This window comes from Neoarius graeffei, chromosome 10, assembly GCF_027579695.1.
Source record: "Neoarius graeffei isolate fNeoGra1 chromosome 10, fNeoGra1.pri, whole genome shotgun sequence".
Classification (NCBI taxonomy): domain Eukaryota; kingdom Metazoa; phylum Chordata; class Actinopteri; order Siluriformes; family Ariidae; genus Neoarius; species Neoarius graeffei.
Genome location: NC_083578.1, coordinates 74,333,743 through 74,592,620, shown reverse-complemented (window position 1 = coordinate 74,592,620; position 258,878 = coordinate 74,333,743). Strand labels below are relative to the sequence as shown.

Genomic DNA, 258,878 nt, shown 5'->3' with positions numbered 1-258,878 from the left:
ATTTTGTAAGATTTGGTGCAAATCCGTAAACCTCATCTCATTATCTCTAGCCGCTTGATCCTGTTCTACAGGGTCGCAGGCAAGCTGGAGCCTATCCCAGCTGACTACGGGCGAAAGGCGGGGTACACCCTGGACAAGTCGCTAGGTCATCACAGGGCTGACATATAGACACAGACAACCATTCACACCTATGGTCAATTTAGAGTCACCAGTTGACCTAACCTGCATGTCTTTGTACTGTGGGGGAAACCGGAGCACCCGGAGGAAACCCACGCAGACACGGGGAGAACATGCAAACTCCGCACAGAAAGGCCCTCGCCGGCCACGGGGCTCGAACCCGGACCTTCTTGCTGTGAGGCGACAGCGCTAACCACTACACCATCGTGCCGCCCATCCGTAAACCTGTTCAAAACAAATAGTTGGCCATTTTGAAGTGTTCCAATAAAATGAAATAATTCAAAATTAGTTGTGGAAGTTTGTTTTCTGTGTGCTGTTGCGTCGCCAGACAAGGAGAACGGCTGGATGAATAGGAGAAAGGTAAAACTCCGTTATTTAACTCGAGTGGAGGTGGAGTAAATTAGTTTAATTCCAGAAATGGTGGACTGATACTTTAAGTGCAATGTTATGCTTCTCTGGGTTGGATGTGTTAAATGAAAGTAAGCTTTAAAAAAAGTTATTGACTGAATGAAAACTGTATTGATGCTCCAATATGTTATGCTGTTTTATGTCTTGCAATAAAAATAACATATTTAATTACATTACATTGTGTAAGTCAGACATTAATTGTTCAAGTTGCTGATACTTACAAACTATAAGTAAGGTGTAGATTCTGCAAGTAAACCTTACAATCAGGAATTAGGTACCCATTACACAGCTGAAAGTAAGAGAAACCCATTTAACACCAGTAAACACAACTTTGCTCCAAGTAACCTTTACTAGCTGGTATGAAGTAAACATTACTAGTTGGTTTTAAGCAACCTCAACATTCAAGTTCCAAGTAAGGATAACATATTTTCAGTGGAGATTACTTTTAAAACGTAAAGATAACTTGAAAGAGAACAAGTTATATTACTTCATTTATTTGAGGCAACAAGTTTCCACCTTTTTTTCAAGTAAACTTAACTTATTCTTTTTTACAGTGAGTGTAGTATATTCTGGTGGGGTCATTTGAATTGTCAAAACTTCCTACATTCATATGTTAATGTAAAGGCATATTCTGATGGTCATTGAGTTGTCAGAAAGTCCTGCATTCATACGTATATTAAAGTAAAAGAATATTCTGACGAGGTCGTTTGAACTGTCAGAACGTCCTAGACTCCTCTTTTAATGTAGAAGCATATGTCAGAACACCCTACATTCATATATTGTAAAAACATATTCCGATGGTCATCTGAATAGTCAGAACGTCCTACTTGCTGTAGAAGCGTATTCTGACGTGGTCATATGAGTTGTCAGAACGTCCTGCGGCGTCATTTGAATTGTAATAACGTCCTACACTCATATTTTAATGTAGAAGCATATTCTGAAGGGGTCTTTTGAATTGTCAGAACATCCTACAGTACATTCATTTATTAAATGTAGAAGCATATTCTGATGGGGTCATATGAGTTGTGAGAACGTCCTGCGGCGTCATTTGAATTGCAATAATGTCCTACACTCATTTTAATAGAGCAAATGGTACTTGTGAATAGTGACAAAAAAAAAAAACTTAATTCTACATATTCTGACAGGGTCAACTGAAGAGTCGGAGCGTCCTAGATTCATATGAATGTAAAAGCATATTCTGACGGAGTCATTTGAATTGTCAGAACGTCCTACATTAATATGAATTCTGACAGGGTTGGTGGATGTTGTATCAATGTAGAAGCATGTTCTTTGCAGAGGGAAAAACCGCGAACTATGACTAAAAGTTAAAGTTGAATCACACTGTAGGATTTCCTGCAATGTAGGACTGCTCGACAGACATGTCTGACATCCCCTCCTACCATAGGATGCTTCGCGGATGTAGGACCGTTTATCAGAACAGGGGCACGGTGGTGTAGTGGTTAGCACTGTCGCTAGGGTTGCCACCATTCAGAAATGAAAATAAGGGACACCCACCACGGCTCCTTGGGGCCTCGACCACCACGGGCACGACTCCCATGGGGTGGGGTGCCCGCAGCAGTGGTACGTTTTATTTTGTAGGCGTTTTTAGTAAAGGGGTGATCAAGAAAGCAATTACTCATACTTAAAGCTTGAAATGCTTTATTGCCAATGCTGTAAAAATGTATAATGTACAAGTGGGCAACAATGAACTTTTAAAATATAATCTAAATATATTGAGAACTTAACATCACTGTAAATGTAAGTGCATAACTGTTCTTGGTGTAGGGACTCTCTTTGTGAACCTTGGGGACATTTTTACTTAGAGAGGAAAAAAGAAAAAAAACACAACAAACAGGGGCGGATCTAGAAAAATATTTATGGGGTGGCAAGAGGGGGGCAGGAATTTGAGGGGTGGCAACGTATTACAGACGTATATACAGTTAGGTCCATATATATTTGGACACTGACAAATTTTTTTTTTTTTTTACCTGTTTACTGAAACATTCAAGTTATAGTTATATAATGGACATGGACATAAAGTCCAGACTTTCAGCTTTCATTTGAGGGTATCCACATTAAAATTGGATGAAGGGTTTAGGAGTTTCAGCTCCTTAACATGTGCCACCCTGTTTTTAAAGGGACCAAAAGTAATTGGACAATTGACTCAAAGGCTATTTCATGGGCAGATGTGGGAAATTCCATCATTATGTCACTCAATTAAGCAGATAAAAGGCCTGGAGTTGATTTGCAGTGTGGTGCTTGCATTTGGAAGATTTTGCTGTGAAGAAAACATGTGGTCAAAGGAGCTCTCCATGCAGGTGAAACAAGCCATCCTTAAGCTGCGAAAACAGAAAAAACCCATCCGAGAAATTGCTACAATATTAGGAGTGGCAAAATCTACAGTTTAGTACATCCTGAGAAAGAAAGCAAGCACTGGCGAACTCATCAATGCAAAAAGACCTGGACACTCTCAGAAGACAACAGTAGTGGATGATTGCAGAATAATTTCCATGGTGAAGAGAAACCCCTTCACAACAGCCAACCAAGTGAACAACACTCCAGGAGGTAGGCGTATCAATATCCAAATCTACCATAAAGAGAAGACTGCATGAAAGTAAATACAGAGGGTTCACTGCATGGTGCAAGCCACTCATAAGCCTCAAGAATAAAAAGGCTAGATTGGACTTTGCTAAAAAACATCTAAAAAAGCCAGCCCAGTTCTGGAAGAACATTCTTTGGACAGATGAAACCAAGATCAAACTCTACCAGAATGATGGAAAGAAAAAAGTATGGTGAAGGCGTGGTACAGCTCATGATCCAAAGCATGCCACATCATCTGTAAAACAAGGCGGAGACAGTGTGATGGCTTGGGCATGCATGGCTGCCAGTGGCACTGGGTCACTAGTGTTTATTGATGATGTGACACAGGACAGAAGCAGCCGGATGAATTCTGGGGTATTCCGAGACATACTGTGTGCTCAAATCCAGCCAAACTGATTGGTCGGCATTTCATAATACAGATGGACAATGACCCAAAACATAAAGCCAAAGCAACCCAGGAGTTTATTAAAGCAAAGAAGTGGAATATTCTTGAATGGCCAAGTCAGTCACCTGATCTCAACCCAATTGAGCATGCATTTCACTTGTTAAAGACTAAACTTCAGACAGAAAGGCCCACAAACAAACAGCAACTGAAAACCGCTGCAGTAAAGGCCTGGCAGAGCATTAAAAAGGAGGAAACACAGCGTCTGGTGATGTCCATGAGTTCAAGACTTCAGGCAGTCATTGCCAACAAAGGGTTTTCAACCAAGTATTAGAAATGAACATTTTATTTACAATTATTTAATTTGTCCAATTACTTTTGAGCCCCTGAAATGAAGGGATTGTGTTTAAAAAAATGCTTTAGTTCCTCACATTTTTATGCAATCATTTTGTTCAACCCACTGAATTAAAGCTGAAAGTCTGAACTTTCAACTGCATCTGAATTGTTTTGTTCACAATTCATTGTGGTAATGTACAGAACCAAAATTAGAAAAATGTTGTCTCTGTCCAAATATTTATGGACCTAACTGTATACTGAATTTAATCACAGTTTGATGACAAATAGTACGTACACACTACAAAAGGGCGCGGGCTGCCATTTACAAACTCATACAGACAAACTTAATCTCATGCTTTTATTGTTCACGAAGAACACACATTCTCAGATGAGGTCTATACCGTTTCTGGACAGTTTTATACTGTATATGCAAAAGAACAGACACTAAACAACAACAATAACACCACTGCTTCAAGTTCAGCATGATTTAAACCATTTACACCAGTGTCACATTTTATAGTTTTATTTTCTCACGCTTTGTAAAGGCTCACCAGTGAGCATAACATGAACTTGTCATGCCTACAATAGCTGAACGCGGCGATTTCCATGTTGCTCAGCAAAACGCTTCACATTACATGTGTAGTTAGCTAAATAACGTTCTCCAACCTGATTTTTATCCTCTCAAAATCAGCATCGCAAATATGCTAGCACTGTTCATTCATTATAATTTCATTTCTTGATAGATAGTTAATCAGCTTTTACCTCTTTCCTCCCGTGTCTCCTTTCCTCGCGACTCCTGGCTCCCTCGCGTCGCGCCTCTCAATTTTCCAAAACAACCAATCTCTGGCGTTATCTTGTGCTGCATTCGCCGCAGTCAGACATTGGAAATTCGCGCATGTAAATGTCAAATTAGCCGTAATTTTTCTTTGAATTCGTCGCTGCCAACTGGGGTGGCAGCATGGGTGGCAAGGCTTTCTTTTAGGGTGGCATTTGCCACCCTATGCCACCCCGGTAGATCCGCCCACGACAACAAACATGCATGTCTGCTTATTCAAGAATGCAGAAAACAAGAAAGTGCAAAACATTACTCCTTCCCTCAACAGTCCGGAGTTCATCAGGAACTGTTGTGTTTCTCTTGTCTGTGGAGTAGACAGATTTCCCTCACTTCTTTTTCCAAGTGTACTTCTTGTTACTCCTTGCTGCACTGAGTAACTCTTTGTCTTTCAAAGCGCTGTTGTAAAACTCTGAACAGGACTGCTCAAAGTTTAGAGTGATCAGGAAATCGCTCCTTATGAGCTCACTTTCCATTCTCCAGGAAATCCAGTATTTTGTTGGTGACCCCAGATTCTGGACTGAAGTACTGAACAGCAAGGAGAAACATCTTCCTGGTGCCTTTATTTGATGCAGCCGTCTGAATGCAGAATGGGAGGGGTTTATCTGCTGTTAGGGCCTTGAGAACATCACCCACTGCCTTTGGAGCGAGGACATCTTTAACCACTGCCTCTGCCTTTGTTCTCCCTATAGTCATTTTTTTTAACAATCTTTGAATCTGGTAGAATCTTTTGATTCAGTTTATGTGCACAGTCAGCACTATTGTAGCTGAGGTTGTGCCTGACGGTCAGTGTTGTGCAAGTTCACACTTTTTTTGAACTAGTTCAAGTTCAGTTCAAACATGTTAAAAGTGAACTGTTCACGGTCATAGTTCGCAGTTTTAATTCTGAACTAGTTCAAAGTTCAGTTCATTTTACTTTTAGGCGGGATATGAAAATAAATACTAAAATCATATGCTACATTCTAGCTCAAAACTACTCACATATTATAGATATTGTATTCTATCACACAAAATGGAAGTTATTGTACATACTATCTGGCCCGTAGCCAGGGGGGATCGGAGGGTTCATTCGATCCCCCCCGGACACACACGCCCCTCAAGATTACTCAAGATTTATTCATTTGTTCATGTCCGATGAATATACATTGATTCACATTTAAATTTACAATATCAAATCCAGACTAATCAAAAAAGAAAAGTAGACTAAGTGAGGACGAGTTAGAAAAACGGGTTCATTTCTCTTATGTTTACACGTTTTGTTCAGACTGCTTTACACCCCAATCCAGTGGGTGGCGGTAATGCCCCCATTAGACCCCTTTCACTGACGTCACCCGAAACCAGAAGTAAACAAACCCTGCGCCATATTGGAAGACCAACAAACTCGTGATTAGGGGGAAATAACGGCAGCGCGCGGTATGTGAACCCACGAGGCACTCGGTTCATCAAAAACCTACAATGGTAAACTTTTGTGCTGTGTTAGGGTGTTCCAACAAAGCTGATGGGAAAGGTGAAAAGAAGTCTTTCTACAGAATACCAGCTGTGATTGAGACACAAGCAAAACAAGTAGCTTTCTGCCAGGAGACAGAGAGTATTAGCTGCTTTATGCAGAGCGGATCTGAATACTTCAAGTCTATTTTGTTACTGGCAAGTCACTAGGCTAGAGTGTTGTAGAACATTTTTTTTTAAATGTTTACTGAATAAAAACATCCTTAATTTTATCAAATATTCTCTACTCTATATTTCATTTCTTTGTTTTCATTTTCCTCCCTCCATCCCTCTTTGGATTTTAAATATAGTTTTTCCCCATGTCCAAATAATTCATTCATATAAAAACAGATAAGTAGTAAATTAAAAATAAATTATGAAATAAAAAAAAAATCCATTCTCCCTTGCCCCGAGTCTTATCATATGGGTCAAACCAATCAATCACAGCCAGTTTCTCCACATACCGTGCCCTTTCTGCAGCTGGTAATGTACTCACATAACCAGAATTATCAGCCATCGTGTCACTTTACTCTCGCTCGTAGTTTGTTTTATATTGTGAGTATGTATGTATGCATGTACTTGGTCTTCCAATATGGCGCCCTAGCACAATCTCGCGGTACGGTGACGTCACGCAGTAGCCCTCTATAAAAGAAGATAAAGACAGAAAACGCAAGAAATCTGCTGCTACTTTGTCTCAAAATATTGGCGCCATGTTCCAAAAAAGGGCCAAAATGGGTAAGGTGCTGAGTGCAGGACTTTGTTTTTCTTTTGTTTACAACAGCAGTGGTAGACCGATCTGTCAGAGTGATCAGTGGGGGTGGGGGGTAGCGTCAGCCCGTCCGTCAGTCTGTGTGTGTCAGTGACACGCACACACAGAGATGAGTTAGGTGGCTCGATGGCTAGGTACTAGTAGCGTCGGACCTGGGGCTGCTTTTATTTTTTTTTTCAGCTTGGGAAATCGGAGCTGTGGTGTGGTGTGAAGACAGTAAAATGCGAGACTTTAAGAGCACGTGTTTTTCAGTCGTCATGGTAACAGCATCATGGTAACATGATGCCCTGTCATGGTAGCATGACGCCCTTTCAGTGGTTTGGCATTTGGATCAGAGTGAAAAGAAACGTGTGCACTAGCTGAAAAATGAAAATGTTCAGACCAGTGTGTGTGAAAACACCCACTGTTGCTGCATTTGGGCATTTTTAAATCAATTGTCCTTATAGGGCTGTGCGATATTATTTCAATCTCAGGATTGCTTGAAACATTTCTCAATTAGAAATTATTGGTGTTTATGCTAAAGCATGGACAGATCAGGAGTGTTCTGATGCCATAAACAACAACTGAAGTGAGCAACAGAGACAGACAACAGACAGACAATGAAGGAGAGCAACAACAGACAGACAGAGGAGGGGAGAGCAACAACAGAGACAGACAATGAAAGAGAGCAACAACAGACAACTGAGGTGAGCAACAGAGACAGACAATGAAGTCACAGCACAGTTGTAGGAAGATAACAATAATAAGTTAGACAACAGAGAACTTATAACGAATAAAAAAAAAATGTCTAAATTAGAAGATTTGAAGTGTGCTCATGTATTTGGGGGGTATGGGAGTAGGGGGCCAGATGAAGTCCACTTTTGGGGAAAAAAGATCCCCCCCCCCCTCCACAATGCTGGCTACAGGCCTGACTATATATGGAAAAAGGACAAAATATTTTGATTTCTTCACTGACTCAACCACTGCACCAAAACGTTACACGTGACTTCAAACAAATGCTTTCAGTTTCAACTAACAGTAACTTCTAATAAACGACAACTAGACTTCCTCATAAATGTGTGCGTTTCTAAAAAGATGACTGCCAATATGTATATACACTGAAGGAGTGCTATTTTAAGATCCATATCAACAGCATTGACCATATCAACCATATTGATCAGACAGAGGGATGCATGCTCAAGGGCTTTTTATTTCTCAAAATACAAAACAGGAAAACTTCAGATAGCCTCATTCTTCAGTACACATCTGTGTATGCACACTTTGCACAGAACAATCATTTCTAAAATTATTTGGCATTGTACTCAAAAGTCTGACAATATTTCAGGCCCAACTGTTTCCATCTTCTATGATTTAAAGTGCAACACCTCATTTAAGTTGCAGAAACAGTATGAACATATTTTAAAGATGAAATAACACGGTGACTAAATGATGAAAGAAATGTATAAAATATATCCTTCATTTGTGGTGTTTAGGAAAGAGGGACTATGTAACAGATGTCAGAGATGAACTGTTAAACACAAACTGCTAACACACACACACGCATACGCGCACATGGACATCTGCCAGCACTTTTGCCAGGACATCGTGTGTGTGATCCTCTGACACGACGGCATGCAAGGGCTGCTGATGTCCTGAGTGATGTGTCATTTTTGTCAAGCCAATGAACTGTGATGCCCATGAATCCCTTGTTGACAGCTGACCAACAATCAGCTGTTGTACAAACAAAGTCAAGCTCAGCAAGTGTAACTTTCAGTTTATTGATAACCTCCATAAATTCGTTGTTCAGCAGCACCTGCACTTGCCTTCTTGAAGGCACATGTCTGGTTGGTTGCAAGCCAGTCACTAGTCTGATGAACGAGGGTTTCTCAACTTTGCTTAGTGGTTGTAAATAATAAGCCAATAATCAGTTTATCTACCTGCTGCTGGGAGACAGTGGTACTCTTGAAGGCTGCAGGCAGTGTGACTTGGATTTTGGGATTTTGGCAGGGGATCTTCTTGCCCTTTCCCTTCTGATCCTCGAGGACTTGCATATATGCTTTGAAACTGGACAGATGCTTCAACTCAATGTGTCGTTTCAAATTTGAGAACGACGTTGTCGATGTTCTTACTTGTTTTTTCAGAGCAGGTGGACAGAGCTTACACCGAAAGGTAAGGTTTTTACCGTCTGAGTCTTTGTGTGAAATTGTGTAAAATTGCTGTAAATAACCATGAGGAGAATCCGTCTCATCTGTGTTCTCCGTGCCGCTACTTGAACACTGGCCGTGTTGCTGTGGCTGTGCGCCGGTTGTGGTGTGCGTGCTGTCTGCTGCCTGTAGCTAGGGAACGCTGGGTTACGCCTACTCTGCTGCATCATGGGTAACATAGTATGGAGCCAAATCATAGAGCCATCCACTATCTCCGGCTTCACACTACGTTATCCATGATGCATTGCACACACGCAGCACCTCAGGGCAGCGAGTGACAACAACATCAGACTGACAGTGAAGTAGTAGAACGTAAAATATCTTGCAAGTAGACGTGCCACTCGATTCATCAGGTTTCATGTTTCGTTCATCTTCATGTTTGTTGTTCATGTCGCATAATTTGAACGAATTCACGTTCAAGTTCTTTCATTACAAATTTGTTGCGTTCAGTTCAAAGTTCATGGAAAAACGAGCGTGTTCAGTGACCGCGTTCTTTTGAACGCGTTCATGCACAACACTGCTGACGATGTGGTACACCTGTGTCACCTCAGCTGCAGTAACCTAGAGGGGACGGGTGGGATGACAATTTCTTAATTAAATTGAACAGTATTTGTCTGCTGTCTGGTCTTATGACTTGAAATGAAGTCATGTCATCCAAACAGTTAAAGTAAACCACACTAATAAAATAAAATTTTTAATCTAGGAAATTTATGTATGTAGGTATGTATTTGTTACTATTATAATGTGAATGCTGTGTGCTAATAATAATAAATAATAATAATGTGTGTTTTCTGATTGCCAGTGAATGTGTATAGTACGGGCAAGTACGTGGTTAGATGAGAAAGCGAGGGGGCGGGGTGAGTGTGGAAGACAGGGGTCCTGTGTGTGAGTGAGTGAGGTGCTGAGATTTAGTGAGAGCTTGATTTGTGGATCAACTCTGTCATCCTTTTTAACACGTCCAGTCGGACGGATGAATGATCATTAATTCAAACAATCAATCAAACAAACGACAATCATAACAATGTCCCATACCGTATCGCTCTCAGGAGATGATTGGGGTATAAAGAACGGTGACACTGGCGCTTGTATCTTCTGTGTTCTTACATATGGTATCTGCAGTGTTGCTCTCCTGATCAGACCCTCCAGGATTTCGCGATGTTGCGATTTGCAACATCAACGCAAATTCAACCAATCCCCGCGAATTCAGGGCGATGTTGCAATTATATCCAATCACCGCAACTTTCCCGCAAATTTGACCAATTGTCGGCATCATCTTGAGGTGACGTCGACAAACTACCTTCCGCCTTACTTCCAGTGTTGCCAGGGATGCTCCTCCTACTCAAGCGAGTAGGACGCTTCGTTGCTTTGCTCCTGCTTTCTTGATCTTTATTTCTATACTTTACTTTCTCATTTAAATTTCCACTTTTTTTCCATTTTATTTTTCATTTTTATCAGCTTTTAATTTAATTTTAATTTCCACTATTTTTCATCTTTATAAGATAAGTTAGCTTTTAAAACAAAATGCCAGGGGACAAAAAATCCTGCAGAAAATGCATGGAACTAGAACAGAGGATTTCTATCCTGGAATCAAAGATTGATGCTCTGCCAAAGACGGACGAATTAAAAGCGATATCTCAGGAAAGGAGTACAGAAACAGTGGCTGAGAATGCAGAGATTGCACTCCGACAGACCAATGGCATTGCAAATCGAGTGGAGGAATTCATCGATCAAGCTGGGCAAAATGTGAGTACAGAAAACTGGCAAATGATGGGTGGCAAGCCCAAAAATAAAAACAGAAGAGTAATTACCTCAACACCAGCTCGTTCTACAAATTACAATAGGATTTACAATCCTATGGAAAATTCACAGCCCATAAGGCTTCAGAACAAATTTGAATGCCTCAGGGATGTGGAAGAGGATTTTTCAAGCGGACAAACACATCGTAAAAAGAGATCACACCAAGATCGAAGAGCTGTGGGAAGAGGCAAAAAGCAGCTTGTTAGACCACCTGATCCCACAACCCTTGTTCTTGGTGATTCCACTGTAAAACATTTAAAAGGTCATGGGATGATTATTTGCTGCCTTCCAAATGCATCCATCTCTGACACCAAAGACAGCATTTTGAAACTCATGTCCGAGCATAAAACTATCAAACGTATTGTTGTGCATGTGGGAGCAAATGATGTTTTCAGAGAACAGCTGTTTGTCCAAGATGATTTCAGAAAACTTTTTTCTGATCTCTATAAGACTGGAATACAATCTTTTATTAGTGGCCCACTCCCAGCGAGAGGAAGTTTTGCATTTTTCCGACTCTTCAGTCTTAACACCTGGCTTGGAAAAACTTGTTTTTCATTTGGTATGAACTTCATAGACAATTTTAACCTTTTCTGGAATCGCAGAGAATTTTTCAAGCCAAATAGCACTGAACTCAGCTGGATTGGAGCCAAGGTCTTAGTAGACCATTACAGACTTGCAATCTTTTCTCAGCCAGCATTGAGGAAAACAGTTGATGTCACAGACGGACATAGTTACAAAAAACAATACCTCTGCAAGGACAAAACAAATCATCTTTGCAAGTCGTCATCAAGGACACACAGACATCTGATTTGCCAGACTGCCAAGATTCAAAGACAGACTGCCAAAAATCAGAGACAAACTGCCATACAAAGAACTCACCAATTTCTCGCTCTTCTGACTTCACTACGTCATCTTCATCTTCCACACGCATGGATTTCCCAAATAGCATGCAGAGATTACTCCCAATGGCTACACTCGCTTTTTCCAGCCCAAATCTGTCACGACAAGCAGTGTACCCAGTTCATCAAAACTGTGTTCGCCCAGGACTTTCAGCTGGCTCACCATCTAAAAAGATACATGTCATCTCCAATCCTTTCACCCTCAAACCAAATGGAACATTTAGAAAGTCTTGTTTGATGTACTCTGGGTCCCTGCAAATAGGTGTAGTTTTGAAAACCAGCTGGGACCCAATATGCCATTCTCTATTCCTGTGTTGATAAGAAATAGAAAACAGAGCACATTTAACCCAGGGGGTTAACCAATCTAATCTCCTTCCTGTTTTAAAACAATATCAGAGTGCACAAGCAGATATTACTTCTAGACTTTCTGTAAAGCTAGCTCTTCTGAACGTTAGATCACTTTTAAACAAGTCATTTTTAATTAATGATCTTATCTGCAAACACAATCTTGATTTTTTGCTTCTAACTGAAACTTGGCTGGATCAAGCAAATAGTGCTACCACCCTTATTGAAGCAGCTCCCCCAAAGTTTAATTTTTTGAATGTTACCCGACAAGGGAAAGGTGGAGGGATCGCAAATATATTCAAAGTCTCTTTTCAATGTAAACAATCCTCACTTGGTGATTTTACATCCTTTGAACACTTATGTGCACTTGTTACATGCTCTCCTAACATATTATCATTAACTATTTATAGGCCTCCGAGACATTCAGCCAAAGTCTTTCTTGAAGAGTTTGGTGAACTGTTGTCAGTCATTTGCTTAGAGTTTGACTGTCTTATTATATCTGGGGATTTTAACTTGCATGTAGATAATACGGAAAACACTTATGCCAAAGAACTACTTGCACTTATTGACAACTTCGACCTAGTACAACATGTACAGGGGCCGACCCACTCTCGTGGTCATACCCTTGACCTCGTCATCACAAAGGGTCTTACTGTTTCTAATACTGTTGTTGACCTGGCCTTATCTGATCATTTTTGTGTTTTCTCTGATGTTTCTATGTCTCCTCACATTCAGAACAGCTCCACAACTATGGGTAGGAGAGTCATAAGAGACAACACGTGCTCTCTTTGAGCAAGCTCTCTCTCAGAACTCAACCAAAATGTCAGACTCTGTAGATGATTTACTGGAAATTTTTAATTTAAATATGACCCAAATTATGGATGATATTGCTCCATTCAAAATAAAAAGAGTCAATGATAAGCAGAAAGCACCATGGAAGCAGTACCCGGCTGTTAAACTGCTAAAGAGAGAATGTAGAAAGACTGAAAGAAAATGGCGCAAATCTAAACTTCACATCTATTATCAAATCCATAAAGAGATGCTTTGTAAATATAATTATGAAATTCGTAAAGCAAGACAGTCTTTCTCCAATATCATAAACAGGAATATGAACAATGCCCATGTGCTATTTTCAACAGTAGAGAAGCTAACTAATCCCCCACCACAATTAGCACCTGAACTTCTCTCAGTTAATAAATGCAATGAGTTTGCATCCTTCTTTAAAGGTAAAACTGATAAAATACGGCAGAATATTACTCATAATATATCTCAGCTGCAAAAAATTGAAAAACTGCAATCACCAATGACACAAATAGATAACTTCAACACAATGTCAGAATTTTGTGTAATTGATTATGAGACTCTTGGGAAAAAAAAAAAAACTGTACAAAATCTCAGTTCCTCAACATCTGAATTGGACATTCTGCCCACCAACTTTTTTAAGTCTGTTCTTCATCTTATAATTACAGATGTGCTTCAAATTATAAATACATCCCTAGAGACTGGCGTTGTTCCTGTGTCCCTGAAAAAAGCCGTTGTAAAGCCCCTACTTAAAAAAAATAATCTGGATCCTTCAGTATTAAATAACTACAGGCCAATATCAAATTTACCATTCATCGGGAAAATCCTTGAAAAAAAATTGTCTTCAATCAATTAACTGCCTTCTTGATAATTTTCAGTCAGGTTTTCGTGCCAATCATAGCACTGAAACAGCGCTGATTAAAGTTATAAATGACATACGTCTTAATACTGATGCAGGCAAAACATCGGTCCTGGTATTACTGGACCTCAGTGCAGCTTTTGATACTGTTGATCACAACATACTGCTATATCGACTTGAACACTGGGTTGGATTGACTGGTAAAGTTATCAATTGGTTAAATTCATACTTAAAAGATAGAAGCTTCTTTGTTACCATGGGAACTTGTTCCTCAACATCAATGTACTTGACCTGTGGTGTCCCCCAGGGGTCGATTCTTGGACCATTACTTTTCAACCTTTATATGCTCCCACTTGGGCAAATTATCAATAACAATTCAATTTTGTATCACTGCTATGCAGATGACACCCAAATTTATCTTGCTCCATCACCTAATGATTATGCCCCCCTTGAATGTCTCTACCAGTGTATCGATCAAATCAACAACTGGATGTCACAAAATTTTCTTCAGCTGAACTCATAAAACAGAAGTAATTCTATTTGGAAAAAAAGATGAAAGACTCAGGATTACCAGTATTCTTGACACAAAAGGGATTAAAACTAAAGAAATGGTTAAAAATCTTGGTGTTTTCATTGACAGCGAGCTAAACTTTGACAGTCACATGAAAGCAATCACTAAAACGGCATTCTATCACCTAAAAAACATTTCCAAACTAAGAGGACTTGTGTCAAAAAATGATCTGGAAAAACTGATACATGCCTTCATCTCTAGTAGGGTTGATTACTGCAATGGCCTTTTCACAGGCCTGCCAAAAAAGACCATCAAACGACTTCAGCTGGTGCAAAATGCAGCAGCTAGGGTTCTCACACGAACAAAAATAACAGAGCACATTACCCCAATTCTAAGGTCCCTTCACTGGCTTCCAGTAAGCTACAGAATTGACTTTAAAGCATTGCTGCTGGTGTACAAATCTCTAAATGGTACAGGGCCCAATTACCTCTCTGATATGTTGCAGCGGCCTAACCCAATCAGATCTACCAGATCGCAACAAAAAAAATTTACTATTAAAACCAGTTGTTAAAACCAAGTATGGTGAAGCAGCTTTTAGCTACTATGCAGTGCAGCTATGGAACCAACTGCCAGAGGACATTAAAAATGCTCCTGCTGTTGGCAGCTTCAAATCTAGGTTAAAGACCAAGCTGTTTTCAGATGCTTTCTGTTAAATAATTAATATTGTCTTCTATACATGTTTTTATAATCTGTACTTTTACAGTTTCTGCATGTTTCAAATTTTACTTAACTTTTATTCTATTTTATTCTGCTGTTTTTTTCTCCCCCTATTTGAACTTCTACTTCATTTTATTATTTTATTTCTACTATTGTTTAATTCTTATTATATTTTTCCCATTTATTTTATGTAATTTTATTCTCTATTGTTTACTGTTTTGCTTTTACTTCTGTAAAGCACATTGAACTGCCACTGTGTATGAAATGTGCTATATAAATAAACTTGCCTTGCCTTTATCTGAGTCTATGGCGTCTAATAATTATTGATTTCTTATTATTTTATTGTTTTATTTTATTGTTCTGCTTTTGTTTGTTTTTCTTTTTTAGTGTTCAGTGTCCTTGGGTACCTTGAAAGGCTTATAAATAAAATGTATTATTATTATTATTATTATTATAACTAGGTATTATTTCTTTTGCCAGAATACGAGTAACTACCTTCGTGTTCTCTCGAGAACAGGGAAAAACTTCTACCCATTTAGAGAATTTGTCCACAATCAAGATGACAAAAATCAAATGAGAAAGGAAGAGCGTATGCCTCACGCACGATATCAGGCAGTGAACACACAGAGTTATTATAAATATTATACACCGTCTGAGGGTTTAGAACAAGAACCATCAACAAAGAGTACTTCCCCCATCCCTAGATGGCTGGAGGAGAGATCAGACCTGATACTAGTAGTATGTATGATTTTTAGACAGACAATATCAATGTCATCCCAAGCGTCGTCCCGAGAATTAAGGAGGCGTGCGAGAGCGTGACCTACAGTATCAAAAGACATGAATTTTGAGACTGTTAGTAGAACAGAGCATAAACAGTCATATGTTAATTTAATTATCAATTAAATTACTGATAAATTAATTTAATGGGTCTGTAAATTTTGCAACACCTGTTTAACTTGATGTGACGAGTGCAAGATCAGTGAGTGAGACAAAACCAATTTTTCCGCATCTAAAACCATCAAAGCACATACGGAGACAGCCCTTAGACACGCAGGTAAGCCTTGAGCAACAGTGTCTAATGTTTTGGATAAAAACCCCGCACAATGACGGACGCATCCCCCCCTCATGCTCCACAGAGGCTGTGCCTTGGTGTTCACAGGCATAGAGCTGGAAGGGCTTGAAGTGATCAGGTAACCCCAGGGGCGGAACAAAGGGTGCTTTTAAGGGAGTGATAAGCGACCACCATAGCATCAGTCCAGGTCAAAGGATGTTGCAGTGGATTGTGCTGAGAGATTGCAGAACGGAGAAGCTTGTCATATAAAGAGCAGTCAGGGATCCACTGTCTGCAGTAATTGATAAAACCCAGAAAAGACCTCAGTGCATGTTTAGTTGCAGGGCGTTTTGTGTCTAGAATGACAGCCTTGAGAAAGTTCAAAACTTCAAAAGTTCAAATACTTAAGTGTCCATGCAATATTGCAGCTTGGTCCTGGAAACCTTAAAGCCCTTGTGCGCCAGATGTTGGAACAGGCGTAAGGAAGTGTTTTGGCAGATTTCTGGTGACTCAGCAGATACCAGAACACACAGACCACAGAGTCCTGAGGGAGGGAGAGGTCACAGAGTGCGTTATGAATTTGAATTACAGCTGAAAAAAACAGCAGGAAAGTTAATGAAACCTTGACGTGTCCAAGTACTGTTTCCCCCGTGCGTGAAAAAGGCAGAGCATCATTAATAGATTAATATATTAATCTATATTGATTAATATAGAGATCAATAACGGAAAAACAGCAATGATGAGAAACATCAGGTACAATGGGTGCAACAGGGACGATCAATTCATTAATCTTACATAAATCCTGCGTAAAACGCCAGGTACCATCAGGTTTAGGTAGGATGACACTGTAGGATGACATCAATCCAGAGAGAGAGGGGTACTGCTTAACATAAACAGGATGCACATGAATATTGAATCATATTTTGTGTAGTTTCATGTCAATTCCATTTAAGTTCCAGGTTGCAGTGCAACAAAATGCGGAAAGGTTCAAGGACAATGAATACTTATACAAGCCAATGTATCATAATCATGATAATTTATGACGTTTTTTCTTAATGGTTAAATAAAGATAAACCCAAGTCTCCAATTTACAAACACCACTGGAAGGACAAAAAGGTTTTTTTTCAGATGCATATCTTACACAGATCTTTATTGTCCCTTTAATTATGTTCTCTTTATAAACAGATTTACAAGCTCACTTCAGACTTCAAACATCAACACATCTTTGTCTTTTATACAAACTTGTTTTTGTGACTTTTTTTTCCCCATCCAACATTCACTTTTGCCTTTCTTTCCACATGCTTTTCATCTTTCCTAGTAAAACACTCACTGGCTTTTCACCAAAGCATCCGACATTCATTCTTTGTTCAAGACACTACAATGAAACGCAACCAAAAACTGATTAAGCACAGTATCCAGAATCAAAGACAGACTCTTCTTACTCAACACAATTGAGAATTCTTATAGACAACATATCTTAAACCCTCATACAACATACAAGTTCCTTGCTGGCGATTGCGGTGAACTCATCCATTTATACAAGCATTTACACGCCATTGTACAAGTAAAGCTCCATGCAAGATGCTACATTGAAAATTTATCCTTTTCCTGTCGGGAGTTAGCTTTCTTTAAAAAAAAAAGCCAACATGGCTCAGTTTAAATTTTACACGAGTAAAATAAAAATACTACATCTATTGATTGTAAAATCACAATTTGTGATTTTTTTTTTTTTTGGTTTTAAAAAAAATTAGTATATTACCAAATCATATACAATCCATACAGCAAAATGTCAGGCTGATAAAACATTAATTTATGGGGAATATACTGAAATTAAACATGTCTGCTTACTGTCTGTAACCACCGCCAGAGAGAGACACAGAGACTCGAAATAAACCAGAGACTGCAAACAAAAACATTCTTCAAGTAAATGTTTGTTAACTCTGTTTCTTGCTGGAAAAAATTATGGTTAACTAAACACATTAAAGGCCTATCCATTCCATATCCTCTGTGGTTTTTAAAGGCAAAAGTATGGAGGTTTAAAATTCAGCAAACAGTTAATCAGAACATTTCATATCACTAGTTCGAAATTAGGAGGAACATGTTTAAGCTTAGCCTCATAAGGAGCAATAAGTTTAAAGAAAGAAAAGGAGATATAAAACAGGGCAAATTGAGATGACAATTTCACTGAATGTAATTTGAATAAAATTGAATAGCTGAGAAGCACCTTTTGTTGGATTCGATATGTGACAGAGACTCAAAATACATTTTTAATTCAATTAACAGTATTAATGGGAATGAGAATTGGTTGTCTTGGACATGTTGACTTTATGTATATGAAATTTACCTAGTAATATAAAGAGATTAATTATTAAATCTATTATTGTGTGAGAAAGTGCCAAAATAATGATTTTTGCTGCCCATTGCAGATATCTGTGTGTCCTTGTCTGCTATGCTTGCATGGATGGTTGTTTGTTTATATTATTGCTATCTGTAACAGTCTGGGAGCCTTATCTCTATGTTGACCGAGAAAGGAGACAGAGCATATTGCTACGGAACAATTATTCAAAATATTATATTTATAGTAGGACGACAATTATTCAAAAAATATCAAAAATGAAGTAAAGAGCGGGTTAGCTCGCTGTTGAACTAATTGCATGTTTCCCAGGTTAGAATTATATATGATTAATAAAAAATACCACTACACGATCAGTTTTAAAATGTTTTAGATCTTCTTCTTCAACATTAGGTCGTTGTTAAACTTTTCGGCATTTCCATTCACAAGTAGGGTAAATATATTTGATGCCTTTTATTACACTTTTTCCATATCTGTTCTATTCTAGGTGATGAACAGATGAGGCGTGTTGAATAAACTTGTGTTTTATTACACGTTACACTGGACAGCGGCATGTCCAGGCATAGATATACATAGAAGACTAGATGCCTCGTCCCCGTTGCCCATCAATGAAGTCGAACGTCCGCACATGGCGGCCATCTCAAGGCTGTACAGTGCGACCATTTTACTCGCATATGCGACTAAAAATAGATTGGTGCGAGTAGGAAAAACAGAATGGGAGCACACGTGCGAGAACCGATTTCAGCCATTTCATTCGCATTTTGCCCCTAAAATAATAACAAACAAAGTGTGGTCTTATTTCTAGTTTTCATACCCTACCAATCAGAACTGTTGGAACACGTCTTGACGTGCGATGACACCTCGCATTTCTGTTGAGCGGCGGGCAGGGCCGGTTCTGGAGGGGTAGCAACGGTAGCATTTGCACCCGGGACTGGTGTGGAGAGGGGCCCCAAAAAATAAGATAAAATAAAAAATAGAGTTCTCTCTGTTCCTGAATAAGTGCATTACTGAGTGTCTCTGAGCAAAGGAGAGCCTGAACGTTGCAACCTCCCTATTGGCTGTTTGTAAAAATCTATCAATTGTTGCCCTTCCCACGGGAATCATCGCGGGCTCGAGAGACGAGACCTGACGAGTTAGTTCGTTGGTAGCAGAACAAAATGTCTGGACACAAATCGGGTTTTCAGAAAAGGAAAGAAAATAAGACTGTCTGCATTGGCTGTATTGTCAATCGAAAACCAAACTGCAAGACAAGTGGATTACAAAGACATCATCACCAGATTTGCGACAGCCAAGACACAACGTATACAGTTTTATGGTAGGACAAATGGTTACTTTTTAAGGCAGCCCACCGTGGCTGCAGGCTTATTTATTATAGCCCATTTAGTTAAAATAGTTGATGTAAAATGTTTATAGTTATGTGATGGTTGTCCTGATTTAGACTAGTGTGTGTGTGTTTTTTTTTTTTTTGGGGGGGGTTGCACGATGTTGCACCCGGGTCCAGATTAGGGCAGAACCGGCCCTGGCGGCGGGAAAGCAAAGACTCTCAACGTTCTAACCTTTTCATCGTCTCAGGGGAAAGTGCTACATTTGTTCACTCAGCGTCAGTATCGTAAATCTAAAAATGTTACAAAATCAAATATCGTCGTATTTTCAAAGAACTCGTGTGAGATCCGAGGAGGGAGAGGAGGATATTGTGAGAGAAGAAATGGATACGACAACAGTGAGGGATAGTAGTGCTACTACCGGCAGTGGTGTAAACAGTAAGGTTTACAAGTTTCAGGCTGACTGGATCAAGCTTTTTCCATGGCTAGTTTTTGAAAACGAGCTAATGTACTGCAAATACTGTAAAGGGCAGAAGCAAGCAGGGAATTCGGCATTTGTGACTGGAAACCAGCACTTTAAAAAAGACAGTCTCACGAAACACAACATATCTAAACGGCACATCGCCTGCAGAGACGGTTATTTAATTCGACAGAACAAAGGCTCGACGGTGGACGCAGCCCTGGTTAGACAGGTGAAGATTTCGGAGATGGAGGCAATGAGACAGCTCAAGATCAAAATGAACATTGCCTACTTCATCGCCAAGGAGGAAGAGCCGTTTGTGAGATTTGGGCCACTTATCACCCTGCACAAGAAGAATGGCATTGATGTGAACCCAACTTACGACAACCACGTGAGGTAATATTGTATTTTATAATGATCATTATTATGTAAGGGATAATGTATTGTCCAAGGGCGACTAGCCTATAGGAAAAAAAATTCCCGTCAGGACGAACAGCATCCCGACGCCGGAGAGAAATATTTTCCTATTGTCGCCCACGGACTATACGTTATCCCCCTTACAATACGGCTACTTGTGAACATGAGAAAACATATACTAAAAGTTTATGATTAATTTTATTTGACGTTTCAGCCTTCAGTTTAATTACGAGGCAATGTCATGATCGTTTTCAACTTTTTCAATTCAAACGATGTTCGCATTAGTAGGCTACTTAATTTCCCCCACCTGCGTGCAAGGACTGGCCACATCTATGTTAACGATATGACGATAGACAGTTTGTGTAGGCTGACTATTCTACTTACGAAGTGATACGCTGGCATGATTCTGCTGTGAAAATTCCCGTTACCATTGACAGCGGGCATTATACATTGTTGCCAGCTAGGGATACTCTGGGCCATGACCACCACGGGCCCAGTCGGGGTGAAGTGCACACAGCAGTGGTAGTCTGTTTTATTTTGTAGGTTATTGTGTGTCTTTTCTGACTGCCCATCCCTAGTAGGTATCAGCATTAAGTTGTCAGCAGTGTGTTTAATTCGATTTTTTGTATTTTTTATGAAGTTATATTAAGAATTATTACCATGCAGAATTTTGAATGTTAGTTTTGAGAGTTTATTTTAATATTCTTCGTATAATGATAGGGCTGCAACAAATGTTTGGAACAAATTGTCAGTCATGTTATGTGACTGCATGAACTACAAGCACTTTACGACAGTATTCTTATTCATACAGATGTGCGGAAATGATTGGACAAATTGCTGATCTCTTGAAAGAGAGCCTAACTGCTCAACTGAGAACAGCAAAGTACCTTGCAGTCCTCATCGATGGAGACACTTACATATCAAGCACTGAGTGCGAGATTGTCTATGTGCGTCTGGTGGAGGGTGGGAAACCAGTCACTCTACTGGTTGGCCAACAGGCTCTTGAACACTCCCATGCCATTGGTAAGTGGTCAATCCAGCAGCTAGAAAGAAACCTTCATTTTTGTACAGTTTCATAAATGCATAATTCACTCAATCTCTTGTTTGTTTTTCATGTTTTTGTGTTGTCCTTCAAGGTGTTCTGGATGCAACCAAGGCTGCATTCAGTGCAGTTTACCCTGCGGACAATGGGGGGTCGTGGTTGGCGAAGCTCATCAGCTTTGGGGCAGATGGTGCCTCAGTGAATATGGGCCACCGTGGAGGAGTGATGGCTCTCCTCCAAAGAGAGGCAGGGGAGCATATTATCCCCATCCACTGCATGCCACACAGGTTTGTAACTGAAAAAATATGGTTATGATTATGTGGTAGCAGATATAATGTATACTAAACTAGGGTCATCACTATCATCCTTCAAGAAGTTAACAAAAACCTATCTATTCCATTGCCGGGACTCTTTTCCTGCATGATAATAATGTAATGAATGCACACACACATTTGTCAGCAACACAGACACACAAGCTACTTTTGTAACACAGAGGGGAAGAAAAAGGTTGTTTTTAACTATTTTTGCCTTCACAGACTAGAGTTGGCAATCCTGACCCTGCAGAAGAAGGAACCAATGGTGTGCCAGGTGTACGATCTCCTGCATCTCGTGTGGAAGACCTACCACTTCAGTGGAAAATCCAAGAGAGAGCTCCATCAACTAGGGCAAGAGCTTGGTGTGAAGGTCTGCACACAGTCTACCGTCAAGGGGACACGCTGGATTCCTCATGTCCACAGAGCCCTCAAAGTGTTCCTGCGATATGGAACAGATACTGACCTTGCCACAGGCCATGGCCAGTACTCCATTGTTCTGCAGCACATGGAGCACCTGGCTGTTGCAGGATCAGTGGAGATTCAAGGACGGGCAAAGCAGGTGAGTCCTAGACAGTACATGAAACTAAAAAATTGATTTCAGACTTTAATGCTTGGCAGATTAGGGAGTGGCTAGGAATACATAGGGCCTACTTGTATTGATCTACTCACTACCACATAGGTAAAGAGAGGGATGGAGAGTGCACTTTTTTGTGTATTCTGCCATTTTCTCGCTGACATCTTCGAGGAGCTGTCTTCATTTAGCCTGACCCTGCAGAGAAAAGACCTGATCCTCCCCCAAGCAACGTCAGAGCTGAAGAAGACTGTGACCAGACTGGAAGCATTTAAGTCCAGGGCAAAGTCAGGAGGCATGCTCGAGAAGATCCAGGCCATGCTTGCTCAGCATGGAGAGGAAGATGAGTGTAGATTCCAGGTGTGTTACTAGGATGAGTTTGTTGGGATTTTAGGGAAATATGTTTAGAGCAGAACTTACATTACACTTCAGCATATTGGTTACAGTCCCTGCATCTGGCCATGGCTGCAGAGGTGTTTGAATCAGTCACTATATTATTATTAGTGTACTGTAGGTTTTGGATTTTAACATTTTGGAAACATGCTGTCTTAAAAAAATTTTGTGTGTGATTGTCTCGCTCAAAGGGAATATCACTGAAGGGGAATCTCACAGGTCTTGCTGACTTCACCCACCCCCAGCTGAAGAAGCATGTGGAATCAGCCATCAACATCTGCGTGTCTGAACTGAAAGACCGGTTTGGTGGGCTTTTGGACGATGGGGCTGATGTCAGGACCCCAGTACAGGCCTTCAAAGTCTTCAACCATGACACATGGCCTGATGACCATGCCAGCCTTCTGACGTTTGGTGATGAAGACGTGGCAGAATTGGTGGCGCATTTCAGAGAGCCTCTCAGCAGGTAAGAATATATTTTGCACTGCTGTACTATAATGCAATCAATTATGTTTTTGGTATTTGCTAATTTGCTAATCTCCATAGATCAGGGTGTGACCTGGCAGCTGTTCAGAATGAGTGGCAGGGACTGAAGATCTTGGTCAGTCAACACTTCAAAGACAAGCACTACAGTGGCCTGTGGGAGACCATGCTTACCAAGGAGCCATACAGAGAGGATTATAAGGTAAGCAAACACTGTTGAGCATTTATATGCTGCAGTGCCCTCCTATTATTGATGGTTATAGATGAGATAAGTAAGGCCTATCTTGATCCCCCTAGAACATACTGGAGTTGGTGCACATGATGCTGGTGCTGCCCATTTCAGCTGCCCAGTGTGAGAGGGGTTTCTCCGCACAAAACCGAATTAAGAACAGCAAACGAAGCTGCCTAGCAGTGAGCACAACTGAGGACCTCATGAGAATCAGCCTGGAGGGACCATCTCTGGAAGACTTTGATCCAAGCCCTGCTGTGGACCGCTGGATGGACTCAGCAAAGCGTAGCAGGCGGCCAGATTACAAAATATGGGAACGGGACATTGTGTGTGTGTGTGAGGGTGCGGGAGGTTATGGGTCAATGATTTGTCTGAATGAATTGAATTGTTACACTTATTACATCTTCCCCATTTAATTCTGTAAGTGTAAAAAAGTGATGTTTTAATAATAATAAAAATGGCATTTAAGAAATTCGTAGTGCTCCTAAATTTTTTTCTGTGCTCCTATTTTTTTTCATTTAGGAGCACAAGTGCTCCTTGTGAAAAACCTAAGCGTACAGGGCTGCATCTTACCTCAGACAGCTGGCTTACCCATTACATTGTGTTGGTAGCGATATGTACTTTTCAGATGACCGTAACTTCCTCAAATTTCAATCGATATTTAAACGGTTTGGTTTGTTACATAAAAAAAACGGAAGTATGTATTTATGATATTAATGATGAATAATCATTTTATGTTTTAAAAAAATACATGCTGAAATTCCTATGCTGTGAGAAGCCTAACACTGCATACTTATGGATAACTGCGGCCTTAGGACAAATAACCATACAATTTATTTCCAATTTTTAGTGAAAATCTTTTTACATGTGATAGGGCCGTAGGGGAAGCTAAAGTTAAATAAACAGCTTACTCACTTCTGAAACTTCAGAAATACTTCATCCAACTCAAAAACCTAATGCACTCACATCATAGCATAATAACAAATGCACTGCCCCAGTAGGTGACAGCGACTCACGGTAGTTTGTGACAAAAAAAGCATTTAATTAAATCACATGTGGTTATACTTCCAAGGATAAAAATATATCTTTACATTTACAAAAAGAACATTCAAAGCTGATTACCATGTGAAAGTCAATATATGTTAGCACAGAAGATTGAAATTTCATTTGACTAGGCTCCAATGTGCAGTTAAAATAAAACTAAACATACTGATATAAACATCTACAATTAAAACACACACACACCATCTTGTCATCAAAGTCAGTACTTAGATTTCCTGTAAATCATAATGTGAGCGCTGTGCTGTGCTTGCGTAAGTCTTCATACTCCTTGAAAATTTTTATACTGTATATTTGGCTAATGCCCTTTAAACAGTACTGCTTTGTTGTGCTTCTGTCTCATGCTGTTGTTCTGGAAGGAAAGGGTTGTCATCTTGGCAATGTGGTGGAGTCTAAGCTTAAAAAATAGGGACACAACCAGTGTTTTTAATTAACCAACCCGAAAATGAAAACCATGTGCAAGTGCAACTTCAGTTATTGAAAATATTATCTCATGACCTTCCATGTAAAATTACTTGGTGCTACGAGCTAGCCTAGCATGAAACACAACTTTGACTAAAAGCTGCAGTAAGTCGTTTTTGAAGAGAAAAGGTACGATTTTAGCATGTTCAAGCACCCAGAATTAAAACCACATTAATAGTGTTTTAAGAAATCAAACCATTTGTATATACGTCAAAATTTCAGCGAGATAAGAGTATAAACATTTAAGCACCTCAATGGTCTTACCTCAGTTTACCACAAATTCTGTGGAAAAGCTTGTCTGTGGTAAGACAGCCGCCCTGTGCGGACGTCCTGGAATACGCGGTGAGGCATCTAGTACGTTCACACTGCAGGGTGAAGTGACTCAAATCCGATCTTTTCGCCCATATGTGACCTGTATCCGATCTTTTATTGACAATATGAACGACACAGATCCGATTTTTTCAAATCCGACCCAGGCCGTTTGGATATCTCATCTCATTATCTCTAGCCGCTTTATCCTGTTCTACAGGGTCGCAGGCAAGCTGGAGCCTATCCCAGCTGACTACGGGCGAAAGGCGGGGTACACCCTGGACAAGTCGCCAGGTCATCACAGGGCTGACACATAGACACAGACAACCATTCACACTCACACCTACGGTCAATTTAGAGTCACCAGTTAACCTAACCTGCATGTCTTTGGACTGTGGGGGAAACCGGAGCACCCGGAGGAAACCCACGCGGACACGGGGAGAACATGCAAACTCCACACAGAAAGGCCCTCGCCGGCCCCGGGGCTCGAACCCAGGACCTTCTTGCTGTGAGGCGACAGCGCTAACCACTACACCACCGTGCCGCCCCCCGTTTGGATATGTGGTCCTAATTCCGATTCCTATCCGCTCTTTTCATATGCGACTTTAGTCTGAACCGCCAGGTCGCATTCATCCGACTTACACGTCATCAACAAGCCACAAACGTCACTATTCTGCGCTGAAGTAGGCGGCGGGTCTCTCAAAAAAAGTTACAACAGCATGGCGCATAATCACGGGCGCAGATAGAGGATGGGACGAGATTTAAATTCACCTCGCTCGGTCCCTCCCACTTATAGGGAGGAAAAAACGTCTATGCTGTCTTTCTTTGCATAAGGCAAACCTCACGGAAAAATCAAAAGACTAATTACCATTCGGTTTATTGAGGTGCACGGCAGTGTATACATAGTTGCAACAATTCACATAAAACAAAACAAAGACTGATATTCGGTTGGTTGAGCTGCGCAGACTGCACAGGTTGCGAGCTCGAGCTTGGTTGCTATGGTAGCCCACAACAAGTTTGACAGGCATATCGGGGTTGGGGTTGGTTTGCTGGCAGCTTTGTCCCCCCCCAGTTCAAAAAACGTATCTGCGCCCCTGCGCATGACATCAATGCGAGGGACGCTTCGGGCTGTGAAGGTTCTGAATCTTCTCAATGGAAGGACGCAGAGGTTAGGGAGCTGATTTCCATTTGGGGGGATACAGATATTCAAGCTAGATTGGATGGGTCATACTGCAACCGGGCGGTTTTACTTCCGTAAACAATAGACATGCTCACTGCGTGTGACGTCGTCGTATCCTGCAATGCGCATGCGGAACACTTTTAGGTCGCTTTTCGTTCATACTGAGGATCACATGCAAGTCGCATATATTTGTTAATGTGAACGACCTCACAAAAAAATCGGAATTGAGCATTAAGCCTTGCAGTGTGAACGTAGCGTATGTGTCCAGGCATACAAAACATTTCCTGCTTCTCTTTTATCTAGTGCGCATGCCTGGCTCCCAAGCATTATGGGAACTGGAGTTCTAATGTTATTAACACATAACATCACAATTTTGCCGTCACATACTTCTGTCTTAGTTTTAACTACTTCGTATTCATCATTTATAAGATCTAGACATGAAGCTGCATTAATAGCTACACTATAACACATGAATAGTCTTGTAGACTGCTCGCGGACCACTCGTGATTTTCCAGTTACAAGTTTCGGACTATCGACACACAATGAATATAAAATACAGATGATCTACTCACCAAACGCTGAAACTAATTGATTAAGAAGCAGATTTTTCCTCTGATGATTCCATTCTGTGTTAAGGGAAGAGGATTTCTAACAGTGATGAGATTCACAAACGATTCGGATCTTTTTCGAGACGAGTCATAAAAATGACTCGATCAAGCGAATCGATACTGACGCATGGACTGCATTTGTTGAGTTCATGCACACCTAATGGTTTGAGGAAAGCTCATACTTTAATTTCATGCAGCATGAAAGTGTAATTATTGTTTACAATTTGAAAACAAGAATACAAATAAGGTTTCCGTGGTTTCTGAGTCAAGAATCAAGTAAATTGATTCACACGCATGCGAGTTTGTTCTAAATAATCGATTCAGTGAAACTTTCGTTGAGATTATAATGAATATACAGAATGTCCGTATTTTATACGGATTTGATTCAATAAACATAGTATACGGACGTAGAAATAAAGTTATACGGATTCTTTTTAACAAAAAAAACTTCAATATTTATTTAGAGCTATAATCAATTCCCACGATGATAAAAGAGCACATAACATTTACACTTTGTGTTTTTTTTTTTGTCAAACATTGAAGCTTTGTATTCATTCTTAAAGTTTATTGTTATTAATATTGAATAAAAAGTAACTGGGATATATCATTGTTAATTATCATTCAAATTTTAGGTAAATTATTTTAATTTGCATCTTATAAGGATTTTATAAGGGAAATAAGGATTTTGGAAGTTGGTTATTGTTTTATTATTTTGGGGCATATCCATTAATGCCATATATAAATGCTGAAACAATTAAAAAATAAAATATACATTACACAGCTCCTAGAGATTGCAAATACCTGAACGAGGATAAATCAAAACTGAGCCGGCCAAATTGTCTAGAATTTGTGTAGAATGCTAAACCACAGCGATTCATCCAATCCCGTGGGTTTTTTCTCGGGGTCTGGGTACCTTAACACAATTTCCCCTCCCATTGGTGACACGAAGGAAACGGTCTCGAGATTAATTATTATGGGTTTAACTCATAAAGCGCGCTCTTCCCGTGACAGCTTATTCACGAGGATAACCTTCCCGTAAACAAATTACAAGGATAACCAGACAAAAATCTTCCCGTAAACCAATTACGTGGATAACCTTCCCGTAAACAAATTACGAGGATAACCAAACAAAAATCTTCCCGTAAACCAATTACGAGGATAACCTTCCCGTAAACAAATTACGAGGATAACCAAAAACAACAAAAATCTTCCCGTGCCTCTACACGAGGATAACCAAAAAATAAACAACTGGTTTTTTTTCTGATACTACCAACCAGGCGGAAGTCCCCCCTAACTAATCAATTAAAAGAGACCCCTTACCTGATTGGAAGTATTCCCCGTACGGGCCACCAAATTGAAAAGGTTCCCCCAGCTGGAACGGTCAACTTCCCAAGACCAATGCCCTTGTGCCACCCAGAGCTCTGGGGGTGAGTCGCGAAGAAAGACAGGAACCCCACAAAGTAGTTCGCAATCTTTATTCACAAGTCCCCCCAATTAGACAAGAATACAGAGGGTTATTATATGTGGGTGTTATCTGTGTGGATATGCAGCTGTGGGTGGGTGTGTCTGTGAATGCGTGTGTGTGAATATGGCTAGGTCAACAAATCACATCTTAATTGATCACATCTTAAAATCACATCTTAAAATCACATCTGCTCCTCTATGACCCGCCACGCCTACTTAGATCAAAAGGTGCAGGAATCAGACACAGTCTCAGCGTTTAAGTCTAGGCTGAAAACATATCTGTTTAGTCAAGCCTTTTGTTAATGGTGTTTATGAGGTAAAGGAGTAGATCTGGAGGGTCCTCAGACATAGAGTGTTTTGGTAAACTGGGATGTATGGATGCTGTCAGTCCCCACTCGCTTGCTCACTCGAGTTTGTTGACGGTGTAGTGGCTGGCTGCTTTATGTCCCGGGGCTCCCTCATGCCTGTGTTACCTTCTGGCTCTCTCCTTTTAGTTATGCTGTCATAGTTAGTTGCCGGAGTCCCTGCTTGTACTCGGTGCAATATGTATACTGCTCCTACTTATTCAGGTGACATTGGGCATACCTAACCACCTGTGTTTTCTTTCCCTCCCCCCCACCCCAAATCTGTCCCTCTGAGTTACATGGAGTCAACAGGAAATCTTTTGGTGGAGAGGGTGGAGACCTCGACTGGCTATCGTAGCCTGCAGGGAATCGGCCGTCAGACATTCTGTCGCATGTCCCAGACCCGGTGAAATGTAACTGAATTGTCTTGGCCAGCCCTAAGGGTCCCATCTGCATCTCATCATTGCTGAGGAGTGTGCTCCCATCACCCAATCAAGCATCCAGCCAGAGCAGGTCATGATATTTTTTACCATATTAACTTGCCATTGTTGTGTGTTATGCCTGATGTAAAGACTCTCGTCTCTGCGAGCCTACCACACAGATTTAATACTTGTCATTTTTAGGGCATACCTAACAACCTGTGTTTTCTTTCTCTCTCTCTTCCCCCCCCCCTCATCTGTCCCTCTGAGTTACATGTTGATCCTGGGATTGAGATGCTGGCCTCTTCTGCCCCTCGGACCTGCTTGATCCATCCTGGTGCCCTATGTCTGGTCGGAGTTTTATCGCACCGCTCCTGTGAAGGACGGCCCCATGAGGACAGTTGAGGGTTATACCTGTTAAAACTGTTAATATTATAGTCAGGCTGTCTGTTGTTGCCCAAATGAGGATGGGTTCCCTTTTGAGTCTGGTTCCTCTCGAGGTTTCTTCCTCATGTCGTCTGAGGGAGTTTTTCCTTGCCACCGTCGCCACAGGCTTGCTCATTGGGGATAGATTAGGGATAAAATTAGCTCATGTTTTAAGTCGTTCAAATTCTGTAAAGCTGCTTTGCGACAATGTTTATTGTTAAAAGCGCTATACAAATAAACTTGATTTGATTTGATAATTTCATCAATATGAGTGAAACCTTGGATCAATCATTAAGCAAAATATCCTGTATATATCAACGGATGCTTTTTTTTAACAACTCAGCATGTTTAGTCTAAAAGTGTCTTCTCCACTGGAAGAAGGTCACACAGTAACTTGGTCAAGTTACACAGGAATAGTTCAAAATCACTGTTATATTATATGTAATAGTCTAAAATAATAAGGATCTTAAAAAGCTCTAAAATATTAAAATCATAAAGTCTTAACACTTTGTGCAGCAATAAGGATAATATAAATCTATAAAACTAACTTAAATCATGGCTTTAAATCTAACTTTTAATCCCAAATACACGTTGGATATGCAGCTGTGGGTGGGTGTGGGTGTGTCTGACATCATTGCAGACCTTGGTGCCGTCCAGACACATCTCTGATCAATAATACACATTTCATATCAAAATAAGCAGAATGTTCTGAATGGAATTTTTAAACAATGTCTAGCTGAGACAGAAGGTCATTTTAACTGAACAGAATAAATCCTTACAATTTTGTCACAAAATAAATTACTGCCTTCTTGGTCAAGAATAAATACTTACAATTATTTAATCCCAAAAATAATAAAACCTTACACCAGCTGTTTCAGCATTAACATTACGTTGAGATTTTCAGAAGACTACAAATTTTTGTTGTTATACAAGCTGTACACTGCCTTCTTTAAGTTGTATGTTTCATTTCTAGTGCTGTCCCATGAAAAGATTTAACAGAATATGTGCAAAAATGTGATGGTTGTTCTCACTTTTCCCCCTTGTTACTTTTTTAAGTGATTACATTTTTTATTATTTATTACTTAATCATATATTTGTTCATTCTACTGTTCTCTATAATTCAAATAGCTTCACCTCCTTTTGCACTTCCCCCTGCCCATATCAGGCTCGGTTGATACATCTGTATTCTGTTCATATTCCACTAACTTTGAGCGAGCAATTTCATATGTTGCTGTGGGAGACAGACAAATCAGTAGCAATTAGTTTCATTCAGAGCAAAATTAAAGGTGGAAAATGAGTTCTTGCATGGTTTTTAACACAATTTCATTTTTTTGTATCGAACCGTAGAGCAACTCCCCTTGATCAGTTTTCTGCCAGCCCCATGAAAAATTTGAAGAAGAAACAAACAAACAAACTTGTCTTGGGAGGCAACAAGGGGGTTGTACTGTTAGGGTTTTGCTGGGATTCGAACCTGGTTCGTTGGTGTGATAATCCAGCAAACCCCCACTAGGCCACCAGGGGGATGACTCAAATGCAGAGGCGTGAGGCGGAAGTAGAAAAAGAATCAAAAGGTTTATTTAAACTATATACACTATATACAGGGCAAAACAAAAGACAAAAAAAAAACCAAAGAGTAAAATCCAAAAGAAAAGCAAAGTGCAAAAATACAAAAGCTAAGAAGATCAAAAAACACAGTACAAAGGAAACTGGAGATAAACATAACAGCACAAAGACTCCGTGACAAGAGGACTGAACTCAGGGGTATAAATAGACAAACTAATTAAGGACACAGGTGAAGATAATTAGGCAATTAACACAAACACAAAACATAGGAACAGTGGCAGCCTCTAGAGGCCAAAATAAACACGACATGAAAAGGAAATAACAGCGGCCTCTAGAGGCCAAAACAGTCCTAGTCCTAACAGGACCCCCCCCTCTAGGAGCGTCTCCTGACGTTCCCAGGGCGATCCGGATGGGCCGAATGGAAGTCCCGACATAGTTCTTTATCAAGGACATCCCGAGCAGGAACCCAGCAGCGCTCCTCAGGACCATAGCCCTCCCAGTCCACCAGATATTGCAACCCGCCGCGGACCCGGCGGGAGTCAAGCAGGCGATTCACAGTGAACACAGTCTGCCCCTGGAAGATGCGGGGGGGTGGGGGGTTCCTAGGGGCAGGGGCATACGTAGACGTCAGTACGGGCCGTAACAGGGAAACATGGAAAGTGGGGTTGATCCTCAGAGTCCGGGGCAACTGGAGCCGGTAGGAGACAGGGTTCACCCTGCGCACCACCTTGAAGGGGCCAAAGTAGCGAGGAGCAAGCTTGCGGTTCTCCACCCGCAGTGGAAGGTCCTTAGTGGACAGCCAAACACGCTGCCCAGGGCGGAAAGCGTGTGCAGGTCTTCTATGGCGGTTGGCCTGAGTCTGGTTGGTTCTGGAGGTCTGTATGAGGGTCTTCCTGACCTTGCTCCAGGTCTTGCGACACCGTCTCACATATTGGTTGACCGAGGGCACCCCCGCGTCCTCCTCCTGGTCCGGGAACAGAGGTGGCTGGAACCCGAATTGGCACTGGAATGGCGACAGCTTGGTGGCCGATGACTGCAGGGTGTTGTGGGCGTACTCCGCCCATGGCAGCCAGGTGCTCCACGATGTCGGGTTATCCATAGCCAGGCCTCGCAGGGTGGTTTCCAGGTCCTGGTTGAGCCTCTCCGTCTGACCATTGGACTGTGGGTGAAACCCAGAGGAGAGGCTGGCAGTGGCTCCGATGACCTTGCAGAACCCGTGCCACACTCGGGAGGAGAACTGGGGCCCTCGGTCTGAGACGATGTCCTGTGGAAGACCAAAGACTCGGAAGACATGATTAAACAAAAGTTTCGCAGTTTCAAGAGCAGAGGGGAGTTTGCACAGTGGTATGAAGCGGCAGGCCTTGGAGAATCTGTCAACTAAGACCAAAATGACCGTGTTACCTTGTGACTCAGGGAGACCCGTGATAAAGTCGACTGCCACGTGGGACCAGGGACGCCGGGGAATGGTCAGAGGATGCAGGAGACCCTGGGGACGCTGTCGTGGGTTCTTGGTTCTCGTGCAAACCTCACAGGACAGGACAAATGACCTTACTTCCTTCTCCATGTTAGGCCACCAGAAGCGTCTTTTCAGGAAGTCCAGGGTCCTCCGAGCTCCCGGGTGGGCGGTGAGAGGGGAAGAGTGACCCCACTGGAGAACCTTGGCCCGGGCTTGATGTGGGACGTACAAGAGGCCTGGTGGCCCCGTCCCAGGACCGGGGTCCTGGCGTTGGGCTCGTCGGACAGCCTCCTCAATACCCCAGCGGACAGGGGCCACAATCCGGGACACAGGGATAATAGGCCCGACTTCATTCTCCCTGTTAGTGGCAGAGAACAGTCTGGACAGTGCGTCAGGTTTGGTGTTCTTGGAGCCGGGGCGGTATGAGAGGGTGAAGTCAAACCGACTGAAAAACAGGGCCCACCTAGCCTGTCGAGGGTTCAGTCTCTTGGCTTGCTGGAGGTACTCCAGGTTCTTGTGGTCAGTCCAAACCAGGAATGGATGTTGTGCTCCCTCCAGCCAGTGCCTCCACTCCTCAAGGGCCAGTTTGACCGCTAGCAGTTCTCGATCCCCCACATCGTACCGGGACTCAGCAGGACTCAGGCGGTGGGAGAAGTAAGCGCAGGGGTGCAGCTTTCCTTCCGAACGTTGAGAGAGCACCGCGCCGACACCACTGTCCGAGGCGTCCACCTCCACGATGAATGGTTGGGAGGTGTCCGGGAGAACCAGAATGGGTGCCGTGCAGAAGCGGTCCTTGAGGTCTTTGAACGCCTTTTCTGCCTGAGGAGACCAGCCATAAGATCCACCTGTCCCTTTGGTGAGGTCTGACATGGGTGCTGCCACAGAACTGAAGTCCCTGATGAACTTGCGGTAGAAGTTAGCGAATCCTAAGAACCGCTGAACCTCCTTAACGGACTTGGGAGTAGGCCAATCCCGGACGGCCAGGGTCTTGGCAGGGTCCATTTGGAGTTGGCCTGTCCGTACAATAAATCCCAGAAAGGAGACCTCGGGAACATGAAATTCGCATTTCTGGGCCTTGGCGAACAGATTGTTCTGTAGCAGCCTCTGGAGAACCTGGCGGACATGGTGGCGGTGCTCCTGCACGGTCTTGGAAAAGATAAGGATGTCGTCGAGGTAGACAAAAACGTATAGGTTAATCATGTCCCTTAAGACGTCGTTGATTAGGGCCTGAAAAACAGCTGGTGCGTTGGTGAGTCCGAAGGGCATCACCTGGTATTCGTAGTGCCCAGACGGGGTGTTAAAGGCAGTCTTCCACTCGTCTCCCTGTCGGATACGGATGAGGTGGTATGCGTTCCGTAGGTCCAACTTGGTGAAGACGGTGGCGCCTTGGAGCAGGTCGAAAGCTGTGGACATCAGCGGAAGGGGATATCGGTTGCGCACAGTGATCTTATTCAGGCCCCTGTAATCAATACATGGTCGGAGCCCCCCATCCTTCTTGCCGACAAAGAAGAAGCCGGCTCCAGCAGGTGAAGTGGAGGGTCGAATAAACCCAGAGACCAGGGCGTCTTTGAGGTATTCCTCCATAGCCTTGCGTTCTGGCTGAGAGAGGGAAAACAGTCTGCCACGAGGAGGGGTAGTCCCAGGGAGCAAGTCGATGGCACAGTCGTAGGCCCGGTGCGGAGGAAGAACGGCGGCCCTGCTCTTGCTGAATACTTCCTTGAGATCCCAGTACTCTGTGGGAACTTGAGATAACTCGGTGAGATCAGGGGGCTCGGCAGGAGACACAGGAGAGCTAGAGAGCAGACAAGAGGCATGGCATGCAGGGCCCCATTCCACAACCTGGCTTGTTACCCAGTCTATGCGAGGGTTGTGGCGAATAAGCCAAGGAAGGCCTAGAATAACTGGGAACTCAGGTGAAGGAATCAGGTGCAGGGATATTTCTTCCTTGTGACCTTGAGACTGGAGGAAGACTGGAGAAGTAACTTGGGTGACTCTTCCATCACCTAACGCTTGGCCATCGAGGGCAGACACAGACAGAGGGACTTCAAGAGGTGCAGTAGGTATATTGATGCTTTGGGCGAAGTGAATATCCATAAAGTTCCCAGCCGCCCCTGAGTCTATCAAAGCTTGACAAGAGTGGACAGACTCACCCCAGGAGATGGAGACCGGGATGTAGATTCCTTGGCCAGGGAGTCCGGGAGAGAGGGTAGGCCCCGTCACCAGACGGAGTCTTTCTGTTAGGGTTTTGCTGGGATTCGAACCTGGTTCGTTGGTGTGATAATCCAGCAAACCCCCACTAGGCCACCAGGGGGATGACTCAAATGCAGAGGCGTGAGGCGGAAGTAGAAAAAGAATCAAAAGGTTTATTTAAACTATATACACTATATACAGGGCAAAACAAAGGACAAAAAAAAAACCAAAGAGTAAAATCCAAAAGAAAAGCAAAGTGCAAAAATACAAAAGCTAAGAAGATCAAAAAACACAGTACAAAGGAAACTGGAGATAAACATAACAGCACAAAGACTCCGTGACAAGAGGACTGAACTCAGGGGTATAAATAGACAAACTAATTAAGGACACAGGTGAAGATAATTAGGCAATTAACACAAACACAAAACACAGGAACAGTGGCAGCCTCTAGAGGCCAAAATAAACACGACATGAAAAGGAAATAACAGCGGCCTCTAGAGGCCAAAACAGTCCTAGTCCTAACATGTACACATCAAACAAACACTAGGGGCACAGGCTGTGCACTAAAACATAACAAACCACTTCCAGCCAATCAACAACATGGTCAGGGGAGGGGGTGGGGGTTAGTGAGTGTGCACATATTGGTGGGGGCAGTGAGCAAAGTTGATTTAGGTGGGGTTTATATTAGACCGTATCAGCGGATCATCAGATTAACGTTTTTAAAACGATTCGCGTGCACACAGCAATGCCAATACACGGATACGCTCGGCTCCGCAGGCATCCTGTGCTCCAAATCACTCCGCCCTGAACAGCGAGTGCCCTCTGGAGGGTTAGCACTCCGGCCCTGCGCAGCTCACAGAGCGCGTGAGTGAAGCGCACGAGCAGTGATTCGGGACTGAGCCGCTGTGTGTGTGATCCCAGTGCATATCGGGCATGCGCGTCACTTACCACTTGCAAGTGGAAGGATGGCAAGCCTAAAGACAATCATAACTACACAATGGGCAGTATTTGCATCAGTATTTGCAGTATTTTCATACTTTTATACTCTTTAATGAAAGGTGATACAAGACGGAAGTCCACGCCGTTTTTCAGCAGTCGCGTCACATGACCAACGCCAGCGAATCAGGAAGGTGGATGTCACAGTGACGTTGTCCAATGACGACGCCAGCTAGAGCTCAGCACAGCGTATCCGCGTATTCTCAATGCTTACACAGCACCGGACCAGACGATCTGGATTGAATACGTGGACCCTGGCGGATTCCCGTTTCCCGGCGTTTCCAGGCGTTTTAATGTAAACGGACAGTGCATCCGCGAAGAAAACGAGACAGATACGGTCTAATGTAAACTTGGCCTTAGTTGCTGGAATTTGAGAGTACCATTTCGTATAGCATTTTAGGTATTTACATGGAATGTCAACGGAAGTGATAATGCAGGAACTCATAGTGCACTTTTAAACAAAATCTACAATGCACTCATCTTGTAAGATAATATAATACAAAATACACATGGGCACATTACCAGCTTTTCTCTTCACGGTCACTTCGTGTGTCACCCAGTCAGTGCAAGGGTCCTTTTGCTTTATGGCTGCCCTTGTCGAGTTCATCTTTGCTGGTGGCCAATAGCATTCATCCTCCTCAGGCCCAGTAAACCATTTGGTTGCTATAACTGCCAGTCTGTGATTTGAAAACTCCACTACAGCGAAAGGTAACATGCTTAAAAAAAAACAAATACACATATAAATAAAAAATAAACAGCACTTTAGTGCAAGAGTGGTAATGCCACGTATCCAGTCTTGGATGGCAACAAAGCCATTTTTGTTTTCAACTCATCCACAGGTAATAGCTGCAAGTGCTCAGATAAATTGCAAACAAAAAGAATTCCAAGACGTGAGGAGTCCATTGGATAGGTGAAAAAGGATTTGGCGGTTTCAAAAAAACTACACAGGACTTTAACAGTTCCAGAATGTGACAAAATGTTCCGCACAACAAGAACCCTTCCCCCTACAGAAAAACAGTTGTCACCACGAGAGGAGGAGATTCATGTCTTTCCATCATTGTAACACATGTATTGTTCCCATGTTGCAACTGAGGCTACATCCACACGACAACGGCAACGAGATGTTATTAAAAAAAATATCGCGTCCACATGGGCAACGGATCAGTAAAATATCAGGTACATATGGCAACGCAACGCTTGCTGAAAACGATGCAATACACATGCCACACCTCTAGGGGCGCTGTAAGACGGTCCCTTCGGAGACACCAGAACAATAGAAGTAGTAAGGACGCATGCGCATAAACTATTATGCGTGAGACTTCATATTAGCCACAAAGTCAGAAAAATCTGTTCGTAAAATTACATTATAATGACCAAATACAATGAAAAGTATTTTTCCAGTCTCACCTGTGAAAGGTAATCCCATGTGATCTCGTTTGGACGGCAAACCTGTTGGTACAGTTAAATGCAGCACATGAATGAGGCATCTTTATTCTCCGCTTTGACCCATCCAATATGGCGGCGAGGATGACGTATGATTCTACGCGGAAGGTGGCGTCTTTAATGGTCCGGAATAAATTGAATGCTACACGTTGATGGATTAATTTGTTCTTCTACGCCCTTTTTGAGGAATGTATTGTAGGACTTAAACCAACATCTGAAGAGGTGAGATCGCTCCTTTTTTTCCCTATTTTTGCTGGCGGGATTGACTCTGCCCTAAGGGCTATTCTCTCTCTCTCTCTCTCTCTCTCTCTCTCTCACTTTGCACCATTATACAATAAATATTCACAGTGAAAATATTTTGTAAGCACGTTTCATGAACCAAGTTATAGGATTTGTTGACAACTCGCATCGAGTTCGTTACACTTCTACCTGGCGTGAAGCACATGTGGTTGTGATGTCATCGTAAACAAATCCGTTCTACTCATCCAGACGACTTCGCAACGGCGCCGTTGCCAGATCTTTCCACTCTGGAACCTGTTCTCAAAGGATTTCGTTTTGGGGCACCCAAAACGCCAGTGCCATGTGGACCCCAGGCCGAAACGATAAACAATTTTATTGGATTCACCTGAATCCGTTGCCGTGTGGACAGGGCCTGAGTTAATCGTTGGCCCAGAAAAGTGGAGCTGATTAAGTGGGCTTACAACAGACATGGTCTTTTGGCTTGCCAAATTCTGCTTCTCATGGATCCGCCTGACGAGTTGTTGGACAGGGTCTTGAGGCCGACGGACAAGCTTTTTCAATTTACCTAAAAACGTCTCGAACGGGAAAGCTGACACATTATCCAATGGGCCGAATTTCCGTGCATCTTGAGCTAGGTGTATCACTGAATGCATGTTGTAGGTGACAAATTCAGTGCCATAAATTGAAGCTAAATCTGTTACAAAGAGTTTCAAAATCTCCTCAGCATAGTCACAATTGTCAGGACAACATAAGGCAGGACTCAGGAGAATTCTCATAGATATAGATAGAAGTAAAAAGTTTCTGTACATTCTACTGGGTATATTATTGAGAAGAACAACAGGGCCAGTGTAAAGTAAAAATTACCGAAGCTCTGTAGCTTTCCATGTGCTGAATTCAAACAAGGATCGTGGTTTCCTTGCAAAATTGCTAGGTAAATATTGTCTGATGGAAACCATATATGCTGACATTGCAACAAAAAACTTCATAGATTGCCTGCATTTCAATGACCCCTTCATCCAAAGAAATATCAATTTACGCATTGCCCCCAAACACACAAGGTGCATGTAATCCAACACAAAACTGGTAACTAAACCAATACCCAAATCATTTAGGGGGGAGACTGAGAGTTGATGCCGTTGATAGCCTTGCCTACCAAATTGCTCATCTGTCCTGAGCTCTGCTGATATTTCGGGATAAACCATCTTCCCATTCATATGCTGGCCTTTCTGAATGCACCTCTCACACCCGTAATATCCTGTATGACCTTTGGTGCATTTAATAAAAGCCCGAGCTGGTGCATCACAAATAAAAGCATCAGGCATTACTACCCTGAAATGGAAGTCATTGTGCACAATACCAGTCTGACAGATGGCTTTCATATCTGTAATGAATTCTCGTAAATACTCTTGTACGTTAGCTAGTTTAGACAGGCCCGAATAAACTCCAATTACAAACACATTGCACTCTGGAATTTCCTTAATTCTACCCAGAATAGGCCACAGACTCATATTTGAGCTACGGAATAATGGCAATCCGTCAATGTTAATTCGTAGTGTGAGTGTATCAGTCACATTTGCCAAATGTCCTAAAGATGTCAGTTCAGCAATGAGAGCATTTCTGATTCCAAAATGGTAGTAGGACCCCCCAGCCACATTGCTCACATTACATGATCTGTCAGTGGACATAAGAGTTCTGGCATCCAGTGGAACGTCTAGGCCCTTCCTCCTCAGAATTTTAAGAAGCGCAGACAGTGCAATTTGTGGTATGTTATATTCTGCCGCCCACTCTGCAATCCCACAGGAGTCATCATAGTCATTTTCAAAAGTAGAACACTCATCTTCAGGGGCGCCGCCCGGGGGGGAAAGTTAGGACGATTTTAGTGCCTGGCACTGACAGGGGGGCCTGTGAGAGATATTAATATTATTTTAATAGTATTGCCTTGTGTAAGTTTTTGAAATAAAATATTTCATTTCATCTGTTAAAATATGCAAATTATACATGGTTATGATTTGCTATAACATTTTTATTGAATTATTTATGATATTGTCATTTCACCCCTCCACCCTTTTTACTAATGGTACAGTCTGATTCTGGGCGCGGGACACGTGAAATGTGTAGCTCCGTGCATGCGCAGCGCCGCTATTAGCACAGCTTAGAGCAGCTGTCAGTTTTTCTATGTGCGCAACAGAGGTGTACATCCTAGAAGTTGCTAAGCAGGAGCAGGTGTGATGAATTATGAAGTCCGGATATCACACTGTGTGTGAAAAAAAAAAATCACCTTTTTTCATAGGTATCTTTATTGTATAATTAAGTCTAGATGTTTTGCCATTGTTCATGTGTGGATTTGTTGATATTGTTAAGTATTTAACTTTAATATTTTGCACATTAGCTGTGGTCAGAGATATCATTGCTATTGTTCATGTGTGGATTTATTGATACTGTTGCTAAGTATTTAACTTGAATATTTGAACATTTGCTGTGTTTTCTAATAAATGTGTGATCCCTAAAAGAAACCAAAAACACTTAGTGGATTTCTTGCAGTGCACTATGTAATTGTATCAAAAAACTAGTCTAGTTATTCATCAAGGCATACATTTGATCACATACAATAAGTCAATAAATGGAGGAAACAAAGGAATACATTTTGTAATCCTGATTATTGATGATGTTTGCTGGAGGGCTCTGGAGTATCCGTAATGTGCATACAGAATGTTATAAATCCATACTGATACAGTGATGCATGCAATTTCTCTCAACACAAACATTTGGATTGAATGAACTCCATAAGCTACTGAGTGGCCTAATAATAGTTGCTCATAAAAGGAATATATATCTTCCACAATATACAGTGGGGCAAAAAAGTATTTAGTCAGTCACCAATTGTGCAAGTTCTCCCACTTAAAATGATGAGAGAGGCCTGTAATTTTCATCATAGGTACACTTCAACTATGAGAGACAAAATGAGAAAAAAAAATCCAGAAAATCACATTGTCTGATTTTTAAAGAATTTATTTGCAAATTATGGTGGAAAATAAGTATTTGGTCAATAACAAAAGTTCATCTCAATACTTTGTTATATACCCTTTGTTGGCAATGACAGCAGTCAAACGTTTTCTGTAAGTCTTCATAAGGTTTTCACACACTCTTGCTGGCATTTTGGCCCATTCCTCCATGCAGATCTCCTCTAGAGCAGTGATGTTTTGGGGCTGTTGCTGGGCAACACGGACTTTCAACTCCCTCCAAAGATTTTCTATGGGGTTGAGATCTGGAGACTGGCTAGGCCACTCCAGGACCTTGAAATGCTTCTTACGAAGCCACTCCTTCGTTGCCCGGGCGGTGTGTTTGGGATCATTGTCATGCTGAAAGACCCAGCCACGTTTCATCTTCAATGCCCTTGCTGATGGAAGGAGGTTTTCACTCAAAATCTCATGATACATGGCCCCATTCATTCTTTCCTCTACACGGATCAGTTGTCCTGGTCCCTTTGCAGAAAAACAGCCCCAAAGCATGATGTTTCCACCCCCATGCTTCACAGTAGGTATGGTGTTCTTTGGATGCAACTCGGCATTCTTTCTCCTCCAAACACGACAAGTTGAGTTTTTACCAAAAAGTTCTATTTTGGTTTCATCTGACCATATGACATTCTCCCAATCCTCTTCTGGATCATCCAAATGCTCTCTAGCAAACTTCAGACGGGCCTGGACATGTACTGGCTTAAGCAGGGGGACACGTCTGGCACTGCAGGATTTGAGTCCCTGGCGGCGTAGTGTGTTACTGATGGTAGCCTTTGTTACTTTGGTCCCAGCTCTCTGCAGGTCATTCACTAGGTCCCCCCGTGTGGTTCTGGGATTTTTGCTCACTGTTCTTGTGATCATTTTGACCCCACGGGGTGAGATCTTGCGTGGAGCCCCAGATCGAGGGAGATTATCAGTGGTCTTGTATGTCTTCCATTTTCTAATAATTGCTCCCACAGTTGATTTCTTCACACCAAGCTGCTTACCTATTGCAGATTCAGTCTTCCCAGTCTGGTGCAGGTCTACAATTTTGTTTCTGGTGTCCTTTGACAGCTCTTTGGTCTTGGCCATAGTGGAGTTTGGAGTGTGACTGTTTGAGGTTGTGGACAGGTGTCTTTTATACTGATAACGAGTTCAAACAGGTGCCATTAATACAGGTAATGAGTGGAGGACAGAGGAGTCTCTTAAAGAAGTTGTTACAGGTCTGTGAGAGCCAGAAATCTTGCTTGTTTGTAGGTGACCAAATACTTATTTTACCGAGGAATTTACCAATTACTTCATTAAAAATCCTACAATGTGATTTCCTGGATTCTTTCCCCCCATTCTGTCTCTCATAGTTGAAGTGTACCTATGATGAAAATTACAGGCCTCTCTCATCTTTTTAAGTGGGAGAACTTGCACAACTGGTGGCTGACTAAATACTTTTTTGCCCCACTGTATATCATGGAATTTTCATTTTAAGGCAACAGTCTATTCAGTCTAATTCTGACAGTTCTGCATTTAAAATGTTCATAGACCAAATAATTGTATCACCTAAACTTGCTAGGTAGCTGATCACATGCATAGTAAAGTAGAAGTGCCAGCCAAAAACAGACTTCAAATTCAGTTGCTTGAGCTTGAAAATTTTACCGGGGGGCCCTAAATTGTAATCTTTCATAGGGCCCTGCATTTACTATTTTGATGAATTGACAGGAATCGCAAACTTTCCTGGTTACTGCCCCCGGCCCTGTGGCATGGGTGTTTATTTAGCCACATTATTCCAGACAACAGAACGTGTTGCCATGCAACAATAAAATAAACATTAACTGGCGCGAATGTTCTTTGTCTAGCAGCTAGCAGCAGTAATGCTGCAGCAATTATGCCGAAAAGAAAATTTACCTTTTCCAAAGATTTACAGGGCACCTACCCCTTCCTCCGAGAGGTGCAGAACAATGTGCGCGAAGCCTACTGCACACACTGTAAGTGTTCCTTCTCCGTAGCCCACGGTGGTAACGCCGATATACAGGATCACATTAAAACTGGAAAAGTTTCACTCTTCTTGTAAATATACGTAGGCTAATGCATTTTGTTTAGGGTGGGTGGATTGACAGTCGCCTTAGCTTTGTTCCTGTACTGAGTTGGGTAGCCTATGTTGCAAATGATGTGCGCTCCTGTGGGGGCTTTCCTCGGGCTGTCGCCCCTCTCCTCCTTTACTGCTGTTTTGTTTGAGTGTATATTCTCAAATCACTTGTCTGTTTTTTGTTTCTGTTTAACATACCATTCTGACAGTTTGGGCATATTGCTGTGTTGAACAGCTTGTTGCACCTTCCATTAAAGTGTTCACTTTTGTACACACCTTCTTGTTTTATTCATGCAGTTATGGGGAATGGTTAGTAAAGTTGATTCTGACCTAGGCTATGTTGAGGTCACATATCTACTTTTTAAGTTCATGCTATAGTGCATACAATTTTAGAGATATAGCCTACATGTGCATATGCATTCTTCTTGGTGTTCTCACAAACAGGTGAAATAAATCAGTTTAAATTTGGCCTATGGACATAGCCTGGCCTATTCTCAGCCATTACAAAATCTGTTGTCTGACCATAATTTAACTGATCTGTATACCACTATGCTACTAGATAACAAAATGCCTGTTTGTTTTATTTCATGTGAGATGTTGATAAATGTGAGCTTCAACAAAATGATAAGAGCACCTCTCTGAGTGTCACGTTTACGTAAAAAAAGTGTGCGTGCACGAGCATGGTCGCGCGCAAAAGTGTCCCGGTTTCAGACTAGGGAAAATCTGGTCACCCTAAATCTGGTGAACCCTGTCGCCTACCAGCTCCAGTTGCCCCGGACTCTGAGGATCAACCCCACATTCCATGTTTCCCTGTTGCGGCCCGTACTGACGTCCACGTATGCCCCTGCCCCTAGGAATCCCCACCCCCCCGCATCTTCCAGGGTCAGACTGCGTTCACTGTGCATCGCCTGCTTGACTCCCGCTGGGTCCGCGGCGGGCTTCAATATCTGGTAGACTGGGAGGGCTATGGCCCTGAGAAACGCTGTTGGGTCCCCGCCCGGGACATTTTAGATAAAGGACTTTGCCGGGACTTCCATTCGGCCCATCCGGATCGCCCTGGGAACGTCAGGAGACGCTCCTGGGGGGGGGGGTGTCCTGTTAGGACTGGGACTGTTTTGGCCTCTAGAGGCTGCTGTTATGTTTATCTTGTCATGTTTGTTTTGGCCTCTAGAGGCCGCCACTGTGTTTTGTGTTTGTCTTGATTGCCTGTTTCCTGCCCCGCCCTGTTCCTTAATTAGTTTGTGTATAAATGCCCCTCTGTTTGTTCCCTAGTCACGGAGTCTTTATGCTGTGCTGTCTAGTGCTAGTTTCCTCTGTCCCACGTATCTTGCCTGTGCCCTTGTGTTTTTGATATTTTGCTTTCTTTGGACTTTGTATTTTTTGATCTTCTGAGTGTTCAGCATTTTTGCCTTTCCTTTTGTTTTTTGGACTTTGAACCTTTGGATAATTTTATTTTTTGGTCATCTTCTGAGCTTTTGGATTTTCTTTTTGTTTTTTCCATCGGATTGTAAATATTGTAAATAAACTGTTTTTTGATACTCTACCTTCGCCTCACGCCTCTGCACTTGAGTCATCCCCCTGGTGGCCTAGTGGGGGTTTGCTGGATTATCACACCAGCGACCCGGGATCGAATCCCAGCAAAACCCTAACACCCTTGATCACTCTATGAAGGGTATAGAGCTGGTCCAGTGTTCCACGACCAGGACGAAAACTGCATTGTTCCTCCTGGATCCGAGGTTTGACTATCGGCCAAATTCTCCTCTCCAGTACCCTGGAGTAAACCTTCCTGGGGAGGCTGAGAAGTGTGATTCCCCTATAATTGGTGTACACTCTCCGGTCCCCTTTCTTAAAAAGAGGGACCACCACCCCGGTCTGCCACTCCAGAGGCACTGTCCCCAACTGGAGAGGAGTGTCAGCCAAGACAGCCCCACAACATCCAGAGACTTGGGATACTCAGGATGGATCTCATCCACCCCCGGTGCCTTGCCACTGAGGAGCTTGCAAACCACCTCAGTGACTTCGACTTGGGTAATAGATGAGTCCACCTCTGAGTCATCAGCCTTCGCTTCCTCAATGGAAGACGTGATGGTGGGATTGAGGAGATCCTCGAAGTATTCCTTTCACCGCCCAACAATATCCCCAGTCGAGGTCAACAGCTCCCCACCTGCACTGTAAACAGTGTTGGCAGAGTACTGCTTCCCCCTCCTGAGGCGCCGGACAGTTTGCCAGAATTTCTTTGAGGCCGATCAATAGTCCTCCTCCATGGCCTCACCGAACTCCTCCCAGTTCCGAGTTTTTGCCTCCGCAACTGCCCGAGCATTTAGTTTTAAGCCTGAAAAAAATACCTGAAATACAAACAAAGACAAATGTATCAATAACTCATAATTCTATAAACAGAACAACTATACTAAACTATGCTTAAGTATTTTTAGGGTATTCTTAAACCTGGGGGCGGCACGGTGGTGTAGTGGTTAGCGCTGTCGCCTCACAGCAAGAAGGTCCTGGGTTCAAGCCCCGTGGCCGGCGAGGGCCTTTCTGTGTGGAGTTTGCATGTTCTCCCCGTGTCCGCGTGGGTTTCCTCCGGGTGCTCCGGTTTCCCCCACAGTCCAAAGACATGCAGGTTAGGTTAACTGGTGACTCTAAATTGACCGTAGGTGTGAATGTGAGTGTGAATGGTTGTCTGTGTCTATGTGTCAGCCCTGTGATGACCTGGCGACTTGTCCAGGGTGTACCCCGCCTTTCGCCCGTAGTCAGCTGGGATAGGCTCCAGCTTGCCTGCGACCCTGTAGAAGGATAAAGCGGCTAGAGATAATATGATGTGATGTGAAATTAAAAAACCCCAACATAAATTAGATGTATTCTTATCAGCACTGATTTAATTTGTTGTCTTTTTCCACTGACCCTGATAAAGGTCAAAATCATTGATTAAACCTCACAGACTCAGTTTGCCACTGTTAAAATAATGCACTGCTGACATGGAGTTTAAAGTGAATTCGAGTTTACTGAAAGTAGGCACAGCCTTGTTTTTACACAAGCCTTATCAAACAATACTATGAAACTAGTGCTGCTATGGCCTCTTCTTGCTTAATTTACTGATTCCCCCTTTTCTCATACAAACACGTCAAGCAGGTCAAACTTCAGTCCGTTCCTAATAAACCATGAAGCAGAGTATTGCAAATTGAGATGGGAGTTGCTGTGCCTCTGGAAGCTTTGTCTTAGCTGTAGTGATACCATGAATACAAGGAGACACTTGTTGTCTGCAGCACGGCTTGTGTTGCCCACCACTGGCTTGATTAGGAATGGGAATCGAAAACCGGTTCTTGTTGAGAACCGGTTCCCAGTGTTTCAATTCGATGGAATCGTTTGCCAGATTTGCTAACGATTCCCTTATCGATTCCAGCCGGCACGTTTAAACCGCTTGGTTGCCATGTTTACGCAGTAAACATGGCAACCAAGAGGTTTAAACGCTCAAAAGTTTGGCTGCATTTTTCAAGGAAAGATGACAACCGGGCGACCTGCAGCCATTGTAAAGTAGATATTACATCGTCGGGAAGGAACACGAGTACAGTAATTGAGGTTTTTCACCCACGTGACCAAGTCATGTGAGGCTGCCATTTTGGACGTCACGGCTCGAATCAGTTTGAATGCGAGGAAGGCGACAAACAAAAAACATAAAAGAAAAAGGAGCGAGATGCAGAAAACACCTTCACTATCCAGCGACATAGGGCATTTACAGGGCGAGCAGAGGGAGAGGTATTTGCAAAAATTGAGGTTAGCAGGCTTAGAGAACGACGTTTACCTGCTTCCACCAGGATTGTTCACTGACGTACGGAAGTACACAAAGCCCTCGTCTTTACCTGACTTCGGCCCACATGATCTGTATACCTATGTCGTTAAAAACCCATCACCATACACAGGTATTGATCTGAAAGCGTATAAGAGTTTGGATGCCTACAAATATTTTGTGTCAGGCTGGGTAACATGCCTACATCAGCGGGTCGTCCCTGGAGCCGGTTTTCGCCATCTTATTACAGCTAAGGTTTGTTCACATTTTCATTTACTTTCGGTCCTCAGGATAAACAAAATGTTATTAAATGTCATTGAAATAACTTCTTAGTCTGTTGAGACATGGCCCGTTATAAGTTTTTCCTTTACTGTATTTACTAGTTTACTGAGCTAGCGCGCTCGGGCAGGCTGGCGCCAGCTAGCGCGCTCCGGCGCCAGAGCGCGCTAGCTCCCAGCTTGCCCGAGCACGCTAGCTAGCGCCAGCCTGCCCGAGCGTGCTAGCTCAGTAAACTAGTAAATACAGTAAAGGAAAAACTTGAGACTGAAAGGTTTTAACAGTCATCCAAATGACTGAACGTAAACGTTGCTACAGTAACATACTAGGTACTATGTTGACATTAAGGATATGGGACATGGATTTTTTTCTGGGTATAATTATGTATAAAGGACATAAGAAATGCCATCTAAATCACTGCAGGGCGTCAAAAATGTGAAAATCATCACATTATTCAACTTTTTTTATACATCAGCGTAAAACAATGATTCGTTAATTAGCTAGGTGGTCACGTGACCCGTGACATCACAAAAACTTTCCAAGGAGCTAGCACTTGGGTATCTAATGTAAACAGGTTACCGAAATGGACACCATCGACAGTGATATTCCCGATGTTTCACAGAGATGTGAAGTTAGACCCTATCAATTCGAACCGATAGCTGAAAATTCACATGAACATGGATCTTGTCTTTACTCTGACGGGTCAGATGATTCTGAGAGTGAGAGTTCATTCAGTCCCCATGAAACTGAAAGCGGTCGGCTCGATAACACTTCCTGGTAAGTTAAAAACAATTCTGCTCAAAGGCTAATGATCTGTTGAAAGAAGTATTATTTTTGTATCATACATTGAAAGCTCATCATAGATCTAGCTAAAGTCCGTTGCAAGCTAGTTTTTTTTTTTGCTGATATTTTTCGAGGTTGATTGAGATACAATGCTTCCAGAGTCCGAGATGAAAACATTCAAAATGGCGAAACGAGTCAAATTATGATAATCAATAATTGATACACCCAAAATTATAATAATACTAATCCTTACCTCGGCTTTCAGTCGCTTAGCGAATGCACCTAGTGGTAGCCGTAGCACTTCGGGTTTCACTCCGCCGTCTTGTTCCTGAATTGGGACGTTGGGAACGGCTCCATCTTTAAGTAGCCTCTTAAATTTGGCTTGGCAATTAATATCGCTCAGTACCTGAGTATTAATGTTGAAAGAATCCTCAGTGAAATGGTTCGAACACAGTTTGTGGGAAACAGTAGGTGCAAAGTTTTTTCAACAGGTGTTCTGTAAAGTTATCCTACCTCTTGGATTTGTCCTACTGCGCATGCGCGAAGCCTACTGCGCATGTGCAGGAGAGCCCACACTTTCCTCAGCTTCGGGTCATTGGGGAATACAAAAAAACTTACTCCAGGGCATTTCCCATTGGAATTATTGCAACCATAAGCAGCACAATACACCATGATGTTCAATGTACGTTAAAGACTATAAAAACATTTTTCTTGTCATCCACTTCTCCATTCATCTACCCGCTTGTGCTGTGCCCGAAAGTTTTTGTGACGTATGATCACGTGACATCGGCTTTTCCGGTTGTAAAATATGCATATCGGAGCTCGAGCAGAAATGCCATATAATCATCACGAATATAACAATTTTACTGAATTTAATAGATGATTTTGTATTTGTTGATGCAATTAATTCATATTTTTAATGGAAAGAAACTGATATAGCGTGCATTTATGTTTCATGTCCCATATCCTTTAGCTAGCTTGACGTTCAAAATGGCGGACACCGGGGCGTCACGTGACCCTGTGACGTCAGGTGAAAAACGTCACGTTTTCGACACGCTTCGGATTGGTGAATCTCAACCCAGCAGCAGCCACGCTAGCATGTTTTGTGAGGGTACTACGCCAGGTAATTAAATAACACACATAATGCTAACGCCATTTGCTTCTTTATAAAACCTATTACTAACAGTTAACATTAAATGAATGCCTTCTCATGCATTACATTTAGAACTTGTAAATGTAATGCATGAGAAGGCATTCATTTAATTAAGTAACACACATCATGTTAGCGCTGCTTCTTTGTAAAACCTATTATTACGAACAGTTAACATTAAATGAATGCCTTCTCATGCATTACATTTAGAAGTTCTAAATGTAATGCATGAGAAGGCATTCATTTAATGTTAACTGTTAGTAATAGGTTTTACAAAGAAGCAAATGGCGCTAACATGTGTTATTTAATCTAAATTAGATGACCATGATCTTCATAGTTGGTATTTGCAGATTTGTATAATGCACAGTTACTTGATTGTATTTGTCTATGATAGTTTTATTTTGAGTGCTCATCTCATATCCTTTTAAAAAGGAGAATTTTATTTTCTATTAGAATAATGTTTAACATGTTTGTAATTCACTGTTGGGTTTGTAAGGTCATGTGTGTTACTCCTAAACTAAACAAAGTTGATGCTAAACGACCTGTTTGTTCTCCTCTTTTTTTCAAATGAGAATCGATAAAGAACCGAATCGTTAAGCAGAATCGAAAATGGAATCGGAATCGTAAAAATCTTATCAATTCCCATCCCTAGGCTTGCGCCTCCTTTGTGCAGGCGCTGATTACCTCTTTATCATGGTCTACATCCTGTTTGTCGCTGGAGTGTTGCGGTCTGTCGGTAAGGGAATGAAGTATATGCTGCTGAAATGCTCAAAATGGTCAAGAGACGCTGATGTTCAGGTTTTTACCGTGGACAGGTAGGCTTGCTTTGCCATTATAAAAGATTTGGATCTGCAGTCTTTGGATAAGACATGATAATATGGTTTTGCAGTAACTGTGTTAAAAAAAAAAAAGGTGCCTGTGCAAGAAATGATCATTTCTAACAGAATGTCATATGTCAATATACTGAGAAATAATGAATCATAAAGACAGGCATTAATCCACCAATATCAGTGTAACTAATTTTAACATAGATACCACTATTTGGTCATAGTTTGTTCTCAGTGGACTTTATAAAATGGGACAGGAGTGTTCCTAAGCATAGTGCCTCTGCAGTTTTGTGTGAAAAATTTTAATGGACTGATTAAAATAATAAGTATGGAATGAAACATGATTAGGACATGCTGTTCTAGGAAAAATATTGACGAAGAGGTGCTGTAATGCAGTGATCCAATGTAAAACAGGGTTAGTGTGTAAGCAAAGTTTTTCATTAATCATGTACTAGAATATCCAGCCAGCCATTATCTATAATACTTATCCATTAATGTGGCAGGGGAAGCTGGAGCCAGTCCCAGCGAACTTCAGGCGAGAGGTGGGGTACACTCTGGGTCATCTACCGTGGGGCTTTATACCAGAACAATGATTACAGTTTTATTATTAATTAATGACATCATACTTTTTTAATCAGTTTAACTGCTATATTCATTTCCTCAGCAGCCTCTTGCTTCCTCACTCATGAATTTAATAACAGAAAAATCACAACATGTGAGGTTACCTGGAAACCACAATGCCAGAAAACCAGACTACTGGCAAATTATCAGAGCTGCTGTTATATTAAATTAATCAACATCTACTCATCAATCAGATTCAAGCATTTTTGTCGTATAACGTGAAAGTAGTCCTGCATATTAGCATTTACAAGATGCCCTTATCCAGAGCAACTTGGATTTATACAACGGAGCAGTTGAAAGTTAAGACTCTTGGTTAAGGGCCCAGCAGTGGCAGCTTAGCAGTACTGGGATTTGAACACATGACCTTCTTATAAGTAATCCAAAGTCTTAACCACTGAGCTACCACTTCAATTTTACTGCCTTCAAATCTATTTATTAAATTAAAATTGAAAAACTGGCTAATCATGAGCTTTTTGCTCATCAGGTCCGACCTCGATCCACCATCGTGTGAGAAATCTAAGGTCAGAAATAATCCCACTGAGGCTGTCCCCACCATCATCTCCATTCCTACAGCCATGCAATGGGCCAGCCCAGCTCCTCCAGTTTATATGCAGAATTCCTCCGAGACCTCAGTTGAGGACTTCAGCCATGAGGAGCCACCCACGTGTCAACAAGCAGTTCTTTGGAGCCAGGCTGATTCACAAGCAGCCCATCTATCTACAAACAGTTCTGTAGAGCCGCTCTGAACAGTTGCTGTCAGATGGATCTGAAAGAAAAAAGTTAGAAGTTTCAGTATTCTTCAAGGATCTGTAAAGATCTTTTTAAGGAGTTTTTGATGGAATCTTTTTAAGAACCTGAGAGAGAGACCATCACAATCACTCAGAAATAAGATGCGATGTTTGTAAAAAGGAAACACAAACCTGACAGAGTCTAGTCTTCGTATTCTCTGAGAACATGATGTGATCTAATGATGTAATTTCCAAAAGCACACAGCACTTTGTAAAAAGAAAAGAAAAAAGGTTTCCTAGACAAAACTGGTCAAAAGCTAGTAAAACAAAACATTAGGGTGTTGTACTAGGATAAGATTAATGTGCATATAAAAATGTGTAATGTATACTCAAACTACATGCAAAATCTCTTGGAAAAGTTCTGCCCTGAGTGGCTGATTTTTAAAGTTGTATTATTGTTAGTCTCTTCAGTGTCGATAGGTCAAGAAGCAAGTATGCCTGTCAAATGTTGTATTTTTGTTTGTATTAATAAACAGTAATGTTGATCTCATCGTCCCTGTTGTGCAATGTATTGTACATGAAAATGTTATCTTCTGAGAATGTCTTGGTATGCCATTAAGAAAAACCCCATCTATTCAAGCATACTAGAAGTTTGACAAACATTAAGGCATACATGAAGAGAAGCATGCCGAGTGTTGCTTACTTTTGATATTAGGACATCTATGTACACTTGAGAAAACAGTTCTTCCAAGTAAACTATGATTTATGTAAGCAGGTTTTAATCCAGGGTTAAATATGATTAAACCTTTTTAAATTGTAATAGAAATAAAAAAAAGCTATTCAAATGTATGAGTGTAACATTTTAACATGGTTTTATTGTGCAGCAGGTCAATCAATGCAATTACTGTATATCAATAAAATATGGAATATACCATAAATAAATGTGACTTGTCTCATGACACCATAAACAAGACAGGGAAAAAAATATGGCAAATTTTACAATGTATTCAAAACTTGGATTTGAAACTATTTCATGAGCTACTAAGTGGGAAAGTATTTGGTCTGTGCTCAGCTTCTCGTGTCTCGAGGAAATCTTTGCAGGACTGCCTGCTTTATAATTTGAGTTTCTTTTAAATCACTAAACATATTTGAAAGAAAATAACTTTTCTTTTGAGTAACCCATGTTGTCAGGTCATTAATCAGGCCAAATTGGGTAAAATAACTTTTTTTTAAATCTATGCACAATATCCCAATACACAAAAAAAAGACAGTTTATTTCAGTAAAACACTGGATACAAAATTAAATACAATGGCATTAGCATTGCTTTCTCTTACTAGTTTTTTCTATTATTTTTAAACTCCTAACCGTTGAACTCGATCAAAAGTTAGTTTTCCATCACTTGGAGCACTGATCAAAAATTCACATTCACAAAGTGGTATAGTGGTAGCCTTACAAAAACAAATAAACAAACAAAACCCAGTGATTGCAGGCCACAATCTATAATGAAAAAGTTACAAAAACATGCTTCCCCAGGAAACGCTTTGCATTTTTGACCTTCATTTTAAAATTTTCCAAGATTTCATATTACATTCGTAAAATATGCTCCTAAACTTGATGGAGTGGTTAAATGTAATTGCTCCCTCTTACACATTGAACTGAATACAGTTTTGTCCTTCATGTTCGAAGTGTTCAGCACTGACACATACCAAAGGTTTGAGCTGTAAATTAATGAAAGCAATACATTCATTCAGTTGCAGTTCTTCACATGATTATTTTATTCCACACTACAAATTATGGCACTCATAAAAAAAAAAAATAGTTTATTCATGCTACACTACACACCATAATGTCTGTGATATTCATACAAACTGGTATTTGAGAATTAAAGGTGCACTCTTTTTTTTGGGGGGGGGGGGGGGGGGGATTTAACAAAGTGGTAATTCTCTTTCATTTGCTATAAAGCTCTGGCTATATATTGAGTTTAAATTCATAGACAGACGTTCAGCTTTAAGGACGTACCACAAGCATGTTGTATAGTTCTGACTGATTTGTTTTTGTGAGCTACAACAGCAGTAAATGTCTGGATGGAACAGTGCATTATGTTCAACTGTAATAAAAGAGTGACCATAAAAATGGGCAGTTACCTCAGTTGAACTCTGGAACAAACCAGAACAACCAAAACACTGCACTGGTTTCTACATGAATAAAACTGTGGCAGAAATGTAGTGTGAAAGAGACATTTTAATGATTCACATGGGTAAAGGGGCAGTATAAAAAGGAATAACTACTCTTTCTCTCAAATGCAAAGAGAAAGAATATATTTGTTTCGTCTGTGAAACAGCAGCAAAAATCATACACAGTGTAAATAGTGAGACGTTGTGCAGACTAGCAAGAGGCAGTCATGGCTTCATGAGGGGAAAATTAATAGCGAGGCTGTGAAAGACCGTGAGGAAGACATGGAGAGCGGATCCTAGAAGAAGGCCGTCTCATGATTTGGCCCCTTTCCTGCATCTTGGCGTTCTGATCAGGTGATCACGGTGGGGCCTCTACGTCCTGTCCGCTCATGGATGCTTGAGATCTTTAGAGCGATGGTGATCAGAGGGCCCAGGACAACCTGAAGCACACAAACATGAGTGAACATAAACATGAACCTACTGTTGTAAAGAATATGTAGGGCACTTAGAAGTGGGGGGACTGCAGTGGGTCAATTTGCTACAAACTGAAAGGATGAAAATCATTTAATTCAATGATTCTTTGCTCTTAATAGGACACAACAACCAGCAAGTTTTATTTTGTAATAGTAAGTTCAAAAAGAAAATGTAATAAAGCAGAGCAAAATAGTGCTGTGGCATGTAAGCTCTCTGATATACTGGAGTTTTTTTTTTTTTTAACAACAGCAGCATTACGTATCTCTGGTCATTGTCTGTCTGCTCATTATGTTAGATTGGAAAGCTAAAATCTAATATCTACTGATAACTCGACTTTGGGCTAAGCAATATATATCACAAAGTCTAATAGGAATGATGTGGACACACACACGTAGTTTCTATCTTTTATTAGCATTTCAAATCCTTTACTATTAATAAAACAGAATACTTTTACTCAATTACATTTCAGGGGAAAACCCCCCCCCCCCAGCTTTTTACTTCTTTTGTTTTTATTTAGACCTTCAAAGCACTTACTGCCAATGATGACGGTCTTCTCTCACCCAGCCAATGATTGATTCACCCAGGGCTGCTATCATCTCATGCTACACACTGTAATCTGTATGTTTGTGAATATGGTTAAGCCACAAGGCCGCAGTATGGAACTTGAGGATGAGCACCCTGGCCCTAACTCAGTACAATGTATCAACGTGCTGGAGTAAGAAAAGACTTGTATAAAATGAGCCGTCTTCTTTGAAGTATGAATTGGCTGGGAAGCAAGTTAAATTCTATCCATCCATTATCTGTAGCCGCTTACAGGCATGCAAACTGGTCAGGGGTGAGAAGGGCGCACGGACACACGGCACGCGCGCAAAAGTACATTTCGTAGTATACGTTACAAAAAAAATTGCAACCAGTATTAAGCAGGCAACATTCAACATCACTCATCACTTCCCTTTCAACTGTTGTGTGTACTAACTAGGTTTTATCTGGACAGGATGTTGTGTAATATACCATACCACATACCATACAGTCAATTTGAAGATCGAGATGGTGATTTTGAATTAAAGAACAGGCGTGTACAATGGGCATTACATATTGGATTTTTTTTTTTAAATAAACTATAAGTTCATCTCGGCCTAAAAAATTTGGGCAGACGCTCCCGCACAGCACATGCCAGCAATTCCCCCCATCCCCCTATGAAATGAGCAACAAGTAGGAGAATTATACACGGTATCATACCTAAAATTTTATCAGAAATATAGATACGATACTATGATTCTCCCCAACATACTACATTAGATAAGCTAACCTCATTTATAAAAAGATACACACTTGTATATGACGTATGTGTGATATATATTCATACATTGTTACTTTATGGAAATCTTCAGTAAATTTGGTCTTTTCATGACAGCCTGTTGTAGACCTAAATATAATGCACATGAAATGACACTCCTCACCTCAACATGTCCTTTACAATCATTTAAGCCACCATGGGCAATGCTGAAACCACTGCTGCAAACAGTACATCGTGCGAAACTGTCATTATTGTTGACCCTTATCAGGCAGGGAGATTATCAGGCAGGGAGATTATAGCCTGGGCCCGCCCATCCTAAGCGTGACGCAACACGAGGGCCTGTTGCTAGCTTAGTCTGGCCAGGCAGGCTATCTACAGCTCTTCCAAGCTCCCGAAAAATCGGGAACCAATCAACTTTAAGCATCTCCAACGGCCCTGGGTAGAGGCATGTTCAAGGCAGTGACGTAGTAGAACTGCGACCGGAAGCCATAGATTGTTTACAGAATCTATGCCGGAAGCGCTTCATTCACGAATGCTGTATTGAAAGCATTCAACGGGAAGTTCTCATTGAAAACGGAGCAAAGAGCAGCCCTGGAGGTATTTATTGAAAGGAAGGACGTTTTCGCCTTGCTCCTGACAGGCTTCGGTAAGAGTTTAATAATAGGATGTCTATGGTTTAATCCATAGATATACATAGAAGACTAGATGCCTCACCACGTATTCCAGGACGTCCGCACAGGGCGGCCATCTTACCACAGAATTTGCGGTACACTGAGGTAAGACCATTGAGGTGCTTAAATGTTTATACTCTTATCTCGCTGAAATTTTGACGTATATACAAATGGTTTGATTTCTTAAAACACTATTAATGTGGTTGTAATTCTGGGTGCTTGAACCTGCTAAAATCGTACCTTTTCTCTTCAAAAACGACTTACTGCAGCTTTTAGTCAAAGTTGTGTTTCATGCTAGGCTAGCTCGTAGCACCAAGTAATTTTACATGGAAGGTCATGAGATAATATTTTCAATAACTGAAGTTGCACTTGCACATGGTTTTCATTTTCGGGTTGGTTAATTAAAAACACTGGTTGTGTCCCTATTTTTTAAGCTTAGACTCCACCACATTGCCAAGATGACAACCCTTTCCTTCCAGAACAACAGCATGAGACAGAAGCACAACAAAGCAGTACTGTTTAAAGGACATTAGCCAAATATACAGTATAAAAATTTTCAAGGGGTATGAAGACTTATGCAAGCACAGCACTCACATTATGATTTACAGGAAATCAAAGTACTGACTTTGATGACAAGATGATGTGTGTGTTTTAATTGTAGATGTTTATATCAGTATGTTTAGTTTTATTTTAACTGCACATTGGAGCCTAGTCAAATGAAATTTCAATCTTCTGTGCTAACACATATTGACTTTGACATGATAATCAGCTTTGAATGTTCTTTTTGTAAATGTAAAGATATCTTTTTATCCTTGGAAGTATAACCACATGTGATTAATTAAATGCTTTTTTTTGTCACAAACTACCGTGAGTTGCTGTCACTGTTTTATACTATTACTTACTCGGGCAGTGCATTTGTTATTATGCTATGATGTGAGTTTACATTTGTTATTTTGCTATGATGTGAGTGCATTAGGTTTTTGAGGTGGATGAAGTATTTCTGAAGTTTCAGAAGTGAGTAAGCTGTTTATTTAACTTTAGCTTCCCCTACGGCCCTATCACATGTAAAAAGATTTTCACTAAAAATTGGAAATAAATTGTATGGTTATTTGTCCTAAGGCCGCAGTTATCCATAAGTATGCAGTGTTAGGCTTCTCAAGCATAGGAATTTCAGCATGTATTTTTTTAAAACATAAAATGATTATTCATCATTAATATCATAAATACATACTTCCGTTTTTTTTTTTTTTTTATAACAAACCAAACCGTTTGAATATCGATTGAAATTTGAGGAAGTTACGGTCATCTGAAAAGTACATATCGCTACTAACACAATGTAATGGGTAAGCCAGCTGTCTGAGGTAAGATGGCCGCCATGTGCGGACGTTCGACTTCATTGACGGGCAACGGGGACGAGGCATCTAGTCTTCTACGTATGGACCCTTTTCACGTGACGTCACGACAAACGCAGCCGCCATTTTGGACATGTACTACCAGTAGTTTACCACAGCCAGCAAAGAAAGTGTTTATTTTCAGCAAGACTTCCATCATGCCACTATATTGTTGTGCACCTGGATGTAGTAACCATCAACAAACAAGGCAAGGGTTATCATTTTATCGGATCCCGGTAGATGCTGACCGACAGAGAAGATGGATAGCGGCCATAAACAGGAAAGATTGGCAGCCCTCGGCATACCAGCGCTTGTGCAGTGACCACTTTGTTGGAGGTAAGACGAATAAAATTAGCCAGAAAAGGCATTACATTGCTGTTAACATTCTGTGGAGGCAAGTGTGTAACCAAATAGGCTAAAATAACCCCATTGTAACCTCTTTGTTCTTCTGTAGTAGCTATTAGCTAACGACATTAGCTAGCGTTGTGTTCCTTTGCTGTTGGTAGACTGTAGGACAGATCAGAGGCAGTGTCCTACAAACAGCGCTTAGTTTGAGGGGGAGCAAGCCGGAGCGCGCTCCGGAACCTCGGGCGTTGGCTCCGGCAGCTATTTACACTGGATCCGGTGATCCGACACCTCTTTTGACTATGTAACAAAAAAAAAACAACAAAAAATAATTAAATTTAAAAAAAGCAAGTTTATTTAGTGTTAATGTCTGATTTTGATATCTGTCTTGGTGATTTCTCTCATGAAACGACATCCACAAAATATCTGCAGATGAACTTAATTTGCAGTGTTATTACAAAACATGCCCAGAAGCGCAGCGCCGCGCCCCCCTCCCCCTCTTTTTTTCCGCACCGGAGCCGCTCATCCTCTGCGCTCCGGGACCTCCCACTTTACAAATTAAGCACTGCCTACAAATAAGTGTTCAAAACAAGAGGAACATGTATTTGTCTCTTAAATCCAGGCCGTTCCCTTTAATATGTAACAACGGTTGGAGAAAGCAATGGCAAATAGTGAGTGCACAAACCATCGAAGGTAAACTGTACACAGCGCCAGGGCAGGGTGACGGTATGTCTACTTTTAGATTGTGTTAGCTTATCAATGAACACACTCGTCACTCGACGAGTTTCACGTCTTTACGACGGATACTTAAATGTGTGTTAGGTATTATTGTTGCAGTCTAAAGGCCAATTTATGCTGACAACCCAGTCCTCACAGATAGCGTCGCAGACAGTGTCTGCGTAGCCCCCCCACCTTCGCAGACGCTCTGCGCGCACCTCCCAAAAATTGTGACCACCGCAGACGCCTCGCAGACAAAAGGGCTCTGATTGGTCCACTCTACATCCGCTGTACACGCACTTCTGCTTCCCTACTTTCCCGGTTTGGTTTGTTTTCACGACCGGCATTTTTAAAAACACGAGCGAAGATGGAGCAGCACGAAGAGCGGTTGATTGAGGAAGTGAGGAAGTACGTACATCTATACGACTCCAGTTCTAGTCATTATAAAAAAAAAAAAAAAAGTTCTAGTCATAATAAGTAACCGGAGGATAAACACTCCACTAACCACACCCACCAACTACTCCTAGCGACTTCGCGCCCCCTTTCGTTGTGCCGGTGAATAACATCGCGCACGCCTATTATCCCCGCTCAACAATAAGTTACAACTGTCTGCGAAAAGCTATCTGCGAAAGCCTTGTCGCACGAGCATGCAGAGGCCTGGGCTGTCAGCATAAATTGGCCTTAAGCAGTCATTGTAGCAGCTAGATGAGCAAAAACCAAAAGGCTCTGTGCCATAAACCGTTATTTCTGTACGTCTGTAAACAATCCAGGCGGAAGCAGATAAGCGTCGCTCTCTAAGCCTGCTAACCTCAATTTTTGAAGATACCTCTCCCTCTGCTCGCCCTGTAAATGGTCGCTGGATAGCGAAGGTGTTTTCTGCAACTCGCTCCTTTTTCTTGTATGTTCTCTGTTTGTCCCCTTCCTCGCATTCAAACCAATTCGAGCTGAAGTCCGCTACATGTCCAAAATGGTGGTCGTGTTTACGAAGGTCACGTGACTGAAAAGGGTCTATATCTATGGTTTAATCTACCAGTTTACCGTCGCGTCACATACGTCAGAGGAAAGAGTGATGTGATTGGTTTAAGCTTCGTCACAGCCTTTTCTGGCTTCGACCAGTAGCAAACAGGCACTTCAGGGAGGCGGGTCAACCACGCACTTTGGGAAACGGTTGGGCTTAATATCTTGGCCAGACCAATAGCTCGTAGAGCTTTGCAGACGCGTTAGCCAGACTAGGGAGATTATCAGGCAGGGAGATTCTTTTGTGTAATCTGAGCTGAAGTGGGTTTTGTATTTTGGGGCGCACGCGCTCTCTGCCATGCCGATCCTGTAGGCCGCACTGACTCAGCTGAAAACTTCGGTCCTCGAGAAAAAAGAAGCCCGCCCACACTGAAGGCTGATTGGCTTATTTTGCTGAGTAACCCAATCAGAATGCTCTTTGTCTCGTGCACTCCGTCATATGCGCTCTCTCGTGCGCTCCGTCATATGCGCGAGGCAGACATTGTTTTGATTGGGAATTTTTTTTTTTTAAATCGCGAGTCTGTGTGGCACTGCGCAACACACTGGTCTATGTATGGGAAACCCTGCATTGCTTGCGTTCTACAGCCAGAGCAAGCTAGAACAAGCGGTTGTCATGGGGATTTGAAAAGACGCTTGGTGCTTATTTTTAGGAGAAAAAACACCCTGTCCGCTTTCTAGCTCTCGAAAAAAAAACTATTTGAAAACCATCCATTGTGAAGAGGGAATTTCTCTATACCACACCACTGAGCTGATCATGTGTTCGTTTTCATCTCTCTCATATCTGGCGACAGTAAGCTATAGCAGCTGGTATTTACATCTGTAGCCGTCTTATGGAGCAAGCTAACGTTATGTCTTAAACTTGATTTCAGCACGTATGTTAAAACACATTAGACAGTTACATTTATGTACACATTTCTGGCACTGTAAAAGACTTGCCTCAACACGTAACAGCAACAAAATCCAACGACTTTTCCAGTTATTCACCCCCGAGCGCGCTGGAAACCATTCCATTGGTATGTTCAGATCCAGTCGCGAGATGAGGTTGCCAGCTCTCTCTATAAAAAGGTGACTTTGCGGTCTGAATCTGTGGAATATTCGTAAGCGAGGACTGGCAACCAGCAGTGGGATGCGCACCAGCTTGATCAGAACTCCAATGGAAAAGAAGCGCGTGTTACTGTTTCTCGATTGGCTGTAAACCTTGTAAGTGAAATGTTTGGCAACAAGAACGTTGTAGCCTGCCTACCCCCCCCCCCCAAAAAAACCTCTTCGGATCTACACGATTCACACAAGTGACCTATTTTGGGACCAAAACAGCGAATTTCGCTGAAAGGTGAGGAGTTTGCATGTGTGCCCTGTCTTCCGCATCCTTCTCTACCACACCTGCCACTTTCATGCCCTCTCTCACCACATCCCTGTATCTCCTCTTTGGCCTTCCTCGTTTTCGTGTGCCTGGCAGCTCCATCCTCAACATTCTCCTTCCAACATGCTCTGCATCTCTTCTCAGGATGTGCCAATACCATCTCAGTCTCATCTCTCTTAGCTTAAAGGAACAGTCCACCGTACTTCCATAATGAAATATGTTCTTATCTGAATTGAGACGAGCTGCTCCGTACCTGTCCGAGCTTTGCGCGACCTCCCAGTCAGTCAGACTCGCTGTCACTCCTGTTAGCAATGTGGCTAGGCTCAGCATGGCCAATGGTATTCTTTGGGGCTGTAGTTAGATGTGACCAAACTCTTCCACGTTTTTCCTGTTTACATAAGTTTATATGACCAGTGACATGAAACAAGTTCAGTTACACAAATTGAAACGTGGCGATTTTCTATGCTATGGAAAGTCCGCACTATAATGACAGGCGTACTAACACCTTCTGCACGTTTCAGCAGCGCATTGATATCTGAGCTCCGTATCAATGCGCTGCCGAAGCGCGCAGAAGGTGTTAGTACGCCTGTCATTATAGTGCGGACTTTCCATAGCATAGAAAATCGCCACGTTTCAATTTGTGTAACTGAACTTGTTTCATGTCACTGGTCATATAAACTTATGTAAACAGGAAAAACGTGGAAGAGTTTGGTCACATCTAACTACAGCCCCAAAGAATACCATTGGCCATGCTGAGCCTAGCCACATTGCTAACAGGAGTGACAGCGAGTCTGACTGACTGGGAGGTCGCGCAAAGCTCGGACAGGTACGGAGCAGCTCGTCTCAATTCAGATAAGAACATATTTCATTATGGAAGTACGGTGGACTGTTCCTTTAATTCCCAAGCTCTCCACATGTGCTGTCCCTCTGATGTGCTCGTTTCTTATCCTGTCCAACCTTGTCACTCCCATCGCAAACCTTAACATCCTCAACTCTGCCACCTCCAACTTTGCCTCCTGTCTCTTCGTTAAAGGGGTAGAAAATATAATATACGGTTGCTGATGTGACAAAGTAACGTATTCTTAAGTATTCTATCAAATTTATGTACTAGAAAACAACGAAATATCTTGGTAATTGTAAAATAATTGTCGGTACGCTAAACCGCACAAGAGTCGCCATTTTTAAAAGACTGTGACATCAGCCCTACCCACTGCGCTAGGAGAGAAGCGGGTAATCATGGCGTTGGGCGCATCAAGTGAAAGCGACAGCTCTGTCGAATCGTACGAAGAGATCCCGCAAGACACACTGCAAGCAGGCTATGGCTTAGAAGGGTACCAGTTTGAACCTAGGAGAGGTACTCTCGACTCTGGTGATGATGAAATAAGAGAAGAAAGCTCGGATGACGGTGTTCTGTAAAGTTATCCTACCTCTTGGATTTGTCCTACCAAGCCTACTGTGCATGCGCGAAATCCAGGAGGGTAGGAAAATTCAACAGTAGTTTTGTCCTACCGATCAGCTGGGCTGATAGAAAATCGGTGAGTATTTCACGCAATATTGTTCTGCGCATGCGCAGTAGGCTTTACAGAACACCCCGGCAAGGATGAAACCGATACTGACCAGAGCGTCTGCGTGCAGGTGACACGGCGTGGTGCTCGTGCGGAAAATGTAACGTGGAGTTGCTCACGAGTCCAGCAGAATTTATTTGCTGCAATGAGATAGGCGCCACCCGTGGACTTGCGAAATCGTCGCAAGAGGCAGAAACAGGTATTTCCAACCTCAATGAGCCATATTGTTTATTTACAACTGGGCACATACATACGTCATAAGTGTTACGCAGAGAAAATGAACGTGCATTCTGATTGGATAAAATTAATATCATGGCAGCCTGTTCAAACTGTGAAAATATAGTTTGCTCGAGCTACTTTCAAAACACTAACTTTTCAACCTTAGAACAAAAAACTTTTGTAAGTCTTGAATAAGGTTCATCAATGTGTGTTTTATTGTTATATTTACTCTATATATTGCCCTTTCTTCCCCTTTAAGGGTACAGTCTCCAATCCATACGTCACAGCTGGTCTCACTACTGTCTTATACATCTTACAGTGGGGCAAAAAAGTATTTAGTCAGCCACCAATTGTGTAAGTTCTCCCACTTAAAAAGATGAGAGAGGCCTGTAATTTTCATCATAGGTACACTTCAACTATAAGAGACAGAATGGGGGAAAAAAAAATCCAGGAAATCGCATTGTATGATTTTTAATTAATTAATTGGTAAATTCCTCGGTAAAATAAGTATTTGGTCACCTACAAACAAGCAAGATTTCTGGCTCTCACAGACCTGTAACAACTTCTTTAAGAGGCTCCTCTGTCCTCCACTCGTTACCTGTATTAATGGCACCTGTTTGAACTCGTTATCAGTATAAAAGACACCTGTCCACAACCTCAAACAGTCACACTCCAAACTCCACTATGGCCAAGACCAAAGAGCTGTCAAAGGACACCAGTAACAAACTTGTAGACCTGCACCAGACTGGGAAGACTGAATCTGCAATAGGTAAGCAGCTTGGTGTGAAGAAATCAACTGTGGGAGCAATTATTAGAAAATGGAAGACATACAAGACCACTGAATCTCCCTCGATCTGGGGCTCCACGCAAGATCTCACCCTGTGGGGTCAAAATGATCACAAGAACGGTGAGCAAAAATCCCAGAACCACACGGGGGGACCTAGTGAATGACCTGCAGAGAGCTGGGACCAAAGTAACAAATGCCGCTTTTCCACTACCAACGCGGCTGAGCCGTGCCGTGCTGAGTCGGGCTGAGTCGAGCTGAGTGGGGCTGTTGGAGTTGCATTTCGACTACAACCGCGCTGAACCGTGCTGGCTGGAAGTGGGTGGACACATTGGGTGGAGTTAGCGAAAGTGGGTGGACGTCAGGTGATGTCGTTAGGCGGCGCAAACAGTGACATCAGTGAGCTTTTAAGCGGTAGTCTCACAACCTGGAGAGTAAACAATAAACATGGAGGACATGGAGTCGTTAGTGTTGCTGGTCTTGGTGCTGTGGCTTGTTGTCACAGACAACGCCAACAGATACTGGCAAGAGCGTATAGATGAGGCGAGGCGCATAAGGCTTCATAATTCTCGTAATTCGTAATTCTCCTTCTTCCGGGTTTACGGTGTTTACAGATCCCAGCGTGCTCGCGGGGCGTGTGTGGACACTCCTCCTCACCAATCAGCGCGCAGGGGAGTGTCTGCTCACGCCCCTAGCCTCACTCAGCTCGGTTTGGCTCGCTTCAGCCCCACTCCAAAACGGTGCGAGTTTTGGGGGCTAAGCAGGGCTGAAGCGAGCTGAGTCGTGCTGTTTTTGGATAGTCGAAACGCGAGCCGTGTCGGGCTGAAGTGAGCTGAAAAAGGGTAGTGGAAAAGGGCCAAAAGGCTACCATCAGTAACACACTACGCTGCCAGGGACTCAAATCCTGCAGTGCCAGACGTGTCCCCCTGCTTAAGCCAGTACATGTCCAGGCCCGTCTGAAGTTTGCTAGAGAGCATTTGGATGATCCAGAAGAGGATTGGGAGAATGTCATATGGTCAGATGAAAACAAAATAGAACTTTTTGGTAAAAACTCAACTTGTCATGTTTGGAGGAGAAAGAATGCTGAGTTGCATCCAAAGAACACCATACCTACTGTGAAGCATGGGGGTGGAAACATCATGCTTTGGGGCTGTTTTTCTGCAAAGGGACCAGGACGACTGATCCGTGTAAAGGAAAGACTGAATGGGGCCATGTATCGTCAGATTTTGAGTGAAAACCTCCTTCCATCAGCAAGGGCATTGAAGATGAAACATGGCTGGGTCTTTCAGCATGACAATGATCCCAAACACACCGCCTGGGCAACGAAGGAGTGGCTTCATAAGAAGCATTTCAAGGTCCTGGAGTGGCCTAGCCAGTCTCCAGATCTCAACCCCATAGAAAATCTTTGGAGGGAGTTGAAAGTCCGTGTTGCCCAGAGACAGCCCCAAAACATCACTGCTCTAGAGGAGATCTGCATGGAGGAATGGGCCAAAATACCAGCAACAGTGTGTGAAAACCTTGTGAAGACTTACAGAAAACGTTTGACCTCTGTCATTGCCAACAAAGGGTATATAACAAAGTATTGAGATGAACTTGTTATTGACCAAATACTTATTTTCCACCATAATTTGCAAAGAAATTCTTTAAAAATCAGACCGACAATGTGATTTTCTGGATTTTTTTTTTCTCATTTTGTCTCTCATAGTTGAGGTATACCTATGATGAAAATTACAGGCCTCTCATCTTTTTAAGTGGGAGAACTTGCACAATTGGTGACTGACTAAATACTTTTTTGCCCCACTGTCCCTTTCACTTTTGCTGGGACTTTCCTATCACAAATGACTCCTGAAATCCTTCTCCAACTGCTCCACCCTGCCTGCACTCTCTTTCTCACCTCACTATCGCAGCCCCCCATTTTCCTGCACAGTTGACCCCAGGTACTTGAATTCACCAACTTTCTTTACGTCTACTCCTTGCATCTTCACTACACTCTCATCCCCATTCTCATTGATGCACATGTACTGTATTCTGTTTTGCTACTGCTCACCTTCATTCCTCTTCGTTCCAATGCATACCTCCATCTCTCCAAGCCCAGCTCAACCTCCTTTCTACTCTCACCGCATATCACAATATCATCCGCAAACATCAGGTTCCATGGTGACTCACTTCACCTGTCAAGCTATCCATCACTATGGCAAACAAGAAAGGACTCAAAGCAGATCCTTGATGAAGTCCCACCTTCACCTTGAACCATTCAGTCGTTCCAACTGCACACCTCACTGCTGTTTCACTGTTCTCATACATGTCTTGCACCACTCTAATATACTTCTCATTCACTCCACACTTTCTCATACCATAACTCATCTCTCGGCACTCTATTGTATGCCTGCTCCAGGTCTACAAACACACAATGTAGCTTTCTCTGGCCTTTTCCCCAAATTCTGAATAGAGTATTCACATCAAAGATTTAGTTTTATTTGTATTATTTCTTTCATCATTTTATTTCAAATTAAAACCAACACCATTCAAAACCATATAGTTTAATGACTGAATCTATTTAGTGGGGTACCCCCACAGTACCCAGTTTCTGAGACAGACCCATATAATAATTGCATATTAATGATGTCATACCTTTATACCAATTTCAGGGCTCTTTTTATGTGCAAAGTTCCCCTGCATAATTAACTATGAAACAGCAGCCTACAAACATTACAACAAGTCCAGATTTATGAATTTATATCTGAGCTTGTATATTACCAAAAACAAGACTTAGTAGCCTCCAAATATAAACAAGTACCACCTGACTATCAAGGTTTCTTCCTCATGTTGAGAGAGTTTCCTCTATCATGCTCATTAGGGATCTAAATCCACATCTGGATTTCTGTAAAGCTGCTTTGTAGCCAATGTTTGTTGGTTTACACTGTATGTACACTACCGTTCAAAAGTTTGGAGTCACCCAGACAATTGTGTTTTCCATGAAAAGTCACACTTTTATTTACCACCATGAGTTGTAAAATGAATAGAAAATATAGTCAAGACATTTTTCTAGCCATTTTGAGCATTTAATCGACCCCACAAATGTGATGCTCCAGAAACTCAATCTGCTCAAAGGAAGGTCAGTTTTATAGCTTCTCTAAAGAGCTAAACTGTTTTCAGCTGTGCTAACATGATTGTACAAGGGTTTTCTAATCATCCATTAGCCTTCTAAGGCAATGAGCAAACACATTGTACCATTAGAACACTGGAGTGATAGTTGCTGGAAATGGGCCTCTATATACCTATGTAGATATTGCACCAAAAACCAGACATTTAGTAGAATTTAGCTAGAATAGTATTAGCAACGTATTAATATTGAACTCTCTCTCTCACATGCGCAGCAGCTATCATGAAGGATTTGAGCATCGTTAATACTAGGAGTCGATTCACCGATTGCGAACTGAGAGTCGATTCCAAAGCTTTGTAATGTTTTCTTTACATTTACACCCAAACTGGATTAAACCATTGTCGCCAAAAAAAGACGCGTTTTGTATCCACGTTAACTTCAAGATAGCATTAGCTTTCTAATTTACATGTTGAAAAATGTTCAAATGGCAGGACAGTCATAATTGTCAATGATAATTTTGCAATATGTGCTTCATTAATATTGCACTGTTTATTTTAATTACTTCCATTATGTTATTTATTGCTTCATCTGTTTCACTTTGGAATCGAGATTAAAAATCGACTCTTCGAATCGACTCCATGAATACCCCAACTGTATTCGACTCCAAAAACTCCTTGAACCGATGCGAACAAGCCTGAGAATCTCAAGCAGCAAAAGAACACGTCACATGATTGGTGCTTTGAATCGCGTTAACCAATCATAGCTCGTTTTCTACACTGAGCTCGATATAAAATCTGGAGAGCTCATGGCCTATAGATAGTTTTCACTGACGTCACGGCATTCCGGGGAACGCCCCCCAGCTGCCATCTTGGAGGGCAAACAAAACGGATCATCGCCACTACCGGCTACGTTATCTCGGACGAATTTATGAAATTATATAGTCAGTTTTCTAAAATAAAGATCAATGTCAGCAAAATCAAGCAAACAAGTATATAGATACATTAGACGACATCTCACGACACGGTATGCAGCCAAACTGGCCTTGATTGGGGGAATTGACCGCTACGAAGTGGACAAAGATGCATTTTCAAGTGACTATGCAGGGCTGCCAAAGCCTGAAACTGACTTCATCAAACTTTAAAGGCTGTCTTACAACTTTATATATTCACAGCGCGCCTTTTGGCGGATGCCGCCTGAATCGCGCAGATCCGGGTTTTTTTTAGGGGGGGCGTTAGGAGTGTCTGATTGTAATTTCAAAATAAATTCTGTATTAAAATTACTAAATAAGCAAATCCATTACAGTCCATGAAACAGGAAGTATAAGGATGAGAAAAAAGTTTAAATCGGGAAGCTGCGCACATTTGCGCAGTCCTGCACACCGCTCGGGCTGCGCAAATGTGCGCAGCTTCCCGATTTAAACTTTTTTTTCTTATCCTTATACTTCCTGTTTCATGGACTGTAACGGATTTGCTTATTTAGTAATTTTAATACAGAATTTACTTTGAAATTACAATCAGACACTCCAACGCCCCCCTAAAAAAAAAAAAACGGATCTGCGCGATTCAGGCGGCATCCGCCAAAAGGCGCACTGTTTGCATCCCAAACACACATTAAATCATACAGAATAGACCTAAAATGTTTTTCAAAAAATGACCCTTGCGTGAGTGAAGTGACAAGTTTCAAATAGAAACGTGACAAACGAGCGATATTAAGTGTACATTACAATGTAAACGTACACTCAGCGGTTCCAGTTAGGCATTCTCCAGAGATTGTTCACATGATGTTTTGGTTTCCAAAAACAAACTTAAACACAATTGATTATTTAAACAACTTACCACTTATAAAATGATCGGAGCAGACTTTGCTGTGTTTGGAAGGCTGATAATCCTTGCGGTTGAATCTCACAAGCCATTGATTTCTACGGAAGAAGCTCCGCTTGACTTCATCATCTGACCTATTACGACAGCCGTGAATACAACAGGTCTTCTTCTTCTTGGATTTTTATGGCAGTTGGCAACTTAACGTATGAGGTGCATTACCGCCGCCTGCTGGACTGGGCTATGGTTCAAGAGCCTATTCTACAACTAACCTGGGTGGCTAAAAAAAAAAAAGAGAGAGAAAGAAAATGATTGGTGACACTAGAACCTCTGAATAAGCCCTGTATCCCTCAGAAACTTAAAAACATAATTATAGCAGACATGGCCTGAGCTTACTCTCAAAAGTTCCTGTATATTCAAACTTAGTTTTTCTTTTCTCAGCTGTTCCATTAAGACGTTCCTTTCTGCTTGATATTCAGGACATTCACACATGACATGTTGTACAGATTCTGGGCTACCACAAAACTCACATCTTCCATCCACATGCTTTCCCATAAGTGCTAGGGTGACGTTCAGCCTAGTGTGCCCAAATCTCATCCTTGAAAGAATGTCTTCTTCTCCCTTACTCCTGTTTGAGGATCTACATCGACCTATACTATTTTGTATGCTGTGTAAATGCCTTCCAGTATGTCCACTGTCCCATAGAGACTGCCATGATTCTCTAGTTTTTCGTTTTATTATGCTTTTAACTTCAGCCTTGCTGTAGTCCACTTCTAACTCAACATTGCTGTTGCTGGCAGCTTTTTTGGCACAGCTATCAGCCATTTCATTGCCTGCTACTCCTATGTGAGCAGGTACCCATACAAAAGAAAGTTTTACTCCGTTTTTTAGCAAGGTGTTGCAGACTTGTGATATATTGGACACTACATCCTGCCTTGATTTTGACTGCCAGGTATCAATGCTGATCAGCGCAGAACTGGAGTCTGAGGCAATAACTACCTTGTCAGGCCTATTCCGCTCCACCCACTGCAGTGCAATCCACACAGCAACTAATTCAGCCGTGTAGACGGCTAAGTCATCCGTGACTCTCATGCCTACTTCAGTGCTATGTTCAGGGATGACAAATGCAACCCCAACTGATCCATCTGTTTGTTTGGAGGCATCAGTGAATATTTTAACCTCATCCCAATATTTCTCATTTAAATACTCTTGCACTCTGTATTTATCCAGTTCTTCACCTTGTTTTTCTTCCAGCAGCAGGAAATCAGTGGGCACCCCTTCCATAACCCAAGGCGGAGTAGGTGGAATAAACACAGTAGGGCTGATTTTCAAGTCCCCAATAGCCATACCTTTCACCCTTTCACCAATCATCCAACCATAACTCCTGGAGTGTGCCTGCAACCTTTCTTGACATGGCTGTAATACACACTGGCTTATGTGGTCAACTCTATGTCCTCTCAGATTTACCCAAAATACAGAGGCCGGCTGATCCCTTCTGAGATGAAGGGGCATGTCCTCCATCTCAACTTGTATGGCCGCCACAGGGGTGGTGTTCATGGCACCACAACACAGCCTTAATGCTTGGTTCTGGACCACATCCAGTTTCTTCAGCAACGTATTGGCTGCTGAGCCATAAATGAAACTACCATAATCCAGTACAGACCTTATTAGGCCAGTGTATATTGACCTCAAGGCAAGTCTATTTGCTCCCCAATCTGTACCATGTAGGCATCGCATCACATTAAGGACTTTTTTGCATCTTTCCAACATACTATCAATATGCAGTGCCCATGACAGCTTTTGGTCTAGCCACATGCCCAAATACTTAAAAGAGTTAACCCTTTCCAGTTCTAGACCAGATATTGCGATTTTAATGTCTTCCACCACCTTCTTTCTAGTAAAGATCATTGTTTTTGTTTTTTGCACAGAGATTCTGAAGCCCCATCGAATGGCCCATGTCTCCACCGCAGTGACTGCCTGCTGAATTTTCCTGCCCACATAGTCAAGATTTCTCCCTCTTTTCCACAGGGCACCATCATCAGCGTATAGGGCAACCTCCACATGGTTCTCTACTTCGCTAAAAATCCCATTTATCATTATGGCAAACAACAGGGGGCTGACTATGCTTCCTTGTGGAATGCCATTTTCAGTTGCATAGCTCTGACTAAATACACCATTTATCCTAACCCTAATGGTTCTGGCTGTTAGGAACTCCCTGATCCAGATAAACGTTCTCCCCTTAAACCCCATTTTTTGCAGCTTAATCAGCAGGCCCTCTTTCCACATCATGTCGTAGGCTCTCTCAATATCAAAGAACACAGCTACAACATTCTCCCTGTTTGCCTGCACTCTCCGTATAGCGTCCTCTAGGACCACTAATGGGTCCATTGTGCCTCTGCCCCTTCTGAATCCACTCTGGTAGCCCTGTATCAAACCTTTCGACTCAATTATATAGCTCATTCTGTCATTTATCATTTTCTCCATAGTCTTTCCCATCTGTGAGGTTAGAGCTATTGGCCTATAATTACCTGGGACTTGTGGGTCTTTGCCAGGTTTCCTAATAGGAATAATGATGGATTCTTTCCATGCTTTTGGAATTACTCCCTCTGTCCAAATCTTATTATAGAGCGCCAATAGCACTTCTTTTCCCTTATCTGTTAGATTTCTCAACATGGAGTAGCATATCCTATCCCCCCCAGGAGAGGAGTTGCCTAACTTCCTAAGAACATTATTCAGTTCAGTAATAGTGAACAGTGCACTCACTTCCCATCCTATCACATCTGTACTGTCCTCTGTTCTCACACTTTCCTGCTGATGATTCTGTACCGTCTCATCTCTTGCCATCCTTTCCTGTTGGGAGAGGTTTTCAGAGCTATGAACTTTGCTCAGCGTTTGGGCTATAATCTCTGCTTTTCCAATGTCGGTTGTAATTACAGTATCCCCATCTAACAATCCAGGGTATCCATATTGCTTCCCACTCCCCTTCATCCTCTTTATCATACCCCATACTTTCCCCACTGGTGTATCCCGCCCTATCGAATCGCAGAACTTTCTCCAACAATCTTTCTTGGCCTGTCTGATGGTTCTCCTCACATTTGCCTGGGCCTTTTTAAACAAAACCAGATTCTGAAAATTATGAGTTCTCTTCAACACTCTAAACGCTTTATTTCGCGCTTTAATTGCCATTCTACATTCGTTAGTCCACCAAGGGACAATCCTACCTAGGCTCCCAGGTTTAGTTTTAGGGATTGCTGCTGTAGCTCCTCCGACTATGCCAGCACTAATCTGTAAACACAACTCTTCTACATCTCCATTTGTATCTACTAGGGACAGTAGAGCATCACTGACCTCTCTAAATTTTTCCCAGTCAGCTTTTCCCAGAATCCACCTCTCACTGTGAACCACTTGCTCCGCTGTATAATTCATTCCCACTTCAATTTTAGAATACAACAGGTGTGCACCATTGCTAGCTTTAAATAGTAGTAATGTAACTATAAATGTAAATAATATATAAGTGAATGTAACTCGCGCGCTACAATGTGTGCTCAGTGACCCGTACGGTAAGCTGGCCCTCCAAGATGGCCGCCACCAGGGAATCCCCGACTCTGTGACGTCATGTGAAAACTATCTATTCCGCTGTAAAGCCGTCTGGCCGCCATATTACCACTCCCATCGCGTGTATTTGGCTTATGAGTTAAACCGTGGTATCCGATTAAATTTGCCCTAAGAAAAGTATCTCCTGACTTTTTCCCCCGTTTCATTACCTCGTCTTGTTTTTTCAATTTTACCCCATTCCTTTCTTTTTCAGTTCAGTCTCTGATCATTTTTTGAATGGCTCGTTTTTACAACTATAATTATTTTTACAGAGATTTTCAGTTTATTTCTTTTTCCTTATATATAAGGAAGAAGAAATATATGAAAGAGAAAGGTTATATAATATTGTATTATTTATATATATATATATACACGGCACGGTGGTGTAGTGGTTAGCACTGTTGCCTCACAGCAAGAAGGTCCTGGGTTCGAGCCCAGCGGCCAACAAGGGCCTTTCTGTGTGGAGTTTGCATGTTCTTCCCGTGTCTGCATGGGTTTCCTCCAGGTGCTCCGGTTTCCCCCACAGTCCAAAAAACATGCAGGTTAGGCTAATTGGTGGATCTAAATTGACCGTAGGTGTGAGTGGTTGTGTGTCTCTGTGTCAGCCCTGCAATGATCTGGTGACTTGTCCAGGGTGTACCCTGCCTCTTGCCCATAGTCAGCTGGGACAGGCTCCAGCTTGCCTGTGACCCTGCACAAGATAAGCGGCTACAGATAATGGCTGGATGGATATATATCCATCCATCCATCCATCCATCCATCCATTATCTCATCTCATTATCTGTAGCCGCTTATCCTGTCCTACAGGGTCGTAAGCAAGCTGGAGCCTATCCCAGCTGACAATGGGCGGGAGGCGGGGTACACCCTGGACAAGTCGCCAGGTCACCACAGGGCTGACACATAGACACAGACAACCATTCACGCTCACATTCACACCTACGGTCAATTTAGAGCCACCAATTAGCCTAACCTGCATGTCTTTGGACTGTGGGGGAAACCGGAGCACCCGGAGGAAACCCACACAGACACGGGGAGAGCATGCAAACTCCACACAGAAAGGCCCTCATTGGCCGCTGGGCTTGAACCCAGGACCTCCTTGCTGTGAGGCGACAGTGCTAACCACTACACCACCATGCTGCCCGGATGAATATATATCTCAATACTCACAGATGAAATGTCCGTCCACAACTTTTGACTTGACGATTTGAACAGTTCACTGCTGCACACACAGGCATTTTTTCCTCATTAACCACATAAATAAGTTGTCCAATTTTGTGTAGCTTCCTGTAGTCTAAATGACAGTTCTGCTCCGCGATGGGAGTGGTAAGATGGCGACCAGCTGGCTTCACTCTGACAAGCCTATGAGCTCTCCAGATTTTACATAGAGCTCAGTGGTGTTCTATCTACGTTATTGACTGACGTTACAACAACATAGCAGCTTCTACTCACAAGATTGCGACAATGGGAAAAAATTATTCTTTTAGTCGGGGATGTTTCAGATATTACGATTGCAGACAATATTTCAAGCAGTATGCTACAGACTAGAAAACGGCTTGAATATTGGGTTAACAGTCACGAATTATTGAGATGATGATGATTAATCAGTTAGCTAGTTAATAGTTATAACAGGTCTATAGTTTATAAACATTAATATTGATCCTACATGTAGAGATTTGTGAGAATGTTGAGCTTTCTTGCAGCCAGACAAACAGGTGTGGACGATCCTGTGCGTTTGAGACGAGCAGAATCAACAAGAAGGTATAAAGAGTTTTATTACCAACTTATACACAGTGCTGAGCGTAAATGAGTACACCCCCTTTGAAAAGTAACATTTTAAACAATATCTCAGTGAACACAATTTCCAAAATGTTGACAAGACAAAGTTTAATATAGCTAACATCTGTTCAACTTATAACATGAAAGTAAGGTTAATAATATAACTTAGATTACACATTTTTCAGTTTTATTCAAATTAGGGTGGTGCAAAAATGAGTACAACCCACAACAAAAACTACTACATCTAGTACTTTGTATGGCCTCCATGATTTTTAATGACAGCACCAAGTCTTCTAGACATGGAATGAACAAGTTGGTGACATTTTGCAACATCAATCTTTTTCCATTCTTCAACAATGACCTCTTTTAGTGACTGGATGCTGGATGGAGAGTGATGCTCAACTTGTCTCTTCAGAATTCCTCATAGGTGTTCGATTGGGTTCAGCTCAGAAGACATACTTGGCCACTGAATCACTTTCACCCTGTTCTTCTTCAGAAATCCAACAGTGGCCTTAGATGTGTGTTTAGTCATGTTGGAAAAGTGCACGGAGTGATGGTAGCACCTTCTCTTTCAGGATAGAGCAATACGTCTGTGAATTCATGATGCCATCAATGAAATGCAGCTCCCCGATACCAGCAGCACTCATGCAGCCCCACATAAGGACACGGCCACCACCATGTTTCACTGTAGGCACCATGCATTTTTCGTTGTATTCCTCACCTTTGCAACGCCATGCAGTTTTGAAGCCATCGGTTCCAAAAATATTTATCTTGGTCTCATGACTCCAGAGTTTAGAGTCCCAGTCGTCTTCATCTTTGTCAGTATGGGCCCTGGCAAACTCTAGGCAGGCTTTTTTATGCCTGGGCTTTAGGAGAGTCTTCTTTCGTGGACGGCATCCATGCAATGTAACAATTAACTATTAGGGTGTTCACACGGCACATATTTGCATCGATGCTGCACCGATGTATTTTGTTGCGATATATCTTACACCGGTGTAAATTTTGTGGAGCGTTCACACGTCATCACCTGCTTACTAGAGAGAAGCGTGTTAGCACCGGTGCAGCCCCACTTGCGGTCACACGGCAGTTTTTCCTTTGATAGTAATAAAGTTTTGATATAATTTCCTTTTATTACTATAATTTCCTATCATTATTACTATAATTTCTGATAGTAATAATGCGGAAATGAAATGTGTGCATGCGTGAAAATGTACTTCCTTTTCCCGGTTGTCATGGCATCACCAAGCGCTGGGAAAACAACGTTGATGAAGACACCAGTGTTGCCAGATACTGCTGACATTTTCCAGCCCAAAATATGTTCAAATCTGCCAAAATGCACTTAAAACCGCCCAATCTGGCAACACTGGAAGACACGCAGTTCTGTTGTTGATATTCGCCATTTTGGAAGCGCAAAATACCAGGATGCAAATTATGCAATGCCCGTATGTAATCAACTCTCCTCACGCATAGCGAGTCTACCCCTGTAGCGTTCAGACGTCCCATTTTATATCGGTGCTGCCCCGCAAACTAGCATTTACTCCGGAGTAAATTTCTTAAACCACCTCCCGAGCAGGGTTAGATTTGCACCGGTTTAAGCAGCTTTCAGGGGCTACACCGGTATAACTTTGTACCGTGTGAACGCTCTACCCGGGCAGCCCCGGTGCTACACCGGAGTAAAAGTTGCCGTGTGAACACCCCTTATGACTAAACCTAACTTTGAACTTGAACTGTTAACCTGGATATAGCTTGTACAAGTTGGGTTGTTTTTCAGGCTGTTTGGACTTGTACCATTTTTATTGTTTGACTTTGTACATTGGATTGACAGAACATTGAATTGCATTTGATCAGAATCAGCATTCAATATTGGTAAGTTACACTCCAGTTCTTAACTTTTTGTAAAATCTATAATTGTTCCATCAAATGTGTAACAATAATTATAATACATAGGCCAAATTACTCAATTCTGATTGGTCAATCAAGGAGGGCTTTTTTCCTTAACACGGGGTCGTATTTCTGAAATGCTATTGGCTAGTTTGTTGCTTGGTTACGGTTACAAAAATTAGCAAATTGTGTCAACAAAATGGCTGACTCTGCTGACTCAGCAATGTCGTGTTTTGCTATATTTGACAAAGAAATGATAAACCAATTGAAAGCTGCAAGCGAAAATAAGCAATCAGCTTTTGTAAAGAAGTTCCAATACAGGGTTCCCACAGTTTTTCAGGCTTCTTTTTTAATTACTTTTAAGGACTTTTAAGGACCAATTTTCTTTTTTTTAAAGACCCAATGACCAAAACTGAATATCACCGGTGTGAAATTGCCTATTGTAACAATCACTTGCTTGTTTTCCCACACTTCGTTTGCTTGTTTTCTTTATGACTCTTAAAGGACTTTTCTTGACCAAATCTTGCAACAAGGGCAGCAATTCCTGATATGTCTGATATTTAAAACGATTTTAAGAAAACCTCAACGGTGGGTGAGGAAATGGTTAGTGGCTAAAAATATAAAGAACATTCCATTTAGAGCAGGGGTGTCCAAACTGATCCATGAAGGGCCGTGTGGCTGCAGGTTTTCATTCCAGCCATGCAGCAGCACACCTGACTTGGCTCAATCAACTGAACTGTCTTCACACAGTCAAATACTTGCAGCCACACCCACCCTTGATTAAAGGGTGGGTGTGTCAGTTGATTGAATAAGCCAAATCAGGTGTACTGCTGCATGGCTGGAATGAAAACCTGCAGCCACACGGCCCTTCATGGATCAGTTTGGACACCCCTGATTTAGAGTAAAATTTATTTCACAAGATTTTCATTTTGTTCAGGAACAATTGAAACAAAGTATTAAATTGACACAGGGTGGCCCAGAACCCCCCCCCCCCCCCCCCCCTTGCTATTCTTATGTTATGGAATAAATTTTCTAATGAGTCTGCATGTTTCTATACATGTTATAGCTTAAAACATAAGAACTTAGAACATAAGATCCCGAACAGCGCCACGTGGTTCCGGGCTATTCTGAAAAGCAGACACCAGGGGTCGCCACTATACACTTTGTTCAGCCCCTGACCGCTAGTGCAGTTCGCCTGTGAAACAGGGTCGTTTGCGCGAATCGGGGCAGCGGGAACAGCGTTTTCGGAAATTAAAAATGTGTTATTAGAAGGGAGGCGAAAAAAACCCCTGATTTTTAAGGAATTTTATTGACTTTAACAGATTTATCAATTTTATGGATAATTAAGTACTTAAATTTTACAAATTCATTTTTTAGGACTTTTATGGACTTTAAGGACCTGTACGAACCTTGCAATAAAATTTTGTAAACCACTTTCAAAATCCTTGTGTCGTGTCGCCATGTCATGATGAAAGATGCTTTAGAAACCGATTCAAACGTGCAAGACAGTCTTGCGCCCTGATTGGTTCAGAAAACGTGAATGACAAATGTTGTGAACTTGAATGGCTTCTGAAGTATGAATTTGACCCTATAAACAAGTAATCGTATGGTTCCTTGTAAAATTAAAGATCAATTTCACTTGTGACAACTTCGAAATCACTCGTGAAATTAATCCTTAATTTTACTCAGCCCCATACGATTACCTAATGGCTTTTTCGTGGTTTCTCTGATATATTCCATTCAGCAAGCATGATATTGACCGAATCTTTGAAAAAGCCAGCCAATATTATTTAAATAACCAACTTCATCGCAGATATTATTCACCTCGCCTTTGACGAATAATTATAAAACTTTCTCCTGATTTTATTCGCTCTCTAGACCAGCGTTTCTCAACCTTTTTTCAGTCACGGCACCCTTCAAAAGTATGCAAATTCTCAAGGCACCCCCATATAAAATATACGCAGTCACGTTGACCATACGCTGACCCCGGCAGTGATGTGACATGGGAAAGGGGGCCGTGAGACAAATTTTGATGATGATACGTGAGGCAGCAATGATCTGCATTAGTGTAACTATCGTTTTTTGGAATTTTAATTAATTTTATTTATTTCTATGTTAGAATATATAATTTGACGGCACGTCTAACGAAGCCAGACGTGAGAAAGGCTGCTCTAGACTATTTTAATCTTTATACACAAAATTAAATATCAGGTAAAATTAATTTTGTTTCTGATTTTACTGATCACACAATTTTGAAATATCAAGGAGATCCGGCAGCCCAAAAAAATTATAAATAAAATACATTTTCCATAAAAGTGAAATATATTTTAAAAAAGTGCTAAATATATAAAAGTCTATGCAAAACAAATTTTAAATAAAAACTTTAATACCACATACCGGGTTTTTTTTAATCAATCATCTGGATGTCGATAATTATGGACAAAGGTGTTGATCATTATGGAACCAGTGTCAAGTGATCGGATACGTAATCGGGATCAATTTCCCCCCAGTGGAAGTTTGAGTAATTATTTAGACACAATTTACATATTGAAAAAAAAAGAAAAAAGTCTTTTCTACTTTTGCAATGGCCAAAAGATTAAGGTGTCGATAATTGTAGCCGCCACTATATATGCTGTTATCAACTTATGATCAAATTTAAAACGCAATATTTTATCCTTTTTACTCATTCCTGAACATGGACAATCCATTTGCTTTTTAATATTAGTAATATTTAGTCAAAATTAACATGCCGTGCAAGTTTAAGTCTTTTAAATGTTTTTAAATTAATCTTAATGTTGTTTGCTTGGATGATGTGCATGAAAGGGTTAACCCCCACACGCTTTTCGGATGTAGCAGATACACCTCACTGCCACCGGAAATCACAGTCTATTCAGTAGTTACACCACAAACCTGTTTAATAACTCACTGTACCATATCTAAACTAAACAGCGTTTACATTAGTGAACTGTTTAACCTCTACATCTCTATTTAAAACTAAAACTTCACCCCCACTGAGTTCCTTGAATCAGCTAGCTAACGGTAACTGTGATGCTAATTAACTTAGCATATCCTGAGAAAAATGCGAGTGAAATTATAACGAGTTCCTGACACGTCGTATATCTACAAACCGACGCTAACACAAGATATGAGCCGCAGGTTTGAGAGAAATAAAAAATTAACGCCTTGTAGCTGATTTGTCGTTATAGTTTCAATGAAAGCGGAAGTGATTCTCCAGTGACACGCTTTCATGACGTTTTCTTCGTCGTCATTTTAATGACATCATGAGTGCCACCTAGAGGCCGTCAACTAAACAGCAGGATAAAACCGTGATGATGATGATATATCATCACCCAACCGAGTACACTATTTTGGAAGTTTTGCTATTTTGTAGTCATACAGTACTGTGTAAAAGCCTCAGGCACTCTATTTTTTCATACAAATTTTGTTATAGATTTTGAAATAAACTATGGCGTGTGGGTGGCACGGTGGTGTAGTGGTTAGCGCTGTCGCCTCACAGCAGGTTCAGGTTCGAGCCCCGTGGCCGGCGAGGGCCTTTCTGTATGGAGTTTGCATGTTCTCCCTGTGTCCGCATGGGTTTCCTCCGGGTGCTCCGGTTTCCCCCACAGTCCAAAGACATGCAGGCTAGGTTAACTGGTGACTCTAAATTGACCGTGAGTGTGAATGGTTGTCTGTGTCTATGTGTCAGCCCTGTGATGACCTGGCGACTTGTCCAGGGTGTACCCCACCTTTCGCCCGTAGTTAGCTGGGATAGGCTCCAGCTTGCCTGCAACCCTGTAGAACAGGATAAAGCGGCTAGAGATAATGAGATGAGATAAATAGTATTTTATGCTATGACTTGTGGGCAGCACGGTGGTGTAGTGGTTAGCACTGTTGCCTCACAGCAAGAAGGTCCTGGGTTCGAGCCCAGAGGCCTTTCTGTGTGGAGTTTGCATGTTCTTCCCGTGTCTGTGTGGGCTTCTTCCGGGTGCTCCGATTTCCCCCACAGTCCAAAGACATGCAAGTTAGGCTAATTGGTGGCTCTAAATTGACCGTAGATGTAGACGTGAATGTGAGTGTGAATGATTGTTTGTCTCTATGTGTCGGCCCTGCGATAATCTGGTGACTTGTCCAGGGTGTGCCCTGCCTCTAGGCCATAGTCCACCTTGCCTGTGACCCTGTGGAACAGGATAAGCGGCTACAGATAATGGATGGATGGATGCTATGACATCTACATTATCAAGTCAGTACAAGCACATTTTAGAGTTCCAAACATTCGTTTTACAGCACAAAGGTAAATCTTACAGAAAAGATAATTTTTGCATCTAAGCAACATGTTACATAAAGGACCACTTTTCAGATTAAAAAAGAAAACATAATGAAAGCTACTGGGTTTTGGTGCAAAATTAAGAAGCAAGTGTGACAGTCAAAGTGTCCAGAAAAACTGTGGCTGGGTCTGCAAGATGCTCAGTAAAACCTACAGCTCTAAAACTGCAATCATGAGACTACTATTTTTTTAAGCAAAGGGTTGTCTCACACTGCGGTTCATAGTTTGTTTTTTTTAATGTTCAAACATTTAATTTCATTTCATTATTTTAAGCCATTTTTGGTCTACAGCATTTCTTTACATGTGCCTATGCCTTTGCACAGTACTGTATATGGAAGACATCATGGCGAATAAGTGAGCTTTCCCTCAGGTTCCAGGTGGTATTTTCTAATTTCATCCATCCATCCATTATCTGTAGCCGCTTATCCTGTTCTACAGGGTCACAGGCAAGCTGGAGCCTATCCCAGCCGACTATGGGCAAGAGGCGGGGTACATTCTAGACAAGTCGCCAGATCATCTCAGGGCTTACACATACAGTGGGGCAAAAAAGTATTTAGTCAGCCACCAAGTGTGCAAGTTCTCCCACTTAAAAAGATGAGAGAGGCCTGTAATTTTCATCATAGGTACACTTCAACTATGAGAGACAGAATGGGGGGAAAGAATCCAGGAAATCACATTGTAGGATTTTTAATGAATTAATTAGTAAATTCCTTGGTAAAATAAGTATTTGGTCACTGTAGCGGGAACAACGTGTGGGTGGAGCACAGAAGACGGCAGGACAGAGATCAGGGTGCAATATATGGTTTTTATTGCTAAACTTTTCAGTCTAACACTCAACCAAGCCTCGGAGATTCACACACACAATCACGCCGTAATCTCCTCTCGGCAACAACTCCCCTCTGCTCTCACTCTCCGTCCTTAAATAGGGCGCGGTTTACTGGGGAGAACACACACAAAACACAGGTTAATTACACTCAGGTGAAGCGATTCTGCCACTTACCTTCCCCCAACTCCGCCCTCCTGTCACAGACCAGAGCTTGACCACGCCCCCACTGCCACATACCCCCACCGCCTGACTCAGGCCGGGCGCCCGTCCGGCCCGCAGCCGACTCCCCCCCCCCCCCCCCCCTTGATGGGAGAGGAAGTCCGCCACGACCATCTGCGCCCCCGGCCTGTGGACCACCTTGAAGTTGAAAGGTTGGAGCGCTAGATACCAACGGGTGATCCGCGCGTTGGCATCCTTCATGCGGTGGAGCCACTGGAGGGGCGTGTGGTCCGAACAGAGGGTGAAAGAGCGCCCCAGCAGGTAGTAACGGAGGGCGAGAACCACCCACTTGATCGCCAGGCACTCTTTCTCGATGGTGCTGTAGCGCCCCTCACGCACTGACAGCTTCCGGCTGATGTATAATACTGGGCGATCCTCTCCCCCCACCTGCTGGGACAAAACGGCCCCCAGCCCTCTGTCCGACGCATCCGTCTGTAACAAAAAAGGGAGAGAGAAGTCAGGGGAGTGCAAAAGTGGCCCCCCACACAGTGCAGCCTTTACCTCAGAGAAAGCCCGCTGGCACTGCTCCGTCCACTGGACCGGATCTGGCACCCCCTTTTTAGTGAGGTCAGTCAGCGGGCTGGTGACGTCCGAATAATTAGGAATAAACCTACGATAATAGCCAGCCAGCCCCAGGAACTGTCTCACCCCCTTTTTGGTCTTGGGCCTCGGGCAGGCCGCAATCGCTGCTGTCTTATTAATTTGGGGACGCACCTGCCCGTTACCCAAGTGGAAGCCCAGATACCGTACTTCCACCCACCCAATCGCACACTTCTTCGGGTTGGCCGTGAGCCCCACCTGCCTCAGCGACCTAAGGACGGCCCTCAGGTGTTGCAGGTGCCGCTGCCAGTCATTACTATAAATGATGATGTCGTCCAAGTAAGCGGCCGCATAGATGGCGTGGGGCCGGAGGACTCGGTCCATCAGCCGCTGAAACGTACCGGGCGCCCCAAACAGCTCAAACGGAAGTGTGACGAACTGGTGTAAGCCGAACGGTGTGGAAAAGGCCGTTTTTTTCCCGGGATAATGGAGTCAAGGGGATCTGCCAATATCCCTTTGTCAAATCCAGTGTCGAGTAAAAGCGAGCCGTGCCTAGTCGATCGAGCAGCTCATCAATACGAGGCATTGGGTACGCGTCAAATTTAGACACCGCGTTGACTTTTCTATAGTCCACACAGAACCGGACCGAGCCGTCGGCCTTGGGAACCAAGACCACCGGGCTGCTCCAGTCACTGTGGGACTCCTCGACGATGCCCATTTCGAGCATGGCCTGAAGTTCTTCCCGAACCACCTTTTTTTTGTGTTCGGGTAGTCTATAAGGACGGCTACGCACTACCACCCCCGGGGGCGTCTCTATGTGGTGTTCTATGAGGTTGGTGCGACCGGGCAGGGGCGAGAACACATCCGAAAACTCGGCCTGCAACTGGGCGACCTCCGTGAGTTGGGTCGGGGAGAGGTGGTCTCCACAGGGGACCAGAGAGGTGCGAGATGCCAATGACCCTTTTTGGACCTCCGGCCCCAGCTCCGCCTTCTCCGGAACTACCGACAGCAACGCCACGGGGACCTCCTCGTTCCAGCGCTTCAGCAGATTGAGGTGGTAGATCTGTAGCGCCCCCTCCCTGTCTGTTCGCCTAACCTCATAGTCGACGTCCCCGACTCGCCGTGTGACCTCAAAGGGCCCTTGCCACTTGGCGATTAATTTGGAGCTCGACGTAGGCAACAGGACGAGTACCTTATCTCCCGGAGTGAACTCTCTAAGGCGCGTGCCCTTGTTGTACAGGCGGGTTTGCCGTTCCTGGGCCTGCCGCAAATTCTCCTGAGTTAGGTGGGTGAGCGTGTGGAGTTTTGCGCGCAGATCCATAACGTGTTGAATTTCATTTTTGCTCTGTGAAGGTCCCTCCTCCCAATTTTCCTGCAGTACATCTAAGATGCCGCGCGGCTTACGCCCATACAATAATTCAAATGGGGAGAACCCCGTGGAGGCTTGGGGGACCTCTCGCACTGCAAACAGCAAGGGTTCGAGCCACTTATCCCAGTTACGTGTGTCCTCACTTACGAATTTTTTGATAATATTCTTGAGGGTGCGATTGAACCGTTCCACTAAACCGTCCGTCTGTGGGTGATACACGCTGGTGCGGATCGGCTTAATACCCAGTAGCCCATACAGTTCGCTCAGTGTTCGTGACATAAACGAGGTGCCTTGGTCAGTCAGAATCTCTTTCGGGATTCCGACCCGGGAGATGACGTGGAAGAGGGCCTCTGCAATACTACGTGCGGAGATATTGCGAAGGGGCACCGCTTCCGGATATCGCATTGCATAGTCCACCAGAACCAATATAAAGCGGTACCCTCGTGTTGACCGATCTAATGGCCCGACGAGATCCATCCCAATTCTTTCAAACGGGGTCTCGATTAATGGTAGGGGGCGCAAGGGCGCTTTTGGAATGGCCGCTGGATTTACTAACTGGCATTCGCGGCACGCCGTACACCACTTATGGACGTCACCGCGAATCCCTGGCCAATAGAATCGGGCCATTATCCGGGCGAGTGTTTTATCCTGCCCGAGGTGTCCCGCCATGGGATTAAAGTGAGCCGCCTGGAATACCAATTCCCGGCGGCTCTTTGGAACTAACAACTGGGTGACACGCTCCTTCGTCTGAGTGTCCTGCGTCACTCGGTATAACCTATCCTTTAAAATGGAAAAATAGGGGAAGGACGGGGTGGCGTTCGGCTGGAGCGTTTGACCATCGATTACTCTCACTTGGTCAAACGCGTGTCGCAGAGTTTCGTCCCGCGATTGTTCCAGTGGGAAATCTGCGAGGGATTCCCCAACAGAAAGAGGAGGGGCCGGGGGCTCCTCACTCTGTCGCGGAGATGACGTAGACGGCTCTGCGACCGCAGCTCCAGCCAAAGCGACACCGGGACCCTCCCCTGATAATCGGCAGGACCCACTCTTTACTAGGTGTGCCATCAACCCCCGAAATCCCAGCCAATCAGTCCCCAGGATCAAAGAGTGGGTAAGGCGAGGATTAACCGCCGCCTTCACTATGGATTTGTCCCCTCTGAAATGTATGTGGACCGACACCAACGGGTAGCTGTGAATATCCCCGTGCACACACAACACCTTCACCCCTTGTGCTCCCCCCAATGCCTCGTCTTGCACCAGGCTTTGGCGGATCGAGGTCTGATTGCAACCCGAATCCACCAACGCCTGATATGTCGCCCCTTGTACAATTACCGGTATGCGATACGCTCCGGCCTGATCGAGGGCAGCCTCTGGCGCGTCGGGGATCCGCACCGCCGCCCCCAACTCCATCGCGGCACACTGTTGCTGCAGGTGGCCCGGTTCCCCACAGTGCCAGCAAACCGGCCCGGGCCTCCCCTCTGCAGCTGTGGTTGGAGGGTCACTCACCTGAGGGGGGGAAGAGACAGACACAGAAGGGAGAAACGGGAGGGCACCACGGGTGCGGCGGGCCGGCTGGGGTGGAGCCGGCCCCCGCCTCTGTGGTGGGGGAATGGGGCGAGGACGGGACACGGGAGGAGGGGGAAGAGAGAGAGAAGAGGAGAGAGAAGATGACATCATCCGTTGTCCTGCCGTCGGGACAGCCGCCAGATGATCCTCCGCCAGTCCTACGGCCTGATCCAGCGACGCCGGGCGGTGGCACTGGACCCACTCCGCGGTTCCGGCGGGTAGGCGGGCGATGAACTGTTCCAGCGCCACCTGGTCGACGATTCCCTCGGCGTCGCGATCTTCGGCCCTCAGCCACCGCCAGCAGGCGTCCCGGAGCTGCTGGCCAAATGCGAACGGGCTGCTGACTTCCTCCATCCGCAGCGCGCGGAAGCGCTGGCGCTGCTGCTCCAGCGTGCGCCCCACGCGCTGGAGAACAGCCCGGCGAAAGTCGGCGTAGGCCTGCCAGCGGTCGGCAGGGAGCTGTAGTGCGACTAACTGCGCCTCTCCCATCAGGAGGGGGAGGAGGTGCGCCGCGCGCTGCTCCATCGGCCACCCCGAGGCTTCGGCGACCTGCTCAAACAACGCAATGAACGCCTCGGGGACGTCCTGCGGGCCCATCTTAGTCAAGGTGATGGGAGATGGGCCCGCGGCCGGGGCACTGGTGGACCCCACCGACGCGAGGAGGCGCCGGAACGCCTCTCGGTCTTCTTGCTGAGCCAGCACCAGGGCTTCGAAGCGGCACTCCTGCTCCTTCCGAAGCGTGACAAGTGCCTGGTGCTGGCTCTGCTGAGCCGTGGCGAGGGCGTGGACCAAGTCCGTGAACGGGGAGGATTCCATGGGGCTGCAGGACAGGTGCTCCACCTTCCCGGGTTTCGGCACCACTGTAGCGGGAACAACGTGTGGGTGGAGCACAGAAGACGGCAGGACAGAGATCAGGGTGCAATATATGGTTTTTATTGCTAAACTTTTCAGTCTAACACTCAACCAAGCCTCGGAGATTCACACACACAATCACGCCGTAATCTCCTCTCGGCAACAACTCCCCTCTGCTCTCACTCTCCCTCCTTAAATAGGGTGCGGTTTACTGGGGAGAACACACACAAAACACAGGTTAATTACACTCAGGTGAAGCGATTCTGCCACTTACCTTCCCCCAACTCCGCCCTCCTGTCACAAACCGGAGCTTGACCACGCCCCCACTGCCACAGTCACCTACAAACAAGCAAGATTTCTGGCTCTCACAGACCTGTAACTTCTTCTTTAAGAGGCTCCTCTGTCCTCCACTCATTACCTGTATTAATGGCACCTGTTTGAACTCGTTATCAGTATAAAAGACACCTGTCCACAACCTCAAACAGTCACACTCCAAACTCCACTATGGCCAAGACCAAAGAGCTGTCAAAGGACACCAGAAACAAAATTGTAGACCTGCACCAGGCTGGGAAGACTGAATCTGCAATAGGTAAGCAGCTTGGTGTGAAGAAATCAACTGTGGGAGCAATTATTAGAAAATGGAAGACATACAAGACCACTGATAATCTCCCTCGATCTGGGGCTCCACGCAAGATCTCACCCCGTGGGGTCAAAATGATCACAAGAACGGTGAGCAAAAATCCCAGAACCACATGGGGGGACCTAGTGAATGACCTGCAGAGAGCTGGGACCAAAGTAACAAAGGCTACCATCAGTAACACACTACACTGCCAGGGACTCAAATTCTGCAGTGCTAGACGTGTCCCCCTGCTTAAGCCAGTACATGTCCAGGCCCGTCTGAAGTTTGCTAGAGAGCATTTGGATGATCCAGAAGAGGATTGGGAGAATGTCATATGGTCAGATGAAAACAAAATAGAACTTTTTGGTAAAAACTCAACTTGTCGTGTTTGGAGGAGAAAGAATGCCGAGTTGCATCCAAAGAACACCATACCTACTGTGAAGCATGGGGGTGGAAACATGATGCTTTGGGGCTGTTTTTCTGCAAAGGGACCAGGAAGACTGATCCGTGTAAAGGAAAGAATGAATGGGACCATGTATCTTGAGATTTTGACTGAAAACCTCCTTCCATCAGCAAGGGCATTGAAGATGAAACGTGGCTGAGTCTTTCAGCATGACAATGATCCCAAACACACCGCCCGGGCAACGAAGGAGTGGCTTTGTAAGAAACATTTCAAGGTCCTGGAGTGGCCTAGCCAGTCTCCAGATCTCAACCCCATAGAAAATCTTTGGAGGGAGTTGAAAGTCCGTGTTGCCCAGCGACAGCCCCGAAACATCACTGCTCTAGAGGAGATCTGCATGGAGGAATGGGCCAAAATACCAGCAACAGTGTGTGAAAACCTTGTGAAGACTTACAGAAAATGTTTGACCTCTGTCATTGCCAACAAAGGGTATATAACAAAGTATTGAGATGAATTTTTGTTATTGACCAAATACTTATTTTCCACCATAATTTGCAAATAAATTCTTTAAAAATCAGACAATGTGATTTTCTGGATTTTTTTTTCTCATTTTGTCTCTCAGAGTTGAGGTACACGTATGATGAAAATTACAGGCCTCTCTCATCTTTTTAAGTGGGAGAACTTGCACAATTGGTGACTGACTAAATACTTTTTTGCCCCACTGTAGAGACAAACAACAATTCACACTCACATTCACACCTACGGTCAATTTAGAGCCACCAATTAGCCTAACCTGCATGTCTTTGGACTGTGGGGGAAACCAGAGCACCTGGAAGAAACCCACACAGACATGGGGAGAGCATGCAAACTCCACACAGAAAGGCCCTTGTCGGCCACTGGGCTTGAATCCAGAACCTTCTTGCTGTGAGGCGACAGTGCTAACCACTACACCACTGTGCCGCCATATTTTCTAATCACTTTATTTAAATTCTATAATTATAATAATATACACTATGTGGAGTTTACATGTTCTCCCCGTGCATGTGTAGATTTCCTCCAGGTGCTATGGTTTCCACCTACATTCCAAAGATATGCAGATTAGGTCAAGGTCAATTAGCTACTCTAAATTACCCAAGGCAAGGCAAGTTTATTTATATAGCGCATTTCATACACAATGGCAGTTCAATGTGCTTTACAGAAGTAAAAGCAAAACTGTGAACAATAGAAAATAAAATTACATAAAATAAATGGGGAAGAAAGATAATAAGCAATTAATAATAAAAAAAACAACAGCAGAATAAAATAGAATAAAAGTTAAGTAAAATTTAAAACATGGAGAGACTGTAAAAGTAAAGAGTTTAAAACATGTAGAGATGACAATATTAATAATTTAGCAGAAAGCATCTGAAAACAGCTTGGTCTTTAACCTAGATTTGAAGCTGCCAACAGCAGGAGCATTTTTGATGTCCTCTGGCAGTTGGTTCCATAGCTGTACTGCATAGTAGCTAAAAGCTGCTTCACCACACTTTGTTTTAACAACAGGTTTTAACAGTAAATTTTTCTGCTGCGATCTGGTAGATCTGATTAGGTTAGGCCGCTGCAACATATCAGAGAGGTATGAATGTGAGTGTGAATGGTTGTTTGATGAGAGGGAAATGAGAGGGACCAGTGAGGGGGCAGCAGGGTCTTGGTGTGCCTCATGATAAGCCTCTCTAAGCACTTAATGATGATGGGTGTGAATGCAATAGGATGGTAGTCACTGAGGCAGGACACTGAAGGCTTCTTCAGCACAGGGACGAGTACATTTCTGTCCCCCAAGGTATGATCTACACTAACGTACCCCCAAGGGCTCATTACTGGACATCAAGGAAACTATCTGTACCTGTTTAGGGCCAAAAAGGTACATATATGTTCCTATATAAAAGTACATAAAAGGTACAAATAAGTACCTTAGAAGGTACTGCCCCAGTGACAAGCCACTGGACCCCTAAAGGTACAATAATGTACTTTATTTTCTGAGAGTGTGGTCTTGAAGCACAGTGGGACAATGGTGTTTACACAGGAAAATGTCAATGAGAACATCAGCCAACTGGTCTGCACATCCTCTGAGGACTCTGCCAGGAATATTGTCTGGTCCAGCAGCATTCCATGGGCTAACTCGTGAGCTTTCCTCAGATTGGCCGTGGTCATACACAGCATCACATCGTTGGAAGGAGAGGTGGTGTTCCTCACTGTCACATCAGAAACCAAGCGTAAAAGTTTTTCAGCACATCACTGTCACAGGCAGGTGATATTGTCCTGTAGTTGGTGATGGCCTGCATGCCCTGCCACATGTCCTGGAAGTGGCTGTGGTTTCTCTGGGCATGTTTGCACTTTGCTGCTCTGATGGCCTGCCTTGACACCTCCTCTGAAGATGGAGTCTTGGGTCTTCAGCTGCACACACACTCTGGAGTCATCCATGGCTTCTCGTTGTAGCATGTAGTGATGATCTTGGAGACAGTGATGTCATCAAGGCACTTGCTGATGTAGCTGGTCATTGATGCTGTGTACTCCTCCAAGTTGATGCGGTTGTCATTGGTTGCAGCCTCCCTAAACATGTGTCGGTCAATGCGCTCGAAACAGTCCCAAAGAGCAGAGATGGCTCCTGCAGGCTAGGTTTTCAACTGTTTCAGAACTAGTTTTGAGTGTCTGATTCTGACGAGTGGTCTGTATGCTTGGATTAGCATAATAGAGACGTGATCTGAGTAGCCAAGGTTTGGCTAGGCACCTGGGGTGTTTGTTGAAACAAGATCCAAGTTGCCCCCTATCATTACAAAGTCCACATGCTGATGGAACTTAGGGAGCACTGACATATGACACATAAACAAGAATAACACATTGCTCTACTGACAGACAGGATATAGATCTTATCTTATAAGTATTTCCATAACAGACCTTATGCTGCCCTTTGATAATGGTGGTTTGGAGAAACCAGAATTTATATTTCGAGATTTCATATTTCCCATATTCCTATTAATAACACAAAGTGTCATTTTTTGTGCTGGTTATATTTTAATAAAACTTAATTTGCACATCTTTACTTTGACCGTAAACAACCCTGTACTTCTGAAGATAAAATAAAGGGTCGGCCATTTGAAGATAACATCTTGATACAAGTTATGAACCTTATCATTAACTTAACGTTATACAATAAACTTTCCCAATCATGTAACTCATTCATTTCAGAACAAAGTGTTTGATGAATGACGTAGGAACTGTAATCATTCATAAATCATTCATAAACTTTTTACGCACTTCCTGCTTCCTGAGTTGTTCGCGCCTAGTCCTTTTTCCCGCGAGTGCCGGCGTTAATTACTAATCCTTTTTTAACTTTTTTTCTACAAATAAATTTCCAGTATCCTCTTCATTTTTATTGTACTGTCGCTTTCATTTTTGTACTTTTCACTTTCGCTTTCCTTTTTCCGTTTTTTTTCCCGTTTTTTTCTCTTTTTCTTTTTTCGGAAGAACACCGAGACCGGAAGCTTTCTTTTTCTCTCCTCCTGTGTAAAGTCCACAAGCGGAGGCCATCCACATCTGATCTGCTTTAATATCAACAGATCTTCATTTAAGAGTACGTGAATCTTTTCATCATGGCACACCTTCTGCCTGTTCAGTGTGCTGAGTGCAGGATGTTTAGTCATTCTTCCTCCGTCACTAGCGATAGCTCTATTAGCTTTACTTGTGATAAGTGCAGATTAGTTAGCTCTCTGATGGAGAAGATTACAGTGCTAGAAGCGCGTGTCCAGGCTTTAGAGCAGGTTAGTGAGCGTGAGAACAGTGTAGTTTCTGTTAGGGAAAGTCTGGACGCCCTAGGTGGAGTTAGCAATCCCCCAACTCCGGCATTAGAGCCCTTACAGCGGGGCGAATGGGTGACGGCTCGGCGGCATAAGCGTAGAGCCAAAGCTACCGCTGAGGCTCGCCCACGGGAGCACCACTCCTCTCCGCGTCACGTGTCGAACAGGTTTGCTCTCCTTAGTGATGCACCCACTGAGAAACCTGAAAGAGCTCTGGTTATAGGGGACTCTATCATACGGCACGTGAAATTAGCTCAGCCTTTAGGGGCACCAGCAGCTTTAGTCAGGTGTATACCAGGAGCCAGGGCGCCGGACATAGCAGGTAATCTTAGGGTCCTAGGCAAGCACAGGTTCTCAAAGATAGTTATCCATGCAGGAGCTAATGATATATGCCTTCGTCAGTCTGAGGTTACTAAGAGTAACTTTGTAGAGGTGTTTAAATTAGCGAAGGCGATGTCCGATGCTGTAGTATGCTCTGGCCCCATCCCAATGTGGCGTGGCGATGTAGCTTACAGCAGGTTATGGTCGCTGAACTGCTGGCTGTCCAGGTGGTGCTCTGAAAACAGTGTGGGCTTTATAGATAATTGGGCTAATTTTGAGGGCACTGCTGGCCTGTTAGGGCGGGACGGTATCCATCCCACTCGGGAAGGTGCTGCTCTCATTTCCTGCAGCATAGGTCATAGTCTCAGAACAGGCCTAGTTAATTTCTGACAATCCAGAGCCAAGGCCAGGGAGCAGACAAACAGGCTAAACCGACTGTCTGCTAGCTGCACAGAGTCGTCACTCAGGGCCCACTACATCGAGACTGTGTCTGTTCCCCGAGCTCAACAAAAAGGTAGAAATTTTCAGAGAGTTTGTTCCAGTAACCTAATCAATATAAAATTAGATCATACTGACTGTACAGCTGCTGCCAGCACCTTTGATCTAAAGGTGGGGCTATTAAATATTAGATCTCTTACATCTAAAGCGCTAATGGTTAATGAACTCATTACTGATCAGGAGTTTAACGTACTGTGTTTAACAGAAACATGGATTAAGCCAAATGAATATATAGCATTAAATGAAGCGAGTCCTCCTGGATACAGTTATGTACACCAGCCTCGTCTAACTGGCAGAGGAGGAGGCGTCGCGGTTATTTATAACGATTATCTAGGTGTAACACACAAACCTGGTTATAAATTTAATACATTTGAAGTTCTTCATACTCATATAATGTATGTAGCCTCGAAAAATAAGTCTACCCAGTTAATTCCATTGCTTATTATTTACAGGCCCCCGGGGCCATATTCTGAGTTTCTTCCTGAATTTGCAGATTTTATCTCAGATCTGGTTATTTCCTTAGACAAAGCTTTAGTTGTCGGAGATTTTAATATTCACTTCGATAACCCAGAAGACCCTTTAAAAACAGCGTTTGTGTCCATCTTAGATTCAGTCGGGATTAAGCAGAATGTCATAGGACCGACCCATAATGGTGGTCACACCCTTGATCTAATACTAACATTCAGATTAAACGTAGACAATATAGTCATACTTCCACAGTCTGAAGTTATCTCAGATCATTGTCTCATCTCATTCAAAATATGTCTGAGTAATAATATATGCACCTCACCACGCTACTGTATTAAACATACTTTCACGTCAACTACTGCACAGAGCTTTATAAATGATCTCCCAGAGCTGTCAACTTTGATTGGGTCACTGTCAGCCCCTGCAGAACTTGATCAGGCAACTGAATGCTTAGAGTCAACATTCCGCCATACCTTAGATAATGTAGCTCCTCTAAAAAGGAAAATGGTCAGAGACAAAAAATTAGCACCCTGGTATAATGATGACACTCGCACATTAAAACAGACCACTCGAAAATTGGAACGTAAATGGCGTCAAACAAAATTGGTAGTGTTCAAATTAGCTTGGAAGGAGAGCTTCCTGAAGTAGAGAAAAGCTCTTAGTGCTGCAAGATCAACATATCTCTCCTCCCTAATAGAAGATAACAAAAATAATCCTAGATTCCTATTTAATACTGTAGCAAAATTAACCAGGAATAAGTCCACTATCAACACATGCACACCTGCAGTATGTAGTAGCAACGACTTCATGAATTTTTTTAATGACAAAATTGAGAATATCCGACAAAAAATTCAAACTACTAATTTAAGGTTAGACAATGAAAGTGACCTTGTAGTTAACAATATAACTGTATCAGATCATCAGTTAGAATGTTTTACTCCCCTAAAAGAAACTGAATTACTTTCATTAATCTCTACATCAAAAGCCTCAACTTGCGTACTAGATCCCTTACCGACACATCTATTCAAACAGATAATGCCTGGAGTAATTGAACCGCTTCTAAAAATAATAAATTCTTCTCTTATGATTGGCTATGTACCCAAATCCTTTAAACTAGCAGTTATCAAACCCCTAATTAAAAAACCTGACCTTGATCCCTGTCAGCTGTCCAATTATCGGCCAATATCAAACCTCCCCTTTATCTCCAAGATCCTTGAAAAAGCTGTGGCACAGCAGTTATGCTCATATTTACATAGGAATAACATCCATGAAATGTATCAGTCAGGATTTAGACCTCATCATAGCACAGAGACAGCACTGGTTAAAGTAGTAAATGACCTACTGTTGGCGTCTGATCAGGGCTGTGTCTCACTACTTGTGTTGCTTGACCTTAGTGCAGCATTTGATACCATTGATCATTCCATTCTTCTGGATAGACTAGAAAATGTTGTGGGAGTTATGGGAATGGCCCTCTCCTGGCTCAGGTCTTATCTAACTGATCGTTATCAGTATGTTGATATAAATGGTGATATTTCTAGACGTACCGAGGTAAAGTTTGGTGTTCCACAAGGTTCTGTCTTGGGTCCACTGCTTTTTTCTCTATATATGTTACCTCTGGGCGATATTATTCGTAAACATTGTATTAGTTTCCACTGTTATGCTGATGACACACAGTTGTATGTCTCTGCAAAACCTGATGAGAGACACCAGCTTAATAGAATTGAGGAATGTGTTAAGGACATTAGACACTGGATGCTTATTAATTTCCTTCTGCTTAACTCTGACAAGACTGAAGTACTTGTGCTAGGACCACATACAGCTAGAAGTAAGTTTTCTGATTACACAGTAACTCTGGATGGCCTTTCTGTTTCTTCACGTGCAGCAGTAAAAGACCTCGGAGTGATTATTGACCCCAGTCTTTCATTCGAAACTCACATTGATAACATCACCCGGATAGCTTTCTTTCATCTCAGAAATATTGCAAAGATAAGGAATTTAATGTCATTGTATGATGCAGAAAAACTAGTTCATGCTTTCGTTACCTCCAGGTTGGATTATTGTAATGCCTTACTGTCTGGATGTTCCAATAAGTGCATAAACAAGCTCCAGTTAGTTCAAAATGCAGCAGCAAGAGTCCTTACTAGAACTAGAAAATATGACCACATCACGCCTGTCTTATCCACACTGCATTGGCTCTCAATCAAATTTCGTATTGATTATAAAATACTACTATTGACCTTTAAAGCACTAAATGGTCTCGCACCACAGTACCTGAGTGAACTTCTGCTCCTCTATGACCCGCCACGCCTACTTAGATCAAAAGGTGCAGGCTATCTGCTGGTACCTCGTATAGTGAAGGCTACATCAGGGGGCAGAGCCTTTTCTTACAAAGCCCCACTGTTATGGAACAGCCTTCCAAGTAATGTTCGGGAATCAGACACAGTCTCAGCATTTAAGTCTAGGCTGAAAACATATCTGTTTAGTCAAGCCTTTTGTTAATGGTGTTTATGAGGTAAAGGAGTAGATCTGGAGGGTCCTCAGACATAGAGTGTTTTGGTAAACTGGGATGTATGGATGCTGTCAGTCCCCACTCGCTTGCTCACTCGAGTTTGTTGACGGTGTAGTGGCTGGCTGCTTTATGTCCTGGGGCTCCCTCATGCCTGTGTTACCTTCTGGCTCTCTCCTTTTAGTTACAGTGGTGCTTGAAAGTTTGTGAACCCTTTAGAATTTTCTATATTTCTGTATAAAAATGATCTAAAACATCAGATTTTCACACAAGTCCTAAAAGTAGATAAAGAGAACAAATTTAAACAAATGAGACAAAAATATTATACTTGGTCATTTATTTATTGAGGAAAATGATCCAATATTACATATCCACGAGTGGCAAAAGTATGTGAACCTCTAGGATTAGCAGTTAATTTGAAGGTGAAATTAGAGTCAGGTATTTTCAATCAGTGGGATGACAATCAGGTGTGAGTGGGCACCCTGTTTTATTTAAAGAACAGGGATCTATCAAAGTCTGATCTTCACAACACATGTTTGTGGAAGTGTATCATGGCACGAACAAAGGAGATTTCTGAAGACCTCAGGAAAAGCGTTGTTGATGCTCATCAGGCTGGAAAAGGTTATAAAACCATCTCGAAAGAGTTTGGACTCCACCAATCCACAGTCAGATAGATTGTGTCCAAATGGAGGAAATTCAAGACCATTGTTACCCTCCCCAGGAGTGGTCGACCAACAAAGATCACTCCAAGAGCAAGGCATGTAATAGTCAGCGAGGTCACAAAGGACCCCAGGGTAACTTCTAAGCAACTGAAGGCCTCTCTCACATTGGCTAATGTTCATGTTCATGAGTCCACCATCAGGAGAACACTGAGTAACAATGGTGTGCATGGCAAGTTTGCAAGGAGAAAGCCACTGCTCTCCAAAAAGAACATTGCTGCTCATCTGCAGTTTGCTAAAGATCATGTGGACAAGCCAGAAGGCTATTGGAAAAATGTTTTGTGGACGGATGAGACCAAAATAGAACTTTTTGGTTTAAATGAGAAGCGTTATGTTTGGAGAAAGGAAAACACTGCATTCCAGCATAAGAACCTCATCCCATCTGTGAAACATGGTGGTGGTAGTATCATGGTTTGGGCCTGTTCTGCTGCATCTAGGCCAGGACGGTTTGTCATCATTGATGGAACAATGAATTCTGAATTATATCAGCAAATTCTAAAGGAAAATGTCAGGACATCTGTCCATGAACTGAATCTCAAGAGAAGGTGGGTCATGCAGCAAGACAATGACCCTAAACACACAAGTCGTTCTACCAAAGAATGGTTAAAGAAGAATAAAGTTAATGTTTTGGAATGGCCAAGTCAAAGTCCTGACCTTAATCCTATTGAAATGTTGTGGAAGACCCTGAAGCAAACAGTTCATGTGAAGAAACCCACCAACATCCAAGAGTTGAAGCTGTTCTGTACAGAGGAATGGGCTAAAATTCCTCCAAGCTGGTGTGCAGGACTGATCAACAGTTACTGTAAATGTTTAGTTGCAGTTATTGCTGCACAAGGGGGTCACACCAGATACTGAAAGCAAAGGTTCACATACTTTTGCCACTCAGTTATGTAATATTGGATCATTTTCCTCAATAAATACATGACCAAGTGTAATATTTTTGTCTCATTTGTATAAATGGGTTCTCTTTATCTACTTTTAGGACTTATGTTAAAATCTGATGATGTTTTAGGTCATATTTATGCAGAAATATAGAAAATTATAAAGGGTTCACAAACTTTCAAGCACAACTGTATGCTGTCATAGTTAGTTGCCGGAGTCCCTGCTTGTACTCGGTGCAATATGTATACTGCTCCTACTTATTCAGGTGACATTGGGCATACCTAACCACCTGTGTTTTCTTTCCCTCCCCCCCACCCCAAATCTGTCCCTCTGAGTTACATGGAGTCAACAGGAAATCTTTTGGTGGAGAGGGTGGAGACCTCGACTGGCTATCGTAGCCTGCAGGGAATCGGCCGTCAGACATTCTGTCGCATGTCCCAGACCCGGTGAAATGTAACTGAATTGTCTTGGCCAGCCCTAAGGGTCTCATCTGCATCTCATCATTGCTGAGGAGTGTGCTCCCATCACCCAATCAAGCATCCAGCCAGAGCAGGTCATGATATATTTTACCATATTAACATGCCATTGTTGTGTGTTATGCCTGATGTAAAGACTCTCGTCTCTGCGAGCCTACCACACAGATTTAATACTTGTCATTTTTAGGGCATACCTAACAACGTGTTTTCTTTCTCTCTCTTCCCCCCCCCCCCCCCCCCCCAATCTGTCCCTCTGAGTTACATGTTGATCCTGGGATTGAGATGCTGGCCTCTTCTGCCCCTCGGACCTGCTTGATCCATCCTGGTGCCCTGTGTCTGGTCGGAGTTTCATCGCACCGCTCCTGTGAAGGACGGCCCCATGAGGACAGTTGAGGGTTATACCTGTTAAAACTGTTAATATTATAGTCAGGCTGTCTGTTGTTGCCCAAATGAGGATGGGTTCCCTTTTGAGTCTGGTTCCTCTCGAGGTTTCTTCCTCATGTCGTCTGAGGGAGTTTTTCCTTGCCACTGTCGCCACAGGCTTGCTCATTGGGGATAGATTAGGGATAAAATTAGCTCATGTTTTAAATAGTTCAAATTCTGTAAAGCTGCTTTGCGACAATGTTTATTGTTAAAAGCGCGACACAAATAAATTTGATTTTGATTTTTTTTTTGATTTTTGAAACTTATGGCCATGTTCATTCACAAGATTACTCCCTATTCAAAATTATAGAGCTCATTTATGTTTCACAATGTGTTTAGTCTGGACAAAGATCCCTGCTTCCTGCTTGGACACACACATTTTGCATGGACATCTTAAAGTTACTGTGTACTGTATATCACTACTGGAGTGATAACTCCACAAAATATATTTCAGCCAGGATGGATAATGAACTTTTATAGTTTTGTTTCTGCATTTCTTTAAAACCCTGTTTATATAAGTATTAAACACTTGTGACAAACTTGGGGGAAAAACAGTATAGCCCTATGCAATATCACTTAAATTTCAAAAGATTCAAAAGTGTATCAGTGTACAGTCATTGCATTACTTGCATTAAGTTGAACAGTAGGGTATTTACTCTGATGTAAAATCCACCTTTATTTTTGACGACAGACTCAATCGTCCTCAGCATGCAAGATACAGTACCAGTGTTGCACAAATTGGGGATGTGTTGCGCTACCTTTCACTTTAAAATACCCCAACAGTGTCCTATTGGTTTCAAGACAGGTGACGTACTCATCCAGGTCATAGTATTCATTTTTTTTCTTCTTTAGAAACTCTTGCGTGACTTTGGAAGTGAGCTTTGGATCATTATCATGCTGGAATATTCCACTTCTGCCAAGTTTCGAGACTGGGAGTCATCTTGTCAGCCAGTATTTTGGTATCCACAGGCCATCTATAAACGCCATCTCTCCAACACCTTTTGCACTTGTGTAGTCCCATATCATCACAGTCCCACCTCCATGCACTCGCTGTGGTAGTCCTGGCCAGGTTCACGCCAAACATGCTGGACTCCATCTGAGCCGACCAGATTTATCTTGGACTCATCTGACCAAAGATTGTGCTCCAAATATTCATCAGGCTTCTTTTCATGTTCTTTAGCAAAGTTTAATCTTGCAGTTTTGTGCAAAAGAGCAAGCAAGCAAGGATTTTTCCATAGAGGTTGATGTTTTGCAATGTTCTGTCCTTTGCACTGTCACAGGAACTCTGATTTCCACTGATAACTCAAGTGCCAAGTCTGAAGTACTTGCCCGTCTGTTTTTCAGCTGTGGTGTCATTTTAGGAGGACGGTCACTGAGGCTGTGATTAGTGAGACTATGGCTGATTACTCCTGATTACTGCTACAACTGTGTTTTGACTGATTTTTAGTCGGTCACTTTAGTTGGTCTTCCTGTATCATTTTCCATCTTTGTGAAGTCTTACAATCAGATTTTCAATTCCACTGGCAATTCTTTTCCATGTGCAGCCATGATGCCGCCATTCAGATAGACACAGTCCATACTGCAGGTCTAAAATTTAGAAAGTTTTGCAGTTCACAGGTTAGTTTATAACTATGTTCATGGAATTTGGCAAACTGGAAATGACAGGTGTAATCAATTTCGTTTCAGCAATCACAGGTTTTCTAATTTGCGTGTCAGTGATCAGAGGTGTATTCACTTTTATTGCATTGAGTTTCTACTTTGGGGCCTGTATTTTGAATATAGTCTTTCTAAAGTATTTGTTTCTGATTGTTCATAGGAGGAAATAGAACTTTGATACCATTTGACATTTAAGCGATATGACACAGGGGTGTGCTCACTTCTGCTCACCGTATATAAAAAACGAGACCATCAGTAATAGCGTAGCTCACTCCGGCCCTGTCTAGTCCAGAAGGAACGATCTAAAGTGGGCCACTTTGTGCAATAAATGTTGCAAGCTACCGTATATACACTATATACTATACACAGAAAGAATCCAAAACGGTGAGGAATTGACCGAGAAGAAGCGATTTTTGTTGAACTGCTCATTAACGCTTAAGTAGTCCACAACTTCATTGTAATTAAGGAAATCTGGGTAGAAAAGTTATATGCACCCTAGGTACCCCTACACTGTAAAAAAAAAAAAAATGCCTCTCCAACATAAAAATTTCTAGTGACCTGTTGCATTTAAAATTTTTAGCTGGCCCAATTTCAGTTGTGGAAACCAACTTTTTTTTTTTGTGCTGACTACCCCTGCATGTAGACTGAACTTGAAATAGAATGTTGTGTTGATTAAATATTCTCTGTTGACTAAACATACCTAGTTGGGCCAACAAGCAGACTCAAATTGAAATAAAATATTGTATTAAAATAAATATTTCATGTTAGCCAAAAAGTCTATTTTTCATTATCTCATCTCATCTCATTATCTGTAGCCGCTTTATCCTGTTCTACAAGGTCGCAGGCAAGCTGGAGCCTATCCCAGCTGACTATGGGCGAAAGGCGGGGTACACCCTGGTGTAGGTATCATGCCGCCATCTTGTGTCAGAACTACAATTCCCAGGCAACTTCCACGTGACCATCTACGTCAGTCCGCCATGCGCGTATAAGTCCAGGCGGAAGCTCTGCCCTTTTTGTCTCTCGCGTCCGGTTTCCGAGGGGTCTGGACGCATAAAGAGATGCTCTCAAACCCGAAAACACTTCCTTCTTGCAAGATTCACCATCCAGCGCGTTCTGTGCTTAACCACCGGCCAAGGTAAAAGTCCAGAATAGCGCGAGCTTTAAACTCAACCTGAGTTACAACCGGTTTACTTGTATTAGAAGTGACGTCATGACTGCAGCCCAGGCAGTTAAAAGTTAAGAAGCGATTGAATCCTTTTTAACTCAAAAGCGCTGTGCATCTTATTCTGATCAGAGACTTTTCCTCACGAACGCTGAGGTTCGGACCAAGAATCCTCTGCTTTCCACGGGAACCACCCAAGTGCTCCGCTGGACCCGAAAGTTTTCTACGCCTCCATCACGAGCGGCTCACGTGCTCCCACGGCGAGGCCTGAAACTACACCGGCGAATAGTTCTTCATATCTTGCTAAAGGCAGGATTGAGTAAGATTTTGGCCATTGGGCATAATTAGGATAGTCTTAGGAATTTGCTTTTATTTGAAATAGTGTGAATTTAAACCCAGGTTTATCTGTTACACTGTTAGACACGCAGCGTGTTGATTTATTTTGTTCTATGTTCTCTCAATTGTTTAATAGATAGGCTGTGCATGCTCCTTCTCTCTCATTCTGACTAACACTAATTTCCTTATCATACATTTTGGCCTTATCAAGGTTTCAGTGAGTTTGGTAATGTTATGAGTGTGGAATCTTTTTGTTACTGAGAAAACACGTGCTCAACAGGCCTGACCAGGCCTGATACACTTTAGATAGCTTCCCTTTGTCTTTAGCTACCTCGTGCTCAGTAGGCCTCACCAGGCCTAACAAACACACTTTAGCTAGGCCCTAGGGCCTTTCACAAACACACTAGCAACACAAGGCTAATCTAGGCCTCCACCACGTGTAGTTAGCTACACGAGGCTAAACACATGGTCAAGTCCTACACACACACACACACACACACAAGCACACGTTAGCAACAGAGCTAATCCTTTGTTCTATTTAGATAACATTCCTTTGTTTTAGCTAGCAACAAGCTAGGCCATACACACACACCTCACTGCTTGTATATATTGATTTATTATTTTTATCTTTGTATAATAAATTCATTTATTAAACAAACTGTGTTTATTTGTGTGAACAATATCTGAAGTCCCCAATCTTCTCAAAGAATTCAAAAAAAGGTGCATATAAGTTATGTAATATGGTAAGTGATCTTAATAATTTGGAAATATACCATAATTTAGCTGTTTGGTAATTTATTATTAAGCACCAGGATTAATGGTATGATTCACTAAATGATTCATTGAACGATTCACTATACGATTCACTAAATGATTCATTGAACGATTCACTTCAAATGAGTGATTCTATGGTATGATTCAATTCAAATGAGTCAAAGTAAAACGATTCAATGGGATTGATTCATTTTAATTATTAACCTTCAAATTTAATGAGACTGATTTAATGAGATTGATCACTTAATTTCAATAATTAACTGATTGCACCCACACTGGACAAGTCGCCAGGTCATCACAGGGCTGACACATAGACACAGACAACCATTCACACTCACATTCACACCTACGGTCAATTTAGAGTCACCAGTTAACCTAACCTTCATGTCTTTGGACTGTGGGGGAAACCGGAGCACCTGGAGGAAACCCACGCGGACACAGGGAGAACATGCAAACTCCGCACAGAAAGGCCCTCGCCGGCCACGGGGCTCGAACCCGGACCTTCTTGCTGTGAGGCGACAGTGCTAACCACTACACCACCGTGCCGCCCTATTTTTCATTATTTCAAATAAATTACACACTATGCTCTGATAAAGTACATTTTATTTATTTATTTAAATCTATATGAACTCGTCTGTTAGGCTCAAGTGCAACATTACACAAGTATTCATTAAAAAATACACAGTATTGCCCCCTACTTTCAGGCTACACTGGTCACTATTTAAATCAAAACAGTGCTATAAAATGTCTGCCATAAAAATGAAACATTCTGATATCTCAGGGGATGACTGCTTTACAAATCAAATATCAGCATAAACTCAGATATTGTTGAAAAAAACTTATTCTCTCTGAAATTCCAATTACTTGGAAATAAACTGCAGTGGGGGGAAAGAAACACACAATCATCCTTTGAGTCTTACTTCAGACATGTTCCAGAGCAGTTATAAAAAAAAAAAAAAAAAAAAACTCACTGGCATTTTAACAGAAACATTTGCATGAAACCTTTGATGCTTCAAAATACCTCAGTGACTGGCAATTAACATGTAATGACCATTAAACCTGAAATAACTTGTTCTTCAAAGACTGTATCCTTGCTGTGTACTCTTTTCCTAGGTTTAAGAGAATCTTCTGGACTGCCTCGAATGGGTACCTTAAGTCCTTAGGGTACTCCATATTTAGAGCATAAAGCAGACCAAAGAGGATCATGAGGGCATTTATGAAGTCTCCCAGATTGTCCATGACAATTTCCTCCTTCAGTACTACAGCCACATTAACCACTGTGGGATATGGTCCTGAGTTGGTAGAACTGTCAATCACTTCCAGGATCCCCATTTTCATGGCCTTTGTGTGTGGCCCCAGTGCCTCAGTATCCTGTGAAACACAATAAATGACACTTGGTGTCAGACTGAAAGCATAATGTCTTATGCAATCATTACTGCATCTGAAGCAGTAACGCTATAAAGTTATTAAAATTAATTACCTTAATAGTCTTTAAAATCGAAGCTGGCTCTCTCAAGTACAGGGGAAGACCACGAAGAACAGCAGACCTTCTATAAGCAGTTAGATCTGTGGTCTGTCAAAAAGACAGGTCATCAATAAGACATTATTAAGTCACTTAATTCACAAAGAGGTTATGCACATCTACTCTACCATGCAACAGTTTAGGATCACCTACTCCTTTCACCATTGGGCTTCATTACAACCAACTTCATGAAACAGTTATCTGAAATGCATTAAAATTACAATCTGCGAGGGATAATCAGCTAACAAGTGCTGTAAGTATGCAGATCCCTTAAGACTGTTGGAATAACATTCCCAGAGTCTACTTAAGTTAGATACTGAGAGTGGCTTTCTAACAGTCCTAAAAGAGATCTCAAACATGCTGTGCCCTTGTTGGCTGTTTTTTGTTCAGTCATATTGACCAAAAGCATGTCAGGTGACTTTCATGAGGCTGGTCAAGATGAACCAATGTTGAAATTAGTCAATTTAGCACAGTAGCAGTGTTTCCCATACATAAACGAAAGTATGGCACCCTGCCATAGTTTAATTTCTTCTGCCATAGTTTCAAAATTGATCAAGGATAAAATTCGTTTCGCAAATGAACCTCACTTGGTATTAAATGCGCTGGAACGCTTAGTAAGAATCTTCCCAGATGATTCTTGAGCTGATTTGACTCCTCACCCTTCTGTTATATCCGGTTGCCATGGCAAAGCGACCTATTTTGCTATCTATTTTTGAAAATGTTTAACCACAAATCTTAGCCATATTTTAAGAGGTAACCTTCTTCACCATGCCTTTACCATGCCTTTACTGAATGACCACAAAATTCTCCAGAAAAAGCTAAATCTAAGCGTATTATGTCTCATAATTTGGACCTCAAAATTCACCAGATTGATGCATTTAAATAAAATATAAACAAAATTTTCTCCCGGGGGAGCATGCCCCCAGACAGGGTTCAGGTCGCCCACCCCTCATAGTTTCCTAAATTCCTGTGGGAAATACTGCAGTAGTGTATGTAGGTGCTGGTCAAACGGAGCTATATGATAGGAGAAAATCTATGCACAACAGCTACACCAAAATCTTTCTGTGTAATGCACACATGTTGATCACAAGGTCTAAATCAGGGAAGTTGAGTGCTTTGACCTGTTTTGTTATCCATACCATCTCATTCAAACAATAAAATGGCACCATAATCAAAGTCTCGCAGAGGTTCCATGTACACCCCATATAAATAAGATAACGTAAACAGTATGTATGACATCCCACAAACAAAAAAATAAGCCATCATCTCTCAACACCATTTATGGCATCCTTATATTTGTGATATTCTTGTACACCATTTTCCCCTCACATTTCTACAACCTGTAAGTATTTGTGGGATTTGTACATGTATTGTAGATCATCAACATCAGGTATACATGGAGCCTTTTTTGACACATTCTGATCATATAATGTAATTCTATTGCTCACATAATGAGCAATGGATAAATGTCACAAGACAAAGGTATCAGCTCAACTGACAGAGACCTTGAAATTAAAATGTTGAGTTTTGCAGTTAAAAGTTTTTGTGGAGCTGTTGGCAGTTTCTTCTCTTAAACAGGTATCAGTAAATTATATGTTACACTGTTTAACACTGTTATATCATATACAAAGAAATGATTAACATACCTGGGCATCCAGTTTCTCCAGAAGTTCATCCAAGTTGTTCCATCTTCTCTGTCTTGCTTTGGCTCTGTACATCTTCAGCAACCCCTGGGTGCGATTGTCCAGCGATGTCAGGAATGTTGACTTCAGGTCAATACGGTTGATGCGGAAGAATTCAGCACAAACCTGTGGGTAATGAGAGATTCAGAATAAGCAAACAAGTAATAGCCAAGCAAATGATTTCAAGACATTCAATTCCAATGGTGACAGAGGAAAAAATGACTTACCTCCTCCTCAAAAAACAGTCCTGGCCATCTTTGCTTGATTGTTGACACCAGCTGCTGATCCTGCACAATTTCCTTTCTCCTCAAGGAAAATGTCGTCTCCATATTTGCATTCAAAACAGTCAAGCTCAAACTTCTCTTTTTCACTTCTTCCTCCATCGATGACCTCTCCTTCTACAATTCTTCTTCATCCAAACCAACAGGATGGTCAGGAAGAAAGTTGAGTTCAGATCTTCTGGGTCTCTTGAGAGATCCTTGAGATGAACCTTGTCTTGAGTTCACAACCATTTCACTGCATCCTGCATTGCAGAGTTTCTGACGATAATTAGCCATTTTAAACTTCAGGCTAATTTTCCATGCTTCATATCCCGTCGTGCCAGATCCTGGGTCTTTGAGACATGGGTGTTTTTCTACCAAAGCAGATGTAACCTTCTCTATTTCAGAGTCCTTTGGGTAGGCTTTGTAAGAGTACACAGTTTCAGCCAATTTGTCCAAGATATTCATTTTCATGTCTCTTGGAACAATCAGGGCTGTTCCATTTACTTGAAGATCCTCATTAGCTTTTTTCAGCCTCAACTCCACATCATATGAAAATGAAAGCACTGGAAACGTGCTTGGCCACTGCTCTAATCTAGATGGAAAGAGAGGAGAAACTTCATATCTTCATACTGGATAACAAAACTTCCCATTATCTGCAGTTTTTCACAGAGAACTGCAGAGAGTTCCTCAACTGACACTGGTGTGGGTATTGATAGCTTCCTGATGTTATCAGGTGAGAGAGTGACTCGAAGTAACATTGTTTCCTGGAAAAGAAAATTGAGAAGAAATTCAATTTTATCAAAGTAAAAATCTCTTAGCAGACACCATAATCTTTCCATCTACATTGTATGATGCCAGAGGGTAGAAATCAATGAGATCTTGTGGGTTGACAATGGCTACATTGCAGTAAGTACTTCCAACAATTTCATATGCTCTAAAATGTTCAAAGTACCATGAAGACAGCTGTTCTACTATGAATGAGACCTCTGTACCAACAACCAGAATACTGTGAATTCGACCAATCTCTGGAAAGCCATCACTAAGTCCAACTGGTAGAATCATTCCTTTATTACACAAAGTCCCAAGCAATGTTGCACTTGATGCCAGGGACAAGGAACTCAAATTTGAATATTTGTTTTCAACAGCTGTCCGCAGCCGTGGATCAACAGCTGACATTTTGACCACTTTCAATTTTTCAGCATGCAGTGGTGCTTTGAAGACATTTTGAGAGTCCAAAGCAAAAGCAATCATTGATTGATGCCTACCTGCCAACGTTTTGAGGGGATTTTTGAAATTGCAGGTGTCATGCAGCACCCTCTTGAAGAAGCTATGCTTTGCCTCATACCGCATTGTCCACAGATCAGCCAAAGGCCCAAAACAGTGGATCAGGTTTGGGTAATGCTCAAGGTAATGATGTTTAGGCAGAAACCTCTCACTGGGAAAAACATCAGTGAACAACTGGCGATGATCAGAAATTTTACTCTCTAGATAACAGAGAGATTCTTCTGATAGTTTTGAACTAACCACTAATTCCACAATGTCTTTTAAGTCCATTAAAAGTTGCCATGCTTTTTCATCCTCAGGCACCATACCACCTACCATGAAAGGGAGCAGTCTAATTAAGGCCCAATTTTCATGTGCATTTCCTCCAACTGTTTTTTCAAGTGAAATTTCTTTGGAATTCTTTGAGGGCGATTCACTTTATCTGAATATGAGTACTGAAATGAATGGATAATGTTATTGAGCTGCTCAAAAGTAAAGTACTTGGCACCAATCAATTTCTGCAGACACAGGGCCAATTCCCTAGGTATTACCCTTTCAAATAGATTGTGTAAAACATCTGGAGGAAAACCAGTAATGACATGAAAGAAGGATAGGTGTTTCTGAAGAACACACTCAGCTTTCACACCATGCACATCTGTTACAAACTCATTGCTCTTGAACTCAGCAATGCATTGATCATGTTGCTCAGGACTTCTGAGTGGAAAGAGTCCCTGCCTAACTTCTGTGGTCTGAATGTCTTTCAAAGATGCTAAGCAAAATCTGCAGAATTTTTCAACATGAAAACTTTCTTGAAAACCTCCAAGTCCATGCGCGCCAAGATTGTCGGCAGACACATTAAGCGCAGTTCCCCTGACATTCCACCTACAGTATCTGTTCACCTTACAAGCCTTCATTCTCTAGGCTCCTCGAGTCACGTAAAAGTGGTTCAAAAAATGATTCATAACCATACACTCTCACTTCAGAACTTTTCCCAAGCAGCGCCAATTGGATAGAGTGGAGACTCAATCTGTACTGTGATTCCCAATTCAAAATGACCCAACAGACTGCTGTAATTTTATGCTTCTTTCTAGAAGTTCCCAATGGATTGGCAATTTCAAAATCATCAATATAAAACCCAAGTGAAAGTCTGAAATCTTGACCATTAACAAGCTTGTTAACTTTGAAATACTGACCATCAAAAGGTGAGGTGTAGAATCCTGGTGTACCCTCCTTTATGGGAAATGTCTTCTCAAGAACATCAGGTCGCTCCAACAAAGACTTCAAAGTCTTCAAAAGAGGAACAAACAAATGTGTGATTTTGTACCCTATTGAACACATATTCAACAGGTTAAATGATGCCAAAATTGTTTTTAAAAGTAGATGTTTCGTTTATGATTAGTTGAAAGGGGACTTTTGTCAGTGGTGGCACTCAGAAATGGGTTTGTTTTTTGTAATGCGTCAGTAATGTCAGCAACAATAGACTCATTGACATTGCAGTTGTGTTTAAGCAGAATATTCTTAATTGCACGCAGTGTATTTGAGTTAGCAATTGACAGAATGTCATTTACATTATCAATAACCTGTTGAGAGGCATTTTGGGACACATGCAACTGTGACTGCATACACAAGAATAAGGCAGCAAGTTTGTGTTCAAGTACTGGCTCACATTCCTCAAGGTTCGAATCTGAAATATGAGAATCTGCCTGAATGTCATCAGCTTGATTTGATAGACTTTGTGAAACTGAGACTGTGTCAAACTTATTGTCTGTACTGCCTACTGTACAAACAGATGTGCAGAGGTCATTCAAAGTTTGTTTTCTGTGTTTCTTGGACTTGTGAGCTCTGAAAGTTGTGCTGTTGTTGCTGCTAAAATCACAGTTGGAGGATGGACAATGAACTTGCTCATGGTTTTGCAAATGTCTTCCTAAATGTTTCAGAAATTGATTAAGTGAGCAAATATCTGAGAATTCACATAATTCACACCAAAAACTGGCATGGTCAGTGCATGCAGAACTAGGCCTATCTATTTTAGGATGTGCTCTCCATAAATGGTTTTTTAAGGCCCCTGTTGTTGTAAAAACACAAACACAGTCTGGATGAATGCAGGGAAAAGAACCTTTACCTGCTTGCCAGTGATGAAGCCTGTTTTGCTTAAGCAGGATGTCTTGCTGCAGATGTGAAAATTTACAATAGCGGCAATGCATTTAGTTTCTCATCTCATCTCATCTCATCTTCATCCGCTTATCCGGAGCCGGGTCGCGGAGGCAGCAGTCTGAGCATGGAAGCCCAAACTTCCCTCTCCCCAGACACCTCGGCCAGCTCCTCGGGAAGAACACCGAGGCGTTCCCAGGCCAGCTGAGAGACATAGGCCCAATCCCAATTCTAATTTCTACCCCTCCCCCTTCCCCTTCGCCTCCCCCTTCCCCTTGGCCCTTCCCCTTGAAACTGAGCTACAAGGGATAGGGCTTGAAATTCAACCCCTACGTATTGGGATAGCCCTTCAACGATCGCATACGTCATCGCGTACCTCCGTCAGCGTTTACGTTAGCAAAACGCGACCAAATGCGTCATTGGCTGCGACCAGCCGCTACAGTCAGAGCCAGAACCAGAAATCTCTGCTGAAATGCCGTCTGCTGCTGTTGTGATCACTGTGTCCTGGGCTATAGGCCTCTTTTTACGGTTGTCTGCAGCTAAACGGAGAAATGCCAGTAGAGGTGTCAGAACACTCATGTAAACAATAAAAGCGAGAATAACAGAACAAAACGTACGCAGCAGCTTTGGATTTTAGAAATCGCTGCTCATTCTCAGCTCGAAAGCAAATCAAGCAGCGTGTTTCCTCTGGATTCCCTAGTTCAAGTACACAGGGATGGGAAGCTGGTTAACGTAACGACACAACAGAAAAGCAGATCCTCTGTTTGTAATTACTTGAGCTAACTGCTAAATAACAACTTTGTTCACAATTTTCATTGCATCAACCGATCACACAACGTTAATGTTATAGTACGTTAACGTTAATAGGCTAGTTAACACTATTGACGTAGTAATAGAACGGTTACGTAAATAATGGAGAAAACATTTATGACAATCTTTCGCTGCGGGAACCGCCATCTTTCTGAAATCCGCATGAAATCTCGCTGAAATCCGCATGGCATTGTGGGAAATCACTCAAACCCCTTCGTTCGGAGTCAGCTCCAGGAAAATCTCCGTTTGGAGGGGTACAGAAGCCCTACCCCTTCCCCTACCCCTCCGCGTTAACTGGGATTGGGATACCCCTACCCCTTCACGTGAACGCGTAAAATGGAGGGGAAGGGCCAAGGGGTACGTCCAAGGGGTGAAATGGGATTCGGCCATAGTCTCTCCAGCGTGTCCTGGGTCTTCCCCGGGGCCTCCTCCCGGGGGGACATGCCTGGAACACCTCCCCAGGGCGGCATCCACGGGGCATCCGAAAGAGATGCCCGAGCCACCTCAGCTGATTCCTCTCGATGTGGAGGAGCAGCGGCTCTACTCTGAGCTCCTCCCGAGTGATTGTGCTTCTCACCCTATCTCTAAGGGAGCACCCAGCCACCCTGCGAAGGAAACTCATTTCATCTGCTTGTATCCGCGATCTTGTTCTTTCGGTCATTATCCAAAGCTCATGACCATAGGTGAGAGTCGGAACGTAGATCGACCGGTAAATCGAGAGCTTCGCCTTTTGGCTCAGCTTCTTCTTCACCACAACGGACTGGTAAAGCGACCGCATCACTGCGGAGGCTGCACCGATCCGCCTGTCAATCTCACGCTCCATCCTTCCCTCACTCGTGAACAAGATCCCGAGATACTTAAACTCCTCCACTTGAGGCAGGACTTCTCCATCAACCTGGAGAGGGCAAGCCACCCTTTTCCAGTCGAGAACCATGGCCTCGGACTTGGAGGTGCTGATTCTCATCCCAGCCACTTCACACTCGACTGCAAACCGCCCCAGTGCATGCTGAAGGTCCTGGTTTGAAGCAGCCAACAGGACAACATCATCCGCAAAAAGCAGAGATGAAATCCTGTGGTTCCCAAACAGGACTCCCTGTGGCCCCTGGCTGTGCCTAGAAATTCTGTCCATAAAAATTATGAACAGAACCGGTGACAAAGGGCAGCCCTGCCAGAGTCCAACATGCACTGGGAACAGGTCCGACTTACTGCCGGCAATGCGAACCAGACTCCTGCTCCGTTCGTACAGGGACTGGACAGCCCTTAGCAAAGAGCCCCAAACCCCATACTCAGTGGCGGTTCTAGACCGAAATTACTAGGGGGGCCGAGGTGGGGCCAGTGTTTTTTCAGGGGGGCACATATAAGGAAAAAACATGGCAATATTTAAGCGTTCAAAATGTTTTGTTTAGTTTATTTAAAACCAAAACAAAATACATTGAGCATAAATACAATGAGATAAACATTCTGTCTCAATAGCCTAAACATAAAATAAATTGTGCTCAATAAATCTTAAAACCATGTTTCTCTTTTTTGTAAAATAAGATTTCTATTTTTGCATACAATGAACCTTTTATCTGTCCAATGACACTTTTTAAATTCACAGCATGAATGAATTTTCTTTTTCACAGCATGAGACTTGAATGTACAATCACTATCTTTATCTAAATCACACTGTCATCTCACTCTTTATGTACAGCAGGGGGGAAAAATAGAAAGAAAAAAATTCACATACAGTGGTCTCAGAATCACCCTATAGCATTCACAGCAGGCTGAAACACTACAACAACAAGATTCTGCGATTGTGACTCCTTGAGAAACGGTCTACAAATGCATCAAGGTTCAAAGCCTTGGACCTTCTGGATTCAATGCTGAGCACACCAAGATTGCTTAGACGCTCCTCACTAATGGTGGATCGGAGGTAGGTCTTCACCAGTTTCAAAGTGGAGAAACTCTGCTCACAAGAGGCAGATCTCACTGGGAGTGCCACAGCTATTTTTCATAGTCTAAAGAGCTCAAAAAATACTTCTTTATATGACTCAGTGAAACGTGTCAACGCTACTGCATCTGATGGCTTTTCAATCAAAAAACTTCGGACGTGACAGCTGTTATCACTCACGTCCGAAGTTTACAATTCGCGCTGCTGCTGGTCTTTCTGCTGCAGGTAACAGTGTGCGTGTAGCGCTTTAAGGAGTCCGTGTAGAACACTCCGTCATGTCAGTTCCGATCTTCGAGCCAGCGCACGTCGAAATTAATAAATCTTATTATCTGTTCAGCACAGAGGCCACAACAGGGGCCAGGAGCAATTTTACAGGGGCACTGGCCCCCTCTGGCCCCCGTTTAAAACCGCCTATGCCCATACTCCCGAAGCATCCCCCACAGAATACCACTAGGGACATGGTTGAATGCCTTCTCCAGATCCACAAAGCACATGTGGACTGGTTGGGCAAACTCCCATGAACCCTCTGTTAGGACTGGGACTGTTTTGGCCTCTAGAGGCCGCTGTTATGTTTATCTTGTCATGTTTGTTTTGGCCTCTAGAGGCCGCCACTGTGTTTTGTGTTTGTCTTGATTGCCTGTTTCCTGCCCCGCCCTGTTCCTTAATTAGTTTGTGTATAAATGCCCCTCTGTTTGTTCCCTAGTCACGGAGTCTTTATGCTATGTTGTCTAGTGCTAGTTTCCTCTGTCCCACGTATCTTGCCTGTGCCCTTGTGTTTTTGATATTTTGCTTTCTTTGGACTTTGTATTTTTTGATCTTCTGAGCGTTCAGCATTTTTGCCTTTCCTTTTGTTTTTTTGGACTTTGAACCTTTGGATAATTTTATTTTTTGGTCATCTTCTGAGCTTTTGGATTTTCTTTTTGTTTTTTCCATCGGATTGTAAATATTGTAAATAAACTGTTTTTTGATACTCTACCTTCGCCTCACGCCTCTGCACTTGAGTCATCCCCCTGGTGGCCTAGTGGGGGTTTGCTGGATTATCACACCAGCGACCCGGGATCGAATCCCAGCAAAACCCTAACAGAAAGACTCCGTCATGACCGACTCAGCAGGGGCTGCTTTAACTGGCCAACTTTCAGGGAATTATGGCAGCTTTGACATGCTTCGGAGCGACCATGGACACTCATGGACGTACGCTTGCAAGCCAACGTGAGGCCCTTGCTCGCCACGAGGTACTGCTTCAGCAGATTGGGAAAACCTTGGCACAGCTGACCCCTCTGCCCGCATCTCCTCATCCTGATCCAGCTCCTGCTCCCGCTTCAGTGCCTCCTGCCATGCTGCCTCCTTCACCTTGCGAACCCAGCCTTCCTGCACCTCAGAGGTATGACGGCAAGCACGGTGAGTGCCGGGAGTTCCTTACTCAGTGCCAACTCACCTTCGAGCTTCAGCCTACCACCTACACTACGGATCGCCACAAGATTGCCTTTGTGATAACCTTGTTAGCTGGTAAGGCACGAGCTTGGGCAACGGCCATCTGGCAGAGACAGGGACCCGAGTGCTCTGATTTCAAGCTGTTTATGGAGGAGATGCTTCGTGTCTTCGATCAGGCAGACACCAGTACAGACGCAGCCAGAAAACTCATGTCCATCCGGCAAGGGGGAAGCGTCGCAGACTACGCCATCGCGTTCCGGACGCTCGCAGCAGTCAGCGGATGGAACGAGGCTGCCCTGGTTTCAGCCTTTCACAATGGTTTGTCTGACCCCATCAAAGACGGCCTGGCCTCTATCGGATGCCCAAGTGACCTCGAAACTCTGATCTCACATTCTACTCGTCTTGACAACAGGATTAGAGAGCGCCGCCGAGTCCTGAGCTTCCCTGGCCTCACTGCCTCGACCTGGAGCCTGTCTACCTCCTCCAGTGACTGTCCAGAGCCCATGCAAGTTGGCCGTACTCGTCTCTCCGCAGCTGAAAGGGAGCGCAGAAGGAGAGACAAGTGCTGCATCTACTGTGGCAAGCCTGGCCATTTCCGAGCATCTTGTCCCGAGCTCTCGAGAAAAGGACCACCCCGTCCAGCCGAGGGAGGGTTGTGATGGGGCCTACCCTCTCTCCTGAACTCCCTGGCCAAGGAGTCTACATTCCGGTCTCCATCTCCTGGGGTGAGTCCGTCCACTCTTGTCAGGTCTTGTTAGACTCCGGGGCGGCTGGAAACTTTATGGATGTTCACTTCCCCCAAAGTATCAATGTCCCGACTGCACCTCTTGAAGTCCCACTGTCTGTGTCTGCGCTGGATGGCCAAGCCTTAGGTGACGGAAGAGTCACCCAAGTAACTTCTCCAGTCTTCCTCCAGTCTCAAGGTCACAAGGAAGAAATATCCCTGCACCCGATTCCTTCACCAGAGTTCCCAGTAATTCTAGGCCTTCCTTGGCTTACCCGCCATAATCCTCGCATAGACTGGGTAACAAGCCAGGTTGTGGAATGGGGTCCTGCGTGCCATGCCTCTTGTCTGCTCTCTAGCTCTCCTGTGTCTCCTGCTGAGCCTCCTTATCTCACCGAATTATCTCAAGTTCCCACAGAGTACTGGGATCTCAAGGAAGTTTTCAGTAAGAGCAGGGCCACCGTTCTCCCTCTGCACCGTGCCTACGACTGTGCCATCGACTTGCTCCCTGGGAATACCCCTCCTCATGGCAGACTGTTTTCCCTCTCTCAGCCAGAACGCAAGGCCATTAAGGAGTACATCAAGGAAGCCTTGGCCTCTGGGTTCATTCGACCCTCCACCTCACCCGCTGGTGCCGGCTTCTTCTTTGTCGGCAGGAAGGATGGGGGGCTCCGGCCATGTATTGATTACAGGGGTCTGAACAAGATCACTGTACGCAACCGCTATCCCCTTCCGCTGATGTGTACAGCATTTGATCTGCTCCAAGGTGCCACTGTCTTCACCAAATTGGACTTACGGAACGCATACCACCTCATCCGTATCCGACAGGGAGACGAGTGGAAGACTGCCTTTAACACCCCATCTGGGCACTATGAGTACCAGGTGATGCCCTTCGGACTCACCAACGCACCAGCTGTTTTTCAGGCCCTAATCAACGACGTCTTGAGGGACCTGATTAACCGGTACATTTTTGTCTACCTCGATGACATCCTGATCTTTTCCAAGACCGTGCAGGAGCACCACCACCATGTCCACCAGGTTCTCCAGAGGCTGCTACAGAACAATCTGTTCGCTAAGGCCCAGAAATGCGAATTTCATGTTCCCGAGGTCTCCTTTCTGGGGTTTATTGTACGGACAGGCCAACTCCAGATGGATCCAGCCAAGACCTTGGCCGTCCGGGACTGGCCCACCCCCAAGTCCGTCAAAGAGGTTCAGCAGTTCTTAGGATTTGCTAACTTCTACCACAAGTTTATCAGGAACTTTAGTTCTGTAGCAGCGCCCATATCGGACCTCACCAAAGGGACAGGTGGATCATATGTCTGGTCTCCTCAGGCAGAAAAGGCGTTCAAAGACCTCAAGCACCACTCTGCGCGGCACCCATTCTGGTCCTCCCAGACCCTTCGCAACCCTTCATCGTCGAGGTGGACGCCTCGGACAGCAGCGTCGGCGCGGTCCTCTCTCAACGCTCGGAAGGAAGGTTGCACCCCTGCGCATACTTCTCCCACCACCTGAGTTCTGCGGAGTCCCGATATGACGTGGGGGATCGAGAACTGCTAGCAGTTAAACTGGCCCTTGAGGAGTGGAGGCACTGGCTGGAGGGAGCGCAACATCCATTTTTTGTCTGGACGGACCACAAGAACCTGGAGTACCTCCAGCAAGCAAAGAGACTCAATCCACGACAGGCTAGGTGGGCCTTGTTTTTCAGTCAGTTCAACTTTACCCTATCATACCGCCCCGGCTCCAAAAACACCAAACCTGACGCGCTTTCCAGGCTGTTCGCTCCCACCAACAGGGAGGGCCTATTATCCCTGTGTCCCGGATTGTGGCCCCTGTCCGCTGGGGTATTGAGGAGGCCGTCTGACGAGCCCAACGCCAGGACCCCAGTCCTGGGACGGGGCCACCGGGCCTCTTGTACGTCCCACATCAAGCCCGGGCCAAGGTTCTCCGGCGGGGTCACTTGGCCCCTCTCACCGCCCACCTGGGAGCTCGAAGGACCCTGGACTTTTTGAGAAGACGCTTCTGGTGGCCAAGCATGGAGAAGGAAGTGAGGTCATTCGTCCTTTCCTGCAAGGTGTGCACCAGAAGCAAAAACCCACGACAGCATCCCCAGGGCCTCCTACATCCTCTGACCATTCCCCCGCGTCCCTGGTCCCACGTGGCAGTCGACTTCATCACGGGTCTCCCTGAGTCACAAGGTAACACTGTCATTTTGGTCATAGTTGACAGATTCTCCAAGGCCTGCCGCTTTTTACCACTGTGCAAGCTCCCCTCTGCTCTTGAAACAGCTAAACTATTGTTTAATCACGTCTTCCGAGTCTTTGGTCTCCCACAGGATATGGTCTCTGACCGGGGGCCCCAGTTCTCCTCCCGAGTGTGGCACGGGTTTTGCAAGCTCATCGGAGCCACTGCCAGCCTCTCCTCTGGGTTCCACCCACAGTCCAATGGCCAGACGGAGAGGCTCAACCAGGACCTGGAAACCACCCTGCGAGGCCTGGCTATAGATAACCCGACATCGTGGAGCACCTGGCTGCCATGGGCAGAGTACGCCCACAACACCCTGCAGTCATCGGCCACCAAGCTGTCGCCATTCCAGAGCCAATTCGGGTTCCAGCCACCTCTGTTCCCGGACCAGGAGGAGGATGCGGGGGTGCCCTCGGTCAACCAATATGTAAGACGGTGTCGCAAGACCTGGAGCAAGGTCAGGAAGACCTTCATCCAGACCTCCAGAACCAACCAGACTCAGGCCAACTGCCATAGAAGACCTGCCCACGCTTTCGGCCCTGGGCAGCGGGTTTGGCTGTCCACCAAGGACCTTCCGCTGAGGGTGGAGAACCGCAAGCTTGCTCCTCACTACATTGGCCCCTTCAAGGTGGTGCGCAGGGTGAACCCTGTCGCCTACCAGCTCCAGTTGCCCCGGACTCTGAGGATCAACCCCACATTCCATGTTTCCCTGTTGCGGCCCGTACTGACGTCCACGTATGCCCCTGCCCCTAGGAATCCCCACCCCCCCGCATCTTCCAGGGTCAGACTGTGTTCACTGTGCATCGCCTGCTTGACTCCCGCTGGGTCCGCGGCGGGCTTCAATATCTGGTAGACTGGGAGGGCTATGGCCCTGAGAAACGCTGTTGGGTCCCCGCCCAGGACATTTTGGATAAAGGACTTTGCCGGGACTTCCATTCGGCCCATCCGGATCGCCCTGGGAACGTCAGGAGACGCTCCTGGGGGGGGGTGTCCTGTTAGGACTGGGACTGTTTTGGCCTCTAGAGGCTGCTGTTATGTTTATCTTGTCATGTTTGTTTTGGCCTCTAGAGGCCGCCACTGTGTTTTGTGTTTGTCTTGATTGCCTGTTTCCTGCCCCGCCCTGTTCCTTAATTAGTTTGTGTATAAATGCCCCTCTGTTTGTTCCCTAGTCACGGAGTCTTTATGCTATGTTGTCTAGTGCTAGTTTCCTCTGTCCCACGTATCTTGCCTGTGCCCTTGTGTTTTTGATATTTTGCTTTCTTTGGACTTTGTATTTTTTGATCTTCTGAGTGTTCAGCATTTTTGCCTTTCCTTTTGTTTTTTGGACTTTGAACCTTTGGATAATTTTATTTTTTGGTCATCTTCTGAGCTTTTGGATTTTCTTTTTGTTTTTTCCATCGGATTGTAAATATTGTAAATAAACTGTTTTTTGATACTCTACCTTCGCCTCACGCCTCTGCACTTGAGTCATCCCCCTGGTGGCCTAGTGGGGGTTTGCTGGATTATCACACCAGCGACCCGGGATCGAATCCCAGCAAAACCCTAACACCCTTGATCACCCTATGAAGGGTATAGAGCTGGTCCAGTGTTCCACGACCAGGACGAAAACTGCATTGTTCCTCCTGGATCCGAGGTTTGACTATCAGCCAAATTCTCCTCTCCAGTACCCTGGAGTAAACCTTCCTGGGGAGGCTGAGAAGTGTGATTCCCCTATAATTGGTGTACACTCTCCGGTCCCCTTTCTTAAAAAGAGGGACCACCACCCCGGTCTGCCACTCCAGAGGCACTGTCCCCAACTGGAGAGGAGTGTCAGCCAAGACAGCCCCACAACATCCAGAGACTTGGGATACTCAGGACGGATCTCATCCACCCCCGGTGCCTTGCCACTGAGGAGCTTGCAAACCACCTCAGTGACTTCGACTTGGGTAATAGATGAGTCCACCTCTGAGTCATCAGCCTTCGCTTCCTCAATGGAAGACGTGATGGTGGGATTGAGGAGATCCTCGAAGTATTCCTTTCACCGCCCAACAATATCCCCAGTCGAGGTCAACAGCTCCCCACCTGCACTGTAAACAGTGTTGGCAGAGTACTGCTTCCCCCTCCTGAGGCGCCGGACAGTTTGCCAGAATTTCTTTGAGGCCGATCAATAGTCCTCCTCCATGGCCTCACCGAACTCCTCCCAGTTCCGAGTTTTTGCCTCCGCAACTGCCCGAGCATTTAGTTTTAAGCCTGAAAAAAATACCTGAAATACAAACAAAGACAAATGTATCAATAACTCATAATTCTATAAACAGAACAACTATACTAAACTATGCTTAAGTATTTTTAGGGTATTCTTAAACCTGGGGGCGGCACGGTGGTGTAGTGGTTAGCGCTGTCGCCTCACAGCAAGAAGGTCCTGGGTTCAAGCCCCGTGGCCGGCGAGGGCCTTTCTGTGTGGAGTTTGCATGTTCTCCCCGTGTCCGCGTGGGTTTCCTCCGGGTGCTCCGGTTTCCCCCACAGTCCAAAGACATGCAGGTTAGGTTAACTGGTGACTCTAAATTGACCGTAGGTGTGAATGTGAGTGTGAATGGTTGTCTGTGTCTATGTGTCAGCCCTGTGATGACTTGGTTGTCTGTGTCTATGTGTCAGCCCTGTGATGACCTGGCGACTTGTCCAGGGTGTACCCCGCCTTTCGCCCGTAGTCAGCTGGGATAGGCTCCAGCTTGCCTGCGACCCTGTAGAAGGATAAAGCGGCTAGAGATAATGTGATGTGATGTGAAATTAAAAAACCCCAACATAAATTAGATGTATTCTTATCAGCACTGATTTAATTTGTTGTCTTTTTCCACTGACCCTGATAAAGGTCAAAATCATTGATTAAACCTCACAGACTCAGTTTGCCACTGTTAAAATAATGCACTGCTGACATGGAGTTTAAAGTGAATTCGAGTTTACTGAAAGTAGGCACAGCCTTGTTTTTACACAAGCCTTATCAAACAATACTATGAAACTAGTGCTGCTATGGCCTCTTCTTGCTTAATTTACTGATTCCCCCTTTTCTCATACAAACACGTCAAGCAGGTCAAACTTCAGTCCGTTCCTAATAAACCATGAAGCAGAGTATTGCAAATTGAGATGGGAGTTGCTGTGCCTCTGGAAGCTTTGTCTTAGCTGTAGTGATACCATGAATACAAGGAGACACTTGTTGTCTGCAGCACGGCTTGTGTTGCCCACCACTGGCTTGATTAGGAATGGGAATCGAAAACCGGTTCTTGTTGAGAACCGGTTCCCAGTGTTTCAATTCGATGGAATCGTTTGCCAGATTTGCTAACGATTCCCTTATCGATTCCAGCCGGCACGTTTAAACCGCTTGGTTGCCATGTTTACTGCGTAAACATGGCAACCAAGAGGTTTAAACGCTCAAAAGTTTGGCTGCATTTTTCAAGGAAAGATGACAACCGGGCGACCTGCAGCCATTGTAAAGTAGATATTACATCGTCGGGAAGGAACACGAGTACAGTAATTGAGGTTTTTCACCCACGTGACCAAGTCATGTGAGGCTGCCATTTTGGACGTCACGGCTCGAATCAGTTTGAATGCGAGGAAGGCGACAAACAAAAAACATAAAAGAAAAAGGAGCGAGATGCAGAAAACACCTTCACTATCCAGCGACATAGGGCATTTACAGGGCGAGCAGAGGGAGAGGTATTTGCAAAAATTGAGGTTAGCAGGCTTAGAGAACGACGTTTACCTGCTTCCACCAGGATTGTTCACTGACGTACGGAAGTACACAAAGCCCTCGTCTTTACCTGACTTCGGCCCACATGATCTGTATACCTATGTCGTTAAAAACCCATCACCATACACAGGTATTGATCTGAAAGCGTATAAGAGTTTGGATGCCTACAAATATTTTGTGTCAGGCTGGGTAACATGCCTACATCAGCGGGTCGTCCCTGGAGCCGGTTTTCGCCATCTTATTACAGCTAAGGTTTGTTCACATTTTCATTTACTTTCGGTCCTCAGGATAAACAAAATGTTATTAAATGTCATTGAAATAACTTCTTAGTCTGTTGAGACATGGCCCGTTATAAGTTTTTCCTTTACTGTATTTACTAGTTTACTGAGCTAGCGCGCTCGGGCAGGCTGGCGCCAGCTAGCGCGCTCCGGCGCCAGAGCGCGCTAGCTCCCAGCTTGCCCGAGCACGCTAGCTAGCGCCAGCCTGCCCGAGCGTGCTAGCTCAGTAAACTAGTAAATACAGTAAAGGAAAAACTTGAGACTGAAAGGTTTTAACAGTCATCCAAATGACTGAACGTAAACGTTGCTACAGTAACATACTAGGTACTATGTTGACATTAAGGATATGGGACATGGATTTTTTTCTGGGTATAATTATGTATAAAGGACATAAGAAATGCCATCTAAATCACTGCAGGGCGTCAAAAATGTGAAAATCATCACATTATTCAACTTTTTTTATACATCAGCGTAAAACAATGATTCGTTAATTAGCTAGGTGGTCACGTGACCCGTGACATCACAAAAACTTTCCAAGGAGCCAGCACTTGGGTATCTAATGTAAACAGGTTACCGAAATGGACACCATCGACAGTGATATTCCCGATGTTTCACAGAGATGTGAAGTTAGACCCTATCAATTCGAACCGATAGCTGAAAATTCACATGAACATGGATCTTGTCTTTACTCTGACGGGTCAGATGATTCTGAGAGTGAGAGTTCATTCAGTCCCCATGAAACTGAAAGCGGTCGGCTCGATAACACTTCCTGGTAAGTTAAAAACAATTCTGCTCAAAGGCTAATGATCTGTTGAAAGAAGTATTATTTTTGTATCATACATTGAAAGCTCATCATAGATCTAGCTAAAGTCCGTTGCAAGCTAGTTTTTTTTTTTGCTGATATTTTTCGAGGTTGATTGAGATACAATGCTTCCAGAGTCCGAGATGAAAACATTCAAAATGGCGAAACGAGTCAAATTATGATAATCAATAATTGATACACCCCAAATTATAATACTAATCCTTACCTCGGCTTTCAGTCGCTTAGCGAATGCACCTAGTGGTAGCCGTAGCACTTCGGGTTTCACTCCGCCGTCTTGTTCCTGAATTGGGACGTTGGGAACGGCTCCATCTTTAAGTAGCCTCTTAAATTTGGCTTGGCAATTAATATCGCTCAGTACCTGAGTATTAATGTTGAAAGAATCCTCAGTGAAATGGTTCGAACACAGTTTGTGGGAAATAGTAGGTGCAAAGTTTTTTCAACAGGTGTTCTGTAAAGTTATCCTACCTCTTGGATTTGTCCTACCAAGCCTACTGCGCATGCGCGAAGCCTACTGCGCATGCGCAGGTGAGCCCACACTTTCCTCAGCTTCGGGTCATTGGGGAATACAAAAAAACTTACTCCAGGGCATTTCCCATTGGAATTATTGCAACCATAAGCAGCACAATACACCATGATGTTCAATGTACGTTAATGACTATAAAAACATTTTTCTTGTCATCCACTTCTCCATTCATCTACCCGCTTGTGCTGTGCCCGAAAGTTTTTGTGACGTATGATCACGTGACATCGGCTCTTCCGGTTGTAAAATATGCATATCGGAGCTCGAGCAGAAATGCCATATAATCATCACGAATATAACGATTTTACTGAATTTAATAGATGATTTTGTATTTGTTGATGCAATTAATTCAGATTTTTAATGGAAAGAAACTGATATAGCGTGCATGATATAGTATGTAAGATGGCGGCGCGTCAGGACGCAGCGGCTTACAGCTCTCCTTTCAAGTGCACGTTTTTGTATTTTTTGTGTGTTATAACTGTTTGTTTCGCGTCACCTACGGACTTCAACACAAGATACACCCATATGGATCTGATAGACATAGGCATTCGGCAAGAAATGATCATTTCAAACGACTTTCATCGCGCTCACAACATTCCGGAGGAGATAGCGAGAGCACCGGGGTCTCCGTGGATTGTTATCGGGTCTGGAAGAGGAAGAAGGCGGAGACGTGAGAGGAAGCAAAAACGGGGCTGCAGAGCGGGCCTGCTGAACAAGCTCAGGAAACAGCCACTCAAACCTCCGCTACCAAGCCTCTATCTTTCCAATGCTAGATCCCTGGTACACAAAACGGACGACTTGGAACTACAGCTTGCTGGTAACCGCTACATTCGTGAATGCTGTGCAATCATTATAACGGAGACATGGCTACAACCGCTAATCCCCGACGCTTCGGTGCAGCTAGCAGGCCGCATGCTACACAGATGGGACAGGAATAGCGACTCCGGGAAAAACAGAGGAGGGGGGCTCTGTGTTTACGTGAATGAAGGTTGGTGCAACAACAGTACAGTCTTAGACAAGCATTGTTCTCCTGACCTAGAGTTCATGTCTGTAAGATGCAGACCCTTCTTTCTGCCGAGGGAGCTAGCAGCTGTTATCATCACTGCAGTCTACATACCACCGGACGCTAACGTCAAAACCGCTCTCTCTCTGCTCGCAAACAACATTAACAACCACCAGCGAGCCTACCCAAACGGCGCGCACATCATTGCAGGAGATTTCAATAAGGCAAACCTCAAAACGGTGTTGCCTAAATTTTACCAACATGTTAAGTGTGCAACGAGGGGAGTAAATAATCTGGACCATGTTTATTCCAACCTTAAACATGCCTACAGAGCTATTCCCCTCCCCCACCTCGGTCAGTCTGACCATCTCTCCCTGTTCCTACCCCCCGCATACACCCCTCTCAGCCGGCAATCAAAGCCACAAAGACGGAAAATTACCACCTGGCCTGACGACGCCCTCCCCCGACTCCAGGACTGCTTTGAACGAACACAGTGGGAAGTTTTCCATCACGAGGACCTGGCCACATACACGGATGCAGTGCTAGCTTACATCAAGCACTGCATTGACACGGTCACCGTGGTAAAGACCATTCAGGTGTTCCCGAATGAGAAACCATGGATGACCGGCCAGGTCCGTGCACTCCTACGTGCCCGGGATGCAGCCTTCAGATCCGGCGACCGAGCGCTATACAGTAGGACTCGGGCCGACCTGAAGAAAGGCATCAGCGCAGCCAAAGCGGACCACAGGAGAAGGATTGAGGAGCAGCTGACAAGCCCCAGGCAGCTGTGGCAGGGCATTCAGGCAATAACAAACTACAGGGGCTGTGCTGTGTCAGCCGGGGACTCAGATGCGGCACTTGCGGAGGAGCTGAACAGCTTCTTCGCCCGCTTTGAAGCTCAGGCGCAGCACACAGCCAAACCACCCCCCGGACCATCTCCCCAGCTGCCACTACAGCTCACACCTCCCCCCAGCACTCCACCCCAACCCCCACTTCAACCGACAGCAATCACTGGCACTCCCCCGCTCATTCTGAAGGTCGAGCCTGAGGATGTGAGACGGGTGCTCCGGGCCATAAACCCCAGGAAGGCAACTGGCCCAGATGGCGTACCAGGGAAGGTGCTCAAGGCCTGTGCTGACCAACTTGCACAGGTCTTCACGGACATCTTCAACAGGTCACTGGAACAAGCCATCGTCCCGACCTGTTTGAAGTCTGCCACCATCATCCCGGTCCCCAAAAAGTCACCCACAGCCAGCCTCAACGACTACCGCCCCGTAGCACTCACCCCCGTCATAACGAAGTGCTTTGAGAAACTGATCTTGCACCACATAAAAACCTGTCTCCCCCCCACCCTGGACCCCCACCAGTTTGCATACAGGCCTAACAGATCGACTGAGGATGCAATAGCCACTGCTCTCCACTCTGTGCTGAGCCATCTGGAGAGACAAGGACGCTATGTCAGAATGCTCTTCATCGACTACAGCTCAGCTTTCAACACCATAATACCGGACATCCTGATCCCCAAGCTAACCAGCCTCGGGCTCCCATCATCCACCTGCTCCTGGATCAAAGACTTTCTAATCAACCGACCACAACAGGTGAAGCTGGGCCGCCACCTTTCATCTGCCCGCACCCTCAGCACTGGCTCACCGCAGGGCTGCGTGCTGAGCCCACTCCTGTACTCGCTCTACACATACGACTGCAGTGCAACCCACCCAGAGAACATCATCGTCAAATTCGCTGACGACACAACAGTGGTGGGGATGATAACAGGGGGGAACGAGGAGGCCTACAGAGATGAGGTCCTGAACCTGGAGAGGTGGTGTGCAACCAACAACTTAGCACTGAACATCTCTAAGACAAAGGAACTCATCCTGGACTTCCGGCGGAACAGCGCTACCCCTGCCCCCCTGTATATCAACGGTGAGCGTGTTGAGCGAGTGCAGACCTTCAAATTCCTGGGTGTCCACATCTCTGCTGATCTCTCCTGGTCAACCAACACGTCAGCCCTGGTCAAGAAGGCCCAGCAGCGGCTACACTACCTTAGAGTGCTCAAGAGGGAGCAACTGAGCACAAGCCTGCTGGTGACCTTCTACCGCTCCACCATAGAGAGTCTGCTGACCTACGCAGTGTCAGTGTGGCACTCTAGCTGCACAGTGGCTGACAGGAAGAGGCTGCAGAGGGTGACCAACACTGCACAAAGGATCATCGGCAGCCCTCTGCCTTCCTTAACTGACATCTACAACTCTAGATGTCTGAACAGAGCAAAAAACATCATAAGGGACATCACCCACCCTGGCTTCCATCTGTTCAATCTGCTACCCTCTGGCAGGCGATACAGGTCCATACCGGCCAGAACAAACAGACTCAGGGACAGCTTCTTTCCTAAAGCAGTCACCATACTCAACTCCAGCCTGCACTGAGGAACTGGTGCTTTGAGAACTGGCCTACTTGTGAACTGTTCAAAAGGTAACTTTGTGTGTGTGTGTGTGTGTGTGTGTGTGTGTGTGTGTGTGTGTGTGTGTGTGTATTGCATCATGTCTTTTTGCACTGTCAATACAAATGTCACCTTATCACTGAATGCTGCTATCACTAGCCACTTTACTTATACTACTGGAGTATTGATGCCAATATACTTGAGCTGTGTGTGTGTATGTACATACACATGCATATGTATGTATGTATATATATGTATATACTGTTATTATAATGCCAATTATGCACAATATGCCAATTATGCCAACAATGCCAATATACTTGAGCTCAATGTATGTATATGTATGTGTGTATATGTATATGTGTATATGTGTGTGTGTGTGTGTATATGTGTAGGTATACACTGTTATTACAATGCCAATATACTTGAACTGTAATTATGTTACACATGGTTGCACACCACTGGATGCTGCTACTATCAGCCACTTTACTTGACCTTAAGGTTTTATCTACTGTGCTTTGTCTTGTGTGTATTCTCCATGCAGGACCTATACAAATGTGTCTGTATATAGTAACTAGTAGTTCAATAGTAGTTTTTGTATTTTGAATATACCTTTTCTTTTTATTCTATGTGTGTGTGCACTTTATGGAGCAGCTCTGAATTTCATTATACTCTGTGTGATGACAATAAAGGCTTTCTATTCTATTCTATTCTATTCTATTCTATTCTATTCTATTTATGTTTCATGTCCCATATCCTTTAGCTAGCTTGACGTTCAAAATGGCGGACACCGGGGCGTCACGTGACCCTGTGACGTCAGGTGAAAAACGTCACGTTTTCGACACGCTTCGGACTGGTGAATCTTAACCCAGCAGCAGCAGCCACGCTAGCATGTTTTGTGAGGGTACTACGCCAGGTAATTAAATAACACATATAATGCTAACGCCATTTGCTTTTTTATAAAACCTATTACTAACAGTTAACATTAAATGAATGCCTTTTCATGCATTACATTTAGAACTTGTAAATGTAATGCATGAGAAGGCATTCATTTAATTAAGTAACACACATCATGTTAGCGCCGCTTCTTTGTAAAACCTATTATTACGAACAGTTAACATTAAATGAATGCCTTCTCATGCATTACATTTAGAAGTTCTAAATGTAATGCATGAGAAGGCATTCATTTAATGTTAACTGTTAGTAATAGGTTTTACAAAGAAGCAAATGGCGCTAACATGATGTGTGTTATTTAATCTAAATTAGATGACCATGATCTTCATAGTTGGTATTTGCAGATTTGTATGATGCACAGTTACTTGATTGTATTTGTCTATGATAGTTTTATTTTGAGTGCTCATCTCATATCCTTTTAAAAAGGAGAATTTTATTTTCTATTAGAATAATGTTTAACATGTTTGTAATTCACTGTTGGGTTTGTAAGGTCATGTGTGTTACTCCTAAACTAAACAAAGTTGATGCTAATCGACCTGTTTGTTCTCTTTTTTTCAAATGAGAATCGATAAAGAACCGAATCGTTAAGCAGAATCGAAAATGGAATCGGAATCGTAAAAATCTTATCAATTCCCATCCCTAGGCTTGCGCCTCCTTTGTGCAGGCGCTGATTACCTCTTTATCATGGTCTACATCCTGTTTGTCGCTGGAGTGTTGCGGTCTGTCGGTAAGGGAATGAAGTATATGCTGCTGAAGTGCTCAAAATGGTCAAGAGACGCTGATCAGGTTTTTACCGTGGACAGGTAGGCTTGCTTTGCCATTATAAAAGATTTGGATCTGCAGTCTTTGGATAAGACATGATAATATGGTTTTGCAGTAACTGTGTTAAAAAAAAAGGTGCCTGTGCAAGAAATGATCACTTCTAACAGAATGTCATATGTCAATATGCTGAGAAATAATGAATCATAAAGACAAAGGCATTAATCCACCAATATCAGTGTAACTAATTTTAACATAGATACCACTATTTGGTCATAGTTTGTTCTCAGTGGACTTTATAAAATGGGACAGGAGTGTTCCGAAGCATAGTGCCTCTGCAGTTTTGTGTGAAAAATTTTAATGGACTGATTAATAAGTATGGAATGAAACATGATTAGGACATGCTGTTCTAGGAAAAATATTGATGAAGAGGTGCTGTAATGCAGTGATCCAATGTAAAACAGGGTTAGTGTGTAAGCAAAGTTTTTCATTAATCATGTACTAGAATATCCAGCCAGCCATTATCTATAATACTTATCCATTAATGTGGCAGGGGAAGCTGGAGCCAGTCCCAGCGAACTTCAGGCGAGAGGCGGGGTACACTCTGGGTCATCTACCGCGGGGCTTTATACCAGAACAATGATTACAGTTTTATTATTAATTAATGACATCATACTTTTTTTTATCAGTTTAACTGCTATATTCATTTCCTCAGCAGCCTCTTGCTTCCTCACTCATGAATTTAATAACAGAAAAATCACATGTGAGGTTACCTGGAAACCACAATGCCAGAAAACCACAGACTACTGGCAAATTGTCAGAGCTGCTGTTATATTAAATTAATCAACGTCTACTCATCAATCAGATTCAAGCATTTTTGTCGTATAACGTGAAAGTAGTCCTGCATATTAGCATTTACAGCATTCACCAGATGCCCTTATCCAGAGCAACTTGGATTTATACAACTGAGCAGTTGAAGGTTAAGACTCTTGGTTAAGGGCCCAGCAGTGGCAGCTTAGCAGTACTGGGATTTGAACACATGACCTTCTTATAAGTAATCCAAAGTCTTAACCACTGAGCTACCACTTCAATTTTACTGCCTTCAAATCTATTTATTAAATTAAAATTGAAAAACTGGCTAATCATGAGCTTTTTGCTCATCAGGTCCGACCTCGATCCACCATCGTGTGAGAAATCTAAGGTCAGAAATAATCCCACTGAGGCTGTCCCCGCCATCATCTCCATTCCTACAGCCATGCAATGGGCCAGCCCAGCTCCTCCAGTTTACATGCAGAATTCCTCCGAGACCTCAGTTGAGGACTTCAGCCATGAGGAGCCACCCACGTGTCAACAAGCAGTTCTTTGGAGCCAGGCTGATTCACAAGCAGCCCATCTATCTACAAACAGTTCTGTAGAGCCGCTCTGAACAGTTGCTGTCAGATGGATCTGAAAGAAAAAAGTTAGAAGTTTCAGTATTCTTCAAGGATCTGTAAAGATCTTTTTAAGGAGTTTTTGATGGAATCTTTTTAAGAACCTGAGAGAGAGAGACCATCACAATCACTCAGAAATAAGATGCGATGTTTGTAAAAAGGAAACACACCTGACAGAGTCTAGTCTTAGTATTCTCTGAGAACATGATGTGATCTAATGATGTAATTTCCAAAAGCACACAGCACTTTGTAAAAAGAAAAGAAAAAGGTTTCCTAGACAAAACTGGTCAAAAGCTAGTAAAACAAAACATTAGGGTGTTGTACTAGGATAAGATTAATGTGCATATAAAAATGTGTAATGTATACTCAAACTACATGCAAAATCTCTTGGAAAAGTTCTGCCCTGAGTGGCTGATTTTTAAAGTTGTATTATTGTTAAAGTCTCTTCAGCGTCGATATGTCAAGAAGCAAGTATGCCTGTCAAATGTTGTATTTTTATGTTTGTATTAATAAACAGTAATGTTGATCTCATCGTCCCTGTTGTGCAATGTATTGTACATGAAAATGTTATCTTCTGAGAATGTCTTGGTATGCCATTAAGAAAAACCCCATCTATTCAAGCATACTAGAAGTTTATGACAAACATTAAGGCATACATGAAGAGAAGCATGCCGAGTGTTGCTTACTTTTGATATTAGGACATCTATGTACACTTGAGAAAACAACTCTTCCAAGTAAACTATGATTTATGTAAGCAGGTTTTAATCCAGGGTTAAATATGCTTAGAAAACCTTTTTAAATTGTAATAGAAATAAAAACAAAAGCTATTCAAATGTATGAGAGTAACATTTTAACATGGTTTTATTGTGCAGCAGGTCAATCAATGCAATTACTGTATATCAATATGGAATATACCATAAATGTGACTTGTCTCATGACACCATAAACAAAAGACAGGGAAAAAAAATATGGCAAATTTTACAATGTATTCAAAACTTGGATTTGAAACTATTTCATGAGCTACTAAGTGGGAAAGTATTTGGTCTGTGCTCAGCTTCTCGTGTCTCGAGGAAATCTTTGCAGGACTGCCTGCTTTATAATTTGAGTTTCTTTTAAATCACTAAACATTTTCAAATAACTTTTTTCTTTTGAGTAACCCATGTTGTCAGGTCATTAATCAGGCCAAATTGGGTAAAATAACTTTTTTAAAAATCTATGCACAATATCCCAATACACACAAGACAGTTTATTTCAGTAAAACACTGGATACAAAATTAAATACAATGGCATTAGCATTGCTTTCTCTTACTAGTTTTTTCTATTATTTTTAAACTCCTAACCGTTGAACTCGATCAAAAGTTACAGTTTTCCATCACTCGGAGCACTGATCAAAAATTCACATTCACAAAGTGGTATAGTGGTAGCCTTACAAAAACAAACAAAACCCAGTGATTGCAGGTTACAAGCCCAGTGATTGCAGGCCACAATCTATAATGAAAAATTCACAAAAACATGCTTCCCCAGGAAACGCTTTGCATTTTGGACCTTCATTTTAAATTTTTCCAAGATTTCATATTACATTTGTAAAATATGCTCCTAAACTTGATGGAGTGGTTAAATGTAATTGCTCCCTCTTACACATTGAACTGAATACAGTTTTGTCCTTCATGTTCGAAGTGTTCAGCACTGACACATACCAAAGGTTTGAGCTGTAAATGAATGAAAGCAATACATTCATTCAGTTGCAGTTCTTCACATGATTATTTAATTCCACACTACAAATTATGGCACTCATAAAAAAATTGTTTATTCACGCTACACTACACACCATAATGTCTGTGATATTCATACAAACTGGTATTTGGGAATTAAAGGTGCACTCTTTTTTTTGGGGGGGGGGAATAACAAAGTTATTCTCTTTCATTTGCTATAAAGCTCTGGCTATATGTTGAGTTTAAATTCATAGACAGACGTTCAGCTTTAAGGACGTACCACAAGCATGTTGTATAGTTCTGACTGATTTGTTTTTGTGAGCTAGTAAATGTCTGGATGGAACAGTGCATTATGTTCAACTGTAATAAGAGTGACCATAAAAATGGGCAGTTACCTCAGTTGAACTCTGGAACAAACCAGAACAACCAAAACACTGCACTGGTTTCTACATGAAGAATAAAACTGTGGCAGAAATGCAGTGTGAAAGAGACATTTTAATGATTCACATGGGTAAAGGGGCAGTATAAAAAGGAATAACTACTCTTTCTCTTTGCATTTGAGACAGTGTGAGAGAGAGAATATTTGTTTCGTCTGTGAAACAGCAGCAAAAATCATACACAGTGTAAATAGTGAGACTTTGTGCAGACTAGCAAGAGGCAGTCATGGCTTCATGAGGGGAAAAGTAATAGCGAGGCTGTGAAAGACCGTGAGGAAGACATGGAGAGCGGATCCTAGAAGAAGGCCGTCTCATGATTTGGCCCCTTTCCTGCGTCTTGGCGTTCTGATCAGGTGATCACGGTGGGGCCTCTACGTCCTGTCCGCTCATGGATGCTTGAGATCTTTAGAGCGATGGCGATCAGAGGGCCCAGGACAACCTGAAGCACACAAACATGAGTGAACATAAACATGAACCTACTGTTGTAAAGAATATGTAGGGCACTTAGAAGTGGGGGGACTGCAGTGGGTCAATTTGCTACAAACTGAAAGGATGAAAATCATTTAATTCAATGATTCTTTGCTCTTAATAGGACACAACAACCAGCAAGTTTTATTTTGTAATAGTAAGTTCAAAAAGAAAATGTAATAAAGCAGAGCAAAAGTGCGCTGTGGCATGTAAGCTCTCTGATATACTGGAGTTTTTTTTTTTTAACAGCAGCATTACGTATCTCTGGTCATTGTCTGTCTGCTCATGATGTTAGATTGGAAAGCTAAAATCTAATATCTACTGATAACTCGACTTTGGGCTGAGCAATATATATCACAAAGTCTAATAGGAATGATGTGGACACACATGTAGTTTCTATCTTTTATTAGCATTTCAAATCCTTTACTATTAATAAAACAGAATACTTTTACTTAATTACATTTCAGGGGAACCCCCCCCCCCCCCCCCCCCCCCCCAGCTTTTTACTTCTTTCGTTTTTATTTAGACCTTCAAAGCACTTACTACCAATGATGACGGTCTTCTTCTCTCACCCAGCCAATGATTGATTCACCCAGGGCTGCTATCATCTCATGCTACACACTGTAATCTGTATGTTTGTGAATATGGTTAAGCCACAAGGCCGCAGTATGGAACTTGAGGATGAGCACCCTGGCCCTAACTCAGTAAAATGTATCAACATGCTGAAGTAAGAAAAGACTTGTATAAAATGAGCCGTCTTCTTTGAAGTATGAATTGGCTGGGAAGCAAGTTAAATTCTATCCACCCATCCATCCATCCATCCATCCATTATCTGTAGTCGCTTATCCTGTTCTACAGGGTCGTAGGCAAGCTGAAGCCTATCCCAGCTGACTATGGGCGAGAGGCGGGGTACACCCTGGACAAGTCGCCAGGTCATCGCAGGGCTAAGTTAAATTCTAGCTAAAGATAAATATTGAAAAAAATTTAAATATTTACATTTAAAGGCCCTGTGATGACCTGGCGACTTGTCCAGGGTGTACCCCGCCTCTCGCCCGTAGTCAGCTGGGATAGGCTCCAGCTTGCCTACAACCCTGTAGAACAGGATAAAGCGGCTAGAGATAATGAGATGAGATGAGATGATACATCCACTGAGAACAAATATACTGTATAGAGGATATTACACAGTGGCGTGAAAATATGAAGTTTATCTTCAAGTGGGTGGCACGGTGGTGTAGTGGTTAGCACTGTTGCCTCACAGCAAGAAGGTCCGGGTTCGAGCCCCGTGGCCGGCGAGGGCCTTTCTGTGTGGAGTTTGCATGTTCTCCCCGTGTCCGCGTGGGTTTCCTCCGGGTGCTCCGGTTTCCCCCACAGTCCAAAGACATGCAGGTTAGGTTAACTGGTGACTCTAAATTGACCGTAGGTGTGAATGTGAATGGTTGTCTGTGTCTATGTGTCAGCCCTGTGATGACCTGGCGACTTGTCCAGGGTGTACCCTGCCTTTCGCCTGTAGTCAGCTGGGATAGGCTCCAGCTTGCCTGCGACCCTGTAGAACAGGATAAAGCGGCTAGAGATAATGAGATGAGATCTTCAAGTGGTGAATGTATATATCAGAAGTGATTAAAGTGAACAATTGAAAAATATTTTCAACATGAAAAGGTAAACTTCATATCTTTGCACCACCGTGTAATGTTTTTTTATATTCTATGGATACAGCCACAAAAAAAAAAAATGCACGAGTTAATCAAAAGAATTTTAATTTTGAACCAGTGCGCCATTTTGACAACGAGCATCTAGCCAGTGGATGTCATCAGAGTGAAATATCGGGAATTATTATACATACAGGACATGTTTTCAATGGAATAAAAACGTGTTCTATTCCCTTCTGGCAGGTTTCATTCATTTGGTTTGATAGCATGCAATATTGTTAGCATATCGCTTATCCTACGTGTGTTATGCCACTCTACCCAATGGAGAATAAGAGCTGAATCTGGTTTACAATATTGCATGGTTGTCAAGACAACATGACGTCACATGTTGGAGATATAAAACTTCCACGCTCGCGAGCGACTGTGACAATTTGTAAACAAACATGGCTGCCACGTTTGCTTCATTAAACACGGAAGATTCTGAGAGAATTTTAAAAGAGAAAAACACATTGAATACCCGAAAGGAATGTATAATAATAATAATAATAATAATATTGGCTGGATTTTTTCGGTAGTATATCAGATATATTCCATTCAGCTAGCATGATATTGAACTCTTCAACTCATTCAATATCATGCTAGCTGAATGGAATATATCTGATATACCACCGAAAAAAGCCAGCCAATATTATTTAAATGTGTCATGGTTTTGGTTGTCCATGACCCGGATGTAGCTCGTACGAAAAATATGAGTGGTATATTTCCTAGTAAAACACTTGTGTCCATATAATAAAACACATTATCTTTACTTCACTTCAGTATAATTTCTCAGTACTTTGTCCTGCCAGTACATTACATTGATGCCCCTGGCATTATTTGATTTGTAAATTATTAGATTTGACATTTCGAATAAAGTACCAAAAAAAGTTTTTTGATAAATGATGATATTTATTGAAGTTAGCCTGTTTTCTTTGTTCATATAACTATATTAGCTGCTGGAATAGATCTTAGTCTAACCTGGTATACCAGGTTAGACTAAGATCTATTCCAGCAGCTAATATAGTTAGCTGGGAAGCTATTCAAACAGAAAAATGATAAAAGTTGCTTTTCACATGAAACATAACATTAACTTACTTTCATCAGTTAAAAAGATTTATGTTTTAATATTTGAGGACATTTAAAAGGTAGCACTTTTTTCCCTTTCACTTTTTTGCCTGGAAATGTCCACTTTTAACTGATGAAGATATCATCAATGCTTTATATAATTTCTCGGTACTTTCTCCACCTATGAGTGTAAATACGATCATTTCAGAATGGACTGCAGCCAGTGACTTGTCAGCATATCATCATAACAGCGGCTGACAGTCTGCCAGGAAAACCACACACAGTATTATTGTTTTATCACTATCACAAACACAGCCACCCTCAGTTTAATGCGGATAAAGGTAGTTAACATATTGCCCAGCTGCACAAATAACAATATTGTTTCCTGTGTTTGGCTGCCCATTGATTGCTTGGTCATGCTGGAATAACATCACCAGCTATATCAGACCAAACAAGAGGAAACATGAAATGGATTTTGGTTCTTCAGGGAAAAGATGAGGGGCGGCACGGTGGTGTAGTGGTTAGTGCTGTCACCTCACAGCAAGAAGGTTTGGGTTCGAGCCCCGTGGCCGGCGAGGGCCTCTCTGTGCGGAGTTTGTATGTCCGCGTGGGTTTCCTCCGGGTGCTCCGGTTTCCCCCACAGTCCAAAGACATACAGGTTAGGTTAACTGGTGACTCTAAATTGACCGTAGGTGTGAATGTGAGTGTGAATGGTTGTCTGTGTCTATGTGTCAGCCCTGTGATGACCTGGCGACTTGTCCAGGGTGTACCCCGCCTTTTGCCCGTAGTCAGCTGGGATAGGCTCCAGCTTGCCTGCGACCCTGTAGAACAGGATAAAGCGGCTAGAGATAATGAGATGAGATGAGGGAAAAGATGAAATCTTTTATCATAGAACCAGTGAGGAAAAAAAGCTTCCTGATATAGAAGAGTGTAGATACACATCCTATCAGCTCCTACGTTCCAAATAACAATAATAAGTCAACATCACGTATGCAAATATTTTAATACTTATATAATAAGGCTTACGAAGGACTCATCAGCTCTTTAAAATATATCAGATTGTATATATTCCAATATATATGATGGATATAAATGTCTTATCAATCCATGAGATTTACGATGCTCCGTTACTAATAAAGCCTCAGAGAGCTCTGATAAAGATAAAGATCCCTCAGTGCTGCTGATAAAAGATGTCTCTTGAGCCAGTGCACTATCACAGCAATGATAGTGGATGTCTACATTTCCTTTTGTAAAATAAACGCCATTCAGTTGTTTGGCTGTTACATTTGTTGGCAAGCAAATTTATCTCATCTCATTATCTCTAGCCGCTTTATCCTTCTACAGGGTTGCAGGCAAGCTGGAGCCTATCTATGGGCGAAAGGCGGGGTACACCCTGGACAAGTCGCCAGGTCATCACAGGGCTGACACATAGACACAGACAACCATTCACACTCACATTCACACCTACGGTCAATTTAGAGTCACCAGTTAACCTAACCTGCATGTCTTTGGATTGTGGGGGAAACCGGAGCACCCGGAGAAAACCCACGCGGACACGGGGAGAACATGCAAACTCCACACAGAAAGGCCCTCGCCGGCCCCGGGGCTCGAACCCAGGACCTTCTTGCTGTGAGGCGACAGCGCTAACCACTACACCACCGTGCCGCCAAGCAAATTTATCAAATGTCAGAAATGTACTGCTAAAATGTGCAGTTTTTCCTTTAATTTGTCACAGAACTGGATGCTGATATTTGAGGTCCTTTCCCCCCCTTTTTAGGTCTGTATATTTCCATTTTCCTTATTTTTTATATGCTTGTGTCGATAGCTGTGTCTGAAATCACTCATTCACTACTCCCTACTCACTATCTAGGGAATTCTATATAGAGGACTATATAGTGAGCTCATTAGTAAAATGAAAAAATAAATAAATTAATTAAAAACACACTTTCGGACACTACTCCGCTGTGCCGTTCTTTACATCATTACTGTCACACAATTAAAACATTCCAGATCAGCTGGCTGGTGGGTTTTCAAAATAATAAATACATGCATGTATTTTTGTGATAAATCCATATTATACTGAGCGCATTTCCCACATTAATCAATACAAAGTACTTTGTGTCTGCTGCATCTTCCAATTCTTTTAAATCAAGGCTGAATACTTTCTTCTTTGCCACTGCCTTTTATTAAATCACATTTGAGGCTTTTGATTAATCCCTTGCTCTGCACTGTAACTTTTATTCTTGCATTTTATCTGTCTTATTCTATTTTAGCTTATTTTCTATTCTCTTACCATTTTTAATTGTACTTGAATGTACGTTTATAATGTGTTTCTTCCTCCGTCCATTCACCCTCAACACACTACAATATTATTGCTATTTTCGCGCCACAACTTATAAATTTGTCTCGTGCCTGCTGTCATAAGGAAAACAAACTACTGCTATACTCAAACTAAAATACTTAATGATCCTGATAAAACAGTTTTTACGGCTTTTCTTTCAGCATGACTGCAATGCAGGATGGTATATATTGCTTGGTTAGTGACCATCGGTTGTACACTACTTTTCACGATGCATTGTGGGATACTATGAGTCCACTATACAGGGTGTAATAATTCTCACTATACATTCGGACAGCACTACAAAATGGCAAACTCACTATTTAGATGGGGTTTACATTAGACCGTATCAGCGGATCATCAGATTAACATTTTTAAAACGATTAGCGTGCACACAGCAACACCAATACACGATTCGCGTGCACACAGCAACACCAATACACGGATACGCTCGGCTCCGCAGGCATCCTGCGCTCCAAATCACTCCGCCCTGAACAGCGAATGCCCTCTGGAGGGTGCGCACTCTGGCCCTGCGCAGCTCACAGAGCGCGTGAGTATAGCGCACGAGCAGTGATTCGGGACTGAGCCGCTGTGTGTGTGATCCCAGTGCATATCACTTACCACTTGCAAGTGGAAGGATGGCAAGCCTAAAGACAATCATAAGTACACAATGGGCAGTATTTGCATCAGTATTTGCAGTATTTTCATACTTTTATACTCTTTAATGAAAGGTGATACAAGGCGGAAGTCCGCGCCGTTTTTCAGCAGTCGCGTCACATGACCAACGCCAGCGAATCAGGAAGGTGGATGTCACAGTGACGTTGTCCAATGACGACGCCAGCTAGAGCTCAGCACAGCGTATCCGCGTATTCTCAATGTTTACACAGCACCGGACCAGACACGATCTAGATTGAATACGTGGACCCTGGCGGATTCCCGTTTCCCGGCGTTTCCAGGCGTTTTAATGTAAACGGACAGTGCATCCGCGAAGAAAACGAGACAGATATGGTCTAATGTAAACTTGGCCATAGTCTACTACAGGGGTTTTAAGTGTGGGAGAGTCAGCCCCCCCTCAGAGAGTAAATAAACAACAACGCCCCCCTTACAATTTTTGTTGTTGCTATACTTAATGATTCCATTCGTATTTAAAAAAATGGTTGTTGTACACTTTTTTCTTTTACACATTTTAAACATCTGTGCTTTTTGAAAACATCTTTTTTTTAATACATTTTAAACATCTGTGCTTTTTAAAACTTTTTTACACATTTTAAACATCTGCTTTTTTTTAAAACATCTTGTTTTACACATTTTCAACATCTGTGCTTTTTTAAAACTTTTTTTTTTACACATTTTAAACATCTGTGCTTTTTAAAACCTCTTTTGTACATATTTTAAACATCTGCTTTTTTAAAAAAAACATCTTGTTTTACACATTTTAAACATCTGTGCTTTTTTAAAACCTCTTTTGTACACATTTTAAACATCTGTGCTTTTTTTTTAAAAAACATCTTGTTTTACACATTTTAAACATCTCATAGCATTGTTAGCTAGCACCTCTTGGCAGACAACACACTGTGGCAGTGGAGCATCTTCAGATCCAGTCCATGAAAATCCAAACTTTAAATAATCGTGGTCATACTTCCTTCTTTTTTTGCTTGGCCCAGACTCTGTCTCCTCACTCACTGTAGCTTTAGGTACTAAAAATCGATCCATTTTGTCTCTGGCAAAGGCTAGCTGAAGTTCGCTAAATGTCCGCAATAGTAACTTATTCTGGTTTATTTTTCCTCACGTTGCGCCCCCCCCCCGAAGAACTCTGGCACCCACTAGGGGAGGCGCACCCCACACTTTGAAAAGCCCTGGTCTACTATATAGTGAGGACACAGCATATGTATATTTTATATGCAGTGTGGAAGTGTGTGTATGTGTTTCTATTTCCCTCCCATTTTTCTCCCTAATTAAGTCATGGCCAAAACCCACCCACCAGACAAATGAATCATCACCAGACATAACAGGATCATCCCGTGCTTCCTCCGAGGCACACGACGACCACATCTTTTTTTGAACTGTCCACTTACCAAAGGTTATCCACCCACTTCTACATGCATGAGCTCACAGACGCCCATGAGTCAGAGCATTGCTGTAGTGAGGGAGTATGCCACCCTTCCCTCCTGAGATCACTGGCCAGTTTTGCTCTCTTAGGCTCCCTGTGGCATCATCGGGATTCAAACGCTTTTCTGTAGCACCACTCTCTCATAGCAGAGGTATTTACCTGTGTCTCTCTGCTGTGTCTCTCTGGGTCTCTCTCATAGCTCTCAGCATAGATGCGTATGGTGGCTCCCACACCTGGCCCGGAACCACTGAGCCGAAATATGATGCGGGATGAGTCTGTGAACACGATCCTCAGTCCCTGGAGGTCAGAAATCAAACATATCAGCCATCAATAACAATTATATTTAAATAAAATATATACTCCTGATATATAGTAGTGAAAGTCAAGGTGCTGGTTTGAACACTGGATGGGACGTCCAGTAATGCTGATTCATTAAACTGAAACGGAAATATTTTATATAATAAAATGCTGTCTGTGCAGAGTTGAGCATGTTCATGCATCTCAATGTCCATGTGGGTTTTATCTACATTCTCTGGTTTCCTCCCACCATACAAAAACATGCAGGTAAGCATACCGTACTATGCTAATTTGCCCATAGGTATGAATGTGTGTATGTGCCTTGCTATGGTCTGCCTTCACATAGCCAACCTCTTGTTGTGCACCAAGTGTTACTGGAATTGACTCTGGAGCAACAGTAACCCTGACCAGAATAAAGCAGTTACTGAAGATGAATGAATGAATGAATGAATGAATGAATGAATGAATGAATGAATGAATGAAGCAAAAAAGCTTTAGTTGTGCTGCCTGTTCTCTCTACCAATGCTATTGTGGAGAAGTGTGAAGTGTTTACCTGGAACTCACACCCCTGGACTCACACCCCACCCATTTCCCATCACCCTGCTATAGATAATAGATAACCAGCTGTATGAATAATCATTTAGGATTATGATATCTTGTAATAACAAGCATCAACAATAATCAGTATATCTAAGTTTAATCTAAGTACTTCTTATGCACAAGTGACTAATAAAGAACAATAAGGAACAATAAGGAAGCCATGGGTGAATGGTTAGAGGAAGCAGCTTTGGAACCAAAAGGTTGCCGATTTGAGTCCCTGGACCAACAGGAATGGCTGAAGTGCCCTTGAGCAAGGCACCTAACCTTCAACTGCTCCCCAGGCTGCTCTGGGTATGTTGTATGACGCTCTATAAGAGTGTCTGCTAAATGCCATTCATGTAATGTTTCCCATCCCTGATATTATAGAAAATGTGGACTTGAGTTGATTCTCCACTAGATGTCACTAAAATCTGAAAGAGATTTATATGGAGAAATAATACCAAGATCAAGACGTATGTTCTTGTGAGTACTTAAGAAGAGTGATCAAAAGAGAGTATCGTGTGTGAGAGAGAGAGAGAGAGAGAGAGAGAGAGAGATTCTAACAGCTGAGTGTCACTATGCCGCCCCCACTAACAATGCAGGACTGGGACAGCTGACATAATCTAGAAGAGAGAGGAATGTCTGTTGGAATAATACAGGGTGCTGAGACACCGCCTGCATGTTTGGGCTAGAGGACTCCACAGCCTGTGCGTGCGTGTGTGTGTGTTTCCACAATGTCATCCAGAATGAAATGCACCACTATAGAAAAATGTCCCTCTTGCAAAAGGCACTACAAGGGATGTAGTTTGGTCATGGGTCAGAAGGTGAGCACTTGGTAAGCGTAAAGTGCAGGTGAAATGTCACAGTTACTGAATTGTATATGGTGACAGAGAGAAGTAACGAGGACGTGAACTAGTGAACTTGGGTGACTGCGTGGGCGAGAGAGCTGTCAGTTGTGACACACAGGGGTGGGGTCGGGGGTTTCCATGCATTCCAGGATGGAACGGAAGGAGCCAGCTGGGTGCGCTCAAACACGGGGTGGAACGGGGTGACACTGTTTGTTTGTGTGTGCCCCTCATTCATTTTAAAGTATGCAAACAAAAAGAGCAGCTAATAACTCTTCTAAAATGTTATACGGTATTTAAGCATTTGCACAAAATGGACTCTCTTATAATGTGGGTTAAATTATGAAATAGAATATAGAGTTTATATTACATGCTCATGTATACATTCTGCCTGGTTTTCACTTTTGTTTGGACAATTTAATATCCTGATTGTGTAATTTACTTAATCCAAAACTGAAATGAGTTCAAAACATTTATGAGGACAGGATGTTCAAATACAGGATGTTACTGAAGGTTGTGATCAAAAAACACGACCTTGACAAGGACAAGGCCTTCACAATAACACACACATTCAGAAGAAAAATATTTATCTAATTTTAGAAGATACAGAAAATTGCTGTGCACAGCTAAGTTTTTTTTTATTACACTTGATAGACTGCTTAAACAAAGATCATCGTTAAATGATAGAACAAGCAGCACAATGAATGCTCTCTCTCCTAGTTAAGATGCTTTTCGTGTTAAGACGCTCTTGGAAAATTCACCCCGGCTATTTTGACCGAAAGCACACTCAACAGTTCATACAGTGACTCACTCAAGATGTGAGAGAACTATCTGCAAACTAAGATGTTTTATGGAACCTGCCTCCTCTCACCTTACATAACAAATAAATTTTAAAAATCCACATACTCATATAATTGTTTATCAAATGCCAATTTGATGTATCCCATTTGATTTACTGGCAAACACTCGAAATGTGTTTAAATATAGAAAAAATCCTAAAACTTATTGCAAACTGTGTCTTTTAAAATGAATAATATTAATAAATATGATTTGTGCTCTGCACCCATTTTTATCATTTTCAGTCAACTCAGTTAAAATCTATACTACTAAAGGAAGGCTGTCTGTCTCTCTGTCTGTTCACCTAAGCAAATCGACACGGCTGGACGCACATACTCCAGACTTTGCACATGGATTGGTGACACCCCAGAGGGGCCCAAGACATTTTTGATTTTCCAAAACATGGGATTAGTGCTAATCCAACACGCTATTCATTTCCCGTAGGCTACATGCTCACGCTAACACACCGTGCTAATCCAAGACACTATAATTTCTCATAGGCTACATGCTCACACACACACTGCGCGCAGCCTCGGCGGGGAATCCCCTCCCCAACTCGCCTGAGAGTTTCGATTGTATGGAACGTCGCAATCAGCACTCCTCCCGCTAGGAGTGTTGTTTTTTTTAAAAAACAAACTAAAAGCAGTCTATTATTTTACCTCTTTAATTGTTTATAAGCATGCTAATATGGCAGCAGAAAGTTGGTCATAGATCCATCATATAAACTTGCCTCGCTGCACGTAAAGCTTTAGTTACTATCAGGTAAACTGTCTCTGTGAATCTATTGTTTATACTCCAATGTGCAAACGTAACAGTAATGGCTAATGTTACGTCTGACCCCTGACTCCTCGGGTAGATCGCCCAATTCCAAGCAGCTCTATGACCAAACCTGAGGACCAACACAGTCCCCGTGAAGAGCACCATTCAGAGGAAATCAGGTTCATGGGCAATAACTACTAGTAATAAAGATAACACTGAACCTGCATTTCATCATCCACATACAATTTATCTCAGCTGACGGAAACTGAGCTTTGATCGGCCAAAAACCACATACAATCCAACAGTCTTTCTCTACTGGGTGGTCTGAAACTGAGGTGTGTGCAGGACTTTTTTTTTTTTTTTTTTACACCCCATTCACACCTGCTCCCACTGCTCATACTTTTGACTAATCCCAGCTGTTTCACTTAGTTTTGTTCTGGAATATTTTCTAATGAGCTTAGCTTGTTCCATTTCTGAAAAATAAATAATTTAAAGCACAGGAATCCTCATCTCATCTCATCATCTCTAGCCACTTTATCCTGTTCTACAGGGCAAGCTGGAGCCTATCCCAGCTGACTACGGGCGAAAGGCGGGGTACACCCTGGACAAGTTGCCAGGTCATCACAGGGCGATAAAAGGAGTAGTCGAATGGAAATGAGTAAAAAAAAGCTCTATTTACACCAGACACAAAAAACCTAACATGCTCCCATGTTAATAAATGCGGTCTATGTTTATCTTGCAAACTTCACATCTGATTAGCCACTCCTGGCTGCATGAGAGTAACCCCTGTTAACATTTTAGTTGTGTCCAGTGAGATCCCAGTCCATGTACACCTCTGGAACTCACCAATTCAGAATATGAGGAATGTTTGGCAAACACCACACAGCTCTTTATACAACCGAGTTGACATTTATACAAGTAAATAAAATATTTGACTCAATAAGGACATTTCAATCAGTAAAAACTGAGAACTGACACTAACCTGGTTTCGTGATACGCTGCCATCCACAGGGTCAATGTACTCAAAGTTGTCGGTTTTCTCCACACTGTAGACATTGTTTCCCACAGCAAACTTCTGATTGGTGAAGGCTTTGTCAGTGATCATGGCCTCCAGATCTCTCATGAGGTAAAACGCAGCTCTGGGATCTACACCCTCGTAATCAAACCTAACATGAACACAACAATGTTTCAAAACATGGCACTACTACGCATGTTCTTGTTTCAAAAGTCATCTTGACTTAAAATCAGATTGCACAAACATGTTTAAAATACCTTATAAACCATTCCAGACTCCAAATTGGCAATTATATACCCTAATTTATAAAATCTGATTTTATCAGAGTAAGCAGAGAGAGTGAAATGAGCTGTGGTATGTAAACTGGGCACTAGCTGTTGCCTCTTTGGTGTTGTGAGAATTTTGTATGGGAATATTGAGAAGAAGGAATATGGATTGCTATCTAAAGAGTCTTGGCTCTGTGAGCTACCTCTCTTGGGGAGAGTAAGCTAAATAATAACTGATCACTGCCAGAACAGAGCACGCAGTGAGAAAGGAGATTTCTGTTCAAGTTCCAAGGAGAAACCTAGAGTTGTCCTGGAGCCAAAACAGAGTCAAAATACAAAATCTGAATTTATTCGAATGAGGGATAGCTGGCCTGACGTGGTTTAAATGTACTTTTTTCTTGCAAATACAGTACTGTGCTACTCTGCTGCTATCAAGCTGGACGTTGAGGGAACCATTTACAGTGGTGCTTGAAAGTTTGTGAACCCTTTAGAATTTTCTCTGTTTCTGCATAAATATGACCTAAAACATCATCAGATTTTCACACAAGTCCTAAAAGTAGATAAAGAGAACCCAGTTAAACAAATGAGACAAAAATATTATACTTGGTCATTTATTTATTGAGGAAAATGATCCAATATTACATATCTGTGAGTGGCAAAAGTATGTGAACCTCTAGGATTAACAGTTCATTTGAAGGTGAAATTAGAGTCAGGTGTTTTCAATCAATTGGATGACAATCAGGTGTGAGTGGGCACCCTGTTTTATTTAAAGAACAGGGATCTATCAAAGTCTGATCTTCACAACACATGTTTGTGGAAGTGTATCATGGCACAAACAAAGGAGATTTCTGAGGAACTAAAAAAAAAGCGTTGTTGATGCTCATTAAGCTAGAAAAGGTTACAAAAACATCTCTAAAGGGTTTGGACTCCACCAATCCACAGTCAGACAGATTGTGTACAAATGGAGGAAATTCAAGACCTCTGTTACCCTCCCCAGGAGTGGTCAACCAACAAAGATCACGCCAAGAGCAAGGCGTGTAATAGTCGACCGACGAGGTCACAAAGAACCCCAGGGTAACTTCTAAGCAACTGAAGGCCTCTCTCACATTGGCTAATGTTAATGTTCACAAGTCCACCATCAGGAGAACACTGAACAGCAATGGTGTGCATGGCAGGGTTGCAAGGAAATATAGAAAATTCTAAAGGGTTCACAAACTTTCAAGCACAACTGTAAGCTGTAAATGGGTTGTTTCCTGAAACTATTAAAAGGATTTTTAAAAAATCAATACACATAAAGAACCATGTATACAAATATAGTCAGATCATAATTATCTGATGGGACCTGAATCTTACCTGCAGTAGTAGTTGCGGCCTAGTTTAGTCCAGTGGTCCCTCACTATTTCTTCTACTCCCTGCTTCCGCACGGCCATGATGGACAACCACACCAGCACTGACCACAGACCGTCCTTCTCCCTGATGTGGTCCGAACCTGTAACCATAAAGGTACACAATGGTAGGATTACTATTCAGATACTATATTTCCTACAGCATATCGCTAAGGTAACATGTGTGTGGCAGCCTAGGAAAACCCATCAGACATTACTATTTTTAAACAAACAAACAAACAAACAAACAAAACCTTTAGGACACCACAACTTTAGGAAACCATAACAATATTACACCAAAATGTCATGGAAATGTTTTTATTTCCTCTTACACCTTGCTTAGGCTTGCTGCAAAGATAATGTTGGGTAAGGAGTTAGTTTAAAGGTGCTAACAGCAAAGTCATCCATCCATCCATCGATTATCTGTAGCCGCTTATCCTGTTCTACAGGGTTGCAGGCAAGCTGGAGCCTATCCCAGCTGACTATGGGCGAGAGGCAGGGTACACCCTGGACAAGTCACCAGGTTATCGCAGGGCTCAGCAAAATCGTCTGAAATTTAAACATTTTTTTATTGTGCATGGCATTTTCCTATGTCCCACAAGAACAAAATCATGCAGATAAGATGTGTTCATTTTGATGTGCTGAGGGTTGCTTTTCTCCATTTTGGGACCATTTTCCTAGCTCTTGATGTAAACAGTATGGCCCTACGTAAAACAGCCGTACGCGAGGAGCTTTTACTAATTAGCATAACTATGGAACTGACCTCTGAGAGTTTTGAGTTGCAGGTTTGTAATTTGTGATTGACATTCGTGAATAGATTCGTGAAACAAAAGAGGAATATATCTTTTCTCTGTTACTGATTCTGTGCTATTGTTTCTTTCTCTGTAAAATCAAAACATTAGGTGTGCAGTGGTGCTTGAAAGTTTGTGAACCCTTTAGAATTTTCTATATTTCTGCATAAATATGACCTAAAACATCGTCAGATTTTCACACAAGTCCTAAAAGTAGATAACGAGAGCCCAGTTAAACAAATGAGACAAAAAATATTATTCTTGGTCATTTATTTATTGAGGAAAATAATCCAATATTGCATATCTGTGACTGGCAAAAATATGTGAACCTTTGCTTTCAGTATCTGGTGTGACCCCCTTGTGCAGCAAAAACTGCAACTACGGTAAATGTTTCCGTTAACTGTTGATCAGTCCTGCACACCGGCTTGGAGGAATTTTAGCCCATTCCTCTGTACAGAACAGCTTCAACTCTGGGATGTTGGTGGGTTTCCTCACATGAACTGCTCGCTTCAGGTCCTTCCACAACATTTCGATTGGATTAAGGTCAGGACTTTGACTTGGCCATTCCAAAACATTAACTTTATTCTTCTTTAACCATTCTTTGGTAGAACGACTTGTGTGCTTAGGGTCATTGTCTTGCTGCATGACCCACCTTCTCTTGAGATTCAGTTTGTGGACAGATGTCCTCACATTTTCCTATAGAATTCGCTGGTATAATTCAGAATTCATTGTTCCATCAATGATGGTAAGCCATTCTGGCCCAGATGCAGCAAAACAGGCCCAAACCATGATACTGCCACCATCATTTTTCACAGATGGGATGAGGTTCTTATGCTGGAATGCAGTGTTTTCCTTTCTCCAAACATAACGCTTCTCATTTAAACCAAAAAGTTTTATTTTGGTCTCATCCGTCCACAAAACATTTTTCCAATAGCCTTCTGGCTTGTTCACGTGATCTTTAGCAAACTGCAGATGAGCAGCAATGTTCTTTTTGGAGAGCAGTGGTTTTCTCTTTGCAACCCTGCAATGCACACCATTGTTGTTCAGTGGTCTCCTGATGGTAGACTCATGAACATTAACATTAGCCAATGTGAGAGAGGCCTTCAGTTGCTTAGAAGTTACCCTGGGGTCCTTTGTGACCTCGCCGACTATTACACACCTTGCTCTTGGAGTGATCTTTATTGGTCGACCACTCCTGGGGAGAGTAACAATGGTCTTGAATTTCCTCCATTTGTACAAAATCTGTCTGACTGTGGATTGGTGGAGTCCAAACCCTTTAGAGATGGTTTTGTAACCTTTTCCAGCCTGATGAGCATCAACAGCGCTTTTTTTTTGAGTTCCTCAGAAATCTCCTTTGTTCGTGCCATGATACATTTCCACAAACATATGTTGTGAAGATCAGACTTTGATAGATCCCTGTTCTTTAAAGGAACAGTCCACCGTGTTTCCATAATGAAATATGCTCTAACCTGAATTGAGACAAGCTGCTCCGTACCTATCCGAGCTTTGCGCGACCTCCCAGTCAGTCAGACTCAGTCAGACGCGCTGTCACTCCTGTTAGCAATGTAGCTAGGCTCAGCATGGCCAACGGTATTTTTTGGGGCTGTAGTTAGATGTGACCAAACTCTTCCGCGTTTTTCCTGTTTACATAGGTTTATATGACCAGTGATATGAAACAAGTTCAGTTAAAAAAATTGAAACGTAGCGATTTTCTATGCTATGGAAAGTCCGCACTATAATGACAGGCGTACTAACACCTTCTGCGCGCTTCGGCAGCGCATTGATATCTGAGCTCCGTATCAATGTGCTGCCGAAGCGCGCAGAAGGTGTTAGTACACCTGTCATTATAGTGCGGACTTTCCATAGCATAGAAAATCGCTACATTTCAATTTGTGTAACTGAACTTGTTTCATATCACTGGTCATATAAACCTATGTAAACAGGAAAAACGCGGAAGAGTTTGGTCACATCTAACTACAGCCCCCAAAAATACCGTTGGCTATGCTGAGCCTAGCTACATTGCTAACAGGAGTGACAGCGCGTCTGACTGCGTCTGACTAACTGGGAGGTCGCGCAAAGCTCAGATAGGTACGGAGCAGCTCGTCTCAATTCAGGTAAGAGAATATTTCATTATGGAAATACGGTGGACTGTTCCTTTAAATAAAACAGGGTGCCCACTCACACCTGATTGTCATCCAATTGATTGAAAACAGCTGACTCTAATTTCACCTTCAAATGAACTGCTAATCCTAGAGGTTCACATACTTTTGCCACTCACAGATATGTAATATTGGATCATTTTCTTCAATAAATAAATGACTAAGTATAATATTTTTGTCTCATTTGTTTAACTGGGTTCTCTTTATCTACTTTTAGGACTTGTGTGAAGATCTGATGATGTTTCAGGTCATATTTATGCAGAAACATAGAAAATTCTAAAGGGTTCACAAACTTTTAAGCACCACTCTATAACTCCATACTCGCTACTGTAGAGTCAAGCCCATGCATTCTAAGGCCAAAATAGTGAAGCGCTACCTAGAATGATTTAGTTATCTGTCCAGAAAAATGACATGTCATCTAACCTTGCTCTATCTTGCAGTTGCACTCACTAAGCAGGATTTCCTTTTCTTTTCCTCTGGATTTTAGCTGGCCGGAGAGCGGAGTCAGCCATGTTTACCCATGCCGACTTGTTTTGGTTAAAAGTAAGTCAAACACACCTCACGGTGGTCACGTGATATTGTTGCTCACTAGCTTTGGCAATCTCCGAAATCGTAAAATGCAGGACGATTTTTATCTCGGCAAAACATTTACACATAGGATACACAGTGTGTGCAGTAGCGAAACATCTCGAAACTCCAACAGCAATAGAATAGAACATTTTGCCCAGAATTTAACTTTGCAGTCAGAACCTTTAACGAATTCAATGGTAAAAACAGTATACCTAAAGATGTTTAAAACCTTGCTAGCTAAATGTGATTTCCTCATACGGTAAATAACAGGCTTTGACCTGGAAGTTGCTGGATAGCTATGTGCCCCAGAGAAATGCACACAAGTGTAATTAATTCAATTTCTAATCAGATACCCAGCTGTCAAAATGTCCATGATGCGCCTGTACTACAGTCTGAATGAAATCAGAACTACTGTAGGAAATGTCAAAATTTCACTATGTAAAGGGTGGCACATATATTTGTAGTTTATTGGTTACACCCACCCTTTATTGACATTCACTGGAGATTAGATCGGGTAAAACCTACAATTGTGGATATGCAGTTACTGACTGTAGCTCATCTGTTTCCAGCACAATGTGTGCTTTAAATCAAAGGGACCTAAATAGAAACGCTACTAGTGCTCACCAGATCATTTTTAGATGATGGAGCATTTTGTGTGTGTGTGTGTGTGTGTGTGTGTGTGTGTGTGTGTGTGTGTGTGTGTGTGTGTGTGTTGTGAGAAGTTTGTCTGGTGGAGCAGAGTTGCTTGCTTTTTAAACCCTCATCTACTGTTTTAATGCAGCATACAGTTAGAGACTAGCTCAGGGCTTTTCAAAGTGTGGGGCACGCCTCCCCTAGGGGGCGCCAGAGTTCTTCAGGGGGGGCACAACGTGAGGAAAAATAAGCCAGAATAAGTTACTATTGCGGACATTTAGTGAACTTCAGCTAGCCTTTGCCAGAGACAAAATGGATCGATTTTTAGTACCTAAAGCTACAGTGAGTGAGGAGACAGAGTCTGGGCCAAGCAAAAAAAGAAGGAAGTATGACCACGATTATTTAAAGTTTGGATTTTCATGGACTGGATCTGAAGATGCTCCACTGCCACAGTGTGTTGTCTGCCAAGAGGTGCTAGCTAACGATGCTATGAGATGTTTAAAATGTGTAAAACAAGATGTTTTTAAAAAAAAAGCACAGATGTTTAAAATGTGTAAAAAAAAAAAAGTTTTTAAAAAAGCACAGATGTTTAAAATGTGTAAAAAAAAAAGTTTTTAAAAAAGCACAGATGTTTTAAATGTGTAAAAAAGAGGTTTTCAAAAAGCACAGATGTTTAAAATGTATAAAAGAAAAAATAAAAATGTGTACAACAACCATTTTTTTAAATACAAATGGAACATTAAAGGTCCCATGGCATGAAATTTTCACTTTCTGAGGTTTTTTTACGTTAAAATGAGTTCCTCTGACCTTCTTAAGTCACCCCAGTGGCTAGAAATTTCATAATGTGTAAACCAAACTATGCCCACCCTTTGTCAACATTTGAGAATGGCGCGTCAAAAGGCTCTTCCCTTTACTACGTCAGCAAGGGAGATGATCCCCACGCCCCCCCTCTGGATTCCTACCCACTGTACGGATTGCCCGCCCAGCTCAAAAGTTGCCACCATATATACGTCACTTCAATTTTGTAGTGAGGAGACCATAGAGGACACAACAACATGGCACCACCTAAGTGAGCGAAACATGGAAATTGCGCTGTACATGGATGTGACAACACAGAAAGGAGTCTGTTTTTACTGCTGACGGGAGAGCCCCTGAAGATGCAGTGGCTTAATTTTATTTACTCCAATAATACGCCGTCGAGTCTACCTAAGACGGTGTATGTTTGTCGGAAGCATTTTCCTGATGAATGTTTCCACAACTTGGGACAGTACAGGGCAGGTTTTGCACATCAACTGTCACTGAAGCCTGGGTCCGTACCAAGCATCCCTGCCGCATCAGCCACAAACAGCGAACAAGTAAGTGTATAACTGTTAAGTTGTTTTGCTGTGTTTTAAAATCGGTGTGTTAACCTTGCAATGGCTACATTAGCTGTGCAGCTAACCGCTTCCTGCAGTTAGCCAGGTACTCTGCGCTACAAAACCAAAAAGCATGCAGCATGCTCTGTTAAACTGAGTTTAGTCTGGAAATTGACTGTAACTTATGAGTTTATGTTTTGCCGTGTTTTAAAATTGGTGCGTTAGCCTTGCAATGGCTACATTAGCTGTGTAGCTAACCATTTCCTGCAGTTAGCCAGGTACTCTGTGCTACAAAACCAAAAAGCATGCAGCATGCTCTGTTATAATAGCCAATCAAAACAGTTTTTACAAAGACACCCACATTCTTTTTTTTAAGTCACTCATTCATTTTATTTGTTTGTTTGTTCAGTAAAAACCCAAACATTTGTTGAATTTATTTTATTTCCTCGCGTCGCACCTTAATGACGTCAGCGCGCGGTATTTTTCCCTTCGCGGTTTGTTCCTTCTCTCTCGCCATAGTAAGACACCCACATCCGCTTGTTCTGACCCACTGGAGGTAGCGTCACAGTGCTGTTAGCCAATCAGAGGTAACACGTTTACATGTCATGAATATTAATGATAAGAGCTGAAATCCTGTCGTTCTCCCGCCACCCGCTCCTCCCCCAAACTAGAACAGCCTGAAACAGGAGAACCACAGCATTTTTTTCACCAAAACCGGCTCACAGGGCATTCATTCATACTAGAGACCACCGCACAATTAATGAAAAAACGATGCCATGGGACCTTTAAGTATAGCAACAACAAAAATTGTAAGGGGGAGGGGCGCTGTTGTTTATTTGCTCTCTGAGGGGGGGCTGACTCTCCCACACTTTGAAAACCCCTGCTCTAGCTCATTTGTGTTACATGTATTCTAGTTCTTCATCAGTGTCAGTTTCTGACCGGATATTTTTAGTTGATGGACTGTTTCTCAACTCTGCGCTGAGAATGGTCCACCATTATATTACATTACTGGCATTTAGCAGATGCTCTTGTCCAGAGCGATGTACAAGATACCCAGAGCAGCCTGGGGAGCAGTTGGGGGTTAGGTGCCTTGTTCAAGGGCACTTCAGGCATTCCTACTGGTCCAGAGAATCGAACCAGCAACCTTTTGGTCCCAAAGCTGCTTCTCTAACTATTGGGCCATGGCTTCCCACCACCCATATAATAACAGTCTGATCCTCTACTGGTGCCTTTCCACACATAGAAGGTAGAAGGGGACTGACATATTGTGCATAGCAACAGCTCCAGTCAATAACTGTTCACCTACAATATGACATATGTACTACAGAGTGTAAACAAAAAAATGGCCAATGTGTTTTCTTAACGCTTACATAATTCACTAAACATCAATAACAGGACTATGGCTGATGACATTACTCTTCCAAACTTTCTAAACAGAAATAATGGTCCGGCCTGAAGAACTGATTGAGCGTGTGTGTTATTTCCCTTGGTGTAATGCCCATATATGGGTCTAGGAGAGCGCGATCTCCAGCCGTCTCTAAACAATGACTCCCATCTCCTTCTCTTCTGTGCTCTCCCTTTCTTTCTCTCTACTGCCTCGATCTCTTTATCTCTCTCGTGACTCATCAGCAAAGGAACTTTTCTGAGACTAGAAGTATTTGCCAGCAGAGAGCACTCTTTCTCTCTGAGGTTAAATGATTCACTGCCCTGTCTTCCTTTTATAGCAGAAGAATGGAGGAGGTTCACACTGTGGCTGAAGTCTAACACACATTATAAATGCAACATTGAGGCATGTCTGAGGTGCTGCTGCTCATGATCAGCGAGTCTATGACGCTATAACAGTCAATGTTTGGACAAGATCGAAGTAACAGCTACTGGTGGGCTTCATAGACACCACGGAAGGCCTTCAGCAGACATTTAGCAGGCAATGTGGTGTGCAAAGTTAGTCTCCAGAGATGTACCACTCAGCGAGCAGTGAAACTTTAGCAGTATCTATGGACCCAGCTAGTAGGGGACACTATTATAACGTTCAGAGAGTATATCGAGATGTTGTGAAAAGGTTGGACTGTAATGTTCCAGAAATGCATCAAATGTAATATTAGTTTTCTTCAGTGTTATTAGAATATTGCTCACACAGGTCTCCCAGTTAGATAAACACTATCATCATCATGGCAATGCTAGTGTTAGTGTAACTAATGATGTTGTAGCATGAATATTTATAAAGCTTACGTAAAATAATTCTCAGAGCTGCAGAAAACTTGACAGATTCAGTGTTCTTGGAACACAAAGTTCTTCGAACCATAATATTCAGAATGTTCTCTTAATCTAAAATGGTCAGCTAGGAAAAAATGTTCACCTGTTCCAAAGCTTTCCTCTCCACAGAAGGAGCACCTGCCCGAGTCCATCAGGTTCCCAAAAAACCTCCAGCCTGCAGGGGTTTCATACAAAGCCACCTTCATAGCCTTGGCCACCCTGTAAACGAAGAGCAGACATGAACATCACCGAGCACAAACCAGCCTGTCTTTGAGGAATGTATTGTAATATTTGCTATTGTTTGAGGTTATGACAGGGTGGCATGGTGGTGCATCAAGTACAGTTGAAGTATCTCAGCTCCAAGGTCCAGTTTAACTTGAACTGAGTTTCTGTCTCTTTGGACTTTCTGTGCATGTTCTCTCTGGGTTCTCCAGTTTCCTCTCATTCCTACCCCCAATTGCACCCAATGTTCCCAGGATCGGTTCTGGATCTAGCTGAATATTTAAATAATATTGGCTGGTATTTTTTGTGGTATATCAGATATATTCCATTCACCTAGCATGATACTGAATGAGTCAAAGACAAGTCGAAGACGAGTTCAATTAGCTGAATGGAATATATCTTATATACCACGAAAAAAGCCAGCCAATATTATTATTATTTTACATACACATTCAGTGGAACAATTATCAATTTTTCTAGTTTTTTTTATGTCCACTGTTATGTTGTTTTTCTTGTAAATATATGTGAAGAATATCTAATGAAGTTTTGGTAGCCTTTTGGGTGTTCAACGTGTCTTTCTTTTACAAAATTCTCTCAAAATCTTCCGTATTTAACGAAGCAAACCTGGCAGCCATGTTTGTTTACAAATTGTCACAGTCGCTCGCTCACGTGGACGTTTTGTGTGTAATACGTATCTTATGGCATTTTCAATTCACGGCGACAGTTTACTGCGGGTGCCGCCGGCAAACAAAGAAATGCTTCTGTGCATGCGCGGCAGAAAACTTTCTCACTGAAGATTCACGTCAGCTCCGATGTGTGGCGTCATGTTGTCTTGACAACCATGCAATATCGTAAACCATATTCAATGCTCATTCTCCATTGGGTAGAGTGATGTAATACACGTAGGATAAGCGATATGCTAACAATATTGCATGCTATCAAACCAAATGAATGAAACCCGCTAGAAGGGAACAGAATACATGTTTTTATTCCATCAAAAAAGTGTCCTGTATACAGTATATAATAATAAATATGAATAAATGAGAAGATAACTGGGGCGGTGCGGTGGTGTAGTGGTTAGCACTGTTGCCTCACAGCAAGAAGGTCCGGGTTCGAGCCCCATGGCCGGCGAGGGCCTTTCTGTGTGGAGTTTGCATGTTCTCCCCATGTCCGCGTGGGTTTCCTCCGGGTGCTCCGGTTTCCCCCACAGTCCAAAGACATGCAGGTTAGGTTAACTGGTGACTCTAAATTGACCGTAGGTGTGAATGTGAATGGTTGTCTGTGTCTATGTGTCAGCCTTGTGATGACCTGGCGACTTGTCCAGGGTGTACCCCGCCTTTCGCCCGTAGTCAGCTGGGATAGGCTCCAGCTTGCCTGCGACCCTGTAGAACAGGATAAAGCGGCTAGAGATAATGAGATGAGATAATGAGAATGAGATGAGAAGATAACTGTATTGTACCTGATGTCACTCATGGCTTGAGTGAAGCTATCTATGACTAAGCCATCAGTATATTTGAAAAAGTCATGTGTTTAATGTTAAGATTTATATGTTTATGCTCACAACTGCAAAATGCATTGAACGCTGAACGAGAAAAGAACCTGTGTTAGAAATTAAAAATGTATAACATAAAAAAGAAGACCTTTATGACGAGAAGCAAGAGGATAATCATTAGGATAGATATGAAAGACAGGAAAAAGACATTGAACTACATCTACATTGGCAGCCATTGTGATTATGCATGAAAGTGAAGGATAAAGATACACCCTCTTTTTCCAGTGCAGACCATCTCTGTTTTGCATAACACTCTTGGTCATGTAGCAGATTGTGACCTTTTGAGCTGGGGATAATATGAAAATACCGGTTACAGATGTGCTAGCTTAATAAGGCAGATGAAACTGGAACAAAGCAGGCTAACCTTTTACCTAATGTTTGGTTTGAGCTGAGGCCAGTGTTAGATCCATGCATGAAGGAACTACAGTAAGGAGATGATGAAAGAGATGAAAGACTAGGAGGCAATGCAGATGAACAATCTGCCAAGAAAGGAAAACAACGATGTTCAAATTTCACTACTGATCACTTTTACTTTCACAAAAAGGGCACAGTTATATCAGTGATGATACCAATTAATTCTGGAAAATTATTCTCGCATATATTACATCTGGGCGGCACGGTGATGTAGTGGTTAGCGCTGTCGCCTCACAACAAGAAGGTCCGGGTTCGAGCCCCGTGGCCGGCGAGGGCCTTTCTGTGTGGAGTTTGCATGTTCTCCCCGTGTCCGCGTGGGTTTCCTCCGGGTGCTCCGGTTTCCCCCACAATCCAAAGACATGCAGGTTAGGTTAACTGGTGACTCTAAATTGACCGTAGGTGTGAATGTGAGTGTGAATGGTTGTCTGTGTCTATGTGTCAGCCCTGTGATGACCTGGCGACTTGTCCAGGGTGTACCCCGCCTTTCGCCCGTAGTCAGCTGGGATAGGCTCCAGCTTGCCTGCGACCCTGTAGAAGGATAAAGCGGCTAGAGATAATGAGATGAGATATTACATCTGAATTCACTGTAACCAGACTTGATAAACACACTTCCTCTTCCAGATGTTAAATAGACAAACTGATTGATTCTGAATTATGTGACCAAAAAGGTGTACAAAAGACATCAGACACTTTGTAGCATCACTCAAATGAATAAACAGGCATCTAACTGTATCCAAGTTTATCTGGATCCACTTATTTCTACTTACCCATCTTCTCTACTGCTTGTTGCTCTTGGATACCCAGCTACATAGATAACTATTTTCAGACACTGTAATTTGGTGTTAAGAGGCGGGGGGGGGCAGGAACGGAGCAGAGCTGGGCCACAGCTGTTTACTCTTGGGTGAACTTACTAAATAAGAGTAAAGCAGAGTTATTTGCTTGGGGACGGGGGCCTGGAATAGACATCCTGGCATAAGGACACTGGATTTCTGAGTCTTTGACTAGTTGATGACTTATTCTCATGTCTCTAGCCAACACAAGCAGCACATCCAACCATGCTCACTAGGATGCCATCATATTTTGTGTTTTCAGATTGTAAGAGAGTGAGTAGATGTGCAAAAGTGCCTGTGAGCCAGTGAGAGATACAGACAAAGACAAAAAATATATATATTCTCAGTATTTTTTTTCTCCCTAAAAACAATGGTGTGTGTTTCCAAGACCACACCATTTGGAATAAGACATGATTTTGTGGAGTTTAGTGTTCGCAGCACTTGGCTCTGACCCCCTTTTGGCAACAGAGTTTGATTTGCGGCCCACAAAAGCTTTGGCGAAACTGACAGACAGGCAGATAAGCTCTGTAACAGTGCTGTGCAATCTGTCTGTAGGAAACGTCCTCATCCTCCTCCAATGCCCTAAGATGGCTGTCGTCTGTGTTTGTGAACTATTTATGAGATCAAAATGCTCCCAAGTGCAATGGAACATCTTAAAAATGAGGATGCAATTCCCAGCATGGCCTTCCCCACTAATCCCCACTGGTTGTGCTGCTACGGATAAATGAGTAAACACACAAATAAACACAGATGCAGGAGAGTGCAACCACAACCCTGCTAAAGGTTGCCTGGAGGAGAAAAATCCTAGCAGAATCCTACATCAAACCATTCCAGCTTGTTTAGTTTTGTGCAAAACAGAAACTTTTTAGTCACTTAATTTTGCTCCACTACAACCTTGGAAAAGTGCCCGTGTGTTCATTTTGACATTATGGCACAGTGCCTCCAAATTTCGACACTTCTTCTGCTAATATGTTCTGTTTTGTAACGCTTCATGTCTGTAATTATATGATGCATACGCATATTATGGTGCATACAGAGGACAACTAATGAAACTCAACTGAAAGAAAAGTGAACTTATCACTGACTGGTGACGCAGTTTCAGCCCTTCGCCCCTCCGGAGTGGAGAGCAAACAGGCAGATGTTTCCTCTCTCCATAGTCACCTTTCATAACACACACACTCTCACATATGTGTACACTCCAAGCATAACTTACCAAACACTGGGCCTTAATAATAGTGTGTGGACACAAGCACACAGACACATACTCAAGCACATGCATGCATATCTTCTTAAACAGACACACACACTTATCGCTAGTGCTGGAGCACTGCTTAAACACAAACTGCTAAGTGGCTGAGCATTTAAACACCCAGATACACTTGTGACTGTTCAGTGCCTAAAAAGGCTTCCAGCAGAAGAGAGCCCACGCTCCAACACAACATGAATTTCCACAGACAAACCCACCTAGCGTTTCCTCAATACAAACTCAGATCCAGCTCAGACATCAAGAATTCTCCAAGCCCTCCTTGGAGCTAGCTTTGTGAATACAAATTAAATCTTGGAAAAAAAAACAGCCTTCACTGGAAATTTGTTTTAACCTCAAATGAAGAATAGTTTGTGTCTGAAAGACTCTGTGATATATAGTGTACATATTTTAATCATCATGAAACTAATGATCAGAGATTTCTTCACTCCAGAGTGCTGCAGTGCAAAACGTTGATTTAGTATCCTGTCGACAAACCACAATTATCACTGACAGCTCTGCAGATGACCACAGTTTCTCCCTACCGTGGTCATATGGAACTGTTAAAAAGAGACAAAGTTTGAATTTATAACATTTAAATTTTATGGTAAATGTTTTAAATTTCAATAGAAGAAATTTAAATATATTTTACAGATTAAATCCAGAGAAGACACACATTCTCATTCAATGTTTTTTGCTTTATTGTTATTCATTAAAAGACACTTCATATGTTAAAGTAATGATGGATGCCATTTCTCCTTACTTAGTTGAGTGGTTCATGACATAATATGGATTACTACAGTTGTGGAATAGGGATATTTACTGTATTTTTATTATTTACTATTTACTGTTTGATCTCAAACACATTACGAAGGCAAGAAATTGCACTAATTAACTTTTGATGAGGCACATCTTTTCATTGAAAAGCATTCCAGATGACTGTCTCATGAAACTGGTTAATGCCAATAGTGTGCAAAGTGTCATCAAGGTAAACGGTGGATACTGTGAATAATCTAAAATATGAAACATATTTTGGTTTTTTTAACACTTTGTTGTTTACCACATAATTCCATATATGTTCCATATGTTATTTCAGAGTTTTGATGTCTTCAGTATTTTTCTACAATGTAGAAAATAGTCAAAATACAGAAAAACCTATGAATGAGTAGGGGTGTACAAACTTTTGACTGGTACGCGCTCTCTCTCTCATATATATATATATATATATATATATATATATATATATATATATTTGTGTGTGTGTATTTGATGTGTGTGTGTAAATATTTCAGAAAGAAGGTTTTTTTATCTTAATCTCTCCCTATTGAATTATGTTGTAAAGCCTATTTCCTAAAACGTAGTATTACGTAGTCTCTACATAAACAATCCTTTAAATAACATAATGATTCATGTTGAAACTCTAACTGTCTCCTGGGATTTTTTGTTTACAGATGTTATGTTTAGTTTTCTTAAAATGAGCCTTGAGTCATTTCTCAACCTTTGAAGGATGGATAGCCACATAATTTCACACACTGCTTCATAGGCTCCAAAGCAAGGCCTTGACATCATATATATTTTTTGTTGTAAATACCGTATATTTTATATATTTTTGTTGTAAACATATATTTTTAATATACAAAATACTTTCCTATTTATTGTATTGTATTGTAAGTGAAGTTTCAGACATGAGTAAAGGAAAGTACATGGCTATAAATTAATATTTTAACATGTATAAATCACAGGGTGGCACGGTGGTGTAGTGGTTAGTGCTGTCGCCTCACAGCAAGAAGGTCCGGGTTCGAGCCCTGTGGCCGGCGAGGGCCTTCCTGTGTGGAGTTTGCATGTTCTCCCCGTGTCTGTGTGGGTTTCCTCCGGGTGCTCCGGTTTCCCCCACAGTCCAAAGACATGCAGGTTAAGTTAACTGGTGACTCTAAATTGACCGTAGGTGTGAATGTGAGTGTGAATGGTTGTCTGTGTCTATGTGTCAGCCCTGTGATGACCTGGCGACTTGTCCAGGGTGTACCCCGCCTTTCGCCCGTAGTCAGCTGGGATAGGCTCCAGCTTGCCTGCGACCCTGTAGAACAGGATAAAGCGGCTAGAGATAATGAGATGAGACAATGTCCCTAGGTGCTGCCATCTTACTCTCTTCAAGGTTCAAATATCACGCTCTGAGTACAAATCGTGACGTCACCGACTACAAATATGACTTACCAAGGCTAGAGGAGCTTGTGGACACATCGCTTCTAAATTGTTGTAAACAACCCTAAAGATGTCAGAGTGTCAAGCATTTGGGTGTAAAAATAAGACCAATCATTGATCACCTTATGTGACATCTTTTTGTTTTTATTCACTGAGAAAATCTTTTTAGACGTTGCTAGGGTAGTGGGATTATTGACTCATATCTGTGTCAGTATTGTGTATGTATGACTTCTCTAAGTGAGATTTAAACTTCATAAAAGTGAAGTTTGTTGATTTGTATATTTTGTTGCCAGTAAAAATCACATGATCACGAAAAATTTCTGATTAGATTTCTAGAATTAGAAGCCTTTATTTATCACATATACATTACAGCACAGTGACATTCATTTTCTGTATTCAACCCATCTGAAATAGTGAAAATGCGTGCATGTGCGCACACACACCCAAACGCTTGACACTTGGGCATCTGTATGGTTGTTTGCAACAATTTAGAAGCGATGTATCCACTAGATCTCAGTCTCAGTAAGTCATATGAGAAGTTGGTGATGTCATAATTTGTACTCAGAGCATGTTATTTGAACCTTGGAGAGAGAAAAATGGCAGCACCCAGGGACACTGTTTTTCTTTTAAAATACAATCTGGACACAATATACAGGTACAAATATGAACAAGTGAACACTTGAACATGTCTTGTATGGATATTATTTGTCAGGATAAAGGAATTTACTTTTTGGGTTTTGTTTGTCTTTAAAACTGAGGTAACCTACTGTGTGGTGGAACAAACGGTAACCGCTCACTGGTGTTATTAATCAAGAGATAAAGATTGTTGATGCAGACTGGATGTTCAGGATGCATCGGAACTGTTTGTGCATTTTGTATGCTCTTACTGGCTCACTTGTAACTCTGGGCTTTGTTATTATTTAATTTGAAATCTGATTACATTTAAATGCCAGAATTTCTCTCCATTTCTTTGCATTTGTTTTGAAATTCATAAAGAAACCTGGAGTGATCCAGAGTCTATCCTGGGAACACTGGGTGTGAGGCAAGAATACACTCTGGCAACATGCACACACTCATTCACACCTCGGGGCAAGTGTAGTGTAGTGTAGTGTAGTGGAGTGGAGTGGAGTGGAGTGGAGTGGAGTGGAGTATAGTGGAGCGTAGAGTAGCCAGTCCAACGACCAGTGACCATGTTTCATGTTTTTGGCTTATTGGAGCAAAACAAAGAACCTGAATGAAACTCCAGGTTCATGGCCACAGAGAGAACACATGAAACTCCACACGGACGTTATCCCAAGCTTAGGATTGAAGAGGGGATGCTGAATCCATCTGCCACCTATTTTTATGTGTTGTGATTTATACATCTCATCTCATTATCTCTAGCCGCTTTATCCTGTTCTACAGGATCGCAGGCAAGCTGGAGCCTATCCCAGCTGACTACGGGCGAAAGGCGGGGTACACCCTGGACAAGTCGCCAGGTCATCACAGGGCTGACACAGACAACCATTCACACTCACATTCACACCTACGGTCAATTTAGAGTCACCAGTTAACCTAACCTGCATGTATTTGGACTGTGGGGGAAACCAGAGCACCCGGAGGAAACCCACGCGGACACGGGGAGAACATGCAAACTCCGCACAGAAAGGCCCTCGCCGGCCACGGGGCTCGAACCCAGGACCTTCTTGCTGTGAGGCGACAGTGCTAACCACTACACCACCGTGCCGCTAGGGACATTGTTTTTCTTTTAAACTAAAATCTGTATATAGTATACAGGTAAAAATATGAACAAGTGAACAATTGAACATGTCTTGTATGGATATTATCTGTCAGGATAAAGGAGTTTATTTTTGGGTTTTGTTTGGTTTTAAGTGTCTTCCTCAAGGGCACAACAGAAGTGTGGTACATTTAGTGTAGGATTAGAAACAGGAACAGTCTCATACCACACACACACACACACACACACACACACACACACACACACACACACACCGGTTCCTGGTGGGGAGCTCTGACCCACTGAGGGCCCCATTGAAGATTGGAATAAACTGCTGGATTAACTTCACACTGAGAGCTAAGGCTGATGTGAAGAACCCTGAGTCCTGATGGAAAATGTGACATCAGCTTGGAAACAAAATACCTTTTGCGCACAATGAAAAAATAACCCCTCTTGCATCGAGCAGCCGTTTGCCCTCTGTCATCTTCAGTCAAGAAAAGCAGAAGAGGTTGTGCAGCTATTATTATACGCAAGATACCACAGCTTGAGGATGACTCCAGTTTCTATTCCTGATAGCTTTCTGCATCTGTTTCCCCCAAAATTAACACAGAATCAAGATCATTTTCAGAGTGGCATATTTTGTTGAGCTTTGGGCTATGGTGCAGCTTAATGTATGTGCAGGACCTTGAAAGTGTTTTAATTCCTCTTGTCAATCATCTTATAGATACACCTCCAAGACCTTTTACCTCAATTGCAACCATGCAGGGTTCCCGCTAGCGCTCATCACGCTCATCATTGACATACATAATCCATGAGTGACGAAGAGAAAATTACTAGCAGTTGTCACAGTGACAAATGTGTTTGTCATCTTTATCATTATCATAAGGCATCTTTTATAGAAATCCCTCCACAAATCCCTCTGCTTGCCAAAATCCAACCCCAGTAAAGAGACAGCAGGAAACCAGAGTGTAAACAATGAGCATGTGTTTGTGACCAATAAAAACTGACTACACATAATGACCAAATGAGCGCCAAGCTTTAGACCAATCGCAATGCGCCTTAATCGGCCTGGTGTGGTGGTGTAATTATCTCTGCATGAATCAAACAATGGCACAGTCTAAGCTGATGAAGTTTTTTGGACGGGCTTCTTCAAGCACTGAAGATGATTTAAGAGCTGAAACAGCCACAGGGGAGGCACACTCAGAGCCCCAACCGTCCCCGAGCACACCAGACAGTATCAGTAATACAGGGGTCAGTAAAAACACCAAAGTGAAAGTGCTGTCAGCCACGGAAAGCAACTGAAAGGAGCTATGTTTCAGGTGGCATGGCGTGTTGAGTTCCCATGGCTAATGTATGATGGAAAATACGGTGTCATTCTGTGTTCGGTTTGTAAATTGACGGGAAATTCAGATTCCTTCACTGTTGGTTGTTCCAAGACTCTTCTCGACTCTGTTCAATTGTAAATCAAGTTTTGCTTTGAAGTAAAGGCTAAAGGGAGTCCTAATACCTCTTTAGAATAATTCCATGCTAAAATAACTTGTAAGCTCAAACTAAAGAGGTTTATTTGAGCTTGATGGTACACATGGTACACAAAATCAAGTCTTTTTTTTTTATTAGTGGCTGGAGTGGAGCAAAAATCCAGCTAGGCCTCTCCATTGCAAATTTTATATGTAATGGAGAGACCTAGCTGTATCTGTACAAATATTTGAATTGTGCCAGTTTGGTTGGTTTAAACCTGTATTAAGTCCACTTTGATAAGTTGGTAACTAAGAAAAAATGCAGACTAAGTGAAGAAAAAAATAAGAAAAAGTGAAGAATACTTCTTTGAATTGATTTTCCAAGGAAAAAATTGAAGAATATTTTTCAGAACCCAGGGGGAACGCTGAACATGGACAAAATTAGCAAAGGCAGTGTTAACAGATAATACTGTTGTTGGGGAAAATATGCTTCAAAATGTGTAATGATGCCATAGACAGACAGACAGACAGACAGACAGACAGACAGACAGAAAGAAAGAAAGAAAGAAAGAAAGAAAGAAAGAAAGAAAGAAAGAAAGAAAGAAAGAAAGAAAGAAAGAAAGAAAGAACGAACGAACGAACGAACGAACGAACAAGGGGACTGATTTTCCAATACCTGTTGGCTAAATGAGCCCTAGTTCTCCTGGACAGTTAGAATTGCTTTATCCTGGTCAGGGTTGCAGTGAATTTTGAGCCCATCCTTGGAACACTGGGCACCCTGGATGGATGCCAGTCCATTGCAGGGTTACTATACACACATTTAAACCTAGGGGTTATTTGGAGTCACCAATCCATCTGCTATTGCTTTTGGGAGCTGGGAGGAAACTGGAAAATCCAGAGGGAGCTCAAGTAGACACAGGACTCCACAGAGCCAGTAATCTGAGCTCAGGATCGAACCAGAGACCCTGGAGTTATGATGTGGCAGTGCTACCTACTGCACCCCTGTGCCATCGTTCACAGCCAAGATATTCGTAAATGTTATAAACTGTTCAGATCCATGAATATAAAGTCCACAAGGAACAATGTGTTCAGTATGTTTTTGGTGTGTTACTGTGTTTATACTGTAGCTTTCCCATAATTAATCTATTAGAATGAGACAAGCAGTCAATAATCCAAATTTCTAAACTTGCTCTTTTCATTCCAAACCATTATTAAATCAACAAATCAGTGAGTTATTTGGCATGTCAGTATTTCACATGTTTATAACTAAATTTGTCATAACTGGCCAAGTACAATAAGATGATGGAACGTTAGCAAGCAAACATCAATAAACTCTGCTGGCCATCAGAGAGTAGATTCTACAGGGCAAAAGGTGAGGGCAAGAAGTAACAAGCCACTCCAATAGTTTGTGGTATCTCTGATGCACCAAAGACACCTTTAAAAAGTATATGTCATACCTTCTCATAGACTGCTTGCCAAAAATGGGATGAAAAACATGACAGTTGATTATAAATAAAGGGTGCCAAGATTTTTTTTTTTAAGTTTGGGCATGTGTATGAAACATTGAAGTAACACAGTGAGCCAAATGATGAGTCATTAGGAATAAGCGAGGTGTGTTCAATGCAAGGAAATTCTCTAATACAAGACAAGAAAAAGCAACTTGGAAAAGGATAACGTCCCGTTGTAAATAAAGCTGTCACATTCTTCTGTTATAGACGCTTTCCTGTCAGATCTAAGAACTTGTCAAATGCCTGCTTTCGGGCCTGACATGCAGTTCTTAACAAACTACAGTCGATAATATGATTGTGTCCTTACAATCGCATCATTTCCTTTATAATAGGGTTGGGTAACATTACAGTAACATTACATAAGCCAGGCTTTCGAATGATGGAGCTCAGAGTTATTTTTAGGCTGGTGAGCGATGTGTGGAGAAGCATCAGGATGAGCTAATCCTGTTCACTCCTCACTCCTCAAACCACCATAATTTCTGTTTCTATCACTCCAACTACTTCTTTTGTCCCCTGACTGATCCTATCATTCTCAGAATACTTCTGCTCACTGATTATCTCCATACACGCTGAAGTCAGGGCTGGTTTCTGAGAAACCGTCCACTATGAAAAAAAGTCCTAAAAGATGGTTTCCTTCCTAATCTCTTAACACATCAGTTATTTCAGTAGGAGTATAACAGATCAGAGAGCCTGTTTATTAACTGACCTTTAGCATTACGTGAATCAGCTCCTTGATCCACCACAGAGGGTAGATCTTCACTTTTACTTCTCTCAGTTGTAAAAACGTTAATTAGATAAATTAAATCAGTATTAAATGTAATTCTGATTCACAGTGTCAGATTCCATACTGTACTGTCATAGTACTACTTGTATTAAAAAAGACATATTTACAGTATATACATACCTATAGATTTCATAGACAATGAAATACATAGAAATATAAAATATAGAGTGACTCCCAGTTTTTTTTTTTCTAACAATCACTAGGAACTTTGTGCTGTAATACTCAATGACCTGGGTTACTAGTTTTCAGTCAGCATTATTTTCACCTGGGTGTGTTGAAAACAGGATGCTCAGAGGAGCTCGAACTCAATGTAACTGAACAGCTGTTCTTTCAGGGGTGGGGGGGTAAGAGTATCTACATTTGTGCGTCTACTTACTCGCAATCATGAATTAAAGCCAGTTGTGCTTGGCAAACGTTCATACTTTTGATATATGGCTCACACAGAAACAATCCTATGACATCTCTCATTACTAACATTACAGGGTCTTGGCTGATGTTGTGATTAACCACAGTGTTGTTCAGGTTGCTTTTATTTATGATAGAAGAGATTCAAGTTGACGCTTTTGTGTGTGAATGATGTAATGTGTGTTAATGATGATGTGTCTCTGACCTGTCCAGAGCCGTGCTGGTGGGCATGCTGCGGGCGAAGCCACGGATGCCCACCTGCCTGAAGTAGGGAATGCAGGACAAGTTGGCAGCCATCACTGCCAGTGAGTCTGATGGGTTTACGAAGAAACCATTCTGACCAAGGATCATACAGCGATCCTGCACACATATAGAGGAACAACTACTTATTTTTTTATCCTGCTATTGGAAGTACAAAAAGATCAGTTCAGAAGATCACTAATTCTCCAGTTGAGTGAAAAAATACATATACTTACAATAAAAGAAGAATGCAAGGAAAGTTATTGTAACAAAATTACTTTGAGTGCATAATGGTTACCAGTTGTTCCTTTACTGACAGAAGTATCAAAAATGGTCTAATATTGTATTAACAATCAAGAATGTTCAATTTGCCAAAATATTTTGGACAGTTGTCTTATTGTCATTCATGTTATCCTTGTTTCATTTCAAAACCATGGGGAATACAAACTTTTCCTGTATGCAGATGTCATGAGAGAAAATATTGGTAGGAGACAAGAAAGAAATATACAATTGCTGTGAATTAGATAATCATATACTCTCAGAAAACAAAGTACATCATTGTACCTTCATGGGTACAATGGCTTGTCACTGGGGCAGGACCCTCTAAGGTACTTATTTGTACCATTTATATATTGATTGGGAACATATATGTATCTTTTTGACCCTATGAAGTTACACATAGTTACCTTGAAGTCCAATAATGAGCCCTAGGGGGTACATTAGTGTAGACTGTACCATGGGGTACAGAAATGGACTCCTACTGTACCCCTATTTCTGACACTGTATGTTTAAACTGTGTCTATTGATTTTCTTATCCCAATAAGCTTTATATTTAAATTTCAACAGCAAAAAGGACTTTCCACCATAAAAAGACTTTCCATCATAAAAAGACTTTCCACCATAAAACAGCAGTCATTTCATTTAAAAGGCTTGAAATCGCAAACATCTCTATTAAAAAATGGCAACAATCAAGCTTTAATTCAGTTTTAATAGTTCTGGCTAGTGCTGTTAGAGACAAAGGAATTGTGGTAAAAGAAAACATGCAGAAATGCCTTATAAATATGTTGTTCAGTAATTATGAAAAACTTTTTTTCCTCAGATTTTCTCCCTAATTTCGTCATGGCCGATTACCATCCATCAGGCAGCTGGCCCCAATCACAGGACAGCTATCAACCAGAGAGGGAGAAGTCTATCATGTGCTTCCTCAGAGGCACGTGAAGCCAGCCGACCATATCTTTTCAAACTACTGCTCATACAGTGTCGGCGTGCAGCATAACACACTGGGAGGAAAGCGCTAGCCACCCACTTCTGCACACATGAGCTCACAGACGTCCATGTTTGGCTAGTGTCACAATGACTGATAGGGGAGAGAGAGGGTATGTAACTCCTGCTTGAGAGTATGGCCAATTTTGCTCTCTTGGGCTCCCAGCATCTAATCATCTGGATTAAAACTCACAATTTTACTTTTCTGTTGTACCATTCATTAGCTCCATGAAATTGTTGAAATAATGAAAGTCTGAACAACTCTCACCCCATCTGCATCAAATGCAGCACCAAAACCAAACTCTCCACCCTTCATGGACTCCATCAACGATACAGCAAACGAAGGGTTGGGGTTGGGGTGCTGGCCCCCAAAATCCTCCAGAGGAACACAGTTAACCGCAGAGTTTGCAGGAGCACCAAGTTCATCACACAAGATTCTCCTGACATAAGGTCCCATCACTGAAACACACACCAGTAGGATTCATATCAGATTCCAAGCATTTTGGATATTGCAATGAATCTTGTAGATATAATCTCACAGAATCTTGTATGCTTTTACAGTTCAATAGTTCTTTTAGAGTTCATTGAATAAACAGGGGGCTTTAGCTTCCTAAAAGGGTTTTAACCTTTCCAGTAGATAAACACTCTGCTTTAGCATTTTACATAAAATTTTTAAAGATTCCCCCAGACAGCGAAACCGAAGAACCCTTTCAGGGGTGCACATTCAGGAATGCTTCTAGGGAAAAAGTCAACAGAAAGTTTCTACCTCCATTCATTGCATCTATTCGGATCTTCAGCTGCTCTGGCCCAGTCAATAGACTCTTAATAGCACCAAAATCAAAGATCCCACGAAGCATATTCAAGTAGATTTCAACAGAATCCACTATCTCAACTGCAAAATTAAAGATAAGCCTCACACTTTGCTCTTAATACATGACAATGAAGAAATCATTTTGTATCTTTATGTACATATGAATACAAATGAGGTAAATCTGAATGTAAACCTCGAAAAGGCTTGAACTTGTTCTCTAGATCAAAGTCCTGGCGTCCCAGGCGTGACAGGTCGATACGTAGTTCAGGGCAGATGGCAAACTCTTCCAGGGTGCGGCTCACCTGGGAAATCCTGTCCATCACTGTGTCTGGAGAAGGGCCTGCAAAAAAAATATATTACCATAAAAAGGTCATTTATGGATGTACATAATTCAGCTGACTGTAAAAAAAAAAAAAAGTCCAGCATAAATAGCACAATAAAAGCTTTCAGTTAAAGCTCAAGCTCAGTTTACATTCTGTGATTTATTTATTTAGCCTGTTTTGGTTGAGAATTGGTTAAATTTTGTTCCAAAATGAGGCCTTTTGTTTGACCATAAAAATCCGTAGTCAAGGTCAGCCCTAGCTGACAGAACGTACTTTCATTAACTGCACCATAAATATTAGTTTTATGTTTTGCCAATGTTTATAGAGATTCATGATGGTCAAGTGTTGAACAGGAAGTGTAGCATGCCCATAACTTGGCCTACTCGCATCCTCCAGCAATATTTCTTCATGATAGCATGTTCAAAAGTATTATTATGCTCCGTGTTGTGTTTCGTACGGCAAATTCATCATAATCAGATATGACAGACACTTTGATCGGAGAATTATTACATTTCTGAGGGCAGATGTCACAGAAGGTGTAACCCATGGTGATACTGCCACTGCTTCTATTTTAAGATCAACCCGTAAAGTGTGATATTTGGATGTTAAATATTTCAAGCAAGAAATATTTGACCTCACACATGCTTTCTTCTCACCTCCATTAGCTACATTGAATTTGATACCAAAGTCTCCAGCCGGGCCTCCTGGGTTATGACTGGCAGTGAGAATGATCCCACCAATGGCTTTTATCTTCCTGATGATGCAGGAGACAGCCGGCGTGGACAGGATGCCATTGTGCCCAATCACCAGGCGCCCTATCTGTGAAACAAACGTCATGGGTTGTTACAGCTGTAGCTGGTAACCAATAATGTAATTAATATAATTATAATAAGATTGGACCAAGCAGTGTATCAATATACCGTATGTAGATCATATTGATTTACATTTTGGTGTGTGTGTGTTCTTCATGATCCTGTCTAGCTTGGTCATTCTCATATTTGTTATATGTTGCTAGACAGCTGAAAGACAGTGGACTGGAGTGGTTGGCTTTAAGGAGGCTACAGCTGTGACGAACAAGCTCTTGGCCTGGCATGCAGAGGTTATCATAGCAGACATAACTGGCTCTGAGGTAGACTTTAAAACCTGTAACCTTCATTGGTGCCAGGCACAGCTACTGTTGCATTCCAGAGCGACCACCACATCCCTCCTAAAACACACAGCCACTCAGTGTCTGGCATTAAACTGACACGAGGAAAGCATTTTACATAGAACAGAGTGACGATGCTTGTGGCTGTAACCAGAGCTCTGACCTCAGGTCAGCTGCTTCAACGCATTCTCCGAGAACTTATTTTAGACAAAGGTCTGTTCATTGATCATTTCTCGGTATGAATCACTGAACAGGACTGCTTATTACCTCATTTCCACATGCAGCGAGCTGGACATCACAGTTATACACTGACTTGTAAAGCTTTACATGATCGGACACTTTCTATTAATAGCAAAGGATCTACCCAGGCATTTTTAATGATGACAAAGAGCACTGTCACTCTTATGTGTCTGCTATTGATGTTATGCTAAGCTAATCTGTCATTCATTAGGCGAGATGCTTAGCTTGATACTTTCCACTTACTGCCTGAGCTGGCTAGATTGAAACATCGGGAGTGTGAAATGGATTCCACCAAACCCTCTAAGCAGTGTATCCATATAAGGTGGTAGTTTTGTATACACACACTACTGAGGAAATCATGGCCTGAATGCTACATTCCATGAAGACTTTACAGAGTTTATAACTGTGTAAGGGAGACAGTGAGATACAGAGGGAGATTCCAGAGTGTGGTGGGGTATCATACACAAGTGCTAAACATACCATGCATAGATATTTGTGATTGACAAGGGATATTATACTGTACTTGCACTGGTATGATCAAACTAAATAGGACAAATGCATCAAGGCTAGTCATGGTAAAGGGTAAAAGTGATCTGGCTCTGGTCCATCTCACATTGGGTTTCCCTCATGCCCCTGCTCTGAGCTGGAAGTGCAGCAGAGGGAAGCAAAGCGTGGGCAGGAAGAGGCTGGAGGAGGGACGGCACAGCAGATAAGCACATCATGATGATCTTAGCTGGACCAGCAGGGAAAAAAAAACTTGTACTTTGTCCAAACAGTTTCTCATGATGGGATTATTGTTAATGATGGTGGATCTGCTGCCAAATGGAAGATTAGGATTTTGTAAGTGGTTCTTTTTACAAATGGCCTAAAAAAATACCAAATATAGGCAAGTGAAAACCCTCCACCTTTATCAAACTCCTTTTACGTGGGCAGGGATGACAGTATAAACATCCCAGTGCAAGGTCATGCACAGTGAAAGTATGATACCTGAAAGAAAATTTCTGCAGAACATAAGCAGGAACTAATGAGAAAAGTACAAAACATTGCTATCAATACTTTCATTGGCATCAGTTCTGGCAGGTGCACTTGAATATCACATACAGTATTAATGGCTGTTAAGTAAACCTGCATGCAGAGAAGAAGAAAAAAGCCTTAAGATTAAAGTTAAGTCCCATTGATGAAACAAAAAAAGTTATATGTAGAACCCTAGAACAGAGAGTTTCCTTATCAGAGGGGACAAAGAACCTTTTAAGGAACCATTAACTGCAAGAGTAACAAATTAGCTCCAGTTTGAGCAACAAATTGCTCAAACTGGAGCTAAATGGAATAAAGGAATGGCTAGTAGCATAAATTTTCCAAAATTCTGTAGGTGTTGCCAAAACTTGAAGACAGATCTGAGACAAGTATTGCATTACTGTGGCTGATTAAGAGATAAAGGTTGCCCAAAGAACACTCTGAAGACCCCCAGGAAGGTTTTAACTACTCTGATTTCATAGCCATATTATATTTTAACCGTCTATTGAACCTGCCTTACCCCATTGGCAGCAGACATCTGCACAATAACTTCGATTGCTGCTCGGCTGAAGTATCTCCCATCGCTGCCCACCACCATGGTACATCCTTGACGGTCCCTCAGGTCGATGGAGGACAGGACACTCTGGATATAATTCTGCAAATAGTTCTTTCTGCTCTCAAACACAGTGGTTTTCTTGCGCAAACCATTAGTCCCAGGTCTCTGGTCATCAAATGGACTTGTTTGAACAGTCAGTACCGGTATAGGGTTGGTTTCCATGATGTTCAGAAGGTTTCAGAAGTCTGCTTCTGTCTCTGATGAGAGCTTTGAGTAAATGAAGGCTGGCGCTCCTCAACACCTCGAAAACTCCTACGTGCTTTCAGAGTTCAGTTGCCTCCAGTGACAGCTGACTGGGAAACGTTTGGGTTGGTTTTTTTTTCCCCCACCAAAATACTTTAAAAATAAAGTCTACTGTAGCAGGATAACAATTTATTAAACTTCAGATGAAGTGAATACTATGGAAAGTCCAACAAAAGCTGGAGTTAGGTTGGAACCCCGATAGTGTGCTGAAAGAGAAATCAAAGAGAGCTACAGAACTCATTGAGTCGGGGTCGAACCAAGACAGAAATAGAAATAACTCGTGGACTCTGGGCGTGCGTGCGTGCGCGTGCATGCGTGCGTCAAGAAATAATGCAGGAGCGCAACTTTGAAACCGGACGCCTGTGCTGCAGATCATCCAGTCTGGAGATCTACGGACACCTGGCGCCCTCAGAAAGACACGACTCAAAAAACAACTAAGCAAAATGAACCTTAGGTTGATCCAAAAGACTGTAGGATTCATTTCTCTTCTTCTATCCCTTATATGACTTTTAGCATGATCTAAAAAAAAAAAACCAACCTGTGTTGTGTTGTGATCAAATCTCTTAGACATATCTACAATAGCCTATAGATACATCCCTACTGTTATGTTTGTAAACAGATATTAGACATGCATGGCGTGGAAAAGGGTGGGAGGAATCATCACCAGGCTTCCGAGTTCAAACAACAAAGTAAAAAAAAATCCCTTTAATCTACAGCCGATGTCCTATACTGTCGTAAACCAAAGTCCGCGCCTGATGATTGTATTTCACATGCTCACACGCCCTCTTGTGGACAATTCCATGCATTACTTATACGCATAGAGACTAGAGACAAGCTTGCTTTATTGATTGATTGACTGATTACCATCAGTAACAGACAGTAATGGGACTCACTGTAAATTTCCTTACCGTTTTCATATTCATAGACTATTTTCATTCATCTTCAGTTGCTTTATCCTGATCAGGGTCACAGAGTCTGTCCCATGAATACTGCGCATCCATACTGTAGCCGCAGGCAAGCTGGAGCCTATCCCAGCTGACTATGGGTGAAAGGCGGGGTACACCCTGGACAAGTCGCCAGGTCATCACAGGCACAGAGACACAGACAACCAATGGTTGTCTGTGACACATAGACACAGACAACCATTCACACTCAAATTTACACCTACGGTCAATTTAGAGCCACCAATTAGCCTAACCTGCATGTCTTTGGACTGTGGGGGAAACCGGAGCGCCCGGAGGAAACCTACACAGACATGGGGAGAACATGCAAACTCCACACAGAAAGGCCCTCGTCGGACACTGGGCTCGAACCCAGGACCTTCTTGCTGTGAGGCAACAGTCGTTTACATGCACATAGAGAGAATCGAATTTCTGCCGTTGCGCGACTGAAATCAAAGTTCAAAATGCCATGTATGCACCTTAATTCGGCTGAAATTGAACCGAACTTGATTTCTCAGAATCGAGCTACACGACCTAGATTATGCGATTTCTGCCGAGCTACTTAGTGCATGTATACCCTATTGAGCTACGTATTCGAGCTACTTACTTCAGCACTGCCCCTTCCGGGAGTGACGAGACCACAAGCGGGAAACACAACAGCCTCAGTCGGCATGACAACGGCATGAATCTTTTCTTTTTGTGACATTGTTTGCACTGTTAAAACTTAGCTCACTTACTGTATCACCAAATACATCTGTACAGCTGTTGCATAGCTGTGAATTGTGTACATAAACAAGTCACTGTATTTGTGTGTGTATATATATATATGTGGCGGCACGGTGGTGTAGTGGTTAGCGCTGTCGCCTCACAGCAAGAAGGTCCTGGGTTCAAGCCCCGGGGCCGGCGAGGGCCTTTCTGTGTGGAGATTGCATATTCTCCCCGTGTCCGCGTGGGTTTCCTCCGGGTGCTCCGGTTTCCCCCACAGTCCAAAGACATGCAGGTTAGGTTAACTGGTGACTCTAAATTGACCGTAGGTGTGAATGTGAGTGTGAATGGTTGTCTGTGTCTATGTGTCAGCCCTGTGATGACCTGGCGACTTGTCCAGGGTGTACCCCGCCTTTCGCCCGTAGTCAGCTGGGATAGGCTCCAGCTTGCCTGCGACCCTGTAGAAGGATAAAGCGGCTAGAGATAATGAGATGAGATGAGATACCCAACATCTGAAGAATGTCAATAAAAACAAAACAGTTGAACTTTTTTGTGTGTTTATTAAGACATAAGTTAAATTGTAAGCAAAAAATGGACTTTAGAAAAATATACAATTGTGCAAAATAAGTTGTCTTACAAAACAGTGGTCTGCGCAGGACAGTTTGTAGCCATACAGTCTGTTAGAGCAAGCCTAACAGCTTGAGCACGGAACTTGTGAACACGGAACTGCCAGTGTTGCCAGATTGGGAGGTTTTAAGTGCATTTTGGCAGATTTGAACATGTTTTGGGCTGGAAAACGTCAGGGCCCTGTACTACGAAGCGGGTTTTCTGGCTTACCAGGGTAACTTCGAGAGTAACTTGATCACGTGCAGCGTAACTTCCTGATTAACCCATACTACGAAAGTTGGCTATGTTCAAACCGAGGTATGCTGCCATGGCAACTTACGCTGCATCTCAAACCTGCTCGTCTCAGGTTATGTTCTTGGTTAACCCGAGGTTTCCGATTAACCACACCCTTTTTAAACACCACCTCTCCACCGACATATCCTCTAGAGACAATGCCAGCGTACCTGGATGACCCGTGCGATATCGGAGCGCAGATTAGAGATGGGATTTATGGCTCTTTGATGGGATCCGCATCTTTGTGATCTGTTCTTTGAAAAGAGCCGTTCAAAAGACTGTCTCATTTGGCTCTTTTTAAATATTTATTCAGTTTTAAGAAGACAGCGTCTAAAGAAGCCAGATCCCTCTGCTTAGACAGTGACATCAATATTTCTGGACATACCTTTTATATAAAGCAACCTAGACTTACATTATTGTAACCCCTAAATGCTCATAAATAACCATTAAAAAACAATGAGGGCTTCAATGAATGTCCATACAGAACGGCTTTTCTGTAAAAAAAAAAAAAGGACCCACTCAAGAACAATAGTTATCAAGAACGCAAGAATATTTTATAAAAAACACTTGTTTTACAGGCGGCACGGTGGTGTAGTGGTTAGCGCTGTCGCCTCACAGCAAGAAGGTCCGGGTTCGAGCCCCGTGGCCGGCGAGGGCCTTTCTGTGCGGAGTTTGCATGTTCTCCCCGTGTCCGCGTGGGTTTCCTCCGGGTGCTCCGGTTTCCCCCACAGTCCAAAGACATGCAGGTTAGGTTAACTGGTGACTCTAAATTGACCGTAGGTGTGAATGTGAGTGTGAATGGTTGTCTGTATCTATGTGTCAGCCCTGTGATGACCTGGCGACTTGTCCAGGGTGTACCCCGCCTTTCGCCCGTAGTCAGCTGGGATAGGCTCCAGCTTGCCTGCGACCCTGTAGAACAGGATAAAGCGGCTAGAGATAATGAGATGAGATGAGACTTGTTTTACAAAAATATTTAAGTCTGAGATACAAAATAGATACAACTACAATAAATATAACACAAGAACTAGTTATCACACAAGAACATTTTAATAGAAAAAAACAAACTTTCTATATTAAAAATATTGAAATTGTAACAAAAATAGATACAACTAAACAGTCAGATAAATAGATAAAGTTATAACAAGAACACAAGATTATTTTAATAGGAAAAAAACTTAATGCAAAAAATATTATTAGAAAAATAGATACAACTAGACAAACAGATAAATAAATAAAATACACAAAAATAGAACAAACAAAATGACGATAGAATAAATTAAATGAACGTCCGTGCAAAGTAGTTTTCCCACAATATTATCATTAATATCACACAACTACATTATAAACTATATACAAAACAATTTGAACTATTAGGCAAACAGATAAAACTTGAATAAATAAAAGGCAAATGAATGCTTGCTTGCACGCGCACACACACCATTATGAATGATGTTTTTATATTTAATTTTCACCTGTTGCCAGGTGCGTTTGGCACTGCTGTTGCCTCTGAAATGTTCACAGGACATACACCAACTTAGTCAAAGGGACTGAACAGTCAGTCATCCTAATTCATGTGACTCATGTGCACATATCAGCTGAAGTAGGCTACTCCATGAATTTACCAAACCAAATTTTATTCAGGATTTTTCGGACATTAAACAAGCTATATATGACTGGGGCCACGTCGAAGGACCATTTTCTGTGACTTGTGATTGATCATGAAGCTTTCTCTCATCCTATACTTCTGTTCTGGAACATGTAGAAGGGAGAATGTACACGTATTTACCCGATCGGCAATTCGTTGCCAACATGCTTGCCGCTCCTTATTGGCAGCCGCTGTGTTAGATTTTGCTCTTAATGTTGTTTTGAACTCCTCGTAGCTTTGCATTATGACAGCGCATTCTTCCTCCGTGAAGCACGGCGACCGTGCCATTGTGAACAGTGGTGATTTGCGCTGATAACCTCCCCTTTAACGTGAACGCGCATTAACCCTGATTAGGTTAAACCAGGTTCAACAAATCAACTTCATAACTGGCATCGTAGTACCGTTTAACCCCAAACAAGATAACCAGGTTTTGTCAACCCCGGTTTAGCGGGGGAACCCTGGGTTACTTCTGGGTAGGTTAACCTCCGTTCGTAGTACAGGGCCCAGCAGTATCTGGCAACACTGCTGATAACTTTGTTTATACTCTTGAATAGCTCTTCTTCATGACGACAACCGGAAGTGTACCAACACGATGGGGCGTGTAGCGCCACCTGTGGCTCGAGTGCACAATGTACCTCACACAGCTCGATTTCCTTGTGTGCATGTAGGATTGGATTTCTCTGGCACCCCTGCTGGGACCCTTAGCTCGATTACCGACAGTAGCTCGATTTGGATGTGCATGCAAACGTACTACACCACCGAATACTGGGCATGAGGCAGGAAATCGTCCTGGATGGGACTCCAGTCCATTGCTGAATATTTTTACTGTAGCATTCAGAAAATAAAGAAATGTAGGCTACAGGCTACAATGGCTATGCAAGTTCCTGACTGTCATTTCAGGAAAATCTAATGGGAAAGTGGAAATTTTAATCTTAACAAATTTGTTATAAAAATTTTAGTGATTATTTTACATTGGGGCGGCATGGTGGTGTAGTGGTTAGCGCTGTCGCCTCACAGCAAGAAGGTCCTGGGTTCGAGCCCCGGGGCTGGCGAGGGCCTTTCTGTGTGGAGTTTGCATGTTCTCCCCGTGTCCGCGTGGGTTTCCTCCGGGTGCTCCGGTTTCCCCCACAGTCCAAAGACATGCAGGTTAGGTTAACTGGTGACTCTAAATTGACAGTAGGTGTGAATGTGAGTGTGAATGGTTGTCTGTGTCTATGTGTCAGCCCTGTGATGACCTGGCGACTTGTCCAGGGTGTACCCCGCCTTTCGCCCGTAGTCAGCTGGGATAGGCTCCAGCTTGCCTGCGACCCTGTAGAAGGATAAAGCGGCTAGAGATAATGAGATGAATGAGATTTTACATTGGGATTTGAATAGCCAGCTTTGACAATATTCTCAATGTAGGTCTATAGAAAATGTAGGTATAAAGTGCAACACGATTCAGTAGTTTCCTAGGCCCTGTACTACGAACGGAGGTTAACCTACCCAGAAGTAACCCAGGGTTCCCCCGCTAAACCGGGGTTGACAAAACCTGGTTATCTTGTTTGGGGTTAAACGGTACTACGACGCCAGTTATGAAGTTGATTTGTTGAACCTGTGTTAACCTAATCAGGGTTAATGTGCGTTCACGTTAAAGGGGAGGTTATCAGCGCAAATCCCCACTGTTCACAATGGCACGGTCGCCGCACTTCACGGAGGAAGAATGCGCTGTCATAATGCAAAGCTACGAGGAGTTCAAAACAACATTAAGAGCAAAATCTAACACAGCGGCTGCCAATAAGGAGCGGCAAGCATGTTGGCAACGAATTGCCGATCGGGTAAATGCGCAAGTACATTCTCCCTTCTACATGTTCCAGAACAGAAGTATAGGATGAGAGAAAGCTTCATGATCAATCACAAGTCACAGAAAATGGTCCTTCGACGTGGCCCCAATCATATATAGCTTGTTTAATGTCCGAAAAATCCTGAATAAAATTTGGTATGGTAAATTCATGGAGTAGCCTACTTCAGCTGATATGTGCACATGAGTCACATGAATTAGGATGACTGACTGTTCAGTCCCTTTGACTAAGTTGGTGTATGTCCTGTGAACATTTCAGAGGCAACAGCAGTGCCAAACGCACCTGGCAACAGGTGAAAATGAAATATAAAAACATCATTCATAATGGGGTGTGTGCGCGTGCAAGCAAGCATTCATTTGCCTTTTATTTATTCAAGTTTTATCTGTTTGCCTAATAGTTCAAATTGTTTTGTATATAGTTTATAAAGTAGTTGTGTGATATTAATGATAATATTGTGGGAAAACTACTTTGCACGGACGTTCATTTAATTTATTCTATCGTCATTTTGTTTGTTCTATTTTTGTGTATTTTATTTATTTATCTGTTTGTCTAGTTGTATCTATTTTTCTAATAATAATATTTTTTGCATTAATAGTTTGTTTTTTCCTATTAAAATAATCTTGTGTTCTTGTTATAACTTTATTTATCTGACTGTTTAGTTGTATCTATTTTTGTTACAATTTCAATATTTTTAATATAGAAAGTTTGTTTTTTTTCTATTAAAATGTTCTTGTGTGATAACTAGTTCTTGTGTTATATTTATTGTAGTTGTATCTACTTTATATCTCAGAATTAAATATTTTTGTAAAACAAGTGTTTTTTATAAAATATTCTTGCGTTCTTGATAACTATGTTCTTGAGTGGGTTCTTTTTTTTTTTTTTACAGAAAAGCCGTTCTGTATGGACATTCATTGAAGCCCTCATTGTTTTTTAATGGTTATTTATGAGCGTTTAGGGGTTACAATAATGTAAGTCTAGGTTGCTTTATATAAAAGGTATGTCCAGAAATATTGATGTCACTGTCTAAGCAGAGGGATCTGGCTTCTTTAGACGCTGTCTTCTTAAAACTGAATAAATATTTAAAAAGAGCCAAATGAGCCAGTCTTTTGAACGGCTCTTTTCAAAGAACGGATCACAAAGATGCGGATCCCATCAAAGAGCCATAAATCCCATCTCTAATCTGCGCTCCGATATCGCACGGGTCATCCAGGTACGCTGGCATTGTCTCTAGAGGAAATGTCGGTGGAGAGGTGGTGTTTAAAAAGGGTGTGGTTAATCGGAAACCTCGGGTTAACCAAGAACATAACCTGAGACGAGCAGGTTTGAGATGCAGCGTAAGTTGCCATGGCAGCATACCTCGGTTTGAACATAGCCAGCTTTCGTAGTATGGGTTAATCGGGAAGTTACGCTGCACGTGATCAAGTTACTCTCGAAGTTACCCTGGTAAGCCAGAAAACCCGCTTCGTAGTACAGGGCCCTATTCACTAAAAGCATTTATTTATTTATTTATTTATTTATTTGTCTGTTTGTCTGCAGCATGTTATGCACTTAGCAGAGTTTAGTTATACAGAGCTATCCCAAAGTTAAAAATCAAACAAACAAACAAACCCTGCCATGCAATCCAAGGCCCTGTACTACGAAGCGGGTTTTCTGGCTTACCAGGGTAACTTCGAGAGTAACTTCCCGATTAACCCATACTACGAAAGTTGGCTATGTTCAAACCGAGGTATGCTGCCATGGCAATTTACGCTGCATCTCAAACCTGCTCGTCTCAGGTTATATTCTTGGTTAACCCGAGGTTTCCGATTAACCACACCCTTTTTAAACACCACCTCTCCACCGACATTTCCTCTAGAGACAATGCCAGCGTACCTGGATGACCCGTGCGATATCGGAGCGCAGATTAGAGATGGGATTTATGGCTCTTTGATGGGATCCGCATCTTTGTGATCCGTTCTTTGAAAAGAGCCGTTCAAAAGACTGACTCATTTGGCTCTTTTTAAATATTTATTCAGTTTTAAGAAGACAGCGTCTAAAGAAGCCAGATCCCTCTGCTTAGACAGTGACAATATTTCTGGACATACCTTTTATATAAAGCAACCTAGACTTACATTATTGTAACCCCTAAACGCTCATAAATAACCATTAAAAAACAATGAGGGCTTCAATGAATGTCCATGCAGAACGGCTTTTCTGTAAAAAAAAAAAAAAAAGAACCCACTCAAGAACATAGTTATCAAGAACGCAAGAATATTTTATAGAAAAACACTTGTTTTACAAAAATATTTAAGTCTGAGATATAAAATAGATACAACTACAATAAATATAACACAAGAACATTTTAATATAAAAAAAACATATTAAAAATATTGAAATTGTAACAAAAATAGATACAACTAAACAGTCAGATAAATAAAGTTATAACAAGAACACAAGATTATTTTAATAGGAAAAAACAATTAATGCAAAAAATATTATTAGAAAAATAGATACAACTAGACAAACAGATAAATAAATAAAATGCACAAAAATAGAACAAACAAAATGACGATAGAATAAACTAAATGAACGTCCGTGCAAAGTAGTTTTCCCACAATATTATCATTAATATCACAACTACATTATAAACTATATACAAAACAATTTGAACTATATTAGGCAAACAGATAAAACTTGAATAAATAAAAGGCAAATGCTGTTTAGCCTACTTCTTGTCCTTGGGCAAAAGCTTTTTCATCTGAAACACAGTACAGAAAAAGAACGACACACACACACACACACTTACCATTATGAATGATGTTTTTATATTTCATTTTCACCTGTTGGTGCGTTTGGCACTGTTGCCTTTGAAATGTTTACAGGACATACACCAACTTAGTCAAAGGGACTGAACAGTCAGTCATCCTAATTCATGTGACTCTGTGCACATATCAGCTTAAGTAGGCTACTCCATGAATTTACCATACCAAATTTTATTCAGGATTTTTCGGACATTAAACAAGCTATATATGACTGGGGCCACGTCGAAGGACCATTTTCTGTGACTTGTGATTGATCATGAAGCTTTCTCTCATCCTATACTTCTGTTCTGGAACATGTAGAAGGGAGAATGTACTTACGCATTTACCCGATCGGCAATTCGTTGCCAACATGCTTGCCGCTCCTTATTGGCAGCCGCTGTGTTAGATTTTGCTCTTAATGTTGTTTTGAACTCCTCGTAGCTTTGCATTATGACAGCGCATTCTTCCTCCGTGAAGTACGGCGACCGTGCCATTGTGAACAGTGGTGATTTGCGCTGATAACCTCCCCTTTAACGTGAACGCACATTAACCCTGATTAGGTTAAACCAGGTTCAACAAATCAACTTCATAACTGGTGTCGTAGTACCGTTTAACCCCAAACAAGATAACCAGGTTTTGTCAACCCCGGTTTAGCGGGGGAACCCTGGGTTACTTCTGGGTAGGTTAACCTCCGTTCATAGTACAGGGCCCAAGCCAGACTGTTTGTTTAGGTTGCAGTTCTTGCTTTTTCTAGAAAATTACACTTAAAATACAGGCTAAAGGGGTATAATAATAATAATAATAATAATAATAATAATAATAATAATAATAATAATTTTTAAAAGAATTATGCTACACAACCCCTACAGAAGAATTATGCTTCGTTTATCCCCAAAGAATGAATGATTTTGCAACATAAATGTTGACATTGTGCAGCTAGAATTTTTAAAAATACTCGGCCTACAAAGTTCTTAAGAAAACCAAATAATTATTGCATCAATCTGAAGGACCAACACCTTGTTTAGGCGTGTAATCATTTCAAATAAAAGTGATAAATATAATGAAGAGCCATAAATGTTTTCTATACACAACAAGTTGATATTTTTAAAATATAATAATCATATTTATTTCATGATTCATTTTATTTCATATTTATTTTGTTGAACACAAAACGACACAATTTGACATATTTCCGCGCGACACACAAAAACACACACACACATATTAACATTAGGCAATATTTACAGTAAAGCTGTGTAAAACAAAAACAAACAAACAAACAAACAAACAAAAACAAACAAACGGCTTGCTGGAACGAATAAGGCAGCTGGGATTCACTGTATGTGCAAATAAAAGAACAAGAAGATGTTTGCAGTAAAGTGATTGAGTTATGTGTTCAGCAGTTAGGATAGAGCATGGGTAAGTTTTCTGTAAAGGACACAGCGGCCAAAGCCAGAGGAGTCCGAGTCACTGGGAGAAAACCAGGAAGAACACAGGAGGCTGACCGCGAGAAGACATGTCCATAATCGATTGGAAGTTGGAGGACAGGGCTTTTGCCTGTGGGACTGTCTGATTTTGACATGATGCTGTCGATAGTAAAAGAGCACTTCTGCGTCTGGCGCTCGGGCCCCTGCTCGGGGACAGTGATGCGCGCCTGAAGCCCAAACTCTCCAGACTGGAGGCCCTTAACATCAGCAACACTCTGACAGGGGAGATATGGACACGGTGTATAAGGACGTCCAGATACGCAGTAAGGCCTACCGTAGGATCGCTCACCAACACCGGGATAAAGCACAAGTCCGTCTTTACAGTATTCAGGACGACTCCTCTTGAACCTCTTTCTCCTCCGCAGGAAGCTGCCGTTGTCAAACATGTCCTCCGAGGCAGGGTCCAGGGACCAGTAGTTGCCCTTGCCCGGGTTCCCTGGCTCCCTGGGGATCTTGACGAAGCAGTCATTGAGAGACAGGTTGTGCCGGATGGAGTTCTGCCAAGCCGGAAACTTTGCCTTGTAATAGGGGAACTTGTTGCTGATGAAGTCGCAGATGCCGCTGAGAGTGAGTTTCTTCATGGGGCTCTGCAGGATGGCCATAGTGATGAGGGCGATGTAGGAGTATGGAGGTTTAACAGAGCCACTGGCTGATGGGCGGCTCGGGGTCGTGACCTCGCTTTCTCCGGAGGAGTCGGCTCCTGAAGTTTCCGCCTCTACACTCGACTCCACCGGTGAGTCATCTGTGTCTCGACATGGTAGGAAAAACTCTCCTTCTTCTCCCCCGACGATGTCTATTTCTTCTTCAGAGGAGGTGCATGCTGCGATCTGAGCCGCTTCATCCATGGAGAGGATCATGAGCCCGCAACCAGGAAGGCAGCTTGAAGAAAAAGCGCAAGCAAAGACTCTTATGTGTGCGTGTGTGTGAGAGAGAGAGGTCTGCAGCAAGCTTCTTGTTTGCTGGTCCACAGCTGGACTGATGGCCTATTTATGAGGACCCTCACAGTCTGTTTCAGTCCACTGATGGTCAGACCAATAGGAGCGCAGATGCGCCGCAGGGAACCGCAGGACTTGCGCAGGTGCGGGACACTTCTGAGCTGCTGCACACTCATGTGAATGGATTTGCATTATAATGCCATTCTAATAAACCCAATTTAAATATTACAATTTGTGTTTGTCTTTTGTAATGTCATTTTTTTTTTACATAAAAAACAAACATAAACTCACTTTTAATACATCAATGAATTGTGGCTGATTTTATAAACCATTCATTCATTTAACCAATTAAGTACCCTAAGCATATTTGTTAATTTTTTTAATTTATAATTGAATGGCTTCATTTAATCTAATATTCTGTTTCGTTCAGTTAAACAATAATTAACAACAGCAATTAAAAAAAAGTAATTTATTAGAGGAAGATATTTAAAACCTTATTTATTTATTTATTTTTAAACCCTTGCTTGCTTATCTATCTATCTATCTATCTATCTATCTATCTATCTATCTATCTATCTATCTGTCTATCCGTTATTTTACCAGGAAGGTCCCATTGAGATACAATATCTCTTCTTCCAGGGAGTCCTGGCCAAGATGGCAGCAAATAAAATTAAAAAGTTTCATATACATATACAAACAGAGACCGGTAACATTAACACAGACTAAAACACAGACAAACACTCTAAATCTCAAAACAGACACAGAGACATAAGGGAGACAATGACTAAAATGAACTATTGAAAAGATAAAAAAGGAGAAAGGACACTTATTTGAAACAATGACACTGCTCTTATGAGACCTGAGCTTAAGAGATTTTTAATTGCTACTTGCTACATTAGACATCTTGCAGAATAAACCTGTGATTTCAGGATTTTAAAATGATCTGTGATGTTTGCAGATCTGAGACATTTCACATTATTCATGTTTTGTGGCCTATAAATACTCATACATACCGTAAAAATGTGTGTTTTGTGCAGAAATAAACTCTTGTAAACTACAAGAAAGGGTACTGAACTGTCGCACTGATTTTGTAGCTTTCCTTTAACGTGTCCATTTTACCTAGAAAGGACAGCTGGACAGGCTGGACAAACTGATCAGGTGGGCCGGCTCTGTGGTCGGCATGAAGCTGGACTCTCTGGTGACGCTGGCAGAGAAGAGGACTTTGGACAAACTACTGAACATCATGGATGATGCTAGTCACCTTCTGCACACCATCAGCAACCAGAGGAGCCTGTTCAGTGACAGAATGCTCTTTCCCAAGTGCAGGACTAAAAGACTTTAAAAACTCCTTTGTCCCTCACGCCATCAGACTGTACCTATGGAATCAATTCTGTGCCAAAATGTTCATACAATACTTTTGAAATATCAAACAAAAACGACAAATCAAAATACAAAAAAAAAAAAAAAAAAAGTCAATTTTTTTTAGACTGGCAAACAAATTATTCGTGTAATCGTGCAAAATTGGCACAAAATTGATTCCATACTCCTCAGGAGGACAGAGGACGGGAAGGAGCAGTAGCCTAGCCTGACAAAAAGCAATACTGGACAATGTGCAACACCTCTTCTGCTGGACTTTTTCATTTTTTTTTTAAATATTTGTATATGCTAATATTTAATTTATCTAGAAATGTTTTCCATTCTCTGTTTATCCTGGATGCTGCTGGAATTTCAGTTTCCCTGAGGGAACCCTCCCAAAGGGATCAATAAAGTTCTATCTATCTATCTATCTATCTATCTATCTATCTATCTATCTATCTATCATCGTTTACTCTAAAAGGTAATTTCCACCCTGTTCTGTAGATCTATGCTGTCAGATTTTTCCTGCCTCTTCAGAAGCAGGAGCTCAGTTGGAGTTGAGGTGAGACTTGGGAGTGTTTTTTCACCCCATGCTTGTCAAGTCGGGATTAAACCACAGATCGTTTCCCGCAGGACCGCCTGTGTTTGGTTTAGTTTGCCTGCTGAAGCTCTCGGCGGGCGGTGCGACCATGAGAATGACCATGGAGCGCCTCGGTGGTCCGCCTGAGGACGGACACATAGAGGCCGCTAAACTGCTCTTTAGCATGAGAATGCAGTAGGAAACGGCGCAGCTGTATTACAGCCTGCAGGGAAACACGGCGGTGTTTTATTACGGCCACATGAATGGCCTGAACCATCCTCAAAGCAAACGTGTTGGCGTAAAGCAGTTAGCACAGATCTCACATACAGCTGAAAGAGGGATGGACCAGCCCATCCACTTCCTCACAGTGGGGAACAGGCCTCTGAGATCTGCCTACATTTACCCTCAGAGTCAAGTTAAACAGGTAAACAACCAGCAACATGGCTTGTTTACTCCTTTCATTAAATGACAAGTATATCCTCCTGAGAACCAACCCATAGACTTGTGTCCTCTGTAGTTGACATTTGTTTTACGTGCACACCCTCTCTTACTCTCTCAAGCTATTCACTTGAATCCTGGGCTTTCCAGTGATGTATCATGTGACTAGGAGGGTTGCTGGAAAATTCCTAGTAAGAAAATTACAACAAAAGAGAAATTGAGAGACACATTTTTTTCTTGGTTCCCAGGAGGATATAACATCGAATCCTCATCAAAATGTAACATGGTGTTAGATGCAAATCAGTGCGTGTATAAAGCATTTCATACTGCAAAAGAAACTGCAGAAAAAAAAAAACATATGGGCGGGGCCAGTTCCTTATATTCAAATGCATTATTATATTCTTATTCATTTATTCACACTTATAAGAATGTCGTGGAATAGTGAGACTGTCACTTTACAGGATTCAATTCCTGGGTGTTAAGTGGGTGTTTCAAGTCATCAAGAATCTCACATGTAGCAGCATACAAAACAAACATTTGTCACATTAACAAATCATAGACTATCAACTTCAGGCTTTTCCTGTGATTCTGTGATCCCCCCCAATTGCACTTTGGCTAATTAGTTTCACTCAAAAAAGGACTTTTTACTCTTGTGATAAAATGTAATCTATATATCTCACAGTACTGTGCAAAAGTCTTAAACACGTCAAAAAAAATGCTAATGGTTTAAAACAATGAAATTAAATGTTTCAACATTTAAAAAAATATTATAAACAGTAAGCCATAATAAATGAAACAAAGTCAATAGTTGGTGTGGGATGACCCTTTGCTTTCAAAAAAAAAAAGTCTCAGGTACAGTGAGTGCAGTTTTATAAGGAAATGAGCTGTAGGTTTTACTGAGCATCTTGCAGAACCAGCGACAGTTCTTCTGGACACTTTGTCACACTTGCATCTTCATTTTGCACCAAAATCCAGCAGCCTTCATTATGTTTTCTTTTTTAATCTGAAAAGTGGTCTCTTATGTAATATGCTGCTCAGATACAACCTTTTCCCCCCGGTAACATTTAATTTTGTGCTGGAAAATGAACGTTTGTAACTATAAAATGTTCTTGTACTGACTCGATAATGTAGAAGTCATAATATAGAAATCTATAACAAAGTTTGTATGAAAAAAAAAAATAGGGTGCCCTAGACTTTTGCACAATGTGAATGATAATAGTAATCTATCAAAATGTGATGCAGAACTTGGGTTAAAATACACCTTCATAGTTTAAATTAATGTCTACTGAATTTTACCAGCTGCGTTTGAGATTTCCACAATGCTAATGTCAAAATTCATTTCAAGTTTGATTATCCTCAAGCATAACACTGCACTAATCTAAGTAAGTTAAATGATAACGTAGCTCTTAACGTGTATTACTACACTATATTACAGCTGTTTCTTCTCTGACAATTTCGATGCAAGTTCTGCAATGAAGTGCTCAGCTTCTCTGACATTTCTCTAATTTTACTTCTATTTATTAATAATAATAATAATAATAATAATAATAACAACAACAACAACAACAACAATAATAATAGCATCACAGGGGGCTGGAATTACTCTGATGAACAGAATCAATATAAACCATATAAAACATTTACATAAATATTTATTGAATCAATTTCTTTATAGTTAAAGAAATATTAAACCCAGTAATTTCCAATAATTAAAATTTGCTCACTAATACAAGTGTCAAACAACCTAACAATAGTTAAAAACTATAGCAGATGCGTGTACAGGTATCAGTCCACTGCAGCTCCGTGAAAGTTGATGGCTGCATGTTTGACAGCAGTTATTCAAGTACTGTATTCTCTCAGAAAGAAATGCCGAATATAGAATTCTTAAAAGTTCTACGTAAGAGAGGGTTCTAGGAAGATTTATAGCCACCTAAGAACCCTTACTATCCAAAAAACCTTGAAGGACCATTTTTCGAAAAGGAAGCATGATATAGTGTTGAGTGTAGCTTTTGTTTTTCATCCAAAACCACACATATTAAAAGATACAACTTTACAGACTAGAGATACTCCTGTAACCACACAAGAGCTCACTAATACAAGGTCCTTTGCATGCTTCTGATACGAGTACCTTAATCATAGTCATGAGCACCAAGGATGGGAGTGCAAATTTCTGTGCATAGCACCTTAAACTATGACTGGAAACATGAAATTACAGTCTGCTTGTATAAAAGCATCTCAGAATAGTAGTGCTGGTCTGTGGTCAGCTTTAGTTTGTCTATAATCATGTGTAATAGGATATGGGTGGCAAAAACCAGTCCTCGATCCACACTCCTACTTTATGATGCTTTTATTCCATCAGTCCTCTCCAGTGGAGACTAAAGAGAGGAACTCTTTCTTTAAAATGTCTCCATCCAAATGGCGACCTGAAATTAAGAGAATGTGTGTTATGACTGCTTAAAATCAACACAAATTATACAATATACTACAACCTGAAAAGTGACATTGTGAGTGCCTATTTCTAGATATAGGTTACGATTAATAATGTGGACCAGGACTAGGCTTAATCCAGAAATACACAAAAGTAGTCCAGAAAGCACAAAGTATTTCTATTTCAGCTTGGACTAATCAACAGGATAAACAAACATGCAGGAAAAGGTGGATTTCTCACCGATTAAAACCAGTCGATTGACCCTGGGCTCTCCATCTGTCCAGGCCTCAGATGTTTCATCCAGCTCATAAAGCTCATGTACGCCCTGCAGCATTGCTTTCTTCTGCTTACCACGCAAAGACAAGATGCCCTGTACAGCATAAAACACACATATCAATGATTAACAAACATGAAATCTTGTGTTCATGCAATTTGACTGTGGGATTTTGAAAAAAACAAACAAAAAAAAACCATTGGTGTCAAAGCACATTGTTCGTTCACTGATTGACTGTCTATCAATAGTTCCACATTTTTAACTTAATTCTTTTTTCCTTCCATGTTAAACAGCATGGAAAAATTGTTGCACTCTCTCTCCATCATTGATAATTATGATACGTACTTAAAGATAATACAGATACTATCCCCATCAAGTACCTTTAAAAAATGCTTGATTTATACGGGCTGGTTGCATGAGTGAATTAAATCTGTTATGATGTTTGCTGCACTAAGAAATGTGGGTATGTTTATCATTTACACTGATACACTAATGAGACAAACACAAACTTGGTGTGCCAAATATAACTATGTACCTATTCTTTGCAATTATAATATACATTTTAATGATTAATTTCTTCTAATAATAAATATATATCAGTTAACCTTTAGGGTGAGAAAGAAAATGATTTAAAGATAATGTAATAAGTCACTTGACAATAATTCATGTACAGTTAACAGTTATTCCACAAAATCGAGTTGTACATGAGCTGATAGTTGACAAGGTGCAGATCGTCGAGTCGGCTATAAGCCATGTACGACGAGACTGAGTGGAATAACTGTTTTATTATATCCACATTCACTGGATTTTGAGAAAACAGAGCTTTTTTTTCGAATTCGATAAATGAAAACTTTATACAAAACGTCCGACTAAATCATTTCTGCTTAGGCAGACTTCTTAAAAACCTATCGATGGCTGCATGAATTGACTTTAGTGTTTTTTTGTAGAACGTGCCGTCTTGCTGTCGTGCTGAGGTACAGAATAGCTTTAGACATCTATTTAATTCTTCCTTGGACATTTCAGTTATGTAATTTTCAAAACTTCTTTGAGCTTTTGAGCCAGTCTAAAAAAAATAAATAAATAAATAAATAAATACATTAATTAATTAATTTCAACAAATCTTAATGCTTAAAGGTGAAGAATGTAAACAAACCAGCAAAATGACAGGAGCAATTTGTGAAAAATGCTATAATAATAATTATTGAAATTTTAAAAATATATATACACATGTTCTCACTATCAAATATTTTCATTCCATATTTTGTTGCTTTTTTTTGTATTTTGTCCTCGGTTGATTCAGCAACACGCTCCGCCATTTTGTTTTTCTCTACTCATGGTATATGAGCTGATAGTTGAATAGTAGAGTAGACAATCAGAGCGCGTGATTGCTCATATCCACTGAATGTGGACAGAAATATGTGTTATTTACCAGCTGGGAGGTCCGTATCGTGAAATACCATGACCGAGGTCTTGAAAGTACTGACCGAGGCCCTTTGGGCCAAGGTCAGTATTCAAGGCTGAGGTCATGGTATTTCACCATGCGGATCGACCTTAAAGGAATACTCCGGAGTGAAATGCTTTCTAGGTCTATTTTCGCATTATTGGGAGTGCATACATTGAGTTGCTACCACAATCACGTCAATCGGATGTGTTTTGAGAAAATTCGTTTTTTGTGATTTCAACCGGAAAGCACTAACACGGCAGTGCGCGGGGCATGTCTTTTTGCCGATACAAAATGCTAGTTTTAAAACCATTGCAAAGCTCAAAACAACATGACAGTTCTATGGAAGTGAGTAGAGGGTTCCATGGTGCATTTCCAGTGGGATGGGCTCTGCACTTGGCACTCGACTTTTACGGACTTTCCCCTGAAGATGGCTTCCGGAGAAGAACAACTTCAGGTAAGGTCACTGGCTTTGTATTTACTCTTCTACACACTCTGTCCGTGCACTTGCAGAGCTAGGGACACTTCGTTTTGTTTGTAGGAACCCTCTACTCACTTCCACAGAACTGTCATGTTGTTTTGAGCTTTGCAATGGTTTTAAAACTAGCGTTTTGTATAGGCAAAAAGACATGCCCCGCGCACTGCCGTGTTAGCGCTTTCCGGTTGAAATCGCAAAAAACGAATTTTCTCAAAACACATCCGATTGACGTGATTGTGGTAGCAACTCAACGTATGCACTCCCAATAATGCGAAAATAGACCTAGAAAGCATTTCACTCCGGAGTATTCCTTTAAGCTGGTAAATAATATATTTATTTTTTCTTTACCAAATTCTAACAGAAAACGAGAGCATCCGAAAGGGAAAATCGAGCCGCCATTTTGAATCCTCATTCACGGCTATAATGCAAATGGCTTCCTCCTCGGTATACAAGTGTACTTCCATGGCAGGAAAAAAAAAACCTTCATTTTGCCGCCTATGTAGTCCCCTATTTATACAAAATTGAGTCATTCAGGATTCAGCCATGTTTTTGCTCGGCGTTAGCAACAGTTAGAGGTTTTTAGCTTTCTCCTGAAATGTTTTCTTTAATTTCTTCTTCCTCAGGGTAGTAAAACTCGCTTTGCTGTGTAGACTGTTATCACTATCCATGCTGTAAAATTAATGCTATTCTCCTGAGAAATGCTGGCAAAAATTTATAAGATTTTTGATGATAATCAATAAATCTTATTAAAAAAAAGATAAATGTTGACAAAAAATGCTACTATGTTTGTTGTTGTGAACGAGCGAGTCGCCAGAGGTCCGTAACCAGGGTCCATACCGTAGGATACGGACCCGCTTGCCAGCCAATCAGAGCGCAGGATTTGATGGAAACTGGACCGTGAAAAAAATAATAATAGTTATTACACAGGATTATTTCTGTGTTCAAGGAACAAGCATATATTACTTCCACTTGAGTCCAGCTGAAACAGCATTATTTTAATTCCCCTTTCTTTCTTACATTAGAATTTTGTCAGTCAGTGAAGGTAAAGGTTATATTTCTCCAAAATATATCTTTCTACAAGTAAAGCTCAAATAACCAGCAATTCTGAAGAGCTTGTTTAAGCCCAGTAGATTTACAGCTGCTCAGTTTATTGCATATTTCACACTTTCCCATAGCTACAAGTCCAGAAGGTAAATAGAACACAAACAGAACTGTGTAAAAAAAAAACATGAAAAATAATTAAAGCAGCCAGGAAAAGCTCAGCACACAACACCTACAATACTTGAAGATTTTAAGTCCATTCTGCCTTTAGTTTGGCAGCATTGTACTTTGTAGAAAAACAAGAGCTTTTACTTCACTTTTACTGAAGTAACTTCAGACAGCTGCTCTTTGCATCATTAGAAATCTACACCCATGTAACAACAGCGTCTCCAGGATAGATTATCTCGGAGATTATTTTAATCTCACCTTTAAGCGAATGACATTCATCGAGAGTCCTGCTTTGTTCTTAAACATCTTTTCCCATAAAAGGTCCTACAACACAAAAAGTACAGACAAACACTATATAAGTTGCTCTTACATGCAGTAATCGAGGTATTTTATTAGCAGTTATTCCTACCTGAATAAAGACATTTAAATGGTCCTCGGAGACACTTCCAGGTACTTCAAACGTAACTGTTAATATATCCTGTAAATTACAGGAACAAATAAAACAAAACATTTACAACAAATTTGTAGATAAATATTTCGACTCAAAAAATACAAATGAGTGAATAACAATAACAAAGCACAGGCAGAAGTAGTATTAAAAGGATTTCTGTATGGCACAACAAACACAGTTAATGTCTTATCACCAAATGTGTTAAAAATGTTAATTTCCTCAAGACACCAGTATCAGTTTTTGCACACAATCTCAGTCAACTCATCTTTATTCACCCCACCAAACTCGTGAACTTCCCTGGGGCATTACAAGACCACTTCGCAGATATTTAAACCATTGTTTGACAGTGTCGAGGTAACACACTTCCTTTTTTCCTCCGGAATAACAACAGAAACAGGGCTCTCGTTTGCATGAAAAGAGCAATGGGACCCGTCTCGGTGAGAGGAGGAGTGGGGGGTGGGGGACACTTGCGGGAAAAGATCGAGGGCCAATACTAAAACTAAACCAATCCTCCCCCCAAAACCACATACACCAGCTCTTACACTCTTTACAATCAATATGGGAAGGAAATCTAAGCAATTTGAGGCCTTTAAAACTTCAGTTAATCCTGTGACCAAAAGGATCTAGAGTTAAGACCTAATTAGAGATATAAAGAGCAGAAGTCTCTAAAGTTCACATATTCTATGTTAGTGTCTTTGAAGTAGAGGAAGTCCAGGGGGTCGGGTATTGTTATATTGCGTAATTTGTAGTAATGTGATAAGTGTTACATTGACCTCTTCAATTCCCAGAATCAGTTGGTGGTTCAGAATTAAATATTGTTAAGAGTTACATTCTTGTAACTATACACCGTTACTATTAAAATGTGGGAACTAATTCACTGTAGTTACTTTGTCATATGCAATAATATGAATAACTGAATAACACTTCCCAAAAGGGTAATATCTTCTCTCCATACCTGAATGCATTTCAGTGATTTTGCACTCATGCCTGTGTAATCCCATGTCAAACTGTTCAGCCATTTTTGTGGGTGCGAGTTGGGAATTTCAACAAAAATATACAGTTAGGTCCATATATATATGGACACTGACACAAATTTTTTTTTTACCTGTTTACTGAAACATATTCAAGTTATAGTTATATAATGGACATGGACATAAAGTCCAGACTTTCAGCTTTCATTTGAGGGTATCCACATTAAAATTGGATGAAGGGTTTAGGAGTTTCAGCTCCTTAACATGTGCCACCCTGTTTTTAAAGGGACCAAAAGTAATTGGACAATTGACTCAAAGGCTATTTCATGGGTAGGTGTGGGAAATTCCTTCGTTATGTCATTCTCAACTAAGCAGATAAAAGGCCTGGAGTTGATTTGAGGTGTGGTGCTTGCATTTGGAAGATTTTGCTGTGAAGAAAACATGCGGTCAAAGGAGCTCTCCATGCAGGTGAAACAAGCCATCCTTAAGCTGCGAAAACAGAAAAAACCCATCCGAGAAATTGCTACAATATTAGAGTGGCAAAATCTACAGTTTGGTACATCCTGAGAAAGAAAGAAAGCACTGGTGAACTCATCAATGCAAAAAGACCTGGACACTCACAGAAGACAACAGTGGTGGATGATCACAGAATAATTTCCATGGTGAAGAGAAACTCCTTCACAACAGCCAACCAAGTGAACAACACTCTCCAGGAGGTAGGCGTATCAATATCCAAATCTACCATAAAGAGAAGACTGTATGAAAGTAAATACAGAGGGTTCACTGCACGGTGCAAGCCACTCATAAGCCTCAAGAATAAAAAGGCTAGATTGGACTTTGCTAAAAAACATCTAAAAAAGCCAGCACAGTTCTGGAAGAACATTCTTTGGACAGATGAAACCAAGATCAACCTCTACCAGAATGATGGAAAGAAAAAAGTATGGCGAAGGCATGGTACAGCTCATGATCCAAAGCATACCACATCATCTGTAAAACACGGTGGAGGCAGTGTGATGGCTTGGGCATGCATGGCTACCAGTGGCACTAGGTCACCAGTGTTTATTGATGATGTGACACAGGACAGAAGCAGCCGGATGAATTCTGAGGTATTCCGAGACATACTGTGTGCTCAAATCCAGCCAAACTGACTGGTCGGCGTTTCATAATACAGATGGACAATGACCCAAAACATAAAGCCAAAGCAACCCAGGAGTTTATTAAAGCAAAGAAGTGGAATATTCTTGAATGGCCAAGTCAGTCACCTGATCTCAACCCAATTGAGCATGCATTTCACTTGTTAAAGACTAAACTTCAGACAGAAAGCCCTACAAACAGACAGCAACTGAAAACCCCTGCAGTAAAGGTCTGGCAGAGCATTAAAAAGGAGGAAACACAGCGTCTGGTGATGTCCATGAGTTCAAGACTTCAGGCAGTCATTGCCAACAAAGGGTTTTCAACCAAGTATTAGAAATGAACATTTTATTTACAATTATTTAATTAGTCCAATTACTTTTGAGCCCCTGAAATGAAGGGATTGTGTTTAAAAATGCTTTAGTTCCTCACATTTTTATGCAATCATTTTGTTCAACCCACTGAATTAAAGCCGAAAGTCTGAACTTCAACTGCATCTGAATTGTTTTGTTCACAATTCATTGTGGTAATGTACAGAACCAAAATTAGAAAAATGTTGCCTCTGTCCAAATATTTATGGATCTAACTGTATATGAAACTTTAAGGTTAGAGAAAACACAGAATGGGCCCAAATGTAGTATTTTTGGCATTAAATGAGTCCACATTATAATGCTGCTATGGAGGACTTTCATGTGACGTCATCGAAACTGTGGCTTTGTTTACGCGCCCATATTGCCGGCCAACCTTTGTGTTTGACAACAATCGGCACAAGTGTACACGAGTAACTATAAGTCAAATTCAGTAAACATCGACAGATAAACTTGTATAAGCTACATTGAAAAGAACAATGCCAGAGACCTGTAGTGCTTTTGGATGTAATAACAGACGTGGAGATAAGCCTGGTTTAACTTTTCACCATTTCCCAGCAAACCCAGAAAGACGAGCAAAATGGTGAGCTGCAGTTAAACGGGATGCTAACAAAACATTCCTGTGTGTGTGGAGAACATTTTATATCAGGTTAGTATGAAAGCTTTGTGCAACGTTAAAATGTATATCTGGATATGGGCTTTGGATGCGATATATTTTATTAGACCCAATGCTTGGCTCGATTAGCAGCATGTTTGTTATGTACTGATAATGTAGACTCAGCTAAACACCATAAAATATGCTAGATCTAGGCCCTGGCTTGTATATTACTATTAGAAGTCCATTTCTGAGCTTACCTCTGTCATAATAAGGTATTTTTCTTTATCAGGAATTTCCCATAACATTCCAGCATGCATGAAACCTGCCTCAAAATATTGGTAGGTATCTGTACTTTTGAATGCCTTTAGCATCTCTGGTGTATTTAGAAGTCCTAAATACTAAACAGTTCAGGATGTCATAGTGTCCCAAATCCAGCAGCTGGTTTGCCGTACACTTTTCAAGTGGAATAAATACATTTGTGGGTAAATTAAGAAGAAACAGCCTTTATTTTCATCACATTCCTCCTCTACATTTAACCTGTGCATGCACACAGAGAGAGAGAGAGAGAGAGAGAGAGAGAGAGAGAGAGAGAGAGAGAGAGCGAACAGTGGGCAGAATAAATAAATACGTTTGTGTGTAAATTATATGGATCTGTGATGCCTGCACATTTAAGCTTTTCGAGGTAACGCGATCTGCCGGTATAAAATCCATTTTCTATTGTTTCAGAGAGACTGTACTGACTGCAGTCCTCTTGATTTTCTTCATTACCTTTCATGACTATGGTTCTTTGTTTGCCCAGCAATGTGGTGGACACTGCATGATAAACAAAAATTCGTGACGTCAGTGAAAGTCCTCTATTGGACTCTTAATATTATGGGTCTTTTTGCTGTTACTTTTTACCTAGCATCGCTACGCTATACAATAGCATTCAGAGCATTCAGGCAGTACAGTTGATAACACTGTTCTGTCATCCTGTCTAGTTAATGTGTTGTGCTCTGTGTATTTTTTGTGTATTGGTACGTGTTGCATCATGATCCTGGAGACTTTTCATTCCAAGGTACAGAAGTTACAGTAGCAGTCAAAAGTTTGGACACACCTACTCAGTCATAGGTTTTTCTGTATTTTGACTATTTTCTACATTGTAGAGTAATACCGAAGACATCAAAACTATGAAATAACATCTGGAACATGTATGGAATTATGAGGTAAACACAAAAGTGTTAAAAAACCAAAATATGTTTCACATTTTAGATTCTTCAAAGTAACCACCGTTTACCTTGATGACGTGTTGCACACTATTGGCATTAGCTTAACCAGAAATGACAGTCCATCATTACTTTAAGACAGGAAGTGTCTTAATTAATAAAAATAAAGAAAACTAGAAAAGCACTCGGAGAGTGCAGACCTCCGCCAAGAATCCTTTAAAAAAATCCGGGATCCAGAAGGTGATCCAGATCACTGCCAAAATTTAATGGATTGTTACTTGTGCCCAGTCACACCTCTGGAAAAATTTCAGAGCAATCTGTTCATAACTTTTTCCGTAATGTTGCTAACAGACAAACCAACCAACAAACAAAACAACGCTACCGAAAACAACCTCCTTGGCGGAGGTAAAAAAACAAACATTGAATTAGAAGATGTGTCCAAATTTTTGGCTAGAACTGTATATAGAAGAACGACCCACTTTACTTGATATTTAATTTTTCTGGCCATTGACTTGGCCCAAATGTAACATTTTGCCACTGAATAGGCCCATATCTAGTATTTTTAGTACTGAATGGACCCAAAGGTAGCATTTTTGGACTACATGGACCAGAGTGTAGTATTATGGTACTGAATGTGACTATATATAGTATGTTTGGTACTAAATTGGCCCAAATGTAGTATTTTAGGCACAGAATTGGTCTACATGTTGTATTTATGGCATAGAATGGGCCCATATGTTGTATTCTGGGCATACATTGGGCCCAAATGTAGCATTTTTGGAACTGAATGGGCCCAGATGTAGTATTGTTGGCAGTGCATGGGCCCAAGCGTAATATTTTTCATGTTGCATGGGCCTAAAATGTAGTATTTTTGGCACTGAAATGTCCAAATATAGTACAAATCTGAGGACTGTTATCTTTAATGCTGATATTCTTATGTCCTGAAGACCATCTGCTTTCTGAACTACAGCTTTCACAAGACATTACACCGTTAAGCACAGCTTATGATCACCTTATCTAGATGTGCGTGTGTTGTTTGCATTAACTGTAGTTTCTCTGCCAGCCTGAAAAACATACAATACAATTCATTATTATATTCATTTGAATTAAAAAATAAATAAATAAATACATAAAATTCCACAGACTGTTTTTAAGACCTTAAACATCAAAGTGCCATCTTATAGATATACAGTCTTAGCAAAATCCCTACAACGAGTTGGATTTAGGTGCCTGCCTTAAACACAATCTACATGCTAGTGAGAGAAAAGGAGTTTTTGTGGGCAGAATGCAAGAGACTAAGAAAGACAGAGAGAAGTCCATGACCCCTAAGGGAGGGTAAACGTTACCCTTTGGATTACTCTCTGCTGGGAGTACCACACAGGCGGAACAGAGGGGGGTCGCCCCAGCACAGGGGGCAAATGGGGCGTGCTAAAAGCCTGAAAGGGTGGCTGTATGGACACGTGTTGGTAGAGATTCTATGTTGTGGAGACTTTAATCCTCTGCAGCTGGCCTCTCCCATTCACATTAACACTGTTTCACTCTGCTCACCTCTTACTAACTGTCTTGTGTTGTAACTCAGGCCATCTAATTAAAGGCGTGCTTTGTAGGGATAAATAAGTAATCTGTCTTTTACTCCCAACGTTCATCATTGTTTTTGACAAATGTGAGCTAATCTACTTTATCTGCATGTCGATGTTTGAGTTAGCCTGAGCATCTTTTACTGTCTGACCAATCCCTCTGTGGCTTTTGCAATAGTACATGCAATTTATGATCTGTGACTAAGAGCTTTGGTAATTTTCAGGGACTTCAAATGATATTCAACAGCTGAATGCTTGTATTACAGTCTTAATATGATGCTCGGATTAAAGCAGAGACTACACTGGAATAAAATCCTTATGACTGAAACTTTTTCCTTTAACATTCCTTTTAAATCATTGACTTCATTAAGAAACCTTTATTATTAATGTATTTTGTTTTCACCAGAGGAGCTATAAACATTTTTAGAAGGCAGAAAGATCGCTAGATCTTTGTCCCTCACACCATCAGACTGTACAACTCCTCTCTGGGGGGGGGGGGGTAACAGGAGGACAGAGGACGGGAAGGAGCAGTAGCCTAGCCTGACAAAAAGCAATACTGGACAATGTGCAATATAAATGTGCAATACCTCTCCTGCTGGACTTTTTTTTTTTGTATATGTAAATACTTAATTTATCTAGAAGTTTTCTCTATTTTCTATTCTCTGTTTATCCTGTAATGATGCTGCTGGAATTTTAATTTCCCTGAGGGAACCCTCCCAAAGGAATCAATAAAGTTCTATCTAATCTAATCTAATAAGAAATATTCATCAGCATACTAGCTAATGAAAAATAAATACAATTGTCCATGTATAAAATATGGCATTAAGTAATGGTTATCAAATATTAGTCTAAATACAGAGGTGATTATAGGAAATCATGCGCACTGATTGGTTGAGAGATTCAGACTATTTCTCGATAATCACCTCAAGCGACTTGGCAAAACGGCGGCCAATCGCTTTGTCACCGTAAGTGATGAACAATTACAAATTATGAAAGAAAATACTGTTCCTAAAAGCACTGAAGATGGTACGAAGTTTGGTCTAAAACTATTCAAAGGTAAACTAGATTGTGATTTATTTTATCTATTTCAAAACAAAGTATTTTATGTGACTCGGCAAAGATAAAATGACATGTCTGTGCGCATTACATTTGCATGCCGCCTTTGAAGAATAAAATAAATTAATTTTTAATACGATTTTTAAAAAATAAATCACCTGTGTATTGATACTAAAACAATTATCCGTCTCAGGCTCAGTGAATATCGATGAATAACAACCTCGACTTCATCTCGGTTATTATTCACTGATATTCACCTCGCCTTCGGCAAATAATTGTTAAATATAAGCAGGTTTAACGTATACTATCTGGGCCTATGGTTAGATAAGAAACATTCATTTAAGATTTATGTGATCAAGTTAATGAAATTATTTTTAACAGGAAAAAATCTTTTGTTCTTTTAGTAATAGTAAATGTATTATTTAAGAAACATACTTATCCATTTTAAAGGGCTCCTGACAGCAAAAAATATGTTAAATTGTTAATTTCAGCCATATTGAGTTGAATAAAATGACATATTTACTTCACACATCGCGCGACAGAATAGTAACAAACATCGTTTTGAATGGCCCGCCACTCAGATAAATCAATATCATAGCAAGCCAACCCATGGCTGAGGAAGAAGGCGGATATGACGTCACATGCAGAACCACTGACAGACATTTTCTCAACTTCTCGTTGTTCACCAGTGCTTTGCAAGTGAATATTTTTGCGTCCGAGTCGTTTATTTTGGTGAATATGCCTGCTCGTTGTGTGGCTGGATTTTGCTCAAACACCAGGGAAGCCGGGTATAGTCTGTATACCTTTCCCAAGGATCCCATCAGACACGAAGAGTGGGCAAAACAAAGTGCGCCGGACACGGGACATGTGGACTCCCAATGACAGGTGGGCCTCTGACAGACACGTGACACTTGTTTGATTAGTTGTTGATTGATGATTTTTCGGTGTAGATCTCCATCTTGTAATGAGATATTTACTAATAAATAATAGCAATAGGTGAATTTGTTCATGATTCAAAGTCCTGCCACAGTTCCCCTGCAATACCGTGTTGGCTGGACCTTATAGGCCTAACATGCAATTGAATTTCATCAGTTCACAGAACTTTTTATTCTTATCAAATAAAAATGTGAGAAAACGGCCCAAATCTAAAAGACCATGAACTTTCAAGAGAGCATATTTTTAAAAGGAAATCAGTGCGGTAATATTGTCCGCATGCCCCCCAGAGGACTAGATCTATTATTTATTATATTACCATTCAGTGTTTTGGAGCGTCCTGATGTCAGCTGGGATCACGACGTCCTCTGCATTGAGCTCGTCGTCTGTATCCGAGTCGGAAATCTCGCCTTCTGCAGGCAAATCGTCCAGATACAGCTCAAAACGATAAGGCAAAATGCCACCCACTGCTTCATCTTCATGTAATCCGACATGTCCAGTGTCAACCTCAAAAAGGGCCTCAGTTTCTGAAGACTGGTCAGAAAATCGCTCTGTTTCGTCGGCCATAGCTGCCTTGAAGGCCGAGCAGTCGTTCTGCATGTGACGTCACGGCAAATATGGCGGCCACTGACAGCGACTTGGTGCTTGGCCAGATTGACGCAACTTCGCACAAAGACAAATCTACTGATTTCGTTCTGTTGGTGGTTAGTTCTATCATGAAAGTGATCAGTGATGTTTGTAGTTTTATTACAGAAACCTATTTTAGAGCATAATTTTGCTGTCAGGAGCCCTTTAAATAACAGGAATAGGTCTAATCCACAACACTAAAACCTGCCTCGTCTAAGTATTTCATATTAGTCTCTGTATTTTATTCAGAGCAAACACAAAGATTATGCATTACTATGATCTTTATAGAAAAAAAGGGTTGGCCTTCAGTATCCACAGACCCTTGTTTTTGTGTACAAGCTTTAATTGTAAAAGGTCTATATACACATGCACCTTGCTGAATTATTATTACTAATGTTTCAATAATTGATTACCACCACAGTTCCCAGTAAGCAGATCTGAAAAAAGACTGGTTTGTTATTTTCCCCATTGACCATAAAATGAATTTTTTTTTTTTTTTAAAAGTACTAAAACTGTACAGTATGGAACCAGTTTGGCACTTTAACTTATCTGTTTTCACAGGAACTGTAATTCTTTGTATTCGGCATGTTGATTTTTCCCACTGATCTTTCATATCTCTGTTTATGTTTACTTTAATCTTATTTAAATAACTATTTCATTATCACCATTTTATGACTTGCTGTAGCTTTTATTCCATAGATAATTTCTAGGTGTGTTATTTATACACATATAATTTAATTACTTTCTTGCCTTACGTTTCCAGTAAATTAGATATTCTTAATTTGTGTTAATATTCTCAAGACACTGTAATTAAGCCCTTTAGACAAATTCCCTGCTTAAAAAAATAGTGGAAACAAAATTCTAACTAATAAAAACAAGGTAGCAGTGAGGGGGCTTATATCTACCCCAGTGATTCAAGATTATTTAAACCATCCTACACTGCCTTGGTAATAACTAATGAAACCAACTGCATGCAACATACAGTGTTACAAAAGTCAAATATATCCAGAATATAATTTTATACCAACAGAAGCATGTACAAAACATTTCTCTTGGAAGAACAAAAGCACTAGAGTAACATTTAATTCATGTTTTCATCACTGAAACTTCACCTTAGCTTTACTGAACAATCATCTTACCTCACACTATCTTTGGTGTCAAAACAATGCAGATCCAACACCTGAGATAAGTCGACCCTACAAGGAGAAATGTCATCATAAATCTTAGGACAATTTAAGAAGGTAAACTTTAGTAAACCCCATTCCAGGCTCAGACTGTGGTGAAACTGCCTGTGCAGATAGGAACAGTAAAGACTAACAGCTCAAGGTGCTTGTGTGATGTCAAGATTGACAGCTTTCAGTTTTGTTACAACAACAGACTGGACAGATTTTGTGAGCATGTCATTTTATGACCAGCAAAAGTTCTAATTCTGCTCCTTCAAAATGTTTGCGAGAGGAGTTTCTCAGACAATTTCTGAAGTGGTAAAAATATCAGTGATTTATATTGTTTTGCACAAACTCACCGAGACCTTTGTGTTTCCAGGATCCTGACGAGACCGTTAATAGACCTGCAATACAGAGAGCATGAACAGAGCTATGCGAGAATGGCTTCATAAAGTTTCATAATGATTAGTTGAGAGAAAAATGGTGCAAAAAAGATGCAATGAGAAAAGATCGCTGAATATAGTGGTTTTACACAATCTGGTGAAAAATACAGTGAAGTGCAGCTGTAGTTTCATACCGGACCGTGTCTCGAAGCTGATCAAGCTCAGCCTCGTTCACCAAATCCGTTTTATTAATTATTGTCAGATCAGCGAGGGCTATCTGCCTGAAAAAAGAGAGAGAAGTACAAATAGATCATTAGCAGTGTCACGTTCCCTTGTGTGTGTGTGTGTGTGCGCGCGCGCGAGAGAGAAAAAGCAATCAATGCACAAAAGACCAAAGCCATCGTATAGCTTTTCACACTCTCTTTATTACCATCTTCAAATACCCTATTCACTAATATATGCAAAAGACTGTGCGTGTGTTTGTCTAGAAGCATAAACACACACTCTTTGTTATTTTGTGCTCCCCCCCTTTGTTGTCTTTACAGCATGTGGGTGGTATACTCAAAAGGCCCCACCATTTTGTGTGCTAGGAAAACACAAACGGAGAACAGAGGCAGAAACGATGGCCTCGGACACTTGTGAGCATTCCAACATGCTCAAATCGTTTCCAGCATGTCTCAGCAGCTGAGCAGAGCGAGAGACAGAGAGAGAGAGACTGCCTCGGAGTCCAAGATGACTCTTCTGCTATCATTATCAGCGCCCAGCCATATGGTGGATGAAAGGGAAATACTGTTTAACGTTATAATGTTTAACAGGACATCCCAAAGTGTTTTATTCCACTTATACCACAGTTTGGCAACAATATTAATTTACTAATCAATAACAAATCATGCTTTTTATCTGTTTCAGTCACATTTTATGTTGTGGAGCATCCATGAAACAAGTCACCATATGAACAATTACCGGTACATGTGTTTAATTCATTTATTAATAGTAAATATGTACAGCAACCACCATAGAAGTCCTTGTGAATGATATTACTATAGAAACGATAAAGCATTAAAAGAATATAAACCTGTGATTTGCTTTGTAGCTAGAACTACTGTCAGAGCTGCTTTTAAAGAAAAATAATCAACACCTTCTGATCAATCTGAATTAAGAATTCAACAGTTGCATTAGCACTTTTTGTTAGTTTAATTAACTTATTTAAAGCTATACTGCCTTTCAGATTTTTCAAGTTTAGGTCATAAAAATAATTTTCCCTGACACCCAATTATTTTTGTTTAGTGGACCGAAAGCTACTGAATTTGTATCACAGACTTCCAATTTTATTATTATTATTATTATTTTTAAATAGAACAATTAATGAATTTAGGGCCACATGGCCCTAAATTCTCTGCTATTTTTTCCTGCTTCACCATGACCCAATTCAAGATACTACATCATGCATCACATGGTGGGCTTATCCTGTTTGCACAAGGCATTGTGGGATACAAATTTGAAACAGGAGAGAAAAATGGAGGATGCAAGTGTGTGAATGAAACATGAAAGCCCGACTACAGTAATGGAAAGCAAGAAAAAAAAAGACGTTATGTTGCGAAGGAAAGGAAACGCAGGACCAAACTAATAAATATTGGCGGTCAGCGAGCACCTCGGTGTGATCAGCTGTTCGTTTAGTGACAGAATAATGTAACCGTCAGTGCATGGTCGAAGGTAAACCTGTAGATGGCAATAATGCAACACTGTGCATACAAGCTGCCGTAAAACCCAAAAGAAGAAGAAAAAGAAGCAGGTAAACCTGTGCATGTGCACACGGACTTCCTCTGTCTGCTTGACTGTACGAAGTGAGCAATTTCATGCACGTTATTTGTTCGGGAATCCTCTCAAATTAAATAACTTCCCAGCCACAGAATGGCCTGGTTTTTTTGTTTGTTTGTTTTTTGAGATATTACAGAAATATACATATATCACAATGACCAAATTTCAGAGGGAACTATATTTCATTGATTCTATGAAATTGAAAGGCCGTCTAGCTTTAAATAACCAGACTATTACTAAAAAGGTTCTGTGTTCAATCATTTACAGAATTATTACCTTTTCGACTCATAATATTTACAGACAGACAATTTGTACTGGATTAAAACATCAGATGTTATCAGTAATCACTGAGAGTACCTTCCCAAGTTAGGCAAGCAATTTCCCTTCAAGTATAAATAAAGTAAGACAAGTCATGGAACAAAGGGCTGCTAAGTTACTGGAGTTGTTTTGCCAGAACTAAAAAACATTCGGTGTTAAAGGAACAGTCCACCGTACTTCCATAATGAAATATGTTCTTATCTGAATTGAGACGAGCTGCTCCGTACCTGTCCGAGCTTTGCGCGACCTCCCAGTCAGTCAGACGCGCTGTCACTCCTGTTAGCAATGTAGCTAGGCTCAGTATGGCCAATGGTATTTTTTGGGGCTGTAGTTAGATGTGACCAAACTCTTCCACGTTTTTCCTGTTTACATAGGTTTATATGACCAGTGACATGAAACAAGTTCAGTTACACAAATTGAAATGTGGCGATTTTCTATGCTATGGAAAGTCCGCACTATAATGACAGGCATACTAACACCTTCTGCGCACTTCGGCAGTGCATTGATACGGAGCACAGATATCAATGCGCTGCCGAAGTGCGCAGAAGGTGTTAGTATGCCTGTCATTATAGTGCGGACTTTCCATAGCATAGAAAATCGCCACGTTTCAATTTGTGTAACTGAACTTGTTTCATGTCACTGGTCATATAAACCTATGTAAACAGGAAAAACGTGGAAGAGTTTGGTCACATCTAACTACAGCCCCAAAAAATACCATTGGCCATGCTGAGCCTAGCTACATTGCTAACAGGAGTGACAGCGCGTCTGACTGACTGGGAGGTCGCGCAAAGCTCGGACAGGCACGGAGCAGCTCGTCTCAATTCAGATAACATATTTCATTATGGAAGTACAGTGGACTGTTCCTTTAAACGGTAATGTAAATGGGATCACTCAGAACTTACTTTTAGAATTATAACTACATACATAAATCTGAAAATATAGACAATCTAAATGAAATTGGATATTAAATTGACTATAAAGCTACATTTATTCTTTTGGTATTTTTAAGGATGAAACAAAAGGAGGCATTTTGTTGAACTGTGTGTATGGTCAATTATGGAGTATGAAAAAGGCAGTATTGTTGCTTTTAGACAAACGATAAATGAATAAGAAAAAAACTATTGATTTTTGCAGGAAAAATAATTACTCATGGGAGTTTTAACTGGGATCAAATTTGTACTAAAAGAAAATAAAGGTCCGCAACACTGTTATATGCTCCCATTTTTAATAGCACGACGTTTCGGACGCTCAGTCCTTCATCAAGTGCAACAAAGAACAGGTGTAGAGGGTGTGGTATAAATACCTGGTAGGGGAGGGGGGTGTGGTGTGTCATACAAAAAAAAAAAAGGATATATACAGAGTGGGCACCATTTTTTTTTTTTTTTGTATGACACATCACACCCCCCTCCCCTACCAGGTATTTATACCACACCCTCTACACCTGTTCTTTGTTGCACTTGATGAAGGACTGAGCGTCCGAAACGTCGTGCTATTAAAAATGGGAGCATATAACAGTGTTGCGGACCTTTTTTTCTTTTAGTTATCTTCTGTTTGGTCCAGCACCTGTGCTACTGATGTGCGCGCATTCTCTGCTTTTTTTTTTAATCAAATTTGTACTAAATTGTATTTTACCTTGCATGTGTAGAAATTTAATGTGCAAAAAATCACAAGCATTCTTCTGTAATAAACCTTGCTTTTATCCCTATAAAATGGCTGAAAAATAATGCACTGAATTTCAATGTAAATTTAAAAAAGAGAAAAAGACAGTTCTTCTTCCCTCTTTTCCTTCTAAATTAAGAAAATTCACTCAGCCAACATTATAACACACAATTCTAATAAGAAAAGTGTTCATTTACCTTACAGCTTCATTTATCAAGCCTCCTGGTTTCTCTTCATTCAGATGCTACAAAACAAAAACCAAAAACAAATCAGAACAAAAAATAATGAAAAAGTACACAGGCCTCATGACGGTTGTGATTAACTGGGTTGATATTTCGTGAAGGCCATAGGATATGATTTATATCATTTTTACACTCGTTAAACCATTCAGTTTGTGCACTTGTGTAATGTAGATGCAGTGATTATCATCTTGGAAGACCAGGAGACTACTTCTATCAGCGGTAAATGTTTCATCAAAGCATAACGGTGATCAGCCGAAAGAACTGTGTACTCATTTTCTGTGACTGATTTGCAGTGAACCCAAACCATGGCAGCAAAATAAACAAATTCCTCCAAAGCAGTAATTAATTAAAGCTCATTAATTTGTCGCAATCTGTATTAAGACAAAAAAACAAAAACTGTGTAGTTTAATCTGTGTCCAAGAACAAAGTATTAGATTTTTGTCCAGGAAAATCTGACGTGTTCTTATCTATAGCACATCAGATTACAGCTGAAAAGAAAACAAACTCTAACAAATGTGTAATTCATCACAAGAAAGAAGTGACAGTTCGGAAATGAAAAGGAAATGATGCAAACTTGACACCGAGGTTCAATCACCAAACTATGATAACTTCCAAACAGTTTGCTTATTGAAAAGATAATCTGTTTTTGCTTATCACTTGTGCTGGCAGGGCGTGTGGTTGGATGCGAGATTTTTCACTGGCCATGTTAAATCTGTAATAACAATGACCCCAGAGAGCAGGCCTCTGTCATCTCTGAGAGCCATCACACCTGTCCATGCTAACCCCAGACCCTGGCAATCATTCTCAGTGACAGCAAAGAAATAAAAGCTGAACATGTCCAGGCCAGTAAGCTGTAAGGAGAGCAGGGGTAAAATCAACTCTCATTACAGCTCCATTTCACCACACACACATACACAACCACATCAGATGAGCACATCAGGTCTTGGTGTCAGAATGGGCATAAAGGTGACAGGCCCATTAGAACGATCTGCTCCGATTCCCACAATTCCTTTAGTTTCTATCATCCCCTCCCTCTCCTGAGCTCCCCAGAGGGGACGAATGGGCCGAGGTGCCAGTAGGAGCATAAACAGGGACAACCTGCTGGCTCTGACACCCTTCAAATGGCGCCCTATTATCCAGGTGTCACTATCACTGTCCTTCTCCAATGCTTGGTGGAGGAAGTGATGTGTGGGGAAGGGCGCAAAAGAATGGTCACTTCGCAACTCCAAAACAAAGAGAACAAAACAACAAAACTGGGTTTGCAACTTCCTTACTAGATGCTATATATGCAAAATAAATACAGAACACAATAAAAAAGTATACATCCTTTGTGTGCAGTCAAACAATGGCTTCATTTCTTCAAGGTTCCTCCCATGGCCAAAAGGCAAGAAACAAGAAGACTCTGCTTTAGTGTTGTTTTCCAGCCCCTAAATTATCTTGCAAAGGGTATTTGCAGCATAACTCAGACTACACATTTTATACAAATATCCTACTGCTTCACTCACCTGCATTCCGTATTTTGCATCAATAACGGTAATAATGCCTGAAACAAGAATGTGCAAAATCTGTAAAACATGACAACTAAGAACACGCATTTTTGTTTCTCGCATCATGTGCTGAAATTCACTGGCAGTAGACAGGAAGTACATGAGATTTTAAAAGACGTTTGTAGTAGAAGTATACTGGATTTCCTACTCATACAGTTCCTCTAAAAACAGAGAAACAAGAACAATAATGCATTAGAATTAACATGATTAGCAGAAATTAGCATGATTAATTTCTCACCATAAGACTTAAAAAATGCATGTCAGAAGATAAAGCTAAACATACTCAAGCAAGGAAAATGGGAACGGAGATTTCCACAGGAATAGTGATAAAACGTGGATTAAACGATGACTGTTGTAACAATAATAAGACAATGATAAGATCGGCTAGAAATCCTCTTTGTAAAATATAAAAGTGGAAATGCTTCCTTTTGTCAGCACGATATAAAACCCATATCACTTTTTCTTAAGCAGTTAAGTTTGGTAAAAAGCTTTGGAACAGGTGTCCATTTTGGTATTTATAGTTTCATTTGAACTGTATTTATTATTTCTATATGCATTATTCTATTAGAACTTATGAATTATTTACATAAAATGCATTTTATTCTATTTATTTGTATGTTTTATTATAATTTGTATATTTTTATTATTATTATACAAAAAAAAATTTTTCTATTACATTTCTTATTATGGCGGCACAGTGGTGTAGTGGTTAGCGCTGTCGCCTCACAGCAAGAAGGTCCGGGTTCGAGCCCCGTGGCCGACGAGGGCCTTTCTGTGTGGAGTTTGCATGTTCTCCCCGTGGGTTTCCTCCGGGTGCTCCGGTTTCCCCCACAGTCCAAAGACATGCAGGTTAGGTTAACTGGTGACTCTAAATTGACCGTAGGTGTGAATGTGAGTGTGAATGGTTGTCTGTATCTATGTGTCAGCCCTGTGATGACCTGGCGACTTGTCCAGGGTGTACCCCGCCTTTCGCCCGTAGTCAGCTGGGATAGGCTCCAGCTTGCCTGCGACCCTGTAGAACAGGATAAAGCGGCTAGAGATAATGAGATGAGATTTCTTATTATTATTTTGGCTGCTCCCATCAGGCATCGCCACAGTGGATCATCCATTTCCATTGCATCCTTGTCCTGATTTATGATCCACATATTTGATTTGACACAGGTTTTATACCGGATGCCCTTCCTGATGCAATCCTCCCCAGTCTATCCAGGCACTAATAATGCACTGGGTTGTGTAACCCCAGTGGCTAGGTGTTTTACCTAATCTGCATGTCTTTGTACTGTGGGAGGAAACTTGAGCGCCTGGAGGAAACTCACACAGACACGGGGAGAACATGCAAACTCCACATAGAAAGGCACGTTTTCTATGACACTACTGTTTATTATTTAGAGCACTGGATTGTACAGAACTTTGAGTCACCACCAGGGCTCTATAAAATAAATAAATAAAACAAAAAATAATGTAGTTGAATAATAACTATTATTATTATTATGACCAACAATAATAATCTGTTCACTCGTGTAGCGGTCTTGACCAACCCAGGCTGTGTACTTTCTAGTCTGGGGTTAGCCACTGGAGTTTTATTTTTCTCTATTTATTTGTACTTCATCAGCTAATTTGTATGGTTGGTTTGCTTCCTTGGCTGTTTGCTGAGTGTTGGTACTTCAACAGAATAGTACACTAACTGTTATTCTGTCACTTGTTCAGCTGGCACTAGAACATTCTTGTCTAGAAGTTCAGCACTTCTTGTACCTGACTTTTGCACTTGTATCTCGCTCTGGATAAGAGCATCTGCTAAATGCCATGTGCAGTGCTGCCCTGGTTTACATATTGATAAATTAAAAAAATAGAGAGAACAGAAGTGACCTATCTCCATAAAAAGAGTTAGTGGGAATGGGAATAGGGACAGAGATGAAGAGATAGAAACATAACCCTGTGTAGCTATCGAAAGCTTACCATCCAGGTAAAGATCACTTCCTAGTTCAGCATCAACCCAAAACATTGAGGCGACCGCACCTAAAGTGGAGAAACATAAATAAAAATAACTGCTGTAATAATTACAGATATTACAACAATAAGTTTTATTTCTCCAACAATTTCAAAGAGAAAACAAAAGAAAACACACAAACTTTAGGAGACTGGGATATCAAAGCATGGGCTATAACTAAACTAAAATCATTTCTTAGTAATGTATAATTAAAGGTAGCAGCTTAAACAAGTCCTTATGTGCTTTAAAATGCATTAACAAATTTCACGGCTGGTTTGAGGGTTTTTTTCACTACAAGATTTGTTTTGTTTGTTTCCATGCTTTTCAACTTTTCTGGTTTGAGTGATTTCACAGATGCATGCAACAGAGTTGGCCAATCTTGTTCACATAATGGACTTTTGTCTGGCCGTCAGGGTAGAATAAGAAAGCACTGTAAATATTTGATAGGCTGGTAATGAAAGTGGTGTTCTTAAAAGACATTGGATGCATAACCTATTCAGGCTACCAGCACCACATTGTTGGTGAGGGGAGGATATCAATCCCATGAGACCCCACAGAGTGACAGGCTTGTCTCAGCCAATGACAAGCCAGACTTATGAGAACCCAGGTCTGAGCACGCTCTGTCAGCTCCACGTTACTTTGTCTGTCAGACCCAGCCAGGCGGTGGTCCCCGACACCTGTCAATCATTTGTGCAGTCTGTTTAGCAGAAGTGATAACCCACATGACTTTCCTATTGATTTCTATTTTGCCAAAACACCATCTGTTGATGATTTTCGCTTTTTATGATTTGTTGAGGACGGACAATCTGAGTCCCACATGTTGCCTGTACTTGAAGTAATCCACTTGCGTGCATCATTAATTGTTTATTTTAAATGATTGCTTAAAATAATACAGTTATATGCGAGTGGTTGTGAGTTTATATTTCAGGACTGGCAGAGGGCAATGGATAGCCCCTTGCACAAAACTCTAACCCAGGGGTCGTCACCTGGTCACCAAAGTATATTACCAGACCGAATCAAGGACCTGGAAAATCCTGTAGCAGAGCCAAACAACTGGTCATAATTCATTAAGTTCAGTTTTCTAAACTTGAACCATTTCCACATCTATATCAGATGCTCTGTTTCTTGCTTGGAGTTAAATTTGCCTCACTGGTAAGTCAGCATTAAAGTGCCTTTCAAGTAAATTTAAGTAAAATATTGACTAAATAAACACACATTCATGGCCTAATGGTTAGAGAAGCAGCTTTGGAACCAAAAGGTCACCGGTTCGATTCCCTGGACCAGCAGGAATGGCTGAAGTGCTCTTGAGCAAGGCATCAACCCCAGGCTGCTTCGGGTATGCTGTATGTCACGCTGGATAAGAGCATCTGCTAAATGCCATTCGCGTAATGTAATGTAATAAAGCAGTTGAATCACCTGGATCTGCCAAACCAGTTGTCTCAAGAAGAATGTAGTCAAACTTCCCTTTCTTTTCCATCAGATTTTCGATCGCTTTCAGGCCATTATCCCTGCACATGGAGTGCAAATCAGAAATAATGCAGAGAAAACATACTCAGTTGCAGTTTATTAAATACACCCAACTCATATTATAGTTATACTCGTTGTCCATTTTATCAGACACATACCAAATAAATACACTCTGCAGGCCTACAATTACTGACTGTAGCCCATCTATTGCTTAGCACAATTCATTAACCCTCCCATAACTCATCGATTATTAGAAAGAGACCGCCATGGGCATGATGAGTTTCCTAAACTGATCCAAGTTAAGCAGAGTCATACTTCACTGAGCAGCACAGGCAACCATTCCTGAGTTCCAGCCACTCTTCATACAGCTCTCCTGCCTGACTCACTGCCAGGGATTTCTCCAAAGCACTGCCTGCGAAACACCACACAGACACACACAGGAAAATCAAATCACACATTTCACAATATGGTTCCGAGTGCTTCTTTGACTTAATCTGGATTTGTTCCATGGATCTCGACCAAGCTGATAGACCTCACAAAAAGATGGACTATTATTTATCCATGTGAAGTAATTGAAAACGGCTGATTAACAAATTTCTTACACACACACATTAACCATCAAATTACCTAAGGTGTGGAAATGTGTTGCATGAGATCACATCCAGTCTTGCAATTATAAAGGGTATGAATAGTTTTACAAATTTCATTGTTTTCTTTCTTAAATTTAGCAAATTAATTAATGGAATGCTTCAGCCTTCTTTTTTTGATTACTGACAATGCACACATCAACTAAAGGGAAAAAAAATTACTATTTAAAATATACAGTTGAAGTCAGAAGTTTATGTACCCTGTACACATTAGCCAAATACATGTAGACCTTCACAATTTCTGACATTTAATCCTAGAATACATTCCCTGTCTTAGGTCAATTAGGATCACTGCTTTATTTTAAAAATGGGAATGGGGAAATGTCAGAATAATAGTACAGAGAATTATTTATGTCAGCTTTTATTTCTTTCATTACATTCCCAGTGAGGCAGAAGTTTATATATACTTCGTTAGTATTTGGCAGCATTGCCTTTAAATTGTTCGACTTGGGTCAAACATTTTGGGTAGCCTTCCCCAAGCTTCTTAAAATAAGTTGCTGGAGTTTTGGCCCATTCCTTCAGACAGAACTGGTGTAACCAAGTCAGGTTTGTACACCTCCTTGCTTGCACATGCCTTTTCAGTTCTGCCCACAAATGTCCTATTAGATTGAGGTCAGGACTTTGTGATGGCCACTCCAAAACCTTGACTTTGTTGTCTAAGCCATTTTGCCGCAACTCTGGAGATATGCTTGAGGTCACTGTCCATTTGGAAGACCTATTTGTGACCGAGCTTTTACTTCCCGGCTGACAACTTGAGATATATATTCGATATATACATATAATTTTCCTTCCTCATGATGCCATATACATGGTGGTGTAGTGGTTAGCGCTGTCACCTCACAGCAAGAAGGTCCTGGGTTCGAGCCCTGGGGCTGGCGAGGGCCTTTCTGTGTGGAGTTTGCATGTTCTCCCCGTGTCCGCGTGGGTTTCCTCCGGGTGCTCCGGTTTCCCCCACAGTCCAAAGACATGAAGGTTAGGTTAACTGGTGACTCTAAATTGACTGTAGGTGTGAATGTGAGTGTGAATGGTTGTCTGTGTCTATGTGTCAGCCCTGTGATGACCTGGCGACTTGTCCAGGGTGTACCCCGCCTTTCGCCCGTAGTCAGCTGGGATAGGCTCCAGCTTGCCTGCGACCCTGTAGAACAGGATAAAGCGGCTAGAGATAATGAGATGAGATGATGCCATATATTTTGTGAAGTGCACCAATCCCTCCTGCAGCAAAGACGATGCACAGCATGATGCTGCCACCCCCATGCTTCACGGTTGGGATGGCGTTCTTTGGCTTGCAAACCTCAAACATATCGATGGTCATTACGGCCAAACAGTTCAATTTTTGTTTCAACAGACCAGAGGACATTTCTCCAAAAAGTAACATCTTTGTCCCCATGTACACTTGCAAACTGTAGTATAGCTTTTTTATGGCAGCTTTGGAGCAGTGGTTTCTTCCTTGCTGAGCATCCTTTCAGTTTATGTCAATATAGGACTTATTGTACTGTGGATATACATGTGTCTACTTGTTTCTTCCAGCATCCTCGCTTTTTGTGCCAAAGCACGTTCATCCCGAGGAGACAGAATGCATCTCTTTCCTGAGTGGTATAACAGCTGTGTGGCTCCATGGTGTTTATATTTGCATACTATTGTTTCTACATATGAACGTGGTACTTTCAGGTGTTTTGAAAAACGCCCCCAAGGATGAACCACATTTGTAGAGGTCCACAATTTTTTTATTCTGAGGTCTTGGCTGATTTCTTTTGATTTTCCCATGATGTCAAGCAAAGAGGTACTGTGTCTGAAGGAAGGCTTTAAAATACATCCACAGGTACAGCTTCAACTGACTCCAATCAGCCTATCATTGGCTCACTGCCTAATTGTCTAAAGGCTTGATATCATTTTCTGGAATCTTCCAATCTGTGTAAAGGCACATTTGACTTTGTGTATGTATACTTCTGACCCACTGGAATTGTGATATAGTCAATTAAAAGTGAAATAATCTGTCTGTAAACAATTGCTGGAAATATTACTCATGTCATGCACAAAGTAGATGTCCTAGGTGTTTTATATGACCTAAACAAATTGCCAAAACTATAGTATGCCAATGTGAAATCTGTGAAGTCGTTTAAAAAATGAGTTTTTATGACTTCAACTTACAGTGCCAGTCAAAATTTACTATGAATGAGTCAGTGTGCCCAAACTTTTGACTGGTACTGTAAGTGTATGTAAAGTTTTGACTTCAACAGTACAATCTGAGACAATGAAATATAAAAATAGATTAAGGAGGCTGAATACATTCTTAAGGCTCAGACATAATGAAACTGATAGTTTCACTCTTGGTTTCATAGTTACTAAAGCAAAGGCATGGCATACAGTACCAGTCAAAAGTTTGTATACCCCTACATATTCATAGGTTTTTCTACATTTTGACTATTTTCTACATTGTAGAACAATACTGAAGACATCAAACCTGTCACTTTGTACACTATTGGCATTATCTTAACCAGTTTCATGAGGTAGTCACCTGGAACGCTTTTCACTGAACATGTATGCTTCGTCAAAAGTTCATTAGTGCAATTTCTTGCCTTCTTAATGCATTTGAGATCAAACAGTAAATAATAACAATACAGTAATAACCCTATTCCACAACTGCAGTAATCCATATTGTCAAGAACCGCTCAACTAAGTAAAGAGAAACAGCATCCATCATTACTTTAAAACATGAAGTGGCTATTTTTATAAATTAAGAAAAAACACTGAATTAGAAGGTGTATCCAAACTTTTGGCTGGTACTGTATGATTGATTCAGAGCAAAGATTTACTCCTCGCTGCTGTTCATAATTACTAAAGCAGGCTTCTACACCAAAGAATCTTACATTAAACTATCTGAGGATGGCCACGCATATCTGTGTTCAAAATATCATAATTCTTTGCAGCTTACTCACACTAAGCCACACCCAAAAGGCGTATGCAGTATATAAACAACACGGATATTTCCAGTACATCAAATATACTCGGATGATGTACTATTCCAGAGCTGTGTTTTGATATGACACAGTTGGCAATACATTTGACAAAAACAATTATTCCATTTTCAACTACTGCCCTCAATTATTTTGTATAATTCAAGTGTCAGGACACTGAAGAGGCTGATCCGTACTAATACTGTAACTCTGCTACCCCCTTCAGGACAATGCTTTAAGAGCAATTCAGAAAACTTTATAAAAAAAAAAAAAAAACAGTCGCTGGATAACGCCAAAAGCAATAAAGACAAAAGTAGTGCAATATACCAAAAAAAGAAAACAATTAAAGAAAAAAGGGGCAAAACATAGTGAAATAACACTGTTCTCACATTTGGTGATTTTTTAGTCCGAGTGTGGATTTACTTTTTGATGAATAAAATGCCAAAAACTTGCTGCGTCAGAATTGAACGAAATATAATCTGTAGTATACAGACAGAAGCATTACCATGTCTGGTGCTTTAAAGCTGTTCACACTGACAATACTCATACCTAAAGTGCTTTCATAATAATATACAGCACTTTCTCAATTTTCAGCAGTCACCACCAGTGATGGTGAATTCCTGCTTCATTCTCTCATTTTCTGAGACACTAATATCTAAAAATCACTGCTCTCTATTTGATGTGGAGGTTTATTATTTAATTTCATTCCAGAAACATATTTCAAATACGTTATCTTTTTTAACCACCCTTAAAAGACAGGACAAAGTATGCTCATCATTCCAATTCCACTGAAAATGCCAGTAGAATGCTTTTCCCAAACAGTTTTTCTGCATAGCGATCCATCAGTGTAAACATATAAAGCTTTCAATCTTTATTTTACTACATCATCCTCATGTCACTCTGGAAAAATAGTGTCCTGTGTGCTATATTTTAGATTTTTCCACTCTGAGTGACTAGAAATATGTCGTGGATTACTCTCCACCTTCCTTAGCCATTCCCTCTCAATTTTCTCATCCCAAACATCTGGCCTTTCTGTTATAATCTTGTTTGTTTACTTGCCTTCACCAAACTCATTGAGTATTACTGCTATTCTTTTGTTATGCTGCTCAGTCAGAATGTAATTCAAGAGTGTCGTCTTCCCAGCACCTGGAAAAGAAATGTAGGGGGAAAGCAAGAATATGTTTCAATTTTAGGAATCAATAAAATTATTTAGAATATCAGAAACAATGCACTTTATATTGAAGTACCACAATATTTTCCTCAGAAGGTGAATTTTCATTTAAAGTACTGGTTCTTTTTCTGTCGTGTATTTATAACCCATTTATAACTATCATTCCTAACTCTGTGGCAAATGTAGGTAGTCAATAACGGTATTCATTGTTAATCATGTGCCAGCCCTGATATGACAAACAAAACCATATGCCACCTCTATAGAAACAGAAGCATGACATTATTCACCATGCAAGCATTTTTACATATTCTTAAACTCAATTCTGCTAATCGTTTCAAGATTCAAATTGGAGTTCAAAGTCATAGAGGGACAGATTAAAATTAATATACACCATATGGCCAGAAGTTTGTGGACACCTGACCATCACACCTTTATGCAATTCTCCCCAAACTGTTGCCACAATGCTGGAAGCACGCAAATGTCTAGAATGTTTTGTATGCTTGAGCATCACACTTTCCCTTCACTGAAATGAAGAAGCCCAGACCTGTTCCAGCACGACTATATCCCTGATCACAATTTCACCAGAGTTGGAGTGGAAGAACTCAAGTGGCTTGCAGAGAGCTTTGACCTCAACTCAACTCAACTGAACACCTTTGGGATGAACTGGAACACTGACTGCACAACAGGTCTCCTCACCTGACAATCAGTGTCTGACCTCACTCTTGTGACCACAATGCTCTTGTGGCTTTATTGGACAAAACCCCACAACCACCTTTCAAAATCTAGTGGAAAGCCTTTCCAGAAGAGTGGAGGTTATTATAAAAGCAAAGAGGGACTAAATGTGGAATGGGATGTTCAAGAAACACCAGCAGCTGTCACCTCACAGCAAGGAGGTTCTAGGTTTGAGCCGAGTGGCCGACGGGGGCCTTTCTGTGTGGAGTGTTCTCCCCGTGTCTGCATGGGTTCCTCTGGGTGCTCCGGTTTCCCCCACAGTCCAAAAACATGCAGCTAGGTTAACTGGCTACTCTAAATTGCCCATAGGTGTGAATATCTGAGCTGTGTCCTTTGTAATTCAGCTATTCAGTTGCGAGAAAGGATGATCAGTCACCCCAAAAACTCAAATATGGGTGTGATGGTTAGGTGCCCACAAACTTTTGGTTATACGGTGCAGCCAGGATTGAATCATGTTTGCTTTGTTAAACCTTAATATTTGTTAGTTCACCCTAGTCTCTGACTCCAGGAAAACAGAAAGTGAAACACACCCAGGTAACCAGTGATGATGGTGACAGGGATCTGAGCTGCAGGTGTCGTGCTCTTCTCCTCAATAGGAACCAGCTCTGGACAGTCATCCTCTTCATCCATCGGACTCTTCTCAAGCTGGATAAAGTATTAGCGAAATAAAGAGAATAGTGTTTTCACACAGCATTCAACATACAACTGCTTTTATTTGTGCCAGTATTGGAGCCAGTGTTAGTAGCAGCAGTCAGGACAGAACACTTGTGCTTGGGGCAAAGTTAGCCGAACAGCTAACTCCTAACTTGCACCTAATAAAACTAATAGCACACAACGAAAATGTAACTTACCTTACGCTGTAGTTTCTAATTTACTCGTCTCTTTACGAGGTTGTTTTAAAAGGAGATAAACTCCTGTATACAATGAAGGCGGTGTATCACGAATTACAGTCCGACTGCTCCAACTGCTTCTTAGAACAGTTCCTAGGTTATCGTGTCTTCATAAAAAAACAAAATTCGACATACTGTTTTAGTACCTTAGAAATGTCAAGTCAATAATTGTATCTATTTAAAGGAAGACACGACTCGGTTAAATTATACAGCTATGTAGAATTCTGTAGTAATGTGTCGTTCGGGGACGAGTCGGTTCCTTGAATCGGTTCTTTTAGGTAAACATTGAGAGTCGACTCAGTGGAGTCGACTCAAATATACTGCATGACTATACGACATTAATTTACTCATTTATTTATGCATGCAAGGTCAGCATCTGATTGGTTCGAGCGTGTAAATGGTAAGACGTGTTTGACTCTAGGTGTTAGTGCAAGAATGCTTATTTTTTTTATATTTTAACTACCTTGCATTTATTTAAATAGTTTTTCAAACGAATCAAAAAATACTGTTGCTTTGTTCATTTCACGTTGCATGAAGCTTTCATAAAACAATTTCAACAAATAGGCAAAGAATGATAAACATGGGTCATTACAAACTTTTGTTCAGGAAAAAAGTAATGAGTCGTTTAAGGGACGAAAGACTCGGCTCTTATTAATGAGCCGAGTCAAATGATCCGACTCACTGAATAGCTACGCAACACGAGGTGCTTGTGTACTACAACGATTTACTTATTAATCAATTTTCATTATTTTATTTATGGGGATTTTAACGTTAAAATATTTAAGGATTTAAACATTATAGGGACTGCTGTTATAGGAAAATAATCATCAGAGCAGAGTTACTGTCATCACCAGGAATTATTTTCCAACAATAGAACATCCTGAAGTGTCTTGCAGTAATTTGCCCAGACAGCAATTATTTATCAAAGAATGTTTTGTTGTACATTTAAAATTAATTTTGTGTAACACTCACATTACAGGTTAATTCCTGGTATCACTTATACTATAGAACAGTTGTTTCTTCACTAGCTATTTATTAATCACTCAAAGTTAATTTAAATAAATAAAAACAAATAAAAGCAAAGCACAGAGAATCCGGAAAGCTTAGTCCTTTCCATGTCAGACTAAAATGTCAAAGAAACAAATCCTCAGAGGAAAAATTCAACACAATGATGACACATCTGTTTTATTTAATCCATATTTGTTATGTCCTACAATATCAAGGCAAGAACAAACATTAACTTGTGATTTGCCTTGCAGTTGGAACTATTGTCAGAATTGCTGCGACTTGAAAAATAAATCAACACTTACAGACCAGTCAGACTTCAGCATTCAACAGCACTAAAGTAAAACAATTACAACACATTTAATTTAATGCTTAAAAGTTTAGCTACATTACAGGCATTCAGTAAATGTTCTTATCCAGAGCAACATACAAGTGCAAAAGTCAGGTACAAGAAGTGCTGAGCTTCTAGACAAAGTTCGGGTGCCAACTGAACAAGTGACATCGGAACACAGTATAACATTCTGCTGAAGTAACAAACAGCCAAGGAAAGCAAGCCATCCATACCTGACAAAGTACAACTAAACAGAGAAAAATAAAACCTGAGACATCATGACCAGGCCAGACAGCACAGACTAGATTGGTCAAGCCTGCTATGCAATTACATTTGGACAGGTGCAGCCTGAAGTGGTGGGTCTTCAGTCTTTGCTTGAAGGTGGTCAGAGAGTCAGCAATTCTGACCTCGATAGGAAAGGCATTCCACTAATGGCCATTTGTAATTAAAAAGTTCAAGTAAATAAACATTTAAAAAATAAAAAAATGACAACCACAATAGTTATTTGTAATTCATTAAAAATCTCTAGTTAAAATTTTTTTAAATAAAATATTTAAAGATTACTTCAATGGCACTTTTTTTTTTAAACACACAGAGCAGTACAAAAAGGCATTTGGTTTTGACTGGATTAGTCTACACCATTCACACTGGGTTCAATGCTCATGGTAATAGTTTACATCACACACTGTTCTGGAAGTATTAGACAACTGTGCCAAAACCCCTCTTCATAGGAAAGCGCTTCTGTGGCTGCATGTCCGTGTTGGAAATTAGCACCCGCTACTCACCAAATACAGGTGATTTTGCATAGTGGCAGGTGAGTTTGCTCAATCTACCTACCACAGTGTTGGGTAAATAAAAGTAGCATATACAGTACAAAGAAATAATGCAATTGTGACAATCCACAATACAGATTAAATCGCAAATCTAGTTGTTCCACTTGGACACCAACAATGATACAATCTCCTCATTAAAGTGCTGAGTGAAAGAAGAGGACTGATTCAATGTGACAACTTCAGCATTAAAAAAAAAAAAAAAAAAAAAAAAAAAACTAACTCGCACTAACTTGAGTATAGAATGCTAACTAATGCTAACTACCGACTGACAGTTAAAGAAAATCACCTCAGGTCAAGTAGCCTAGGCTAGTGTTGCAGTAAACAAATAATAATAATAATAATAAAAAAGTTACACTGTAGGGGTAAAGAGGTCTGAAGAGAAAACCTCCCAGGAGCCACAGGCCAAAGAAGCAAGTCAGTCAATAAACTTTTTTTTTTTAATGAGAAGTGGAGAAAAGCCAATAGCGTCTCATGAATGGTTAGTGGTTTTTTTTAACCTGACCAACTCATCATATATAACTTCCATCAGTTGTGTGTGCACACAAGAGTGAGACAGTATTTTCCTCAAGTTTAAATATTTAACTTGTGAAATAAAATAGCTTATTTACCTAAATAGTCATGCTTGAATACTGGTCACTCCTACTATATTATTTTTCTCATGCAGTTACACGCTTTCAGTTAAAACAAGAAAGTGACTGGGAGAGTTTGAACTCCACCTGCCACAGTGGCAGGTGGATTTATCTCATCTCATTATCTCTAGCTGCTTTATCCTTCTACAGGGTCGCAGGCAAGCTGGAGCCTATCCCAGCTGACTATGGGCGAAAGGCGGGGTACACCCCTGGACAAGTCGCCAGGTCATCACAGGGCTGACACATAGACACAGACAACCATTCACACTCACATTCACACCTATGGTCAATTTAGAGTCACCAGTTAACCTAACCTGCATGTCTTTGGACTGTGGGGGAAACCGGAGCACCCGGAGGAAACCCACGCGGACACGGGGAGAACATGCAAACTCCGCACAGAAAGGCCCTCGCCGGCCCCGGGGCTCGAACCCAGGACCTTCTTGCTGTGAGGCGACAGCGCTAACCACTACACCACCGTGCCGCCCGTGGATTTATTTAAAAAAAAAAAAAAAAAAAAACACTTAATTTCCAACCCTGGAACGCATATACAGTTGTGTTCAACATAATAGCAGTGTCTGCATTTTTCATTACAAACTCATTTACTGTATAAACTGAAAAAAATCTTTAGGATTTAGCATTCCTGTGAATCACTAAACTAATTAGTTGTATAACCATGGTTTCTGAGAACTTCTGGCACCTGTGAACAGGTATTCCAGCCCGGATGATTTGCTAACATTCCACAATTCCTCTGCATTTCTTGGTTTTGCCTCAGAAACAGCATTTTTGATGTCACCCCACAAGTTTTCTATCGGATTAAGGTCCAGGGATTGGGCTGGCCACTCCATAACTAATTTTGTTGGTCTGGAACCAAGTTGCTGCTCGCTTACTGGTGTGTTTGGGGTCATTGTCTTGTTCCCATTTCAAGGGCATTTCCTCTTCAGCATAAGGCAACATGACCTCTTCAGTATTTTGATATATGCAAACTGATCCATGATCCCATGTGATAAATAGGCCCGACACCATAGTAAGAGAAACATCCCCATATCATGATGCTTGTACCATCATGCTTCACTGTCTTCAGAGTGTACTGTGGCTTGAATTCAGTGTTTGGGGATTGTCTGAAACTGTCTGCAGCCCTTGGACCCAAAAATAACAATCTTACATTCATCAGTCCACAAAATGTTTCTCCATTTCTTTTTAGGCCAGTCGATGTGTTCTTTGGCAAATTGTATCCTCTTCAGCACATCTTTTTGGAAAAAAAAAGTGGGACTTTGCAGGGACTTCTTGCTGATAGATTAGCTTCACACAGGCATCTTCCAATTGCCACAGTACTCACAGGTAACTTCAGACCGTCTTTGATCACCTGGAGCTGATCATTGGCTGAGTCTTTGCCATTCTGGCTATTCTTCAATCCATTCAAATGGTAATCTTCCGTTTTCTTCCATGTCTCTCTGGTTTTGCTGTCCATTTTAAAGCATTGGAGATCATTTTAGCTCAGTAGCCTATCATTTTCTGCACTTCTTTATACGTTTTCTCCTCTCCAATCAACGTTTTAATCAAAGCACGCTGTTCTGAACAATGTCTGGAACGACCCATTTTTCTCAGGTTTTCAGAGAGAAATGCATGTACAACATGTGCTGGCTTCATCCTTAAATTAGGGCCACCTGATTGACACCTGTTTTTTCACAGAATGAATGACCTCACTAACTGAATTCCACACTGCTATTATTTTGAATCTGCAATAACATGCATTGTTGGCTAGACTGAAACATACTTTCAGAATGCACTGGCCAAGGCAGGACTAAACTCGATGTGCCTTCTAATAATAATTTTAAAAAAAAACAGAATAGTAATTTGTAAGCTAAAAAGCCTGTGTCTACACTTTTTTCTTTCACCGAGTGGCAGCTGTGTTCAACTGGGGCGGGACATGACTGAATGGGTGTTTCTGATTTGTCAGCTGTCTTTAACTGGGGCGGAAGGGCAGGACATGACTGAATGGGTGTTTCTGATTCGTCAGCTGTCGTCCTTACACCACATGGCATGCTCCAAAATCGGCAGCTTCAAAACGATTGATTTTTTTTAACCGACAACCAAAAAAAAAATTAACCAGTTAACGTTGATTCGGTCAACCACTGGTCAAACGGTCATCGGTTAATATCCCTATACCCTACCCCCCTAAAAATTTCTCAACGGATTTGCAACAATATAAAAAAGGTCCATTTTGACTGAAAAAAGCGGAATTCCGCCAAAAAGCGGAAAATTCTCATCCCTGATGCATGTATGGTGGCAGCGTCAGGTACTGATCCACAGTTGTATTTCAGGCCCCAGTAAAAATATCGGCTGTTTCCATGCAACACGAACTGAATCGCATTCAATATTAATAGAATATTAATATAATTTTATACAATATGGGGGTCAATGTGTACACGCAGGACGCAAACCCACCCCGTCGTGAGTTTATGCTCTGTGATTGCATAAATGAAAAAAAGTGAAACCCTAAACTAGGTCTCAACCCACAGTTAAAAGTCACAGGTGAATGGAATGGAATAGAGCACAATGCCACTGTGCCTCAAGGAGAGTTTCTTAACCAGTAAAAAGAGCAACAGTCAGAGAAGCCTCTTTTTATAAATTAAAAAAAATAAAAATAAAATCACCACCCGTCACTTTTCTGGGTTTCCAACAACAAAATACACCCAAATTCTGCTTTTGTAGAGCTGGTGGTTTGCTAAGGAACACACCGAAATAAATCCTTGTGGAGTAATTCACTTTTCTTTCAGACGCACAGTGTGTTCCTCATTACAGTCACCTTGCAGCTGGTTGATCCACTTCCTCATTTTCTTCCCTAGAGGAAAGTAATAACACATATTCTATAGTGGGTATGTACACACACACACACACACACACACACACACACAATAAAGGGTTCTCAAAAGCCACTGCTTAAACTCTCCGCTGATCAACTCTGATAACATGGGGAACTTCAATTACAGCACATTAAAGAGCTACAGGCTGGATATGTTGTGACCCAAAACACTCAGGTTTTTACTGGACACTGGCTGTGAATTTGAAGAGTCTGCACTGCGCTTCTGTTAAGCGCAAAAGGGTCAGAGTAATAATACCGGCTGTAAGGTTTTAGCATAAAATATCAGCACTTACTTTTGATCCTGTGCTACTGTACCTGCAAAACAAGAATAGGGTAAAATATTAATATAAAGCAAACACTTGTTGCAATACAATTATTACAGAATATATTGATACTTTAGGTGTCTGACCACATGGTATGTTTAATGATAATGAACTGATGCAGTGTTTAAAAACTTGAACATAACTCACAGTTCATTTTGTGCTTCAAAAATAGAACTATAATTGTGGGTAAATATAAGACAAAAGCTGGTATGAGCCCATATCTTTCTCTTGTTGGTTTGCACTGAACATCTCTGATGGAAGTGCCTTCCTGGTCCTCAACCTCATTTCTGACTGAACAGCTGGAAGGAAAAAAACAAAACTATTACACAAAGAAAAACACTCTGGCTGAAAGCAAAAGATGCAAAATAAAGATCCAAAATGGAAAACATATTATAAAACTTCTCTCAAATACATTACTTACTCAGTCCACTTTGTGCAGTTCACACCTTCAGGAGAATAAAATCCCAGTGGACAGGGCTCACAAACTGTATCCGAGTCCTTGGTTCCTGTAAATGAGTTAAACATCAAAACACTTCATCCTCAAACACACTGTAATTTCCCTAGTGAAACATATAACGTTTATAATAGGCCCATTTATCGATGGTTTTAAGGATGCCATGTTTCACAATCCTGCACCTCTGGGTTGGGGCATTTCTTTCACCTAACTTCCTTTATTATAAGATCTTTGTTGTTTTTGTTTCATCTGATGTTTTAACACTTTGTCCAGATTTTCATGTTCTTTAAGTTTTCAGGCACCTATATAAAATACTTTATAGAATGAGATGAGAATGAGAGTGCTGTTGAGGCTCCTACTTTTCACTGCTTCACTCAAAGATCTGACATGTAGTGAAGACTCATTAGGAGCTTAAAAATGCAACACCCAAGCCTCTTATTTCAGAGCAGGGTTCCAACACTTTATCCATCCCCAAATTTCCATATTTCACAGTACATTTTCAGATCATATTTGACATCACAGTACAAATAACTAGATGTTTTATTTCAATAAATGATTTTAAAATCCAACTGTTAGTATGTATGTTACACATTGTGAGTATGTAAGCTAGTATGTTGTCAAATAGTTGCCAGAAGCAAGCAATTGCTAATTATATATTCTTTCATCGGCCAAAAATTTCTAGTGGCACCCCTATGGCACAGTACTGTAGCTCATACAAATCAATTAAAACCAAACCCAGACAAGTTCAATGAACAGCATTTTGTTTTGGCATTGCAGCTTGAATAATGTAGTGTTATTCTATTTCTGCCATGTAAATTTGAAAAACTAAATTGATACCTTCTACCCATAATGGTAACAGCAGGGATGTTATTGAGAATGTTGACTCATCAAAAGAAAAAAAGGGAACAGAAGTGCACTGACTTTGCGTCGCTGAATATTAGATGGGGTAACTGTTTACTATAAAACGCTAAACACGCTGTTCAACAAAGAACTATAAATAAAGTCAAATAATAAACAAACAATCATACATCAAAAGAACACATTTTGAAAACTTAACAGAGAACTGAGTGCCAGTCCCAAGCCCCAGGGTTGCGTCAGGAAGGGCCTCTGGTGTCAAACCTATGCCACATCAAATATGTGCAACAAATCCACTGTGGCAACCACAAACAGGAACAGCCCAAAAAAAACCACACAAAAAACTGAGAACTGAGGCCATCTTTAAAAAAAAAAATCCGTTTCCTGTCCACCGGGTGAGCAAAAAAATTCAGTCAGGAGAGAAGGATTTTTTTTTTTTAATATGGATGGATAAGAAATCACAATGTTGTGTTTGCTTTTTCTTTCAGTACTTTATTACAAAAGCAGACATTTAATAAAATGACAGTTTAATCAACTGAAACTTGTACAAAAACTTTAAGTTAGCATTTTAAATGCTGACTGCAACATTTGCAAAACTTTTACAAAGGTACTTAAAATGTCCGACACACGGACTTTTTGTAGTTCTAAACCGACCGTTAGGCCTAGTTCAGATGAAATTACATTATTAAAATGATCACTGAATTATTTGTTTTTCTGAATCTTTACTATTTTGTTGTTCGCTAGAATACCATTTTGCGATTTCACACTTAAGCAAATATTTGAAAACTCCGGATCTCCTTCCTTCATGGTGGCTGCCATTTTTTTGTGCCGCACGGCGCATGCGCAGAGCTGATTCAATTCAGAGTGCGCGCGCACTCGGTGGAGGCAGTAGTGTGTCAGAGGGAACAGAAGCAGAGATAATGCTTATTTTGTCTCTGGTAAACCAGTCTTCTCTCGTTCAATTACGTGCTGGCATCAAAAGACACCGTTGGTTGTAAATTAAACCAAACTGAGTCGTTGGAGTGTATTTTCATACACAAATGGAGAAATATTCGCTGAGTGTGTTTGTGTAGCCACCACTGCAGACCGTTGTCGTTGTTAATTCATAGCATGCTCAGCTGCGTGAATGCGTCATGCACCGAAAATAAGAGATTTACAAGCCAGGAACGCCTCATGATGCAATACGCAAGAAAAGAAAAGATTTACTGCCATTTTACTTTGTATTTGAGTAAAGTGAATAAATAAATGGTCTGTGGAAAATACATTTAATCCTGGGAACTGCGTGCACAGGAGTTTATTTTGTGTTTACTCCCCCCGGCTGGCTACTTATGGCCCTTTTCCACTACCCTTTTTCAGCTCACTTCAGCTCGCTTCAGCTCACTTCAGCCCGACACGGCTCGCGTTTCGACTACCAAAAACCAGCACGACTCAGCTCGTTTCAGCCCTGCTTAGCCCCTAAAACTCGCACCGTTTTGGAGTGGGGCTGAAGCGAGCCAAGCCGTGCCGAGTGAGGTTGGGGGCGTGAGCAGACACTCCCCTGTGCACTGATTGGTGAGGAGGCGTGTCCTCACATGCCCACACACGCCCCGCGAGCGCGCTGGGATCTGTAAACACCGTAAACCCGGAAGGAGAAGAATTACGAGAATTTCTGAAGCCTTATGCGCCTCACCTCATCTATACGCTCTTGCCAGTATCTGTCCGCGTTGTCGGTGACAACAAGCCACAGCACCAAGACCAGCAACACTAACGACTTCATGTCCTCCATGTTTATTGTTTACTATCCGGGTCGTGAGACTACCGCTTAGAAGCTCACTGATGTCACTGTTTGCGCTGCTTAACGACATCACGCGACGTCCACCCACTTTCGCTAACTCCACCCAATGTGTCCACCCACTTCCAGCCAGCACGGTTCAGCGCGGTTGTAGTCGAAATGCAACTCCAACAGCCCCGCTCAGCTCGACTCAGCACGGCACGGCTCAGCCCGACTCAGCCGCGTTTGTAGTGGAAAAGCGGCATTATTTGTCATGGCTGGCTAGTAGGAGCCTTAGTGGAAAGCCCTGGGAATGCGTAAATGTCAAGTTCAATTTTAGATTTACGAACCCGAAAAAAAATGTCGAAAAACCGGCGTTAAAAAAAAAAAAATTTTTCAACCGCACAAACGGCACTCACCCGGCCGGTGGACCGGAAACAGAACATTTTTTAATAATGGCCTGAGAATTTAAAAAAAAAAAAAAAAAAAAATACAAACCATAGGTCACAAAACGTTTAGAACACTCTCCACCTTTGTCTTTATGTCTCTCCTTCTGCCATAAACACATACACACCATCATTCAAATACACACACAAACCACAGAGGAAACCAGTTGCAAAGACTGGATGCCTCCATCACTCAGCCATACACACGTTCAAATATGAAGATAAAACATGGCAGTAAGACATCAGGCTAAGAGGTCTTGTGCGAGTGTGCTGCACAAACAAGTAAAGGCAATTATGTTCTCACACACATCTGTTCTAAAATGTACACACAGAAACTCACACACACAAAGGACAAATGCACAGTCATGCAGATACACAAATACACACATACCTGCCATCATTCACACCTGGAGTAGCCCCACAACAACGGTAAAACTGCCAGCTCTCAGAAAACTTGCAATTACCCATTCCTACACTTGTAATGTTGAAATGTGTGTTCACGCCAATTTTTTTTTTTTTTTTAGTTCTGCATAGGTGTCGCCTTACAGCAAGAAGGTCCGGGTTCGAGCCCCATGGCCGGCAAGGGCCTTTCTGTGTGGAGTTTGCATGTTCTCCCCGTGGGTTTCCTCCGGGTGCTCCGGTTTCCCCCACAGTCCAAAGACATGCAGGTTAGGTTAACTGGTGACTCTAAATTGACCGTAGGTGTGAATGTGAGCGTGAATGGTTGTCTGTGTCTATGCGTCAGCCCTGTGATGACCTGGCGACTTGTCCAGGGTGTACCCCACCTTTTGCCCGTAGTCAGCTGGGATAGGCTCCAGCTTGCCTGCGACCCTGTAGAACAGGATAAAGCGGCTACAGATAATGAGATGAGTTCTGCATAGGTACTGTAGATGACCCTGTCAATCAAACTTTGGAGTTTGTTCATTTGAACCTATAAGATATAGAAAAGGACTTTTATTGATGTATTGAAGAACATTAATGCACTTTCAAGAAGGACTTTTATTGATTTAACATGTATTGCAACAGAAACTCTTATTTTGATATGTGCACTTCAGAGGAAGAAAAACGAGACTTGTCAGGGCAAAGCTGTGCATTAGAGTTCAATGTTCAAATGATAGCGCACCTTGCTGATAGGGTCACCAAGCTCTTACGGTGTTTGAAGGGTGTCCCAGTGTTTATGGTGCCAAAATGTAACGTATTTCTACAGTTTAAGGTTACAGTAAAAGGTTTACTGTTCTCCAAAGATGCACTTTGTAACCGTATTTACCTTTGGACTGAATTTTGTAATAAATACGGCTTTTGACATCAGTTTTTGAGCCATCTATCAGCGGAGGTAGCCACAGGCACGATGTAGCCCAATGTGTTAATGTCAGATAGTTCACTGATGGCACATGCCACAGAAATCACCTCAGACATATCGCGTGCACATCTTGCCTGACTTAAATTCAACAGCATCAAACTCACACTGGTTTGAAAATTTGCTTAATTTTATACAGGGATGAGAATGAAAAATATTTAAAAAGTCTGAAAAAACCAGGGCGGGGCCCAGGGGCTAATGATTTTTGGCTATTTTTTTTTTTTTTTTTTTACCCCAAAACCATTAATTTTATCAGCAAAAAGTTGCAATGTATTTGGAAATAAATTCCCCTTCTTGGTGGACTACCAGGTGAAAATGATTAATATGGTACAAGAGACTTGTTTTTAATCAATTCACATTTGATGATTTCAAAAAAAATCAATGCACCTTTTAATATAAATGAGCTCTACAGTATTATATTTCTGCATTTTTGCTATTCATGTCTTTGAATACTCTAACTCTTTACAATGAAGTGCAAACCAGAAAAAAGTTCTGTCATATAATTCTCTGAAGCTTTCTTCTGATGTTATCATGGCAGCAGGAGCTCTTGCATATTAAGCAGGCAACATTCAACATCACTCATCACTTCCCTTTCAACTGTTGTGTACTAACGAGGTTTTATCTGGACAGGATGTTGTGTAATGTAATGCATATACCATATGGTCAATTTGAAGATCGAGATGGTGATTTTGAGTTAAAGAACAGGCATGTACAATGGGCATTACAAATTGGAAACTTTTTTTTTTTAAAAATCAAAAACTATAAGTTCATCTCGGCCTAAAAAAAACGTGGGCAGACGCTCCCGCGCGGCACATCCCAGCAATCCTCCCCCCCATGAAATGAGCAATAAGTAGGAGAGTTGTACACGGTATCATACCTAAAATTTTATCAGAAATATAGATATATGATACTATGATTCTCCCCAACATGCTACATTAGACAAGCTAACCTCATTTATAAAAAGATACACACATATATATGACGTGTATTTGATATATATGATGTATATTCATACATTGTTACTTTACGGAAATCTTCAATAAGTTTGGTCTTTTCATGACAGCCTGTTGTAGACCTAAATACAGAGGTGTCAGAAGTATTACCATTTATTACTCAAGTAGAAGTATAGATACTGTGGTTTAGAAATACTTTTCATGAAGTATCAACTGAAGCTTTTTACTCAAGTAAAAGTAAAAAGTATACTGATTTCTAAACTACTTTAAAGTACAAAAGTAAAAGTAATCTCATCTCATTATCTCTAGCCGCTTTATCCTTCTACAGGGTCGCAGGCAAGCTGGAGCCTATCCCAGCTGACTACGGGCGAAAGGCGGGGTACACCCTGGACAAGTCGCCAGGTCATCACAGGGCTGACACATAGACACAGACAACCATTCACACTCACACCTACGGTCAATTTAGAGTCACCAGTTAACTTAACCTGCATGTCTTTGGACTGTGGGGGAAACCGGAGCACCTGGAGGAAACCCACGTGGACAACATGCAAACTCCGCACAGAAAGGCCCTCGCCAGCCATGGGGCTCGAACCCAGGACCTTCTTGCTGTGAGGCGACAGCGCTAACCACTACACCACCGTGCCACCAGTAAAAGTAATGAAAGAGGAAAAAAATGCTATTAAGGACAAAGGCGCAGCCTAGAAGTCCACATACAGTACATTCTCCTGACCCATTAAAATGTGTTTCATGGAGCACAAGTAATAATGACTTGTTGTCTGTAAGTGTTGTAATGGTGTAAAACTTCATACCTCAGAAGTTAGTTATCAATACATTTTTATTGAAAATGTATATATTAAAAAAAAATTGTAATGTCCAAAATATTGTATAACGCAATATTTTTGCAGTATGCTGGCAATCATTTTGTGTCCAAAGTTGCATTGCATTCACTGTCTAAACGGCAGTAATACAGTATTTGAATGCTATGAATGAATGAATACTACACTAACACTACTGTAAAATTGCATTTTTTTTCTTTTTCATATGGGACGTGCAGTAGAGGCAGCAGGTTCCAGTTAAAATGCAAGAAAAACACTCATCCCTACTAGTTACTGGCTCACCAAGAGAAGTCAACAGAATGTTTGTGTTCCAGCAATGCGAGGCTGAACACAGGCGAGGAGAGAAAGGGCGGCCGCTGGAATGCCGACACACTACAAGCTAATATAACGTTTGCTAAGCTAAGACCTGTCACTTTACTCACTAACACCCACCAAGATACCATAACTGCGTTTGTAAACTTAACCTGACTCAGAAAAGAGAATGCCGCATATGGTTCGGGGGGGGGGGGTTATTCCACTCCTGACAAACGAACGAGAGCCCGCAATTTACTAACGGTGTCGAAGTCAGAGCTCTGATTGCTGTGTGCTTGGAGCGCCCTGAGTGGCAGTTTATTAGGTGGACAAAGTAATATAAGTAATATAAAGATTGGCGCAATGAAATGCAAGTAACGAGACTATTATAAACGTAACGAAGTAAAAGTAAATGCTTGAAAATGTAACGAGTAGAGATAAAAAAGTAGGTTGAAAAATTACTCCAGTAAAAGTAGAAAGTACCAAAATTTCTACTTAAGTAAAGTAACGAAGTATTTGTACTTCGTTACTTGACACCTCTGCCTAAATATAATGCACATGAAATGACACTTCTCACCTCAACATGCCCTTTACAATCATTTAAGCCACCATGGGCAATGCTGAAATCACTGCTGCAAACAGTACATCGCGCGAAACTGTCATTATTTTCTACCCTTATTAGACAGGGAGATTCTTTTGTGTAATCTGAGCTGAAGTGGGTTTTGTACTTTCGTTTTTTGGGGCGCGCGCTCCCTCTCTGCTATGCCGGTCCTGTAGGCCGCACTGACTCAACTGAAAACTTCGGTCCTCGAGAAAAGGGATAAAAGCCCGCCCACACTGAAAGCTGATTGGCTTATTTTGCTGAGTAACCCAATCAGGATGCTCTTTGTCTGGCATGCGCTACATGAACAGGCACACAGGCAGTGTTGCCACATTGGGTGGTTTTAAGTGCATTTTGGCGGGTTTTGAACACATTTTGGGATGGAAAACGTCAGCAATATCTGGCAACACTGCACACAGTCTCCCTCGCGCGCGCACATTCTAAGATGCGTGATGCAGACCTTAATGTTGCGCGCGCACGCTCTTGCTCGCTTCTATCAATATGCAGGAGACTCCCGGAAGTTCTGGGAGACTTGGGATGTCTGCGTTATAAGGTGACCACAGATCGTTAATCATACCCCCCCGAAAATTTCTCAACGGATTTACATCGATCTCAAAAACAATCATTTTGGTCTGAAAAAGTCGGAAATCCGCCAATCGGCGGAAAATTCTCATCCCTGTTTATATTTTAGAAAAGAAAGTAGGGGAAATATTCTGGAAACAGAAAACACTTCTATACTCTCTATTTTCCTTTTTCCATACTTATCCAGACCTGGAAATTATTAAAATCAAATTCCATACTTTTCCATACTATGTAGGAACCCCGTCAGATGCATTTTCCAATATTTAGTCACACAGCTCCATAAACATGCCATTTTTACTCAAGTAAAAAGTATCTAGTTCAAAAGCACTAACTCAGAGTGGCACCTTTTTCAGTGTGACAGCAATCAGAGGAAGGACTGAAGCTTTCATACCCACCCAAAGTTTTTATTTGTTGCCCTGGTTTACATCCACTGTGCTTCACTGCAAGACAGCATTCTCCATCTAAGTATCGCAAACAGTAATATCCATCCAAGACCTCACAGACAGTATTCATTACTGTGGTACAGGCTTGCAAAATAGAAAGACCTAGAAACAGAACATTAGATTTGGAAAACCCTCAGATTAAGATTACTGAAACAAGAATTAAACATTTAAAGACATATACAGAATGGTATTTACCTGCATCACAGGTTTTACATGGAAGACACTTGTGAAAACCACTAGGTATATTCATGAACTCTCCTTTCAAACAAGGTTTGCATCTTGTATTGTAATCACCACTGCAGTCTTTGCGAACCGCAAACCCTGCAGAATTCGGAGATATGAAGCAAAATTATATTAACAGATACATGAAAGATTTCACCATAAAAAGGCCTTCATAAAAGCATTTTCATAAAAGCTATTTTAAAGAGCTGAAAGCAAGGGCTAGGCCAAATCAACAAAAACATGATTTGGCTTTATCTACAATCAGCAACGTATTATGTTAAAAAAAAAAAAAAAAGCTAGATAAAATCACTGAAAAGAAAGACTATTATTCTATCATCAATTCATATGAAACTGAATATTAAACAAAATGGTATTTTCAGTAAAGACATTTGAATGGAAAAAAAAAAAGACTAGATAATCGCAATTATTTTCTTTATTTCTGTCAGCGGCAGCACAGTGACAACTTTGCTAACTCAGCTCTGCATGTCTGGGATCTAAATTACCCATACATGTGAATACAATGCCTTACAACAGACTGGCATCCCATCCAGGGTCAATCCCTGCCCTCCACCCAGTGCCTAATAACTTTACCCCTGTTATTTAGCTTTACTTTCCATGACTTGATTCAGTTACTAAAGTATCACCATATCATACCTCTATCACACAAAGAACAACATTCTCCAGCTGCTGATAGATATTCACTGCTCCTGCAACTGGTTCCAGATACAAGAACAGCAGAAACACCTGTTTGGAAACAAAACAAAATGTTTTGTTTTTATGGATACACTTTCCAAGGTAATAAAAGTTGGAATGATCATTTAAGTCCACACACAAGCATTAGATACAGCTACACATACAGAGGCCTATCAAAATGTATTTACTTTTCACATTACTTATTCTTGAAAGTCTTAGAAAACCTACAGCCTACACGTGTATTAAAAACAAACAAAAATTTACTGAAACTCGTGCAGTTGTAGACAAGCCTAATGCGATTTCCCCAATATATCTTCCAAAAGTAGTTTTAAGCTGACGTAAAACATAAATCACAGGTTGTAACAACAGTGTGAACCAGGAGCACAGCTTAGTTGACCGATGCACCATTATGCATGTTTACCATGTCTTGCAAAAGTATTCATCCCCCTTGGTGTTTGTTATGTTTTGTTGCATTACAAGCTGGAATTAAAATGGACTTTTGAGGGGTTATCATCATTTGATTTACACAACATGCCTACCACTTTAAAGGTGAAAATTGTTGTTTTATTGTGACAATAATTAAAATGAAAAAACAGAAATCTGGAGTGTACATAGATATTCACCCCCCCCCAAAGTCAATACTTTGTAGAGCCGCCTTTTGCTGCAATTACAGCTGCAAGTCTCTGGGGGTATGCCTCTGTTAGCTTAGCACATCTAGCCACTGGGATTTTTGCCCATTCCTCAAGGCAAAACTGCTCCAACTCCAAGTTAAATGGGTTGCGTTGGTGTACAGTAATCTTCAAGTTATGCCACAGATTCTCAGTTGGATTGAGGTCTGGGCTTTGATTAAACCATTCCAAGACATTTAAAATGTTTCCCTTTAAACCACTCCAGTGTCACTTTAACAGTATGTTTAGGGTCATTGTCCTGCTGGAATGTGAACCTTCATCCCAGTCTCAAACCTCTGGCTGACTCAAACAGGTTTTCCGTCAGAATTGCCCTGTATTTAGTGCCATCCATCGTTCCTTCAATCCTGACCAGCTTTCCTGTCCCTGCAAATGAAAAATATCCCCACAGCATGATGCTGCCACCACCATGCTTCACTGTAGGAATGGTGTTCTCAGGGTGTTGGGTTTGCGCCACACATGGCATTTCCCATGATGGCCAAAAAGATTAATTTTAGTCTCATCTGACCAGAGAGAATCTTCTTTCATGTGTTTGGGGAGTCTGCCACACGCTGTGAGCAAACTCCAAATGTGTTTTCTTATGCAATGGCTTTTTTCCTGGCCACTCTTCCATAAAGCCCCACTCTGTGGCGTATACAGCTTAAAGTGGTCCTATGGACAGATACTCCCCATCTCCTCTGTGGATCTTTGCAGCTCCTTCAGTGTTATCTTTGGCGTCTTTGTTGCATCTCTGATTAATGCCCTCCTTGCCCAGTCTGAGAGTTTTGGTGAGCAGCCTTCTCATCAGGTTTATAGTGGTGCCATATTCTTTCCATTTTGATATAATGGATTTAATGGAGCTCCCTGGGATATTCAAAGTTTGGGATATTTTTTATAACCCAACCCTGATCTATACTTCTCCACAACTTTGTCTCGGACCTATTTGGAGGCTCCTTGGTTTTTATGTTGTCTGTTTAGTAGTGTTGCAGAGTCAGGATCCTTCCTGAACAGGTTGATTTATACAGACATCATGTGACACTTTGATTGCACACAGGTGGATCTTAAATCAACTAATTATGTGACTTATGAAGTGAATTGGTTGGACCAGCTCTTATTTACAGGGTTCTTGCAGGATTCAGTAAGTTAAATTTTAGACCTTTTTTAGACTTTTTAAGACCATTATGAAAAATTTTTTAGACCAACATGAAGCATTACAACCTGCCCTACCCCCGCCCTTCCCAAAAAAAGACAATCGAGTTCAATTCTCAAAACAAAGTCATTTGTATTGGTAAACTGACTATCAGGGATACAAACTGATTGTGTGCTTATTTATGTCATATGGCAACATTAGTACAACATTAGTACATTATGTCACATAGCAACAAAAGTACAAGACAATAGAGTGATGAAGGGCATTTGTGCAGTAAATGCAGTCTGTAGGGGTTTGGTTTTTTCCCCTAACTGCAACAGAACTCATTTAAACTTTTGATTAGTGGTGTTCTAGTAATAAAACAGCGTTATTATATAATGCACTGTTGTCAGATGATGACTTTCTTGATTGCTCATGTGAACCCCATGCTGCAAACCACAGCATCGCAGACCTCCACTTGCTGTAGCAACCATTTCAACCATATTAACAGTAAAAATGCATACACATCTTTTAAAACTAATAGTTAAAACATACGTAGTAGCCCCGTAGCACACTTGCTTCCAGTTAAACAGCAAACTCACGCAAGACGGCAGCGATTTACCAATGAAATCAAGTCATACCTTGCGAGAGGTATACAAGGGAGACAGCAGGTTTTTAAGCAGTAGCGGAGCAAACAGGGGCCATTTGAGACAGAGGTGTAAAATCATTGCAAAATATGAATGCAAAATTAATAAATACTAAATAATAAAGCCAGGAAAGACACACCACTGGGGAGAGAATAATATATAAAAAAAAAGAGCACTGTTAGAAAGCTGAATACGCTGACTGGACTCATGCACTCCATGTTGTCATGGTAACGTTGACGACATGTAATGTGCACGCTAAGATTGTCTACAGCAAGGGTGCCCAAATTCTTCTCTACAATGGGCCAAAAATTAATTCTGTGGGTGGGCCGCAGGCCAAAAAAACGAACGTCCACATTATGTTACCTTACATTACCTTACTTGCATGAGACTGATTCTATGGTATGATTCAATTCAAATGAGTCAAAGTAAACGATTCAATGGGATTGATTCATTTTAATTATTAACCTTCAAATTTAATGAGACTGATTTAATGAGATTGATCACTTAATTTCAATAATTAACTGATTGCACCCACACTTGCAACCAATCCAGAGCGATCTATCGCAGTGCTACGGCCAAGTGTTCTTCGCTGTGGACAAAGGCCAGCCGCTCCACAGTTGCAGCCGAGTGTGTCGAAGAAGTTAGTGATAAGAAGTTGATTGTCCCCACAGTGACACGGTGGAACTCATTTTATGATGCATATGCAAGAGTCACCGAAATGCCTCTCACTGGCATTAATGAACTGTGCACACAGTTTCAGATGAAATGTATGAATGACAGGGAATACCAGTTTCTTAAGGAATACTGTGCCATTATGAAGCCTTTCACAGTCGCACTCGACATCTTACAGGGTGAGGACATGTTTTTATGGAACGCTTCAACCTACACTAGAGGTGCTCATGGCCAAAACCTTAGCGATGAAAAATGGTCTTTCACCAATGACCACCGGGCTGCCTGAGATTATTGTGGGGGCAATCAAAACTTGATTTGCTGCACTACTCAATTCAAAAGCTGCACTGCTGGCGTCTGTCTCATTGCCCAAGTTTAAGTTGCGCTGGGTGAAAGAGGAAACCAGAAGAGACCACATCACTCTCCTCCTTACCACAGAGTGCTGGAGCATAACAAAAGAGGAACCTGCAGCCTTGATGCCCAATCCCTCTGAACCTGCTGCCGTCGCCCCAAGTGAGGAGGACTTTTTCTCCTTTGATGAACAGGTGAAAGTCTCGGCTGATGCTCTCATGTCAGTGGAAACAGAGGTAACATCCTACTTGAATTCTGCCCCTGTGATGGAAAGTCTCCATATGTTTCCAAGAATTTAAAAAAATATATATATATATCGCACTCCGTTACAATGCACCTACACCATCAAGCACACCAGTAGAAAGACTTTTCAGTCTTGGCAGTCTTGTGCTCACCCCAAAACGCAACCGTCTTAGTGATGGGCGCTTTCAGCGCCTTCTTCTGATGCGCTTCAATAGGTTTTTCAGTCAAGAAGAAGCAGATGGTGAAATGGGTTAAATGCCCACTATCATTAAACAGACAAACACACACGTTCTATATTGAGTTTTTTGTCTGGTCGGATCGGGTTGTATTACCTTTGAGGGCCATAGGCCAAAGCACTTTGTTTTGTTTTTGTTTCCTTTTTTAACCCTCGGGACAGTTTTATTTGGTAGTGCCAGTCTTTACATACCCTGTATAACTGATCATAAGTCTGACAAAAGTGATTGAGTTGTATTACCTTTGAGGGCCAATAGGCCAAAGAACTTTGTTTTATTTTGTTTTGTTTTCTAACCCTCAGGACAGTTTTATTTGGTAGTGACAGACTTTACATGCCCTGTCAGAAAAAAGTGATTGAGTGTATTGCCTTGAAAGGCCAATAGGCCAGAGCACTTTGATTTGTTTTGCTTTGTTTTGTTTTTGAACCCTCAGGACAGTTTTATTTGGTTGTGACAGTCTTTACATGTCCTGTATAACTATGTTCTTTTTTTAAAGTCTAGTCAGAAGTCGGACAAAAGCGAGTGAGTTGTGTTACCTTTGAGGGCCAATAGGTCAAAGCAGGCCACTGTTACTGAAGTCTGCCATTTGCAATAATAATATTTTCATTTTTGTTATATTTCTGAGAGGATTGAGTGGAGTCATATATTTTCCAAAGAAAACATTAAAGGCATAGAAATGTTCATTTTGTATCCTGTTATTTATTTAGATTTAGTTCAATTAATGCAAATATGTGCAGATAAATTATATGGGCAATAGTTATGTGCAGATTATTTACAAGTAAGTTATGGGTGCAGAATGTACAGGTAGGACAATGAAAAAATGGGTATAAATTATGATTAACAGAGGGTAATACAGCTGGAACTCTCTTAATAGATGTCCTATAGAGAAGGGCTACATTCACAGACGTGTATATAACATCAGATGTGCAGTTGTGAAAATGCAGATTGCTACAGAATTGAAGAGGACGGCACTGAACAGGTGCTGATGTGCATGGTAAGGTATGGCAAGAAGGCAAAGGACGATTTATCCTTGGTATTGTGGGCGGGTAAGAAGCTATTCCTGAACATGCTGGTTTTTAGTCTGCAGGCTTCCTGGATGGGAGGTGAAAGAGTCATGACTCATGAGCTAGATTTGCTCTGTAGATTACCAAATCCATTCCAGTCATTTTGGCAAGAATAAATAAAGTAATGTAAAAATAGTGTAAATGCCTTACTTTTTAAATGCAGTAATATTGTAATGTAACGCATTACTTAAAAATGACAGCAAAAAGTAATAAGTAATGCATTACAGTTCTTGAGTAACTTGCCCAACACTGCAAATAAAGGACGGTTCCGTATTTTACGGGACGGGTGGCAACCCTACCTGATACTTTCACAGTTGGTGAATCCCAACATATACAACATATTTTTGGGGGTGTACAAAGTTCCACGTCATAACTTCGTGGGATTTTTAAAAAAATCGGGTCTATGGGATTTTCAATAGTATGGCTTCTCAGCTTAGGAACGCTACCACTAATGAATACTTTTGCAAGACACTGCATATGACACAAATACACTCAGATAACTAAGGTGTCGGTAATTGTAGCCGCCGCTCTACTTCGTACTTAGAAAAAGTTTATGAGAGATAAAATTTTAACTCGGTGTTCTGAATAAACAGCAGCTAGAATGTAAACAGTGAGCATGTGTCACACTCTGCTTACCGAGTATGTACAAACGAAGTGTCAGAAACGTGGACTTCATTGACTTGTTCTGCAAGACACAGAGTCAGAACAATGCAGCAGAATGCCTCGGTTCTTCTCGCTGTTATTGGGCTCTCACACTAGACTTCATTCTGGTTTCATGTTGTCCTCAGTTTTCTTCTGTAGCTGAGTTGAGTAGTTTTTTTTTTTTATATATACATCATTAACCAATCCAACCACTATACTTTCTAACATACTTCAGTTTTAAGTACAAATATCGTAGATTATTCAGACATTTTAAATTTCCTAATTAGCCTTAAAAAAAAAAAAAACAAGCGGAGACTGATATCACCACGTGCTTGCTTTTAGACCGGCGTCACGGTCTGGTCGTGCGCAGTGACACCAGCGCTAGTGTTCTTCTTTAGGGTTTTATGGCGGTTGGTAACCAACTTAAAGGAGCATTACCGCCACCAACTGGGCTGGAGTGTGGAACAGGTAGATATTGGATTAAATAAACAAAACAAAACAAAACAAACAAACAAAAAAGCCTTATATCCTCTGGGCTAGCCCAGTTTCTTTGAAAAATCTGAGAACAAAATGATATATATGGCTAGATGCCTTACCCAAGATGCCAGGTAGATTAAAACTGCTGTGTTTCACTGTGCTTAATGACTGACAAAGGTTTCTTCTTTCTTCCTCATACTGTTTGCAGTGAAATAAAACATGCTCTACTGTTTCCAGCTGGCTACAGTAATCACAGTTTCCTGTGTGATGTTTACCTATTATTTTTAGTGTACCGTTAAGACCTGTGTGACCAATTCTTATGCAAGGCTGACACTTGCACAATTCCGTGGCACGCATTGGCACGACTCGAGTCGTGCCAGTGCGCAAACTAGTCGTAAACTGGCGTGAAGTGTGCGTAAACCCGTCGTGACTGCGTGCCATGTCGGGACGAGAATTTTGAAATGTTCAAAATTTTGGTCACGACAAAATTTCGCGACCGGGTCGTGAACTATGCGCAAACTGTTCGTGATCTTGTCGGGAACTCGTCGGGACAATGCGGGAGGATGCGTGCCAGTGCGTGGAAGTGCGCGCCATGCCACGACTGTCACGAACTGCCACAAATAGTTCACGAACAGCTCACGTCGAGTTCACGAGTAGTTCACGACATGTTCAAGAATTGGTGCGCGTCGCAGCGTGGCCGTGCCTTCCCACTGACACGGTCACGCATTGATGGCATGAGCAGTTCACGACTAGTTTACGCACTTCACGAACAGTTTGCGCATGGCACGAGCAGTTCACGACGAGTTCACGAGCAGTTGTCTTGGAACAGGTCAGGTGTGATTCTGAGGTAATTTTTGTAGCCCCTTTGATCTTCCTTGTGGAGTTCAGTCAGTAGACTGTCATACTGTCCAAACTCGTGCCTTCTGGTCAACCATTCCCGGACCCACACTTTCCTTTGTGTCTTTCTTCAAGGTGGGGTTGCCTTTTCTTGCTCTTCTGCCTCTTCCAGCCTTTTCTGCTGCTCTTCAACAATGGCTAGAGCAGCTGCCAGGTATAGGCATCTTCTCTTCTCTGCAATGATTGTGTCTCTGGTATTCAGCATGTTGTCTCTTCCACAGCCAATTCAAAAATGACCAGGGGTTGGGGAGGCCCCCTTTTTATATGGCATGCCCAAGTCGGCACGACACCGTCCGAATTGCGCAAACTCGTCGTGCCAATGCGGGAAGTGCGTAAACTATGCGCAAACTATGTGTGAACTCGTCGTGCCAGTTCGTGAATGTGGACGGGCACACATTCGTGAACTCGTCGTGAACTATGCGTGAACTAGTCGTGAACAGTGCGGGAGCCTCCCAGTTCGTGCCCCAAAATGGCACGACTTGCCACGACAAAATCGTGGCCAAAAGTCGTGCAAGTGTCAGGCTTGCGTTAGACAGGTTATCATGCGCTCATCTTTCCTACCATTCCATTCTTCCTTTGTCCACCTGTTTTTGGATGTTGTACAGATGTCTGCCCTTTTCACTGTCATCCCAATATTCCCGCCAGATTGATTTGACATGATTCTTTATAAGGACCTTAGCCTCCGCCTTACTCACAGGGATTAGTAAATCTACCTCTTTATGCTTGAGTGTTTGTTTGGCTAACTTAGAATAGAATAGAATACCTTTATTGTCACTATACACATGTACAATGAGATTAAAGCATCTCCAATGACAGTGCAGAACAGCGTGTAGAGTGAGAGAGACAGAGAGAGAGAGAGAGAGGAAGGGGGGGGGAGTGTGTAAGGGGGGTAAGGTGCACAGTCCTGAGGTGTATGTGTTGTGTTACACATTATGGAGTGAGGTATTGCTCATTGCACATATAAATTATTGCACAGAGAGAGTCACATTATAAATTATTGCACGAGAGATTCACATTATAAAATAAAATATTACACATTTATGAAGTAAATGTATTTAAAGAACTTGTCCACCTGCTCATTACCCTCAACACCAGCATGTGCCGGTACCCAAAGAAAGTTAGTTACTATTCCTACTGCTTCTAGATGGAATAATGTACTGTATACTTCATTGATGAGGTCGCCCCTGAATGATCTACCTGACTGTATGCTTTGTAGAGCTGAATAACTATCTGAGATGATGACAGTATTGTGAATTTTGTTTTCTTTTATCCATTCCAGGGCCAACCAGATCGCTACTAACGCTGTAGTGTAAACAGATAAGTTGCCATCTATTCTTTTCAAAATGCTCACATCATTTGCTGGAATGTGTACAGCTGAACCAGCACACTCTCTTTCTGGATCTTTTGATCCATCTGTGAATATGAATGTATGGCATGAAAAATGTAACACTAAATAATTCTGCACTATGGTTTCTACTGTCACCTCTTTTGGTTTCTTTTTAATTTCTAAGTGAATGTCCAGGTCTACAGAAGGTAATGGGAAAAACCATGGCTGAATAGAGGATAAAGGTACAACAGGACTGTACTGCAACTGATGTAGCCTCAAACTCTCTGCTTTAGCATCACCTATCCACCCAAAGCTTCTAAAGTTGGACTTGTTATGCTCCCAGCAGTCATTTAAAATATTTTTGGCTGGATGATCAGCATATTGCCCTCTAAGGTTAATCCAGTATGTTAACATAAGTTGTATTCTTCTAATCCTTAGTGGCATCTCACCCATTTCCACCTGCATTGCAGGTACAGGGGATGTTTTAAAGGATCCACTACAGATCCTCAAAGCCTGAGCTTGCAGTACATCTAAGACCTTTATGTTAGATTCAGCTGAAGACATATATGCTATGCAGCCATAATCAAAGACAGACCTCATAAGTGTCAGGTATACATTAAGCAAAGCTGCTCTGCTGGCTCCCCAGAACTGTCCTGATAAACAGAAAAGGATGTTAATAACCTTTTTACACTTGTTTCCTACCTTACTCATGTGCACTTTCCATGTTAACTTTTCGTCAAACCATACCCCAAGAAATCGGATAGCTTTGACTTGCTCAAGAGGATGTTCATAAAGTTTTAAAGAAAAAGGAGTGATTTTGCGCCTTCTTGACAAACATATTACTTGAGTCTTTGATACTGATAGCCTAAAACCCCATTCATTTGCCCACTTTTCCACTTTCATTATTGCTGCTTGCATTTTTGTTTTGACATGTGAAATATTACGTCCTCTGACCCATAATGCTCCATCATCTGCATATAAGGATTTGCCTATACCTTGCTCTATGCTTAAAAAGATGTCATTAATCATGATGTTAAACAATAATGGGCTACACACACTACCTTGCGGTGTACCATTCTCCACTGTATATATTTCAGAATACTCTGTACCTACTTTTACCTGTATCTTCCTGTCAAATAGAAAATTCAAAATCCAGTTGTATGCCTTCCCACCTATTCCCATGGACTCTAACTTAATTAGCAGACCCTCCTTCCAGAGCATGTCATAGGCTTTTTCTACGTCAAAGAATACTGCTATTACTATCTCCTTATTGGTCTGAGCCTTCCTAACGTCAGACTCTAAACATAAGACTGAATCCATTGTGTTACGGCCTTTACGGAAACCACTCTGATAGGGAGAGAAGAGTCCTTTACTTTCCATATGGTAGGTTATTCTTTCTGTGACTATCCTCTCCATAACTTTGCCCAGTTGTGATGTTAATGCTGTAGGCCTAACTACCAGGATCAGAGGGTTCTTTCCCTGGCTTAAGTACAGGAACTATTATTGAATGCTTCCACATTGATGGAAGATGCCCAGAATCCCATATGCTGTTAAATAATCTCAGTACTATCCTTAGTGTATTGTCTGTCATATTTGCTAACATTTTGTAGCATACCATGTCTTTCCCTGGAGTAGTCTGTTTGGCAGATATGGCTTTCCTCAACTCAAACATGGTAAGGGGCAGATCCAATGGGTTTTCTGAACTTTCCTTCCTTACTAAGACAGTTGGGTGCTTTCTTAAGATGTTGCCTCTAACTGCCCTAGCCTCTTTAGTTAGGTTTTCAGAGCTGTGCACCTTCCTGAATGTTTGTGCTAAAAGTTCAGCTTTTTCCAGATTATTAATGGCTACTATATTTCCACTATTCAAGACTGGTAACTCATGATTCCTTCTAATCCCTCCCATTATTCTTATCATGCCCCATACATCAGACAGCTTCACAGTCCTTCCTATACTATTACAGTATTCCCTCCAAAAGGTACACGTTCTTGCTTTAATTGTTTTCCTAACAGCTGCCTGAGCTCTCTTATATTCAATCAAAGCATGTTGAGAATGACACTTTTTAAGATCCTTAAAAGCTTTATTTCTTGCCTTGACTGCTTTACTGCAGTCCTTATTCCACCATGGAACATTCTTACTTCTCTCATTTCCTTTAACTTTAGGTATAGATTCCTCAGCTGACATTATTATTTCATCAACCAACACACTATTAAATTCATTAACATCTATTTCTTTCACCTCCCTTAGTTTAAGGCATCTTAATGCACATAATACTTGAAAGTTTTCCCAGTTTGCATTTTCCATTTTGGTATTCTTTTGATCCTATTTTAGTTAATACTGGATAATGATCACTACCAATTGTAGTTTTCTTTACTACCTTCCATGAACTAGTACCTGCTAGCTTGCTGGATAAGAATGTCAAATCAATGACAGATTCTGTGTTGCTGATACCATTGTATCGTGTACTCTCCCCATTGTTAATGCATACCAAACATTTACTATCAATAAACTCTTCAATTATATAACCATTTGAGTCTGTGTGATCACTGCCCCAAAGCAAATGGTGTGAATTAAAATCTCCACACCAAACCATATTACCTTGTACTGGCTCTAAAATTTTTCCAGAATATTTTCATCTAGCTTCCCACACGGATTATAATAGTTCACTATATTCACTGGGCCTCTTTTAGTCCATACCTTAGTCACAATTGACTCATGATTCTTGTTGACCCCAAGAACTTTATAGCGGATTCCATTTTGGATAAAAGTTGCAACTCCTCCTCCTCTACCATTTCCTCTATCCCTTCTAATTGCAGTATATCCCTTAATGATAAAATCTAATTCAGGCTTCAACCAAGTTTCTTGCACACAAATTATGTTAGGTTTTTCCTTTAAAGTGCACCTGACCAGGGCCGCTGACAGCTTTGGCTGGGCCCGGGACAAAATGCTCTGAATGCCCCCCCCCCCCCCCGGCCAACCCACACACACACTTTCCCCCCTGTACTGTAACGGAATAAGCGGTTACTGTTATTTTGTATCCTTTAACCGAACGCCATTAAATGTATTCCGTTACGCCCCAAGCCTGCATGCGACAGCCCCCGCAATGCCTTCCTAAACTCGTGGATAGTCTACTATAATCACGCAATTGGGGTGCTCTTGAAGGAGCAGCGATGGACGGGGGATTTCGGGCAGAGCTGGGGGCGAACATAATGTACTGTGCAAGCGTACTGTCCAGTGTGAAAAGCAGAGAAATACACACCGCTCGAGAAACGGTGGGATATGATTGCGGGCTAATGTGAATATTCTTAGCTTCAATCAGATATATGAAACACAATGTTATTAAGCCGTTGTGGTTATGAAATGATTCAGTGCCCTGTGCGTTTGATATGGTGTTCAGTGTGACTTGCTCTCCCCTTGTTTGTAACATGAATTGCGTGCCGTGCGTGCCTTGGTTGGGGTTACTTTACAGGGCTGGAAAAAGTTGGCTGTGTCTTACCTGGCTCAGCTGCCCCACTGCCTTTGCTAGTACCTGCTGCATCATCTCATTATCATTATCTCTAGCCGCTTTATCCTTCTACAGGGTCGCAGGCAAGCTGGAGCCTATCCCAGCTGACTACGGGCGAAAGGCGGGGTACAGCCTGGACAAGTCGCCAGATCATCACAGGGCTGACACATAGACACAGACAACCATTCACACTCACATTCACACCTACGGTCAATTTAGAGTCACCAGTTAACCTAACCTGCATGTCTTTGGACTGTGGGGGAAACCGAAGCACCCGGAGGAAACCCACGCGGACACGGGGATGCTGCATCATCCGAATCTTTTTTAAAATATTTATGCAGTGAGTGCCCCTGAGTCTCTTGGTTTCTTCCTCTCTTTTTCTCTTTTCTTTTCTGTGCTCCTGACTTGTGCATGTTGGCAAATGGCACGCACGCTGATTGTCGAAGCGCTGTGATCGAACGATGTCGTTTTTTTCCCCTTAATGCAAACCATTTTTGCATTAGGGGTGGTAGGGGGTTCTTGACGCCTTTTTCAAAGACAATAAAGGCAAAAGATCTAGAAATCATTTATTGAATGCAAATATAGTAGAGCCTCCTGTTTTCCGTTTCAAAAAACATTAAATTCCATTTCAGAGAATGGCTAATTCCGTTTCAGACAATTTGTTTCAGTTATATGCTCAAATGACAACTAAATTGGCATTTTTAAATTTTCAACATATAAAATTTACACACAGCTGAGTGTTGTGGATTTAGACTGGTACCAAAATTCAAAAAAGTGCTTATTTAAGGAGTTAAAGGCATTTTTGAGACAAAGTCGGCAAACAGTCTTATTTTGTCAATTTGGTTGTGCCGAATTCAAATCTGCAATACGCCGAGCTCTATCTGACCTCTGTTGACCTCTAGAGGTCATTGAACTTTGGGCCTGTAAACGTCTCAGCTGAACCCAGTTTCTCAGCTTTCTAAGGAATGAAATGTACTAAAATAATTAATGAAGTTAGCAAATGGCCTTGTTTGTTAAATGTTTGGGTGCTGAATTCATTTTTCATTTGTAAAACGACATATGACCTCTGATAACCTCAAGGTCATTAAACTTGGCCTATAGGCCTATGCATTTAACGGCATTTTTAAACTGACTTTACTCCCCCAAAAAGAATATGAACAGACAAAAAACAAATAGAAAGGAACAAATACAACATTAAATGCCAGTCCATGTACATGTGACTTACTTTTCACAATGAGAATGCCTAGGCGATCACCTTACATAACATTGCATTACATTTAGCGGTTATTGTTTATACAAAGCTACTGAAAAAAGGACAGATTCAGCAGCATACAAAATGTGGGGGCATACAGGGTATACAGGTTAATCAGGGTTAGTATATATGAGAGTTTTTTTCTTTGTTGTTTGTTATTTGTTTTGTTTTAAACGGGGTAAAGCCTTTACAAAAAACAAACAACAAAGAAAAAAAACTCTCCTATATACTAACCCTGATTAACCTGTATGCCCCCACATTTTGTATGCTGCTGAATCTGTCCTTTTTTCAGTAGCTTTGTATAAACAATAACCGCTAAATGTAATGCAATGTTATGTAAGGTGATCGCCTAGGCATTCTCATTGTGAAAAGTAAGTCACATGTACATGGACTGGCATTTAATGTTGTATTTGTTCCTTTCTATTTTTTGTCTGTTCATATTCTTTTCGGGGAAGTAAAGTCAGTTTAAAAATGCCGTTAAATGCAAGAGCCTACACATTGCCTAGCTTGCCTACAGCAGAGCAAAATGATCTTGGCGACAAGCACTGTTGTCCTAAGCAGCCTATTCTTCCAGAATTTCCTTCAAAATTGTTTGGAAAGACTAAACGATCTTTTTCCACGTATTACTACAACAAGTACTGTTGGCTTGAATACTCTGTTTTAAAGGATGCTGTCTTCTGTTTCGCCTGCCGCCACTTCCAGACTGACAGCAGCGTGGAGGAATCATTGCGAAAGGGCGTAAGTGACTGGAAAAAACTAAGCACCAAACTGGAAAAACATGCAAATTCCCTGGCCCATCAGAACTGTATGGTTAAATGGGACAACTTTAAACAGAGCACTTCTGGAGGATCGATAGCTGCCAAATTGTCGGAGAGCCACAACGCCACTGTTGAGAAGAACAGATCTTATCTTTGCAAAGTCACGGATATCGTGAGGTTGCTGTTGTTAGGACTAGGACTGTTTTGGCCTCTAGAGGCCGCTGTTATTTCCTTTTCATGTCATGTTTATTTTGGCCTCTAGAGGCCGCCACTGTTCCTGTGTTTTGTGTTGTGTTAATTGCCTCTTTAGTCCTGATTATCTTCACCTGTGTTCAATTTAGTTTGTGTATTTATACCCCCTGAGTTCAGTCCTCTTGTCACGGAGTCTTTGTGCTGTTATGTTTATCTCCAGTTTCCTCTGTACCGTGTTCTTTGTTTTGCACTTTACTTTTCTTTTGGACCTAGTAGTTACTGCGTTTTTGGATCTTCTGAGCTTTGGTATTTTTGCCTTTTCTTTTCTGGTTTTTTGGCTTTTGTTTTGTACTTTTGGATTTTTTATTTTTTCCCTTATATCTTCTGAGCGTTTTTGGATTATTACTTTTTGGACTTTTTGTGTATATATTGTAAATAAACCTTTTGATACTTTTTTCTACTTCTGCCTCTCGCATCTGCATTTGAGTCACCCCCCTGGTGGCCTAGTGGGGGTTTGCTGGATTATCACACCAACGAACCCGGTTCGAATGCCAGCAAAACCCAAACAGCTGTCTGCACTTGGATTGCCTTTCCGTGAACACAGGGAGGCTAACGATTCAGAATCCTGGGGGAATTATCTTGAGGTTTGCAAATTCTTCTAGAAATATGATTCTGACTTTCAAAGTATACAGTCAAATTATTTCAATGCTACAAGTCCAGATTTTCAGAACGAAATAATTGAGATGTGCAAATTTGGTTTATGCGGAAATTGCAGAGAAAGTACAGGACACTGGGTTTTTTTTGCTGTAAGTGCAGATGAGGCCAGGTCATCGAAAACTGAGCAACTGTCAGTTTAAGATATACAGAGCAGCTTGAAATCAAAGAGCGTTTGTGTTTTATTGATTGTTCGGCATCTCGAAACGCAGCTGGGATCGTGGACGCCATAAACACAGGATTGGAGATGTGTGGACTGAAAAACATCTCAATTGTTGCCCAGAGTTACGATGGCGCAATGTCCGGCCAAGTTTCTGGAGTGCAGCAGTGCATCAAAGAGACGAATCCATACGCAGCATACTGCTTGGCGCACAAACTGAATCTTGTGCTTGTGGACTGCTGCACCGTAAATCGTAGTGTCAAAACATTCCTGAATGTCATCGGCAAACTGTACTCTGTATTTGCAGAGCCGTCAAACCATCATCGCTTTATTGAAGTCCAGAAATCGCTAAATATGAAACCAACTGAAATTGCGCAGCCCAGCGAGACGCGCTGGGCATGCAAGTGGCGTTCTCTGCATGCAGTTAAAACACATTACTCTGCAATTACACAGTGCCTGAGAGAAATAAGTGATGACGGAGACAAATGGTCAGTGGAGGCCACTGGCCTTTATGAACACATGGCCAGGTTGTCATTCATTACATGTCTCATTGTACTTGAAGACATATTGCGTGTGATTCATGTCACGCACAAAGCCCTTCAGTCCTCCAACCTTTCACTTTCCGAAGCGGCGGTGCTACCGACAACCTGAAAGCGCACTTCGTATCCCAGAGACAGGCTGATAAGTGGAACAATGTATGGGGATCAGTGAAACAGTTCTGCCGAGACAACAACATCTCTGTACCCGAGGATGTGAACATTCAGTGTCAGACACCTGCTGGTCCAGGACCACTTGCACCTAAAAGAAAACGGGCCACACAACCCCCCACCTCCCTCGACAGTTTCCTGATAACAATGACTTTGGGCCACAGAGAAGAAACTGATGTAAATGCTGTGCAAATGTCGCAGAGTGAGACCCCTGGATTCCAACAGCACCTGTATTTCCCAGTGCTGGATACCATCATTTGCGAACTGGACAGACGATTCACGGGAGAGGCTGTTGAACTCGCACAGGCCTGTGCAGCAGTGTTAAGATGTGACAAAAATGGAATCGAACCTCTCATATAAAAGTATGCGCAGCCTCTGAAAATTAACCATCGCCTTGTTGGGGCAGAGATGGACCTTGTTAAAGCCTCTACTGTCGGAGATGTGTCACGTGAACATCTTCAAAAAACTGTGACAAAAGCCATCTACCCAAATCTATACAAGATGCTGCAGTTGGCACTGACTCTACCTGTTGGATCTGCCACATCCGAGGGAAGTTTTTCTGCAATGAGAAGGATTCGGAACTGGCTACGGTTAACAATGGGAGCTGCAAGGTTTTCAGCTCTTGCTGTTCTTCACATCGAGGGCGACATAACTGCCAAGCTGTCACCCGAGACGATTGTGGATATTTACGCAGGACGCAAAAAAAGACATTCATTTCTGCACTAGGTAAGACACTTTTTTAAATAAATAGATATAGGCCTAGCAGCTACTGTGTACTGTATAAACTATTGTAACAACTGGTTTTGAACATCATCTAATCGTGATAAAAGTTGAACTTTATGGTTGCCGGCAGTGAGTGTCACTTGTGTGCCATCATGTGTAATGCGCTTTGTGGGTTTGCTTTGTGTGTGTGTGCGCGCGCGCGCCCGTTCGTGTGAGAGTGCGTGACAATTTTTGCCCCCCCGACGCAAAAGTCAAACTCCGCCTATGACCTTCATGTTCCAGATCCAGAGGATGTTAGCGAACAGAAGTAAACAATAAGAATCCTAAAGATGCAGGAGACATCAAAACAAGTTCAGGACAAAGTTCTGTAAAAGGATCAATCAGGGTTTAATTGTTAAAAAAATAGAATGTCCTGTGCAGCACCATCAAACCCATTCTTAAAAATGGAAACAATAGAGCACAATACCACTGTGCCTCAAGGAGTTTCTTAACCAGTAAAAAGGGCAACAGTAAGAGAAGCCTCTTAAAAAAAAAAGGAAAGAAATCAATTTCTGCTTTTGTAGAGCTGATGGTTTGCTAAGTGTGACGCCCCAGCTTGCCTGTGCTGGGTTCGTCACGTTTCCAGTTCCGTTTGCCAGTGTTATTGGCTCTGTGTTGTGTCTGTCTTTGGCCTTTTTTTTTTTTTTACAGCAAGCGGCATCTTTTTTATTAAAGTGAAACAAGTTATTTCAGGTCAAAGCTGCACATTATTGGTGCTGCTGGTTGTTCTGCTCACATTTTTATATCAGAAAATAATAAAAATAAGGAGATTGATTCCTCCTTCATGAACACACAGAAATAACCAGCATTTTTTCTTTCAGGATCTTGTGGAGAATTTCTTTCATCCTGTCTGTGATTTTGCTCATTTATTCAGGCACAATGTCTCCAATCCACTTCAGGTAGGGAGGGTTCCCCTGATCGATGGGCAAACTAATGACCTCGGCCACTTCGTACGGATGATTGGACCGAACATATTCAGCGAGGGCAGAGATCTTTGTCGTCCTCGTCTTAATCATCAGCAGCAGCACTTCACTGTCCTCTTCGATCTTTCCTTGCCATTCATATACTGATGTGATTTTGGGCACGATGTTCACGCAGGCTGCCAGTTTCTTCTCCACTATCCCTCTGGCCAGGTCTTTGGCCACGGTGTCATTGGGGCAGGTGACAAAGGCTGCAGAGTGAGTCCCGGATGAATACGCTTCAGTCGCCATGGAGAACGCACGCAATCCCACAGTCCTCAGCAGCGGGAGCATCAACACACTCAGGAACACTGTCACACAGAAAGCTCTTAAGAGTCTTCCTTGCACTGTCTCTGCAGATGGCAGTCCAAACTGCACTGCCTCTTCCAACGGGCTCTTCTTCTTCTTCCTGTCTTTGGCCTGCAGGGGGAGCTTGCAGTCCTAGTGACGTAGGCTAATTGATGGCGTGATTGGGAGGTGGAGAAGTATAGGCTTGGCAGTCTACCGGGGGTCTCTCCTACTCTCTCCTGGCTATATCGCGTTGGGGGCCAGAGCGGGCTGCGCTTGACCCTTTTGCTTTACTTTTGCAATCCACTTCATTATGCTGATATACACTACAGTTTTGCTTTATCTTTCATGCACTGACTTTTGTATATAGTTACTTTACTTTAATAAATGTCTTTTGTTAATTGTGCAATGGCGTGGTCTCCCCTTTATGTTGTGGCTGCCTTGAGCCAGGCGGGCATGACACACTGAAATAAATCCTTGTGGAGTAATTCACTTTTCTTTCAGATGCACAGTGTGTTCCTCATCAGTCACCTTGTAGCTGGTTGATCCACTTCCTCATTTTCTTCCCTAGAGGAAAGTAAATCACACTTACGTTCTATAGTATGAACCATCTTTATGCATTCATGATGAAACAGAAGAGGCAGCTCTTACTGTTTACTGGATGATGCTGCACATTCTAGAACTTCAGGATTTGTTTCCATTACAGGACTCTGTAAGCACAGAAAGAAGCAGCATTCAGAGATCTACAGACAGACGAGCCATCTAACCGAAACATGTAACCAGAACAAATCCAATAAGAACTACAGCTTTAAGTGAAGAGTAAAGATGGACGCTACATCAGCATAGTCCTATTATAATATTCAACATTTATATACGCTTATATGAAGGGAATCTCAGTTCCCATAATTTGACACTGAAGGTTACAATTCATCAGATTTAACTTCCCATCCATCAATCATCTATAGTGCTTATCCATCAGGGTCACAGGGGAAGATCAGCTTTAACTTTTAATTCATTATGGATATACTGGTATATGTGCATGATCAAGGGTTCTCAAAAGCCACTGCTTAAACTCTCCGCTGATCAACTCTGATAACATGGGGAACTTTAATTACAGCACATTAAAGAGCTACAGGCTGGATATGTTGTGACCCAAAACACTGTCAGGTTTTTACTGGACACTGGCTGTGAATTTGAAGAGTCTGCACTGTGCTTCTGTAAAACACAAAGGGGTCGAATAATAATACCTGCTGTAAGGTTTTTGTATAAAATATCAGCACTTCCTTTTAATCCTGTGTTACCTGCAAAACAAAACAATAATAGTGTAAAATATTAATATAAAGCAAACACTTGTTGCAATACAGTTATTACAGAATATATTATATTGATGCTTTAGGTGTCTGACCACATGGTATGTTTAATGATAATGAATTGATGCAGTGTTTAAAAACTTGAACATAACTCACAGTTCATTTTGCGCTTCAAAAATAAAACTAAAACTGTGGGTAAATATAAGACGAAAGCTGGTATGAGCCCATATCTTTTTCTTGTTGGTTTGCACTGAACATCTCTGATGGAAGTGCCTTCCTGAACCTCAACCTCATGTCTGACTGAACAGCTTGAAGGAAAAAGTAAATACACTTTTACAAAGAAAAAACCCCCACTCTGGTTAAAAGCAAAAGATGCAAAATAAAGATCCAAAATGGAAAACATGATATTATAACATCTCAAATACATTACATTACTTACTCAGTCCATTTTGTGCAGTTCACACCTTCAGGAGAATAAAATCCCAGTGGACAGGGCTCACAAACTGTATCTGAGGCCTTGGTTCCTGTAAATAAAGAGTTAAACATCAAAACATTTCATCCTCAAATACACTGTAATTTCCCTAGTGAAACATATAACATGTTTATAATAGGCCCATTTATCGATGTTTGTTTTTAAGGATGCCATGTTTCACAATCCTGCACCTCTGGGTTGGGGCATTTCTTTCACCTAACTTCCTTTATTATAAGATCTTTGTTGTTTTTGTTTCATCTGATGTTTTAACACTAACTTAGTCCAGATTTTCATGTTCTTAAAGTTTTCAGGCACCTACAGTTAGGCCCAGAAATATTTGGACAGTGACAGAATTTTCTAGCCTGGCAAGCCAGACTAAATGTGAATATTTAGTCTGGCCTCGATCCGTAGACATTTCCGACGGGGGTGGGTAGGGACAACCCGCTGTCTTTCAAACTGTCTCTGTGCGTATCGGCCAACGCTCTGACCAATCAGCGCAACAGTGACTGTGACGTAGTCAGAGCGACAGAAAGCAGTGGGGGAGGCCTTGAAATAAATAATTTTTCAAAATGTGTATTAATTAATAAACAGGTTCTAGATATTAAGAAGTTTGGAGATAATGACCACAAGTTTGGAGTCTGTACCACATACTTAACATACACTCATTTTTTTCAAGGGTTTGCTTAAACTGTTTTTGAGAGTTTTTATTTAGTGGTGTTTGGTGAAATAATTTCCCTTAAATTTAAAATAACGGGGAAATAAGAAACAATCAAAAAGTAATGTTTCAAAGCTGTTTATTAATTCTTCGTACTGCACAAACTAGCCCTATCCTTCTGGCTACGAGCGGAGCCAGCTGGTAGATCAGACTTTTGCCATAGCCGGTCGGGAAAACAGCGAAAACGTCCTTCCTGAAAAGGAATGAGCGGAGAGCCTCTTCCTGCTCATGTTTCAATGAAAACTCCAAGTCTAATTCTTCTAAAACTGATTCCAAAGCGGAGTCAAACGAGCGCTGTTCACTAACCGTAGCCATCTTTCCTGTTGTGCTTTCTCCAGCGTCGCGCAGCCTTGTCATCACTCCTGCAAAAGCCCGCCCAAAGAATCCAAACAAAAACCTTGCGTTGTGATTGGCGGGCACGATTTGATGCCCGGAGTGTTTTTGTTTATATGGTGCGAGGCTAGACCCATTCGCTAGGCAAAAATATTTTTGGCCGCTAGGCGGATGGGTCTAGTTTACTAGGCTAACAATTTTCATGATTTGGGCTCTGCATGCCACCACATTGGATTTGAAATGAAACAGCTGAGATGCAACTGAAATGCAGACTTTCAGGCTTAATTCAAGGTGTTGAACAAAAATATCCTATGAAACGTTTAGGAATTGCAACCAATTTTCCATAAAGTCTCCTCATTTCAGGGGCTCAAAAGTAACTGGACAAATTTACATTACTATAAATAACATGTTCATTTTTAATACTTTGTTGGGAATCCTTGGCAGGCAATGACTGCCTGAAGTCTGGAACCCATAGACATCACCAAACGCTGGGTTTCCTCCTTTGTGATGCTTTGCCAGGCCTTTACTGCAGCTGTCTTCAGTTGTTGCTTCTTTGCGGGTTTTTCTGCCTTAAGTTTTGTCTTAAGCAAGTGAAACGCATGCTCGATCGGGTTGAGATCTGGCGATTGACTCGGCCATTGGAGAATATTCCACTTCTTTGCCTTAAAAAACTCCTGGGTTGCTTTCATAGTATGTTTTGGGTCATTGTCCATCCGTACTGTGAAGCGCCGTCCAATCAACTTTGCTGCATTTGGCTGAATCGGAGAAGAAAGTATATCCCTATACACTTCAGAATTCATCCGGCTGCTTCTGTCTTCGGTCACATCATTAATAAACACTAGTGACCCAGTGCCACTGGAAGCCATGCATGCCCATACCATCACACTGCCTCCACCATGTTTTATAGATGATGTGGTGTGCTTTGGATCATGAGTCGTTCCAAGCCTTCTCCATAGTTTCTTCTTCCCATCATTCTGGTACAGGTTGATCTTAGTTTCATCTGTCCAAAGAATGCTGTTCCAGAACTGGGCTGGCTTCTTTAGATGTTTTTTTAGCAAAGTCTAATCTGGCCTTTCTATTTTTGAGGCTAATTAATGGTTTGCACCTTGTGGTGAACCCTCTGTATTTGCTCTCATGAAGTCTTCTCTTTATGATAGACTTGGATACTGACACACCTGCTTCCTGGAGAGTGTTTTTCACTTGGGTGGATGTTGTAAAGGGGGTTTTCTTCGCCATGGAAAGGATCCTGCAATCATCCACCACTGTTGTCTTCCATGGACATCCAGGCCTTTTTGAGTTCCCAAACTCACCAGTGCACTCTTTTTATAGCCCATGAAATAGCTTTTGAGTTAACTGTCCAATTACCTTTGAGCCCTTGAAAAAGAGGCAGATACATATTAAAGAGCTGTAATTCCTAAATCCTTCCTCCACTTTGGAGGTAAATACCTTCAAATTAATGCTGAGAGTCTGCACTTTAAGCTCATATTGAGTATATAACTGTATCTTGAATATGTTTTGGTAAACAGCTAAAATAACAAAACTTGTCAGTGTTCAAATATATATGGACCTGACTGTATATAAAATACTTTATAGAATTTGAGTGCTGTTGAGGCTCCTACTTTTCACTGCTTCACTCAAAGATCTGTGATATGTAGTGAAAACTCTTTAAGAGGTGTAAAATGCAGGAGCCTAGCCTCTTATTTTAGATACATTTTCCAATATTTCACCACACACCACTCCATAAGCATACCATTTTTTCATTGGAGTATGAAGTGGCTAGTTCAAAAGCACAATGTAAACACACATACTCGCATGAATTTCTGCCAGCTTTGTTGTTTGGTTGTTCCAATGTAAACAACCAAAGCCAGCATATTTAGGGGTCCTCTTTATGGCAGTGTTGTGGAATATCTATGCATGAAAGGCTACTGATTCAAGACTGGCCCCTTTTTCCAATGTGATGGTGATCAGAGGAAGGACTGAAGCTTTTGTACCCACCTGGAGCTTTTATATGTTGCCCAGGTTTACATTCACTGTGTTTCACTGCAAGAGCGCATTCTCCTTGTGAGTAGCGCAAACAGTAATATCCATCCAAGACCTCACAGACGGTATTCTTTGTTATGGTACAGTCTTGCAAAATAAAAAGACCTAGGATTTCAAAAGAATAACACAGATTAGAAAACCCTCAGATTAAGATTATTGAAACAAGAATTAAAGACTTAAGACATTGTCACAATGATATTTACCTGTGTCACAGGTTTTACATGGAAAACAGTTTGGAAGTCCATTCGGTTCATTCATGAATGTTCCTTTAGAACAAGGTTTACATTTTGTACTGTAATCACCAATACAGTCTTTTATAACCACTGTCCCTGCAGGACACACAGAAAATATTCACACACACACACACACACACACACACACACACACACACACACACACACACAGAGAGATATGAACTGTGATATTAACTGATGAGGACAGATACATGAATGCGTTCACCATAAAAAGCTCTTCATCAAATCATCTTTTTCAGACCTTTAAAAAGTAGCTAGCATGAGTTAAGCCAAAACACAATTTTGCTTTACCTATATCGAAGTGTCATCAGACCAGATAACCTTTTTTTTTTAACTATCAGTGCCAGTACAGTGACACAGCTTTGCTACCTCATGTTGGTTAAATGGATTAGCAACTCTAAATCGCCTGTACATGTTAATGTGATGCCCTGTGACAGACTGGCATCGCACCCAAGGTGTATCCCTGCCCTACACCCAATGTTCTTGTGATAGGCTCTGGATCCACCACAACCCTGGCCACGATAAAGCAGTTACTGAAGATGAATTAATTATTTTTACTGCCTAACAACTTTATACCTGTTATTTAGTTTTACTTTCTATTATTAGTCAATTACTCAAGTATCACCATGTCATACCTGTAGAACACATCGGACAACATTCTCCAGCTGTTGATCGATATTCACCTTTCCCGCAACCGGCTCCATATGTAAGGAGAGCAGAAACACCTGTTTGAAGATAAAACAAATCGTTTTTTTCATGTACTTTCCAAGCTAGTAAAAGCTGGAATGATGGTTTAAGTCCAGACACAAACATAAGCTACAACTACACTTATGGAGGCCCCGCCTATTAAGATTTATTTACCTTTCACATTATTTCAATTCTTGAATTTGAATGAACCTACACAAATAACATTTTTAAAAATGAACAAAATCTGAAACTCTTATTGTGAAACCCTTCTTATACAACTAGATAACACCAATGCACCTAGTTGTACTGTGATGTAAAACATATGTTGTGACATTATTGTGAGCTAGAAGTACAGCTTATTTGATTGACAAGTTGCTGAAACGCACCATTCTGCATGTTTGTATGACACGAATACACAGCTTACTGATGCCAATCATTAGGGAAAACAAGAAGCTTCTTGTTCTTCTGATTGTTAAAATGATTATTATAAAAGGAGAACATGGTGGCATAGTGATGAATCCAGTCACTGGGGGTGCATAAACGTACTCTTGGTGCTGGTCCAAAGCCCGGATAAATTGGAGAGGGTTGCGTCAGGAAGGCCATCTGGCGTAAAACTGTGCCAAATCTAACATGTGGATTGAAAAAAGAAATACAATACCGGATCGGTTGGGGCCCGGGTTAACAACGACCGCCTCCGGTACTGTTGGTCAACAGGGTGCCAGTGGAAAGTATGCTACTGTTGTGTCAAAATGGAGAAGAAGAAAGAGAGGGGGGAGGTGTGTTAGGAGAGACCATGAAAGATGGAAGGGAAGGAGCTTAGAATTGAGGGTAGGAACACTGACTGGCAGAGCGAGAGAGTTAGCAGGTATGACGGAAAGAAGGAAGTTGGACATTTTGTGTGTGCAGGAGATGAGGTGGAAAGGAAGCAGGGCCAAGAACATTGGAGGTGGATGCAAGTTGTTTTATTCTGGAGTCGATGGAAAGAAAAATGGTGTTGGTATTGTTTTGAGGGGAGAGTTGGTCAAGCGTGTGATTGATATGAAGAGGGTGTCAGATAGAGTGATAGGCATGAAGTTGGAGATTCAAGGAGTGGTAATCAATGTTGTGTGCGCGTACGCCCCACAGGTTGGATGTGAGAATGCAGAGAAAGAGTCTTTCTGGAAAAAGATGGTTGAAGTGGTAGAAAGTATACCAAGGGAGGAGCATGTGCTGATAGGAGCAGATTTCAATGGACATGTTGGCGAGGGAAACGGAGGAGATGAGGACGTGATGGGCAGATATGGTGTAAGAGACAGAATTGTGGAAGGGCAAATGGTGGTTGATTTTTGCTAGGGTGGTCATCGGAAAGGAGGAAGGAAGACATGGTGGTGGAACAAAGAAGTGTAGGAAATTATAAAAGAGAAGAGGCTAGCCAAGAAGAACTGGGACGATCAGAGAGATGAGGAAAGCAGGCAGTTATACAGAGAGACGAGACAGAAGGCAAATAGAGCTGTTGCGAAGGCAAAAGCAGATGCATACCAGGAGTTGTATGAAAGACTGGAGACCAAAGAAGGAGAGAGAGACCTGTACAGACTAGCTAGGCAGAGAAACAGGGACGCGAGGGATGTACAGCAGGTAAGAGTGATGAAAGATGTAAATGGAAATGTGCTGACAAACAAAGAGAGTGTATTAAGAAGGTGGAAAGAGTACTTTGAGGATTTATTAAATGAGGAGAATCCAAGAGAGAAAAGGTCAGATTCGTTGGAGACAGCAAATCAGGAAGCAGAGTTGGTTAGTAAGGATGAGGTGAGGGCAGCCATGAAAAGAATGAAGACTGGGAAAGCAGTCGGACCAGACGGTATCCCGATTGACGCTTGGAGATGTTTGGGTGAGATGGCTGTGGAGTTCCTAACGAGATTGTTTAATAAGATCTTAGAGAATGAGAAAATGCCAAATGAATGGAGAAAGAATGTGCTAGTCCCAATATACAAGAATAAGGGAGATCTGCAGAGCTGCAGTAAATACAGAGGGATAAAATTGATGAGCCACACCATGAAGTTATGGGAAAGGGTATTGTAGGCGAGATTGAGAAGAGGGGTAGCAATCTGCGAACAACAATACGGGTTTATGCCAAGGAAGAGCACATCGGATGCAATTTTTGCTTTAAGAATGTTAATGGAGAAATACAGGGAAGGCCAGAGAAAGCTACATCGTGTGTTTGTAGACCTGGAGAAGGCATATGATAGAGTGCCGAGAGATGAGTTATGGTATTGTATGAGAAAGTGTGGAGTGAATGAGAAGTATATTAGAGTGGTGCAAGACATGTATGAGAACAGTGAAACAGTAGTGAGGTGTGCAGTTGGAACGACTGAATGGTTCAAGGTGAAGGTGGGACTCCATCAAGGATCTGCTTTGAGTCCTTTCTTGTTTGCCATAGTGATGGATAGCTTGACAGACGAAGTGAGGCAAGAGTGGAACAAGATGTCTGCGGATGATATTGTGATATGTGGTGAGAGTAGAAAGGAGGTTGAGCTGGGCTTGGAGAGATGGAGGTATGCATTGGAATAAAGAGGAATGAAGGTGAGCAGTAGCAAAACAGAATACATGTGCATCAATGAGAATGGGGATGAGAGTGTAGTGAAGATGCAAGGAGTAGATGTAAAGAAGGTTGGTGAACTCAAGTACCTGGGGTCAACTGTGCAGGAAAATGGGGGCTGCGATAGTGAGGTGAGAAAGCGAGTGCAGGCAGGGTGGAGCAGTTGGAGAAGGATTTCTGGAGTCATTTGTGATAGGAAAGTCCCAGTGAAAGGTAAGATGTATAAGGCAGTAGTGAGACCAGCTGTGATGTATGGATTGGAGACCGTACCCTTAACGAAGAGACAGGAGGCAAAGTTGGAGGTGGCGGAGTTGAGGATGTTGAGGTTTGCAATGGGAGTGACAAGGTTGGACAGGATAAGGAACGAGCACATCAGAGGGACAGCACATGTGGAGAGCTTGGGAATTAAGCTAAGAGAGATGAGACTGAGACGGTATAGGCACATCCTGAGAAGAGGTGCAGAGCATGTTGGAAGGAGAATGTTGAGGATGGAGCTGCCAGGCACACGAAAACAAGGAAGGCCAAAGAGGAGATACATGGATGTGGTAAGAGAGGACATGAAAGTGGCAGGTGTGGTAGAGAAGGATGTGGAAGACAGGGAGCAATGGAGACGAAAGATCTGCTGTGGCGACTCCTAATCGGGAGCAGCCAAAAGAAGAAGAAGGTGGTGTAGTGATGCTTCACAGCTCCAGATTCCCTGATCGATCCTGAGCTCTCGCTAGTGGCTGTGTGCAGTGTCTGTGCATGCACTCCCCATGTCTGTGTGTTTGTTCTTCTCACCTCCAGAAAACATTAGAGTAGGTGGACCAAGTTCTCTTAACTGCCCCTAGGTATGAATGTGTGTGCATGATGCAGTGTAATTATATGATGTCCTGTCCACGGTAGAATCCTGCCTCATGCTTAGTGTTCCTAGAATAGGGTCTGGATCAACCGCCACCCTGACCAAGATAATGCAGTTAATAAAGATGGATGGGTTAATGCATGAATTCATTCTTATTTACTGAATAACACTGCGACCCTGTAGAACAGGATAAAGCGGCTAGAGATAATGAGATGAGATGAGAGACATTCAGTGAATAATACTGAAAAGGTTTTCCAGGTTATGAAGAAGTGAAGCAAAGTATCCCACAGTGTATTAGTATGCCACACTAATGATGTCGTGATAGAAAAACAAACAAACAAACAAACAAACAAACAAACAAACAAACCCACACCCCACAGGGTGTGCTTTAAGCTGGCAGTGCAGCACAGATGATGTAAAGAGGATATGCAGTAGAGGACATCAACTCCTCTCCACCTCTATAACCTACTTTCTGGACCACCGCCTGTGATCCGCCTACACACTGTAATAACAGCCTAAACACAGTAAGTTTCAAAACATCTGCATGAGTTTCTGATGCTGTGGAATTATTAACATTTCAAGATTAAATTAAATTAAATAAAATGTTGCGAGAAGGAGAAGTATGAGATGAGTTCTGGAGAACATGGTGGTGATCTTGGGATCTTACTGTCTGTAGCTGTGAGGCGCCATTTGTCTTGGACAAATATAAATGAAACTATATATACACTACAGCACCAGGTAGCCTGCCGGGAGCCTGGGAGGTGCCCGCGATAGATGTTCTAAAAATAGCCAGTGACTACTGCACTGTTCAAATCATATTTGGTCATTTAAAAAAAACACACACACACACATATATATATATATATATATATATATATATATATATATATATATATAGTGTCTCAAGGCATCTTAAAACATGAAAAAATTATATATATATAGCTAACTACATAGTCAATAAATAAATAACTGGCCCCATTCACTGCTAAAGTAATTACTTGAAACAAATTATTATTATAGTATTAAGACATTTAATTTTAAATCACACTTGGATAACCCATGTGTAGTAATATAAAAAGTATTTTTGTTCATAAAGTAGGAAAGAAAAAATTAAATAAATGATTTGTGGTAATTAAAAACAAGATATTTAAAGAATACTTGGAATATTCAATCATAAAATAAATTGATTTCAAAAGATAGAGCAAAGAAAAACTCAGTCAGCATGAAATAACCTGGAAAATGAAATGCGGGTCATTTTTGACCCATGTTGTGCATTAGAAGGGGTGTGCATATGTTTTGCATCAAAGGGTTAAAAAAAAAATTACAAAACCTCAGCTCTGACAAAAAGTAATCTAAAATCGTCCACTGTTTCATTGGTTGTTTTCTGAAATAGTGTTCTTGATCCTCTAATATAAATGTACTGATTTCATAATTTCAAATCACAGTCTAGTTCTTATCCGCGTTATTGCCGTAGCATAATCGTCCCCATTTTTCTGTGCAAATTTTTCGGCTAGGTTCTTAAGGAACATTTGGTATTCGGTTCCCATGCCTCCATTGGTTCCAAAAACCAGGGGTGTGAAGGTACCCATTTCTACATTGAGGATTCTTTGTTGGTATTTTCTTTTCTTTTCGTTCTCTTGTTCTTTGAAAATCTCCGATGTATGCTTTTTCTGGTTACTTTGAGAGTTTACATGCGTTACATGGATGTCAAAGAATGCTGTAACTCCCCTGGTCCAGAAACCTCCAGCCTTTATATCGAGTCGGGCTTCAGGACTTCTACTGGTGAACTTCAGATCAAAACCTTCGTTGTCTAGTGGGATAAGTCTCGGTTCTGCCTCTACGTCATTACAGACTTTACCAAGTAGTGTCGTCAAAAGGTCGCGAATACCATCATGTCTTTGAGCCACGAAGCCCCCTCTTTTGCAAGATAAGGCATGGTTGACAGAGAAACTTGCTCCACAAGTACAAAAACTTGGAAGGTCAGGTAATGTGAGGTTGTAGCGCAGCTATGTAACAGCAATTAATTGCAGTGAGAATATTGGAATTTTTTGTGCGTATAATTCTAAAAGAGGGCAAATGTACTTTCCCAACATGAGATTACAAGAAACAAAATATGTTCATTATTAGCATTATTAACTTATTAGCATTAACTAATAAGGGTTAGCATAAATTAAACTTTGGAATTTGAAAAAAATTTGGTAATTCCTAACAGTATTGATATGTTGAGATTATGATTATTCATAATTAAAATTGTTAAAATGCCAGTTTCTATTCCTTGATTGTTGTTAATTAAAAGCAAATAACCCTCCATGGTCTTATTTTAAAAGGGATGTTAAGCCTTTTATTTATTTTAAGTAAATTATTTTGAATGACTAGCCCTCCTTCGGGGAGCCCTCAGTCCCAGAAAAGTTGGAGACCAACTGCACTACAGTATAACTGCAGTGGAAACATTTTCTCCCTTTAGAATGAAGTTTGGTGTTTGTCTTTTGCATTAAATTGGGCGGTAGTACACTTTACTAGTTCATATAAAAATAAAGTAATGAATTTTAACTCCGTGTTCTGAATAAACAGTAGCTGTAATGTGAGCAGGTCTCACACGCTGCTTACCGAATATGTACAAACCAAGTGCCAGAAACGTGGACTTCATTATTCTGCAAAACACAGAGTCAGAACAATGCAGTAGAACTGGTTCACAGTATGGATATGGACTGCCGCTGTTCTTCTCTGGCACTCATCCTAGACTACACCCGAACCTCCTGCTGCTGTCCTCCATTTTCTTCTGTTGTTGAGTTAAATGTTTTTTCTCTCAATCCGTGTTTCGATCGAACCACTATACTTTCTAACTTATTTTAGTTTTTAGTAGAAATACCGTAGATTACTCAGACATCTTTAATTTCCTTATTATTCATAAAAAAGAGTGTATCGATACCAAGGTGTGTATCGGAATCGAATCGATACTAGCGTGATGAGATCGATACTTTCGTCGCAGTTTCTCTTCAATACGTCCAGTAAATTATACTCGAATTTACTCAGAGTTCATGCGAACGTCGTTTCTCTCTAAATCTGTCTGTGTAAACAGCGCACCTCTCTCTCTCTCTCTGTCTCTCTCTGCCGTTCGCACCTTGCCCCTCCCTGCTCTCTCTCTCTGCCGCTTGCACCTTGCCCCTCCCTGCTCTCTCTCTCTCTGCGGCTCGCACCTTGCCCCTCCCTGCTCTCTCTCTCTCTCTCTCTCTCTGCCGCTCGCACCTTGCCCCTCCCTGCTCTCTCTCTCTCTCTGTCTCTCTCTCTGCTGCTCGCACCTTGCCCCTCCCTGCTTTGTCGGAGAGCGGAGAGTCAGAGCGCTGACTGAGAGCAGGCCGTGATGGCGGAGAGAAAGAGAAGCGCTGTGTAGACATT

At 41.6% G+C, this 258,878-nt stretch overlaps 8 protein-coding genes and 1 long non-coding RNA gene across 10 annotated transcripts; 2 read left to right on the top strand and 7 right to left on the bottom strand.

Moving 5' to 3' along the window:
- The first annotated feature begins 20,209 nt into the window (after positions 1–20,209).
- LOC132893554 (uncharacterized) lies at positions 20,210–21,949 on the top strand. The gene is made up of 3 exons (XM_060932746.1): positions 20,210–20,684; positions 21,517–21,691; positions 21,842–21,949. The coding sequence occupies exons 1-3, from the start codon at positions 20,212–20,214 to the stop codon at positions 21,947–21,949; spliced, it is 756 nt and encodes a 251-aa protein (XP_060788729.1). The 5' UTR covers positions 20,210–20,211.
- Positions 21,950–22,804: 855 nt separating this feature from the next.
- Positions 22,805–24,150, top strand: LOC132893553 (uncharacterized). The gene is made up of 4 exons (XM_060932745.1): positions 22,805–22,992; positions 23,217–23,488; positions 23,569–23,707; positions 23,803–24,150. Exons 1-4 carry the CDS (start codon positions 22,930–22,932, stop codon positions 24,148–24,150), a joined length of 822 nt encoding a protein of 273 aa, XP_060788728.1. The 5' UTR covers positions 22,805–22,929.
- Positions 24,151–52,887: 28,737 nt separating this feature from the next.
- Positions 52,888–68,231, bottom strand: LOC132892602 (uncharacterized). Its single transcript, XR_009655467.1, has 2 exons — positions 68,089–68,231; positions 52,888–53,750 (listed from the first exon to the last, which is right to left on the bottom strand). It is a non-coding gene; the product is annotated as an uncharacterized LOC132892602 (long non-coding RNA).
- A 58,644-nt stretch (positions 68,232–126,875) lies between these two features.
- On the bottom strand, positions 126,876–168,091 carry pgm5 (phosphoglucomutase 5). Of its 2 annotated transcripts, XM_060930892.1 has the most exons (11): positions 167,481–168,091; positions 165,216–165,378; positions 164,430–164,576; positions 164,192–164,317; positions 163,694–163,884; positions 162,128–162,282; positions 149,695–149,810; positions 141,799–141,934; positions 140,147–140,330; positions 136,007–136,144; positions 126,876–128,620 (listed from the first exon to the last, which is right to left on the bottom strand). In XM_060930892.1, the coding sequence occupies exons 1-11, from the start codon at positions 167,736–167,738 to the stop codon at positions 128,531–128,533; spliced, it is 1,704 nt and encodes a 567-aa protein (XP_060786875.1). In that variant the 5' UTR covers positions 167,739–168,091; the 3' UTR covers positions 126,876–128,530. The 2 variants fall into 2 exon arrangements, with proteins under 2 accessions (XP_060786875.1, XP_060786876.1); XM_060930893.1 differs by lacking the exon at positions 165,216–165,378 and having other exon boundaries at positions 167,481–167,660.
- A 9,933-nt stretch (positions 168,092–178,024) lies between these two features.
- Positions 178,025–178,972, bottom strand: foxd5 (forkhead box D5). The gene has a single exon (XM_060930891.1). It carries the CDS (start codon positions 178,970–178,972, stop codon positions 178,025–178,027), a length of 948 nt encoding a protein of 315 aa, XP_060786874.1.
- A 4,086-nt stretch (positions 178,973–183,058) lies between these two features.
- Positions 183,059–213,250, bottom strand: cbwd (COBW domain containing). The gene is made up of 16 exons (XM_060932298.1): positions 213,111–213,250; positions 212,790–212,904; positions 211,412–211,502; positions 207,071–207,163; positions 206,705–206,796; positions 205,258–205,317; positions 203,260–203,297; positions 201,710–201,756; positions 197,912–197,998; positions 197,694–197,738; positions 197,311–197,367; positions 192,991–193,042; positions 187,664–187,732; positions 187,513–187,578; positions 184,093–184,222; positions 183,059–183,847 (listed from the first exon to the last, which is right to left on the bottom strand). Exons 2-16 carry the CDS (start codon positions 212,887–212,889, stop codon positions 183,780–183,782), a joined length of 1,095 nt encoding a protein of 364 aa, XP_060788281.1. The 5' UTR covers positions 212,890–212,904; positions 213,111–213,250; the 3' UTR covers positions 183,059–183,779.
- A 1,068-nt stretch (positions 213,251–214,318) lies between these two features.
- Positions 214,319–234,602, bottom strand: LOC132893302 (tumor necrosis factor receptor superfamily member 14-like). Its single transcript, XM_060932297.1, has 8 exons — positions 234,254–234,602; positions 228,578–228,667; positions 227,897–228,022; positions 227,654–227,803; positions 219,555–219,639; positions 219,281–219,432; positions 219,104–219,125; positions 214,319–218,789 (listed from the first exon to the last, which is right to left on the bottom strand). Exons 1-8 carry the CDS (start codon positions 234,291–234,293, stop codon positions 218,750–218,752), a joined length of 705 nt encoding a protein of 234 aa, XP_060788280.1. The 5' UTR covers positions 234,294–234,602; the 3' UTR covers positions 214,319–218,749.
- Positions 234,603–245,332: 10,730 nt separating this feature from the next.
- On the bottom strand, positions 245,333–246,767 carry LOC132893301 (protein CutA homolog). Its single transcript, XM_060932296.1, has one exon. The coding sequence runs from the start codon at positions 246,259–246,261 to the stop codon at positions 245,875–245,877; it is 387 nt and encodes a 128-aa protein (XP_060788279.1). The 5' UTR covers positions 246,262–246,767; the 3' UTR covers positions 245,333–245,874.
- On the bottom strand, positions 246,733–258,642 carry LOC132893298 (tumor necrosis factor receptor superfamily member 14-like). The gene is made up of 9 exons (XM_060932291.1): positions 258,090–258,642; positions 252,015–252,104; positions 251,329–251,454; positions 251,081–251,230; positions 248,005–248,089; positions 247,722–247,873; positions 247,503–247,556; positions 246,907–246,965; positions 246,733–246,822 (listed from the first exon to the last, which is right to left on the bottom strand). The coding sequence occupies exons 1-8, from the start codon at positions 258,127–258,129 to the stop codon at positions 246,940–246,942; spliced, it is 723 nt and encodes a 240-aa protein (XP_060788274.1). The 5' UTR covers positions 258,130–258,642; the 3' UTR covers positions 246,733–246,822; positions 246,907–246,939.
- Between the last annotated feature and the right edge of the window lie 236 nt (positions 258,643–258,878).

Excerpts from the sequence above, each read along its gene's own strand:
- foxd5 (XM_060930891.1), bottom strand. The coding sequence starts at position 178,972 with ATGATCCTCTCCATGGATGAAGCGGCTCAGATCGCAGCATGCACCTCC.
- LOC132893553 (XM_060932745.1), top strand. The coding sequence starts at position 22,930 with ATGCTCGAGAAGATCCAGGCCATGCTTGCTCAGCATGGAGAGGAAGAT. Across the intron at positions 22,993-23,216 it reads AAGATGAGTGTAGATTCCAG|GGAATATCACTGAAGGGGAA; the intron begins GTGTGTTACTAG and ends TCTCGCTCAAAG. Across the intron at positions 23,708-23,802 it reads CATACAGAGAGGATTATAAG|AACATACTGGAGTTGGTGCA; the intron begins GTAAGCAAACAC and ends TGATCCCCCTAG.
- LOC132893301 (XM_060932296.1), bottom strand. The coding sequence starts at position 246,261 with ATGCTCCCGCTGCTGAGGACTGTGGGATTGCGTGCGTTCTCCATGGCG.
- LOC132893298 (XM_060932291.1), bottom strand. The coding sequence starts at position 258,129 with ATGAAGTCCACGTTTCTGGCACTTGGTTTGTACATATTCG. Across the intron at positions 247,874-248,004 it reads AACTGCACAAAATGGACTGA|CTGTTCAGTCAGACATGAGG; the intron begins GTAAGTAATGTA and ends TTTTCCTTCAAG. Across the intron at positions 247,557-247,721 it reads TTTGAAGCGCAAAATGAACT|GTAACACAGGATTAAAAGGA; the intron begins GTGAGTTATGTT and ends TTTGTTTTGCAG.
- LOC132893554 (XM_060932746.1), top strand. The coding sequence starts at position 20,212 with ATGGATACGACAACAGTGAGGGATAGTAGTGCTACTACCGGCAGTGGT. Across the intron at positions 20,685-21,516 it reads ACTTACGACAACCACGTGAG|ATGTGCGGAAATGATTGGAC; the intron begins GTAATATTGTAT and ends TTATTCATACAG. Across the intron at positions 21,692-21,841 it reads GGAAACCAGTCACTCTACTG|GTGTTCTGGATGCAACCAAG; the intron begins GTTGGCCAACAG and ends TTGTCCTTCAAG.
- LOC132893302 (XM_060932297.1), bottom strand. The coding sequence starts at position 234,293 with ATGAAGTCCACGTTTCTGACACTTCGTTTGTACATACTCG. Across the intron at positions 228,668-234,253 it reads ACTTCGTTTGTACATACTCG|GTGTTTCTGCTGTTCTTGTA; the intron begins GTAAGCAGAGTG and ends GTTTCCAAACAG. Across the intron at positions 219,126-219,280 it reads TTTGAAGCACAAAATGAACT|GTACAGTAGCACAGGATCAA; the intron begins GTGAGTTATGTT and ends CTTGTTTTGCAG.
- cbwd (XM_060932298.1), bottom strand. The coding sequence starts at position 212,889 with ATGGATGAAGAGGATGACTGTCCAGAGCTGGTTCCTATTGAGGAGAAG. Across the intron at positions 197,999-201,709 it reads TTGATAAATGAAGCTGTAAG|GCAGATAGCCCTCGCTGATC; the intron begins GTAAATGAACAC and ends CTCTTTTTTCAG. Across the intron at positions 197,739-197,911 it reads CAGCTTCGAGACACGGTCCG|GTCTATTAACGGTCTCGTCA; the intron begins GTATGAAACTAC and ends TCTGTATTGCAG.
- pgm5 (XM_060930892.1), bottom strand. The coding sequence starts at position 167,738 with ATGGAAACCAACCCTATACCGGTACTGACTGTTCAAACAAGTCCATTT. Across the intron at positions 162,283-163,693 it reads CTGCATTTGATGCAGATGGG|GATCGCTGTATGATCCTTGG; the intron begins GTGAGAGTTGTT and ends ATATGTGTGCAG. Across the intron at positions 140,331-141,798 it reads GGCCGCAACTACTACTGCAG|GTTTGATTACGAGGGTGTAG; the intron begins GTAAGATTCAGG and ends TGTTCATGTTAG.